The 288,358-nt window shown below is 42.7% G+C and overlaps 1 protein-coding gene and 1 non-coding gene across 9 annotated transcripts; one reads left to right on the top strand and one right to left on the bottom strand.

The window, feature by feature from the left end:
- Positions 1-45,146: 45,146 nt before the first annotated feature.
- On the top strand, positions 45,147-45,220 carry trnai-aau (transfer RNA isoleucine (anticodon AAU)). Its single transcript has one exon. It is a non-coding gene; the product is annotated as a tRNA-Ile (tRNA).
- A 64,651-nt stretch (positions 45,221-109,871) lies between these two features.
- On the bottom strand, positions 109,872-283,567 carry dicer1 (dicer 1, ribonuclease type III). Of its 8 annotated transcripts, XM_059648934.1 has the most exons (30): positions 283,238-283,566; positions 238,668-238,728; positions 229,490-229,589; positions 227,616-227,759; positions 218,609-218,791; positions 217,088-217,250; positions 212,093-212,223; positions 210,280-210,414; positions 206,388-206,548; positions 202,093-202,264; positions 201,006-201,478; positions 199,493-199,625; positions 195,530-195,772; positions 191,392-191,552; positions 183,119-183,251; positions 182,142-182,217; positions 181,912-182,051; positions 180,511-180,690; positions 176,462-176,675; positions 175,458-175,611; positions 167,870-168,052; positions 162,914-163,019; positions 159,129-159,304; positions 152,767-153,562; positions 135,154-135,309; positions 129,420-130,323; positions 126,228-126,496; positions 123,477-123,639; positions 123,316-123,391; positions 109,872-113,073 (listed from the first exon to the last, which is right to left on the bottom strand). In XM_059648934.1, exons 5-30 carry the CDS (start codon positions 218,720-218,722, stop codon positions 112,908-112,910), a joined length of 5,778 nt encoding a protein of 1,925 aa, XP_059504917.1. In that variant the 5' UTR covers positions 218,723-218,791; positions 227,616-227,759; positions 229,490-229,589; positions 238,668-238,728; positions 283,238-283,566; the 3' UTR covers positions 109,872-112,907. The 8 variants fall into 8 exon arrangements, with proteins under 8 accessions (XP_059504917.1, XP_059504916.1, XP_059504915.1 ...); XM_059648933.1 differs by lacking the exon at positions 227,616-227,759 and having other exon boundaries at positions 218,609-218,862; XM_059648932.1 differs by lacking the exon at positions 227,616-227,759 and having other exon boundaries at positions 283,238-283,565.
- Positions 283,568-288,358: the final 4,791 nt, after the last annotated feature.

Below are 288,358 nucleotides of genomic sequence, written 5' to 3'. Positions count from 1 at the left end.
GGAATCACACCTGACACACAGGAAGATGGTTGTGGTTGTTGGAGATCAATCATCTCAGCTCCAGGGCATCTCCTCAGGAGTTCCTCAGGGTAGTGTCCTCGACCCAACCATCTTCAGCTGCTTCGTCAATGACCTTCCCTTCATTATAAAGTCAGAAGTGGGGATGTTTGCCAATGATCACACAATGTTTAGCATCATTTGCAATTCCTCAGATACTGAAGCAGTCCATGTCCAAATGCAACAAGATCTGGACAGTATCCAGGCTTGGGCTGACAAATGGCAAGTAACATTCACACCTCACAAATGTCAGGCTATGACCATCACCAATAAGAGACAATCTAACCACCTCCCCTTGGCATTCAACAGTGTTACCATCACTGAATCTCCCACTATGAACATCCTGGGAGTTATCATTGACCGAGAACTCAACTGGACTCACCACAAGAGTGGCTACAAGAGCAGGTTAGAGGCTAGAGTACTGCAGTGAGTAACTCACCTCCTGACTCCCCTATCTGTCCACTATCTGTAAGGCATAAGTCAGGAGGTGATGGAATACTCTCCACTTGCCTGGATGAATGAAGCATCAACAATACTCAAGAAGCTTGATGCCATCTAGGACAAAGCAGCCTGCTTGATTGGCACTACATCCACAAGCATCCACTCCCTCCACTACCGACGTTCATTGGCAGCAGTGTCTACACTGTACTATCTACAAGGTGGACTGCAGAACCTCAGACCGCACCTTCCAAACCCATGACCACTTCCATCTAGAAGGATAAAGGCAGCAGATACATGGGAACACCATCACCTTCAAGTTGCCTTCCAAGCCACTGGCCATCCTGGCTTGAAGCTATATCACCATTCCCTCACTGTCATTGGGCCAAAATCCTGGAATTCCCTCCCTAAGGGCATTGTGGGTCAGCCCACTGCAGGTGGACTGCAGCCGTTTAAGAAGGCAGCTCACGCCCACCTTCTCAAGGGCAACTAGGGAGGGGCATACTGTGTTCACTTCTGGTCTCCCTGCTATAGAAAAGATGTTGTTAAACTTGAAAATGTTCAGAAAAGATTGACAAGGATGTTGCCAGGGATGGAGGGTTTGAGCTATAAAGAGAGACGTAATAGGCTGGGGCTATTTTCCCTGGAGTATTGGAGGCTGAGGGGTGATCTTATGGAAGTTTATAAAATATGAGCAGCATAGGGTGAATAGTTAATGTCTTTTCCCCTGGGGGAGCCCAAAACTAGAAGTAATTGGTTTAAAGTGTGGGGAGAAAGATTAAGGAGCAACTTTTTCATGCAGAGTGTGGTGCATGACTGATGTTCGTGTATTACAATTCCTCAGATACTGAAGCAGTCCATGTCCAAATGCAACAAGATCTGGACAGTATCCAGGCTTGGGCTGACAAATGGCAAGTAACATTCACACCTCACAAATGTCAGGCTATGACCATCACCAATAAGAAACAATCTAACTACCACCTCTAGTTGATGGAGGCTGTCACAACTAATTCATTCCAAAAGCATGTGAATGGGTACATGAATAGATAGGTTTTGGAGGGACTAGATTAATTTAGGATGTCTGATTGGCATGGATGAATTGGACTGAAGAGTCTGTTTCCATGCTGTACATCTCTATGACTCTATGACTCTATGACCCTAAAGGGAAAATGCACAGGTTATTATCTGATGAGAAACTGCCTCCCAGCCCCCCAGCTGTAGACACAATGTCTCTTTATACCAATAGCGAAAAGCGAAAAGTTATGGTCCTGCCAATGTTCTGAGTCTGGGATGGGCTAAATTCGTCTCTGCCTAGATTGCAGCGGAGAAAATATCAAACAACCATAGTCCCAAAATCCCTGTTCAATCCTGATTCTTTTCATTTGGCAGTGATGTTAGAATTTCCAGTATTCCAGGAATCTCCCCAAGTCCTCCAGGAATGTAAGATTAACTTCCAGTATACTGCTATGAGCAACATATTGGTGAAAATTCACTTCAATAAATGCATTAATCATTATTTTATTCATATAATTTCCTTATTAGCCATCAAAGTGTTGGTTGACCAAGAGTCAACAATCATCCAATCGGGACGTTAATGTCTTTTTGACCTCAAAATGAACCTTTGACCACTCTGGCGCCAACACCAAGACCCACCCAGATCCCCCCAGTTACATTGTCAGATGTTGCAGCTGATACAGTTCCTTTTTATTTTGATTTGCTCCTGGGTTGTGGGTGTCTTTGGATGAACCAGTGTTTATTGTCCATTCTCGAGTGCCCTTGGGAAGTTGGTGATGAACTGCTGTGCTGTACCATTGCAATTGTAGGTATATACACACAGCGTACACATATACGTATGGAAACCAGTCATCAGAATACACGAACATCAGCGGGCAGCAAAACGGCATGATAAACTCTCCTAAATATCTATATATTCAGATCATGAAGGCCATCAGTTTAAATAGGACAAAGCAATCATAGTAGCCCAGGTCAAATATAGACACGCACAGGAATTTCTAGAGGCATGGTTCTCCACCCATGCTTCAATCAATGAACATATATTATTGGACCCCATATATAAACCCATATAGATCAAAACCGGAAATGACAGTACTCACCATAATGGACTGGACAGTATAAATTCCAAGCTGAGTAGGATAACATTGCTTTATTGGAGGCTCCTCTAATAATGTCATCTAGCATGGTGACGAAGCATCTGAACAAAGACAAGCCAGCTCGGCGAGCAAGTCAACAACCTCAACAGCGTGTTCGGAAGGGAGGTGTAGGCTTTTGACCCAGTGGCAATAAAGCTACAATGATATAGTTCCGAGTCAAGATGGTGTGTGGCTCGGAGTATTTCAATCTAAATTTCTTGCTTCATTTATCCTTTAGCCACTTCTCATTCTGTTTCTGATTGCACTGTTGTGTAAAATTTAAACTTTGCCAAAAGAAGTTGCAAAGTCCTCTTTTTAATGAGGCAAAAAGATAAACATTGGCTTGGATGTCACAGAGAACTCCTTGTTTGAAATTGTGCCGGGGATCTTTACCTGCACCAACAAGGGTAGAGAGGGTCTCGATCCAATACCTCCTCTGCACCTCAACAGTGCAGCACTCCATCACTAATTACTGGAGTATTGACCTATATTTTCAACTCAAGTCTCAAGTAGGGCAACATTTGGTTTTACAATGGGTAGTTTCTAGAATGGATCTTCTCTGTAATCTGTAGGAGTTTTGAGGAGTTCTCTCTTGCGTACTTGCTAATGTTGTGTTGAAACCATCACCACTAAGAGACAGATTTACTTGTGTATTTACCTCATTAGTGGTTGCAGGGTTTTGTGTGCAATTTGTCAGTCAATGTTTCCCTCATTCCAACCATTCGAATATTGCAATGCACCTCTGACACCCCGAGAATGCGAGGTGCCCCAAATCGGCATGCAAACAGCTGACTATTTCAAAAGAAGTTCAGCATTTGAAGGGTTACAGGATTCAATTGGACGCCCAGCATTTAGGTCATGCTGGGGCTTGTGGTAACACAAGTGAAAGGTCCAGGATCAGTAAACATTGGCAGGCTGAGGGATAAACAGATTAAAATAAATCCACTGCCATTAAATCTGGATGGGGGATAATTACTCCCTGTGTGTTTCTGCTTATTTAGCTCACATTTGTTGAATTTCTAAATCATGTCGATTGCCTGATTACTGTGGCTTGCCTGGGAGGGCAGACCCAATCATTTGGCTATCGCTACAGGTCCTGGCAAGTATGAAAAATGCGTTCAGTGTAACCTGTGATTCAAATATTCACTTGTAATCTTTTTAAATATCAATGTTTTCCAAGCCTGAGCAGTCCCAGTGGAATCGTGGAATGTCAAGGATACTTAGGAGATCAATGCACCAGCAAGTAACATAGGAACCGGAGGCTATTCAGCCCCTCAAGCCTGAACAATTAGTCAGTCAGATCATGACTGACCTGTCCCCTAATAACATTTATCCACCTTGGTTCCACCTCCCTGAACAGCCTCAGCTTGTAGAAATCTATGACTGAAAACCTGGGGAGGGAGTTAGTTCTCAGGACAGCACTAAGGAGATTGGCTTGGCTCATCAGTCCTGTGTTGGCTGCCTCCAGAGCAATCATAAACTAATCCCATTCCCCATTCACTCCCCAAGGCCCTGTACCAATCCCTAAACTAATCCCACTGCCCTGGTCTCTCCTCAGAACCCTATACCAATCCACAAATTAATGCCACTGCCCCGCTCTCTCCCCATAGCCCTGTAACAATCCCCAAACTAATGCCACTGCCCCGCTCTCTCCACATAGCCCTGTTTCAATCCCAAAACTAATCCCACGGCATAAAGCCCTGTTTTTCTCACTCTGTTTCAAATGACGAAGCTAGACTCCACTTTTCCCAGTTGTGAAGGGCTTGGAGTATTAACAGGTGTAGGGACTATTTGCTGAACCCCTATTATCAGTCTGTTAGTAATAGCTGAGTCCTCATCAACATCAGCATCCTAGTGAGGGGAGCCAGCCTTTCCTTGCTCAGCCTGTGAAAACTCTTCATGCAATAGCCCAGAGAGAGCTGCGTGGTGGCTTGAATGTTAGCTCAAGAGAAGGGCAACAGAGCTGGGAAAGAAAAATGAACGATGAATTTCATTCTCTGGGGCAGGATTGATCTTCAAAAGATCTTACAGTATTCTGCACAATCAGAGATCCTTTTATTTTCTTTCTCCCTCCCTTGGCTTTCTCAGCGTTCATTACTCTGAACTGAGTTTTGTAATGGAAAACATGTCCATAGCGAACGTAGGCGCCAGGGACAGTCTAGTGATATCAGCAAAACAATGTCTTTCTCTGCAGCCAGAGTGACTAAAACTAACTCATTTGGCAACACTGATCAGTCAAATACATCGAAACAACTGTAAATGCTACTGCCCATTCCCCAATGAGCTGTTTTACTTGGAGAATGAGCCCAGCCCTAGATGAAAGAATTTGGCTTTATCTTGCACCTTAGGACGTCCCAAAGCGCTTCAGCTTCAATTAGTTATTTTTAAAGTCACTCACTGTTGCTATGCTGGCAAACAAGGCAGGAAAATTCCCAGCAAAATCCCTCAATAGCAAATTAAATGCATGACTGGTTAATCTGATACTTGGTAAAGGGAGAACTGTTGGCGTGGGGAAGCAGGAAAACTATCCCATCTCTCTCTCTCAGACAGCACCTTGGCTTCAGTTTAATGATTTCATTCAAAGGATAGGGGCCCCCAAACGTACAGAACAACTGATCCTCTGACAGTGTGGTGCTCCCTCAGCACTGAACCTCCAACAGTGCAGCACTCCCTCAGTACTGACCCTCCGACAGTGCAGCACTCCCTCAGCACTGACCCTCCGACAGTGCGGCGCTCCCTCAGCACTGACCCTCCAACAGTGCGGCGCTCCCTCAGCACTGACCCTCCGACAGTGCAGCAGTCTCTCAGCACTGACCCTCCGACAGTGTGGTGCTCCCCCAGCACTGACCCTCTGACAGTGCATCACTCCCTCAGCACTGACCCTCCGACAGTGCCCACTCCCCCAGCACTGACCCTCCGACAGTGCGGCGCTCCCTCAGCACTGACCCTCCAACAGTGCTCGCTCCCTCAGCACTGACCCTCCGACAGTGCATCACTCCCTCAGCACTGACCCTCCAACAGTGCGGCGCTCCCTCAGTACTGGCCCACCGACAAAACGGCACTCCCTCAGCACTGACCCTCCGACAGTGCCCACTCCCTCAGCACTGACCCTCTGATAGTACCCGTTCCCTCAGCACTGACCCTCCGACAGTGCTCACTCCCTCAGCACTGACCCTCCGACAGTGCATCACTCCCTCAGCACTGACCCTCCGATAGTGCGGCACTCCCTCAGTACTGACCCTCTGACAAAACGGCACTCCCTCAGGACTGACCCTCCGACAGTGCCCACTCCCTCAGCACTGACCCTCCGACAGTGCCCACTCCCTCAGCACTGACCCTCCAACAGTACCCGTTCCCTCAGCACTGACCCTCCAACAGTGCTCACTCCTTCAGCACTGACCCTCCGACAGTGCCCACTCCCTCAGCACTGACCCTCCGACTGTGCCCACTCCCTCGGCTTTTAAGTTACAGCGTGGATTGCAGCCTGGATTTTTTTCCTGAAATCCATGACGGCTTGAATCAGAAGCAATGCAGTGACCCACTGAGATGATATGATTTATTCCAAGCTTCACACACGGTTCCATGGCTACCAATGTCAAGAAAGACCCCAGTGAATCTGCAGTTTGGGGTGAGAGTACAGTGTTGAGCTCGCAGGCTTAGCCATTACCATGACAACTATTCCTGGCCATGTTGTACCATGTTTCCCCAGAGATTTGAGGGCCTCATTGACATTCTGATGACATACAACTGGACCCTCGATGGCCTTTTAACTTGAGGGGAGTGATGCATTTGGCACCTGATATTGGCCTCAGTGGAAACACCAAGGGACAGAAGGCTCAATGTAGGCCCAGAAAGGATTAGTGAAGTTTAATTGTTAAAGGTTTCCTTTTGGGCCGAGAAGTACAAAGGTACCCTCTGTCAGCTCTTTCTCAATATACAGCCAGAGCTTTAAAGTCAGTGGTATGGGCCTGAATCCATCATTGTGTGGCGCGGGTCTCCTGACCCTTTTGGCTAACTCTCATTGCCTGTTGCTATGTCTCTGACTAGGAGAGTGCAGGAGGGCATGCCAGGAGCAGCACCAGACATGCCTGAAGATGAGGTATCATCCTGGTGAAGCCACCAAACAGGATGACTTGCACACCAAACAGTGAAAGCAGCAAGTGATAGACAGAGCTGAGCGATTCCACAACGAATGGATCAGATCTACGCTCTGCAGTCCTGCCACATCCAGGTGTGAATGGTGATGGGCAACTAAACAACTCACCGGAGGAGGAGGCTCCACAAATATCCCCATCCTCAATGATGGAACAGCCCAGCACATCAGTGTAAAAGATAAGACTGAAGCATTCGCAGCAATCTTCAGCCAGACGTGCCAAGTGGATTGATCCATCTTGGCTCCGCCAGTGGTCTCCAGCATCACAGATACCGGTCTTCAGCCAATTCACGCCACGTGATATCAAGAAATGGTTGGAGACACTGGATACTGCAAAGGACATGGATTCTGACTATATTCCAACTGAGGCCTTGTGTTCCAGAAATTGCCGCTCGCCTAGCCAAGCTCTTCTAGTACAGTTACAACACTGGCACCTACCTGGCAATATGGAAATTTTTCCAGGAATATACCATACACAAAAAGCAGGACAAATCCAACCCAGCCAATTACTACCTCATCAGTCTCCCCTCGATCATCAGTAACGTGATGGAAGGTGTCAGTAACAGTGCTATCAAGCAGCACCTGCTCAGCAATAACCTGCTCAGTGAAGCCCAGTTTGGGTTCCACCAGGGCCACTCAGCTCCTGGTCTCATTACAGCCTCGGTTCAAACGTGGACAAAAGAGCTGAATTCCAGAGGTGAGGTGAGAGTGATAGCCCTCGACATCAAGGCTGCATTTGGCTGAGTGTGGCATCAAGGAGCCTGACCAAAACCGGAATCAATGGGTATCGGGGGAAAACTCTCCGGTGGTTGGTGTCATACCTGACACATAGGAAGATAGGTGTTGTTATTGGAGGTCAAGCATCTCAGCTCCAGGACATCTCTGCAGGAGTTCCTCAGGGCAGTGTCCTCAACCCAACCATCTTCAGCTGCTTCATCAATGACCTTCCCCTCATCATAAGGTCAGAAGTGAGGATGTTCACTGATAATTGCACAATGTTCAGCATCATTCATGACTCCTCAGATAATAAAGCAGTTTGTGTTCAAGATCTGGACAATATGAAGGCCTGAGCTGATAAGTGACAAGTAACTGTCATGTCACACAAATACCAGGCAATAAGAGACAACCTGGCCACGTCCCCTTGGCATTCAATAGCCTTACAATCACTGAATCTCCCACTATTCTGGGATAAACACATTGGCTACAAAATCAGGTCAGAGTAGCCAGTGATTCACCTTCTGACTCCCCAATTCTATCCACCATCTACAAGGGACAAGTCAGAAGTATGATGGAATACTCCCCACTCGCCTGGATGGGCGCAGCCCCAACAACACTCAAGAAGCTCAACGCCATCCAGAACAAAGCAACCCACTTGATTGGCACCACATCCCCAAATATCCAACTCCCTCCACCACCGACGCTTGGTATCAGCAGTGTGTACCAACTAGAAGATGCATGACAGAAATTCACCAAAGATCCCCAGACAGCACTTTCCAAATCCATCTAGAAGGACAAGGGCAACAGATACATGGGAACACCAGCCCCTGCAAGTGCCCCTTCAGGCTACTCACCATCCTGACTTGGAATTATATCACCATTCCTTCCCTGACATTGGGTCATAATCCTGGAATTCCCTCCCTAAGGACATTGTGGGTGAACCTACAGCACATGGACTGGAGTTGATCAATAAGGTAACTCACCAGCACCTTCTCAAGGGCAACTAGGAATAGGCAATAAATACTGGTCGTGATGCCCCACAAATGAATTAAAATAAATGTTGAGGTCTGTCGAGAGAGAGATTGACAGTTACAGCAGTGCTCTTGGCAGGAAATCAATAGGAAGGAATTTTTCTGTCTCCCTAAATGAGGGTAACTGAAGGCTGAAAGGAGTTAGATTCCCAAAGAGAGAATAACCACTTACAGTTGGGCTCTGATAATAGTTTCAAATTTGTTGGATTCCTTTAAACAAGAGCTGAACCTTGTGTCAAGCATTGGTGGGAAACACCCACAGTGCACAGGAACCAGGCGCTCTGCTGGACTGGGTTCACATGGCAAGGAATTTTCCCATATGTCGGAAAACCCAGGCCCACTTGGGGAGAGCTGCTGCTCTATTCACAAGATATTGCAGCTGATCTGGGGTGGACTAGATGCTCCATTGGATTTGTACCTATCTGCCATTGCTTATGTGTTTTTAAAAGGGGTGGTGGGAATTTCCTGGGAGTCAATTCCAATCAGTCTTCGTAGAATCAGCGAATCAAAGAATCCCTATGCTATTCGGCCCATCAAGCCTATACTGACCCTCTAAAGACCGCCCCACCCCGAACCAGGTCCGCAGCCTATGCCAATAACTCTGCATTTCTCATGGCTAACCCACCTAGCTTACACATTCCTGAGCACCACGGGCAGCTTGGCATGGCCAATCCACCCTAACCTGCACATCTTCGGGCATGCTTAAGTATGCACTTTGGCTGGATTTTGGCTACATTTACAATGATGTCATTACAGCAAGAAGCATTGATACTGAGTCAATATTCCTCAGTCTGTACTATATTTCAAAGGCACCCCCAGTTCAAGGAACCTGGGGAGACAGTGCTATAAAGGAACTGCCCAGTGAGTGGTCAAAGTTATACTTTCGAAAGAAAAGATCTGCTCTTCTGTCGCGGCCACAGGAGATCCCAAAGAGAATTTTGAATTTTGAAGTGCAGGAAATCTGGCAGGTGATTTGTGCACAGTAAGGTCTCAAAGTAAACATGTAAAATAATAAACTATCTAGGGACTAAAGAAAGTGAAAGGGGGAGTGGGGGGAGGTGGAGTGCAAAGGCTGCTCGGTTCCAGAAGAACTGGGCTGATGAAGATTAAATAATGAAACTTTGATTTAATTGAAGAATTTAGATGATATCACAAACCACAAGGTCTGAAGCTCAATTGGTTAATGGCTGTCATCTACACCCAGAGATTATGTTACATCCTTGCTGCTTGCTCCCAATCATTGGTAATTTTTTTATATAATATATTATGGTTTTAATAAAAACGAAAATCAAGATAATGACAGATGAAAGCAGAGCCCAAATTACCCTGATTGGGGACCAGGAGGTTATCGGAATGTCAATCCAGGACGGCCAGGCATGTTTCTTAAAGTGCCACGCCACTCTAGGTCATTATATGCATCTTCCCTGTTGTACTAGTTCTGTCTCTTCTGAAGAAGAGATGTTGGCTCATGCTGTGCCTTTGACCCAGTGACTGTTCCTCACTTGTGTCAACTTAGCTCAGTGACTCAGAAAGAATATCTGAATGAAAAGTGGATTCAAGCGCCAACTGAGGGCACAATTTAGACTGTAGCAGATGAGGGCTGCATTGCAGGAGCTAGCTGGCTTTTAGATGTGAGGTTAGCAGGAAAGACTTGCACTTATGTAGTGCTTCCTCACAATCATAAGACATTGCAAGATGCATTACAGCCAGGGAAGAAATATCGCGAGTCAGGCCTCACTTGCTGTTTGTGACCTTATTTGAATGAGTGCTCCTCCTGCATCCTGGAACAATGAGTTTTAATGGTTTAAAATACAAGGCTTGATCTTTCACCCATTTCCAGTGGTATCTTTGAGTCAGAGGATGCAGGTTACAAATGCCCCTCCAGGCAGTCCCAGTGACTAGCTGGGTGGAGTTTGCACGTTCTCCCCATATCTGCTTGGGTTTCCTGTAAAGATGTGCAGGTTAGGCTGATAGGCCGTGCTAAATTGCCTGTAGTGTTCAGGGATGCGCCGGCTAGATGGATTAGTCTTGGGAATTGCAGGGTTACTAAGGTAGGGTAGAGCAATGGATCTGGGTGGGATACTCTTTGGAGGCTTATTGTGGACTTAATAGGCTGAATGGCCTGCTTCCACACTGTAGGGATTCTATGTGATTCCAAACCCAATTTATGGTGAAATTTGATTAATATAAAAATTAGACTTGTACGTTATGGTGACCATCTTAGCTATCAGTGATTGTTGGTAGAAACCCATATGGTTCACTACCATGCTTTAGGGAAGGAAATCTGCCATCCTTACCTAGTCTGGCCTGCATGTGTGACTCCAGTCTGGCAGCAATGTGGTTGAATATAATTGCCCTCTGAACAGGGCCTAACAAGACATTCAGTTCAAGGTCTTATCAGTGACCCTCATAAAAGAGACAAAGTTAAAGCAGTGTCAATTCTCCATTGACTGAAAAGCACCCTGAGATATCCCGACAGTATGGAAGGTGCTTTAGAAATGCAGGTTCTTCATTTTTATTCCTTTTGGTCTCCATCGAAATGAGACAGATGTGCAATGTTTTTATAAAGGCGATTATGATTTGTTCTCGGATCACTCTGACGATCTCCAGTTGCCCTGGGAAGGTGGATGCTCGCTTCGCTCCATTAAGATTCAACCGAGTCGTGTACAAGTGCAATCAAGGTTCCACCCCCCCCCGAAGACATTGACGAATCAGTTGGGCTCTGAGCGATAATCCCAAGAGCTTTACATGGTCATTTCCAACTGGTGCCAGCCCCCAACTGAGTAGATTTATAGGAGATTAAGTTTCACAATTTGCCGCAGATTGGGACTGCAGAACCCCACAACTAACAGTCACTCTGTAGCCTCCTCCTGACAGCTAACACGACAGATAATGGTGGGCACTGCACAAGCCTTAAGAAATGGCATTTACAAGAGAAAGTCACTCCTGAAAGTGACTAACACACCAGGCCGCTGTCTCACAGTAAGGGTCATGGGATGGCCCAGAAATTGCTTGAGGCGTGTTATTGCTGCTTATGACATTGCCCTAGAAACCCCTCGATTGAATTACAGCCTTGTAACAGACTCCCGGGTATGTGTCATTCTATATTTATTCAATGATCCTAAAGGCAGTAAATAGAGAATAATATGTTTCCGGAGCAGTGAAACCATCTGGCAGTAGGAAGGCCTCTGATAAAAATCAGCTCAGGTCAGCCAGAGAAAGAAAAAGTGATCTCATAAGTACACAGCAACATATGATTTTGAGCTGATTCTCAGAGTACTGACTGCAGACACAGGGGGTAAAGTCAAGCCCATTGCTCTGTGATACAGAAGCCTGTCAGGAAAAAAAAGCCCCTCCTCCTCCATCCCTATAACTGACTGAGTAAAGGCAATTAGTAACTCAGAGGCGTTCAACTCCACTGTGTAGATAATGAAAATACCACACTACAAGCGATCGCGCTCATTCTATGACTGGGTACAAATTGCTTGGTGATCCTGTAACTTAAAATAGATCCAATACTGACCATTTAGGCTCATACCCTTTCTCCAATCCAGTAGCAAAGCTCCTACATAACAATCATGTCATTGATGAATTTGAGGCATTCAACAGAAATTTAGGGTGAGTAACAAGCCTGCTCCAGAACCCCGACCAACAAAACCATCGGAGACCTGACCATAAAATTCCATTAGAAATCTGATCATCAAAACCACCAGAAACCTGACCATCAAAATGATCAGAATTGTGACCATCAAAACCAGTAGAAACCTGTTCTCAAGTGGGGGGTAAATATGAACTTGCACGGGTTGAGCTCAATGGCCTGTTTCGCACATTGCCTCCTCTGTGTGCAAATTCAACATGAGTTATAGGGAAATCTTTTGAATCCATAAACTTTGTATTTGATTAGTATTTAGTGAACGGAAAGGAGAAACTCAGCCAGCATGGGCTTATTAAGGGTAAGTCAAAGTAGACAGGTTCAAAACATTTGATCAAATGAGTGCAATGTTGTCCATGGATGTAACAAAGGCATTTGATAGAGTTCCTTTCGGAGGCTTTCAGTTTATTTGTTCAAGGGTATATGGGAATTATTGTCTGGGCCACCATTTATTGTTCACTGAGAGTTCTCCCGGAGAAGGTGGCAGTGAGCTGCCTTCTTGAACTGCTGCAGTCCTTGGGGTATAGGAACACCTACTTTTGATTTGATTTGATTTGATTTGATTTGATTTATTGTAGTCACATGTACCTTAGTACAGTGAAAAGCTTTGTTTTGCAAGTATTACAGGCAGATCATAGCCAACAAAGACATACAGATGATAGGGTGCTGAGCCAGACCAAGGTATACAAAGTTACAAATGTTCAGGAGGTGCACAAAGTAAGATGGACATTAGCAAGATCAACATTATTTGAAGTTAGAGTGGTTCATTTAGCAGTCTAATAATGGCAGGGATGAAACTGTTCATAAACCTGTTGGTGTATATTTTCAAGTTTCTGTATCTTTTGCCCAATGGAAGAGGTTGGAAGAAAAGGGTGGGATGGGTCTTTGATGATGTTGGCAGCCTTTGTGTGGCAGTGAGCCATGTAAATGGAGTTCGTGGATGGAAGGTCACCTCCCATGATGGACTGGGCGGTACACACCACCCTCTGTAGTTGCATACGGTCCAGGTCAGGGTGGTTGCCATATCAGGCTGTTATGCACCCGGCCAGTTTGCTTTCAATGATGAATCTGTAAAAGTTGTTGAAGCAATTGAAGAATGTTGCCAACCACATTTAACCAGCTAGTTCTCATATCCTCTGTGTGTCCATTTTCCTGATTTGCTAATTTAATTTCAGGTTCAAATTAATATCTTTTCAGCCTCAATGATGACAACTGAATTTCATAACCTTGCAAATCTCTGTCTAAAGAAATTTCCCCTCCCCTCTATCTAAATGTCGCTCGTTGGATCTTATAAATAGCATCTGGTTCTAGACCCTTCAACAACTGGAAACAATCTGCTTTCTAGCTAACCTGTCCCCATCCTTTACAACCTTATATGCTTCTTACCATTGAAGTTTGCATAACTGTAGTTAAAACTCCCTTCGGAGAGTTGCTTCTTAGTCCCACTCACATTTACTTGATTTCAAATATTTCCCAATTCAGTAAGTTATAAAAGTTATGCAGTGTGTGAGGTATTGCGGATTCGGTACAAACCTGTTTCACTCTGCTCATATTATCAAATGTTTAATATTGGGTTGGAGATGGAGGTGGCCTCCAGGGGTCAGTATTGAGCACCATGTGTTTATCCAAATATATAAATAAACTGAGCTTCTGTACTCGGGCACAATGTCAAAAACTACAGCTAATACAAAACAATGAGAGCAGCGTAAATGACTTCAGGAGAATCAATTATGGCAGTATTTGCAAAGGTTGCTATAGCTGACACCTCTGCTAGTATGTAGCAAAGGATAAGGGTTGTTGGTTGTAAACATTGAGATAGTTCACTGCTACCATTCCTCCCTTTTCTACACCACTGATGGGTCTGAACATAGGAGGCATTTGTCTTGGCTAGCAAGATGTTGCTTCGCATGATAGCAATAACGAAATAAATAGTCAGGTATATATATTCAATAGTTTCAGATACAGCACAGAATATTGCTGCTCCCTACTGTGGTTAATGTAGAATTACTTGCCACCATCTAAAGAAAGTGTGTGACACGATCAGACTGGATGGAACTAATGCAGCATCAACACAGGCTCCTTCAAATTCAGTGTGGGTTTATCTAGACTGTTCCTTTAGATTTTGAAACTTTTATTGCATACTTCTGGAATTATCAAATCCACTTGGAATAACCTTTTTTTTAAACAGCGTTATTGTCATTAGAAACTACGGGGGCAGCACGGTGGCTCAGTGGTTAGCACTGCAGCCTCACAGCGCCAGGGACCCAGGCTCAATTCCAGCCTCAGACAACTGTCTGTGTGGAGTTTGCACATTCTCCCTGTGTCTGCATGGGTTTCCTGCAGGCGCTCCGGTTTCCTCCCACAGTCCCAAAAACATGCAGTCTAGGTGGATCAGCCATGCTAAAATTGCCCATCGTATTCAGGAGTGTGTGGGTTATAGGGGGATGGATCTGGGTGGGATATATCAAGGGGCATTGTGGACTTGTTGGGCCAAAGGGTCTGTTTCCACACTGTAGGGAATTTAACCCAAAAACGTTTTGGGTAGGGAAGCATAAATTTCCTGAGCTTTACCTGTCTACTTGCTCTGTATGGTCAATGCCCAGATTTCCTTTGGCCACTGCATCCGCTTAGGTATTTTCTCAAATGACATAAAGAATGATTACACATTCTTTTTCTCAGATTTCGGTGGGATCCGTACAAAATTTATATTATGATTAGAATTCTCCCCATCAGATTCTGCATCAGCCACGTTTTAAGCTGATATTTGCGCTCTCTTCCTTTGTTTTCCCTTTGCAACTCTAATTCAACTTTTCTTATTTCCATTTCCACCTCCAGTTTCTTCATTCTTCCCTTATACATGAATTGCTTTAATTGTAATTTAATTTGAACTGACTCCAATGTCTCATAATTAGAATAACTGGTCTTCCTTGTATCTCTGATAAACCCAAATGCTGAGCTAGTATTTCAATTATTTCCTCTCTCTTAGCCCTGGCAGGTAATTCCTCCTCGAATCCATTTTTCAATTCAGTCGATCTGACTTTTGTAATCTCTTTTAAGTTCGCCAAGGGCACCTGTAGTAAGGCTATAGCTGCTTCCAGTGTTACCTTACTTTTTCACAAAAATCCTGGTATCTATCTTTTTATCCCTTTTAGCACATGCTCCAACTCTACACACAATCTTGCATTGTCTTTGCTCCCAAGTGAGCTCCCAAACTTTGTCACGACTCACTAGGTAGGCTGCTAGAAATCTAGCTCTGCTAATCTCAAAATGATCAGAAATGTAAAATTTTGATTAAACCACTTTTCGCCTTTTTGTCTTACCTATCTGTCAAATTCTGGGGAAAATAAATTTACACCAGGATTTCAACTAACATGAAAATGATTGTGCACTGCATATATTTTTAACCGTTGGCAAGAAACATTAATTGCTAATTTACAACTTGAAATCTACCCCTTTCAAAAAATATTCCCCCCCCCCCACATATAAACACATAAGAGACAAGCGACAAGTATTAAGAATAGGGAAGCAAAGATAAAATTAGAGATGCATAATTCAAGCACCAGTTGGAAAATTTTCTTTTTACAGAACAATGTTGACTCTGCCTGATTATCTTGAATTTTTCTAAGTTCCCTGCAATAACATTTTAATAATAGTTCTAACATCTGGACTGCGACAGATGTTGAGCTAGCTGGCCTGCAGTTCCCCACCTTCCATCTCCCTCCAGTTATCCTCTGACACGAGGGAGGATATCCTCAATGTCAAGCTGGGATTTCATCTCAACAGGAACTGTGTGATGGTCAATCCTTCTCTTACTATCATGGGCATTAACATCTCCAACAGGTAGATTGATAAAGACAAGGTCAACAATTTATTTCTTCTGGTTTGGTCTTTTATCACTTGTTGCAGGTCCAGTCTAGCAGCTATGTCCTTTAGGATTCACCCAGTTTGGTCAGTAGAGCTGCTACCAATCAGATCTTAGTAATGGGCATACCCTACCCTGAGTACATTTTGCAGCCTTGCCGCTTTCAATGCTTCACCCCAAGTGTTGTTGAACATGGAGGAGCACTGATTAATCACCCAAGGAGGTAGGTATGCGATAATCACCAGGAGGTTTCCTTACCTATGTTTGATACCATGAGACTTTGTGGGGTCCGGAGTCAATGTTGAAGACTTCCAGTGCAATTCTATCCTGGCTGGGCTGTCCATATCCAGTAGAACACATCCAGGGATGGTAATGAGATAGTAGGAACTGAAGATGCTGGAGAATCTGAGATAGCAAGGTGTAGAGCTGGATGAAACCAGCAGGCCAAGCAGCATCAGAGGAGCAGGAAGGCTGACAATTTGGGTCTAGACCCTTCCTGCTCCTCTGATGCTGTTTGGCCTGCTGTGTTCATCCATCTCTACACCTTGGTATATCAGGGATGGTGATGGTGGTCATAAAGTCATAGAGATGTACAGCATGGAAACAGACCCTTCAGTCCAACTCATCCATGCTGACCAAATATCCTATATAAATCTAGTCTCATTTGCCAGCATTTGGCTCATATTTGTCTAAACCCTTCCTATTCATATAACTATCCAGATGCCTTTTAAATGTTGTAATTGTACCGGCCTCCACCACTTCCTCTGGCAGCTCATTCCGTACACGCACCACCCTCTGTGTGAAAAAGTTGCCCCTTAGGTCCCTTTTATATCTTTCCCCTCTCACCTTAAACCAATGCCCTCTGACCTTGGGAAATACCTTGTCTATTTACCCTTTCTTGGCACCTTATGATTTCATAAACCTCTACAAGGTCACTCCTCAGCTCCAATGTTCCAGGGAAAATAGCCCCAGCTTATTCAGCCTCTCCCTATAGTTCAAACCCTCCCACCCTGGCAACATCCTCGTGAACCTTTTCGGAAACTTTTCGAGTTTCACAACATCCTTCCTATAAGAGGGAGACCAGAATTGCACACAATACTCCAAATGTCACCAAACCAATGTCCTGTACAGCCACAATATGATTTCCTATACTCCTGCACTGACCAATAAAGGCAAGCATTCCAAACACCGCCTTCACTGTCCTTTCTACCTGGGACTCCACCTTTAAGGAGTTATGAACCTAAACTCCAAGGTCTTTTGGTTCAGCAAAACTCCCAGGAACTTCCCATCAAGTGTATAAGTCCTGCCTTGATTTGCCTTTCCGAAATGTAGCACCTCACATTTATCTAAATTAAACTCCTTCTGCCACTTTGCGGCTTTGTGGCCCATCGGCCCATTTGATCAAGATCCCCCCCATTGTACTCTGAGGTGACCTTCTTCGCTATCCAGTACACCTCAAATTTTGGTGTCATCTGCTATTGTCTGGGGCATTGTCTTTAAGGTATGATTCAGTGAATACGACTGTGTCAAGCCTTTGTTTGACCAGATTGTGAGACAACTGTCCCTTTTTGGCACTAGCCCCCAGGTGTTAGTATGGAGGACTTTATAGGGTGAGCAGGGCTAGGTTTATCTTTGCCAGCCCTGAAGCCTTGCTCAATGCTAGCTGGTCTGACCAATTTCATGCCTTTCTTTAGACATTGAAGTGGTTTTGATACAACTGAGCAACTTGTTTAGCCATTTCAGAGGCCAGTTCTGGGCCAAAAACATCTCTCTACGGGTCTGGAGTCACAGACGGGGTAAGGATGGAAGATTTCCTTACCTAAAGTGCGTTAGTGAATCTGATGGGTTTGTACAACCATGGACGATAGCTTCATAGTCATCATTACTGAGACCAATTTTCAGTTCCACACTCACAGGTAAATCTGCCAGGATACAAATTGGATTTGTGTCATGCTCCAGACACTTACAGTAATTTAGCCCCAGACTTTAATTCAACTCTTTTTCCATTAGGCTGATAAATCTCTGTTCCTGATGAGCCAGAGAGTGAGTGATTTCATAATTACCAGAGATCTTGAAATATTTTGTTTATTGGTATGTCTGTGGTAGATTAGATATATATATTTTATATATATGTGTGTGTGTGTGTGTAGTGTATCAGAAACATTTACACTGACAGGTTAAACAGATCACAGTTTTAAAATGAGAAATTTAGAGTATCAACTTCAAGCCTAGATTTAACATGTCAGATTGTTGCTCAAGTATATTCAATTCTGCAGAGTTACACAGTGATAGATTCAGGATATCAGATGTTTCGACAGTAGGAGGTTTAATAAGTCAGTGAGTGTTCAGCTGAGGCATTTAATATATGATTATTACCGAGCAATGTTTAATATCTGAATGTTACAATGAGATTGCTTATAAAAGTGTGACAATGAATGCTTTGATACACGCTATTATTAAAATGTGAGTTAATATATCAGAGAAAGATACAACGAGAGACTTAATTTTTAAGAGAATTGCAGTAGATTATATGTACCAGCTAGAGTGAGATTTATGAGATCCAGAGAGTGTTACAAAAAGAGATTTAGTATAACACTGTTACAGTGACAGATTTCATATATCAGACAGCTTTAATATATCTACAAATATTATGTTTAGAGATTTTATGTGTTCGTGCTTGTTAGAGTGAGGGAACTGATAAACCCAAGATGAGCTTCTGGTCGCAAATCCAAACCATCACCCAGATTGTCTTCTTCCTTGATAACATTGTCTATCTCACAGCCTGCCTCAGCCATCTGCCATGGAAGCCTACATCCACAGCTTTGCTACCTGTAGACGTGACTAGTCCAATGTCATCCTGACCTGTTCCAAATTGTATAACTCGAACTCATTCAAAACATTGTTTCCCATATTTTATTGAGCATCAATTCCTGTTTGCTCATCCTTCTGTGCTCGCTGATCTCCATCCTGCATCATCAATTCCTCACTTTTCAAACTCTCATTCTTCTTTCCAAATATCCTCATGGCCTTGCTCTTTCTGTTCTCTGTAACTTCTGCAAACCCACTACCTTCAGAAGTCTCTGCCATACTCCAATTTTAATCCCAGTTTTACTTGGCCTGTTATTAGTGCTCATGCTTTCAACTACCTAAACCCTAATTTCTGAAATTCTATACCTACAACTTGTGGTCACCTTCAAACGCATGATTTATGAACAAGAATTGCCCATTTGCCTCCTCCAACTACTGGACAGCTCAGGAAGATCATGACAGATATGATTGTGCTCTCAGCTCCACAATCCTGTTAGCTTCTGATAACTCCATTTGACTCCACTGAACCTATCTACATCTGCCTCAGAAATATTCAGATCCACAAACCTCTTAGAGAGAAACAATTTCTACCTAATTTCCACTTGAAATGTGGATTCACCCTTTTCAAGGTGTCCCCTAGTTCTAACCTCTCCCACATGGGAAAACAGCCACATTCCTCAAAATTCCAACAGACGCAAATTAAATCTGTCCAATCTCCCTTCATAAGGCATTTGATAAGGTTCCCCATGGTAGGCTCATTCAGAAGGTCAGGAGGAATGGGATACAGGGGAACTTAGCTGTCTGGATACAGAATTGGCTGGCCAACAGAAGACAGCGAGTGGTTGTAGAAGGAAAATATTCTGCCTGGAAGTCAGTGGTGAGTGGGGTTCCACAGGACTCTGTCCTTGGGCCTCTACTGTTTGTAATTTTTATTAATGACTTGGATGAGGGGATTGAAGGATGGGTCAGAAAGTTTGCAGACGACACAAAGGTTGGAGGTGTCGTTGACAGTGTAGAGGGCTGTTGTAGGCTGCAGCGGGACATTGACAGGATGCAGAGATGGGCTGAGAGGTGGCAGATGGAGTTCAACCTGGATAAATGCGAGGTGATGCATTTTGGAAGGTCGAATTTGAAAGCTGAGTACAGGATTAAGGATAGGATTCTTGGCAGTGTGGACGAACTGACGGATCTTGGTGTGCAGATACATAGATCCCTTAAAATGGCCACCCAGGTGGACAGGGTTGTTAAGAAAGCATATGGTGTTTTGGCTTTCATTAACAGGGGGATTGAGTTTAAGAGTCGTGAGATCTTGTTGCAGCTCTATAAAACTTTGGTTAGACCGCACTTGGAATACTGTGACCAGTTCTGGTCGCCCTATTATAGGAAAGATGTGGATGCTTTGGAGAGGGTTCAGAGGAGGTTTACCAGGATGCTGCCTGGACTGGAGGGCTTATCTTATGAAGAGAGGTTGACTGAGCTCGGTCTCTTTTCATTGGAGAAAAGGAGGAGGAGAGGGGACCTAATTGAGGTATACAAGATAATGAGAGGCATAGATAGAGTTGATAGCCAGAGACTATTTCCCAGGGCAGAAATGGCTAGCACGAGGGGTCATAGTTTTAAGCTGGTTGGAGGAAAGTATAGAGGGGATGTCAGAGGCGGGTTCTTTACACAGAGAGTTGTGAGAGCATGGAATGCGTTGCCAGCAGCAGTTGTGGAAGCAAGGTCATTGGGGTCATTTAAGAGACTGCTGGACATGCATATGGTCACAGAAATTTGAGGGTGCATACATGAGGATCAATGGTCGGCACAACATTGTGGGCTGAAGGGCCTGATCTGTGCTGTACTGTTCTATGTTCTATGTTCTAATGTAAAGGCTCATGCCAATTTTTATCGATGCCTCATAGAAAGCATCCTGTCTGGAAGTATCAGAGCGTGGTATGGCAACTGCTCTTTCTAAGACCATACAGAGACTCGTGAACACAGCCCAGTCCATCACACAAACTAATCTTCCATCCAGTGATTCCATTTATACTATGCACTTGTTTGGGAAAGCAATCAACTTATTCAAAAACCCCTCCCACCTTGGTTATACTCTCTTCCACCCTCTTCTGTCAGGAAGAAGACATAAAAGCTTGAATACACGTATGAACAGATTCAAGAACAGCTTCTTCCATGGTGTTATCAGATGTATGAACAGAGCTCTCAAATGTTACTTCTGATCTGTCTCTCTCTCTGCACCTTCTCTGCAGCTGCAGTACTGAATTCTGAACTCTGTTCTGCTACCCAATGCACTTTGTATGGTATGATCTACCTGTATAGCACACAAAGCAACACTTTTCACTGTATCTCAGTACAGGTAACAAAAATCAAACAATCAAACTGATCAAGGTTCCGTTACTGTGAGGTAATCTTCATCACTGTCCACTACATCACCTATTTTGGTGTCATTTGCAAACTTACTCTTACATTCGCGACCAAATCTAGCCCTCTTGAATAATACTAACACCGCATTTGTGTTCCTAACTGCCAACTGAACCTGCACATTAACCTTAAGAGAATCCTGAACTAGAACTCTTAGGCCCCTTTGTGCTTAAGATGTCTGAAGACTTTCCCTGCTTAGAAAATAGTCTAATTCTTCCAACCAAAGTGGATAACCTCACACTTTCCCACATGGTATTCCATCTGCCTTCCTTCTCTTAGCCTGTCCAAGTTCTTTTACAGTCTCCCCATTTCCTCAACACTACCTGTCCCTCCACCTATCTTAGTTCCATCTGTAAAGTTGGCAACAATTCCCTCAGTTTATTTGAGCAGATTTTTAATGTATAACATGAATAGTTGTAGTCCCAACACTGACCCCTGTGGAATTCCATTAGTCACCAGCTGCCATTCTGAAAACGACCCCTTAAACTATAGTGATCAGAGATAATGGGAACTGCAGATGCTGGAGAATCCAAGATAAGAAAGTGTGAAGCTGGATGAACACAGCAGGCCAAGCAGCATCTTAGGAGCACAAAAGCTGATGTTTCGGGCCTTGACCCATCATCTGACGAAGGGTCTAGGCCCAAAACATCAGCTTTTGTGCTCCTAAGATGCCCCTTAAACTATAGTTTCTACTTTCCGCTAGTCAGCCAATCCTCTATCCATGCCAGTACCTTGCCCCTAATATCACGGGCTCATCTTATTTAGCAATCTCCTGGGCTGGACCTTGTCAAAGGCCTTCTGAAAATTCAGATAGATCACATTCACTAGTTCCACTTTGTCTAACTTACTTAAATGTTTGCCATGAACTCTCTACTGATCTATCTCTAAACCTAATTTTCCAATTCACTTTAGCAGCTCTATCTTCAGAATTGCCTTAATTTAAGCCTAAAGGTCTAATCTTAAAGATGGATTATGAATTCTATAACAAATTGGTCTCTATTCTCACCAATTGTCTGTAAACAGATTGAAACGTAAGGTTTCTCCTTCATAAACAGTGGGGGCATATGCCCCACTCCCTCTGTTAGTAGGGCTGCATCAACATTGTTGTAAAGTTAAACGAGAAGATAGGAGTCAGAGAAAGAGTGGTAATATTTCACAACACAGACAATATGAGAGGAAAGATCAAATAAAAACAAGGATAAAGAGATTTTTCAAAAAGTGTCAACTCAAATACAAAACAACTGTGGAAGTATCAGTTAATCAATGTCCTTGCTTTTGAGATGGAGTCCATAAGTTCAGGCGATGGCCTAGTGGTATTGTAGCTGGACTGTTAATCCAGAGACCTGGATAATGCTCTGGGGACCTTGGTTCGAATCCCACCATGGCAGATGGTGGAATTTGAAATCTATAAAATATCTGGAAGTAAGAGTCTAATGATTACCATGAATCCATTGTTGGAAAAATCCATCTCTTTCATTAATGTCCCTTAGGGAAGGAAACTGCCATCCTTACCTGGTCTGGCCTACATGTGACTCCAGACCCACAGCAATGTGGTTGACTCTAAACTGCCCTCTGGGCAATGAGGGATGGACAATAAATTATGCTTTGCCAGTGATGCCCTCATCATGAGTGAGTAAATGAGTGTGAATGAGTAAAGGGCAAAAAAAACAAACCTTTTGATCCAACTCATCCATGCCAACCAGATAGCCTAAATTAATCTAGTTGATTTGCCAACATTTGGCCCATATCCATCTAAACCCTTCCAATCTTGTACCAATCAAGATGCCTTTTAAATGTTGTACTTATACCAGCATTCACCACTTCCTTGAGAGCTTATTCCATAGGCATACCACACTCTGTGTGAAAAAGATGCCCCTTACGTCCCTTTTAATCCTTTCACTTCTCACATTAAGCCTATGCCTTTTAGTTTTGGACTCCCCCATCCTCAGGTAAAGAAAGGAGGTTGCTAAGCCGCTGGTGAAGATCTTTGCTTCCTCACTCTCCACGGGAGTCGCACCGGAAGATTGGAGAGAGGCAAATATTGTTCTTCTTTTCAAGAAATGGAATAGGGAAATCCCTGGAAATTACAGACCAGTCAGTCTTACGTCTGTGGTCAGCAAGGTTTTGGAAAGAATTCTGAGGGATTTGTGGCTATTTGGAAAAGCATAGCGTGATTAAAGGGAGTCAGCATGGCTTTGCGAAGGGCAGGTCATGCCTTACAAATCTTATTGAGTTCTTTGAGGAGGTCACGAGACAGGTTGACTCGGGTCGAGCAGTGGATGTGGTATACATGGACTTTAGCAAGGCATTTGATAAGGTTCCCCACGGCAGGCTCATTCATAAAGTCAGGAGGTATGGGATACAGGGTGATTTGGCCGTCTGGGTTCAGAATTGGTTGGCTGACAGGGGCAGAGAGTGGTTGTAGATGGTAAGTATTCTGCCTGGAGGTCAGTGCTGAGTGGTGTCCCACAGGGCTCTATTCTTGGGCCTCTGCTCTTTGTAGTATTTATAAATGACTTGGATGAGGAGGTTGAGGGGTGGGTTAGTATGTTTGCTGATGACACAAAGGTTGGAGGTGCCGTTGATAGTATTGAGGGCTATTGCAGGCTTCAGCGAGGCATTGACAGAATGCAGAGTTGGGCTGAGAAATGGCAGATGGAGTTCAACCTGAATAAATGTGAAGTGATGCATTTTGGAAGGTCGAACTTAAATGCTGAATATAGGATTAAAGGCAGGATTCTCGGCAGTGTGGAGGAACAGCGGGATCTTGGTGTTCAAGTGCATAGCTCCCTCAAAGTTGCCACCCAGGTGGATAAGGTTGTTAAGAAAACATATGGTGTTTTGGCTTTCATTAACAGGGGGAATCGAGTTTAAGAGCCGCGAGGTTAAGCTGCAGCTCTACAAAACCCTGGTGAGACCACACTTGGAATATTGTGTCCAGTTCTGGTCGCCCTATTATAGGAAAGATGTGGAGGCTTTGGAGAGGGTGCAAAGGAGGTTTACGAGGATGCTGCCTGGACTGGAGGGCTTGTCTTACGAGGAGAGGTTGACTGAGCTCAGACTTTTCTCTCTGGAGAGAAGGAGGAAGAGAGGTGACCTGATCGAGGTGTACAAGGTAATGAGAGGCATGGATAGAGTCGATAGCCAGAGACTTTTCCCCAGGGCAGGATTGACTGCCACGAGGGGTCATAGTTTTAAGGTGTTAGGAGGAAGGTATAGGGGAGACGTCAGAGGGAGGTTCTTCACCCAGAGAGTTGTGAGCGCATGGAATAGTTTACCAGTGGTAGTCGTGGAAGCGGAGTCATTAGTGACATTTAAGCGACTGCTGGACATGCACATGGACAGCAGTGAATTGAGGGGAATGTAGGTTAGGTTATTTTATTTTTGGAATCGGATTATTCCACAGCACAACATCATGGGCCGAAGGGCCTGTACTGTGCTGTACTTTTCTATGTTCTATGTTCTATGCACAAACCAAAATGGAAGCTGGGCTCCTCTAACTCAAAACTCAGAAAACTCAAAATATAGGAGAATTTTGCATTTGAAAAAAGTCATGTGCTACATGTATTGTTGGATTATGTGATACAATGTTGTTTTCCAAAGCAGCAACAAGGGATAATTTGAAATTGAGAGGCACCAAGAGTCTTTCAAGTTATGGAAACGCTGCCTGACAACGGCCCTGTGATTGGTTGAGCTGCAAAGGGTTGAATAAACAGTAAGTGCCAATTGGAGGATAGGAGAAGAAACAGCTAAAGCCTGCACAAAGAATCTCCTTTGAAGAAAAGAGAGAGAAAAAAAAGACTTAAACGAAAAAAAAATTACCTAAGAAAAAATATTGAAAAATTCCAGAAGAACAATAGCATTCACCCTAAATTCAACAACAGGCTTCTTTTCAGGAGTAGAAGAAATCAGCAGGACAGCTCTTCCCCACAAACAATATATTCCCCAAGTTACCCTAAAGTACCAAATTACTCTCCACCTCGTCGCTGTCTAGGCAACCCCAACTAAATCAAGTTGTTATCGCTAATTGTATAATTTCGAGGAGGCCTTGTTTTAAAAAACCCTGCTGTTTACAGGGGGCCTTTCAATTATATCTTTAAAAAGAAAAAGTCCACTCTAAAGAATAAAACAATGTTCCACAACTTCAAAACTTCAGAACTCTGTGCAATATGTAATATAAATTGTTACAAAAAAAAAATTGCCCTGTGCTAATTTGCTCATGGCTCAGGCAGTAATTAGAGATTAATAACACAGAAGTTTTTATTAAAATTTAGTCCCTGGTTTCTCCAGCTCCCTAAGCAGAGCCAGTTTCCCAGTCCTTCCTATGTTGTTGATAACTAGCTGCTAGACCTGCTGAGTTTCTCTAGCATTTCATGTTTTTCGTCTAATTTCCAATCTCCGGCATCCATCATTCTTTGTTTTATTTCACTCTTTAAAATCTCCCTCATTTGCCAAACCTATTTGACGTAACTTCTTTTTCGGTCACCTGTCCTGGTATTTCATGTGACTTTGTGTCAAAATTGACTTGTGGAACACCTAGGATGTGTAACTACATTAATTGCAAGTTGGATTATCAGTGTTTATATGTATATTGCAGGAATGTATTTTAATTGGCAATTTAAAATTAGATTAATACAAAACAAGGCTGAATACATCAAATGATGTTAGAAAATGCAATCTAAATATCAGAGTTAGTGAGAATTATATCTGAAAATGTCAGAATGAGAGACTGAATCTGGGTTACTCAGGGAGATTGATTATATTAGAGTGTAATAGAGGGAGACTGATTATATCAGAGTAGTATAGAGGGAGATTGATTATAACAGAGTTTTACAATAGCTGATTTAATGTCTTCGAAACTGTTGCAGCAACATTTAATGTATCAGAGAAGTACAGTGAGGAAAAATGTGCCAGTATGTAGTGAGGGAATTATTATGTAAGGGAGTATTACAATAAAAAGTTTAATATATCAGGGAGTGTTATAGTCAGGGATTTAATATATTGAAGGGTGCTGGAGTGAGAAATGGAATATATCAATGTTACAATAAGATTTAATATATCAGAGTTACTGTTGGAGATTTATTGTAACATATTACTACAATAGATGGTTTAATGTATTAGAATTACTGTGAGAGATTTTTTGAATGTTACAGAGTATTAGGCCTGATTTCAAGGAGTGTCCTATTAGATGAAGAAATCCAGAAGAAATTGGACAGGAGTAGGCCATTCGGCCGCTCAAGCCTGTTCTGCTATTCAGTAGGATCATGGCTGCTCTGACATTCCTCATATCCGCTTTTCTGCCCTTTCCTCATGACCACTGATTCCCTGACTGATTGAAAATGTAACTATCTCAGCCTTAAATATATACAAGGACTTTGCCCCCACAGCTCTCTGCAACAAGGAATACCAAAGACTCGCAAACCCTCATCCTCACGTCAGTCTTAAATTGGTGACCCTTTAATTCTGAGACTCTCCCCTGAGGTGAAACATCCTCTCAGCATCTACTCTGTGAATCTCCTTAAGAATCTATGTTATGTGCAAGTTTTGATACCAGATACCCAAGTCTAAGTGACAGGAACACTTCAAAAAGAACAGTGATTGCAATATCCTGGAGTTACAACATTGTAGTGCCCCTTCAGTCTGGAAATAAGCAACTATTCACCATTAATCTCTTTGCCAACTTTATATCCTCCTTGTTAAGAGTGGGGAAGGAGTGGGATAAGTGAAACAAAAGAGAAGGTCAGATAGGGCAGAAAGCAAATACAGGAAATGGGTTGGACATGGCTGAAGGCCTTGCCTACCACAAGAGGATAGAGTTCCTGAGTTGGGGGTGAAACAGGAGGCAATGGTGGAAGAGTGACATGGTAGCTAACATCATCAGAAAATATATTTCCGAAATGGGGAGGAAGAAATGTCCATGCAGGAAGTATGGTGAGGCAGTGCAATCATAGCTCCCACTGGTATTCTAAGATGGATATTAGTAGATAGCCTAACTCCAGAAATGTGTAGAGTACGTGGGCCACTAGGGTATTCACTAATACCCTCTGACATTCCACTTCCATCAAACAAATGGCTCTTAGCAAAGACTCAGTTTTATCCCATATGCCCCCACTGAGGTGAATTTCACATGGATACAGCACGGACCCTTCAGACCAACTCTTCCTCAAAGTTGCCACCCAGGTGGATAAGGTTGTTAAGAAAGCATATGGTGTTTTGGCTTTCATTCACAGGGGGATCGAGTTTAAGAGCCGCGAGGTTATGCTGCAGCTCTACAAAACCCTGTTAAAACCACACTTGGAATATTGTGTCCAGTTCTGGTCGCCCTATTATAGGAAAGATGTGGAAGCTTTGGAGAGGGTGCAAAGGAGGTTTACCAGGATGCTGCCTGGACTGGAGGGCTTGACTTACGAGGAAAGGTTGACTGAGCTCGGACTTATCTCTCTGGAGAGAAGGAGGAAGAGAGGTGACCTGATCGAGGTATACAACGTAATGAGAGGCATGGATAGAGTCGATAGCCAGAGACTTTTCCCCAGGGCAGGACTGACTGCCACAAGGGGTCATAGTTTTAAGGTATTAGTAGGAAGGTATAGAGGAGATGTCAGAGGGAGGTTCCAGAGAGTTGTGAGCGCATGGAATAGTTTACCAGTGGTAGTCGTGGAAGCGGAGTCGTTAGTGACATTTAAGCGACTGCTGGACATGCACATGGACAGCAATGAATTGAGGGGAATGTAGGTTAGGGTATTTTTGGATTAGGATTATTCCACGGCACAACATCGTGGGCCGAAGGGCCTGTACTGTGCTGTACTTTTCTATGTTCTATGTTCTATGTTCTATATTAATCCAAAATGTCTCAATGAGATCACCTCTAAACTTCTAAACTCCGGTGAGCAGGGTCTCAACCTGTTTAGCTTTTGCTCATTAGATTTCCCTCTCCACTAGGTGAAATAACTGCACAGAGGCTGATCTCCCATCACCACGTCCTCCTTTGTTTACACGTACACAGTATTTGGGCTCTGACCAGCTAGGGTCTAGGCCCGAAATATCAGCTTTTGTGCTCCTGAGATGCTGCTTGGCCTGCTGTGTTCATCCAGCTCCACACTTTGTTAGCTTGGAGTCAGTAGCCTGAACTGAGGAGATTCTAAATCTCATGTTTGTATCTTTCCACCCAGTCTCCCTGATTGGCCCAGGTTAACAACAACAAACAAGGATCTCATAGCCAATGGGTCCACCTTGTTCCAATCACTACACTGGGGATCAACCGAAGGAACCTTCTCTGAATGATAATATGAAATTTGAACAATATCTGTCACAAAACAATATCTTTCCTATCATAGGTAATAAAGTGTGAAGCTGGATGAACACAGCAGGCCAAGCAGCATGTCAGGAGCACAAAAGCTGACGTTTCGGGCCTAGACCCTTCATCAGAGAGGGGGATGGGGAGAGGGAACTGGAATAAATAGGGAGAGAGGGGGAGGCGGACCGAAGATGGAGAGTAAAGAAGATAGGTGGAGAGAGTGTAGGTGGGGAGGTAGGGAGGGGATAGGTCAGTCCAGGGAAGACGGACAGGTCAAGGAGGTGGGATGAGGTTAGTAGGTAGGAAATGGAGGTGCGGCTTTGGGTGGGAGGAAGGGATGGGTGAGAGGAAGAACAGGTTAGGGAGGCAGAGACAGGCTGGGCTGGTTTTGGGATGCAGTGGGTGGGGGGGAAGAGCTGGGCTGGTTTTGGGATGCAGTGGGGGAAGGGGAGATTTTGAAACTGGTGAAGTCCACATTGATACCATTGGGCTGCAGGGTTCCCAAGCGGAATATGAGTTGCTGATCCTGCAACCTTCGGGTGGCATCATTGTGGCAATGCAGGACGCCCATGATGGACATGTCATCTAAAGAATGGGAAGGGGAGTTGAAATGGTTTGCGACTGGGAGGTGCAGTTGTTTATTGCAAACCGAGGGGAGGTGTTCTGCAAAGTGGTCCCCAAGCCCCCGCTTGGTTTCCCCAATGTAGAGGAAGCCACACCGGGTACAATGGATACAGTATACCACATTGGCAGATGTGCAGATGAACCTCTGCTTAATATGGAAAGTCATCTTGGGGCCTGGGGTAGGGGTGAGGGAGGAGGTGTGGGGGCAAGTGTAGCATTTCCTGCGGTTGCAGGGGAAGGTGCCGGGTGTGGTGCGGTTACAACTGGTTGCCTGAGATGGAGACTGAGAGGTCCAGGAAAGTGAGGGATGTGCTGGAGATGGCCCAGGTGAACTTGAGGTTGGGGTGGAAGGTGTTGGTGAAGTGGATGAACTGTTCGAGCTCCTCTGGGGAGCAAGAGGCGGCGCCGATACAGTCATCAATGTACCGGAGGAAGAGGTGGGCTTTGGGGCCTGTGTAGGTGCGGAAGAGGGACTGTTCCACGTAACCTACAAAGAGGCAGGCATAGCTGGGGCCCATGCGGGTGCCCATGGCCACCCCCTTAGTCTGTAGGAAGTGGGAGGAATCGAAAGAGATTTCCTTTCATTTCTTTCCTATCACACAAATGCTGGAGAAGGGGGCACACCTCGGGATATGGAGAATGTGGGGGCCTCTTTGCAATAGCCTTCATGAGATTCTCTCTTCAAATAGACTTCTGGGCAGGGTTGGAGATTAAAGAGCGGAGCATGTCGTTGAGCTTCCTATGGGAGCGATCAGGGGAGGTCTAAAAGTCAGAAGGTGATTGGGAGAAACCCAGCGAATGGAGGCCGAAGGTTTGCAGTGTCATTGTCGAGGGATTGCTTCTGTTCCTCTCAGCCTCACAAACAAATCTGAAAAATAAAACATATAAACCTCCTTGCACAGGTCTCTTCATGTCTGTGGTTACCTTCCAGGAAGGTATGTCCTGAAGCAATTCATTACAGCTCCCTCCATAAACCACACCTGGCATCTGAGGAGCAGGAAAGCTGATGTTTCAGGTCAGGATCCTTCTTCAGAAATGGGGGAAGGGGAAGGGGCACTGGCACTAACCCCACCTCTTCCTCTGCTGCATCAAGGACTGTATCAGTGTTGCCTTGTGCTCTCACAAGGAGCTGGGACAGTTCACCAACTTTGCTAACACCTTTCACCCCAACCTCAAGTTCACCTGGGCCATCTCCGATACCTCTCTCTCCTTCCTGGACCTCTCTGTCTCCATCTCTGGTGACCATCTCGAAACCGATATCTATTTCAAGCCCACCGACTCCTACAGCTGCCTGGACTACACCTCCTCTCACTCAACTTCCTACAAGAATACAATTCCTTACTCCCAATTCCTCAGCCTCCGTCATGTCTGCTCCCAAGATGGGGTGTTCCACTCCCGAACATCCCACATGTCCTCTTATTTAAATGATCACAACTTCCCCTCTCTAGTGATCAAAAATGATCTCAGCCACATCTCTTGCATTTCCTGCACCTCAGCCCTCACATCCCATCCCCCCAACAAAAACAAAGACAGAATCCCCCTTGTCCTCACATATCACCCACTAACATTAGGATTCAACATATCATTCTCTGCCACTTTGCAACCTGCAATCTGACCCCACTCCCATCCGCCTTTCGCAGGGACCGCCTCCTCCCTCATCCGCTCCACACTCCCTACTAACTCCATCACGCCGGGCACCTTACCCTGCAACCACAGGAAGTGCTACACCCGGCCCCACACCTTCCCCCTCACCCCCATTCAAGGCACAAAGCAAACCTCTCATATTGGACAGGGGTTCACCTGCACATCAGCCAACTTGGTCTATTGTATTTGCTACTTCGGATGTGGCCTCCGCCACATCGGTAAGACCAAGTGGTGGCCTGGAGACCGTTATGTCGAGCACCTGCACTGTGTATGCGACAAACAACAGCACCTTCTGGTCGCAAACTATTTTAACTCCCTCTCCCATCCCCTGGGCGACATGTCCATCCTGGGGCTCCTGCAGTGTCACAATGACACCACCTGCAAACCGGAGGAGCACCTCATATTCTGTCTCGGGAGCCTACAGCCCGATGGTCTCAATGTGGACTTTACCAGTATCAAAATCTCACCATCCCTGGCCTCATCCTATGACCAACCCTCCCTCTCATCCCCGCCTCCTTTACCTGACACAACCTGTCCATCTTCTCTCCCAACTATCTGTTCTTCCCACCTCACCGACCAATCCCACCACTGCCTACCTGCACTCAGCTATCACCATCCCACTTGCCTTCCCTCGCCCCAACCCTCCTCGCTCTGTTTATTTCAGAGCCCCCTTCCCCCTCTCCATTTCTGAAGAAGGGTCCTGACCCGAAATGTCAGCTTTCCTGCTCCTCTGATGCTGCCTGGACTGCTGTGTTTCTTCACTTACATACTATGTTATCTCTGACTCCAGCATCAGCAGCTCTCACTATCTCTGGAAATAGTTTGAGACCTATGTTTGTTGAGCACATTTTTAACAAACTTCAATTCTATACCCATTTGGCACTTTCTGGCCCTTAGTTTCTCTCTGGCCCTCAGACTGACCAGTGTTGTGTGGAATTGAGTCCTGGAATGTAGGCATCACTGGAAAGGTTGGCATGTTACTGCCCTCAGAAGTTGGTTATGTCATCAATTGGCTCCAAAAAAAAAGCATTGGGATGTCGGGGGAGAAGTCTCAAATATGTCCAACCAGGTGAGGTAGACAAACAGGATGCTGGAAGAACACAAGATAATAAAGTGTGAAGCTGGATGAACACAGCAGGCCAAGCAGCATCCCAGGAGCACAAAAGCCGATGCTTCGGGCCTAGACCCTTCAACAGAGATTCATTCAGTCTGATGAAGGGTCTAGGCCCGAAACGTCAGCTTTTGTGCTCCTGGGATGCTGCTTGGCCTGCTGTGTTCATCTAGCTCCACACTTTGTTATCTTGGATTCTCCAGCATCTGCAATTCCCATTGTCTCTGCTGGAAGAACACAGCAGGCTAGGCAGCGTCTGGAGGAAAGGAGCAGCCAAATTTCAGGTAATACCCTACATTAGGACCGGATGTGGGGTTAGGCGGACCTGGTTGGCAGGTCATTGGTGAACTAGTTCTGTTTTTAATGATAATCCAACTTTTTCACACTGATCTTTGTTTCCAGTATTGAAAAAGATTCATTGTAACTTCATATTGTGAAGCTGCTGTGATGACACTACAGCTTTTAGAAGTGTATTTTTTCCTGTTATTTTTTTACTGAAGAAAGGTTGAGACAGAAAGGTGGGTGGTCTGCTCAAAGCCGATAAGGTAGAGAGCTTGTAAGGCCTTGAGTTTCTTTTTTAAAGTTTAAACAATAAAAGCAGCATGAATAGGTGTGGTCAAGCTCCCACAGAACCACAATTTTTATTTTATTTTTTCAGCAGCACTTGTACCTGGGGTCTTGATGCTGGATGTGGAAGCTGTTATTCCTCTCCCTGTTATAGCTGAATCCTGTAGTTATCTTGCTACTGCTAGAATTGCATGTGAGACAATCTGTTTTACTGAATTTGCCTTTGCCAAGGGTGTGTTTATGGGATGTTACCAAATTGGAACGATTACTATTCAGTTGTTAAATAATCTATTATTCTGTTAGGTTTTCCAACAGGGTAAAGTTATTTGAATTCTTTCTTTTGATGTGTTTTAATGGGAGTGTATGAATAAAGTGTGTTTTGCTTCAAATCTGGTAGTTTGACCAATTGATTTACATGCAGAATGCAATGAGAGGAGTGAATGACAGGTGGGGATGGAGCCCAGAAAGGGAGAGGTATAACTACTGGGCAGACAAAGGAGGTGCTAATGGGCACCATTGGTGACTGACAATGGGTTGTGCGATGACGAGGCCTAGTGGGTGGGGTTAGGGGGAAGGAAATCGGGGAAAATGCTTAGGCCCTAGAATTGTCAAACTCAATATTGAGTCCAGAAGATTTTAGAATCCCCAAGAGGAAAACGAGATGCTTTTCTTCCAGTTTGTGCTGAGCTTTGCTGGAGCACTAGAGCAAGCCTGAGATAGACGCTGGTCCGGGAACTGGGTGCTGAGTTTTTCCAAACATTTCTGTTTTTTTATTTAACTGTTCATCTCTGCCATGGTTTGGAGGTGTGTTGATAGGCAGCTAGAATCATATTTCAGTTAGCTCACGTGGCTGGACAGCTGGTTTGCAATACATAGTGATGACCCTAGTGTGGGTTCAACTCTTGTACCGACTGTGGATACTCTGAAGGAATTTCCTCCTTGTACATCTCCCGTCCACTGGGGCATGACAACTCTCTGGTTAAACCAACACCAGTGATCTCTCTTTAATGAGGAAAGCAATCCTATGATGTGCTAATACATTAGTGTCTTTACCTTTAGTGTAATAGTTTTATTGCTGGACTTGAACCTGGAAGCTTCAGCTAATAATCTAAAAGAAGGAAGATGATGGCTTGATGGTATTATGCCTACACTGTTAACCCAGAGGACCAAGAAATGCTCAGGAAATCCAGGTTTGAATCTCACCACAGCAGTTGGTGGAATTTGAATTCAGTTAATAGGTGGAATTAAGGGTCTAATGACAACCATGAAACCAACAGGAAGGTGATGGTCTAGTGGTATTCTTGTGGGACTATTAATCCAGATACCCAGATAATATTCTGGAAACCTGGGTTCAAATTCCACCTCAGCAGATGGTGGAACTTGAAGTTAATAAAATGTGTGGCATTAAGAATCTAATGATGACCATGAATCCATTGACGATTGTCAGGGAAAAGCCCATCTGGTTCACTAACATCCTTCAGGGAAGGAAACTGGCATCCTTATCTGGTCTGGCCTACATGTGACCCCAGACCCACAGCAATGTGGTTACTTTTAATTGCCTTCTGGGTAATTGGGGATGGTAATAAATGCTACCTGGCCAACGACAGGCCTTATCCCGTGATTGAATGAAGAAAAAAACTTGTCTGCTTTTCCCTCCTCTCCCCAGATACTGCACATAGCCAGAAACCATCCTAACTCACTCCCTCCCAATCTCCTGCTCTCCAGTACAAGCTGCAGTCCTTATTAATCAATTGTTATTGGCACCACGAAATAAAAACCCTGATCAAAGGATTCCTGCAACATTAAACCGAACAGATCTGGAAAATATAGAAGTAAAATTTCCCCATGTAGTTCCCAGCTGGGGTCGATTTTCCGTGTGGATCTGTTTCAGCTGAGTGGGTATAGGACGACACAAGGAAAGGAACAGAATGGAGAGAGAGGATTACGAAAGAGCTAACTACATGACAAAGTGACTCCCAGATCTTCAGAACCCAGGGCTGAAGTAGGTTTCATTAAAAGTAGAAATAATTTCAAGCATCTCCCCATAACTTTGTAATTGCATTTTCACAAGGACCATGAATCGAATGTATTATTTTACAGAATACAATGCAAAAGATATTAATGGAAGCTTCCATTTGATGTAATAAAAGCCAATCTGGTCGCTTATTAAAGCTCTGGTTTAGGTTCAGTTGGAGTACACAGTAAATTTGGGCTCAGTGTTTCCTCTCTGCTCTCTCTCTCCCTGCCTGTTGAGTAAAGACCCACATGCAGCTCATATTTAGATCTGTTTTGGATTGTAAAATAGGATTATTGCGCTAAAGTGTGATTAGGATGGTTAAACACAATTAATTGGAACAGACCTAAGTCGCCTAGGGAGCAAGGCTGCTTCTGGCCACCTTCCAGTTTCTGAAATGGAGCGAGGGAGCAAGCAGGCTGAGAGATTCAACGTTTCGCTATGTGCCTTTGTATATTCTTCGAGCCAACTTGTCTCAGCCCAGATTAAATGCAGCTGAGAATGTTGGTGCAGGCCTGCTGTGTGTGTTCCCGTGGGGATAGGCAGGAACATTGAGGCCAGACTTGGCTTGTTCGAGTTGCTGGATGAAAACTGTCATGTACCCAGGGCAAGAATCCAGGTGTATCGACAGGGGAGTGGGAGTAATTTCACTTTCTTTATATTAAAAAAAAGGTTCTATTAAACTTCTGAACTTTAATCAGGTTTGCTACCAGGCTGACAATTGTAATTTACTTACAACTCAGCAATCAGGGAGCTTGGAGGGAGTGGGGTGGTGGGGAGAGCTCAAAACGCCCTTCTCTCTTTCTCGTTCAAATGCTTTTTTTTTAAATATACATTTACCAGAACAAACAGTTGAAGATTTTGCACCTCAGGTTAAGCAGGAGAAAGCAGACTCTCGTCAGCTGAGAGAGTTTAAAATATGGATAAATGCAGCACAAACAGGTCCCTGCACAGTCTGAATGTGCACCGAGCTTTCACCACTTTCTTTAGACATCGACTGACGCTGCTTGGTGGTAGCTAAGCTTCTTGGCGAGAAAAATACCAAGAGAAAGCTTCCGTTTGCAGGGGAAGGGTCCATCAATGTCAGAGAGTTACCAAGAAGTCAAATCAGGAATTCAGTAGAAATCTAAAAAGAGAGATGGGAATGTGAAACTCACTACCACTGGGGGTAGTGGAAGCAAATAGTTTGGGGGTTTTCAAGTGCAGAGAGGGTAAAGGTGAAGTACCACAGATGCTGGAGATGTGAAATAAAAGCAGAGACACCTGGAGAGACTCAGCAGGCCTGGGAGGGTCTGTGGAGAGAGGAAGAATTAACACTTTGAGTCCAATGTAACTTCTTGGAGCACAGAAGGGAGAAGGGAATAGACGAACGTAATGGGAGATTAAGATGAGAAAAGACTGGGAGTTCACTTAGATGGGGTATAGACACTAGGATGGAGTTGTTGGGCTGAATGGCCTGTCTTTGTGTTGGCTATCCACTGTTTTCAGGTTTCAACCTCACCAGTAGAGAGAGCAGCAGGTGGCTCAGTGGTTAGCACTGCTGCCTCACAGTAGCCAGGGACTGAGGTTCAATCCCACCCTTGGGTGACTGTCCGTGTGGAGTTTGCACATTCTCCCTGCATCTGTGTGGGGTTTCTCCCACAGTCCAAGGATGTGTGGGCTAGGTGGGTTAGCCATGGGAAATGCAGGGTACCAGAGATAAGTGGGAGGCTCTTCAGAGGATTGGTGTGGACTTGATGGGCTGAGTGGCCTGTTTCCACACTGTAGGGATTGTATTATAAGCAGCAGCTTGTCCAGGCTGACATTGTCTCTGTTACAGCCTGTCCTGACCCAGGATTACTTCCTTATGCTCAGAGCAGTTGGTCCTGGGGAGAGCCCAGTGTTGGAGGTACATGCCTTTCCTCAGGCTGCTGTCTGTTGAAGTAGCCAGTTTGAATACACTCTCCCCATCTGGGGCTAGCTACTTCTTCTGTAGTGTGGATGGTCTTTGGCCGAGAGACTTCCATGACACGTTGACTTCCCATTCCAGGAACTGCTGCCACATACAGAGGAAACAAAGTGAAAGGGAGTATTGTCGATGAGGCATTGGGATGTTGCATTTCCTTTCAGGGAGGCTTTGAGGACACTATGAGGGTATTTCCTCTTGGTAACATCTTGCCCTGACGAAGCTGGGAGTAGAGAGTTATTTCAGAAGTCTTATGGCAGGTATGTGGAGGATAAGGCCCAGCTGACTGACTGTTACCAGATGCCAACACTGGGGTGTTGGACTGAGAGACGACCCTGAGTTCTGCATTGTCTATCCTGCCATTACACTAGTTGGATTTTGTGGAGGCATCACTGGTAATATTTCCCCAAGGATTGGTGGTGTCTGCTGTATATTGTCTGTGTCTCTAACATGCCCAAGAGAGCAGGCAACACTGTGACCCTGTATATCATCACCTTGGTGCTTGATTTGAGGCATTTGTCATCGAACACTCTGTTCCTAGATGGCCAAAGGCTGCACTAGAAAAATGGGGGCAATGTTAAATTTCATTATGAATGCCTACTCTCACTGAGAGGGTACACCAAATGTACAGGAATTGAATCATGTTGGCCAGTGGCTCACTGAGGATCTTGCTCATTGGGGGTCAGCGTTGTGTGGCGGGAGCAGGCTGGGAGAGGAGTTTTGATCTCTGGATGTTTAGCCTAAGGCCTACTCCTCCACATGGCCGTGAGAAGATGTCAATGATTGTATGGAGCCCGGCCACTGAGTGTGTGCCCATCATCTGTGTGCTGCTGCAGCTTGACTACTGAGATTGGGGTGGTCCTGGGTGTGGATTGGAAGTGGCATAAGGTGAACAGTTTCCAATTTGTCCTGTAGAGGAACTCCACACCAGCAAGAAACATCATGGAGATGAGGTGGAGTGTGACAGTGAGGACGGCAAGGAAGAGAATTGGTGCAATGACACAGCCTTGCTCAACCTCATTTTGTGTTGGGTCATGACTGGATCTGTTGGTGAGGATCACAGTTTGTTGTCATGTAGCAAGTGGACGGTGGCTGTAACTGGCCAACTGAAACATTTTCTGTGCTATTTCGCACATGGCCAATTGTCTACCTTCTTTCCTTCCAACTGGCTCCCCCTGGTGGTGGTGGCACTCACTGCTCCTCGCTGTATCCTCACTGCCTTTGTGCTGCTTCAGTCCCCACAGGGACCAATGGCACCCAGTGCAGTACTGAGGGAGTGTTGTACTGTCATAGATGCCATCATTTCAATAAGCCAAGGTACAATGCAATTGGTTCCATGGCATTGCAGGAACAACTGATCGGATTATACCTAGATTTGATGCACTAATTAACCAAGGAGAGATCAGGTTAAGGGGTGATTTGAACAATGTTCTCCCAATATTAAGGAGAACAGGTAAGGCCAATTAGAAAGATGGATGGAAAGGTTTGGGCTTTCTTCCTTGATGAGAAAGTTGACAGGAGATTTGACAAAGGTGATCAAAAACATGAGGGGATTGGACAGGCTATATCGGGTGATACTGTTTCCATTGGCAGAAGGTTTGAGACTATGAGGGCGCAGCTTAGTGTGAGAAGCAATGACAATATGAGAGAAATTTTCACTCAGTGTGTGCTTGGGGTCTGGATTGCATCGCCTGAGGGTGTGGTGGAGGTCGGTTCAATTGAGGACTTCAAAAGAGAGTTAAATGATCATTTGAAAAGGTGCAACAAAGAATTCCTGGGAGAAGGCAAGACAATGGCACTGAGGCATGATGTTCATTCAGCGAGTCGGTGCAGCCACAGTGGGCTGAATAGCCTCTGTCTGCAATGTAATAACTCCATGTGAAACTAGGAGGAATATTCCCACCATTTGGGGAATCTAGGAATAGAGGCTTACTTTGAAATGAGCAATGGCTCTGACACGCACAAGACAGCAGAAGCTTGAAACTCCATTCCAGAAATGGCCAATAACGTTACATCAATTGTTAATTTCAACTGTGGGCTTGATGGGTTTTGTTTTGTTATCCAGAATTATTGAGGAAATGGGACAATTATAGATAAGTGGAGTTAGGTTACACTTGGGCCAAAATCTCTCTGAATTCTAAAATAAACTCAAGAGCCTTAAAGACTTTGTCCCATTCCCATTTTCTGGAAGAGCAAGGATTTTGCCTTGCCAACTGGCCAACTTTCCATTAGGAATCATTCTGGGCAAGAGAGGGACCATTTTCATCAGCTGTGCTGGCTCTTGCTTGTTGGAAGAACAATCTCATTGCCCAGCTCTTTCCCACACCCAACTGAAGTTACTGCAAAGATTTGTCCTTCCCAAACTCTCCCCTCACCTGAGGTACAGTGACTTCTACTGAGTGAACAACCCTATGGTCTGGTAGGATCTATTCATTCCCTTCCAAGTATCTAATTCTCTTTTGAATCTTACTATCAATGCACCTGGGCCCACTGCCCTATTGGCAGGACATTTCAAGTCACAGCAACTGATTCAGAAAACTGAACCTACCTCTTCAATTGTCTTTTCGCTGATTTGAGCTTTGAAGAATTTCTGTGCGCTGATTGGTTGCTGCATTTACCTAAACACTGACTGGGGAGGGGAGGCAGGGTCTAGCTCTATAAAAGAGGAATGTAATGGAGGTGAGAATGTGACATAATACTCCTTTCATGTCCTCTGCCCTGCTGCTCTCTCCTCAGGTGGATGGGATGTATGAACACGCTTTTCCAAGGAGAGGTCTCAGGTCCTTCGGCCAAGTATCAGTTTCAAACACTGAGGAAGTGCCAGTTGACTTTGTGTTTTGGACTGGGGAAAGCAGATTTTCAGCTTCATTCACTGCTGGCCACTTTGATCAATCAGGAACTCAAATTGATCCTTTTCATATTCCTTAACACCTCGATTTTGAATACTATGCATAACTCACTCCTGCGTATTTGTTATTCTTTATGTAAACCATCCAAATGTCTTGATTAAATTTCAGGCTGCAAATCAACCTCAGGATATGTTAAACCACCTAGAACCCCTCGAATAGATTCCAGTTTGTAACTCATTCCCGGGCATCTGTAATTCTATGTATAAACCCTGAACATCTCGATTAAATTCCAAGTCTAACTCACTCCTGAGCATTCGTCATTCTGTTTCTAAACCACCCTGAACCCCTCACTTAGATTCCAGTCTGTAACTCACTCCCAGGTATCTGTTATTTTATGTATAAAACACCCTGAGCCCTTTGGCTAGATTCCAGGCTGTATAAGTTACTCTCGTGTACCTGTTATACTGTAGACAAACTACCCTGAATCCTTTGATTAGATTCCAGCCTGTAACTCACTTCTGGGTATCAGTCATTCTGTATATAAACCACCTGAACTCCTAAATTAACTTCCAGTCTTTAACTCACTCCCGGATATCTGTTATTCAATATATAAGTGACTCCAAGTGTGGTCCCTGTTGTAACAGCCCTAATAGCAGTCTAGCACAGCAAGCTGGGGCACAATTCCCTGGATAGGGAGAGTGAGCTAGCACTAGAATCTCCTGAGGTTGAGTTATGTCGCTGCTACTTTTGCTCAAACCCTTAATGGATCGAGGGAGGCAGAAAGAGAATGAAAAAGAGGCAGTAAAATATCAGGGGCAGGAAGGAAATAAACGAGTGTTCATTTCTGCAGCTTGTTTCACATCTTCAGGATGTCTGAAAACATTTGCAAGAGCTGGAATATACTGGTATGTAATCACTGTTGTAAGTTAGGAAACATAGCAAGCAGTTAGTGCACACAATGTGATCATGAGAAAATCATCTGTTTCAGGAACAAAAACAAAGTTGCTGGAAAAGCCCAGCAGGTCTGGCAGCATCTGTGAAGGAAAAAAAACAAGAGTTAACATTTCGGGTCCAGTTCTGAGGAAGGGTCATTGGCCTCGAAATGTTAACTCTGTTCTTTCCCTTCACAGATGCTGCCAGACCTGCTGAACTTTTCCAGCAACTTCTGTTTTTGTTCCTGATTTACAGCGTCCGCAGTTCTTTCAGTCTTCGCCAGTTAAAGGAACTGTTTGAGGGCTAACTGTCGGCTAGGACACTTGGGAGACAGTACCTGGTTGAGACCAAGTGACAGTAGCTATAGGGAGAGACAGAATAGCTTGGGGCTATTTTCCCTGGAGTGTCGGAGGCTGAGGGGGGACCTTATAGAAGTTTATAAAATCATGAGGGGCATGGATAGGGTGAGCAGCCTTTTTCCCTGGGGTAGTGGAGTCCAAAACTAGGAGGTGTAGGCTGAAAGTGAGAGGGAAAAGATTTGAAAAGGACCTGAGGGGTAGCTTTTTCACACAGAAGGTGGTGCATGTGTGGAATGAGCTGCCAGAGGAAGTGGTGGAGGCTGGTACAATTACAGCATTTAAAAGGCATCTGGATGGGTATACGGATAGGAAGGGTTTAGAGGGATATGGGCCAAATGGTGGCAAATGGGACAAAATTTATTCAGGATATCTGGTGAGCACGGATACTGGTGTAGCACGGTGGCTCAGTGGTTAGCACTGCAGCCTCACAGCACCAGGGACCTGGATTTGATTCCACCCTCAGGCGACTGTCTGTGCGGAGTTTGCACGTTCTCCCTGTGTCTGCGTGGGTTTCCTCCAGGTGCTCTGGTTTCCTCCCACAGTCCAAAGGTGTCCAGGCCAGGTGGACTGGCCATGCTAAATTGCCCATAGAGTTCAAGGATGTGTAGTTTAGGTGGGTTATAGGGGGATGGGTCTGGGTGAAATGCTCAATGAGTCGGTGCGGACTTGTTGGGCCAAAGGGCCTGTTTCCACACTGTAGGGATTCTATCTATAAGTTGGACCGAACGGTCTGCTTATGTGCTGTACAACTGAATGGCTCTGTAACTACTGTAGCAGAGATTGTTTAACTTAGAATCAGCCTGGAAACAAACCTGGGATTTTTTATTCATAGCTACAGGCAGAAACATTTGTCCAGCAGGGTGTCCACCACTGCTGTAACCAATGAGCAAAACTCTCCAATATACCCCGTCCATCATATGCTTGTAGACATAATGTAGGGTTTGTTACTGGTCCCAGCCGAGAATCTAAAGTGGTAAGGAAACTGAAATAGCTCTCCCTAGAGGGATGAAGTTGAATTAAAAAGGCCACTTAGCTCAAATGATGAGTACAGGCTGAAGGGAGCTCAAGTACAGTTTGATCAACCTTGAGTAAGAGCTGTGCCCTGGTTTCCTATGAAGACATACAGGGGAAAAGTGAGAGTTGAAATCAATGTCTGCTCAATGTTATCGAAATATTGAATTGTCGCGTTTGATTTTTCTCTTCAGGGAAGACTGCGGAAGGAACTTCATGTTTCTCAGAGCATTCTAGGTGTAGTGTGGGATTGAAGAATGGATTTGAATGATCATTTCTCAGTCCTGGCTGCTCAAGCACAGGAGCACACAGGAACACCTACACAGACCTACACACACACACACAGACACACACAAACACACACACACACACACACAAGCGCACGTGCTTACACACTGAAAATTATATTTACATGTACATTGATACACAATAAAATGCACACAATATGTCACATTTCTAGATTAAGGGGGCTTAGGAAATTCAGCGTGTCCATAAAGACCCTCACCAACTTTTACAAATGCACCACAGAAAATTTACTATCCAGGTGCAAAACAGCCTGGTACAGCAATTACAGAAGGTTGTGCGCACAGCCCAGGCCATCACGGAAGCCGACCTCCCATCCATGAACTCTGTTTACACTTCTTGTTGTCACAGAAAGGCTGCCAACATCATCAAAGACCCCTCCCATCCGGTCATACTCTTTTCCGACCTTTTTCATCAGGCAGAAGATACAGAAGCTTGAACACACACCAACAGGTTCAAGAACAGCTTCTTTCCCGCTGTTATTACACTGCTGAATGGACCTCCCAAATTTCAAATAATGTTGATCTTGCTTTGTGCGCCTCCTGTGCAGCCATACCCTTGTATACCTTACTCTGTCTAAGCCCCCTCTGATCTGCATGCCCTTGTTTGCTATGACCTGCCTGTACTGCTTGCAAAACAAAATTTTTCACTGTACATAGGTACATTTGACTACAATACAATAAATCAAACTTTTCACCATTTTTCTACAGGAAAAAGTTACTTGTAATACTAATCGTATTTTAACACAATTTGTATTTACCCAAGCTTTAAAATAAGCCTCCTCAATAAAAGATAATCAGAAAGATTTTGTTCCCTAAGATTAAGAAATAGGTGCCTAGCTATTTGGAAAGACACCATTCGTGATTATGTTCAAGAACATTTTGAACATTCCTAATCTTTATGAGGGTTGAGTGTTTTGACACAGTGAGATGCCTTTGAACACTTAATGCAGACATGAAGAAAATATAAAAACACATGAACTGGGAGGACTACGCTATTCAAACCATATCATCAATCAGTAGGATCTTGGATGATTTGTGTGTTGTTCAAATTCCACCTTCCCATTTATCCCTGATAACCTTTGATTCCTTTGTAAACAAGTATCCATCTACGTCAGCATGAAACATATTCGATGACCCCAACTTCTGCAGCTAAAAGTTCCAAAGCCACACAGATCTCTTCAAGACAAAAAAAACTTATGTCCTAAAAGGGTGATCCAGGACTTTATAACTCTCATAGTGGATTGATCCAGAACAGGAAACACCTCTTCATGTTCACTTCGTCAAGACCATTTAAGGTCTAATAAACTTTAGTCAAATCAGTGAAAACAAGCCCAGTCTGCACTTTCTTTCTTCATAAGACAACCTACATATTCCAGGTATCAATTTGATAAAATCCCCCTGAACTGCTTCGAACACATTTCCAACCTTCAATAAGTAAAGAGACTGAAACTGCTCATAATATTCAAGGTGCTATGGGAATGGAGGGTTTGAGTTACAGGAGAAACTGGATAGATTGGGATCTTTTTTCACTGGTGCATAGGAGGTTGAGGCATGACATTATAGGGGTCTTTAAAATCATGAGGGATATGGATAAAGTGAACGGCAGATTTTTTTTTCCTTAGGGTAGAGGATTTAAAGACTAGGGGGTATATTTTTAAGGTGAGAGGAGAAAGATTTAAAATGACACGAGGGACAACCTTTATACACAGAGAATTGTTCATGCGTGGAATGAACTTCCAGAGGAAGTGGTGGATGCTGGTAAAGTTACAATGTTTAAAAGATATTTGGATAAGGACATGAATGGGAAAGGCTTGGTGGGATATGGGCCAGGAGTGGGCAGGTGGGACTATCTTAGTTTGGGAACATGATTCGGACTGGTTTGACCGAAGGGTCTGTTTCTGTACTGTATGACTCAATGTGGTCTCATTCAATGTTCTGTACAAGTGAAGCATCGCATCCTCACTTTTATAGTCAATGTCTTTCTTAATGAAGGAACTAAACTTCCAGGAACAGGAGAAGAAAGGGTCTTGGAAATTCTACTGTATCCTTATGGCAAAGCCATGACTATTCAGAATCTACTTGTCTGGTCCGACAGTTAAGATTGACAGTTAACGGTTCTTTCTGCAACACCATGCCAATGATGGCTCAACTAATCAGCACCCTCTTCTCATGTTGTGTGAAACAGTGTCTCTTTTCTCAAGTCTCTTTCTTGCCTCCTAGCTCTGATGAGTGCAAGATGTAAACTAACAACTTCTTAAACACTACTTAAAGAAGGCACGTACTGCCAAGCATTTATTTAAATAGGAAGGTGTGCAGCAGCACTGCGACAACCTGCATTCATGCCACCTCTTCAATGTAGCAACACCACCCACAACACCTCACAGAAGTGTTATTAACTTTTTAAAAGTGGATATTGTTGAACTGCAGTGAGTAACTCAGCTCCTGAATCCCCGAATCTTGCCCACCATCTATAAAGCACAAGTCGGGAGTGTGATGGAATACTCCCCACTTGCCTGGATGGGTGCAGCTCCAACAACACTCAAGAAGCTTGGCACCATCCAGAACAAAGCACCCCATTTGCTTGGCACTATATATGCACTCCCTTCACTACTAGCATGACGTAGTGATAACAGTGGTGTAATCCCCAAGATGCATTGCAGTTACTTAGCAATGTTCCTTTGAAAGTGCCTTCCAAACCTGTGACCGCTACCACCTAGAAGAACAAGATCAATAGATGCATGGTAACACCACCCCCTACACATTGCTCTCTAAGTCACATACTAACCTTGGAAATGTATCACTGTTTCTTCACTGCTGATGGGTCAAAATCCTGGAACTCCCTCCCCAACTGTGTTTTGGGTGACCCTTCACCCAGAGACCATATACTGGTTCAGGAATGCAGATCACCAACACTTTCTCCATGACAATTAGGGTTGGATAATAAATGCTGTCCTAGCCAAGGGTGTGCATGTTCCATGAATGAATTTAAAATAAAAGACTGAAAACCAGCTATCTTTGATGAAATTGGAACTGTGTAGAAGAAGAACACGATTCTATAATGGGTACAGAACCAGAGAGGCTCAGGCTTACATGTGCAAAAGTCATTGAAGGTGACTAGACAGGTTGAGAAAGTAGTTGAAAAGACTTGTAGGACCCTGAAGTTTCTAACAGAAGCAAGGAAACTACAGTGAGCTTTCTGGCGGTCAGTTAGCTCAGCTGGTTAGAGCTTGGTGCTAATAATGCCAAAGTCATGGGTTCAATCCCCATACCGACCAAGTCTGTAGAATTCTAGCCACGACCTTAATGCCCTGTGTTCTGATAGTGTGGCCATCCTCAGTTTTCAAACGGCAGCACGGTGGCTCAGTGGTTAGCACTGCAGCCTCACAGTGCCAGGGACCTGGGTTCAATTCCAGCCTTGGGTGATTGTCTGTGTGGAGTTTGCACATTCTCTCTGTATCTGCATGAGCTTCCTCTGAGTGCTCTGGTTTCCTCCCACAGTCCAAAGATGTGCAGGTTAGGTGGATTGGTCATAATAAATTGCTTGTACTGTTCAGGGATGTGTAGATTGGGTGAGTTATAGGTGGATTGGTCTGGGTGGGATACTCTGAGGGACTTGTTGGGCTGGATGGCCGGTTTCCACATGGTAGGGATTCTATGATTTATGAAGAAAGTCTTTCGCCTTGACTGAAGTATTGTATCCAGTTCTGGAAGAATGAAAGACTTTAGAAAACATGTAGGACAGATTTTGTGAGAATGATTTCAGCATTCAGGAACTACAGTTAGGAGCAAAGATTGGAGAAGAGAGGATACTTGATAGAGATATTTAAAATGACAAGGTGTCTAGGGGGAATAATTAAGATGAAACCTTTTCTAGCGGTAGAAGAATTAGGAACTGTGGGCAACAATTAAAGGTAAATTGAAGCTAAAGGTGACTTGAAGATATATTCTCCTACAGCCCTTGATTAGTAACCTGAAAAGCACTGTGAAAGAGTGTGCTGGGGGAAGATTCAATTGTGTCTTTCAAAAGAGAATTGAATAAGTGCTCACTGCTCAATAAGAAAATGTTGGGTTGGGGAAAACATGGGACTAGTTGCATTGTTCATGCTGAGAGCCATTTGGAGGCTGAATGGCCTCCTTCTGGGCTGTAACCATTTTATGATTTTACTACTTGATACCTTTGGTTGCAAAAAAAAGCTAATGGTTGGCACAGAGAGTGGTTTTATTTGGATTGTAGGTTAAGGTAACGGCTATTCGGTTTAAGTGGGTCACCAAGGCTTGTTTGTTATTTTGTATAAGTTGTCCCAATTGAACAAAATGATTAATGTACAATCCTCACAGTGAATATAAGCAGCTTGACGTATGAACGGTGCATGTACAGAACTGCAGAAAGTCCTGTTCAAGAGCGATACTTGAGCTGAGGGGTACACCTATCAGGAGGGATTGATGAGGCTGGGAATCTTTCCTCCAGAGAAGGCCGATGGGCGATCAGATTGTGGCACTTGTGGTCGGGAAGATGTTTCTGTCTGTGATGGAGTCCAAAACCAGAAGCCATAAATATAAGGTAGTCACTAATAAATTCAGTAAGGAATTCAGGCAAAACCTTTTTACCCAGAGAATGGTGAGAATGTGAAGCTTTGGACAGGCTGAAGAAATACAGATATCTGGTTCAGTTCTCAAGGGTGTTATGACATTCCATCTTGGATTGTGCTACTGAGTTGATTCAAGTCTCAATATATTATAAAAGTCAATACAATCCAAGTTTATGCAATGTCTGAATATAATTTAACCCCGTAATAACTGATGTAATTCTGATGAATGTGCTCTGTATCCGCATCTTAACCAAAACATTATTCCTAAGGTAATACGCTGAATTGGGAAGCAAGTGGGCAGATGCTGTCCAACTTTTCCAGGCAAAATAACAAGGGTAGTGAGAATTTAAGGTGGGGTCCCGGTAAATATTACCGGCATTTTGAATGCAATGTAACAGAAGAAGGATCTGTTGATCCTTCTGTAGAAGAAAGATCTGAGATCTGTAGTGGCAAGGTTGAAATGGCCAAGTATGGGGTAGGATTCCAAAGATGGGCATTAGGATAAATGTGGAGGGGGAATGCCTTCATGGGGAGAGACTGAGAACAGGGGAACAGAGTGGGATTCCTAATGATGAAGAGGGTCAAGTAAAGATAGAAATGGGTAACGTTGGTATCGCTCAGGCTGTTGGTGTCACCCTGCATTCTAAACCAACTGAGCTAACCGACTCCCTAATCCTACACTGTCAGAGGTCACTATGAAGGATTTTCCTTCTCAACATCTCCCCTCGCCTGAGGCACAGTCACCCTCAGGTTAAACTGCCACCAGTTCATCTCTAATGAGAGGGGAGCCCCATGCTCCTTTGGGTCTGTGGTGCCTTTATCTCTACCTTTTAATATATCAGGGATATTTGGTGTAAATACAAAGCAAACCAAAACAAACCAAATTCCAATTGGATTGAGATAACAAAATGTAGAGCTGGATGAACACAGCAGGGTGTTTTTAGGGTGATTTCCCAAGTCTCTATTCACCCCACCATCTATATCTCCCCTCTCTGATGAAGGGTCTATGCCCGAAACGACAGTTTTTGTGCTCCTAAGATGCTGCTTGGCCTGCTGTGTTCATCCAGCTTCACACTTTGATATCTCTCTCCACCTGGATTTAACCATCTTGGAGCACTCATCTAAGATGGGTGCTACCTTATTTTAATAGATTGTGTTTAAGAATATTGATTTATATTACACAATGTCAATTACCACTCTTGAATTGTGTATTTGTCAAAACTAAAATATGTGTTTTCAAGAAGCAGTGTGCCTAACTGGGCTGAACCCTTGAAATTCTCACAGGAGTTGAGTAAATCAAAGTTTTCCTTTTTGGCTCTTTTAACTCATTATGAACAGAATTGTGGGTGTCTGAGTAGGCTGGTCTCGGGCTGGGGTGGGCAAAGTCACACAGCGCCATGTTATAGTCCAACAGGTTTATTTGAAAACACAAGCTTTCAAAGCCCGGCTCCTTTGTTACAAAGGAATAGTGGTTCAAAAGCTGGTGATGTCAAATAAATCTATTGGACTATAACCTGGTGTTGTGTGACTTCTGACTTTGCAATGGGATAGGCAGTGAGTTCTGACTTTGCGTTCAGGCACAGATAGGAACGTTAGCAAAGACATGTCTGCTGTTGGTCTTAATCCTGACTGGGGGCCCCAGAATATTTGGAGATTAATTACGATTATCGAGGCATTGAGGCTGATCTGTTTATCCTGGATGGGGGCTGTAATATGAAACTCAAACAGTGCCTTGGCGATCACTCCCACCTCACAATCTGTCACCAACTGGTCCCCTGATCCACACCTCAAACCCCGCCCAGCCAAATATCTCAAGTCTGTGCAGCACTGACAGAGAAGAATGATGCAAATGAGATGGAAATTGCATGCTGTATCCGGGCCCAGTGGGAGGTTGGTGGACAGGCACAAATAACAAATTGGTATTCTCATAGATTCGCAGCGAGAGAGGGCGAGGGAGCCATTCAAATCAGCCTAAGGCTGGGCAGAGGCAGGGGTCAGTTCTCAACTTATCACACACCCTGTGTGCCTGAACCGAGGGCCCCGTCTTAATTAAAAGACTTCGATGCAAACGCAAACCAGCTGTGAGTAATTAGACAATTAAATTGCTATTGAGAACGAATCATTTCAGTGACCATTGCAATAAATCTTTTGCTGCCTGGGTTCATGCTTTAACATGAACTTTTTGGTAATGCTAGCAAAAAAACATTATTGATTTAAAGAAACAGTATCCCTTTTGTGTGAAGACCCCAGCTCGGTTTTGTAACAGAGAGTGAATAGCATGCCGTTGTACCCAAAACTTCTCATTCGTTGTCAGTGAATCCCGCTGGGTATCGGTGGGAGAGCCAGTAGGTCTGGTGAGGAGAAGTTAAACATTAAGATCTGCTGCTTCTCTCATATCTTTTGCTTTCACTTGTGAGTGGAACAGGCTGTGCTGAGTGACGGGAAGGGGTGTTGGGCTTCTGTAGGGTGGAGATGGTGGGTAAGGAGTTACGATTGGGGTAAGTAGGTGGAGGCGGGGGTGAATGTGTGAGTGTGGATGTTAGTGGGGTCAGAGAGAGTGGAGCTCAGGTGCCAACATCCACCTCTCTGCCCAAGCAGCCAACCCTTTAGCACTGAGCAAATACGGTGGGTGTCGGTTGGTGCACTCGCCTCTGAAGAGAGATGCCAAAGGCAGCGAGGGGTTAAGTAAAATAAATAGGGAGAGAGGGGGAGGCGGATAGAAGATGGATAGAGGAGAAGATAGGTGGAGAGGAGACAGACCAGTAGAGATCCACGGAGGTTTTTCCGGAGGGACAAAGGTAACAGCGTAGGCATCCTTAGAAGAGGCTTCACAGTGGGGTTAAAATTGTTTCAGAGATAATAGGAACTGCAGATGCTGGAGAATCTGAGATACCAAGGTGTAGAGTTGGATGAACACAGCAGGCCAAGCAGCATCAGAGGAGCAGGAAAGTTGACGTTTCGGGCCTAGACCCTTCTACAGAACCTTTTTGTGAAGAAGGGTCTTGCTCCGAAACACCAACTTTCCTGCTCCTCTGATGCTGCTTGGCCTGCTGTGTTCATCCAGCTCTACACCTTGTTATTGCGAGATGTTAAATGACTGGTTTATCACTGGGATCTTCCCACTCCTTAGGATCAGCTACCACATGGCAGCAGAAACAATTTAAACGTGGCATGCAAACAGGGTCGAAAAGAAACCTGCAGGTATTGTCCAGCAAGTCTATTGTTTAAGGGCAAAGTGTCGCAGTACACTGAGGAAAGCCTCCTTCCTGTCCTCAACACAGTGCATTAAGATCATCTACAACCTTCTGAGAGAGCAAAATGTTTCTTATATTGACATTTCATCCAAGAGTTGGCACTTCCTAAGTGCACCATTCCCTCAGCACTGACCCTCCGACAGTGCCCACTCCCTCAGCACTGTCCCTCTGACAGTGCCTGCTCCCTCAGCATCGATCCTCTCACAGTGCGGCACTCCCGCAGCACTGACCCTCTGACAGTGCGGTGCTCCCTCAGCACTGACCCTCCGACAGTGCCCACTCCCTCAGCACTGACCCTCCGACAGTGCGGCACTCCCTCAGCACTGACCCTCCGACAGTGCCCACTCCCTCAGCACTGACCCTCCGACAGTGCCCACTCCCTCAGCACTGACCCTCTGACAGTGCGGCACTCCCTCAGCACTGACCCTCTGACAGTGCGGCACTCCCTCAGCACTGACCCTCCGACAGTGCCCACTCCCTCAGCACTGACCCTCCGACAGTGCCCACTCCCTCAGCACTGACCCTCTGACAGTGCGGCGCTCCCTCAGCACTGACCCTCCGACAGTGCCCACTGCCTCAGCACTGACCCTCCGACAGTGTGGTGCTCCCTCAGCACTGACCCTCCGACAGTGCCCACTCCCTCAGCACTGACCCTCCGACAGTGCCCACTCCCTCAGCACTGACTCTCTGACAGGGCCCACTCCCTCAGCACTGACCCTCCGACAGTGCCCGCTCCCTCAGCACTGACCCTCTGACAGTGCGGCGCTCCCTCAGCACTAACCCTCCGACAGTGCAGCACTCCCTCAGTACTGTCCCTCCGACAGTGCCCGCCCACTCCCTCAGCACTGACCCACCGACAGTGCGGCGCTCCCTCAGCACTAACCCTCCGACAGTGCCCGCTCCCTCAGCACTGACCCTCCGACAGTGCCCACTCCCTCAGCACTGACCCTCCGACAGTGCCTGCTCCCTCAGCACTGACCCTCCGACAGTGCGGCGCTCCCTCATCACTGACCCTCCGACAGTGCCCACTCCCTCAGCACTGACCCTCCGACTGTGCCCACTCCCTCAGCACTGACCCTCCGAAAGTGCCCACTCCCTCAGCACTGACCCTCCGACAGTGCCCGCTCCCTCAGCACTGACCCTCCGACAGTGCAGCACTCCCTCAGCACTGACCCTCCGACAGTGCAGCACTCCCTCAGCACTGACCCTCTGACAGTGCGGCGCTCCCTCATCACTGACCCTCTGACTGTGCCCACTCCCTCAGCACTGACCCTCCGAAAGTGCCCACTCCCTCAGCACTGACCCTCCGACAGTGCCCGCTCCCTCAGCACTGACCCTCCGACAGTGCAGCACTCCCTCAGCACTGACCCTCCGACAGTGCGGCGCTCCCTCAGCACTGACCCTCCGACTGTGCCCACTCCCTCAGCACTGACCCTCCGAAAGTGCCCACTCCCTCAGCACTGACCCTCCGACAGTGCCCACTCCCTCAGCACTGACCCTGCAACATTGCTCGCTCCCTCCGCACTGACCCTCCGACAGTGCCCGCTCCCTCAGCACTGACCCTCCGACAGTGCGGCGCTCCCTCAGCACTGACCCTCCGACAGTGTCCGCTCCCTCATAACTGACCCTCCGACAGTGCGGCACTCCCTCAGCACTGACCCTCCGACAGTGCGGCACTCCCTCAGCACTGACCCGCCGACAGTGCCCGCTCCCTCAGCACTGACCCTCTGACAGTGCCCGCTCCCTCAGCACTGACCCTGCGACAGTGCCCTCTCCCGCAGCACTGACCCTCCGACAGTGTCCACTCCCTCAGCATTGACCCTCTGACAGTGCCCACTCCCTCAGCACTGACCCTCCGACAGTGCCCGCTCCCTCAGCACTGACCCTCCGACAGTGCGGCGCTCCCTCAGCACTGACCCTCCGACTGTGCCCACTCCCTCAGCACTGACCCTCCGAAAGTGCCCACTCCCTCAGCACTGACCCTCCGACAGTGCCCACTCCCTCAGCACTGACCCTCCGACAGTGCAGCACTCCCTCAGCACTGACCCTCCGACAGTGCCCGCTCCCTAAGCACTGACCATCCGACAGTGCGGCGCTCCCTCAGCACTGACCCTCCGACAGTGCCCGCTCCCTCAGCACTGACCCTCCGACAGTGCCCACTCCCTCAGCACTGACCCTCCAACAGTGCAGCACTCCCTCAGCACTGACCCTCCGACAGTGCCCACTCCATCAGCACTGACCCTCTTACAGTGCCCACTCCCTCAGCACTGACCCTCCGACAGTGCCCACTCCCTCAGCACTGACCCTCCGACAGTGCAGCACTCCCTCAGCACTGAGGCTCCGACAGTGCCCGCTCCCTCAGCACTGACCCTCTGACAGTGCGGCGCTCCCTCAGCACTGACCCTCCGACAGTGCCCGCTCCCTCAGCACTGACCCTGCGACAGTGCCCACTCCCTCAGCACTGACCCTGCGACAGTGCCCGCTCCCTCAGCACTGACCCTCCGACAGTGCCCGCTCCCTCAGCACTGACCCTGCGACAGTGCCCGCTCCCTCAGCACTGACCCTGCAACAGAGCCCGCTCCTCCAGCACTGACCCTGCGACAGTGCCCGCTCCCTCAGCACTGACCCTCCGACAGTGCCCACTCCCTCAGCACTGACCCTCCGACTGTGCGGCACTCCCTCAGCACTGACCCTCCGACTGTGCAGCACTCCCTCAGCACTGACCCTCTGACAGTGCCCGCTCCCACAGCACTGACCCTCCGACAGTGCCCGCTCCCTCAGCATTGACCCTGCAACAGTGCCCACTGCCTCAGCACTGACCCTGCAACAGTGCCCGCTCCTCCAGCACTGACCCTGCGACAGTGCCCGCTCCTCCAGCACTGACCCTCTGACAGTGCCCGCTCCCACAGCACTGACCCTCCGACAGTGCCCGCTCCCTCAGCATTGACCCTGCGACAGTGCCCACTGCCTCAGCACTGACCCTGCGACAGTGCCTGCTCCCTCAGCACTGACCCTCCGACAGTGCCCGCTCCCTCAGCACTGACCCTCCGACAGTGCCCACTCCCTCAGCACTGACCCTCCGACTGTGCGGCACTCCCTCAGCACTGACCCTGCGACACTGCCCGCTCCTTCAGCTCTGACCCTGCGACAGTGGGTTGGGGTGTGGGGAAGTCTGGGCCTTTCTGTTTAGGGGCAGTAGTTTTGGATCTCCCCTTGCACAGAGGTGTTCTCAATTTCAATCCATTAACCACTAAATTACAGCAATGTTTGTGGTTTAATGTGGGGTTTCCAATGCTTCCTGAAAGTTGCAAAGCAAGAGGACAATCGAGGGTGAGGGTGGGGTTGGAGTTGAGGGGTGGGGGTTGTGGTGGGGTGTGGGGAGGGGGGAGAGAGCAACAAGCCTTGTGGCTCTAAGCTGTTGGCAATGCTGCATGCTGAACTGATCTCCCCTTGTGGATCTGGATGAACGCAGCAGATGTTTCAGGCCTAGACACTTCTTCAGAAATGGGGGAGAGAGAGGAGGCTCTGAAATAAATAGGGAAAGAGGGCAAGGCGGATAGAAGATGGATAGAGGCGATGATAGGTGGAGAAGAGGCAGACCAGTCAAAGAGGCAGGGATGGAGCCAGTAGAGGTGAGTATAGTTGGGGAGTTAGGGAGGAGATAGGTCAGTCCAGGGAGGACGGACAGGTCAAGGGGGTGGGATGAGGTTAGTTGGTAGGAGATGGAGGTGCGGCTTGAGGTGGGAGGAGTGGATAGGTAAGAGGAAGAACAGGTTAGGCAGGAGGGGACGAACTGGGCTGGTTTTGGGATGTGGTGGGGGATGGGGAGATTTTGAAGCTGGTGAAGTCCACATTGATACCATTGGGCTGCAGGGCTCCCAAGCGGAATATGAGCTGCTATTCCTACAACCTTTGGGTGGCGTCATTGTGGCACTGCAGGAGGCCCAGGGTGGACATATCATCCGAGGAATGGGAGAGAGAGTTGAAATGGTTCATCAGAAGGGCCTAGGCCCGAAATGTCAGCTTTCGTGGTCCTAAGATGCTGCGTGGCCTGCTGTGTTCATCCAGCACTACACTTCATTATCTTGGGTACAGCGGATGTTCACCTGCACCTCTACCAATGTGGTATACTGCATCCACTGTACCAGTTGTGGCCTCCTCTACATTGGGGAAACCCCCAAGCGGAGGCTTGGGGACAGCTTTGCAGAACACCTCCGCTCGGTTCACGATAAACAACAACATCTCCCAGTTGTGAACCATTTCAACTCCCCCTCCCATTCCTCAGTCGACATGTCTATCCTAGGCCTCCTGCAGTGCCACAGTGATGCCACCCGAAGGTTGCAGGAACAGCAACTCATATTCCGCTTGGGAACCCTGAATCGATGTGGATTTCACAAGTTTCAAAATCTCCCCTCCACCCACTGCATCTCAAAACCAGCCCAGCTCGTCCCCGCCTCCCTAACCTGTTCTTCCTCTCGCCTATTCCCTCCTCCCACCCCAAGCCCCACCCCCATCTCCTACCTACTAACCTCATCCCACCCCCTTGACCTGTCCGCTCCAGACTGACCTATCCCCTCCCTAACTTCCCATCTCAACTCACCTCTATTGGCTCCACCCTCACCTCTAAAACTTGTCTGTCTCCTCTCCAGCTATCTTCTCTTCTTTCCATCTTTGATCCTCCTCCCCCTCTCTCCCTATTTATTTCAGAACCTTCTCCCCCTCCCCCATTTCTGATGAAGGGTCTAGGTCTGAAACGTCAGCTTTTCTGCTCCTAAGATTCTGCTTAGCCTGCTGTGTTCATGCAGCTCCACACTTTAGTATCTCAATTCCCGCCCCATCAGTCTCCTCTTGATCATCAGTAAAGTGATGGAAGGTGTCAGTAACAGCACTATCAAGCAGCACCTGCTCAGCAATAACCTGCTCAGTGACGCCCAGTTTGGATTCTGCCAGGGCCACTCAGCTCCTCTCCCCATTACAGTCTTGGTTCAAACATGGACAAAAGAGCTGAATTCCAGAGGTGAGGTGAGAGTGACAGCTCTTGATGTGAAGGCTGCATTCGACTGAGTGTGGCTTCAAGGAGCCCGAGCAAAACTGGAATCACTGGGAACTGGGGGCAAATAACCAGCTGGTTGGAAACATACGTGACACAGAAGATGGCTGTGGTTGTTGGAGGCCAGTTATCTCAGCTCCAGGGCATCTCTGCAAATGTTCCTCAGGGCAGTGTCCTAGGTCCAACTATTTTCAGTTGATTCGTCAATGAGCTTCCCTCCATTATAAGGTCAGAATGGGGATGTTTGTCAATGATGGCATAATGTTCAGCATCATTTGCAACTCCTCAGATACTGAAGCAGCCCGTGTTCAAATGCTGCAAGATCTGAACAATATCCAGGCTTGGGCTGACAAATTGCAAGTGACATTCGCACTACACAAATGCCAGGCTACGATCATCACCAACGTGAATGAATTTAACCGTCTTTAACCATCATTTAACGAAGAGAGGGTGCTCGGGTTTGTTGCTCTGGCTAAGGCAGGGTGTCATTGGCTTCAATGCACGTTGCAATCCGGGCATCACTGGATGATCCAGAAAAATTTACCAACTGTATGGTTCCCACTCCATCAGTGAATAGGGAATGGTTCGTTGAGTGGATTATCCCGTTGGGTTGGAGGATGTGTGATGGAGAAGGAGAGATTTGAAATAAAGATTATAAAGTTGCTGGTGATAATTTCACTTGGAGGATGGCGGGGCTCAAAATTCATTGCCTTTAAGGGTGGAAGTATTAGAAGTCCCTCTGAATTTTAACGGAAACCTGGATATAGTACAGCACTCTAACCTTCAGCACCACATTCCTGAATTCTACCCGTAATGCCTCACTAGATGAGCCCTCCAAGATGTTCTCTCTTACTACAGTTGTGACATTCCCCTTCATCAGTAATGGAACTCCCCCAGCCCTTTTACATCCTTCTCTATGAAGCCTGAAACATCTAAACCCTCTCAATCAAGCTTCTGTCATGGCTATCATATCATAGTCCCATGAACTAACCCAGGCTCTAAGCTCATATTCTTTACCTGCTGTACTCCTTGCATTAAAGTACACTTCAGCCCATCAGTCCCACTGTGTTCATTAAACTGGCCCTGCCTGTCTGATTAGGCTGACTTGATTTACTCCCTTCCTTCTCCTTTCTCACTCCATGTGTTGACCTACTGATCTGACTCTCACATCCTGCCAAACTAGTTTAAACCCTCCTGAATGGCACTAGCAAACCTCCCTGCCAGAATATTAGTGTCTCTCCAGTTTAGGAGTAACCCATCCTTCCTGTTCAGGTCCTTCCTGATTTGGAAGAGTCCCAGTGTTCCACATATCTGAATTCCTCTCTCTACGCCAGCACTTTAGCCATGTATTCAATTGTATTAACTTCATATTTCTGACCTCACTAACACATAGCTCAGGGAGTAATTCCCAAAATTACAACCTTAGAGGTCCTGGTTTTCAACTTCTTACCCAAAACCCTGAACTCCCTTTGCAGGACCTTATCTCTCTTTCTGCTGATGTCATTAATACCAATATGGACCACAACTGCTGGCTATTCACACTCCCTTTTCAGAATGTCCTGTGCTCACTCACAGCCATCCCTGACCCTGGCATCTCAGAGATAGCATACCATCCTGGAGTTTTGCTTGGAGCCCCAGAAGTGCCAGGCTGTGCCCCTGACAATAGAACCTCCTATCACTAGCACTAGCCTACATTTCAACCCTCTCTGCTGTACAACAGAGCCAGTTGTGGTGCCACCGATCTGGCTACTGGTATTGTTTTCTCTTTGAGATACCATACCCTGCCTAACAATATCTAAAATCGTACCCCTGAGAAGGTTCGAGTAAGGGTTAGGGTTAAGGTTAAGGCTAGGGTTGTTAGGAAAAGCCCCTGCACTGCTTGACCCTCCTGGTGGTCACCATTCATCTGGCTGAACCTCCCTGTAGCTACTATATAATTACACTCTCTGCCTCCTTCAGCTCCTCAGTGAGTCCAACGACCACTCCAGTGATTGAGATCTGAGAGGAACTGCACGTGGACATACTCCTTGCAGATATCATTGTCAGGGACAGTCGAACTCTCCCTGAACTGCCCCATCTGACAGGAGAATGCCATTGCACTAACAGCTGTTATTTCCTGCCTCTTGTAACCACTCAGTTAAAAGATAGACCTTAGCTTAATGCTGCCCACCCTCCTCAGCGAACCCAATGCCCATCAACATCTAATCTCCAATTTGTGCAACGTCCCATTTTACACAATCCCACCATTCCCATTTAGTTAATTTTTGAAATGTTTTCCTGGTGGTATTGCTGGAAAACGAGGTAGCCAATGTGCACAGCTCAATCCCACAAACAGCTATGATTCCATATGTTGTTTTTGAGTGCTATTGCTTCAGAGATCAGTGTCAGCCCAGACACCAGCGCAAAATTGTTTTAGCAGCTGCTGGATCTTTTGATTTTCAGTTGAGTGGGCAGGCAGGCTCCTGGGAAATGAGGAAAAGCGAATTTCTTTCTGACGCAGCGACTAGTTGTGATCTGTAATGCCCAGCCTGAAAGGGTGGTGCGTGTGTGAGATGAGCTGCCAGAGATACCATTGTAATAATTAAAAGGAATCTGGATGAGTGCATGAATCGAAAAACTTTCAGGGGATAAAGGACTAGATTATTTTTAGGATAGGTGCTCAGCATGGACAAGATGGGCTGAAAGGCCTGTTTCTGTGCTGCACATCTCTATGATCTCAGATGAGGTGGTGGTTGGGGTGTTGAGAAGGGGAGTTATTTTTGGTACCCTCAGCTGGGTCAAGGGTCTAGGCCCAAAACATCGGCTTTCCTGCTCCTAAGATGCTGCTTGGCCTGTTGTGTTCATCCAGCTCCACACCTTGTTATCTCTGGGTCAGGAATTGAACCTCCATTGTTGGCATCACTCAGTGTCAGAGGGGAGGTGATGGCCTGGTGGACTGTTTATCCAGAAACCCAGAAATCCCGCCACGGCAGATGATTAGATTAGATTCCCTACAGTGTGGAAACAGGCCCTTCAGCCCAACAAGTCCGCACTCACCCTAGACCATTCCACCCAGACCCATCCCCCTATAACCCACACACCCCTGAACACTATGGGCAATTTAGCATGGCCAATCCACCTAGCCTGCACATCTTTGGGCTGTGGGAGGAAACTGGAGCACCCGGAGGAAACCCACGCAGACATGGGGAGAATGTGCAAACTCCACACAGTCGCCCGAGGCTGGAATTGAACCCGGGTCCCTGGCGCTGTGAGGCTGCAGTGCTAACCACTGAGCAACCGTGCCAACCCATATCTCTGACCCACTCCTCCATGGGGCAGAGATGGCAGAATTTGAATTCAATAAAATATCTGGAATTAAGAATCTAATGATGAACATGAAACTATTGCTGATTGTTGGGAAAAACCCATCCGGTTCACTAATGCCTATTACAGTGAATCAACAAGGATAATTAAGTTCTTTCAAAGGGCAGGCACAGGCTTGATGGGTAGATCAGCCAGGCTCCATCGTTCTGTGATGTGAAGGAATTTGGGGAGGGGGAGAGAAGGAGGTGTAAGCTCCTCTTCGATGGGGCTGAGCAGAGGGCTGCAGCAATTTCCAGGCTGTGCCACATATGCTGGCTATTTACGTTCTCACAGTCAATGTGTGGACACGGCTGTGTGCATTCTCTCTAAGTGTTCCGAACACTTCAAGGGCAGTGTTATTGTAAGCACTCATGTTGACACTTACATCAACTTGAAGCCACACAGAGCAGTGATTGGGACCGTAATCGCGGCTTTCGGGCTTGTAGCGTGCATTTAAAACCCATTGACAGGCAAAGCAGCAAGATGTTTCTGAATTAGATTTGAATTACAGCCACTAAATGCCTTTGTCAGAACTTATTACATCTGACAATCTCCATGTGCCCTTCGCCTGACTCGAAGGTAGGGGGAGGAGCTCTGTTCCGAACAAAAGGAAATCTCGTCGACCTCACATTGAATTGTCAAACCTGAGACCTGACAGCAAAGGCAGCTGAACACTGACACTAGCCAGGGTTCCCACAATCTCTGAGTAATGAAACACGAATAAAGCTGGAGGTTTGGAGAGAGAGGGGCGTTTGTTGTCTAAAAATCATTGAGGCTATTTGGGGTAGTGGGCTGAATTAAAATTTTCAAACCTGACGTTATCACTTTCACTGTTTGGTGAGGTCATGAAAGGTTAGGGAACGATGCAGGTAAACGAGGTTAGGATACAGGTCAGATGTGATTTTGCTGAATAGCAGAATAGGGTTGAACAGTGAATGGCCTCCCGCTGTTTGAGTTTGTCTTTTACAGAGGACTCTTGGCTGTATTTGCTCCCCACTCTGAAAGCCTGTGCCTTCCCTTAGAAGCGTGGAACTGTTTCCAATGCAGTTGCTTTGAGAAGTGTTTTCGTGAGACGTTAACCATTATCCTAAAGCTACATTAAAACTCAGCAACGTGCAGCAACAGTCAAAGGCGTTTGGTCAAGATAGCGACAGAATAAGAGTCTCCAAGTGGAGCTCCTCAGCTTGCCAGATCTTTTTCTTTTCTCTTTATTTATTTCCTTCTTGCTGAAGTTTCTCTCACATTCCCCCGCCCCACCCCGGCCAAAAATTTTAACTGCTTCAAGTACTCTACCTGGAGGGAATGGAGAATGGAGTCCAGCCCAGACGTTGTGCCTGGAGCGAGGGCAGAGGGACCGCACGCCAAGCTGGGAGCCAAGTCGGGGCGGGTGCGGGAGCGGGAGCAGAGCGCGCACAGGCCGGCCGGGGGATGGGGGCGTCAGGTCCTGGGAGATGAGTCGCGGTCCGCAGCCTGGTATGTGGAGGCAGCCTGTTGGGCATGGACTCAGTGAGAAAGGATTACAACTTGAACACTTAAAGATACTTTTCATTCCCACTCTGGACTTTTTAAACACTGTATTCTCAGCAAGTTTATTTTTTCTACTACATCAACTCTGTAACAACACTTGAAGTATCTGTGCCTAGGTACTCTGTACCTAAGATGGCACGGAGAGGTGACATTACAAACTTTTCACAGCACTCATTCGAGTGCATGTGACAATAAAGGCTGTTCTATTCTATTCTACTGAGCCTGAGTTTATTGTATCAGGTTGACAATTAACATGGACATTTCATCACGTGACTGGAATTTAATGACCCCTTTGTGTGATGTTAAAAGTTGATAGCGAGTGTGAACATGTATAATGGAAACAGTACATTTTCAGATAGATGTTTTTACCATCTGTGTGTGTACATGTACATTTGAGACTTTATGTGTACACATTAAGGTTATTCCACCTGTCAGTGTGTCAACACATGTAAGTTCATGAGTGTTTGTGTACATGTGCATAGATTTAAGTTTATATGTTTATGTGTTGTGTGACATTCAAGCATGTGTCCATATGCATAATTGTGCTAATGTATGTCTTTGCATGTATGTTTGTGAAAGTGAGCACTTCTGTGTTTATGTACATGTGAATAAGAAATCAAAGGAATTGTGTAAAACTTGCATTGAGTATTGATTATCCTTCAACAGAGAATACCATGCGAATACCAGCTTCCATGTTACACAAACACTAGAGAAAGTGCAAAACACATTTTCCAAACTGACACCAGAACTGAGAAGCTCTAACTATCCAGAAATACTGAACAGGTTGGGGCTCTTTTCTCTGGAAAAGAAGTGATTTTTAAGAGGTCTTTAATTTATGAAAGCATTTGACAGAGTAGACTTGGAAAAGATGTTTCCAGTTGTGCAGAAAGCCCAGAACTAGGGGCCATAAATATAAAGTAGCCTCTAATAAATTCAACTATAGTTTCCAACTAATTCTAGAACACACTTTTTTCCCAGAAAGTGGTTAGAATGCTACCACAAACACTGCCACTTTTTCTTCATTCACTGACGACACGTGGAATGGTTGCTAGCAAGTCAATTTTTATTACTGTTGAGAAGGTAGTGGTGAGATGCCTTCTGGCTGACTAGAAGGTCTTATTTTGCAGATACTGTTGTAACGAGGACCTGGAATTAGCAGATGCTTTCTGAGGAAAGGCTTGACAGGCTGGGTTGGTATCCTCTGGAGGTTAGAAAAGTTGGAGGTGACTTTATTGAAACGTATAAGATCCTGAAATGGATAGATGCGGAAATGATGTTTTCTCTTCTGGGAGTATCTGCAACAAGGGGTCATGGTTTATAAATAAGGGTCAGCCAATTAAGACAGAGATGAGGAAACATGTTTTTCTCTCAGGGGCTTGAGAATCTATATAATTCCGTGGCTCAAAAGCCAGTGGATGCAAAATTGTTAAATAATTTTAAGATAGATTTGATAGGCTCTTGATGACCAAAGGCATGGAAGATTAATGGGTGATATGCAGGACCGTAGGGTCAGGGTTAAAACCAGATCAGCCATGAACTTATTGAATATCAGAGCGGCCTTGAAGGGCCAGGTGGCCTCCTCTTGTTCCTTGTATGAAAAAAATTGAAGGTTGATAAATTCCTTGGACCAGATGAGGCACGTCCCAGGACGTTAAGGAAAGATCAGGGATTGTGGTTGTAATTCAGGTTCCTGGAAACGTTCCTGCAGACTGGAAAGTAGAAAATGTAACCCCATTATTTAAGAAAGGAGGGAATGAAGAATGGAAAAACACAGACCTGTAAGTTTAATGTCAGTGGTGGGGACAATTGTGTAGGCTAACAGAAAGAACATGAATTATACAGGATAAAAAGAATTGAACGTTTAGAAGAGAATAGTAAGACTAGGCTAAGTCAATGTGGATTTGTGAAAGAGCAAACATGTTTGACAATATTGGAGATTTTTAAGGACATTTAAGATACAATAGATAATGGATGTGTTGTATGTGAATTTTCACAAGGCTTTTGATAAGCTACAACACAGAGGTTTGTAGGCGAATGTATCAGTATGGATTAAGTAGTGGTTAACAGTTGAAAAGCAGTGAGTAAAACCATAAGAAATAGGAACAGGATTAGGTTGTTCAGCCCCTTTAGCCTTGATCCAATAGGATCATGACTGACCCGACATTCATCACACCCACTTTCCTTATCTATTGTACATTAAGTATCCTTTAAAATCTCTAATATTGTCAAACATGTTTGCCCTTTCCCTGTAAGCTTTGAATCCCTGATTGATCAAGAATCTGAGATAACAAGGTGCAGACCTGGATGAACACAGGAGGCCAAGCAGCATCACAGGAGCAGGAAGGCAGATGTTTCGGGCCTAGGCCCTTCTTCTGAAAAAGGGTCTAGGCCCGAAACGTCAGCTTTCCTGCTCCTCTGACGCTGCTTGGCCTGCTGTGTTCATCCAGCTCTGCACCTTGTTATCTCAGATTCTCCAGCATCTGCAGTTCCTACTCTCTCTGATCAAGAGTCTATTTGTCCCAGCCTTAACTATACCCAAGGATCCTGTTCCCATAGCTCTCTGTGGCAAGGAGTTCCAAAGATTCACAATCCTTTGACAGAAGAAACTCCTCATCTCAGTCTTAAATTGGCCCCTCTTTAATCCGAGTCTATGCCCTCCTGTCCTAGACTCTCCCATGTGGGGAAAAATCCTGTTGTCATTTATCCTGGCAAGCCTATAAGCATCAATGAAATTACCTTTCATTCTTCTAAATTCCAGGGAGCAGAGTCCCAAGCTGTTTAGCCTTTGCTCATAAGACAATCCCTCCATACCAAAAATCAGCCCAGTGAACTTTCTCTGAGCTGCCTCCAATAAAATATGTTTTCCTTAAATAAGAGAACATAGAACATAGAACATAGAACATTACAGCACAGTATAGGCCCTTCGGCCCTCGATGTTGTGCCAACCTGTCATACCAATCTCAAGTCCATCTAACCTACACTATTCCATGTACGTCCATATGCTTATCCAATGACGACTTAAATGTACCAAAAGTTGGCGAATCTACTACCGTTGCAGGCAAAGCGTTCCATTCCCTTACTACTCTCTGAGTAAAGAAACTACCTCTGACATCTGTACTATATCTGTCACCCTTCAATTTAAAGCTATGCCCCCTCGTGCTCGCCTTCACCATCCTAGGAAAAAGGCTCTCCCTATTCACCCTATCTAACCCTCTGATTATTTTATATGTTTCAATTAAGTCACCTCTCAACCTTCTTCTCTCTAATGAAAACAGCCTCAAGTCCCTCAGCCTTTCCTCGTAAGACCTTCCCTCCATACCAGGCAACATCCTAGTAAATCTCCTCTGCACCCTTTCCAAAGCTTCCACATCCTTCTTATAATGCAGTGACCAGAACTGTACACAATACTCCAAGTGAGGCCGCACCAGAGTTTTGTACAGCTTCACCATAACCTCTTGGTTCCGGAACTCGATCCCTCTATTAATAAAAGCTAAAACACTGTATGCCTTCTTACAGCCCTGTCAACCTGGGTGGCAACTTTCAAGGATCTGTGTACATGGACACCGAGATCTCTCTGCTCATCTGGACATGGTCTCACCAGGGCCTTGTACAGTTGCAGTAAGATTTCCCTGTTCTTATACTCCAATCTTCATGACATAAGGACCAACATATGGGTGGCACAGTGACAAGCACTGCTGCCTCGCAGCACCAGGAACCTGAGTTTGATTCCAGCCTCAGGTGACTGTATGGAGTTTACATGTTCTCCCTGCATCTGTGGGGGTCTCCTCCTACAGCATAACGACATGCAGGTTAGGTGGGCTGGCTGTGGGAAATGCAGGGTTTCAGAGATAGGATGGGGGGGTGTGTCTGGGTAGGGTGCTCTTTAGAGGGTCAGTATGGACTCATTGGGCCGAAAAGCCTACTTCCACATCGTAGGGTTTCTATGATTACACCGGTGTTCATGATTACCTGTGTGCTTTCTTTGTATTAAGTCTTTTTTCCATTTCCATCTGTTCTTTTGTTCTCCCTTCCAAAATGAACAACTTCACATTTTCCCACATTATATCCTTTTTGCCAACACTCTGCCCATTTATGTAACCTATCAGTAAACTGTGCATATCTTTCTCACAACCCGTCTTTCCACCTACTTTCATGTTGAATAGCAATAAACCAATCATTCTCAGGCCAGCAGACTAGTGTAACAAATGGTGCTGGATATGCAATGATTTACATTTTGTGTGAATGATATGGATGTGGGAACGAAATGTAATATTCCAAATCTATACCAATCAGGTGGGAATGTAAGCTGTGAGAAGAATGCAGGGAAGCATCAAGTGGACTTGGACAAATGAAAGTCAGAGGCATAATTTGGAGATTAAATACAACACAAATTAATGTGAAATGACTCACTTTGACAGAGGGAAAAAACAGGAGAGCAAAATATTTCTCTAATAGTAAGAGTATTGATGTCCAAAGGGACCTGGGTGTCCTTGTTTAGGAAGCACTGAAATCTAAAAGGCAGGTGCAGAAAACAGTAAGAATGACAATTGTTATGTTACTACAATTATACAAAGCCATGTGGGACCCTACCAGGAGGATTGTGTACAGTTTTAGCTTCATTATCTAAGGATTTGCCACAGAGGGAGTGCAATGGGGCTTCACCAGATTAATGCTTGGGATGGTGGGACTCTCTTATGAGGAGAGATTGAGAAGACTGGATCTGGATTCTATACATAACAAGGTGTAGAGCTGGATGAACACAGCAGGCCAAGCAACATCAGAGGAGCAGGAAAGTTGACGTTTTGAGCCTAGACCATTCTTCACCTTGTAATCTCAGGTTCTCCAGCATCTGCAGTTCCTACTATCCCTGGACTCTATACAGTTTTGAAGAAATAGAGTTGATCCCAGTAAACCTTACAGAAGTTTTTAAAGGGCTCGATAGATAAAGCACTTAACCAGGGGACTGTTGTAGAATAAGGGGCAGGCTATTTTGTATTCAGATGAGGAGGCATTTCTTCAGTCAGAAGGAGATGAATCTTTGGGATTCTCTGTTCCTGGGGAAGCTCAGTCAGTGAGCAGGTTCAAGACAGAATTCTGAAGACCAATGATGTTGAGGGACCAGGTCAGAAATCTTACAACACCAGGTTATAGTCCAACAGGTTTATTTGAACATACAAGCTTTCGGAGTGTAGCCCCTCCATCAAGTGACGTGAGAAAGAAGTACACAGACACAGAATTTATAAATGAAAGATTAAAAGGTTATATGCTGATGAGGATGTATTAAACAAACGTAAGATGCTTTTAAATATTTAATCAGTTAGAAGGTTTTCATTAATTAATATGTATACATAAATCCCCAAATTCCTTTCAATTCGCTGCTCTGAGAGAACTAAAAGCTTTATCAGTGCAAAGAAGAGGTGACATTTTCGGTCAGACAATACATGTTAGGCGTGAGGCTTTGTTTAAAATCTATTTGTGTTTTGATCTGGACAAGGTTAGAAATTACACGACACCAGGTTTAACAGATTTATTTGAAAACACAAGCTTTCAGAGTATTGCTCCTCTTCAGGTGTTAGTAGAGATAGTATCAGACACAGAATCAAAGTGTCACACCACTGATAAGGATGTATTAAATAAACTTAAGACGCTGTTAATCTTTAATCAGTAGAAAGTTTTAAATAATTAATGTGCATAAGTAAATCCCTGAATTCCTTTCAAGTCAGTGTCATGACAGAACTAAAGGTTTTATTAGAGTAAAGAAGAGGTGACATTGGAGTCAGACTGGTTTTATTTCTAAAGTAGGAATTTATAAAATGCCACATTGACTGCCTGTCTATAAATTGTGTGCTTTTGGACAAAGTAGAATATATCTATAAATACTAATTCACCCAAGTGTGTGTGTGTGTGTGTGTGTGTGTGTGTGTGTGTGTGTGTAGAGAATGTATGTCTCATACAGACACACACACACACACACACACACACACACACTCATAAATCTATGAGGTGAATTTTATATTATACATTCTTTTATACTCAAAAAGCGCAGAATTTGTAGACAGCCAGTCAATGCGGCATTTTATAAATTCCTACTTTAGAAATAAAACCAGTCTGACTCCAAACTAAAACACAGGCAGATTCTAAACACAGTCTCACAATTAACATGCATCGTCTGACCTAAAATGCCACTTCTTCTTTACACTGATAAAACCTTTAGTTCTCTTATGGCATTGACTTGAAAGGAATTCAGGGATTAACATATACATATTAATCAATGAAAACCTTCTAACTAGTTAAAGATTTAACAGCATCTCAGGTTTGTTTAATACATCCTTATTAGCTGTGTGACCCTTAGATCTTTTACTTGTAAATTCTGTGTCTGTGTGTTTCTTTCTCAGTGCACCTCATGGAGGGGCTACGCTCCGAAAGCTTGTGTTTTCAAATAAACCTGCTGGACTGTAACCTGGTGTTGTGTGATTTCTGACATTGCTGACCCCAATTCAACACCAGCACTTCCGCATTGTGACATTGAGGGATATAGTGAGAGTGACATTCATGTAAATGATAAGCTATGATCTCAAATTTTGGAGCAGAGTTGACAGACTGAATGGCTTTCTCCTGTCTATATATTCCTACGTCATGGACTGCTTCTTATCTGAGGAGCTGAGATGCTGCTAATGAATAGGGTGGAAATAAAATGAGCTGTTTTTTTCTGGATGATGGGCCAGCCCAGTGGCTCAGCAGTTAGCACTGCTGCCTCACCGCGACAGGGACACGGGTTCAATTTCACCTTCGAGCAACTGTCTGTGTGGAGATTGCTCATTCTCTCCGTGTCTATGTGGGATTCCTCCAGGTGCTCCGGTTTCCTCCCACAGTCCAAAGATGCACAGGTTAGATAAGCCATGCTATATTGCCCATAGTCTCCACGCGTGTGTAGGCTAGGGGGATTTGCCATGGGGGAGGCAGGGTTACAGGGATGGGGTGGGTCTGGCTGGGGGTTCAGAATGGTCTGCTTCCACACTGTAGGGATTCTACACCAAAAAGCACAGATGTATGAAGGGGAAATCTTAGTGTAAACACTGTCTATAATTTTCAAGCTAAAACAGGAAATTCACTGCCAACAAGGAATACTTTGTTGGTCTTTTCTACAATCCGACATCTTGCCAGGAAATACAGTTTGAAAGTACAATTACAAACAGTTCAGGCTAAGCTCACTCTTGTCATTTTTCACTGTCGGCTATGTGCTTGCACTCACTGTAAAGGAGATCTCTATGTCTCCCAACAAAACAGAGAGAATGTTTAGGCCAAACAAGTTTAAAAATCAAGTCTCACTTGTGGTTCCGACTACATTTGGATCTGTGAAAACACCAGAAAGAGAGGCCAAAAGAAATTAATATTAATCCTCCAACCTGTGTGGGAGGCTGCTTCACTGCCTTAAGCAATCCAATTTTATTTTTCATTTTCTTTAATAGCATTCGTTGCCCATCCATTGTTGCCTTCGAATGGAAAGGGTTCAGTTACATAGTCCATTAAAAGTTGCATCATGTGGTGATTAAGGCAGTGTTTAGCATGTTTGCCTTCATTGCTCAGACCACAGATATAACAGGGGGGATGTCATGTTGGGGTTGTACAGGATGTTGGTGAGGCCTCTTTTGGAGTACTGTGTCTAGGTATGGTAGTCCTGCTATAGAAAGGATATTATTAAGCTGACGGGAACTCACAAGGGATTTACTAGGATATTGCTGGGAGCAGATGGTTTGAGTCATAGGGAGAGGCTGGCTGGGCTGCGACTTTTTTCACTGGACAGTTGGAGGTTGAGAAGTGACCTTATGGAGGCTTATAAAATCATGAGGGGCATAGATAAGGTGGATGGGAGGTATCTTCTCCCCAGGGTGAGGCATTGCAAAAGCAAGGGGACATATTTTTAAGGTGAGAGGAGAAAGATTGCAAAAGGATGTTAGAGGCAACTTTTTTACACAGCTGGTGGCTCATATGTGGAATGAAGTTCCTGAGGAATTGGCAGATGCAGGAGCAGTTACAATATTTAAAAGACATTTGGATACATACATGAATAGGAAAGGTTTGGAGGGATACGGGCCAGGCGCAGACAGCTGGGACTAGTTTAGTTTCGGATTATGGTCAGCATGGACTGATTGGACAGAAGTACATTATATAATAACACCTAAAATGGAACTGAATAAATATTTGTAAGGGAAACACTGGCAGGGCTATGGTGAGAGGGTAGGGAAGAGAAAGATAATATCATGATTATATTATTGGTATGATGATCCAGTACATAAAGGGGAGGTCATGGCCAGTGGTATTATCATTAGACTATTAATCCAGAAACTCAGGTAATTTCCTGTGCACCTTCATTTGAATCTCGCCAACGGCTGATGGTGGAATTTGAATTCAATAAAAATCTGGAATTAAGAATCTGGCCATTGTTGATTGTCAGAAAAACCCGTCTGGCTCACTAAATCCTTTAGGGAAGGAAACTGCCATCCTTACCTGGTCTGGCCTACATGTGCCTCCAGGCCCACAGCGATGTGGTTGACTCGTAACTGCCCTCTGGGGCATTTAGGGATGGGCAATAAATGCTACCTAGCCAGTGACTACCTCATCACATGAATGAAATAAAAGAAATGCAGGAGTTCAAATCCCACTTAAACAGTTGGGAAATTTAAATTCAAGTAATTAAATTTGGAACTAAGAAAGTTAGTGTCAGGTGTGGCAACCATGAATGGCTCATCTATCAGCCCATATCTGTCAGTCAAAAATTCCACCTCCCATAAATTTTGAAGGAAAGACTTTGGAATTTGTTGTCCACTTTCCAGACCATCTGTTTGAAAAGGCCACCATTCATGAGGAGATCTAACACAAGATCAGCTGTACATCTCAGACGTGTACAAACTATGGGCAGGGGGGGTTTTGACAACTAAGATCTCCACAAGTCAACAAAACTCCGAGCCACCATCATGTTCCTTTTCTACATGATGTGTATCAGCAAAGTACATTTCACCAGCAATTCTTCTCCTCATTTGCTGGATTCAGTAGGACGCCCATTGAGCAAAGGTTTCTATCTTTCTCGAAGTGAAGCCCATAAGCTTTCAGACAAAACTCCTGTTCAATAAACTCTGCTGGAGTGGACATGGCCTGGATGGCTGGAAACCTTTGCCCCTTCAGATCCTATTCACACAATGCTCAAATATCTAAGGTTGTAGGGGAGGGTGGTACAAAGCCACTCTTAAGTGCTCCTTGGTGCACAGCAGCAATGATGTTACTGACTAGGAGGAGCTTAAGGCCATAAGATGCAGGAACAGAGGTAGGTCATTCAACCCTTCAACACAATTCCACTATTGAATGAGAACATCGCCAACCTGATGATCCTCTACTCCACTTTTCTGCCTTTTCCCTATGATCCTTGATTCCCTTACTGAATAATAGTTTGTCTGTCTGAGCCCTGGCCATGCTTAATGGCCCAGACTCCACAGCCCTCTGTGGTCAAGAATTCTACAGATTCGCTCCCCTCAGAGAACAAACACTCATATTCACTGTCAGTTGTTAAATTAAAATCTGAGGTGCAACGAATAGGCTAATATCTATCAGGTTAAAATGTTCCATCTTTGTGTAATGCAACTGAAATGTACTAGCTGTAATCTTGCCAGTCCATGGAAGCTTTTAGAGCATAGAAGTGTCTTTCAGTTATTTTGATGCTAATTTATGCTTGTGGTCTTATGCCAATTTAAATACAGTATACTGTGATGTCTAGAAAATCATTGTTTTCCCATACATTGTAACCTTAAATTTAATTGAGAGTTGATAATCGAAGATATATTCTTTTATTTCTGCTTGTGTATCCAAATATCTCAGATGTCAACTCAAATAACAGAAGGCATTGTTGCAATCTAACTGTATTGCCTGTCAAATAAGTTAGTGGGAATGAAAAAGGAGCCTCAAAATCCAAAAGGTAGCCTCTGAAAATTATAAAGTGGCCCTTGAGAAACTCACTAGAGGGAGGCTTTGAAAACACTATAATTTGACATAAGTCCAGATTCAAAGAGACAAGAGCTGGTTGCTTTATATGAATGGCCAAGTTGTGTGCAATTGTCTGATAAACCTGTAGTTGTAGCATATTCAATACTGAAAACGGAGCTTGTGATGGACATCATAAACAGATGGTTACAGTGCAACAGTGAGGATGCTGTAATAGCTGCCATAATGGTTTCCAATTCTCAGCAAAGGAAGGCTTCAGGAGGGCTCAGAAGAAATTTACCCAAATGGATCTGGGGATGAGGGATGAAAGAGAAAGCTGGCGTTGCTTTCCCAAGAGCCAAGAAACCTGATGGGATTGGGGAGAGATAAATAAAATTATGAAGGATTAGATAAAATAAATGGAAAACATTACCAATTCTTGGAAGGATAGATAAACAGGAGGTTGCGACTTCACGCAACTGGCCACAAAAGAACCAAAGACAACACAAGAAAAGACTTTTACACAAACTGTGGAACAATTTAGAATGTACTCCCACCTATTAGTGTGGTGGATACAGATTTAAATTAGTGAACTAAATCATAATACCATAAAATCACTAGAGTGTGGAAGCAGGCGAGACAGCACATTGAGTCCACACCCACCATATGAAGAGCATCCCTTGAACTGACTCACTTGTTAGACCATTCCAGATGACAATTAAGAGTTAACCATATTACTGTGTGGGTCTGGAGTCAAATTGGTTGATCAGGTAAGGATGACAGATTCCATTCTCTCAACATCAGGAATGAAGCAGACGAAGGTTTTATGACAATTAGAGTCAGAAAGCCATAGAATCATACATCAGGGAAACAGACCCTTCGGCCCAATCCATCCACGCTGACCAAGTTTCCCATACTGAACTGATCCTATTTGCCCACGTTTGGCTCATATCTCTCTAAACTTTTCCTATTCATATACCCGTCTACGTGTCTTTTAAATGTTATAATTATAACTGTGTTAATCACTTTCTGGAAGTTTATTTCATAGATGTACCACCCTCTGTTTGAAAACTTTGCCCTCAGTTACATTTTAAATCTTTCTCCTCTGACCAATAAATTATGCCGTCTAGTATCCTAGGGAAAAGACCTTTGCTATTCACTTTATTACTATCCCTTTTGATTTTATAAAGCCTCCATAAGGTCACCCCTCAACCTCCTAAGCACCAATGATAACAGGTTACAGGTTACCCAGCCTCTCCATATAACTCAAACTCACCAGTCCTGGTGACATCCTGGTAAATCTTTTCTGAACCTTCTCCAATTTAATAAAATCCTTCCTAGCAGGGTGACCAGAGCTGCACACAATACTCCAAAAGAGACCTCATTAATGCCCTGTATAACTGCAACATGACATGCCAGTTCCTAAACTCAAAGGTCTGAACAATTAAAGCCGGTGTGCCAAATGCCTTCTTTTATCACCATGTCTCTCCTTCAACTTTAAATGAACTATGTACCTTAACCCCTAAGTCTCCCTGTTCACAATTATTGTTGATGTTGTGGTCACTGAGTCTAACTTTCATAGAATCATGCATTCCCTACAGTGTGGGAAGAGGTTATTTGGCCCATTGAGTCCTGAACAAACCCTCCAAAGAGCATGCTACCTTGACCCAGGATTCCCATCCTATCCCCTTAACTCTCCATTTGCACTGGCTAATCCACCTAGCCTACACATCCTTAAACATGACAGACAATTTAGCATGGCCCATCCACCTAACCTGCACATATTTGGACTGTGGGAGAAAAGTGGATCACCCAGAGGGAACCCAAACAGACGCACACAGTCACTCAAAGATGGAATCAAACCCTGGCAGTGAGGCAGCAGTGCTAACCATTAAGCCACTGTCCCAACCACGCTTTCAAAGCTACTGAAATGAAATTCCACGAGCTGGTGTAGTCAATCCCCAGCCTGTGGGTGTGGGTCTCTGGGTTATTAAACCAGTGACATCACCATCATGTTCCCCACGTGCACTGCTTCTGAAATAGCATAGGCATAACCATCATCTTTGTATCAAGGGTAGCCAGGGATAAACTGACCTCCCAGAGAGACCTGAATGGGAATGAGAGTAAGTGCGACGAAATTGCTCAGTTGGTGTTGGACCAAATGGCCTGTGCTGAATAATTCCACAATGATTAGGATTGTAATTCCAAATTAACTATGCTCAATTCAGATTATAAATTAGAAGGCCTAGATAGGCACTGAGGATTGTGGTATATAACAATAGTGATAATAGGTAACAATTTCAGAACTGTCTCTAATTGTAAAGCTGTTCCTGCTCTCTAGTGATAATGATTATTACTGCAGGCAGTTTCTGATGGTACTGTTATCGCACTCCAGTTTCTTTAGATACCAGTTGTGGTTAATTGAAATGGTGAGAGAAACCTGGGTCCGAGTGAGCCTGGAGGCTGAGGTTCAGCTGTTCCTCTTGGTACAGGCTGGCCCACAGGAGTTAGGTGTTAGATAGAAAGCCACTTTGACTATGGGTTCACATTTTTGGTGCATTTCAGTTGATAAACACTCTGAGTCAGGAGGAAATGGATTGAAGACTCACTCCAGGGAGTTGAGCACACCCAGTGCACACTGAGGGAGTGCTGCAATGTTGTGGGTACCACCCTTCAAATGAGGCATTAAATCAAAGCTCCAAGTAAACATAAAGGAGCCAACGGCACAATTTTGAAAAACAGAGGAATTTTCCCGTTTGCCCTGGCAAATCTTTATTGTTCGATCAACATCTCAAAAACAGATTTTCAAATACAGCTATTTATAGGAGATTGCTGTGCACAAGCTTTGCCATGTTTCTTAGATTAAATTTCAAAATTACTCATTTGGCTGTAAATCGCACTGGGAAGTCCTGAATGTAAAGCGGTGCTACAGAAATGCAAGTTTAACTTTTGTTCTTTAATTGGTGACTTGTTGGGTAATGAATGAGGTCCTACCTGATCTACATGTTAATGGTGTTGTAGGCTTTGTCGGAGTAAGTCGGTGTATCTTTAAGAGATACCCTCATGATATTGCCAAAATATTGTAATATATGATTTGATGGAATAAAAAGGTTTCAGATTGCATCTGACTGGAAATCAGTTGAAGCATGACGCAATGATGGAAGCACGCAACATTTTGTAACCACATAGCGTAATATTAGCCCAGACATCGAAGTGCCAATATATTTGTATATTTTAGGGAGCTGTGATAAATGTCTATTGAACATTTCAGTACCAAATTCCCACATCCTGGTTTCTTACATTATGAGTGATAACATCATAGCATCAGGTGAAGATAACTTCTGGGGAAAATATGTACATTATTTTAGGGGCAATGGTCATCTGTAAGAAGCTACTCCAAGATCTCAGTGGTGGATACATGGAAACCTAACTGAAGATCAAATAGACAACAGTCCTGTCTCTCAATTAAAAAACAAATCCTGATTTTAAAAATGGCAGACAAACAGTCTGATAGTATATCTATAAAGATCACAAAGAAAATGCAGCTTTTAAAATGCTTAAAAGTGTTTTTCTACATGAAGCAGGTTTACCTGTGACTAAAGGTTGGTATATTTCACTATTTTGTTTCTTCAAATTGGGATACACAAGTAACGTTATCTGTCCTTATTTCATGCAAATGCTATTTATAGACAGAAACCTTCAGTGACAAGCCTGCAAGCTCTGAATTACAAAGCTATAATTCTTAAATCGCCACTCATTAAGGCAATTAGGTGAGTAAAAGAGAAGCAACAAGAATAATGGAAAACAGAGCAGGAAGGAGAATCAGATTGGGCACTCAGTCTGCTGTGACCTTTACTGTGCACCTTGCCAGCTAGTCATACCTCAGGATCCCAGGATGAAGACAGACACAGAACCAGAGAATTGTTACAATTTGGTAGGCACTACTGCCCACAGCTCCAAATCAATGGACAGAGAAGCCATCGAGCAGCTAATTGGATTTAAAACAGCAGAGTTTACTCCAACAAGACAGTAAATGTAGGTCATTAATCAGGTGAAATTTATATGAACAGGAAAGGAAAGCTCAGCAATGGGTTCGTAGGGCTGGTCTGTGTTAGGTGGGAGGTCAGCAGGTGCAGATTTTGGCAGCCCTGGCCATGGTGCTCGTTTTCAATCACCATGTCCCTGCTCCCAGACCACTTTCCGAGAAGGTGGGATTAGGATCGGTGCTACTTCCCCTGACCAGTGGACACTGAGCCAATTAAATCAGTTGGAACACTTGTTCAGGCTGAGCTTTTCAGGCTGATCACCAGGAGGCAGTGGGCAGTCGGTCGGTCCCTGGAGGAGGGCCCCTAGTGGCAGACCTGAAGGCCCAGCATTTGTAGCAAGTGTTGAGCTCTTTCTGCCCACATGCCAGCTGCTGCCTCAGGCTGCTCTGTGCCAATCTCGCTGCTGTTAACAGCTACTCTTGCCAGGGGGCATGATGTCAAGGACTGCCTCACTTGTCTGTCTTGTCCTCCCATTATGGGAAAGGAAGTCTTACTGCAACTGTGCAAGGTGCTGGTCAGACCACATCTGGAGCAGTGTGAACAGTTTTGATCTCCTTATTTAATGAAAGATGATATTTTATTGGAGGCAATGCAGAGAAGGTTCATGAAGATGATACCTGGGAAGGAGGGTTCGTCTAATGAGCAAAGGATTAAACAGGTTGGGGCTCTACTCAGAGATAATGGGAACTGCAGATGCTGGAGAATTCCAAGATAATAAAATGTGAGGCTGGATGAACACAGCAGGCCAAGCAGCATCTCAGGAGCACAAAAGCTGACGTTTCGGGCCTAGACCCTAGGCCCGAAACGTCAGCTTTTGTGCTCCTGAGATGCTGCTTGGCCTGCTGTGTTCATCCAGCCTCACATTTTATTATCTTGGGGCTCTACTCAGTGGAGTTTAGAAGAATGAGAGGTGAAGTCATATAGAATTTTTAAAGGGCTTGACAGGATAAATGCCAAGAGGATGTTTTTTCCCTCATGGGAAAGCCTGGGGCCAGATGGCACGGTCTCAGGATTAAGGAGCGCCAAATAAGACTGAGATGTGGAGGAAATTCTTCTCTCAGACAGCTTTGAGTTTTTGGAACTCCTTGTCACAGAGAGCTGTGGAGGCAGAGTCCGTGTGTATACTGAAGGCCGAGGTAGAAAGATTCTTGATCAGTCGGGGGATCAAGGGTTAAGGGGAAGGGGCAGGAAAGTGGAATGTGAGGAATGTCGGCTCAGCCATGATCCTGTTGAATAGCAGTGGGGGATTGAAGGGCTGAATGGCCTACTCCTGTTCCTATTTTCAAAGGTTAGGTGGCTCGGCCAAACTAAATTGCCCATAGTGTCTAGGGATGTGCAGGATAGCCATGGGAAATGCAGGGTTATGGGAAAAGGGTGGTGGGGTGAATCTGGGTGGGATGGTCCTGAGACAGTTGGCATGAACTTGATGGACCAAATAGCCTGCTTCTGCACCGTAAGGATTCTATGATTCTGATGGTTTTATCTACTGCAGCTCATCTGCAACCAGCCAGTGACATCTGTCATCCAACCAGGCTTTCTACTTAAACCTTTAAAGCTTTTGAGAAGAAGGCCACCACAAGTTGGCAGTGTCCTCTCCTACATGGACACAGTGCTCCTCCTCATGATCCTCCAATGTTGTCAACCTGCACACCATCTTTCATGGCCTGTCTGGCCAAAGTGAGGACCATCACAATCTGGTGAGTGCTCCCCACAGGGACAAGTTGAAGATCCTATTTCACTCTGAAGACAAGGTCCTGATGGGGTAAACCTGGCGGTCCCAAACCCCCAAGCCCCACCCCAGAGCTTGAACGACAAAGTTTTAGTCTATTAAGGAAAGACCAGGTCGATAAAGCAGAGAAACACAGGAGCCAACTGACAGAACATCAAGACCAAACTTGAACCAGCTTAAGAGATAATGGGAACTGCAGATGCTGGAGATTCCAAGATAATAAAATGTGAGGCTGGATGAACACAGCAGGCCAAGCAGCATCTCAGGAGCACAAAAGCTGACGTTTCGGGCCTAGACCCTTCATCAGAGAGCCTCTGATGAAGGGTCCAGGCCCGAAACGTCAGCTTTTGTGCTCCTGAGATGCTGCTTGGCCTGCTGTGTTCATCCAGCCTCACATTTTATTATCTTGAACCAGCTTAAGGATTGATTCAAATAAATTCAATTGTAAGTAAGGGAACTACACAGTCTATGGAAGGATTTTAGGCAGAATTGGAGGTTAATCATTAGATTCCAGGAAAAATAGATTAAGGAAAGATTTTTATTTTTATTAAAAAGGCAATTTAAAGGAGAGACACAACAGCACAAACAGAAGAACAATGGACTTTTGAATAATCAGACAATGAGATAACTGGGGATTGAACAAGCAGTGAGCACTAACTCGGGAGTCCTCAATCTATATGACACGAGCCAGGAAATGATCCATTTGCTCCAATCCTAAAGCAGATCAGCACTGACTACCCAGGCAAAAGCAGCAAATTAATCAACCTGATGTGCAAACGCTTCAGTATATTTACCTTCAACAAGAGCATGTTACAGCGAGGGGTGAGGGGTATATCAGAGTGTTACAGTGAGGGATGTGGGATATATCGGAGTGTTGCAGTGAGATGTGTGGGGTATATCAGAATGTTACAGTGAACAATGTGGGATATATCGGAGTGTTACAGAGAGGGATGCAGTGTATGTCAGAATTTTACAGTGACGGGTCTGGGGTATTTCAGAGTGAACTGTGAGGGTTGTGGCGTATATCAGAGTGTTGCAGTAAGAGGTGTGGGGTATATCAGAATGTTACACCGAGGGGCATGGGCAAATCAGAGCATTACAATGATGGGTGTAGAATATACTAAAGTTTTTCAGTGAGGTTTGTGGGGCATATCAAAATGTTACAGTCAGGAATATGTCAGCGTGTTACTGTGAGGTGTATAGGATATATCAGAGTGTTACAGTGAGGCATGTGAGATATAACAGAGTGTTACAGTGAGGGGTGTAGGATATATCACAGTGTTACACAGAACATAGAACAGTACAGGCCCTTCGGCCCATGATGTTGTACTGACCTATTATCCTACTCTAAGATACTTTGCATACCCGACATTATACTATCACCCATGTGCCTATCCAAGAGTCACTTAAATGTTCCGAATGGATCTGACTCTACTCACTGCTGGCAGCGCATTCCATGCACCAACCACTCTTATGTAAAGAACCTACCGCTGACATCTCCCCTCTACCTTCCTCCAATCACCTTAAAATTATGCCCTCTCACTATTAGTCATTTCCACCCTGGGAAAAAGTCTCTGCCTATCCACCCTATCTATGCCTCTCATCATCTTGTACACCTCTATCCTTCTTTGCTCCAATGAAAAAAACCCTAGCTCCCTCAACCTTTCCTCATAAGACCTGACCTCCAGTCCAAGCAACATCCTGGTAAATTTCCTCTGCACCCTATCTAAAGCTTCCATATCTTTCCTACAATGAGGCGACCAGAACTGAACACAATATTCCAGGTGTGGTCTAACCAGGGTTTTATAGAGCTGCAGCATAACCTCGCAGCTCTTAAACTCAATTTCCCCGCCAATGAAAGCCAACACACCATACAGCTTCTTAATAACCCTGTCAAGTCGAGTGGCAACTTTGAAGAATCTATGGAGGTGGACCCCAATATTCCTCTGTTTCTCCATATTGCCGAGAATCCTGCCATTAACTCTGTGTTCTGCATTCAAATTCAACCTTCCAAAACGAATCACTTCACACTTTTCTGGGTTGAATTCCATCTGCCACTTCTTTGCCCAGCTCTGCATCCTGTCAATATCCTGTTGCAACCGACAACAGCCCTTCACGCTTTCCACAACTCCACCAACCTTCGTGTCATCGGCAGACTTACTAACCCACTCATAATGGCCACAACACCGTAGCTCCAATTACCGATCCAAGCTCTAAATTTGTTACCCTTATTCCTGTCACTTTTTGCATTTAAATAGACACACTTCAACCTATCGCACTGACTGCAACTTTGCCCTATCAACTATCTATCCTTCTTCACAGACTCTCTGCATGCTGTATCTGCCTGTACACCAGCTACCCCATCCTCTGATCCTTAGCTGTGGTTCCCATCCACTTGCCATACTAGTTTAAACCCTCCCGAAGAGATCTAGCCAATCTCCCGCCCAGGATATTGGTGCCCCTCCAGTTCGGGTGCAACCTATCCCTCTTGTACAGGTCCTACCTTTCCTGGAAGGTATCCCAAATGTTCCACATATTTGATATAACCCACACCCCTCACTGTAAAACTCTGACGTACTTCACATTCCTCACTATAATATTCTGAAGCCCTCCCTCTTACAGTGAGGGGAGTAGGGTATATCAGAGTGTTACAGTGAGGGGAGTAGGGTATATCAGAGTGTTACAGTGAGGGGAGTAGGATATATCAGAGTGTTACAGTGAGGGGAGTGGGATATATCAGACTGCTACAGTGAGGGATGTGGGACACTGATGTGTGTTGCAGTGAGGTGTTCGGGTTATATTAGAATGTTACAGTGAGGTGTTCGAGGTATATCTGTACATTACAGTGAGGTGTTTGGGGTATATCAGAATTTTGAAGTGAGGGGTGTCGGGTATATCAGAGCATTGCAGAGAAGGATGTGGGGTATATCAGAGTGTTACAGTCATCAGCGTTTGGTACATCAGAGTGTTAGTGTGATGGGTGTGGGGCCCATCAGAATGCTATAGAGAGGAGTGTAATTTATGTCAGAACATTACAGTGAGGAGTTTGGGGCATATCAGAATGTTATACTGAAGGGAGTGGGGTTTATCTGTGTGTTACAGAGGTTTGTGGGATATATCAGTGAATTACAGTGAGGGCTGTGGGTTATGTCAGAATGACATGGTGGGGGGTTTGTGGTATATCAGATTGTTACAGTGAGTGGTGAGGGATATGTCAGCATGTTACAGTGAGTGATGTGAGGTATACCAATGTTATAGTGTGGGTAGTGGAAAATATCAGAGTTTTACAGTGAAGGGCGTGGAATATGGAGTGTTATAGTCAGGAGTGTGTGGTATATCAGAGTGTTACAGTGAGGGGTGTGGGATATATCCGTGTGTTACAGTGAGATGTGTGAGATATATCAGTGTTAAAGTGAGGGGTGTGGGGTATATCAGAGTGTCAGAGTGCGGTGTGTGAGATATATCAGATTGTTACAGTGAAAGGTGTGGCATAGATCAGAATGTTACAGCGAGAGATGAGGGATATATCAAAGTGTTACAATGAATAGTGTGGGTTATATCAGAGTGTTACAGTGACGTATGTATCAGTGTTGCAGTGAGTGCAGATGGATTTATCAGATACTAAAATGTGCGAAGTAACAGTGTTACAGTGTGAACTATTGGGTATATCAATGCGTTACAGCGAAGAGTGTGCGGTATGTCAGACTTACTGTGAGGGTACTGAAGTATAACAGAATGTTAAACTGAGTGGAGTAGGGTATGTCAGAGTGTTACAGTAAGGCATGTGGGGTACATCAGAGTGTTACAGAGAAGGGTGTGGGGTATATCATTGTGTTGCTGGGAGGGGTGTGGGGTATATCGGTGTGAACAATGACCGGCGTGGGTACATCAGTGTGTTACAGTGAGGGGTATGGGCTATATCAGAATGTTACAGTAAGGCCTGTGGGTATATCAGAGTGTTACAGTGAGGGGTGTGGGATATGTCAGCATATTACAGTGACTGGAGTATTGGGTATATTACGGCGTTACAACAAGGAGTGTGCGATATATCAGAGTGTTACAGTGAGGGTTATGGGTTATATCAGAATATTACTGTGAGGGGTGAGGGGTATATCAGAGTGTTACAATGAAGGTTGCATATTATATCAATGACGTACAATGAGGGGTGTGGGGTCTACCTGAGTGTTACGGTGAAGGGTGTGGGGTATGTCAAAATGTTACAGCGAGGGTTGTAGGAGAATCAGAGCGTTAGAGCAAGTAGAGTGATGTGTCACAGCGTTACAGCGAGCGATGTGGTGTATATCAGTGTTACATCGTGGGGTGTGTGATATGTCAGAGGGTTAACAGTGATGGTTGCTGGCTACATCTGAGAGTTACAGTGAGGGTTGTGGGATATATGACCATGTTACAGTGAGGAGTGTGAGCTGTACCAGAGAGTTACAGTGAGGGGTATGGGCTTTATCAATGTTACAGTGAAGAGTGTGGGCTTAGTCAGCAGCAGTTCGTTAAAATTGCTAAACATATTAAAAATGCTGTTGAAAAAATTATGTCGAAAGCGACTCAAGTTCTGGAAGGATTACAAAGCAACAGTACAAGTGGTATTACAGCATTAAGGGGAAGAGAGCAGAGACAAACGATCCACTATCAATTAATATCAGCCTGAGATAAAGTGGATTTCTGGAGAATGACGGGCTGTAGCGCCGAAACACATGGACCCAACTGGTTCTAATTACGACTGAGTGAGTGCAGGCTGAACCCAGCGCTGAAAACGGCCTGCTGTATACATGCCATTAATAAGCAGCCCAGTGCCCTGTGCATTGTATTTGTCATATGGCAATTTACAGTAATCCTCTGGTACAAAACTTAAATATCTACAGCTGTTTTTTTTTAATCTTCTGTTTTTTTTCTCTTGTAGAAATGGGCGCAAGGCAAAAATAGCTGAGAGAAGAGAAAACCAAGATGGGTTGTGTGGTCAGGGCCAAACTGAACAAGCGAGCAACCGTGTTGAGTGATGGGCATTTTAGTGCTAACTTGGGACTGCATCGAGAGGTCATAGGAAAGTTTTTTGGCAGCGGGTTCTCGGGAAACAATGAACTTCCACATATTTATTTGCCATTTCTTTGTTTTTACAGCAAGTTGAATAAATGAGTTAAATGACATGGAGTGAGTCTGCACAGTGTCTACACAGGTTATAAGTCATTATTGTACTTCAGTGAACTGTGCTAAGTTGGGCCAGAAAATGCAGTTAAAAAACTATCCTGAATTCTTTCTGTCAAAAAAATCATATAGATTTTCCTGTGCTTTCTTTTAAATATTAAATGCAATCACTTGAGTATTTCATTATTTTGTTTCAATCCAGATCAAGACCTCTGTAGGTTCCTAGTTTTTTGAACAAAGAGTCTATTTATTATAGTGTTTCCTGATTCTGTTGCAGGGGTTCTGATTGCTGTTCACGCATTAATCCTAAATAAGATTAGCCCTTGAGTATGTATTGCTGCAATAGGAAGTCTATCAAGATCAAGATTTTTTTTTCCTTGTTGAATATGTGCGACGAACACAAAGCAGGGAAGGACTAGGGGTGAGACAGGTCTTGTAGATCTCCCAGTGGACACACTGTTTTCCAAATCATTAGACGTTGGAGGGAGGGGTCTGGCTGAAAAAGTGATCCTCAGACACTGTGGAGAAGGCTTAAACTGTGTCATAGATGCACTCCGTTGAGTCTAAAATAACATTAGATATATTCTGTGAATGTTTGACAGAGACAGTGTGGAGAAAACATTACTTTCAGTATAAAAGTGTAGAGAGCTTTGCCCTGTATATTACCCCATGCTGTCTCTGTCCTGGGAGTGTTTCAGAGGTATAATGTGGAGGAAATTTTACTCTGATTATAACACTGTGTCTTAGCTGTCCTGGGAATCTTTCATAAAGACAGAGTAGAGAGAGCTTTACTCTGTGTCTAACCCCGCGCTGTATCTGTTGTGCGAATGTTGAATTGGGACAGCATAGAAAGACCTTCACCCAGTATCAAACACTGTGCTGTCCCTGTCCTGGGAGTGTTTCATAGGGTTAAAGTAGAGAGGTCTTGACTCTGTATATAACCCTGTGCTTTAGCTGCTGTGGGAGTCTTTCATGGGGACAGTGTAGAGAGAGCTTTACTCTGTATCCAACCCTGCGCTGTATCTGTCTTGGGAATTTTGGATGGGGACAATGTAGAAAGAGCTTCACCTTATATCTAACACTGTGCTGTACCTGTCCTAGGAGTGTTTAATGGGCTATAGAACATGTTATTAAATCTCACTGTGGCATTTTGAGAATTTGAATTCAGTTTTTAAGAAAAGGTTATGTTCAATGACCATGGAGCTGTTGGATTGTCAAATTGAACTGGATCATTAATGTGCTTTGGGGAGGTAATTGCAGATCATATCTAGTCTGCCATGGAGGTGATTGCAGTCTCTCTTTAATGTGGCTAGATTCTAAGCCATTGAAGTGACACAGCACAGAAGAGAGCTGTTTGGCCCATCCTGTCCATGCTTTTCCTTCGCCTCCACCGCATCTGCTCCCAGGATGAGGCATTTCACTCCTGCTCATCCCAGATTTCCTCGTTCTTCAAGGGCCGCAACTTCCCCCCGCAGTGGTCGAGAATGCCCTCGACTGTGTCTCCTGCATTTCCCGCACCTCATCCCTCACACCCCGCCCTCGCGATAACCGCCAAAAGAGAACCCCCTCGTCCTCACATACCACCCCACCAACATTCGGATACTATGCATCATCCTCCGACACTTCCGCCACCTACAATCCGACCCCACCACTAAAGTCAGTTTTCCCACCCCACCATTGCCTGCCTTCCGGAGAGACCACTCTCTCTGCGACTCCCTTGTCCGCTCCACACTCCCCTCCAACCCCACCACACCCGGCACCTTCCCCTGCAACCGCAGGAAGCGCTACACCTGCCCCCACACCTCCTCCCTCACCCCCATCCCAGGCCAAGATGACTTTCCACATCAAGTGGATGTTCACCTGCACATCTGCCAATGTGGTATCCTGCATTCACTGTACACGGTGTGGCTTCCACTACTTTGGGGAAACCAAGCAGAGGCTTGGGGACCGCTTTGCAGAAAACCTGCACTTGGTTCGCAATAAACAACAGCACCTCCCAGTCGCAAACCATTTCAACTCCCCCTCCCATTCCTTAAATGACATGTCCATCATGGGCCTCCTGCAGTGCCACAATGATGCCACGCGAAGGTTGCAGGAACAGCAACTCATATTCCGCTTGGGAACCCTGCAGCCTAATGGTATCAATGTGGATTTCACCAGCTTCAAAATCTCCCCTTCCCCCACCGCATCCCAAAACCAGCCCAGTTCTTCCCCTCCCCCCACTGCATCACACAACCAGCCCAGCTCATCCCCTCCCCCCACTGCATCCCAAAACCAGCCCAGCCTGTCTCTGCCTCCCTAACCTGTTCTTCGTCTCACCCATCCCTTCCTCCCACCTCAAGCCGCACCCCCATCTACCTACTAACCTCATCCCACCCCCTTGACCTGTCCGTCCTCCCTGGACTGACATATCCCCTTCCTAACTCCCCACCTATCCTCTCCTCTCCACCTATCTTCTCCTCTATCCATCTTCGGTCCGCATCCCCCTCTCTCCCTATTTATTTCAGAACCCTCACCCCATCCCCCTTTTCTGATGAAGGATCTAGGCCCGAAACGTCAGCTTTTGTGCTCCTGAGATGCTGCTTGGCCTGCTGTGTTCATCCAGCTTCACACTTTGTTATTTTTGATTCTCTAGCATCTGCAGTTCCCATTATCGCTGACCCAATAGTAGCTGGTTATTTTTATCAATTTAGAATCAATGTTTCTTTTCATTCACTCATGGAAAGTACGTATTGCTGGCTAGGCCAGCATATTGTCCATCTCTAGTTGGCTTTGAGAAGGTGGTGGTGAACTGCTGCAGTCCACATGCTGAGGGCTGACCCACAATGCCCTTAGGGAGGGAATTCCAGGATTTCGACCCAGCGACAGTGAAGGAATGATGATATATTTCCAAGTCAGGATGGTGAATGGTTTGAAAGTGAACTTGCAGATGGTGGTATTCCCCTATGTCTGCTGACTTTGTCCTTCTAAATGGAAGTGGTCACGGGTTTGGAAGGTGCTACTGAAGAATCTTCAGTGAATTTTTATCATGCATTTTGTAGAAAATAGTAGACATTGCTGCTACTGAGTGTTGGTGGTGAGGGGGTGTAGATGCTTGTAGATGTGGTGCCAATCAAGTGGGTTTAGTGTAGCCCATTAAACACTCCCAGCACAGGTACAGCACAGTGTTAGATATCGGGTGAAGCTCTTTCTACACTATCCCCATCCAAAATTCCTAATCCAGGGGTCCTAGATGGTGTCAAGCTTCTTGAGTGTTGTAGGGGCTGCACTCATCCAGGCAATTGGGGAGTATTCCATCACACTTCCGACTTGTGCCTTGTAGATGGTGGACAAGCTTTGAGGAGTCAGGAGATGAGTTACTCACTATAGTATTCTCAGCTTCTGGCCTGCTCTTGTAGCCACTGTATTTACATGGTGAGTCCAGTTGAGTTCCTGGTCAATGTGAACTGCCAGGATGTTGACAGTGGGGGATTCAGTGATGGTAACACCATTGATTGTTAAGGGTTCGTGGCCAGATTGTTTCATATTGGAGCTGGTCATTACCTGGCTTTTGTGTGACATGAATGTCACTGGCTACTTGTCAGCCCAAGCCTGGATATTGACCAGATTTTGTTGCATGTGAACATAGACTGCTTCAGTATCTGAGGGGTCACAAATCGTGCTGAACATTTTGCAATTGTCGGCGAACATCCCCACTTCTGACCCTATGAGGGAGTTAAGGTCATTGATGAAGCAGCTGAAGATGGTTGGGCCTAGGACGCTACCCTGAGGAACTCCTGCAGAGATGTTCTTGAGCTGAGATGACTGATCTCTAACAACCACTACCATCTTCCAATATATGACACTCATCGGTAGAGGGTCAGCCCCCCTGATACATAGAACATAGAACATAGAACATAGAACAGTACAGCACAGAACAGGCCCTTCAGCCCATGATGTTGTGCCGACCATTGATCCTCATGTATGCACCCTCAAATTTCTGTAACCATATGCATGTCCAGCAGTCTCTTAAATGACCCCAATGACCTTGCTTCCACAACTGCTGCTGGCAACGCATTCCATGCTCTCACAACTCTCTGTGTAAAGAACCTGCCTCTGACATCCCCTCTATACTTTCCTCCAACCAGCTTAAAACTATGACCCCTCGTGTTAGCCTTTTCTGCCCTGGGAAACAGTCTCTGGCTATCAACTCTATCTATGCCTCTCATTATCTTGTATACCTCAATTAGGTCCCCTCTCCTCCTCCTTTTCTCCAATGAAAAGGGTCCGAGCTCAGTCAACCTCTCTTCATAAGATAAGCCCTCCAGTCCAGGCAGCATCCTGGTAAACCTCCTCTGAACCCTCTCCAAAGCATTCACATCTTTCCTATAATAGGGCGACCAGAACTGGACGCAGTATTCCAAGTGCGGTCTAACCAAAGTTTTATTGAGCTGCAACAAGATCTCACAAGTCTTAAACTCAATCCCCCTGTTAATAAAAGCCAAAACACCATATGCTTTCTTAACAACCCTGTCCACTTGGGTGGCCATTTTAAGGGATCTATGTATCTGCACACCAAGATCCCTCTGTTCCTCCACACTGCCAAAAATCCTATCCTTAATCCTGTACTCAGCTTTCAAATTCGACCTTCCAAAATGCATCACCTCGCATTTATCCAGGTTGAACTCCATCTGCCGCCTGATTTGATTTGAGTTTTGCTAGGGCTCCTAGATGCCACATCCATTGAATGTGGCCTGATGTCAAGGCTGTTACCTCACCTCTGAAATTTAGAATGTATTGTGAGGAAAACCTTCACTGTCCTCCCAGGGTAACTACACCTGATAGTATCGCATCCATTATATCCAGTCTAGTGATGTTACATATCCAGTTCCTAACTATAACAGCAACAGTTATTTAAATGGTGCCTTAAATTTAGAAAACATCTCAAAACAATCTACAGGAGTGTAATATAACCAGAAATTGCCACTGAAGTACATAAAGGCATGATGACCATTAGCTAGATCTAAGAGGCAGAGTTAAGGATCAGGTAAAAGGAGAAAGAAAGGAAGAGATATTTAAGAGGAGAATTCAAGGGTGAAGAGTTGGATACCTGAAGGCCTAGGTGTCAGTGGTACAGTGAATAAGATTAGGTGTGTTCGAGTAAGTGGAGAACAGAAACCCTGGAGGGTTACAGGGCTGTAAGAGATTACAAAGAGAGAGAGGGAGAGACAGAGACAGGTTGGAGACCACTGAGGGATTAGGAAGCAAGGATGTGAAATTTAAAATTGAGACATTGCTTACCTGTGAACAAGTGTCGGTCACTGAGCCCAGGGCTGTCCTGAAAAATTAAGAGAAGATTTTTGGATGAGCTCAAGTTAATGGAAAGGAGAAAATGGGAGGCGAACAGAACAACAGAGAAACTGTAGAGGGAACAAAGATGTGGATAGGGAAGATAATGCACCTTTGTGTAAGGTGTAAGAACTGCGTCTTTCTATTTTAGTTTTTGAAAGGGATGAACTGAAATGAGAAAGTGCTGCTTTAAAAATGAAATTTTAAAAGGGTAACTGCAGTTTTGAGAAGAAAGTAACCAAACATCCATACCAGGCATCATAAATAGCTGTTTGAACAAGCAGACTTTGAAGGTTGTTTGAAGATGATTTAGAGTCAAGGGGATATACTGATGCAACTTTTGCTAAAAACAAGAAGTTGAATTGGTCTATGGACTCATGACAGTTATCAATGACAGAGCCTCTTTGCCTGCCAACAACTGAGAGGTTTGCTCTCAGGTGACTGAACTGCTTAGAAGTGGGAACAAATTACGGAAAAGAGAAGTGTGTTCAGTTCTTTCCCAGTTCAGGAGCAGTCTCTCTGTTCTCTGCGATCAAATCTCCCAGTAAACATGATGAAAGACAGTTTATCTTGCTCATAACTGTTGTTGTAAGCTGTGATTTACAAATGACAAGTCAGATCATTTTTCAGTCAACCAGCCGCCTCATGTCTCTCACCAATCAGTGGAAACATCTGGAGAGCGAAGCAACTTGCTGGCCAGCAAAAAAGTTATAAGGATCATCTCAACAACAAAAGCTGAGAACAAAGATTACTGATCTGTCATTTCATTTCCCGTTATGTCCATATCTTACTTACACCGTCTGTTTGCCTGTCCATGTGTGTTTAAGTGGGAGTTTATAAGGGGATTGGAGTTTTTAATTAGAGCGCTAAAGCATAATAGCAATTCAAGCCCTTTGAGCCTGTTCCACCATTTAATACTATCATTGCTGATCTCACCTTGGCCTCAACTCCAATTTCCTGTCCATTCTCCATAACCCTTCATCCATTACTCGTTAGAAAATGTGGCTATCTCCTCCACAAACTTACTCAACGTCCCAGCATCCACCACATCCTGGGATTGTGAATTCCACAGATTCATGACCCTTTGAAATAATTTCTCCTCATATCTGTTTTAATTCCGTTATTGCTCATCCTAGAACTATGACTTCTCATTCTAGTTTGCCTCACAGGAAGAAACTTCCTCTCTGTGGTTACTTTGTCAATCCTCTTTAGCATCTCATATACTTCAATTCGATCTCCTCTCACTCTTCTAAACTACAAAGAGTATGGTACCAATCTGCTCAACCTCTCCTCATAAGACAAACTTCTCATCACTAGAATAAATGCAGGGAGACTCCCCCGAACTGCTTCCAATGAAACTATGCCCCACCTCAAATAAGAGGACCAAAACTGTGCTCCTGCAGTCTCACTAATGCCTTGTACAATTACATCTACACTTCCTATTTTATAGTCTCTTCCTTTCACAATAAATTCTAAAAACTCCATTTATCTTCCTTGTGACCTGCTGTTCCTGCATATTAGCTTTCTGTGATTCATGCTTGGGGACACCTAGAACCATCTGCACCAACTCACTCTGAATTTTCTCTCCATTTCGATAATGAATTGCCTTTCTATTCCTTTGACAAAAATAGATAACTTCATACTTATGCATGTGAAACCTCACCTGCCAAATTCTGGCCCATTCACTGAACCTATCAATTTCTTATTTCTTCATTGCAACATTACAATAGGGATTCGATGACACTATGAACTTACATTTTACTGTCATCTGTAAATCGCCCTAACATATTTTCTATCCCTGAATCTATTAATATAGTTTATAAATAGTTCAGGCTCGAGGACCAAAACCTGTGGCACTCCAATAACAATGTTTTGCCAAGCAAACAAAAACCCATTTACCTCAACTCTCTGCGTTTTGTTGGTTAGCTAATCCTCCAACTAAGTTAAGAAAATAGCCCACCCTCATGTGATCTTACCATGTGTATTAATCTTTTGTGCAACCCCTTGTTAAATGCTTCTAGAAGCCCAGATATACCATATCTCAGGATCCCCATTGTCCACTTTGCTTGGTACATTCTCAAAGAATTCTTGCAGACTAGTCAAACACAATTTAACCTTCATAAACCATGCTGACTCCGACGGACTAGATTTTGACTAATGCAAGTGTCCTGTTATTCCTTCCTTCATAATGGATTCTAAAAGTTTCCAATGACATTAGGCTAACTGCTCTGTAGATTCCTACTTTCTGTCTCTCTCTCTCTCTCTCTTCCTTAATAAGGGCATTATATTAGCATTTTCCTGATCCACTGAAGTCTTTCGTGCATCCAGGAAATTTTTGGCATTTTGGTAATACTATGTGATGATAGAATACAACTGTTTACCTGCACCTATGAGTCTAATTACATGTAAATAATAGGGAATCTGTTCAATAAAGAAACCTGGTGGGTGCTTTCTTTCATTCTGGGTCTGAAAGTCAGAAATAGTGGGGAATAATGCAATCTTGTTAAAAGCTTTAACTATCGTGATGTCTCTGGGAATAACCAGAGTCTTGGACCAGAGGACATGATCTCAGAATAATAGGTCATACTGTACATTTAAGGCAGAGATGAGAAGGAATTTCTTCTCTCAGTGGGGAGTGAATCTGTGGAATTCTTTACCGCAGAGCGATGTTGAAGCTGAGCTGTTGAATATATTGAAGGCTGAGACAGATAGATTTTTAGTCAATAAGAGCGACACTTACTGAAAATGAAAGCAGACATTTGTATATCCTTACAGTTAAGAATATGACAACTTGATTCCCAGAAGCTATTCCTTTTTGATGGAAGCTGATGGAAAAGTTAACACAGTTTATTACTTGCTGTGGACTACCAACTGATTTATAATCTGGTCAGAATTCTAACTTTCTGTCTAAGGCTTTTCAGAAAAATATTAGTAGTTTGGTCACAAAACAACTGAAGTCGACAAACACAGGGAGCATTGGAGAGATATTATCTGACTCTGGCATTCTGTCACAAATACCCCACAGGCTTGCACTAAAAGATTAGATTGCTTACTACTTGCTACCGGAGATTCTCCAAATAGATCTACTGGGTTTAGCCATTTGAGTTGACTTACAGCCACGAGATTCAAGGATTATTAGGGAGAATTGAATTGAAAAAGGATTGTATTGGATTACATGTCCATTTTCTAGAGAGACTCACAGTGGCTTGTAAGATAGCAAAGGAACATTTAAAACCTTCACAGGTGAAAATGAAAGAATGGGTAGAGAAACATTCAGCAACTAGAATGATTCTGGTGGGCAGTGAAGTAATGGTATTGTTGCCTTTGCAAAGTGCACCTCTGAAAGTGAATTTCAATGGTCCACGTAGAGTGGTTAGGAGGTTTGGTAAAATTACGGAGGAGCAAATTACTGCAGATACTGGAATCTGTACTGAAAACAAAATATGCTGGAATTCACAGCATGTCAGACAGTGCCCATGGAGAGAGAGCAAGCCATAATATGACAAGTAAAATGACTTGTCTGGTAAATACACCTGATCACATGAAAAAGAGTAGGGGATGACACATAAACATGTTGAAAAGGTATTATTGTAGGAAAGATGTTAAGATAGAACAAATGTATCGGATAATAAAAATTATGGAAGATGACAGAAATAATTCCAGATAGTTGTCCTGTAATTTAACTCGTACACACAGAAATACTGAGATAGTTAGACGCTATTTTCTCATGTTCAAAGAAACAACAATGGGAGGATGTCGTAAGATTATTGAGAAAACATAAGGTAATCTGAAGAGATACAACTGGATCAATTACACTAGTGAGACATGATGTGGATGTGGGAGAGTCAGGACTGATAAAACAACATCCCATAGGTTGAGCCCAGAGAAAGTACATCAGGTGGGATCAGAGATTCAGTACACACCTGAAAACTGCTCGACCGAACCTAACTGAAGCAGCTGGAAGTCACCAACAGTATTAGCCCTTAAACCAGATGGATCAAGTAGACATTGTATAGGTTATGGACAGATGAACACTGTCACAAAAACAGATTCTACACTTGGAAGACTTCATCAGTAGGGTTGGCCAGTGACTCATTCCTTTCCAAGATTGGTCTATTAAAGGAGGTTTGGCAAGTGCCCTTAATATCATGAGTTAACAAAATGTATTGTCACATCAAATGTATTATACCAGTATCACATGATATCATTCGGGTTAAGGAACTCTCCGGCTATGAATCAAGTCAAATTGGATGTCTGAAGTTGGATAGTATATTTGGATGATGTTGTGGTTTATAGTAGCACTTGGAGGAGTGTACAGGAAAAGTCAAAGACCTATTTCAGCAACTACAGTTGGCTGGTTTAGTGATATATTTGGCTACAAGTGAATTTGTGAAAGTACCAGTAAGCGACTTACTTGGGACATCAAGTTGGACAAGGATCGGTATTGCCAGGTCAGTGGAAGTAACAGCTTTAATAGAATTCCCTGTTCCTAAAACTAAACGAGAAATCATAAGCTTTTTTAAGAATGTGTGAATTTTACTGGAAATCTGTGTAATTTCATTACAATAGTTGTAATTTTACAAACTTGTTAAAAAAAAGCAAAAATATTATGTTTAGCAGGATGTCAAGTGAATTTGAGAAGCTAAAGGCAATTCTGGTAAATGAAACAGTGTTGGCCACCCTTGACTTTTCTAGGAGTTTCAAAATAGCAAATCAATGCCAGTCACCTGCGGTGTAGGTACTGTCTTGTTACAGGATGATACATCAGGAATGCAGAAGCTAGAAGGGTCCTTCTGTAAGAAACTAAACTGTTAATATGAAATGAGAGAGTTTGGGATTGTTATTTTTTCAACATCTTGAAGTTTATATCCAGCATGGAAACAAAAAAAACCCTAATTTATACTAATCACAATTTACTAGTCTTCATTCAAGAGTTTAAAAATGGGAATGTGAGACCATTCAGTGGGAGTCCTTTGTTGGAACCATTTAATTTAAAGATAAATATCACTGGAAATGATAATGTAATTGCAGAGACAGAAAAACAAATTCGAAAAATTTAAAGGCTTAAGAAATGCTGAGAATTTATAAAGTTGTGTAGAGGGAGGAAGAATGAATGGATGTTAAGTTTTGTTTTATTCTTCAAGTATTAGATATTTTGTAATGAAACTCATTTTTGAAATGATGCTTGATTTCCTTTGGTACAGAGGAATTAAGGGCTGTATCTTTTTATTTTTGTGTTTTTAAACTGAAGTGAGAAAGAGCTGTTTAGAAAAAAAACTGTATGAAAGAATGAACACAGCAGGCCAAGCAGCAGCAGCAGGTCTGAGATGCTGCTTGGCCTGCTGTGTTCATCCAGCTTCACACTTTGTTATCTTGGATTCTCCAGCATCTGCAATTCCCATTATCTGTGAGTATGAAAGAATGACTCAGTTTTGAAAAGCACGTAACCTAACATCCATGCAAGACACTGAAGTTTGGGTGATGATGAGTTGGGGCCAAGAGGATGTTCTGATACACCTGAAGAAGTTGAGTGGACGAGTGACAGTTATTAATGACAGAGACGGTTTTGTCTACCTGTGTGATTAGTTCTCAGGTAATTGAACAGTGTAGAGTTGGCAACAAGTTACAGAGAGAGAGAAGCATGTTCAGTTCTTCCCCAGCTCAGGAGCACTCTCTCTGTGTTCTCTGCAGACAAATCTCACAGTAAACATGATGAAAGCCAATTATTCTTCTTCCCATATTCTTTGTAAGCTTTGATAAGTCAGACATTTTTTGAAATGAACCAGCCACCTTGTGTCCGAAGCACCTGGAGAAGGGGGATTGAAGCAACTTGCTGGCCAGCAGAAAAGCCATAGGGACCTTCTCAACAACAGAAACCGGGAGCAAAGATTACTGAATTATCTGTCCATTCCTCCTTCTGTCCGTACCCTTTTGATTGATTAATTATTGTCATGTCTACTGTGATACAGTGAAAGATATTGCTTTGCTTGCTATACAGGCAGATTACATTATGCAAAGTGCATCAGGGCAGCAGAACAGAGTGCAGAATACAGTGTTACTGCATGAGAGAAGGTGCAGAGAGAGAGAGAGAGAGAGATCAGAATAAACTTTTGAGACGTTTGTTCAAAAGTCTGATAATGATGGGGAAGAAGCTGTTTTTGAATCTGTTCATACATGGTTTTAAACTTGAGTATCTTCGACGCAATGGAAGAGGGTGAAAGAGAGAATAACTGGAGCGGGAAGGGTCTTTGATTATGTTGGTTGCTTTCCCAAGTCAGCAGGAAGACACTGTCTGTGTGTCTGTCTGTGAGAAGGGTATTATAAGGGGATTAGGGTTTTAATTAGTAGCATTATATTCCAATGACTTACAGCAATTGTGCTTTTTTGGAGCTACAGTCTAATTCTTTGTAATAAAATTAGATCCCTATCCAGTACAGAAACCTGGTTTCTATCAATCTGGGTTTGAAAGTTTAGCGAATAGCAGGGCTTAATCTCCAGTACACAACCCCCCTCTCCCCACCCAGGTGTCATACAGCATTACTGGTGTTGAAGGGTATAGGTTTGCACACTGCATCCCCCACCTTTCCCAATCTATTGTCATTCAGATAATAATCTGCCTTCCTGCTTTTTGTATCAAAGTAGATAACCTCATATTTATCTGCATTTGACTTCATCTGCCATGTATTTGCCAGCTCAATTTGTCCAAATCACACTGAAATACCTTTGAAACTCCTCACAGTTTACCCTCCTACCCACTTTTTAGCTGTTTCCAAATTTGGAGATATTACATTTAGTTCCCTCATCTAAGAAATATATATATTTTGTGAATAGTTGGGGTGCTAAGCAGTAATCCCAAATTGTCATTGGCTGCCATTTGGGAAAAAAAAGCCTCTTATTTTCATTTATTCATGAGACTTGATGTTATAGGCAGGCTAGCATTTATGTGGCACAAATATTACTTGCCACTCATCAGCCCAAGCCTAGATGTTGCTCAGGTCTTGTTGCATTTTAATATGGGCTGCTTTACTCCCTGAGGAGTTGTAAATGGTGCTTAACATTGTGCAATTATCAGTGAACATTCCCACTTCTGGCCTTATGATGGACAGAAGCTCAGTAATAAAGCAGCCATAGATTGTTAGGCCTGGAACACTACCCAGAGGAACTCCTGCAGAGATGTCCTGGAGCAGAGATGACTGGTGTCCAACAATCCCTGCCATCTTCCTGTATGTCAGGTGTGATTCCAACCAGCAGAGAGTTTGCACCTCGATACCCATTGATTCTAGTGATGCCACACTTGGTCAATTGTAATATTTCTGTCAAAGGCTGTCATTCTTACCTCATCAGTTATTCCTACTGTTTATTTCCTGTACAACGTCATGTGTTCCTCCAGCACTTTCTGTTTTTATGACAGATTTCTGGCACCTGCAGTATTTGGATGTGGGAAGCAAGGGGGAGGAGTATATGATCGGTGGATATAGAGCCCAAACAGAGAGAAACATAGTTGGACAGACAAAGGAATGAGTAAAAGGTCAGACTGGGAGTAACTGACAATGGTTTGTTTGTGGTAGCAGCCCATATGATGTCATGGCCTGGTGTCGAGGGTTTGGGATAAGGATATGGAATAAAGTGCTTAGGCCATAAAATTATTGAGCTCAATATTAAGTTCATAAGTCCCCAAGTGGAAAATGAAATGTGTGTAGAATTATTCATTCTTATTCATCAATCAGCTCCTTCTCCCATGCCTATAAATTGAGAAGAATAAGCACCAAACTCCACAAGTTGAAATAGTTTAAAAGAAATCAAAAGGTGTACCTGCTCATCCAACTCCCTCAATGTGAGGCCAAATTCCTAGAAGGCCAGGTTGCACTCAGTCACATATGATCAACATTTAAAAGGTCAATCATGAATGAAGCTCCACTTTAGAATGTGCTGTCTGGAAATCATGTTTTCAAGCAACAATTCATAAGTAGATGCTGACATGGGTCACCATTGTGACTTAACGCTGGCAGAGTTAGCTAACAGAATAATTGAATTTCTGGTACATCCACCCCAACAGCAGTGTTCCCAAAAAAAAGTCTCTTGGACCAGCCCGAAGCTTACAGCTGTAGAAGCACCATTACAAAGTGAATAGAATTAGTAGAAAGAGTCCAAAATCTATGCATAATTTATTCATCATTGACACAATGGTCAATATAAGCAAGCATAGTAAGTAATGTGGGTGGTGTGGCAAATGTGGATAAACCCAGAAAATGCCCTGACTTTTAATATGCAAGGCATGTAACACCAAAGGACAATGAAAATGGTCAGATGATGAAAACGATATCTGGGCATTTGATACACAAACTGATCAGGCAGTCAGTAGAGAATGTATTGGTCCAGTGGTACCATCAGTGGCATTTACCACAGATTATATGCCCAAATTATATGCGAAGCTGGATTCTAGTACAGGTACAAGCATCCTATCAATTTGACACCAAAATATATGTCTACACAGAAGTGGCAAGTGATGATGATTCATTCAATGGGAGTCTCAAAGTTTCTGATTTTGGGTTCCATTACACCCAAGAGTCACTACAACCTGGTCATCCTGACTCTTAATGCTGCAGGTGTGACGGACTAGTCATTGCAAGGCTGCCAACATGTAGAGTTCTGGAAAAGCTCAGCAGGTCTGGCAGCATCTGTGAAGACTAGTCAGAGTTAACATTTCTGAGCTCTGAGGAGTTTTGAGGATAGGCCACCCAACCCAAAATGTTACCCCTGATTACTCCTCACAGATGGTGCCAGACCTGCTGAGCTTTGCCAGCCATTTCAGTGTTTTTTTCTGTCTTGCAGCATCTGCAGTTCTTTTGGCTTTTGAGCAGAGTCATTGCTCACCATCCACCATATTGTCGAGGCAATAAAGGAGAGCCACAGAGCACATAAAATGCTATTGGGAATCCTGTGTTTACACTCGGGGAACCACCTAACTATGTTACACAGTTCATCAGCCAGCAAGCTACTTCCAGGAGTTGGAACTGAATACGCATACTAATTCTGAAATTGGTCCTACTGTGGAATTACTCTTCAGTATGTAGGAAGAATCAGGTCCAAACATCACTCATCGATACTGTCAGGAGTATTTGTCATAACACGATGGAAGATGGTCATGACTGGGTAAGGAACGGCTCAATCTGAACATCAGAATATAGATTAGAACTAGATTTATCAGAAAGATAGAATACTAGAATTAATTGATGGCACATGGAAACCAGAAGAAATTGTCAATATGTGCCCAGAGCCAAGTGCAAATACCAAGTAGCATGACAGTGTGATGAAACAGGTGCCAAAGCATAACAATACCACAATCAGAAACACTGGATAATCTTATAGCAAGTAGAACATGCTCCGAGATATAACACAAACTAACAAGGGTAGGACATACACAATTAATGGTAGATTCGTGGGTGCTGTTGTAGAACAGAGACTCTTAGGGATTCAGGTACGCAATTCTTTGAAATTGCGTCATAGGTCGACAGGATGGTTTAAAAGGTGTTTGGTATGCTTGCCTCGTGTATAGGAGTTAGAATGTCATAGTGAGGTTGTACAAGATCAAAAATAGAAATTGCTGCAAAAGCTCAGCAGGCCTGGCAGCATCTTTCCAGATACATCAGAGTTAATTGGGGCCCAAAACGTTAACTCTGATTTCTGTCCACAGATGCTGCCAGGCCTGCTGAGCTTTACCAGCAATTTCTATTTTTGATTCTGATTTATAGCAGCCACAGTGCTTTTGGTTTTTATGAGATTGTACAGGACATTGGCGAGGCCTCTTCTGGAGTGCTGTGTACAGTTCTGCTTGCCCTGTTGTTGGAAAGATTTTAAATCAGAGGAGTTTGAGAAAAAATTTATAAAGATGTTGCCGGGAATGGAGGGTTTGAGTTAAGAGGAGAGGCTGGACAGTCTTGGGCCTTTTTCACTGGAGCGTAGAAGGTTGAGGGGAGACCTCAGAGAGGTCTACAAAATCATGAGGGGTATAGATAAGGTGAATAGCAAGGGTCTTTATCCTAGGGTGGGGGAGTTCAGAACTAGGTGGCATATTCTTAAGGTGAGAGGAGAAAGTTTTAAAAAGGACATGGCAGGCAACATTTTTTTAGCACAGCCAGTGGCTTGTGTGTGGAACGAACTGCCAGGCAAAGTGGTGGATGCAGGTATAGTTACGACGTTGAAAAGACCATTTGGATAAGTATGGAGGGATATGGGCCAAACATTGGCAGGTGGGACTAGTTGGACCAAAGAGCCTGTTTCTGTGCTGTATGACTCTATGACGCAATAACACTTAATCTACATGCTGAAAACATATAGTAGCCTCCAATCAAGACTGCATAGACAAGAAATCCAGCATTGTGTTTCAGAGACTTGCAAATTTCTTGCTTTATGTTCAGATACAATGTTACTTACTTTTGCCACAAGATAGATTTTTAATCAGAAAGGGAATCAAAGGTTATGGGGACACTGACAAGAAAGTGGAGTCAAGGGTTATCAGATGATCCATGATCTGACTGCATGTTGGAGCAGACTCAATGGGCTGAATGGCCTATTATTGATACTGTGTATTATAGTCCAACACCAAGTTTGATTTTCTCGGGTAAACGTCTAGTTTGGCTGAAAGGGAATGTACATTAATTACTTGGGGGAAGGAATTGAATGTACTGTAGCCAAATTTACAGAAAACACAAAAACAGGTGGAAAGGCAGGTTATGAGATGGATACAAACAGTGTATAAAGGAAGAAATTGCTACAGAAACTCAGCAGGTCTGACAGCATCTATGGAAAGAAAGCAGAGTTAACACTTCGAGCCTGATGACTCTTCATTTCGGTTCTGATTTCTGTTTTTGTTTCAGATTTCCAACATGCACGGTTTGGTGTTTCATTTTACCGTTTACAAAGTGAATTTAATAGGATAAGTGGGCAAAAAGAATACAGATAACACTACCCAGGGCCGTACCATTAATTGTATAAGTCCTGTCCTTGTTTATGTTACATCTCTGAGTATGTTCTGCTTGCAATAAAAATTGTCAATGCTTCTGAGTGTAAAAGTGCAAATACGGGAAAATGCAAAGGTGTTAATTTTGGAAGGGAGAACAAAAGAATAGAATATCATTTAAATAGTGAAAAAAAGCAGAAAACTGCAAAAGGACTTGGGGGTACTTAGGCATGAAACACAAGTGCAGCAGGTAATTAGGTTTAGTAAATGGAATGTTGGCCCTTATTTCAAGCAAGTTGGTGCATAAGAGTAAGGAATTCTTACTGCAACTATATAAAGGAGCTGGTGAGATCAGATCTGGTTTATTTTGAACAGTTTTGATCCCTTATTTAAGGAATGATATCATTTCATTGGAGGCAGTTTAGAGAAGGTCCACTCAGATGATCACTGCTCATCAGACCATCCCTCCATACCAAAGACTAAACAGATTGGGACTCATTAGAGTTTAGAAGAATGAGAGATAATCTCATTGAAACATATCAGATTCTTAAAGGATTTGACAGGATAAATGTTGAGAGGATGTTCCCCCTAATGGGAGAGTCTAGAACCAGAGAGTTTAGTCTCAGAGTAAAGGGGCACCAGTTTAAGAATGGGGTGAGGAGAAATTCCTTCTCTTATAGTGTTGAGTCCTTGGAACTGTTTGTCACAGACAGCCATGGGAGCAGAGTCCTTGTATATATTTAAAGCTGAGATTTATAGATTCTTGATCAGTCGGGGAATCAATTGGAGGATGAGGGTCCACAAATATCCCCATCCTTAATGATGGAAGTTCCCAGCACATCAGTACAAAAGGCTAAAAACATTCGCAGCAATCTTCAGCCAGTCGTGCTGAGTGGATGATCTATCTCTGCCTCCTCCAATGGTCCCCAACATTACAGATACTAGTCTTCAGCCAATTCGATTCACTTCACGTGATATCAAGAAACAGTTGGAGACACTGGAAAGTGCAAAGGCGATAGGTTCTGACAACATTCTGGCAACAGTACTGAAGACTTGTGCTCCAGAACTTACCGCTCCTCCAGCCAAGCTGTTCCAGTACAGTCACAACACTGGGATCCCCCCGATGTGGAAAATTGCCCAGGTATGTCCTGTACATAAAATGCAGGACAAATCCGCCCAATTATCACCCCCATCAGTCTCCTCTCGATTATCAGTAAAGTGATGGAAGGTGTCAGTAACAGTGCTATCAAGCAGTACCTGCTCAGCAATAACCTGCTCAGTGATGCCCAGTTTGGGTTCCACCAGGGCCACTCAGCTCCTGACCTCATTACAGCCTCGGTTCAAACATGGAGAAAAAGAGCTGAATTCCAGAGGTGAGGTGAGAGTGATAGCCCTTGATACCAAGGGTACATTCGACTGAGTGTGGCATCAAGGAGCCCCAGCAAAACTGGAATCAATGGGTATCGGGGACAAATGTTCTGGAGGTTGGTGTCATACCTGACACACAGGAAGATGGTCATGATTGTGTCATCTCAGCTCCAGGACATCTCTGCAACAGTTCCTCAGGGAAGTGTCCTAGGCCCAATAATCTTCAGCTGCTTCATCAATGACATTCCCTCCATCATAAGGTCAGAAGTTGGGACGTTCGCCGATGATTGCACAATGTTCAGCACCATTCATGACTCCTCAGATACTGAAGCAGTCCATGTTCACATGCAACAAAATCTGGACAATACCCAGGCTTGGACTGACACGTGGCAAGTGACATTTGTGCCACACAAATGCCAGGCTATGACCATCGCCAATAAGAGACAATCTAACAACCGCCCCTTGACATTCAATGGTGTAACCATCACTGAATCCCCCACTATCAACATCCTGGGGGCTACCAATGACCAGAAACTCAACTGGACTCACCACATTAACACAGTAGCTGCAAGAGCAGGCCAGAAACTGAGAATACGGCAGTGAGTAACTCACCTCCTGACTCCTCAAAGCCTGTCCAGCATCTACAAGGCACAAGTCAGGTGTGTGATAGAATAATCCCCGCCTGCCCTGGATGGGTGCAGATCCAACTACACTCAAAAAATCTTGACACCATCCAGGACAAAACAGCCCTCTTGATTGGCACTACATCCACAAGCATCTGCTCTGTCCATCAGTAGCAACAGCAGTGTGTACTATCTACAAGATTCACTGCAGAAATTTGCCAAAGATCTTCACACAGCACCTCTAAACCCATGACCACTTCTATGTGGAAGGACAAGGGCGGCAGATGTATGGGAACACCACCACCTCCAAGTCACTCACCATCCTGACTTGGAAATATATCATGCCTTCACTGTCGCTGGGTCAAAATCCTGGAATTCCCTCCATAATAGCATTGTGGGTCAACACACAGCAGGAGGAATGCAGTGGTTCAAGAAAGCAGCTCGCCACCAGCTTCTCAAGGGCAACTACGGATAGATAAGAAATGGTGACCAGCCAGTGATGTCCACATCCCATAAATGGATAGAAACAAAAAGGGTTACGGGGAAAAGGCAGAAATGTGATTGAGAGGAATGTTGGATCAGCTGTGAGCCAATTGAATGGTAGAGCAGGCTCAGGTTGAATGGCCTACGCCTGTCCATATTTCTTATGGTCTTGTGACATGAAGAGAATATACCTTTAAGAGTCTACCTTAAAATGCTACCAATCACTATCCATGATGCTGTACTCAGTGTGCAGTAGCAGTCATTGAGGTCAGATGTACACTATCTCCCATTCAACTTTGGATGTATGCAGTGTTATTTTCCAAGAAAGAACCTACATTATTGTTTCAATAATCCAGTCATATAATTGATATGTTTACATCGAATAAAGGAATACAACAGCCTTCACAAACCATTTAGAACAAACAAAAACAAGTGCTGGCTATTACAGCAGGTCAGGCAGCATCCAGAGAGAAAACAAGCTAACATCAAAGCTAATGGCAGGGCAGCATTTATGCAATAAGTTGGAGTGCTAGGGGAGATGAGCCACTGCAGTCTGTGAGCAAAGTACTCCCACAGTGCTTTTAGAGAGTTCTTACCTTGGTTTACCTGGTCAAAAGGTCAAGGATCGTGAAAAGCTTCAACAGAACATTGAAAACTCACAGCAAACTTAGTTTTAAACACATTAAGAGGATTCAGGTGTGTTTGAGAGACCTTTCTTTTAAGACTTACCACTAGAATGAAGCCTATAAAGAAAAAGTTTTGTTGCCATATGGTAACATCATATAATGTGACCTTCTAACATTTGAGGGTGAAATGCTGACTCATGGAGGTCTGTTGTGGGACCTGTGATACTTTCATCCATTAAAAAATGGGAGTAAAAGTCACACAAATCCTTTAGCAGATTGCTCTCAGACACCCTCTTGTGGCGGTTATCAAAACTAGTTACCTTTAACCAGGAATATGTTTAGCTAAAGAACAAGGTCAGAAATCAGAATCTGGTTATAGTCCAGTGGGTTTATTTGAAAACAAGCTTTGGGAGTCTTACTCCTGTGTTCCTGAGAGAGGTAGTATCAAACACAATTTATAAAGTGAAAGGTCAAAGGGTCACACTACTGATGAGGAGATACTAAACATACCTAAGATGCTGTTAAATCTTTAATTGGTTAGGAAGTTTTAATTGATTACTTTGTATATCTGAATCTCCAAATTCCTTTCAAGTCACTGCCCTGAAAGAACTAGGGGTTTTATCAATGTAAAGAGGAGGTGACATTTTACGTTGGCCAATGCATGTTAGGTGTGAGTCCTTGTTTAGAAATAAAACCAAAACACAAACAGATTCTAAAGTAGAAATTTATAAAACAGTACATTGGCTGACTGTCAATAAATTGTGTGCTTTTTGAACAAAATAGAATGTATCTGTAAATACAAATTCACCCCATAGATTCACATGCGTATGTATGCGTGTGTGAGAGAGAGAGAGAGAGAGAACACGTGCAGGAGAGTGAGTGAGAGAGAGACGGGTAGAGAGGGAGACTGCGTGAGAGGGGCGGGGGGAAGAGAGAGTTTGCGTGCGTGCACATGCATTTGAGACAGCGTATGTATGGAAGGGGAATCTGAGAGTGTGCGTGCGAGATGTGTGAGAGCATGTGTGTGTTTGTGTAAGTGCATGTATGCGCGTGTAGGTACGTGTGTGAGTGAGAGAATGTGTACTGTCATGGAGTCACCTGCAATGCAACATGAACCCAGTTCCCAGTTGAGGCCATCGTCATGGGTACCAAACTGGTGTATCAGCCACTGCTCAGCGACTCTGCATTGTTGTATATCCTGAAGTGTGCCCTGCAGTATGTTTACTTGAAGGTCTGAGGCTGAATGTCCTTGACCGCTGATACCACCTCTCTCACTAACACCTGGAGGAGGAGTAAGGCTCCGAAAGCTTTTCATTTCAAATAAACCTGTTGGTCTGTAACCTGGTTTCATGTGATTTGACTTTGTCCACCCTGGTCCTGCACTGGCACCACCTTGTCATGGCTAAGGACTAGAAGAACTCTGCTTCAGACTTGATTCTGTACAAATTTTACAAGCCAAGGAAACAAGGTCGTCTACACATTTTCAACAGTGTGCATGTCATTACTGAGTGCTAGTCTTTCCGGAGCGCTTTCCGGAGAAACCACTCTCTCCGTGACTCCCTTGTTCGCTCCACACTGCCCTCCAACCCCACCACACCCGGCACCTTCCCCTGCAACCGCAGGAAATGCTACACTTGCCCCCACACCTCCTCCCTCACCCCTATCCCAGGCCCCAAGATGACTTTCCACATTAAGCAGAAGTTCACCTGCACATCTGCCAATGTGGTATACTGCATCCACTGTACCCAGTGTGGCTTCCTCTACATTGGTGAAACCAAGCGGAGGCTTGGGGACCGCTTTGCAGAACACCTCCGTTCGGTTCGCAATAAACAACTGCACCTCCCAGTCGCAAACCATTTCAACTCCCCCTCCCATTCTTTAGATGACATGTCCATCATGGGCCTCCTGCAGTCCCACAATGCTGCCACGCGAAGGTTGCAGGAACAGCAACTCATATTCCACTTGGGAACCCTGCAGCCATATGGTATCAATGTGGACTTCACCAGCTTCAAAATCTCCCCTTCCCCCACCGCATCCCAAAACCAGCCCAGTTCGTCCCCTCCCCGCACTGCACCACACAACCAGCCCAGCTCTTCCCCTCTACCCACTGCATCCCAAAACCAGTCCAACCTGTCTCTGCCTCCCTAACCTGTTCTTCCTCTCACCCATCCCTTCCTCCCAACCCAAGCCGCACCGCCATCTCCTACCTACTAACCTCATCCCACCTCCTTGACCTGTCCATCTTCCCTGGACTGACCTATCCCCTCCCTACCTATACTCTCCTCTCCACCTATCTCCTTTTCTCTCCATCTTCGGTCCACCTCCCCCTCTCCCTGTTTATTCCAGAACCCTCACCCCATCCCCCTCTCTGATGAAGGGTCTAGGCCCGAAACGTCAGCTTTTGTGCTCCTGAGATGCTGCTGGGCCTGTTGTGTTCATCCAGCCACACATTTTATTATCTTGGATTCTCCAGCATCTGCAGTTCCCATTATCACTAGTCTTTCAGTGTTAGCTTAGCACTCTCAGCTCTGAATAGTTATAGCTTCCAGCTTTCTTCCAATATTTGATCATGTGCGCTAGCTGGCATATGGCAGCTCTTAAGGAAGTGTGGGACTGTCAGAAGTGCTGGCTTTGACATGAAATGTTAAACCAAGGCCCAGAATGCCATTCAGATGATCTCACGGTCCTAGTATTGAAAACAAAACTTGTTTCAGTGGCCTGGTAAACATTGCATTCTTGTTCAATACCAGCAAATTCTGTAACAATACTGATTGCATGTCAAGTAGTACTGTATTGGCTGTGAATACAAAGTTTGTATAGCAAGTCCTAGTAGCACCATTTCCATGTGCAAATCAAGCTGACATACAATTACATGGTTGACAACCAATGAATTAATTTATATTGTTGAAGCCCTTGATGCTGTCCTCACACACTGCGAGTCACAGCTCCTGGCTGCTGACCATGATGGGATAGGGAAGAGTTTATGGTTGACTCTTCCTCCCTCTCACTGGTTTCCACCACAATTCACAGTGGGGAGTTGCGGGGGCCAGCATGAGGAGAGTAATTCCAGCACAGCCCCTTATTAATTCTCAAACTGAAACCATCTTCAAAGCCCCTCTAACAAAATTGCATTATTTAAGTGTGAAAAATCCAGTTTGGTGCCAAGAATTTTGGGTTCAGTTCACTCTGCAAGCTAATCAGCGGCTCATGAAAAGGCGATATCTTTAGCCAAATCCCTCCTGTGGGGAACTAGAAAATGTTGACACATCACAAGATGCTGAGCCCTGTCTTCACGTAGGATTTGCTGACCTGGCTGTGTTAAAAGTCTGAACGTTGGTTTCAACTTACAGGAGTCACTGCTATAATAGCTTTGACAAAGCTCCAAGACACAGCCGTACGCCATTAAAAACAGCAGTAATTCCAGTTCCAAGGAGCATGCTTTAGACACTACTGTGCTTGAAATTCAGACAGATGTAGTTGGTATGAAGGAGATGGGTAGGAAATGGGAAGCAGACCACCCAAGATATGGCCCCAGATTTCTTATATTTGTTTCAAGTTTTGCATTACAATGGTGAAACTTTATTTTTGCTGAGTGTCCTTCCGAACTGAATTCAATAAATATTTAACGTTAAAAGAAATGCAAATAGATGGAGCAAGAGCCAGGAATTGCAACTGTGACAGGGAAAATATAGTTTTAGTGGGCAAAGTTGGCTCATTTCTGTGTTTATATACTCTATGATTGGGATTCTGTCTTTCAGGACCTCTTCTTCTGAGCTCTAGGGAATGCAATCCTAACTGATTCAATCTCTCTTCATGCCAGTCTTGCCATCCCAGGAATCAATTTGGTATACAATGCTGCACTCCCTCTCTAGCAAGAACATCCTTCCTCAGAGAAAGAGATCAAAACTGCACACAATATTCTAGATGTGACCTCACTAATGTCCTGTATAATTGCAGCAGAACAATCTTATTCCGGTATTTGAATCCTCTAGCTCTACAAGGCCAATATAGTTTGCCTTCTTTACTGTCTGCTGCATCTGTACACTTCCTGTGCACCAGTCACTGAAAGTGACACCAAGGTTTCGTTGAGCATTTCCTGGTCTCAATTAATCTGCCTTCCTATTTTTGCTACCAAAGTGGTAACCTCACTGTTATCCACATTACACTGCATCAGTCCACTCACTCAGCCTGCCAAAACACATCACAAAATCTGTGCATTCTCCTCACAGCTCACCCTTCCACCAGCTTTGTGTCATCTGATAAGTTCCTGAACCTACCCAAGCCTGGATTCACTCGGAGCTGGTTTAAACCCTTTCTTGGTCCCTGGCATTTCACATGGCACACCTCGTAGTACTGACATCTACAGGTATCATACCAAATACGTGGCAGTATTCACAAATAGGCTATCCTACAATGTAGGGTATGTTAGCGACCATGTAGCACGGTACTGATATTACAGGTCTGGAGTTCGAACAGGTTTGTTTTTCTATTCACGAAATGTGAGCAATCCTGGTGAAATCAGCACTTGTTGCCAAACCACAAGCACCTTTGAAAAAGTGATGAACTGCATTCTTGAAGTGCTGTAATCATTAGTGGAAATAAATCTGCAACGGAAAGCTAACACCAATAACCACTGCGAAGCCTCTTCCAGAGATGCCTAACCTGAAGAAGTTACCCTCCTCCCTCCGGACCAACCTCAGGGAATCTCTCTCCCACTGCAACTCTCTTGTAATCTCTTCCTCCCCCTCTCTCCCTATTTATTCCAGAACCTTCACCCCATCCCCCTCTCTGATGAAGGGTCTAGGCCCAAAACATCAGCTTTTGTGCTCCTGAGATGCTGCTTGGCCTGCTGTGTTCATCCAGCCTCACATTTCATTATCTTGGATTCTCCAGCATCTGCAGTTCCCATTGTCACTCACCAATAACAGGGCCCTGAAACTAATGGATTACTACAAAAAATCCATCTGGATCCTTTCGGGAAAGAAATCTGCCATTGTTTCTTTGGCAGGCCTGTGTGTCCAAGATCAAAGGAGCAAAGAGGTCCTTCTGCAGCTGCACAGCTATGTGACTGATTGGCCGCATGTCCGAAGAGTTTGGCAACCCACTCATTTGCATTAACATAAACTAGGAACAGCAGCACGCCAAATCAGGCTACTGAACCTGCTCCACCGTTCAACATGATCACGATTGATCATTCAAGTTAGTCCCCTGTTCCAACCTTCTACCATAGCCTTTGATCCCTTTAGTCCTGGAGAGGTGACTCCTCGAAGTGTGGTCACACTGTGGTTAAATACTGAAAGACAGTAGTGTTTGAACTTTCAGCTTGATTTTCTACTTAAAACTAAGAAGGTCTGCAATGTACAACTTTTAAGCTTATTTTGCATGTTTTATGCTGTACTATAATTAAAACAATGTTTAACCTTCGTTCTTTCTACCTTAAGGTTTTGTATCTAGGCACTTGCACCCAAGGTGGCACCTTATATGGGGACATTTTACACTTTTCATGACACTCCTGTACTTTTGTACTTAAGTGCACGTGACAATAAAAAAAAAATCAAATCCCAAGAATGATATTTAACTTATTCTTGAAAACATCTAATGTTTTAGCCTCAGTGATAATGGGAACTGCAGATGCTGGAGAATCCAAGATAATAAAATGTGAGGCTGGATGAACACAGCAGGCCAAGCAGCATCTCAGGAGCACAAAAGCTGACGTTTTCTGATGAAGGGTCTAGGCCCGAAACGTCAGCTTTTGTGCTCCTGAGATACTGCTTGGCCTGCTGTGTTCATCCAGCTCCACACTTTGTTATAATGTTTTAGCCTCAATCACTTTCTGTGGCAGAGAATTTCACAGGCTCCCAACTCTGAGTGAAGCTATTTTTCATCATCTGCTATTCATGGGCAAACTGGGATGAGTAAATACATAAAGGCTTTGCCAGTGATGCTCACAACCCGGGTTTTTTCATGGAAATGACCAGCCATGTATTTGTAGGTTTCTTTAACAATTCTGGCATTTATTCTTTTATTCTACTTTGGGAGCTACTACTCAATTTTGTTTCTTTTCATCACTTCTCCCTTTGATTTTTTGTTGCTCTGCCTCAGCTCAATGATTCTTAGTCTGAACAGCTCATTTTAACACACACAAAAACAAAAGCTACTGAATATCTCAGCAAGTCAGGCAATGTTTCTCAAGGATGCAGAATCTTACTTTTTTGGCTAAATGTGAACCACATCAGGGTTGGAGGAGTGATTTTCACAAGGTCTTGTTACCAAACTCACTGTATTACAAAGAAACCTACAGCACAGGAACAGGCCCTTCGGCCCTCCAAGCCTGCGCCGATCAAGATCCTCTGTCTAACCTGTCACCTATTTTCTAACGGTCTGTGTCCATTTGCTCCCTGCCCATCCATGTACCTGTCCAAATATATCTTAAAAGATGCTAACGTGTCTGCGTCTACCACCTCCACTGGCAACGCGTTCCAGGCACCCACCACCCTCTGTGTAAAGAACTTTCCACGCATATCTCCCTTAAACTTTCCTCCTCTCACTTTGAACTCATGACCCCTAGTAATTGAGTCCCAACTCTGGGGAAACAGCGTCTTGCTATCCACCCTATCTCTACCCCTCATGATTTTGGAGACCTCAATCAGGTCCCCCCTCAATCTCCGTCTTTCTAATGAAAATAATCCTAATCTATTCAACCTCTCTTCATAGCTAGCACTCTCCATACCAGGCAACATCCTGGTGAACCTCTTCTGCACCCTCTCCAAAGCATCCACATCCTTTCGGTAATGTGGCGACCAGAACTGCACACAGTACTCCAAATTTGGCCGAACCAAAGTCCTATACAACTGCAACATGACCTGCCAACTCTTGTACTCAATACCCCGCCCAATGAAGGAAAGCATGCCATATGCCTTTTTGACCACCCTATTGACCTGCGTTGTCACCTTCAGGGAACAATGGACCTGAACACCCAGATCTCTGTTCATCAATTTTCCCTAGGACTTTTCCATTTACAGTATAGTTCGCCCTTGAATTTGATCTTCCAAAATGCATCACCTCGCATTTGCCCAGATTGAACTCCATCTGCCATTTATCTGCCCAACTCTCCAGTCTATCTATATTCTGCTGTAATCTCTGACAGTCCCCTTCACTATCAGCTACTCCACCAATCTTAGTGTCATCAGCAAACTTGCTGATCAGACCACCTACACCTTCCTCCAGATCATTTACATGTATCACAAACAAGTGGTCCCAGCACAGATCCCTGTGGAACACCACTGGTCACAGGTCTCCAATTTGAGAAACAATTATTAATTGGCATTTCTGCATTTATGGTAAGAATCACCTTCCTATCTTGCCAGATGCATTCCTCTTTGAATAACTGAGGACTGCTGACAACGTTGGTAGGCTTAAATTTGTGCCAGCTCTAAATTTCAAGCTAAGACAGTCATAACATGATCCTGGTATCTCTGACTGCTGTAAGCATGCTCTGAGTGAGCACTGACAGTTAAATGAAGAGGCCAGAGATACAGAGATAATACGGTGTGAAGCTGGATGAACACAGCAGACCAAGCAGCATCAGAGGGGCAGGAAAGTTTGATGTTTCAGGTTGAGACCCTTCTTCAGAAAGTCCCACAGATGCAGCCTGGTCCAGTCCATGAGGTGTGTGCGCATTCCAGAATGCAAAATGCCTTTGTTACAGCATTGGAATAATAGTAGCCAGTGTAGTCCAAGGAGCAACACTGAAGTGCAGAATTGTCTTGCAAGTGGATCAAAAAGGGTCCCTAGCGCTAGCGTGTGTCCACAGACGTGGACAGCTTGTGGTCAGTGCCCATGAAGCATACTTGAAATGTTGGTACCTGCGTCCAGGTCTTTTACTTCAAAAATTAGGTTGAATCTGTCAAGAATCCACTCAGGTGTCCATGCCAAAATTTCCTGATGTCTAGTCTGTATGGCACGTACAAACATAAGCTGTGACAAGTTAGGCTGTTCAGAAGGCATCTCACAAGCGACAGTGAGGGTCATTTAAGACCTTGCCACTGCCAGTGAGAATATCACCATACCACTCGTGAAAAGCAGACAAGATATGGTGAGATGATCTCAACATCAAGATTGGCCTTGTTGAATACCTCCTCTGACTTTGCCACACATTCTGCCATAGCTCAGACCCTGAGAAGATTCTAAGATTTCAAGTCAAGATGACCTTTCTTCAGAACTAAAGAGAAACAGAAAATGTAATAAAAATGTAATGGTCAAATCATTGAAGTGGCTGGGAATGCAGAAAGAATAAAATGGAAGGCAAGTGATCATGTGGATGGTAGGAGAAATTAAACAATATTAGATTTTACAACACAATAACCAAAAAGAGAGTAGAAAAGGATATAAATAAAGAAAAAGAATTTGTCTACTTGAGACATGAATAGCTAGAGTAACCCCTTAAATGCAACATTAACGGATGAAGAAAGCAATGAGATTAACCTTGACCAGCAAATCAAAATATATAGAACAAAATGGGAGGCAGAGGTTATGACTTAAAATTTGCCATTTTAAATTATATAACTAGCTTAGAGGTAACAACCCACAGATGTCTCTGTGCAATGGCCTAGTGGTATTATCGCTGCACTGTTAATCCAGAGATGAAGATAATGTTCTCGGTTCAAACACCGCCACAGCAAATGGTGAAATTTGAATTCAGTAATAAAAAAATCCAGAAGAACCTAGTGATAACAATGAATCTGTTTAAAAAAAACATATGGTTCACCTATGTCCTTTCAGGAAGGAAACTACCATCCTTACCTGGTCTGGCCTACATGTGACTCCAAACCCACAGTAATGTAGTTGACTCTCAACTGCCCTCTGGGCAATTAGAGGTTGGCAATAAAGCTCCTAAAAATGACACCCTCATCCTGTGAATGAATGCGGAAATTGCTTGATAATTCACAAGGCACAATACTCAAGACATAACTGACTTGGTGACAGACTTCAGTTGAGTATCTTTTCTCTGGCGAGATCTTAGAAAACAAATGACAATTTCATTTTGAGCTGGGTGTGGACAGGTTATGGAAGTTGGTAGGGTGGATGTCATTTGGCATTGACATTCTATTGCTTCTCCTCTGTGGCTTTCAGTGAACCCAAGACTGGAAGTTGGAAATGCCTGTGCCATTCGTTCTTTAAATCACCATATTGCGGATCTTTACATTCCTTGTAGAAGACTACATGGAGGGTGCTGAATGATTTGCAACACAGGCTGATCTTAAAGTTTTCTTCTAATATTGTAGCTCCACACACGATTTGGGCCTTCTACATTATAGAAAGGAACATTTAAGCACTGGATGTATTGAATCAGTTGGATTGATTCACTTCTCTCAAAAAGATACAATCCAATTAAGGCCTTTAAAAATAATTAAAAGGTGTTTAATAAGGCAGACATAAACAAGGTGTTTCCATATGTGGAAGAAAATAAAATCCACTAAGGAATTTATAAGAAGCCTTAGTTAGGAGAACAAGGAGTATATTAATTGTTCTACCATTGTGGCAAATGACACAGATGCATTTAAGGGCAATCCCGTAAGTACTGAGAAAGGAAGGAAAAGAAAGCAATGCTAAGGTCAGAGGAACAGAGGTGGGTGGGAGGAGGCATATGTGGAACTTGAGTAATGGCATTGGCCAACTGGACCAAATGAACCATCTTTTGTAAATTCTGCGAAGCAATCTGCTAGTAACTGAGTAATATTAGCTTCACTCACCTGTTTTATAATTCATGGGTTTCTCCATTCAACACAGATGATGCTCTTTCTGAACACACAAAAATGCTTTCTAAAGCTAATACTGATAGTTACAAATGAAATCATCAAGTTTCAAAATAATGAACAACCAGACCATACTTTATTATAGATATTCAGCTACAATTACAAAAAGAAACTATTAAAAGGTAAAATTGTGATCCATAAGGTGCAGAATGCAAATCTCTGCAGCGAGTTTACAGTATGAATGAGATATATTCCATGTCCCTTAAAGACTGCTGCAGCATATGATGATGCACTTAATTTAGTTTCAATACATTTTGTATCCACTCCCATTCTGCTACAGGTGCTTTAAAATCACACTATTTACAGTACAGCAAACGCCTGCAAATACTCAAAAGCCTCGCAAACACGCATTCTTTCTCTTCTTCCTTTAATAAGTCACAGTTCTGCTACAAAATACCAACAAAATAAGAAGTTTCTGCCACTGCTGCTGGCCCGCTGATGCAATGAAGTTTGAGTGCATTAAAGTCATGTATTGTACAGTGAGTGAGGGACTGCAGGCACACAATAGATAGCAAGTTAATTATTGTTTACAAAATAAACCTTAGCAGTTATAACAGCAGCAAGGCTCAAACGAAAATTTAAAAAATCACTTTTTCTGTTTAGCATATTAGCATATACATTTCTCGTTTGAAATGAGGTAAAGCATGGTGCTGAGTGCAATGCTTAAATCGTGCTACATGTATACAACAGCGAAGGGGACAAAAACAAAAAAATTGTGTTTTGTGCCTTGACAAAGACAAGGAGGAAGTAAACTGCAGCACTGATTAGAACTTTAAAGTAAATGTAGATTGTTCAGTTACAACAAAAAGAATGGTTTCATAATGAATGCACATGCTGTAAAAGAACTCACACTTCAGTTGATTTTGATAAAGTGTGATGCACTGTTAATACTGGAAGTACTCCCAAACTTGTGGCACACTGTTTGACATTGCATTTTCTGCCAAGTAAATTAAAAAATAGTAGTATATATAGATGAGCGCTCGCCCAGCTCTCACTCAGAATGAATGATCTTTCTAACTTAATTAGAGCAACAACAGAGCATGAAAACAGATACAAATCCATTTTCTGTATCATTTGAGGATTAAAAGGAGTTCATGCCAATCAGTAAGACAGTATGTATATGTCAGAAGTATTAAAATCATTTACACTCATTTTTCAGCTTATACTTTAAAATGTACCCACCTATTAAAACTGTTAAGTGGACAGGATAAATGGCTTCGCCTTTTCAAATAAGGTGAAAGAAAAAGAGACATGATGGGATGTTTAAAAAAAAGAACACCTCAACATGCATATTAGAAATTTCTATCTCCAACTCAAGAGACCAATTAACAAAATGGCTAGCTCTTGAAATTTGAGGCATATCATGGTGATTGGATGTTAACAACTGCAGGTAAGGAAAGGATTATTTAGAGTGTATTGGGATGAAATTCTCAAACAATTTTTAAAAAGTAAATTAAAAGAGGTATTATAGTTAACAGTGCAAAAACAATTATTTTTAAACATTTCAAGCATAATATATAAAAACATAGCACCAAAATAAACGAGAAATCAAAAATGCATGCAAATAAGAACTGAGGTATTTAAAAGGAAGAACGCCTAACTGGTATCTATTGAAAACGTAACTACAATTTTGAGCCGAGCCAAGTAGGATGTATCCTCTCTTTAAAAGCTTGAACGCTGAAGACTGATTAAACATGATCGTCTTTTGTCACAGGATTTCATTTTTGTTGTTTGTGCCGCATTTTAAGAGTAAAACAAATGAAACCAATGGAACATGAATGCGCTTTTTCACAAACACAACTTTGGTGTAAAAGTCAACTGTTAGGTGCTATAAACAGATGTTGAGGATAGTCATGTGCATGTGTTGCACCTGTCCATTATTTTTCTGTCTGAATGCGATGTATGCGCATGTACCATGTGTGCATGTATGCTGTGTATATGCATGTACATGTACATTAATCCCCACCCCCTTAGAAATGGAAAGGTGCTCATATTAATTAAAAAACCCTTTCATCTTTTCTTACAAAATTCTGCAGCATATATTTTGAATGATATGTCTAAAGTCGGTGTGTCATGAATGCGACAGTTTCTGTACTGCACCACCTACTTCACATTGCTTGCATTTGGAAGCACTGCACTCTCACTGTCAGCACAATGCACGCTTTCCCCAAAGACCACATAGTGTATATTTAGCTGCTCCTTGCATTAAAGAAAATTTTCAACACCTTGACTCTAAGTATCTGGAACCATTTAATCTGTATTAAAATATATGTGCAGCTACCTCTAGCTCTGCAATAAGTTACATGGCCACAGCTCCAAAAGAGGTCAGTCAAGGGCTGTAGTTAGTTATCATACAATGTGTATTAAATGGGAATGTAAAATCAGTTATAGAAATGTATCAAAAGGTTCAGGAAAATAAAATAAAACAAGTGGGGTTACGTTCAATTAAGGCAAAACCCTTTTGATTAAATGCAAGAGACTCAATATGTGGCATTAAGTTGAACAAATGCTACTGAAAATGCCAGTCGCTTTAAGTGGAACCTGTTCCTATTTAAATTAAGTGCAAAACAAGGATTGGAAATGCCATCTCAAAATGTGAAAGGATGACAAGGAAACAGGACAATACTGGCACACTCACTCGCTCTCTCTTACCAGCTCATACACAACAGTTTTACACACTGTGGCTGGACTGGCACTAGTGCACAGGTCGAGAATTTCAAGATTAGTAAAAATGTGCAATCTAATAACTAATCACTTTCCAGCATAAGCTTCCTGGCTCACTAAACATCAAGCAAAAGCTTCTTTTATTAAAAAAAATTAAGTAAACATCATAGGGGGACCTGACAACTGTTAAAACGCTTGCAAAATGAATATAAAGCACTCTTGTGAGTAATCTAGCAAAAGAGAAGGGGGCAGGATTGTGTTCGCGCAAGAACTTACTATAAACTACAATTAATCCTAAATTATACTACTGTAGTACAAACACTTTACACCTTCATAGAATGACTCTTGACCCAGACTTGTGTGGTGTAACCCCAGGGGATCTGATGAGTTGGTGTGGGCGGATTGGCCTGGAGGGCGGGAGGAAGCATCTCAGCTATTTTGCAGTGGAGGCTGATTTGCCTTCAGGCTCCGTAGTGCTCTCCGGGCAGCTGCGGACTTGGCAATCCTGTAACTGCGACCAACTCCTTTGAATTTTCCTTTGCCAACCACCTCAACGGTGACACGGACTTTACCATCATAAGTTCTTTCTGCAGGGCTATAAAAACAACAGAATTGGCATTTTAAAAAACACATGGACATTTCAGCCAAACAAAAATCCACGTATCAATTGTAGAATGGTTAATTTAACATTCCTACTCTTTCCAACCAAGTATTATTATAAGCCTGCTTGCTATTTATGTCAAAATGAACAATTATATAAAAGTGTATCAAAGGCTGGAGTGAAGAGAGCATGTATTAAAATTGCCTTCAATATCTATGGCTTGCATTTTGAATGGAAAATTATAGGTTTGAAATTTAGCTCTCTCCTAACTTCAAGTCAACCAGGTAAAATTTCCAGTGCATTCCTTCCAGCTCCACTGTTCTTAACAAAAGTATTGCTATAACCTGTACTTTATACACTTCACACAACACACATGTTCTAATTCATTAGCTAACTGCTTAGGGTGACCTATGCACAAGAGTAGATGAGTTCCAGCAAACTGATTCCACCTCTTGCCTAGACTGCTGACACAGGTAAACTGTTAGGGAAATGATGAATTTTCATTACCACTGAGACTAAATTTGCTCCTGAACACTTCAGAATTGATGGGAGTGTAGGGCTACCAAAGCTGGGACTTTCAAACAAAGACAATTAAGTTATTTTAAAAAAAAAACTCAAGGAACTGTGGATGCTGTAAATCAGGAACAAAACAGAAGTTGCTGGAAAAGCTCAGCAGGAATGGCAGCGTCTGGGAAGGAAAAAAAAATCAGAGTTAATGTTTTAGGTCCAGTGACCCTTCCTCAGAACTGATGGTAGCTGGGAAAAAGTAGGGGGTTTATATGCAGAAAATAGGGAGGGGTTGAGGTCGGGAGTAAACGACAGTATAGGGTCCAAGAGAAAGAGCAGTTGGATTGACAAAGGAGTTGATAACGATCTGGCTAGGGGACTGCTAGTGAATAACAATAGGTAGTGTGTAATGGCAGGCTATGTGATAACAAGGCCTGGTGTGTAGGGTAGGGAACTAAGACACGGGAGAGTTGGGGGACAGTTCCAGTTGCCTGGGTCAGCATGTCTGCAGGAAGTGTCTCCAGCTACAGTTTCTGGAAGCTTGCGTTTCAGAACTGGAGCAGCAGCTGGGGGCAGTGAGGAGCACCGCGAGGCACAGAGCATCGCAGGTAGCATGAATACAGAGGTGGTCACACTGCAGGCAGGAAATAGGTGCCCACCAGACAAAGTGAGGCAGATAGGCATGTATCTCCTGTGGCCATTCCCCTGCAAAACAAACATACTATTTTGCACACTGCTGAGGTGAATGACCTTTCAGACGAAAGCAGTAGCAGACAAACTTGTTGCACCGTTATTGGTTCTGCAGTAGAGGGGAGCATTACAACATGTGCCAGGGCAATAGATATACGGGACTCAATTGTAAGGGGAATAGACAGGCATTTCTGTGACCACAAGACTTCAGGATTGTACGCTGCCTCCCTGGTACTAGGGTCAAGGATGTCTCAGAGCGGGTACAGGGCATTCTGGAGGGGGTGGGTGTACAGTCAGTGGTCATAGTACACATTAGTGCAAACAAAGTAGGACTCATCTCTTTTTTTTAAAAAAAACCTAAAAGCAGAATACATGGAGCTAGGAAGGAAGTTAAGAAATCGGATCTCAAAGACAACGATCTCAGGATTACTACTGGTGCCATGTGCTAGTCAGCGTAGAAATGACAGGATACATCGCATGAATACGTGGCTGAAAAGATGGTGTTTGGGGAGGGTTTCAGGTTCCTGGGGCATTGGGACTGATTCTGGGGGAGGAGGGGCCTGTACAAATTGGACAGGTTGTACCTGGGCAGGACTGGAACTGATATCCCAGGGGGACTGCTTGCTGGAGCGGCTGGGGAAGAGTTTAAACTAATATCCCAGGGGGACAGGAACCTATGTCAGGAGTCAAAGGAGTTGGGGGGGGGGGGGGGTGGTGGGAGAAGAGGGGAGGAGGACAAAAACTAAGAGAAAAGGAAGTAAGAAAAGTAATAGGCAAAGAAATCCAGGACAAACTTCAAACAGGACTATTGATAAAAATAAGAGCGAGACAAACAATGTTAAAAAGACAAGCTTAAAGGCTTTGTGCCTTAATGCACAGAGCTTTTGCAATATGGTGGCTGAACCGATTGTGCAGCAGGATGTGAATAGGTACGATATAGTTAGGATTACAGAGGCATGGCTGCAGGGGGACCAGGGATAGGAGCTGAGTGTCCCAGGTATTCAGCTGTTAGGAAGGACAGGCAAAAAGGAAAAGCTGGAGGAGTCACTATGCGGTTAAAGACAGAATTAACACAATCTGAGAAAGGATCTTAGCTCTGACAATGTGAAGTCTGTATGGGTAGAGTTGAGAAATAACGGGCAAAGCAACATTTGTGGGTGTCATATATAAACGCCAAACTGCCATAGTGGTGTTGGGAATGGCATTAAACAGGAAATTAGAGATGCATGCGATAACGAATATCAGTGATCAAGGGTGATTTTAATTTACTTTAATTTACACATAGATCGGGCAAATCAAATTAGCCACAACGCTGTGGTGCAGGAATTCCGGGAGTGTATGTGGGATGGTTTCTTTGACCAACATGTGGAGGAATCATCTAGAGAGCAGACCATCTTAGATTGAGTGCTGTGCAATGAGAAGGGAATCATTGCCAACCTAGCTGTCCGAGACCCCTTGGGGATGAGCGACCGTAACATGACAAAATTTTGTTTTTTTAAATCAAGATGGAGAGTGAGGTTGTTGATTCAGAGACAAGGATGCAGAATCTTAATAAAGGAAACTATGAAGATATGAGGCTTGAGTCGGCCTTGATAGATTGGGGAGAGTTACTTAAAGGGATGACAGTGGATAGGCGACGTCAAACATTCAAGGAACGTATGGCGTAACTACAACTGTTTATTCCTGTTTGGCACAAAAGCAAAAAGGGTAAGAGAGCCAATCGGTGGGTCATAAAGGAAATTAGAGATCAGTATGGTCCTTCCTTGGATTGGTCTGAGGGATGGGGAGGAGGGGAAAATACAGTGCAAAAGTAAGCTTGCAGGGAACATGCAGTCTGATGCTAAGAGATTCTATGGGTAGACAGAGAGAAGGGTTGGTGAAGCCAAATGTAGGTCTCCTACAGACAGCGATGGGGGAATGTGCATAAGGGGTCAAAGAAATGGGTGTGTGTGCACGCGTGTGCGTGTATATATATATTTACACGTGTGTGTGTGTGTCTATATATAATATATATTCTTTGACCCCTTTTTCACATTCCCCATATTCCCATATATGATACCAGAAACGTGGAAGAATGAAAGATTCAGTGACAGGCAAGAATGGAAGGAGGTCAATACTAGTAGAGATATGGTGCTGGGACAATTAATGGGATTGAAGGCAGATAGATTATCAGGCATAATGGGAACTGCAGATGCTGGAGAATCCAAGATAATAAAGTATGAAGCTGGATGAACACACCAGACCAAGCAGCATCTCAGGAGCACAAAAGCTGGGTCTAGGCCCAAAACGTCAGCTTTTGTGCTCCTGAGATGCTGCTTGGCCTGCTGTGTTCATCCAGCTTCACACTTTATTATCTTAGATTATCAGGCCCCTGGGATTTATGTCCCAGAGTACTTGAAGTGGCTCTAGAAATAGTGGACACATTGGTGGTCATCTTCCAGGATTCTACAGATTCTGGAACACCCCCTGCAGATTGGAGGACAGCTAATGTCACTCCAATATTCAGGAAGGGAGACAGAGAGAAAACTGGGAATTATGGACTGGTAAACCTAACATTGATAGTGGGAAAAATCTTCGAATCCACTGTCAAGGACTTTACAGCTGAGCATTTAGAAAGCAGTGACTGGATCAGACAGAGTCAACATGGATTTATGAAGGGGAAATCATGCTTGACAAATCTGTTAGAATTTTACGAAGATATAATTTGTAGAGTTGACAAGGGGGAACCAGTCAATGAAGCATATTTGGACTTGCAGAAAGTGTTTGAAAAAGTCCTGCATAAGAGGTTAATGTCCAAGATTAAAGCACATGGGATTGTGGTGGTTGGTGGGGGGTGGTGAGGGGGTTATGTATTGAGATGGATAGAGCAAAGAGCAGGAATTAATGAAAAGCAAAAGAACTGAGGATGCTTTAATCAGTTCTGAGGAAGGGGTCACTGGACCTGAAATGTTAACTCTGCTTTTTCCTTCACAGATGCTGCCAGACCTGCTGAGCTTTTCCAGCAACTTTGTTTCGTTTCCAGAGTGAGAATTAATGGGTCCTTGTCAATCTGGTAGGCAATAACTAGTGGGGTGGCACAGGGATTGGTGCTGGGATCCCAGCTATTCACAATAGATATTAATGATATGGATGTGGGAACAAAATATAACATCTCAAAGTTTGCAAATGATACCAAGTTTGGTGGGAGGGTGAACTATGACGAGGATGCAGAAATCCTTCAGCATGACAGCACAGTGGCTCAGTGGTTAGCACTGTAGCCTTAGTGCACCAGGGACCTGGGTTCGATTCCAGCCTCGTGTAACTGTCTGTGTGAAGTTTGGATATTCTGCCAGAGTCCGCATGGGTTTCCTCCGGGTGCTCCGGTTTCCTCCCACAGTCCAAAGACGTGCAGGCTAGGTGGATCAGCCATGCTAAATTGCCCGTAGTGTTCAGGGGTGTGTGGGTTATAGGGGGATAGATCTGGGTGGGATGCTCCAAGGGGCAGTGTGGACTTGTTGGGCTGAAGGGACTGTTTCCACACTATAGGGAATCTAATCTCAAAAGGTTGGGCGAGTAGGCAAACCAATGGTAGTTCAGTATAATTTGGATAAACGAGAGGTTATTCACTTTGGAACCAAAAACAAGAAGGCAGTTTACTACCCGATTTGCTGTAAATTGGGAGAGGGGAGTGTGCAGCAGGACCTCACTGTCCTTGTGCACCAGCTGCTGAAGGTAAGCATGCAGGTGCAGCATGCAGTAAAGGTGGCAAATGGTATGTTAGCCTTCATTACAAGAAGTTTCGAGTACAGGGGCAGGAATGTGTTGTTGCAGTTATACAGGGCCTTGGTGGGGCCAGACTTAGAATATTGTCTGCAGTTTTGGTCTCCTTTTCTGAGGAAGGATGCCCTTGCTCACGAGGGAGTTCAGAGAAGGTTTACCAGGCTGATTCCAGGGAAAACAGGACTAACATATATGAGGACAGATTATCTAGGTTAGGATTGTATCAGTGATAATGGGAACTGCAGATGCTGGAGAATCCAAGATAATAAAATGTGAGGCTGGATGAAGGTTGCAGGAACAGCAACTCAGATTCCGCTTGGGAACCCTGCAGCCCAATGGTATCAATGTGGACTTCACCAGCTTCAAAATCTCCCCTTCCCCCACCGCATCCCAAAACCAGCCCAGTTCGTCCCCTCCCCCCACTGCACCACACAACCAGCCCAGCTCTTCCCCTCCACCCACTGCATCCCAAAACCAGTCCAACCTGTCTCTGCCTCCCTAACCTGTTCTTCCTCACCCACCCCTTCCTCCCACCCCAAGCCGCACCTCCATCTCCTACCTACCAACCTCATCCCACCTCCTTGACCTGTCCGTCTTCCCTGGACTCACCTATCCCCTCCCTACCTCCCCACCTATACTCTCCTCTCCACCTATCTTCTTTTCTCTCCATCTTCGGTCCGCCTCCCCCTCCCTCCCTATTTATTCCAGAACCCTCACCCCATCCCCCTCTCTGATGAAGGGTCTAGGCCCGAAACGTCAGCTTTTGTGCTCCTGAGATGCTGCTGGGCCTGTTGTGTTCATCCAGCCTCACATTTTATTATCTTATCTAGGTTAGGACTGTTTTCGCTGGAGTTCAGACAAATGAGGGGGGAAATCTCATACAGACTTCCAAAATTCTAACAGGACTAGATAGGGTAGATGCAGGGAGGATGTTCCCAATCGTGGGTGACTCAGAACCAAGGGTCAGAGTCTGAGGATTCAGGGTAGACCATTTAGGATGGAGACGAGGAGGCATTTCTTCACCCAAACACTGGTGAGCCTGTGGAATTCATTATCACAGCAAGTATTCGATGCCAATTCACTGAATGCATTCAACAGGCAGCTAGATATAGCACTTGGGGCGAATGGAATCAAATATGGGGAGGCAATGGCCTAGTGGTATTATCGCTGGACTGTAGACCCAGATAACATTCTGGGGTTGTAGGAACTGCAGATGCGAGAGAAGCTGAGATAACAAGGTGTACAGCTGGATGAACGCAGCAGGCCAAGCAGCAGAGGAGCAGGAAGGCTGACGTTTTGGGCATAGGCCCTTCTTCAGAAATTTCTTGGCTTGCTGTGTTCATCCAGCTCTCTCCCTTGTTATCTCTAATGTTCTGGGCACCTGGGTTTGATTCCCGCCATGGCAGATGGTGGAATCTGAATTCAATAACTATCTGGAATTAAGAGTCTAATGATGACCATAAATCCGTTGTTGAAAGTCTGGAAAAACCCATTTGGTTCACTAATGTCCTTTAGGGAAAGAAACTGCCATCCTTACCCAGTCTGGCCCACATGAGACTCCAAAAACACAGCAATGTTGTTTTCTCTGATCTGCCCTCTGGGCAATTAGGAATGGACAATAAATGCTGCCTAGCCAGTGATGCTCTCACCCCGTGAATGAATAAAGGGAAACAAGATTGGGGAAACAGCAGGATTAGGCTATTGAGTTGAACGATCAGTCATGATCATAACAAATGGCAGAGCTGGCACAAAGGCCGAATGGCCTCCTCCTGCTCCTTTCTTCGACATGTCTGTATTCACTAGTGAGAGGGACAATGTGGGTATAGAAATCAGGGAGAGGAACAGAAATATATGTAAATAAATTAGCAGAGACAGCGAAGAGGGTCTGAATGGTCGTTTTCCTCCTTTCCATATGTGCAGGTAGGTCACCTGGAAACCCTAATAAAATACATGCAAGACTCCTCAGCAATTTAGAATACTTACAGCTAAAGTGAATCTATAATGGAAAAAAACACAGCATTCAAAACAGAAAACTGACAATCTAGGTGGAATGTTACCTGATGGTCAAACTTGCTTGAGAGATGGTGTAGGAGGGAAGGGTTCAGATTTTTGAGACATTGGGACCTGTTCTGGGGTAGACAGAGCTATTACAAATCAAATGGTCTACACCTGGGCAGGACTGGAACCAGTGTCCTGGGGTTGCTTTTGCTAACGCTGTTGGGCAGGGTTTAAACTAATGCGGCAGGGGGATGGGAGCCAAATGCAGTGGTTAGTGGACAGTAAGGAGGTAGTAACTAAAGCCTGTAAGGAGCTAGATAACGAAGTCAGTGTGGCCAAAGGAAGAGTAGACATAGAGCAGATGATGAACGCAAAAGGGACAGGTGGTCTGAGGTGCATTTGTTTCAATGTGCAAAGTGCAGTGGGTAAGGCAGATGAACTTAGGGTTTGAATTAGTGCCTGGAAGTATGATGTTATTGCTATTACTGAGACTTGGTTGAGGGAAGGGCATGATTGGCAACTGGACGTCCTAGGATATCGCTGCTTCAGGCGGGATAGAGAGGGAGGTCAAAGGGGAGGTGGAGTTATTGGTCAAAGAAGATATCACAGCTGTGCTTAAGGAGGGCACTATGGAGGACTTGAGCAATCTGGCAATATGGGCAGAGCTTAGGAATAGGAAGGGCACAGTAACAATGTTGGGGCTGTACTACAGGCCTCCCAACAGCGAGCGTGAGATAAAGGCAAAAATATGTAGACAGATTATGGAAAGATGGAGGAGCAACAAGGTGGTGGTAATGGGAGATTTTAATTTTCCCAACATTGACTGGGATTTACTTAGTGTTAGGGGTTTCGATGGAGTAGAATTTGTAAGGAGCATCCAGCAGGGTTTTCTAGAGCAGTATGTGAATAGCCCAACTCAGGAAGGGGTCACACTGGGCCTGGTGTTGTGGAATGAATCTGGCCAGGTGATTGAAATTATAATAGGGGATTACTTTGGGAATAGCGATCATAATTCCGTAAGTTTTAGAATACTGACGGACAAAGACGAGAGTGATCCTAAAGGAAGAGTGCCCAACTGGGGGAAGGACAACTATAGCAAATTTTGGCAGGAGCTGGGGAATGTGGATTCGGAGCAGCGGTTTGAGGGTAAAAAGTGGTTGATTAGAGTGCAGGACAGACATGTCCTTGTGAAAATGAGGGATAGAAAGAGCAAGATTACAGAACCATGGATGACAGGTGAAATCGAGACTAGCAAAGAGGAAAAAGGAATCATACATTAGGTCTAGGTGACTGAAAACAGACGATGCTTTGGAAGAATTTCAGGAAATTAGGACCAATCTGATCTGAGAAATTAAGAGGCTAAAAGGGGTCATAAAATATCTTTAGCAAACAGGGTCAAGGAAAATCCCAAAGCTTTTTATTTACACATAAGGAGCTAGCGGGTAACTGAGAGGGGGAGGGGGGTAGAGTTATGCGAGGAATCAGAGAAAATGAGTGAGATTCTTAATGAGTACTTTGCGTTGGTATCCACTGAGGAGAGGGGCATGACAGATGTTGAAGTTCAAGATAGATGTTTGATTACTCTAGTTCAAGTCGTCATAAGCGGGGTGGGGGGGGGGGGGTGGTGTATGTGTGGTGGTGGTGGTGGAAGTGTTGAGTATTCTAAAAGGCAGTAGGGTGGACAAGTCCCCAGGTCACCGAGGTAAGCAAGAAGGGAAATAGCTGGGACCTTAACAGATATGTTTGCAGCACTCTGGAGCATGGGTGAGGTCCCGGAGAATGGAGAATTGCTAATGTTGTCCCCTTGTTTAAGAAGGGTAGCAAGGATAATCCAGTTGATTACAGACCGATGAACCTGACATCAGTGGTGGGGAAGCTGCTGGAGAAGATACTGAAGGATAGGATCTATTTACATTTGGAAGAAAATAGATTTGTTAGTGATAGAAATCATGGTTTTGTGCAGAGAAGGTCATGTCTTACCAACTTGAGGAAATGACAAAGTTGATAGATGAGGGAAGGGCTAATACATGGACTTCAGTAAGGCGTTTGATAAGGTTCCCCTTGGCAGGCTGATGGAGAAAGTGAAGTTGCACGGGGTCCAGGTGTACTAGCCATCTGAATAAAGAGCTGATCAAATGTGAGGCTGGATGAACACAGCAGGCCAAGCAGCATCTCAGGAGCACAAAAGCTGACGTTTCAGGCCTAGACCCTTCATCAGATGAAGGGGGGTCTAGGCCCGAAACATCAGCTTTTGTGCTCCTAAGATGCTGCTTGGCCTGCTGTGTTCATCCAGCCTCACATTTGATTATCTTGGAATTCTCCAGCATCTGCAGTTCCCATTATCTCTGAATAAAGAGCTGGCTGGGCAACAAGAGACAGAGAGTTGCCGTGGAAGGGAGTTTCTCAAAATGGAGAACTGTGACCAGTGGCATTCTACAGGGCTCTGTGTTGGGATCACTGTTGTTTAGATATACATAAATGATCTGGAGGAAGGTGTAGATGGTCTGATTAGCATGTTTGCAAATGACACTAAGATTGGTGGAGTAACAGATAGTGAAGGGGACTGTCAGAGAATGCAGTAGAATATAGATAGATTGGAGAGTTGGGCAGAGAAATGGTAGATGGAGTTCAATCCAGGCAAATGTGGGGCGATGCATTTTGCAAGATCCAATTCAAGAACGAACTATACAGTAAATGGAAATGCCCTGGGGAAAACTGATGCACAGAGAGATGTGGATGTTCAGGTCCATTGTACCCTGAAGGTGGCAACGCAGGTCAATAGAGTGGTCAAGAAAGCATACGGCATGCTTTCACTCATCGGATGGGATAGTGAGTACAAGAGTTGGCAGGTCATGCTGCAGTTGTATAGGATTTTGTTTGAAGCATTTTCCCCCCCCCAGAGTGGGGGGCTCAATTACTAGGGGTCACGAATTCAAGGTGAGAGGGGAAAAGTTTAAGGGCGATATGCATGGAAGGTTCTTTACGCAAAAGGTGGTGGGTGCCTGGAATGCATTGCCTGCGGAGGTGGTAAAGGCGGGCACGATAGCATGATTTAAGATGTATCTCAACAGATACTTGAATGGGCAGGGAGCAGAGGAAAATTGGTGACAGGTGTAGATACAAGATCTGGATCAGAGCAGGCTTGGAGGGCCGAAGGGCCTATTCCTGTGCTGTAATTTTCTATGTTCTCTTTGTTCATTCTTTCACATACTAGTGCACCTGCTGAATATTTCCAGTCATTTTTCTTGTCCATTGTTCGAGGATGATTCGTCAACTCCTTACCTGAACTTGGCAGTCTCAGGCTCCATCTCCAACAACTCACGAACTGGGGAGCGGGGTACATTTGCTGAAAATTTCTCTGCAACATGAAACACGTTGATGTATTACTAATTTTGTCAAGGCAACAAGTGAAATGGTAAAGGGAAAACAACAAGGAGGTCTACCTATCAAGGGTCTCATCATGGGGTAATAGACTTGCCAAACTGTTTCCAAGGACATCCTGCTATCCATGTAGATGGCACCAGCAAGAGATTCAAAGATATCTCCCATGGCCTTTGGAACTTCAATATCTTCTTCCTTTTCTTCATCTTCTTCAGATCGTCTTAGCTTTCATAACAAATAAATAGTACATTAAACATTCAGAAGAATGTTTTAAAATTAATGCATAGAATGGGAAAAGGAACAGCAAGATCAGGAGATGCAGTGATTGACTGTAGATGAATTCTGAATGGGTTACATTAGCAAATTACACAGTCTAAGGTTTTCATAAAACAAGAGTCACCAGACTCAAAACGAAAACTCTTTCGCCCCATAGATGCAGCCAGACTTGCTGAGTTTCAGCAGTAATTTCTGTTTTCATTTCTGTTGACATACCATTCTGCTCCGGAACCATGCTGCCCTTCCTTCATTATTGTGGGGTCAAAAACCTGGAACTTCTTCCTTACAGCACTGTGTGTGTACCTACGCAACAGGGACTGCAGTGGTTTAAGATTGCATCTCACCACCATCTTCAATGGTAATTAGGGATGGGCATTAAATACAGCTCTAGCCACTGCTGCCCACAGCCCATGAAAGAATAATTTTAAAAATGCCACAAAATGGAATGTTACTGTGTGTTACTGCTGAGTTTCCCAAATCACATGAGGTCACATTTTATTGGCTGTAAGGTGCTTTGAAATTCCAGTAGTCAGGTAAAGTGCCACGTAACTGAAAGCGCTTAGACTTCCTTATAATTATAAAGGCACAGAGTCAATTACTCCAAGTTGCATGTATTAGCTGTTCATCAAAAAGAGCGCTCATTTCAATGTCTATAAGTATGAGTTTACCACGGGTCACATGAAGCAGAAATACATAATATTTGTCTCAATCATGAACTGCTCTAACATGATCTTAGGTGGCTTACTATGCTCCATAATCCTTCACAAATTCCAATTCAGCCAAAAGCTTGATGCCTGTATCTTATCCCATGTGGCCTTCAGCAAATGCTAGCAAACCTACTTTGAAGTCTGGCTGGCTAATACTTAAGGCTGTATCCTGACTTTTATATATCTTTAACCCACTTCTGTGATGAGATTTGTTGGTACGCCTAGCATTTATTGTCTCCCCCCAACTTCCCTGGATTAAGTAATAATGAATCAAATTCTCAATTTGTAATCAGGCACAATTCGTGTTCTGTAGCAACTTAATACAAATTGAGTGGCTTATTAAGGTCATTTTAAAGGGCAGTAGGAATGAAACACATTGCTGCAGCAATGTTGAAAACACTCCTTACAAGTTGGCAGGTTTCACCAATTGCAGGACATCAGTGAACCACAGAGTTTGTTCAGTGACAATGTGGTAAACTTATGATCATTAGAAAGGAGAATAGTACTTTATTCTGGATTTTAACGAATTAAATTTAAAATCCCCTAGCCATGTGATTATGCCTGTTTTAATAGCCTCTAGCTTACTGGCATTCTACTGTCACCTGAAATTCCTTCATAGTCACATCCCAACTATCTCCTGTAATCCTTATTACCAAACCACAAGACGATTAGTGAAAGGAGTAGAATTAGGCCATTCGGCCCTTCAAGTCTGCATCTTGGTTGATATGTTTATCAATCTCATTCTCTTGCCTTCTGCCACAAATCTTGATCTGCTTACAAATTATCCATCTCTTGTAAATACATTCAAATAACTAGGTATTCACCGCTCTCTGCTGCAGGGAGTTCCACAGATTTGTCACCGTTTGGCTGAAGAAATTTCTCCTTACCTCAGTTCTAAAGGTCCTTCCCTTCACTGAGACAGTGCCCTCAGGTCTTGTGTCTCCTACTAATGGAAACATCTTCTCTACATCCACTCTCTCCAGGCCCCTCAGTATTCTGTAAATTTCAATCAAACTGCCCCTCATCCACCTGAACTCTATCAAGTACAGACCCAGAATTCTTAAACGATCTTCATTTGACAAGTACTTCATACCCGAGATCTCTCGAGTCTCTCCCTTGGACCGCCTATAACTATTTGGTCCTCATCGTTTCTCCTCCCATTCAAATAAAAAAGAGACAGCCTGTTACAGCTTCTTGGGCTCCAGACTAAGTTACCCTCTCCATGCCTCTGCTTTTTTGTCTAACCCTCCTTTTAAGACATTTATTAAAATCTGGGGGTCACCCCAACTTCAATCTCATTTGCCTTTAAATTTATGTTCCTCTCTTCTAATACTTCAGTGAGGGATGTCGTTTTCTTATATTGTTGTAAGTTTAAAGGTAAATACATTCTCTTGAATATTGTGGATAATTCTGGGCATATCATAGAAAGGATACATGCTGCAAAGTTGATTTAACAGCACAGGGTGAAGACATACTTGAGACGGCAGGATTGTTTTCATTGAAGTTGAGAAAATGGAGGGATGATTTTTAAAATGATGAGAACTATAAGCTAAATATCATTAAACTACTGATCGACAAGGCAGCGCACTGGTACAAATTTAATATGATCACAAAAACAATTAAAGGAGGTAAAAATTAGATAGCGAGAGATGAGAATGATTTGTAGCAGTGAAGTGCACAAAATGGAAGTAGATTCCTTAATGAATTAGTGTAGGGTATGGGGTAATTGCTCCACGTATTGCAGTTTTGAGTACCCCTCAACCCAGACCCTCTTCTGGGACCGTAGCTCTCTATAACTGGTTAGTGGAAGATCAAAATACAGCGACTAACCTCAGAGTCCATTCCTTGCATCTCATTTTTTTCTAACTGGAACTGAACAAAGTCATCTATAACATGGAACAACTCGGGTGAGATGGCTTTGAAGTATTTGTGGTAGTCATACTTCACAGCTAAAGAAGCAAAGATGGTATTGTTCACAAGGGCGGAGCGCAGGTCAGTCAACACTCCAGGAGAATGCTGCCGGGGATCTTCGTAAAGGTGCTTGGTTATGAGGTAGTCCAAAATTGCATCTCCAAGGAATTCCAATCGCTGGTAACAATCTACAAAAATAAGTTTTAGAAAATTATTTCAAAGAAGTTGCAAGCTGTTGGAGAGAAAAATCCAATGGATCTTGCCAGGATTGCTACCATTGGAAGTTTCCTGTTACATAACAGATTTACAAAACCTGAAAAGTTTTAAAACTGATCTGACTATAAAACTAAATCGGTATACACACCACCACACACAAAAAGTTAAAATCTTAATTACTTCTCCCTTCACCCTCAATTTAAAAAGTGCTTAATTGCAACAATAGGTTTTCTGCAGTCAAAAGTTATCAAATATTTCTCTGGAATGTCATTAACACATGGTGGGGTAATAACCTTTCAGTAATTTAATGACTTTTCCCACGCGAGTCCAAATTCTCTATTCAACTATTCCCATACAACTGACCTTTTACAATTTCAAAATTCACTACCACAAACAAGCCATATGCCTACTGATTTTAACTGTTGTTCTTTAGACATGTGAGTCAGTTTTAAATTTTTTAATCTAGCACTGAGTAGTTTCCAGAGGTATTTCAATTAAGAGTCAACCATGTTCATGTGGTTTTGGAGTCTCACGGACGTGTGGCAGGGTAGAAAGGCAAATTATTTTTTATTTACTAACTCACAGGACATGGGCATCGTGGGCCGGGTCAGCAATTATTACCCGTTCCTAGTTGCCCTCAAGAGGTTGATGGTCAGCGGCTTTTTTGAAGTGCTGCAGTCAGTCTCACAATGGCAACAGGTAGGCATTTCTAGGACTTCAACCCTGTGACACTGAATGAACAATAATACGAGGAGTGACTTGGAGGCGAACATTGCAGGTGGTGGTGTTCTCCTGTACCCGATGCCCTTGTTGTTCCAGATGGTACTGGTGCTGTCAAAAGATCTTTGATGGATTTCTGCAGTGCATCTTGTAGACAGTAAACACTGCTGCTACTGAGGGTTGGCTGCGGAATGAATGAATGAATGGCACCACAGCAACAAACTAACAAACAAGTGGGGACAGTAGGAACTGCCAATGCTGCAGAATCTGAGATAACAAGGTGTACAGCTGGACAAACACAGCAGGCCAGTCAACAAAGGAGCAGGAAAGCTGACATTTCGGGTCTGGATCCTTCAGAAATTTGACAGCTTTCCTGCTCCTCTGATGCTGCCTGGCCTGCTGTGTTCATCCAGCTCCACACCTCGTTATCTCAAACAATTAAGTGGGCTGCTTTGTCTTAGATGGTGTCAAGCTTCTTGAGTGTTGCTGGAGCCGCACATGTTTTGGGGAGTCAGGTGGTGAGCTACTCGCTGCAGCATTCCTCACTTCTGACCTGCAATTTTAACCACCGTATTTATATGGCTAGCCTAGGTCAGTGGTATTGTCAGGATGTTGACAGTGGGGTATTCAGTGATGGAAATGCCAATAAATGCTAATGGGTAGTGGTTAAATTGCAGTGTAGTGCAAATGCAATCACTCATTAGCCCAAACCTGGATTTTGACATGGACTACTTCAGTACTTGAGGGGTCACGAATGGTGCTGAACATTTTGCAAGAGTCAACAAACAATTCCCACTTCTAACCTTACGGTAGACAGAAGGTCATTAATGAAACAGCTGAAGATTTGGATGTAAGCTTGCTCGCTGAGCTGGAAGGTTCGTTTTCAGACGTTTCGTCACCATTCTAGGTAACATCATCAGTGAGCCTCCGACGAAGCGCTGGTGTTATGTCCCGCTTTCTATTTGTGCGTTTAGGTTTCCTTGGGTTGGTGATGTCATTTCCTGTTCTTTTTCTCAGAGGCTGGTAGACGGGCTCCAAATCAATGTGTTTGTTGATGGAGTTCCGGTTGGAATGCCATACTTCTAGGAATTCCCGTGCGTGTCTCTGTTTGGCTTGTCCTAGGATGGATGTGTTGTCCCAATCAAAGTGGTGTCCTTCCTCATCTGTATGTAAGGATACGAGTGATAGTGGGTCATGTCTTTTTATGGCTAGTTGATGTTCATGTATCCTGGTGGCTAGCTTTCTGCCTGTTTGTCCAATGTAGTGTTTGTCACAGTTCTTGCAAGGTAGTTTGTAAATGATGTTCATTTTGCTTGTTGTCTGTATAGGGTCTTTTAAGTTCATCAGCTGCTGTTTTAGTGTGTTGGTGGGTTTGTGGGCTACCATGAAGCCAAGAGCTTCACCGGAGGCTCACTGATGTTACCTAGAATGGTGACGAAATGTCTGAAAATGAACCTTCCAGCTCAGCGAGCAAGCTTACATCTAGAACCTCAACATGAGCTACAAATCTTCTCAAAACCCACTAACAGCTAAAGATGGCTGGGCCTAAGACACTACCCTGAAGAACTGTCTCCCTGAGGGACTTTTGTACAGGCAAACTGGTTAACCAGCATTTTGGATGATGCAAGGCATCCCCCATGGATACAGCCTTACAACAAAATAAATCGCACATCTCGCTCTGATCCTATTATCCAATTCCTCAGGTGACTGCTCAGACCGAACATTTTGCATAAGTTCAAGAGAAATACAGTCACTGTGACTCAAGATAATCTTTAATTTGCACATGCTACTTGTCATAATGGCTGCATTAGCTGCGTCTTCCCTTTATAATGTTACCCTCAAAACTGTTGTTCTGACGATGCAATTTTGGCAATACATTTCTTCTAGCTCCATCAAAAACTTCAGGCACCTACAATACATTCTCATTCGCCAATGACCCAGTGCTCCACTGACTTTCTTATCCCTGTTATAACCAATGAATATAACCTTTTCAATCACAAATCCTCCAGCAAAGAATCACTAATTCCAATCCTACTTTACAGTCCTTCTGACAGTCCCCCCTGTAAAAGTGTTAACACTTAGAAGCGTACTCTCTCTCTTTCTCTACAGTTGCTGCCAGACCGACTGAGTACTTTAAGCTTTTATTGTTGCCTACAGATATTGGCAGAGTTTTACCTGTGATTGTGTTGTAGTGGTAGGAGGCATGGGTAAATGCCTGTAAAAGATAGGCCTTGTTCTTGAACCTATAGTTTATTCTCTTTTCAAAGTTTTCATAGCCTGATATTAAATGGCCCAGGGTCCTGTCAGCATCTGGGTGATCGAACATACATCTAGGAGGAATCTGAAGATGTCCATATTCTAGGTCCTTGCAAGAAAGGGATTTCAAAGTGGATGAAGGAGGAGTTTCAGTGCCTGTCTGAGAGTTTAGATCAAAGGAGCTCTGTTCCTTCACTGGGATCTTTTTGTTGGCTAGCTTTTCTTCTGCTGGGAGGACTTTCAAACCCAATGAGCAGAGAAAAAGCTGGGCTGCTCTTTCACCACAGCTGGTTAGATAGCAGCCCAACAAAGCTTCTACGCAATCGGCAATGCTCTTATCTGCTATGCACTGCTCAGTGTGCAAGTCATAAGAGATGGACTGCTTGCCGGTATCAACACCGCCATTCTCTTCAGATGGGTTCCAGAATCCCACAACAAAATCATCTTCATCTGTAGCCTTACTAGGGTCAAGGTAGCACATAGCATCCCAGGAGCTGTAGTCAAATTCATCACAATCAGAGGAGGAATGACCATTTCCTGATGCAGATTTTTTGGGAGGTTTCCATTCGTAGCTTGTATCATTGGGCGGGAAAGCAGGAAGAGAGATCTTTTTTCCAAACGCTCCAGAACCCATAAGCATATTGTCGATGAATTTGATGTGCTCCTGATCATACTCAGAGAAGTCGTCATCATATTCTGCTTCCTCCTTCTGTGCCCTCCACATCAGATCTTCACGGAAATCAGGGTCATCATCCTCCTCTTCCTCATCATCGTCATCATCATCCAGGTAAGAATCACCATTAGCCACTTGTTCTGTTTCTGTCTAAAAGAAAATTTCATGGTTAGACATCGTGCATTGTCTCTTTACAATACAGAGATTAGATTTCATGGAGCCTGGACTTTTATAACAAGACTGCAGTGACTGGATCCACTTAATCACGGGAGAGATCCAAGTCACTCTCCTGACACCAAAACCATTAAGTTGGCAGATGGAACAGAATGACAACAATTAAGACTTATTCGTGAGACAATTATCCCTGAAGTCACTGCAATTGAATGTGGCTCAGTGATTAGACAGAAGTCACACAGGCAGCCAGGCCCCAATTGGGGCAGATTGGTCAAAGGAGGAAGAGACAGAGGACTGCTCAAAGCCAAATCTCCTACTCTTTCTCCTGCATTCACCTACCTCTCCCCTTCCCCCCCCACACCATAACTGTTGTATTCCAAACATGGGCTGTGCCTCAACATCACTAACACACTGCTGGGACCAAGTCTGTTAGGATCAATCTTAGAACAGAAATCAAAAGCCTCTTATCCAATTATGGAATAAATATAGCACACAAACAGATCATTTAGCTAGTCAAGTCACTGCTGACCCTTTCTAAGAACTACTGGGCAAGTCTCAATCCGTTGCCTTTTCTCAATACTCCTGCAAATGTCTTTGCCTTCAGATAATCATCCAATTCTCTTTCATAACCCATGATTAAATTTATTTGTACCACACACTCAAAAGCCATATTCCTGATTTAACAACTTATATAACGGAAGGACAATGGTTCAAGAGTTGTTTATTCTACAGCATGAGTCAGGGTGTGCAGTAAACTGGTTCCTAAAGCACTACCAGGCTCTATATAAAAATATTTGCTGCACATTTTGTGAAATTGGGGGGTGGGTGGGTGGGGGGGGGGGGGGGGGGGGGGAGAGGAGGAGGAGAAGAACACACACACACACACACACACACACAAAGGTTGCAGATGCAGCAACTTACAATCACATAACTTGTTAGAGAAATAAAACAACCAAACACTCCAGAGAGGAAGAAAGAATGTACAAGTTTCTGTAGAAATTAGGAAGTGAACAGAAATAGTTGAAAAGATTTTCAGGTTTTTAAAAAGATGGAGAGATATAAAAGAGAAGTGACTTTCAAGATGGAACATGATACTTCTAAGACTGATGAAGGCTGTTACCAGTGGTTGGCTGAAGTGGAGGAGAGCGCGCATGGCGGACAGAAATAATGATTACAGCAAAGAGGAGGATACAAGACTGGAGGTAGATGCAGTGGGATGAAGTTGTGAAAAGCTTTGTAGTCAAGGATTTCAATTAATTGCGTTAGACAGTCTGACAAATCAGGGTGTTGTTGGGCAAGTGCAAACAATATTAGGTAGCAATACAATTCTGGAGTTTGAGATGAGCTATAGTGACGCAGACATGAATGAATCTTTAACTGTCTTGGAGATCATGCACCGTAGGGATTAGAGAATACCAAAAGATATCCAGTGCTTTGGGATATTTTGCTACATTAAAGAGATTACGTAAATTAAGATGATGGAGGGCGGAGTACAAGATTAGCAGTTTAGCTTTGAGTGGGAGGGCACACAATTAGTATAATATCTGAGAAGCCATCCATTACTAGTTCAAAATAGATATTCACAGTTTGACATTATCATTCTTCAGAAACATAAGAAATAGGAAGGAGTCTCCATGAACTGAATGCAACAAGATTACAGCAAATCGAATTGCAGCCTCAAGACTCCACTTTCCAACCTACTTGCATTCCCAACCCAATAATGGCCCAGTGTCCACTGCTCACTGGGGAAGAGAATTCCAAAGGTTAACAACTTGTCTGGAAGAAGAAATTCCTCCTCAGTGTCTTAAAATGGGAAAGCCCTCATTCTCAAACTGCACTCCAGCTCTAGATTCCCCCAATAAAAGGAAGCAATCTCTCAGCACCTACCTCGTTAAATCCATTCAGAATATATTTCAAGAAAATCATGTTATTCTTCTAAACTGCAATAAGTATTCACTTAAACCAAATGCTCAACCTTTCCTCAAAAGGCAATCCAAACATTCCAGAAATCGACCCAGTGAATTTTCTGTGGTCTGCTTCCAATACAAGTATACCAGATCCTTAAGTAAACAGTCCAAAACTGTATCCTGTCACAGTCTCACCATTTTTCTGTATTTCTGTAACAAGATTTCCCTATTTTTAAATTTCATCCATTTTGCAAAAAGCTCTAAATTTCATTTGCCTCACAAATTATTTACTGTACTTGCATGCTAATGTCTTGGAATTCAGACACGATGAAGCCAAAACCTTCTGCACTGCAGCACTTTGTGATTCTCATGTCAATTGAAATATGATTCTGGTTTTCTACTCCTCCAAAGTGGACCATCTCACTTCCCACATTATACTCCATTTGCCAAATGACAGCCCAGTCATTTAACATACATTTTTGTCATCCTCATAACTTGCCTTCCTTCCTATCTTCGTACGATGACTTCAATAGTTAGTCCCCTCATCCAAATCATTAGCATAGGTCAGAAACTGTTTAGGCACCAGCACTAATCTCTGTGGTGCTCCATTAATTACAGTTTGTCAACCTAAAAGTAACTTATTTCTCACATTGTTTCCTGTTACTTAGCCAATGCTTTGCTCATCATAAGAGCTATGTAATGGTGATTGTAATAAATTCATTCCACGTTTTTGCCCCATGATTTCCTCCTATCATTGTGATGCTTTTAGTGCTTATTATCCTGAAGTCTGATCAAGAATACCTGCTTGAAGTCTCTATTTCCTTGTTTTCTAATATTAATTCTCCATTCACATTTTCTAACAGGCCAACATTCACTTTTACAAGTACATCAAAAGGAAGTAGCTGAAGTTCTTACTCTTTTTATATCTCTACCTATTTAGAACATAGAACATTACAGCACAGTGCAGGCCCTTCAGCCCTCAATGTTGTGCCGACCTGTCACACCAATCTGAAGCCCATCTAACCTACACTATTCCATGTACATTCATATGCTTGTCTAATGACGACTTAAATGTACTTAAAGCTGGCGAATCTACTACCGTTGCAGGCAAAGCGTTCCATTCCCTTACTACTCTCTGGAGTAAAGAAACCACCTCTGGACATCTGTCCTAAATTTATCACCCCTCAATTTAAAGCTATGCCCCCTTGTGCTCGCCGTCACCATCCTGGGAAAAAGGCTCTCCCTATCCACCCTATCTAACCCTCTGATTATTTTATATGTTTCAATTAAGTCACCTCTCAACCTTCTTCTCTCTAATGAAAACAGCCTCAAGTCCCTCAGCCTTTCCTTGTAAGACCTTCCCTCCATACCAGGCAACATCCTAGTAAATCTCCTCTGCACCCTTTCCAAAGCTTCCACATCTTTCTTATAATGCGGTGACCAGAACTATACACAATACTCCAAATGCGGCCGCACCAGAGTTTTGTACAGCTTCACCATAACCTCTTGGTTCCGGAACTCGATCCCTTTATTAATAAAAGCTAAAACACTGTATGCCTTCTTAACAGCCCCGTCAACCTCGGTGGCAACTTTCAAGGATCTGTGTACATCGACACCTAGATCTCTCTGCTCATCTACACTACTAAGAATCTTACCATTAGCCCTGTAATTTGCCTTCTGGTTACTCCTACCAAAGTGCATCACCTCACACTTGTCTGCATTAAACTCCATTTGCCACCTCTCAGCCCAGCTCTGCAGCTTATCTATGTCTCCCTGCAACCTACAGCATCCTTCGTCACTATCTACAACTCCACCGACCTTACTGTTGTCTGCAAATTTACTAACCCATCCGTCTATGCCCTCATCCAGGTCATTTATAACAATGACAAACAGCAGTGGACCCAACACCGACCCTTGCGGTACACCACTAGTAACTGGTCTCCAGGATGAACATTTCCCATCAACTGCCACCCTCTGTCTTCTTTCAGCAAGCCAATTTCTGATCCAAGTCATATTCTAATTTCTCCCTATTATATTTTACTTTAAATTTTATCCTTTGCTGGTTTCTCAATCTGACCTACCTCCAATCTTTGCAGCACCATGTATCTTTTCTTTCAATTTGACATAATCCATAAGTTAGTTATCTGTGAATGGTTTGTCTTCCTTGTTGACTGACTTCCTTAATGAATCATATATTTGGCAGTTAGAAAATCTCAAATGTCTGAAACTGCTCATCACTACCTTTCCTTTAACCTACATGGCTATAAGCATTTGCAAAAAAATTTCAAAATTATTTATTCCTTCCATTTACTAATACTTCCACTGGTTCTGAAGGCCTTAACAATTTTCTTTGCTTATGAGTGATTACATGGTGGCTAGGCTATCTATTCAATGGACTTGTCTTTTGACCTTACCCTCCAATCCTAACCCAGGTGAAATCAATAAGTTTAGGAAATCACCCAGACTGTAGTTCACACAGTGTAGGAAAAGTTAAAGAGAAACAAAGTTACTTGATGCCACATTTGTGCAGCACAGAAACCTGCAGTGGAAACAAATTGCATGCACGATCAAATGCTTAACACCTATACCTTCCACAATTATAAAGATTGAAGACAAAACATCTCAAAAGCTACCAGCAATCATCAAAAGCAAGCTCTGGAACTTGCAGCTGCAGACACTGCCAAGATGTTGCTTAGCAACAGAATATTTATTGTCCATTGTGAATTCAGGCACTGGTGCAGCAATTTCAGCCAGGTTTTACAAAGTTGGTATGGAAAATGTTATTTCATATTCAAGGAGGGAAACTGGGAGGCCCCCCCAAACCCCATTCCAGCATTCGCCCTTCAATTTATAAAGGAACCTTACCCATCTCTCCCTACCTCAACTAATTTACACATACCATGTCCTTCACCTCACTCTTGTCCATAATGCATCTGTCTTGATTTACCACGTAACCAGGAGGGAGCCAATTCACTGGTGGATCAAATATTGAGACAACCATTCGACTGGGCAGTCCCTTCTTCTTTCCAAGGCGGTAGAGATTACAGTTGCTGACCTGAATAATTGAAACAAATTGATGAATCTTGATAGATCTTGTTCAGAGCAAAAAAACACCCAACAAGAGACCATTTCCGCTAAAAACAGAAATATGACACTTTCCAAAACAAGGGGAACTGATTTCTTTCATCTGTTATCTTGAAGACACAGGAACACTGTTCATTGTACAACTACAACTAAGACAGTTACATTGTATCCAAGACTCAAAAGTCAACTCCATGATAATTTTCCAACAATCTGCTGCTCAAAAGTGGACTGAGGAGGGCCAGGAGTGGGCACGAAAAAGGCTTGGCAGGAAGGGTTAGGGAGAACCCGAAGGCATTTTACTCATACGTGAGGAATAAGAAAAATGATCAGGGAGTAGGTAGGGCCGATCAGGGATAGCATAGGGAACTTGTGCATGGAGTCTGAGCAGATAGGGGAAGCCCTAAATGAGTTTTTTGCTTCGGTTTTCACTGGGGAAAGGGACCTTGTTGTGAATGAGAACTTTAAGGAGCAGGAAAACAGGCTTGAACAGATCGAGATTGAGGAAGTTGATGCGCTGGAAATTTTGACAAACATTAAGATTGATAAGTCCCCACGGCCAGACCAGATTTATTCTAGGTTGCTCCGGGAAGCGAGAAAGGAGGTTGCTAAGCCACTGGCGAAGATCTTTGCTTCCTCACTCTCCACGGGAGTCGCACTGGAAGACTGGAGGGAGGTAAATGTTGTTCCTCTTTTCAAGAAAGGGAATAGGGAAGTCCCTGGAAATTACAGACCAGTCAGTCTTACGTCTGTGGTCAGAAAGGTTTTGGAAAGAATTCTGAGGGATAGGACTTATGACTATTTGGAAAAGCATAGCGTGATTAAAGGGAGTCAGCATGGCTTTGCGAGGGGCAGGTCATGCCTTACAAATCTTATTGAGTTCTTTGAGGAAGTCATGAGACAGGTTGACGAGAGTCAAGCAGTGGATGTGGTGTACATGGACTTTAGCAAGGCATTTGATAAGGTTCCCCACGGCAGGCTCATTCATAAAGTCAGGAGGTATGGGATACAGGGTGATTTGTCTGTCTGGATTCAGAATTGGTTGGCTGACAGGAGGCAGAGAGTGGTTGTAGATGGTAAGTATTCTGCCTGGGGGTCAGTGCTGAGTGGTGTCCCGCAGGGCTCTATTCTTGGGCCTCTGCTCTTTGTAGTTTTTATAAATGACTTGGATGAGGAGGTTGAGGGTGGGTTAGTATGTTTGCTGATGACACAAAGGTTGGAGGTGCCGTTGATAGTATCGAGGGCTATTGCAGGCTTCAGCAAGACATTGACAGAATGCAGAGCTGGGCTGAGAAATGGCAGATGGAGTTCAACCTGGATAAATGCGAAGTGATGCATTTTGGAAGGTCAAACTTAAATGCTGAATATAGGATTAAAGGCAGGATTCTCGGCAGTGTGGAGGAACAGCAGGATCTTGGTGTTCAAGTGCATAGCTCCCTCAAAGTTGCCACCCAGGTGGATAAGGTTGTTAAGAAAGCATATGGTGTTTTGGCTTTCATTGACAAGGGGATCGAGTTTAAGAGCTGCGAGGTTATGTTGCAGCTCTACAAAATCCTGGTGAGACCACACTTGGAATAGTGTGTCCAGTTCTGGTTGCCCTATTATAGGAAAGATGTGGAGGCTTTGGAGAGGGTGCAAAGGAGGTTTACCAGGATGCTGCCTGGACTGGAGGGCTTGTCTTACGAGGAGAGGTTGACTGCGCTCGGACTTTTCTCTCTGGTGAGAAGGAGGAAGAGAGGTGACCTGATCGAGGTGTACAAGGTAATGAGAGGCATGGATAGAGTTGACAGCCAAAGACTTTTCCCCAGGGCAGGATTGACTGCCACGAGGGGTCATAGTTTTAAGGTGTTAGGAGGAAGGTATAGAGGAGACGTCAGAGGGAGGTTCTTCACCCAGAGAGTTGAGAGCGCATGGAATAGTTTACCAGTGGTAGTCGTGGAAGCAGAGTCATTAGTGACATTTAAGCGACTGCTTGACATGCACATGGACAGCAGTGAATTGAGGGGAATGTAGTTTAGGTTATTTTGTTCTTGGATTAAGATTATTCCACGACACAACACCGTGGGCCGAAGGGCCTGTACTGTGCTGTACTTTTCTATGTTCTAAATCATTTCAGTAGGATTTGACTACTGTTTCACTGCTTAAAGTTGTTTCTATGTGTCAACTTTAGGCAACTCTACCAAAAGAAAAGCTGACGGTCACCACAAAAAATTAATTTCAAAGAGCCACAGATATTTTTAAATAACTACGCACTGCTGTGGAGAGAGAAGGATTAAGCTTTTTCTTGCGTTTCAGGTTGTTTTTGGTCATGCTTACCAGCACTGATCAGGTGGTGAACGGTGTTATGATATTGTCATCAGATGTATAATTGTTGAGTAGTTATCCTGTTATTTATAACTTATAACAGCAAATCAAGGCATTCTGGAGCAATTGCCAAAATTCTGATGTCAGGTGACTTACAGATACATCAGCTTAATTTGCTCCCAAATTATGTACCCTATAGGTGAATTAGAGCTCCTTGATGTTTCAAAACCATTATTCACCAATTGGCAATCTAAATGAACATGCAAAGTTCAGAAGGGGGAGTAGAGACAAATAGAAAGGATGTGAAAGAGCGGTAATGTTCTAAGTTAGAGATTTGAGGGCACACAGGGAAAAGGGCACAGAAGGAAAAGGTCACAGGAAGACTTCCTTCAACAACATTGTTGGGCTAATCTATAAATGCATCTATGAATTGGGTTCAATAAAAGAAGTTTGGATCAACTGTAAATTGGGAGAGGTAAAGTTTTGATCAAGTATGGAGGGTAAAGACTCCTGAATGAGACTATAAAAATATTAGGATCAGAATTAGGCCATTTGTACATCGAATCTGCTCCACTATTTGATCACGGCCGACACGTTTCTCAACCTTACTCCCCTGCCTTCTCCACGTAACTCTTGACCTCCGTACTATTCAAGAACCTACCTCTGTCTTGAAGACATTCAAATAATCAGCCGACAGCCCACTGTAGCAGTGAATTCCACACATTCACCACCCTCTAACTGAAGAAACTCATCTTGGTTCAAAAGGGTCATCCCTTCATTGAGGCTGTGGCCTTGGGTCTTAAGTCACTTGTCCTAGTGGAAACATCATCTCCACCTCCTCTATATCCAGGTTTCTCTGTATTCAAAAAGTTTCAATCAGAACCCACCAGCCCCCCAACAACTCGCCCTCCAATGTTCCACTGAATAGACACAAAGCCCTCAACTGCTCCTCATATTACAAGTACTTCATTCTGGGCATCATTCTTGTAAACCTCCTCTGAACCCCATTTGGCACCAGCACATTCTTCCTTAGGTATGTGGCCCAAAGTTGCTCATAATATTCCAAATTCCACAGCGTTATACAATCTCAGCAGTACATCCCTGCAGTTGCATTCTAGCCCTCTCAACATGAATGTGAACATTACATCTGCCTTTCTAACTGCCAACTTTTAAAAAAATTCATCCTTGGAACGTGGGCATGGCTGACTAGCCAGCATTTATTGTCCGTCCCTAGTTGCCATTGAGAAGTGCCTTCTTGACCTGTTGCAGTCCATGTGCTGTAGCTTGACCCACAATGTCCTTTTTGAAGATTGGCGGTAGGGAGAGGTGCAATTTTATAGGATTTTAACCCAGCATCACTTAAGGAAAGGCAATATATTTCCAAGTCAGGATGATGGTGAATGGCTTGGAGAGGAACTTGCAGGTGGTGGTTCTCCCATGTATCTGCTGTCCTGTCCTTTTAGGTAGAAGTGATCGCATGTTTGGAAGGTACTAAGGAGCCTTGGTGAATTTCTGCAGTGCATCTTGTAGACAGTACACACTGGGGTATTATGTCCTGTAGGTGGAGGGAGTGGATGCTTGTGGATGTGATGCCAATCAAATGGGCTACTTTGTCCTGAATGGTGTTGGGCTTTGTGTGTTGTTTGAGCCGCACCCATCTATTTATCTGCCTTTGACTTTCTAGATGGAAGTGGTTATAGGTTTGACAGGTGCAAAGGAGTCTTGGGGAATTTCTGCAGTGCAGATAATACACACTGCAGCTGAGAGCTGATGGGTGAAGGAGTGAATGTTTGTCAATGTGGCTGCTTTGTCCTGGATGGTGTCAAGTTTCTTGGGTGTTGCTAAAGCGGCATTCACCCAGGTAAGTGGAGAGTATTCCATCACACTCCTGGCTTGTGCTTTGTCAATGGAGGACAGGTTTTGGGGAGTCAGGAGAGTAGTTATTTTCTGTAAGCTTCCTAACTGCTGTTATTGTAGTCTCTAAACTCGTATGGCTAGTTCAATTCAGTTTCTAGTTAGTCAATGACAATCCCTAGGAATAGTAGGAGATTCAGTTATGTTTATTCCATTGAATGTCAAGGAGCTACGACATGTTCTCTCTTGTTGGAGGTGGTCATTGCCTAGTACCTCTGTGGCACAAAGGGGCTGCACTTGTCAGCCCAAACTTGGATCTTGTCCAGGTCTTGATGCATTTGGACATGGGACTGTTTCAATATCTAGTATGGTGCTAAAAATTGTACTGCCAAACCACGAATTTTGACCTCATGATGAAGCAGTTGAAGACGGCTGGGCGTAGGACACTACACTGTCAAAGTCCTGCTAGGCATGACTTCAGCACTGGACAGTATGCCTCTTATTCTCAGTTTTACTAGGGGTCTTTGATACCACTCTCAGTCAAATACTGCCTTGATGTCAAGGACAATCAGTTTCACAATCTCTGGAACTCAGTTCCTTTGTCCAGGTTTGGATCAAGAACTGCAACAAGCTCAAAATTGTGTGTCAATGAGCAGGTTAATGCTAAACAAGTGCTGCTTGATACTGATGGCACCTTCTATCATTCTGCTGACGATCAAGAGTAGACTGACAGGGTGCTAAATGGCTTGGTTAGATTTGACCTGATTTTTGTGCAAGACATACTTGGGCAATTTTCCATATTGTAGTTAGATGTCAGTACAGTAGCTGTGCTGAAACAGATTGGCAAGGGGCACAGCAAGTTCTAGAGCACAAATATTCAGTACAATTGCCAGAATACCGTCCTTGCTATAAGACTCCACAGGGTTCAAAACCAAAGTTGAGGACTGCTAGAGTAGCTCAGTCCCAACTGAGTGGCACCTCTGCTGGGATGATAAATGGTGCTGTCTGAAACTGTGTAATGTATGACAACTATGTTAGACCACTGCTTAACTAGTCTGTGGGGCAGCTCTCCTAAACTGGCACTAGATCACAGTGGTTAGTAAACAGGGTCAATTGGGTTAGTACATAGGGTTCAGTGGGCTATTGGCTCTGATGCTTTAGTAAATACTTGATTACCAAAAGCATGAAAAATTATTGGGGATATGCAGGAATGTATGGATGAGGTTAAAATCAGATCTGCCATTATCTTATTGAACAATGGAGCAGACTCTTCAGACCGAATGGCTTCCTATTTCTTGTTTGCATGCCAGCTGGTCACCTATGTTCATTCATTTTTGTTCCTTTCTAATGACTGCTGGAGCAGTTAAGAGTCAACCACATTGCTGCATGTCTTCATAAGTCAGTTTTCATAATCATCAGTAGACTTTTAACTCCAGGTTTTTATTGAATTCATATTCCACAATCTGCAGTGGGATTCAAATGCAGGGGTCCGTAAAGTGTCTGGGTCTCGATTATTAGGCTAGCACTTCTCTCTTCTTTAGACAAGCTAGAAATTTGTAATCAGCGCTGAAAAAATAATAATAAACTTTAACTTAAGAGAGTGGAAGATAAGTTTTTAAAATGTGTAGGTTTCAGCAAGAGTACATTTTCTCCTCAGTGTTTCTTCACACACATGATAATCTTAGGAGGGTTGTACTCATCAGATGAAGCTTCGCTGTAGGCTAGTCAGGCCCATGACCAGCAAATTTTCCTCAGTGGGTGCACACGAAGCTGTAGGTGCTGCTGAGAGTAATTGAGTCTACTCTTTTCCTCTTTCATGGTGGCTCTGTTTTGTTTCCCTATACAGAATCCCTAGGTATCTGCTTTACTGTCTCAGCTTTCTGCTGGCAATGTGACTGCACTGTGCCTTTAAGTGAGATTTTTTCCTGCACTGTTTTTCTTTAGAGTGTTGCCACAGTGATACTGGAATGTCTGCTTCAGAAGCAGTTGGTAAATAGCTTTGAGCTCATAGTGTGTTTTTTTTTAAGTTTTTAAAAAAAGCACAAGTAGGTGGAGTCATGCTCACACAGACCCAGGGTTTTAGCTTTGCTTTTAGTTGGGGTTTGCAGTTAGCTGAAAAAACATCGAAAAGTACAGCACAGTACAGGCCCTTCGGCCCACGATGTTGTGCTGTGGAATAATCCTAATCCCAAAATAAAATAACCTAACCTACGTTTCCCTCAATTCACTGCTGCCCATGTGCATGTCCAGCAGTCGCTTAAATGTCACTAATGACTCCTCTTCCACGACGACCACTGGTAAACTATTCCATGCGCTCACAACTCTCTGGGTGAAGAAACTCCCTCTGATGCCAATAGATACAAATCTCTCTGCTGCTAGATTGTTTGTTTTGGTGTTTATTTCTCCTGGACTGGAAGGGAGACAGAACAGGAGGAAAATCAGTTTTCTCAAATTTACCTCTGCCAAGGGTGTTTATGGGTTGCAGCTATATTGGAACAGTTATTGATAAGTAATGTATTATTTTAACTACTAAAGTATTTCAATAAAGTTGCACCGATTTTTTGTTGTTTGCATTTTAACAGTATTGTTATAATTGAATGTGTTTTGTTTAAAGCCTTGTGGTGGACCTATTAAATCACATCTGGAACACAGTGCTTTAACACTTGCCTTTAAATAAAAAGTCTCGGCTATCTCTGAGATGATACTGATAGAAGTGGTCTAGAAAACGTACATGACAATAGTGCAGAACCTATGATTTGGTGCTATACAAAAAGATAATGCTCTAATGCTTTGTACATCTTCAGCTCTGAAGCCATGGTTACTCCACACTTGTTTATAGAATTTGCAAACTGTGCTGTTTGCTTTTGAAAGTCAAATTTCTTGTCTATGATGGTATCAAACATGATGACACACCCCGACAAATTCCAGCTTGACTCCCTTGATGATAGTGCTTGGTAATATATATTGTGCAGATGCAAGCTGATGAAGGAGCTCAGTTTTCTTTAAACTGATTTTTAACTCAGAGTTGGGCCACTTCAGAAAAATGCATTAATCCGGCAAGTCGGATCAACTGAGAGCCAGAACAGCGCAGTCAATGAAAACTAGTTCATGAATTTCTTGTGTCTTTGTGAAACCTGAAGATAAGGTCCAAAAAATAAAAAAACCCGAGCTACAGATTTACTCCAAAACCTTAGAGACCTACGGGCGCAACATGTTCATACTGGCAAGGAAATGGGAAAACTACGCCAAACAGGACTGCGCAACCCGCGATCAACTCTACTTCCACAAATACAGAGAAATTACATGCCAAAACACATTATTCCAGGAAGCTACCAATCAAAACTGGGCAAACGACATGGAACGAGCCATTAACATCAGCCGACAGATCACAAGAGCCAAGACCGACCCTGCAAGATAAGCTAACCACATTTATCCACAAAAAAATGACAACAGAACTGACGCATGGATAAAGAATCTCTCCGACAGGAAACTGACTGACGCGGAGAAAGTCATTCTGGCCCAAGGACTGAACGACAACTAGTGGGACGCCAACAAAATGGAATGGCTAGCTACATTGGAAGCCACATTCAAGACCAACAATATCAATGAAGAAACACAAACTATAAGACAGACATCAGTCCCGACACTAACCAGGAAGAGGGAACTCAACACCCTCAACACACAGGAAAGACAAGCCCTGGATGGATTAAAGAAGGACAAGAACATCACTATACTACCTGCAGACAAAGGGCGCATGACAGCGATAATGAATAAAAAGGACTACATCTCCAAAGCACAAGAACTGCTCGCCGACGTGAACATATACCGGCCAGTACAAACTAACCCGGCACCACAACTTGGCAACAAAATCCTATACACGCTACAAAGACTTAAACAAGACAGATCAACGAAGCAGACTTAAGAATGAAACCTGAAGGAAACAACACACCCTGATTCTACAGGCTCCCTAAAGTGCACAAGCCAAAGTCCCTCTCAGACCCATAGTCTCCCTACCTGGGACTCCATTGCACAGATTAGCCAGAGAACCACAAAGAAGACTCAAGTACCTAGTCAACAAATCACCCCACTCCATCCATTCAGCCTAAGAATTCCTCAAATCCATCAAAGACAAAGACAGAGGACGAAGAGGCCATTATATCGTTTGCTGTCACCGCCCTATTCACGTCAATAGTCATACGACTAGCAAGGGAAACAATGACAACACTACTTGAACGAGAACACGACCCCAGGGAAACCATCTCCAAGGACAACATGCTTAAACTACTGGGCCCTTGCCTGACCACCCGCTTCACCTTCAACGCCAAACATACGAGCAAATCAATGGGACACCCAGGGATCGCCTATCTCCAGACTCATAGCAGAAACAGTGATGCAAAGACCGGAAAGGATCACTCTTCTAGTCTAAACTAAACGATGGATACACTATGTAGACGACACCTTTGCCATTATTAAACGGACCAAATTGGAAGAGAGACACACAAATTCAAACAACACCCTCACTGGAATAAAAATTCACCAGAGAGGAGGAGAAGGACAAACAACTCCCATTCCTGGATGTCATGGTAGAATGTAAGGCAATGTGGATCTGCAAACAAAACTATACCGAAAAGCCACACACACAGACCAGGTATTGAACTTCAATAGTAACCATCCCAGCACACATAAACTAAGCTGTGTGCAAACATATTTAAAAGGGCAACAACACACTGCAGCAACATGGAACTATGCAAAGAGGAGGAGGGAAACCTCTTCCAAGTGTTCAAGGATAATGGATATCCACAGAACTGGGTCAGGAGATGCCTACAGGCAGAGCATCAGAAAGATTCTACAGGCCCCGACACACTCATCACACTACCCTACATCAGGAACACGTCAGAACTCACCACAAGGTTTTTACGACCACTGGGCATCAAAGTGACACACAAACTCACATCAACCCTATGGCAAGTGGTCACACGAACGCAAGACCCATTCCCTGCCTTGGACAGGGCCAATGTCATCCACAAGATCCCCTGCAGAGACTGCGGGACACACTACATCGTACCAACAGGAAGGGAACTAACAACAAGAGTACATGAGCACCCACTGGTTACAAAAAGACACGATCAATACTCACTCATCCCAATCCACATGGACAAGGAGAACCACAACTTCGAGTGGGGCAACACCAAGATCCTTGGACAGGCCAGGCAGAGACAAACACGAGAATTTCTGGAAGGATGGCACTCCACAAAGCAGGCTATCAATAAACACATTGAACTCGACCCCATATACATTCTACTACAGAGGAAAATCGGAAGTGGGGCAATCCATCGCAACAGGCCCCAGAGTTTAAAAACCAGGTGGGAAAACACACCGCGCTTCATCGGAGGCTGCACTGAGGATGTTACCCAGCACAGTAACAAAACGTCTGCAGAACAACAAACCAGTTCGGCGAGCCAATGAACCTCAATACTCACAACCTGAGCTACAGATCTACTCCAAAACCTTAAAAACAAAATCGCCAACAGTTCAGAAGCAAATGTAACCTCCCTTCTGAAGATCTTCCATTAGTATGGCGCTGCAGTAGACAAAGATGGTGATGAACAAGGCTGGGGCCAGCATACATCCTTGCATCAAGCCACTGCAATTCTGTAAGGGACACCAGAGGTTGGTGTTGTGCTTGATTTATCATACTGATTTTTGTGAAAATGCTTTATTGTTGTGTTAACCTAAGCAATTAAAATTTTACTTGTAGTAAGAGACCAAGAAACTGACAAGCAACCCTGATATTAAATGCAATTCAAACAAACTCAAGCTTATTTATCTTACAAAGACAGTTGAATAGTGTAACAAACATGGATTTTTGGACTTTTTAAAGTCAGTGCGTCTATTGTTACTTCGATTAAAAAGGTAGTAATTCTGGGAAAAACATTGGAAAGTCATAAGACTCCATTAGAAATAGATGTACTAACTTCCCAGAAGCAAGGAAAAATTGGATTTGAAATGTATTTCATCTCAATTTCTGCTTGAGAAAGGGGTGTGGGTGCAAGATAGCGATTCAGTCAGTTAAAAGTCTTACTTATTGTCATACAACATGGAAACAGACCCTTTGGCCCAACTAATCCATGTCAACCAGGTTTCCTAAACTGAATTAATCCCATTTTCCTGTATTTGACCCCATATACCTCAAACCCTTCCTATCTACATACCTGTCCAAATGTATTTTAAATGTTGCAATTGTATCTGCTTCTACCATTTTCTCTGGCAGCTCATTCCACATTATCCTGTGTGAAAAAGTTCCCCTTTTAAATCTTTCTCCTCTTGCCTTAAAACTATGTTCTCTAGTTTTGCACTCACCTGGGGAAAAGACCTGGGCTACTTACCTTATCTATGTCTCTCATGATATTTCAATCTCTATAAAGTCACCCCTCAGCCTCCTAACATCGAGGGGAAGAGAGTCTCCGCCTATCCAGCCTCCCTTCATAACTCAAAATCCTCCTGTCTCAGACACATTGTTGTAAATCTTTTTTTCACACTTTCCAGTTTAATAATATCCTTCCCATAGCAGGGTGACAAGAATTGTACACAGTACTCCTAATGTAGCCTTACCAATGTCTTGTTCAGTTTTAGCATGATGTCCCAACTTGAGTACTCAATGCTCTGCCCAATGAAGGCAACATGCTAAACCCTGTCTACCTGCAATGCCACTTTCAAGGAACTATATATCTGCATCCCTAGGTCTCTCTGACAACATGGCAATTTGACTTGGGAACAGATAGAAACAGTTACAACCTTGCTTTGATGAAAATGGATATCATTGGATTGAGAGCCAAGAGAAGGTTATTTTAACTTAGATCTGCATTTCAAGCAGTGAAACGATCAAATCTGTCATTCACCATTTAGGATCCACAAGGGGCTGTCAGTTTGGACTTTGTGATGGAAAAACAACTGGAAGATTTGTACTAGCTGGATCTAATGGAAGAAATTTAGTGGCCCTCAGAGCCTTGCAGCAGAAATTAGTCAGCAGAGTTATCTTTGGATGCTGTTGACATCTGACAGTAACCTGAACCAGAGCTGAGGCATTTGCACTTGTGAGGTCAGTAAAAGAAAAACTGCAGGTCACACAGCCAGAAAAACACAAACATGGCAGATTTGCCATTAGAATCTACCTCAGAGGAACTGCTGGAACATTAAGGAGAATTAAAGTAAACACTGGTGGGCAATGGCATAACTTTAGGGCTAATTCCAGGTAATGCAAATGAAGCTTCAAGATTTCATAAGATAAGGAAGCTTTATTTTTAAAAATTCTTTCATGGGATGTGTGCATTACTGGTAAAGCCAGCATTTACTAGCCATCACCAATTGACCTTAAATGGAAAGGCTTGCTATGTTTGTTGAGAAAAAATGCTGAGAAAATATGAGAAAATAGTGATGTTAACACTATCTCTCCAAAAACTTTGAGATGATAGTAACTGGGGTGAATAGAACTGAGTTTATAACATAAGTATTTATAAGTTTTACTCTTCTTGGTTTGTTTAGCTTCTCTTTATATAAAGACAAAGTTCACTTTTTTATTGTTAACCATGAAATGTTTGGCATGAATACGAGTGGAATACCACAGCGCTGGAGACAGCGAGCCGACAGGCAAGGTCTTGGGGATAAGAACAGAGTTGATGTTTCAAGTCAAGAGACAAACTGGGCTTGGTGTTAATTTTACTATTCTCTTCCCAGGTGCTGCCACATCTTTGGCGTTTTTCTGTTGGTTCATTGCTGGGGATTGAGATTTATTTTTCTAGATGTCAACAATCCTTTATAGGATCATAAACAAGCAGAAGATGATGGGCAGGAGATGGGAAAAAGATAAAGTATTACAAGTTCCGATATGTTTAAATGAGGAGTGGGATCCTAATTCAGAATTAAACCCAGTAACCACTAATTTTAAACCCTTTAAAGCTGAGCCATTTTTTATATGCTTGTCAAATATTAGAATATAAACTTCACAAAGTCACATTAAACAGAACCAAACAATGCTTATAAAAAAATAGGATGATTGTATCTGAAAGCGTGTAAGTTGTCTCATGAATTGTAAAACAGTCATACACCATTTTCACAAGGTACAAAAGTTTCCAAGGGAACAGTATACTGTGGAAGCTTGTGGTCAGTTATGATGTCACGTAATAGCTTGCATTTATAGAATACACGCAATACAGAAAAAGAATCAAAGACTTCTGACAATGATTTAACATCAAGCTAAATGTAGTAGTATTAGGAGGGATAAAATCACTTCTTGGACTATTAAAGGGTTTTTATGTAAAAGAGAGCACAGTAGGGAGTGAGGTTTGAGGTTTGACTCCGTGGGTTGAGAACAACTTCGACCTTAAGTTTTGAGCAGCCAATGAGCACAGCCCCTGAATGAAGCTCCTTGCCAGCCACATAAACCTAGAATATTAGCGTTCCCATTATTCGAACCTGCTTATCAATCAACTCTCAAAAAACACAAGAATATAAAGTGTTAGAAATAGAGACTGAGAGAAATGTAGTTAACATCAGTAACCCGATGTCCAAAGCTCCAAAAGAAAAATGGTTGCCCTAATCTCATGTGTAACCAGAAACAGCACTGAAATACTCAAGTTAGAACATGGCACATAGAAATAACCTTTACAGCTTTAAAAATAAAGACCTACAAAAACACGATATGAAGTAAATCATTCAGTCCAAGGTCCAGGGTCGACAGCACTGTTTTTTGCTCAGATAGAATTTTTAAATCGATGCAATGGACAACTTCAATTATGCTCGCAGATTCCTCACTTTAAGAACAATGATACATTAAAACTTGTACAATATCCTACAATAAAAAGTAAATTTTGAAAATCAAATTTAAAAGACAAAATGTTTGCCCAGACCAATGACCTGTCCTTTCCTTTCTTTTCAGGCCTTAAATGGACCAGAAGTGCCCTTGAATATAGCCTTTTACCCTTTTATTCGAATTTGTATCTGAGAGGCTGTATCAATTCTGTACAGTGCATCAATTAATAGCCGCACGCACTAGCCACATTTAAAGCCAGAGGTGGCTATTTAGTCAGAAACTAGTAATGTTTTCCAGGTGCCCTCCTCTCTATTTTCTTTAAAATTGATTTATTAAGGAAACAGCTGTAATTACAACAATATAATTTAGAACACATTTCCTGCTAAATCATCCATTTTATTCTTTACGGTTCCACACTCTGAAATAATTAACACTGCAATATTCTCTCCAATCTGAAATTATTCTGTCAGAACATAGGCTTGGTAACATTATTCCAGTGTATTACAGTATAATGTATAAATATGCTTCTAACAATCTGTCATTATGGTGACACCTAGAAGACTCCAACAGATTGATGAGGGCAGACTCTGTAATCATCCAGTAACTCAAACAAAAAATACAAGTGCTGAGACTTTTAAAAATATTGCATTTCACATATAAAATAATAATTACTGTTATGACATTTGATTTTTTTTTGACAGTTTAGAACAGATGGGATTTTTCCAGCATTCTCCAAATCTGATTTCCATACATTTTCCTGTCGAGTGACTGAATATGCATCAAAAGCCTTTTTTCTTATCCTCTCCATCTCCCTTTCTATTGGGGTCTATCAATTTAAAACGACAGACAGGGTTAATTGTCGCCAGCAATGTTTGTATGAGTGCAAAAAGGCTTTTGCAGGAAGACGATGACAGGCAATGTTGAAACCTGACAACTAATTTCACACGCCCAGATTCTGGCTTGTGACAATTAAACAGTACCTGTCAGTTCAACAGGGCTATTTATTTCTTAAAAGGCCGATAACCTGCTTTAATTTAAAATAAGTTTTAAAAATTAGACACATTAGCTGGAATTCAATATTTCAACATTTGTTCAAGGATCCCAGCTTTTGAGAATGGCGTAGCTGATTCATCTCATAAGGAAGGGCCATCTACTGGAATAATACTGAATAAAGAGGCAGTATCTTCTCATCCTACTGGAATACACAGCACCATGGCCAGGACAAATACTTATTTCACTCTCAACATCTCAAACATGATAAAACTAAGTGAGAAGTGAATGGCGTACTTTGAAGAACAGCATTCTCAGTTAGTACTGAATAAAATGGGAGTAAAATTGTACAAATTCAGGAAAATTAAAAGAAAAAGTTGAAGGAAAGTTCAAAACAAATTCTCTGTTGGATCATTTAAAAAGCGAATTATTTCAGCTGGATATCTATCTTCCACTACATTTCGAGTCCTTGTGTATGTCAGAACAAAACAAAGAAGCGAAGGAAGAATGGGTAACTGTCAGCATTAACTATGCCAGCTGGTTATATTTTCATGCATCTCAAACTGAAGTGAGTCTGTGCCCACCAACAGCAGGGTCTTTTTGATCTTTTCATCTCTCGGTACAATCCCTGCATTTCGTGGTGATTTTGTGTGCTCCTACGAGATTAAGAAAGTGTGCAAAACTCAAAAAATGTTGTAATGATTCATGTTTCAAAGTGACATTGTAGGAAGAATTTGCCAACTTTTGTCACTGTTAAGGATAACCAAGAAAAGAGTAGGGCGCAAACAGGGTCCAAAGGGGCAATCTTTGTGTGGAACCAGAAGACAAAAGGTGAGGTTTTAAATATACTTTACATCTCTACTCATTATTGAGAAAGTGAATGTCGGTGATGAAATTGGGAAGGTGTACGAAGTAGCATCAAAAGGAGGAAATATCAGTGGATTAGAAGTGGACAAATCCTAAGGCCTTGATGAGTTGCATCCCAGACTGTTGTTGAAGGAAAGGAATGAGAGTGCAGAGGCCCTTGACTTTAATTTTCAAACTTCTTTAGATACAGGAGGTGCCAGGAGGACTGGAGCTAATTTAGTAGCAGATTTTTACAAGAATGGTTAGGATAAGCCAGGAAACCACAGGAAGGACTAAATAAGGACAGTCAGCACAGCTTTGCCTGATTTACACTTTTTTGAGGGTGGTGAAGAAGGCACGAACTCCTAGGATACATAAAAATTTGGCAAATTCGATCTAAAACTGGCTTGGTGGCAGAAGGCAGGGGACGGTCAGAGGTCATTTTTGTGATTGGAAGCCTTAGGAGCTATGATCAGTAAGATCGCAGATGACAAAAATTAGTGTGATAAATAGTGAGGAATAAAATTTTTAGACTACTGGATGAAAAAGGCAGGCTGTCAGATACGCAGAATAGTAGTAAATGGAATTTAATCCTGAAACGTGAGAAGTGATTATTTTGGGAGAACTGACAAGGCTAGGAAATAAATGATGAATGGTAGGACCTTAACCTGTACTGAGGAACATGGCAGTTAATACTCAAAACTCTGCAGGCAGGACCACCAGTAGTTAAGGCACTTAAGGATCCATTGGGATACTTGCTTATGTTAGTCAAGCCATGAAGTACAAGAAAAAGGTAGATATTATGGAGCTGTACAAAACATTGCTTAGACCACAGGTGGGTACTATGAGTAGTTCCGATTACTACACTGCAGGAAGGATGTGATTTTAAACAGGGGTGTGGGGGTTTCCACCAGGATGTTGCCTGGGCTGAATTTCAACTGGTTGAGTTTGAAATGTTTTCCACCTATCGTGTAGGCAACGTCCACACCACTGGAAAGCTTGTTCTTGACAAGATGAAGAATGGTGACAATGAAGATGGAGAAAAGGGTGGTGATGACAAATCAATGCTTGACCTCAAAGGATTCTGTCATATTACCACTGGTGAGGACGGTTGCTGACATCTTATTAGAGGAGACAGAGGATGAGTGCAGGACAAATGAAGCATTTTGAAGACTTCCTGAGGAAAGACAACATAGATATCATCGTAGAGATCTTCATTCAAAAGAAAATGACTTCTTGTGAAGGCACACAATTCTTTGAGAACACGCAACAGCAAGGGAACGTACGGGAAAGGAACCAGGAAAGGAATGCATGCAATGACCTCAAGGCCAAGGACCAACTCCAGCTTTGAAAATACTTGTTAAGTGAGTGGTCTAAGAAGTGGGCCTAGGATCTGGCTCATTAGCCACACAAGGACTCCTAGGTGGACAATCATGCTCATTAGTGAGCGATTGGTGGCAACAATGCCTAATTCATCTATGAAGAAGCACACAACAACAGACTATAGTTCAACCGGTTTATTTGAAACACAAACACTTCATCAGGTGAAGTGGAGGGAAGCACACAGGTACCTCTACATGTTCTTCATAAAGCATAGAAGGCTAAAGGGGCTCCTGATTGAGATGTACAAAATTGTGACAGGTATAGATAATAAGTATTTTTTCTTAGTAGGACAGAAAATAACGGGGGACGTCAATTTCAGCTAAGGAGGTTTAAAAGGGGATTTAAGGAAGAATACTTTCAACTAGTCGGTGTACTATCTGAACTCTCTGCCAGAAAGGGTGGTAGAACATTTGAAACATCATAGGATACAAGATAAAGAGTTAGGTGCTTGATAATTGACATGGGCACAGTGGACTGAAGAGTCTCTTTCCACACAGTAAAATGTTAACAAAGAACTGTTTTAGTACCAGTAGGAAAAAAAGATTTCTACGCTTGATTGAATGCCACTGAATCCCAACCTAAAATGTTCACAAAGACAAGATACAATTTGCTTGTAATAACAATTTGCTTTTTAAGGGATAGTCAAAATTCACCATGTCAGCATAATCAAAGAAAATACACTAAGATGGTCAATCCAAGGGAAGTACACAGCACTAAGTCTGATCAAGAAATAGACAATGGAGAGGACTTAAGGCAATTAAAAAGCAACCCAAAATCAAAATCTCTACTTTCCAGATTCTATACACTGACTTTAATTCAAGCTTATACTTTTACAAAGCAATGCAAACCGACAATTTGAGCAAGGCTGTCTGAAGCTGCACCAGAAGAGTAAAGTAATTTATTAAAAATGTCAGTCTCTTGAAGTGTTACTATTTTCTAACAGCTAATAGTGGGCCACATATAATCAGTCATTTAATTCTTTTTGGCACTAGCGATGCTGAATTAAGAAATAAGTTTAAAGCAAAATGGTGTGCTCTGAAGTGCACTGACGCTGGATTTTAATTGTCATTGATGTGAAGTATATATTTATAACACTGCTTTCACATTCAAATCATCATGAATTTTCATGTGCTAGCATTGGAAAGGGTAACAAAGGAGTAGACAAATGTTGAAAAGATAAAAAGTTAAAAGTTTAACACAGCATTTCAACCCACTTGACTTACGAGTTACAGATTTAACACTCACCTTCTTACTCCTCATGTAAGACAGCCGCCCTTCATGGGCATCTGGGTACGTACAAAACAGATACGTTGTGATAGCATGTTTTAGGAATGAATCACCAAGCATCTCCAGGCGCTCTAAATTGAACCCATCGCTGGCATTTGACAACGTCAAAGCCTGGAGAATCAGACCGGGGTTGGGGCCGAGGGTTTCGGTTGTATATATGCCAGGGGGGCAATTGCCCGAATCCAAAATCCATGGCGGAATTGCTAGAGGCTCTGAGGAATTGCAGGAAACTGCCTCTTTTGAGCAACAATCTGAGGTAGATTTGTTAGTAATTCCGTCTAGGTTATTACTTTGTAGATTACATTCAACTCGGGGCTTGGGCTGGTTCTCTCTGTGGTGTGTATTACGCACGGGAACTGAGGTAGCTGGTTGTACGAGTAAGTCATGCCTGTACGAGTTAAGTTGATTTTGCTGGCAAATGCAACCCTTGTTTAGCAGTTCAGCATTTCCATTGGTTAGGTTTTCGGTACAAACTATGCCATTTACTGGTATTGTGCTCTTGGTGACTTTGTCAGCACTGAAGAGCTTTTTGGGTGACAGACTCTTGGTGGATGTTTTGCTGTTTAGAGACGGCTGATGAAGGTTCTCCATGAAGGGGGTCTCGTTGATAGCACCTCGATGTGCAGCATCTTCAGGGGCTACAGTTGTGCGGTGCATACAGTAAGTCTCATTTTCGTCTGTACAGGAGCTGGCTGTCAAGATGTAAGCTTTGCTGTCTATAGACTTTTTCCACCCAAAATCTAGGTTGGGATACCTAACACAACAGAGATCACATGTTTACAAAACAAAAGCAAATTTTGGAGAAAACATCTGCATAGATCAATAGAAATAAATGTAACTCCCCCGAAAGGGAAATTCTGAAACCTATCTGGATTTAGGAGCAAAATCATTAAATTATTGAGGCTTCAAACAACATTAAAAGTCAACAATACTTGAGGTTTTGGGTCACATGTAGACAAGACAGTATAGGGACAGTATGTTCCTTTATGAGGACGACATTAGTGAACCAACTGGAATCCTATTGACTCTAAATAATTACATTATTGAATTGAATTTTAACTCATGACTTCTGGGTTGCTGGGGTCTACAATAACTACTATACCACTTCCTCCCACTCCCCTAGTGAAAGCAAAACTTATCACATTAACTTCACTTTCACATTCTAACACAGGAACACCAGTTGGAGAAACTGTGGCCCTTCCCCTAGAATCAACAATCCGAAGTTTGATGCCATTTACCCATGGCTTCCTGTGCTCTATGTTTTTCAATGTTGGTGGTGTCCTGAAAAAATGCTCTGATCAGACTGATTTCTTAGCAAGGAGCTACAAATCAAAATACTTGATTCCTGGTTACAGTAAACAACTCCATAACTTGAGAATAGATGGCTGTCACTTGCTGTTTTGACAAGTCTGTAAATTAGGCCATATCACACCTCAAAGGAAAAAAAATGTCCTTCACAGAACCATTCAGCAGTTTATCTTTCCTTAGATAAAAGGGGAGGAAAACTGTTCACAGGAATGAGGATCTTGATATAATCTTGTAAACGCGTACAGATTTAGCAAAGCCTCCATCATTTTATACTCCATTCCCTTTGTAATAAATGCCTATTACCCATTGAACATCAATGTCAGCATTTCTTTTCATTCATAAACAAGGGAGGCTCAGTAGTTAGCAATGCTGCTTCACAGCGCTGGCGGCCAGGGTTCAATTCCAACCTTGGGTGACATTCTCCCAGTGTCTACATGGCTTCCCACTGGGTAATTCAGTTTCCTGTCTCAGTCCAAAGATATGCAGGTTAGGTGGATTGGTCATGTTAAATTGTCTCAGGTGTTTAAGTATATGTAGGGTAGGCATGGTAAATGCAGGGCAAGGGTAAGGGGTTGAGTTTGAGTGGAATGCTCTTTGGTAGGTCAGTGCAGCCTTGATGGGCCAAAATGGTCACTTTCCACAATGTAGGGATTCTACGATTCCAAAATCACTAATCCGAAATTCAGCTCCGTTATTCCTCCTGACAAAGTGCACAACTTTACATTTTCCCACATTAGATTCCATCCATCAAGTTTTAGCCCAATCATATAAACTGTCTCTACCCCTCTGCAGACGCTGCTATTCTCATTATTTGTCCTCTCACCTATTTTTGTGTCATCTGCAAACTTAGCAATAGTACATTCACTTCTGTCAGCAAAATCAGTGCGGTCCCAGCACTGATCCCTGTGGTGTTCCACTAGTTACACCTTGGGGACTCATTTAATCAAAATAAAGTATGTAGATGGCTTTACAAGGTTATACCAAGATCTTCATTCTCAAAAGATTTACAGGATAAAGAAAAGGATAGAATCCAGCCTTGGATTTTTCACTACAGTATTGTGCAGTTAATGAATTTGTCGTATGCTGCTAGCAACAGTCAGTCTATCTCAGCTCTTGAACTAACACTGCTCTCCCATTTTACAAACCTAATTTCATAGGGGTGTTCCACTTGTGACTCAGACCCAGGAGGCAAATGAAGACAAAGTCTGATTGGCTACATTTAGAGCCATGTACATAATTATATACCCTTGTGCCAAACTGTTGATAACAAATGGACATAGTTTTCTGATGCCTGATTTATCTGTCAATGAAACAACAGCTAATTGCAAAATCTCTTAAATTCACAAAATTGAAATCGAATAACCCAGTGAACAGGGGTTGAGAGGCATGGTGAAAGTAACTGACATGCCTCAGATCCAAGATCTAGGTCATCAGGCTCTTAGACTACAGTGTGGACATAACTAGTAATACCGCACATTTCAAATACAAAGAAAACACATCCTTTTGTTTATCTCTCGCAGTCAGTAATGGAGAACCTTTCATAATAGCTACAGTCTTCATAACAAAGTTCAGTGAACTTACAGCCTTCAGACGACTGGCACAGCAACTGCTGAAACCTGCAGGGGTACTTCAGTTGAACCAATCACTTAAGCGAGCAAACATTTATATAAGTAGTCAGGATTTTGCTGTAATACAATCTGCGGTCTGTGATGACTAGATGACATAATGTTAACAGCCTAAAGCAAATCTATGCATATGCAATGTATAGACCCTCCCTGAAGCTTGTTGCAAGTTATTCACAAAAAAACTGCACACAAGGTCACATGGATGAAATCCCCTCAAATGGCACAAAGTCACCAACAGAAGTTAGCATTTTTAACTAAAAAAAGCATACCTTGAATATTACACAATCAGACACTAAGGACTAAGTTCAAGGTGGTAATCGAATCTCAGGGTTCAGATGACGTTATAAACCACTTAATAGTTGCCTTCACGGTTTTAGGAAGTCTGAACCCCTTCTATTAGATTAGAGCCCTGTAAATTCCTTCCCATGAGAGTTGCTATTTTGTATAATACAATAATCACTGTAAAAACTGTGTTGCATTGCTAGTGTTTACCCTGGACTGTTACCAGCATTCCTGATTTGAACTTCATCTCCTATGTCAACTGCAGTGATGCTTGGTCCAAACACACTTACTACAATGTGATCTGATACTTCCAAATGCTGTAAGTTAAGATTCTTACGTTTTCAAAAGAACAGCCTTGTTGTTTCAGGAACTTCTAAATGAACTCCCTGCAGATCTTAAATATACATTTGGCCATGCCCAGCTTTATAGGCTGATTAGAAACTAAAACAAGTAAATTTACAAGGTATAGGAGTTTAAAAATATCGTGCTATGTTTTTCATTTTACTATGGAACAGAGTTTACTATTTTACAACAAATATTCACTTTTCCCTTTATTCCTCTTGATATTACTCATGTTCAATTTCCTGGCCAAGAGAGCAACACAAGAATATTAGAAACAGGTTGGGGTGAGCCATTCAGCCCTTTGAGCCTACAGTGAGATTCGATAAGACCTTCTCTTCCAATTCAACTCATTCTTTCCACATACCCCTTAATATATGAAAATCTTTCAATCAATGCCCTGAATCTTCTCAATGACTAAGCATCCAAAGGCTTTGACACAGAATTCCAAACTCAGCAACCATCAATAAGATTCCTTCTCAACTCAGTCCTAAACTTATTTGAAACTGTTCTACATTCCCGAGCCAGTATTTACTTCAATGAGAACACTTCTCAATCAGTTACATATTATGGAGAATACAGAACTTATATTTCCTTAGAAAACTATGCCCCTATTGCAGGGATCAAAAAATTTTATACTTGTGGGCTCTTATGTGGATGACAACACCCAACCATTAGTACTCTATATGTAATCTCCTCCAATATATAAATGTAGTAAACCATTTTACTTTCATTCTCCAAATCAGTCTCCTTGAAAAAAAGGTTAAATTTTTGTTTACTTTCATAAGAGAGTTTGTTTTCAACACTTTTTCAACACTGGCAAGACTTGCCATTCATCCACTAATTCCCTTCCTCTTTTCTTCACACCTCCATTTTCACCTTATCTCATTGCATATCTTTTAGAAATGGGAATGCCAGGACCAGAAGTTTCAAACAAAATATTGATTGAGTGGGGCGCAGCAGGTGAAATCAAAAGCTTTCTTAGAATTGGTGAAAGCTAAAATGTTACTTGTCGAGATGGTAGGAACTGCTGATGCCAGAATTTGAGATAAAAAGGCGTAGAACTGCATGAACACATCAGGCCAGGGAGCATCAGAGGAGCAGGAAAGCTGACGTTTCAGGTCCGTACCCTTCTTCAGAAAATCTTCTGAGACCCTTCAGAAATTTTCCGAAGAATGGTCCAGGCCCGAAACATCAGCTTTCCTGCTCTTCTGATGCTGCCTGGCCTGATGTGTTCATCCAGCACTACACGTTATGTTAATTGTAGATGTGGTTATGCTGGCAGATCACCAGATATTTAAAAAGTTGAGCTCACTGATCGAGATGCAAGTAGGGCTATTGAGTCGCCCTCAATTAATGACGTTATCTCCACTTCCCACATCAACTTGGGCTTCATTACAGATGGAAGTGCAGAGTATCCACTCATTTCCTTCCTTTCAGGGAAGAAAAAGATAGGTTCCCACAATGACAAGGCTAGCATTGGCAACAATTTGTGAGAAGTTATAATGCACACCTCAGTGCTGACAACATCGATCCTGGGAACCAGCATGGAATTACAAGCCAGTAATTGAAGCCATGTTCTCTCATATCTCCCAGACAGAAGTCTGACATGCAGACAAAGAGAGAGAGGGACCACCAGAGACATCATACAAGAGAAGGAGAGTGGCAGGATGCCAATCCCATACCATTAGTCAAAAATTAGAGAACCATGAATTCTTAAAAAAAATTATTCAGTTGTTGTTAAACCAGGGAGTATACACATGGGTTATGACAGTCTAAGAATGAGTAACTTAGCATTCCCTGATGACTGGACTCGTAATTTTCCATCTGTAAATGGTCGCTTGAAACAGCAGTAGTCATTTTATTTTCTAGAAACACCATAGTGCACTCCACAGAACCATTTCGGTAATTCCTAAACATTAAAAATGACAAAAAGGAATTAATTTTTGAAGTCTGGCTTTAAAAAAAACACATATGGCAAAGAGCTTTCATTGAGGGGAGAAGTTCAGAATAAGATACATCAAATGGCATGGGGGGGGCAGGGATAGCTACACAAATTATCAGCAAGAGGGACAAAGTGAGAAAGAAAAATGATGTATGTTTGAGAACAGAGTCAGAGGAACTCATAGGTTGCTTGCACTTGAAGTGACAAGCTTGTGACGGAACATGCTCCAACACAAACACAGGTAAATTCCAAAGCTTAATAGGGGTTGGAAAAGAAAATGGTGCAAGGTCCAATGCCGTTCAGTCGCTGGAGGGATCAGAGTTGGATCTAAATTGGTCAAACAGCCTTCTTACATTAGCAAATATGGTCACTGCCATATTGAAACAGTATTAGAATGAGAATATTTTGGGTTCAATGTCCACTCCAGATGTTTGAACGCAAAAATCAAGGTTTGCACTCCAGTGCAGTAGAGAGGGCATGCAACATTGTCAGAGGTGCATCTTTTGGGATCACAGATTAAACTTTTTGGAGAGCTGTATGTTTTGCAAGGTTATACAGGAAGAAAACGCCCATGGCATTATTTCAAAGTTCTACATGAATGTTATCCCAATAACCAATGTTAGTTCATCACTCAACATCATTAATACAGATTCAGCCATTATCAGCACGCTGCCTTTCATATGCAAATTGCCTGAGGTATTTTCTAATTCCAACCACTTCAAAAATATTTCACTGGCTGTAAAGTACTTTAGGATGTCCTGAACTTGACAGATATTACAGAATTGCAAAATTTACTTTCTTGTTTTAATAAATATACACACCTGAAGTTTGAAGGAAGGGCTTCAATTCCCACACCTGCTTCCTTTGCCGTTTGGGCTCTCAGTTCCTCTGCTGTTAACAGGCAGTGCAGTCGATACAGAATACTTGGAAGGCAGACTGCCTTTCTCCATAAGGAAGCTGGGATTGGATGAATAGCACAGAGTTCTGGGACAAGAATCTTTAGAGGGAAATAGATCTGAATGAACAAAACTTCAAACACAATCTTCAATAGAACTATGGCAAATTTATTATAAAACAGCAACATGGGGAAAAAAAACTCAATTCTGCGCACTCAAATGCACAAAAGGTGAATTTACGATGTTAACTATTATTATAAGCATGTCTCCTGAACAGCATTTTCTGCAGTTATTTCAGATTTCAAATATTCATGCAAAATTTTGTTGTTGCTTGTCAACACGCTTGAGAACAAATCTTATAAGCACAAAATAATAATGAAAACAAAAGTGCTGTGAAAGCTGAGCAGGGCTGGCAGTATCTGTGAAGAGGAATCAGAGTTAAAGTTTCAGGTTGAGCGAACCTTCCTCATAACTAACGGTAGCTAGGAAAAATGTCAGTTTTGCTTCTAACAGTCCCCATGAATAACTATTCACCCTCCTAGCTGGACTGTTATCCACTCCTTTGTCTAAACTGTTCTTCTCTCTCTTTGGGCTCCATCCCCACCTATCGTTTACTCCTTCCTCCTTCCCCCTAGCCTGTCTTCTGAACATAAGCAAGGCATTACCTAGCTGCCAGCTCTGAGGAAGGGTCACTCGACCCGAACCACAAGTCTGATTTCTCTCCACAGATGCTGCCAGACCTGCTGAGCTTTTACAGCAGGTTTCTATTTTTGTTTCTGATTTACAGCATCCAAAGTTCTTTTGGCTTTTTATTTAGCACAAAGTAGTGCTGTACTAACAAAAACTATTACCGCAGTACCAAAATATGTGCTTTAGAAGAAGCAGGGATATAAACTTCATACTCCTCAGTCATTCTTAAAATTAACAAAAATTGCTGAATGCCAGGTTAAGCTTTGTAATACCATTTAAGAAATGTATTTACAGCACTTCCCAAATTTTTGACATTGAATTTATTTGCCCATGGAAGCTGTTGGGTACATTCAGAAAAGAACTGTTTCTGATTATTGTACAACAAATCTTATTCATGGGGGTTAGGACACAGGCTTCCCACAGAAAACATGGATAATGCTTCAATGTAACCCTTATGTATTGTGAAGGATTGCTCATTCAGACCAGTCAAGTCAATGAGAAAAATAACAGGAACACCCTTGTGAGTGCGTGGGCCTACAGGTAGTGAATCAGCAGATAAGAATGTATTACGTTTGCAGCAAATAGATTCTTCAAAAATAGTGCCATGAATCTTTCATATCCACTCTGCTGGGATGACGAGGCCTCTTAATTCCTTGTCTAAATGGCAACAGCCTCTGTAAGCCTAGTTTCTAGCGTTTAAATTTCTTGAATGGGATTTGGATCCAAATCTTCTGGCTTAGGCAGAAGTGCTACCTCAGTAGAGTCTCCAATGAAGCGATGTTGTTCTACTCTGCTTGGAATTTATACTATGCAGTCTGTTGTGGCAAGCACTGTCATTTCCTGTTTTGATCTGTATGGGTCTATATATGGGGTCTAATTCTATACGTTTGTTAATTGAAGTATGGGTGGAGAACCATGCCTCTAGGGATTCCTGTCTGTGTTGGTGTTTGGCTCTGGCTACAAATGGTTACTTTGTTCCAGTTAAGCTGACAGCCTTCGTTGTCTGAATGTGCAGATATTAAGGAGAGTTCATAGTATTGCTTTGCTGCTAGCTGGTGTTCATGTATTCTGATGGCTAGTTTCCTCCCTGTCTGTCCAATGCAATGTTTGTGGCAGTCGTTGCATGGTATTTTGTAAACCACGTTCGTTCTACACGTTGTGGGAATGGGATCTTTAATCCTTCTAAGTGCTTTTCTTACAGTGGCTGTGGGCTGGCGGGCCACCATGATTCCTAGTGGGCTTACGAGTCTTGCTGTCAGTTCAGCTATGTTCCTGATGTACGGAAGTGTGGTGAGTGTGTTGGGTCATACTGTGTCCTCCTGTTGTTGTCTGTTATGTAGGCATCTGTGGATAAAGTTGCAGGGATATGCGTTTCAGGCAAGAACTCGTATAAAGTGTTCTTCTTCTTCCTAGTGTATTTCTGGAGTGTTGCAGTGTGTCCTGGCCCAATTAAATAGTGTCCTAATGCAGCTTTGTTTGTGGGCATTGGGGTGGTTGCTGTGAAGTTGAGGATTTGATCTGTATGGGTTTCTTTTCGGTCTACTGAGGTTTGGGGAGTTCAGGGCAGGAAGGAAGCTAGCCATCAGAATACAAGATCAGCTAGCAGCAAAACAGCACCATGAACTCTCCTTAATATCCGCACATTCAGACAATGATGGCTGTCAGTTTAACTGGGACAAAGTAACCATAGTAAGCAAGGCCAAACAGACATGCATGGGAATGCCAAGACGCATGGTTCTCCACCCAAACTTCAAAATCGACAAACATATTGGATTGTACCCCATATTTAAACCCATACAGATCTAAACCGGATATGACAGTACTCCCCATAATGGACTGGGCAGTATAAATTCCAAGCGGAGTAGGATAACATCGCTTCATCGGAGGCTCCACTAATGTAACCTAGCATGATGACAAAACGTATGACAAAAACAAGCCAACTCAGCGAGCAAGTCAACAACCTCACCAATAATAGTTTGTCTTCGGAGTCTGGGCCAAGCAACTGCAAGGTATAGGTTAGATAGAGAAAATAGCCATAATTATGACCCAAGGACTCAAGTATGCTTTAGAATGGATAGTGCCCATTTGGGAGTGGAATTCATTTAGTATTTATAGTTACTTTCGAGAGGAGAAAACCACTATCTCCTCCTCCTCCAATTCTGTGCATCATTATGGACGATAATCTTATGAACATATAAGACATATTTATGCGCTATTTAAAATTTTTTTTAAGTGGGATGTGGGTGTCACTTTTATTGCCTGTCCCTAGTTGCTCGAGAAGGTGGTGGTGGTAAGCTGCTTTTTTGAATTGCTGCAGCCCACATGCTGACGGCTGACCACAATGCCCTTAAAGACGTCCTCAGAAATGTGGACGTGCTGGTGTTGGACTGTGGTGGACGAGGTCACAAGTTACACAACAACAGGTTCAGTCGGACAGGTTTACTTGAAATTACAAGCTTTCAGAGCGCTGCTCCTTTGTCAGGTGAGGGAAAGAAAGGCTACGGCCTAATGTTATTATCACTGGACTGTTAATCCAGAAGCTGAGGTAATATTTTAGGATTCAAATCCCACCACTGCGGATCATGGAATTTGAATTCAAATTAACAAAAACAAAAAGCTGGAATCAGGACTCTAATGATGGCCATGAATTCATTGTCAAACGTCAGGAAAAACATTAATGTCCTTTAGGGAAGAAAGCTGCCATCCTTACCTGGTCTGGCCGACATGTGACTCCAGACCCACAGCAACATGGCTGACTCTCAAGTACCCTTGGGCAATTATGGAAGGGCAATAAGTGTCAGCCTATACAGCAATACCCTCATGCAGTGAATGAATGAAATATTTTGCGTGTATGGTTTTCCATTTAAAGTGGGAATGATCTGATTTAACTGCATTCCAATCTTCTCCCAATCTATTTGGTATTCTGCACCACATCCATCTGTATAGAATCCCAAGTCACACATAGCACCTGACCAAATCCACAGCCGTGCACTAAACAATCTCACTGCAGCCTACTGTACCTGTTTGTTTTGTAGACTCTCCCATTTGGCCTTGCGTTTCTCTGCACTACTTAAAGGAAGTGCCTTTCCCTTTTGATTCAAATGCCGAGGGGTTAAAAGATTCAGTCTAAGAAAAGGGAGATAGATATTCCATTTATAAGTGATGATGCTAAATTTTATAGTTTCATTTTACATTTAGAAATTCAGTTCGCTAATCTACAAGTTACAAAATAGTTGAACATATTAAGAATTCTTGGTATATTTAAGTGGCCATGTGATATTGTCTCCAGAGATGCAAGTAATGTTCCGAGGATCAGTGTTTAAAATTCCACAAGGTGGAGTTTGAATTCAATAAATGCTCTGGCATTAAAAATCTGATGACGACCATGTTGTTAATTCCAGTAAAATCCCATCTAAAATACAGAACAGTACATCACAGGACCAGGCCCTTTGGCCCACCATGGCTGCACCAACCACGATGCCATTCTAAACTCATCTCATCCGTCTGTATGTGATCCATCTCCCTCTATTTCCTGGCTTCAGATGTCTATCCAAATGCTTCTTCAATGTTGCTATCTTATCTGCTTCTACCACCTCCCTTGGCAACATCTTCCTGGCACCTGCTACCCTCTGCTTAAAAAGAAACCTTCCACTCATATCTCCTTTAAACATTCCCCTTTTCACCTTAAACCTACACGCCCGAGTATTTGACATTCCCACTATAGTGGGGGAAAAAAAGACTCTCTGTCCTGTTTATGTCTCACATTATTTTATATATTTCTATCAGGTCACCTCTCAGCCTCAGATGCTCTAGCGAAAACAAAGCAAGTTTGTCCAACCTCTCTCATAGTTAACACACTCTAATCCTGGTAAACTTCTGGCACCCTCTCCAAAGCCTCCACATTCTTCCTGTAGTGACAGGCAGAACTGCACACATTACCTCAAATGTGGCTTAAATAAAGTCTCCTACAGCTGCAACACAACTCACCAACTTTTATAATCAAGGCCCCCACTGATGAGGGAGGCTTGCTGTAGGCCTTGTTTATCACCTTGTATTGCTGCTCAAAGGGAGCTATGAACTTGCAGTTCAGGATACCAATGCCCCCAAGGGTCTGGCCATTTACTGTTTACTTTCTCATGCATTTGACCTCCTAAAATGCATCACTTTACGCTTGACCAGATCAAGTTCCATCTACCAGTCCTTTGCCTAACTTTCCAACTGATCTATGTCCTGCCACACACTTTGACAACTCCAATTTTCCTCTCAACGGCAGATTTACCAATCAGACCAGCTCCATTTTCATCCAAATCATTTTTATATATTACAAGCAATAGAGGTCCCACACTGATCCTTGTGGAACACCACTGGTCACAGACCTCCAGGCAGAAAACATCTCTCCAGAACAACCCTGTCTCTATGACAAAATCAATTTTGCATCCAATCTGCCAACTCAATGTGGGGTCCCGCGTGACAATCTTCTGGATTAACACACCACGAGGACTACACTTAATCCAGAAACCCGGGTAATGCTTTGGGGACCTGAGCTTGAATCCCACCGCAGCAGAGGGTGAAACTTAATTTCAGATTATTTTCATATTGAATTCAAAACTCTAATGATGACCACGAATCCACTGTTGACGTCCTTGTGAAATGCTGTACTCAAATCCACGTAACTAACATCCAATGTCCTACCCGCAATCATCTTCATCACCTTCTCAAAGTCTCAGTCAAATCTGAGGGACAAGACCACCTCTGCATAAAACTATGCTGACTAAATCAAAAATGTTCATTCTTTCTCACTAATTCATTGATGTGTTGACAGGAAAGATACTGCCATCTTTACTTGGTCTGACCTAACTTCAATCCCACTGAGATGTAGTGAATCTTAACTGGCTCTGAATGGGCCTAACAAGCCAGTCAGTTGTGTCCAAGGGCAACTAAGGGTGGCTCAGCCAGCAATGCTCACATCCCACAAGTGAATTTAAAAAAAATCTAAATTAACAGGAAACAATGGTGAGAGACTAAATATGCACATGTATTGTATATATCATACTCCATATGATGCAAATAATAGCATCATAATTGGGCAGATAACCTTAGAAGAAACGTAGAAACATTGTCTCATGGGCCGTTGTGACATTTAATCCCCTCCTAGAATGAAAAATGCCAAGATATCCTCTTATTTAAATTTTCTGCATTCTGGCAAAAAAGACAGATGTGGCAGACCATTCAGCCTGTTGAGCACATTCAACCTTTTCAATGCAATCATGGCTGATCGTGAGCTTCAACTCCACTTTCACATTTGCTCACCACATCTCTTCATTCCCCGAGAGATCAAAATTTATCCACCCCTGCCTTAAATGCACTTAAAAATGGAGCAAACCACCAGCTTCTGGATTACAGAATTCCAAAGAATTCACCCTTTGAATGAATACATTTCTTACTGAAATGATAAATCTTTATGCAGAGACAAAAACAGCATGCTTCCCCGGCCCCATTCTAGATTGCCAAGCCAGCTGTACCTCTTCTCAGTGTCTACCGTATAAAGCTCCTTCAGAATCTTGCATGTTTTATTGAGCTTCTCATTTTTCACTCAATTTATTCACTACATACCCCGGAAACCAATCTAGTGAACCTTGTTTATACTGCCTCCAATGCAGGTACGTGTCAGGTATTCTTTATCTGAATGACTGAAAACTGAAAAGACCCAAAAACAGATCTGTGGACATGCTGAGTTCAGACATTTTGGCAAAATATTTTGCATGGCCCAAATGGAACTAAACGGATCTAAAACGAGTACATTTTCCCAATTTTCCCAAACTCAGCTTGTGTACATAACCATTCAGGCACATGTGGGCCAAGTAAAGCCTTTCTTCCCCCAAAGGGCCCGTATCCGAAAATCACAAATTCACTATCTGAAATAAAGCTGGTGCTGATGTTTTCAGTTAAAGAAATCCTGACTTGATTATCAAGATGGGTAAATGGGCTACTCCATATCTAAACTTCCCCATTCTAATGAGCAATTCAGAGATTCTAAACAACTCCAGCAGTTTCTGCTAACCATCTCTCCCTGCCTTCAATGGAACAGTAATACTTTACTGGAGCTCAGTGCAACTATGTCCTTGCAAGAACATAGAACATAACAGCACAGTACAGGCCCTTCGGCCCTCGATGTTGTGCCGACCTGTCATACCGATCTGAAGCCCATCTAACCTACACTATTCCATGTACGTCCATATGCTTGTCCAATGATGACTTAAATGTACTTAAAGATGGCGAATCTACTACCGTTGCAGGCAAAGCATTCCATTCCCTTACTACTGTCTGAGTAAAGAAACTACCTCTGACATCTGTCCTATATCTTTCACCCTTCAATTTAAAGCTATGCCCCCTCATGCTCGCCATCACCATCCTAGGAAAAAGGCTCTCCCTATCCACCCTATCTAACCCTCTGATTATTTTATATGTTTCAATTAAGTCACCTCTCAACCTTCTTCTCTCTAATGAAAACAGCCTCAAGTTCCTCAGCCTTTCCTCGTAAGACCTTCCCTCCATACCAGGCAACATCCTAGTAAATCTCCTCTGCACCCTTTCCAAAGCTTCCACATCCTTCTTACAATGCGGTGACCAGAACTGTATGCCATACTCCAAGTGCGGCCACACCAGAGTTTTGTACAGCTTCACCATAACCTCTTAGTTCTAGAACTCGATCCCTCTATTAATAAAAGCTAAAACACTGTACGCCTTCTTAACAGCCCTGTCAACCTGGGTGGCAACTTTCAAGGATCTGTGTACATGGACACCGAGATCTCTCTGCTCATCTACACTACTAAGAATCTTACCATTAGCCCAGTACTTTGCCTTCCGGAGTTACTGATTTTGTTCATGGCACGAAGAAAACGTATCTTTATAATATATATTATAATCTATATTCAATATCCCCTACTGTAGAAAATGTAGTGCTCATGGTACATTATCATGCACATACACTGTCAAGCAGAAGGTGCTTGCGAATGAAAGTGGGTATCCTGGAATATTTCCCTCCACTTTCAAACTTTTGGTAGTGACTAATGGAAGCCCCAACTATAACTAGATTGGTTACCCTAGACCTCCTCAATCTAAAGGCATTCCTGCACCGTTGGCTTCTTACCCACTGTGTTATAGGAGGAGACCCTTTTTAAAGCTCACATTGGTAAAAGGGTACCTAAAAAACTCAGTAATCAACTTGAAAATTTTGTGTCATTTAGAGACCTAGAACACACTGTCCAAGTGTGTGATGGACGCAGATTCAAATGCAACTTTCAAAAGGAAACTAGATAAATAATTGCAAATGTTCCAAGATGAAGACAAAAGCACAGCTGAATGAAATAATTGACAATCTCACAAAAAGTGGGCACAGACTTGGTGGGCTGAATTCTCTTCTTTTCTGTATTACAGCATTCTCTATAGCAGCTCAGCCAAGGAGTATTCTTTCCCCCACCACCACTGAAGTCAGGCACTTAAATTTAGCAAACCATACAAGTTTACAGCAATTTTATTGCAGCCAGATACACTTCACAACTCAAATGAGTACATAAATTGGCTAGGATTTAGAACATGCTATCCAAGGTGGTGATGGAGACAGTTGGAAAATTTATGCAGAAGCAGATAAGCAAAAAATTGGCAGGAATGTGGGGGGAAAAGTGGGGGAGTGCAATTGATTTGTACATAGAGACTAGAGGTACTAGGTTCATACACAGAAACTGCTGGTACAGGAACATACCAAAATGCTTTCAGCACAACAGAACTGCCTGCCTCTTCAAATATTTCCACAACTCCAGGGCAAAAGAAGACATGTTTAATTTTTTTAAAAATCCAATTGAGCACACCACTATGCAGCCACTGGATGGCTCCAAAGGGCTCTTTAAGACACACAGAAGCGTAACAATTCTGCACAATTTCAGCAAGTGCCAGGTGACTCGGTATGATGGTCTTACCTGGACGATGTGTGGTCCACATCCAGTAAGGGCTGGTTCAGGTTGGTCAAATCAAGATTGTATTTGGTTTTGTAATACTCTGCAAATGTTTCATACTCAGGGGAAGGGAATTTACTCAGAGGTGTGAGGTCGGTGTACACATCAGCCACGTAAAAGCGATGAGGCTGGTCAAAGTTTCGATACCTACATGCAAAGGAAAATCATAGTTCAAACTACATCAAGATTTCTGAACGAGCAGCAACTCCACAAGGCTCTTTCAACAGCACCTTGCAAACCCACAATCGCTACTGCCTGGAAGGACAGGGGCAACAGAAACATGAGACCATCGCCACCCATTAGTTGTCCTCCAAGCCACACATCATCCTGACTTGGATCTATATTGTCATTCCTTCACTAACACTGGGTCAAAACCTTTGAACTACATTAATGGGCCTGATCCAACACTCCATGGACTGCAAGTGGTTCAGGGGATGGGCAATAAACGCCTAGCCAGCAATGTCAAAACCTTTCAACGAAAAACTTCTTTAAAAAAAATTAGATAAACCCAAGAAAGCCCAGACAACGTAGCTTTAGAAAAGCATGTGAAAGTTACATTTTTGAGATCCAATGTAAAAAAGAATTGCTCAACAACTTGCATTCCAAAGCATTATCAAATTTCACTTGCAGACACACTGGCATTATTAAGATGTAAGATTATCAAACCGCACTCCAAATAAGCTTAGGTGATGAAGTCTTAAATAACAATTGGAAGAGGTAGACAGTCATTGGACATTAAGATCAATTCTTATATTAGGCAGCGTTTGACAAAATTTAATAGAATAATTGTTACAGGGGCACAATCAAGAGAAACAACATAAAAGAGCGCAAATTTAGGAATGGCATGTTGCTTTCCTGGTGCTAGGATTAAGGACATTTCTAAACGATTCAAACATATTCTTAAAAGGTTAGATTGAGAAGCTGGAAATTATTGTACACATTGGTAGGAATGATGTTTTTAGATCAAAGCTTTACAGAGTCAATTTAAGAGGTCAGACAGAAGATATTAAAAAAACCTAAAAAGTAGTAATCAGAGATAATGGGAACTGCAGATGCCGGAGAATCCAAGATAATAAAATGTGAGGCTGGATGAACACAGCAGGCCCAGCAGCATCTCAGGAGCACAAAAGCTGACGTTTCGGGCCTAGACCCTTCATCAGAGAGGGGGATGGGGAGAGGGAACTGGAATAAATAGGGAGAAGGGGGGAGGCGGACCGAAGATGGGAGAGTAAAGAAGATAGGTGGAGACAGTATAGGTGGGGAGGTAGGGAGGGGATAGGTCAGTCCAGGGAAGACGGACAGGTCAAGGAGGTGGGATGAGGTTAGTAGGTAGATGGGGGTGCAGCTTGGGGTGGGAGGAAGGGATGGGTGAGAGGAAGAACCGGTTAGGGAGGCGGAAGCAGAGACAGGTTGGACTGGTTTTGGGATGCTGGGGGTGGGAGAGAAGAGCTGGGCTGGTTGTGTGGTGCGGTGGAGGGAGGGGACGAACTGGGCTGGTTTAGGGATGCAGTAGGGGAAGGGGAGATTTTGAAACTGGTGAAGTCCACATTGATATCATTAGGCTGCAGGGTTCCCAGGCGGAATATGAGTTGCTGTTCCTGCAACCTTCGGGTGGCATCATTGTGGCACTGTAGGAGGCCCATGATGGACATGTCGTCTAGGGAATGGGAGGGGGAGTGGAAATGGTTTGCAACTGGGAGGTGCAGTTGTTTGTTGCGAACTGAGCGGAGGTGTTCTGCAAAGCGGTCCCCAAGCCTCCGCTTGGTTTCCCCAATGTCGAGGAGGCCACACCGGGTACAGTGGATGCAGTATACCACATTGGCAGATGTGCAGGTGAACCTCTGCTTAATGTGGAAAGTCATCTTGGGGCCTGGGATAGGGGTGAGGGAGGAGGTGTGGGGGCAAGTGTAGCATTTCCTGTGGTTGCAGGGGAAGGTGCCGGGTGTGGTGGGGTTGGAGGGCAGTGTGGAGCGAACAAGGGAGTCACGGAGAGAGTGGTCTCTCTGGAAAGCAGACAGGGGTGGGGATGGAAAAATGTCTTGGGTGGTGGGGTTGGATTGTAAATGGCGAAAGTGTCGGAGGATGATGCGTTGTATCCGGAGGTTGGTAGGGTGGTGTGTGAGAACGAGGGGGATCCTCTTAGAGCGGTTGTGGCGGGGGCGGGGTGTGAGGGATGTGTTGCGGGAAATACGGGAGACGCGGTCAAGGGCGTTCTCGATCACTGTGGGGGGAAAGTTGCGGTCCTTGAACAACTTGGACATCTGGGATGTGCGGGAGTGGAATGTCTTATCGTGGGAGCAGATGCGACAGAGGCGGAGGAATTGGGAATAGGGGATGGAATTTTTGCAGGAGGGTAGGTGGGAGGAGGTGTATTCTAGGTAGCTGTGGGAGTCGGTGGGCTTGAAATGGACATCAGTTACAAGCTGGTTGCCCGAGATGGAGACTGAGAGGTCCAGGAAGGTGAGGGATGTGCTGGAGATGGCCCAGGTGAACTGAAGGTTGGGGTGGAAGGTGTTGGTGAAGTGGATGAACTGTTCGAGCTCCTCTGGGGAGCACGAGGCGGCGCCGATACAGTCATCAATGTACCGGAGGAAGAGGTGGGGTTTGGGGCCTGTGTAGGTGCGGAAGAGGGACTGTTCCACGTAACACATTTCCCGCAACACATCCCTCACACCCCGCCCCCGCCCTAAGAGGATCCCCCTCGTTCTCACACACCACCCTACCAACCTCCGGATACAACGCATCATCCTCCGACACTTCCGCCATTTACAATCCGACCCCACCACCCAAGACATTTTTCCATCCCCACCCCTGTCTGCTTTCCAGAGAGACCACTCTCTCCGTGACTCCCTTGTTCGCTCCACACTGCCCTCCAACCCCACCACACCCGGCACCTTCCCCTGCAACCACAGGAAATGCTACACTTGCCCCCACACCTCCTCCCTCACCCCTATCCCAGGCCCCAAGATGACTTTCCACATTAAGCAGAAGTTCACCTGCACATCTGCCAATGTGGTATACTGCATCCACTGTACCCGGTGTAGCTTCCTCTACATTGGGGAAACCAAGCGGAGGCTTGGAGACCGCTTTGCAGAACACCTCCGCTCAGTTCGCAACAAACAACTGCACCTCCCAGTCGCAAACCAATTCCACTCCCCCTCCCATTCTTTAGATGACATGTCCATCATGGGCCTCCTGCAGTGCCACAATGATGCCACCCGAAGGTTGCAGGAACAGCAACTCATATTCCTCCTGGGAACCCTGCAGCCATATGGTATCAATGTGGACTTCACCAGTTTCAAAATCTCCCCTTCCCCCACCGCATCCCTAAACCAGCCCAGTTCGTCCTCTCCCCCCACTGCACCACACAACCAGCCCAGCTCTTCCCCCCCACCCACTGCATCCCAAAACCAGTCCAACCTGTCTCTGCCTCTCTAACCGGTACTTCTTCTCACCCATCCCTTCCTCCCACCCCAAGCCGCACCTCCATCTCCTACCTACCAACCTCATCCCACCTCCTTGACCTGTCCGTCTTCCCTGGACTCACCTATCCCCTCCCTACCTATACTCTCTCCACCTATCTTCTTTTCTCTCCATCTTCGGTCCGCCTCTCCCTCTCTCCCTATTTATTCCAGAACCCTCACCCCATCCCCCTCTCTGATGAAGGGTCTAGGCCCGAAACGTCAGCTTTTGTGCTCCTGAGATGCTGCTTGGCCTGCTGTGTTCATCCAGACTCACATTTTATTATCTAAAAAGCAGTAATATCTGGTTTACTCCTAACGTCAAACTCAAATGAGGGAAGTAACAAAAGGGTAAAGGAGATAAATCAGTGGCAGAAGAGGTCGTGAATTGTTCAGGTATTCAGGTTTTTGGACAATTGGAATCTCTTCTGGGATGGAAAGGCTTAACTTGAACTGGAGAGAGACCAAAATCTTATCAGGGAAGTTTGCTTATTCCATTAAGGGAGAATTTATACTGCTAAAATGGCTGTTGGTGGGGTGGGGACTGTTGGAGGTATTCCGTATAACAGTGTAACTAGAAAGAATGATGAGAAAGGTTCCGAGTGTGAAGGGAGAAAATCAATTAGAAAAGACAGACAACAGAAAGTCAGTGTACACAGTAACTCTGAAGAACTAAATTGTGTTTATTTCAATGCAGGGGGTCATACAGGTAAGGCTGATGAACATGCCTGGAGTTTAGGAACACTGAATTGATTTCATTTATTGTCACATACCCAAGTACAGTGAAAAGTTGTTTTGGGTGCAATTCAGCAGATCACAACATACAAAGACACAAAAATCAGTGATTGAACAAAGCAAGGAACACAATGTTATAGCTGCAAAGGTAATGTAGAAAAAGCAAGATCAATATCAGATTTGAAATTTGGGAGGTCAATTCAGAACAGTAATGACAGCAGGAAGAAGCTGCTCTTGAACCTTTTGTTCTGTGTGTTTAAGCTTTTCTATCTAAGGCTGGCAGAAGAGTTTGGAAAAGATTACAACTGGGGTGAGACAGGGGTCTTCGATGATGTTGGCTGCCATTCCCTGGCAATGGGAGTTGTAGATGGAGTCAGTGGATGAAAGGTTGGCTTGCTCACAGCTTTCTGTAGTTTCTTACAGTCTTGGGGAAAGCAGTTGCTGCATCAAGCAGGGATGCATCCAGACAGAATGCTTTCTGTGGTGCATTTGTAAAAGTTGGTGAGGGTCCCTATGAACATGCCAAATTTCCTTAGCCTCCTGATGAAGAAGAAAAGTTGTGTCTTCTTGACTGTCATATCAATGCGGATGGTGCAGGGCAGATTGTTGGTGATTGTCACTTCTTGCAACTTGACGCTCTTGACTATTTCCACCTCAGCTCCATTGATGGAGATGGGAGCATGTCCTTTTCATTTCCTGAAGCCGATGATCAGCTCTTTAGCTTTGCTGACATTGAAGGAAGAGATTGCACCACATTGCCAAGCATTCTCTCACTTTCCTGTATTCTATCTTGTCATTGTTTACTATCTGACATATAAGAGTGGTGTTGTCAATGAGCTTATAGATGGGGTTCAGATGAAATTTTGCCACACAGTCATGATGTACAGGGAGTACAGAAAGGGCAGAGTAAGCATCCTTGCAGGGCGCTGCTGTTGAGGCTACGATGAATAAGACTTCAGGATATTCCATCTGGAGTCCATTTGTAGAGGGACCTAGGGACTCAGGTACATAATTCTTAGAAGTCTGCATCACATATAGACAGGGTGGTTAAAAAGGTGTTTAGCATGCTTGAAAGATATAATAAAGCTGGACAGAATTCAGAAGAGATTTACCAGGACATTGCCAGGTATGGAATGTTTGAATTTAAACAAGGCTGGGTAGGCTGGTAGCTTCTTCACTGGATTGTGGGAGGTTGGACAGTTAATCTTTATAGAGGTTTATAAAATCATCAGGAGTATGGATAGGGTTAATGGTCAGTGGCTTTGCCTAGGATGGGGGATTTCAAGACTAGGGGACACATTTTCAGGTGAGAGGAGAGAGATTTAAAGATATGAGAAGAAATTTTTTTTCACCTGTGGAATGAACTTCTGAAGGAACTGGTGGATTTGGACACAATTACATTTAAAAGACATTGGGATAAGTACATGAATAGGAAAGATTTGGAGGCAGGAACAGTTAGGTGGAACTAACTTGGCATGAAGTGATTGGACCTGAAGGGTCTGTTTCTGTCCTGTATGACTCAAAGTGACACACTGTAATGCAGTTTTAAGAAAAACAATGAGGCAATGATCAGAGAAAGGGTCAGAGCACCAGCTGCTCCAGGACCCCCTGTTTAGATACAAATTATATTTTAGATACTCATTATAATTGAAGCAATTAGAAGTGACACACAGATTATTGGCTCTGATCAGGTGCCTCCCAAAACTTTGCAGCATGCTAGGAATGCGATTGCTGGGCTCCTTCCAAAGATATCTGTATTATCAACAGTCAAGGGTGAGATGCCAGAAGACTGGAGGTTGGCTAATGTGGTGCCATTATTTAAGAAAGGCTGCAAGGAGAAGCCAGGGAACTATTGACCAGTGAGCCTTATGTCAGTTGAAAGAAGAACTGGCATTACTTGAACTCCACTGGAAAATCTAACCGAATAATAGATTATTTAACTACTAAAAAGCAAATGTTCCAATAGAGTAACATCCCATAAACACATCCTTGGCAAAGGTAAATTTAGTAAAGAGATTGTCTCACGTGATTCTGAAGGTAGACAGAGAACCCAAGTTTGTAGCTGTAGCAACAGCTTTCACAACCATCTTCAAAACCCTTTTAACTACTGATATCTAAACTAAAAATCCTGGTTCTGTGGGAGCCTGACTCCACACATTCATGCTGCTTCAATTGTTCCAACTTTTCAAAAACACCCAAAGCCTCACAACCTGTTTAGTTTATTGGCTTGGATGAGATAATGATGTTTAATGGCAAGAAGATATTCACGTTGCTGACCTTTAATAAGCTAGCTCATCACTCAAATTGGAAGGTTACTGAATACTGACTGTCTAGTAAGGGAACTTCTAGATACTGCAACTCCATCACCCAGCATCTTAGAACCAAGGAATGCAATTTGACACCATAGGTCTGTGTCAAAATTACTATGGTACTGCCTTTGGAAAATGTGAAGTGTTTCAGAATAATTCACTTCTCACTTATTTGCCTTAACGAAAGCAAGGCTGCAAAGTCTTTGTGTGGAAAACCATCTCCATAAATCTATAGCTATAAGGCAGCAGGTATTCAATGCGGAGGCCATGGCCTAGACTGCTAACCTGTAAACCTAAGTAATGTTCTGGGGACCTTGGCTTGAATACTGCCATGGCAGAGGGTGGCATGTGAATTCAATAAAAATCTGGAATTAGGGGTTTTACGCTGGCCATTAAACCATCGTCAATTGTCAGAAAAACTCATTTGGGTCACGAATATCCTTTAGGGACAGAAACTATGATCCTTATCTGGTCTGGCCTACATGTGACTCCAGACATGTAGCTGACTCTTACCTGCCCTCTGGGCAATTAGAGATAGTCAATAAATGCTGGCTTAGCCAGCAATGCCCTTATTTCATGAATGAATAGAAAAGTCTTGCTTTCTACCAGCATATTAACAGATGCAGAACAAGATATCTTTCTCTTCAACCAAATGATGCACGGAAATTAATTTGCAGTGACAAGGTAGACATACGGAAGTGAGTCATTTCATTGCTCTGTATGTTTGTGGACTGAAATGAGAAAAAGAACTGGTTTAAAACTACGACTGTAGAAGGAATTGCTGTACTTTTTACAAGTTACTGAAAATTCTTTGCAAAACTGCTGCTTTGTTCAACAAACGAGAGAAGCTGATTGCAGACAAGCTAGTACCAGATTTGGCTAGCAAAAAATAGCAGATTGCTTTGTACAGTTGTGACCAGCTGTGGGACGAAAAAGTGTATGTGCCTGCCAACAGCTATGTTAAAATGTTAATGTTAAAAATAAAGGAAAGCACAAGGCATATAGAGTAAACAACGATGGATTAAAGCAAAGGAAGAATTTTCCTACCTTGGAATGATAACTGCATCCTGGTAGTCTTCCAGATTAAACATGAAGGGTTTCTCTTTTGTATAGTGTGTATTGGGAATGCCTGTGCGCGCTTCTGACCTTTCTATATCTTCCATAAAGGTGAAGTCGATATCCAAGTGGTTGGAATCATCAACTATGAAAGGAAATATTTTACAAATTAGTTCTTCTCCAATAACCAGTAAAGTTCATCTACTATAATAATGAACACAAAGTGGTAGCTAGAAGAGAGATGCAAATAGTAACAAGATATGGCTGACACTTTTTGGTGCTCACAACTTAAAATGGGTATTTCTAAAAATTCTTTTGGTGGTCACAACTTAATGAGTATTTAGGCTTATACCAGAGCACATATTTGTATAGTTTGCATCTTAGCAAAGTGACTTTGGCACACCAGTTTTAGTGCTTTTGAACCTATAGCTGTCAGAGAGGTGGTCAATGGCACTCCAGCCATGGCCATCTTTATGACTGTCTCATAATCTCACAACTGTTGTTGTGCAACACTGTTCTTGTGTGGTATTTAATTCAGTACCTTATGATTCTTAGACGAGTGTTTCAGATATTGAATGAGAATTTCACAGCCCTGAATTACGTTCTGCTGAAAGCATATGTAAAAACTTCCCATACAACAACTGAAGGAGTTTTATATTTGCACAAGACCAATACTAAGCTTCATTAAGACGGCAGTGAAGGAGTCTTGTGGCGCAGTGGCTAATGTCCCTGTCTGAGTCAGAATCTCCAGTTTCACTTTCCACCCACAAGGATTAAAAAAACGTTCATAACATAGCCCATAGAAAGCTTCCGAGACAGCCTGTTCAACGTGGAACGCTCCTCTCTAGCTACAGCCTCTGCTGACCTGTTGGCAACCTGTACTAGGGAAACTAGCTATGGAAACAGGCAGAAACAGATGTATTAGCTGCCTCGGGCATCACCATACGCCAGAAACTTTTAAGTTTATATAAACTACAAATATTGATACAGCGTACCTTTATCAAGAGGTAAAACACAATAGGCTGCATCAGCTTCCGTAGGCTTGAATTCTAGTGCAGGTTTCTCCAGACGAAGAATGTGAGAGAAGATATACTGATGTAGCCTAGTGATCAGTTCCAGCTGCTTTGTACTCAATGTGAAGTCTAATTTTCGCAGTTCAATAGATATGGTAACCTCACCAGAGCGAGTGTATACTGGAAAATGAGGAATCTGCCAAGGAGAAAAATCAATTTTGTTGAGTTAATATGATTATATTCTGTATTGTTAGTGTGAATTACTCATGTACAGTTCACATTGTTTACACATACATGCAAAATGCAGAAGTTTTTTTTCCCCCGCCATAAATTGGATTGGAAAGATACTTTTCCATGGAGAAGTATTGCCAAATTGGAATTGAGCTGCACAAAAGTGTTGAAGATGGGCAAGATTAGGGAGGTGTAAGTAGGTGATGCTGGTGGGCAAGTTTTTATGCAGTCAAAAGCTCCATTCTGTCAAAAGACAATATAAAAGCCCCAAAATATCTGGTTCAACATGTAGGTAAATGCAATGCAGATGGATCAACTCAGTTGTGAGCTTATAGGGGCAGCCACAGGCAATGGCTTCAATTTTCCTGATAGTTAAATTTTTGCTTAGCCAGCACCAGATACTGGACGAACAATCTCACAAGTCAGAGACAGTAGAGAGGTGCTGTTGAGATAGAGCTGGGCTTTATCAGTTCATATGTAAAAACTTAATGCATTTTTATATGATATAGCTGAGGAACAGCAAATAGATAAGAAATGGGAGTGGCCAAGGACAGATCAATGGAATCACTAAAGATCAGTGCAGATGTATTCAGAAACCATTGCAGCAGACTCTGATTATGACTGATAGAAACAGATCATACTGTAACACTATCAATCAGCTTGACAACTGAGAACATAAAATAATAGTGCGATCATCCATAATTGAAGGCTGTAGATAGACAAAAACTAGGAGGGGTCGTTTACCTTTCTCAAAGGATACTATTGTGACTTTGGTAAAGGATATTTCAATGAGGCAACAGTGGAAACTCAACTGGAAGGATTCTGACATGGAGTGACAGACTCAGATTTGAGACGTGACAGCAAATTCAAGGACTTTGGGAGGAAAGTATGGCTGAAGGTGGGGTCGCAATTTGCGAGGATACAGAAGTCAGGTTTTTCACCAAGTATTATCTAGGGAAATAGACAAGTCAAATTTAAACTGAACCCAAAAATGGAGGTCGTAGTATTTGGGAACTGAGAGTAAACACCCAAATTATCTGCGATGGCAGACGCACTTGGTTTCGGATAGATCATAATGAGGCATTCCACGCCAACTACTACCAAATCGAACATATTCTAAACTGTGTGCAAAAGAACAGGTCAAGTTAATTTGAATTTTTTAAAAAAATAACTTGATTTGTGTTTAATAAAAAGCACCAAATTTGTCTCAGATATTTGTTTTGCAATTAACTCTTTCTTCCAAGAAGAAATATGATTGAACTTTTGTGGTAGTCATCCTGCCTTGAAGTTGTAGAAAGCCAATATGCTGTGACAGTGCAGGGCTATCGTGTTGTAGAATTTCCAATCACACCACCATAACCATGGAGAGCTAGTTAACTTTAGTAACTCTTCACAGGCAAAAGTAACTCACAAAGAGCAACTTAATATCAGAACCTTTGTGCATCTAAGTGACTTCTGTGTATTTTTGAGACTAACATATGCTGAAGTATTTTGTCTATCCATTTCTTTCAGAAACAAATAAAGAAACAAAGAAACCTACAGCACAGGAACAGGCCCTTCGGCCCTCCAAGCCTGTGCTGATCAAGATCCTCTGTCTAGCCTGTCATCTATTTTCTAACGGTCTGTGTCCATTTGCTCCCTGCCCATCCATGTACCTGTCCAAATATATCTTAAAAGACACTAACATGTCTGCATCTACCACCTCTGCTGGCAACGCGTTCCAGGCACCCACCACCCTCTGTGTAAAGAACTTTCCACGCATATCTCCCTTAAACTTTCCTCCTCTCACTTTGAACTCATGACCCCTAGTAATTGAGTCCCCCACTCTGGGAAAAAGCTTTTTGATATCCACCCTGTCTATACCCCTCATGATTTTGTGGACCTCAATCAGGTCCCCCCTCAATCTCCGTCTTTCTAATGAAAATAATCCTAATCTACTCAACCTCTCTTCATAGCTAGCACCCTCCATACCAGGCAACATCCTGGTGAACCTCCTCTGCACCCTCTCCAAAGCATCCACATCCTTTTGGTAATGTGGCGACCAGAACTGCACACAGTACACCAAAGTCCTATACAACTGCAACATGACCTGCCAACTCTTGTACTCAATACCCCACTCAATGAAGGAAAGCCTGCCATATGCCTTTTTGACCACCCTATTGACCTGCGTCGTCACCTTCAGGGAACAATGGACCCGAACACCCAGATCTCTCTGTTCATCAATTTTCCCCAGGACTTTTCCATTTACTGTATAGTTCGCCCTTGAATTTGATCTTCCAAAATGCATCACCTTGCATTTGCCCGGATTGAACTCTATCTGCCATTTATCTGCCCAACTCTCCAGTCTATCTATATTCTGCTGTAATCTCTGACAGTCCCCTTCACTATCACCAATCTTAGAGTCATCAGCAAACTTGCTGATCAGACCACCTACACCTTCCTCCAGATCATTTACATATATCACAAACAACAGTGGTCCCAGCACAGATCCCGTGGAACACCACTGGTCACAGGTCTCCAATTTGAGAAACTCCCTTCTACTACTACCCTCTGTCTCCTGTTACCTAGCCAGTTTTTTATCCATCTAGCTGGCACACCCTGGGCCCCATGTGACTTCACTTTCTCCATCAGCCTGCCACAGGGAACCTTATCAAACGCCTTACTGAAGTCCATGCATATGACATCTACAGGCTTTCCATCAATCAACTTTGTCACATCCTCAAAGAATTCTATTAAGTTGGTAAGACATGACCTTCCCTGCACAAAACCATGTTGCCTATCACTGATAAGCCCATTTTCTTCCAAATGAGAATAGATCCTATCCCTCAGTATCTTCTCCAGTAGCTTCCCTACCACTAGTGTCAGGCTCACTGGTCGATAATTACCTGGATTATCCTTGCTGCCCTTCTTAAACAAGGGGACAACATTAGCAAGTCTCCAGTCCTCTGGGACCTCACCCGTGTCTAAGGACGCTGCAAAGATATCTGTTAAGGCCCCGGCTATTTCCTCTCTCGCTTCCCTCAGTAACCTGGGATAGATCCCATCCGGACCTGGGGACTTGTCCACCTTAATGTCTTTTAGGATACCTAACACTTCCTCCTTCCTTATGTCAACTTGACCTGGAGTAAGCAAACATCTATCCCTAACCTCAACATCCGTCATGCCCCTCTCCTTGGTGAATACCGATGCAAAGTACTCGTTAAGAATGTCACCCATTTTCTCTGAATCAGCGCATAAGTTTCCTTCTTTGTCCTTAAGTGGGCCAATCCTTTCTCTAGTTACCCTCTTGCTCTTTATATATGAATAAAAGGCTTTGGGATTTTCCTTAACCATGTTTGCCAGCAATATCTCATGTCCTCTCTTAGCCCTCTTAATCCCTCGTTTCAGATTCGCTCTACGTTCCCAATATTCTTGCAAAGCTTCGTCTGTCTTCAGTCGCCTAGACCTCATGTATGCTTCCTTTTTTCTCTTGGCATGTCTCACAATTTCACCTGTCATCCATGCTTCCCTAATCCTCATTTTCACAGGAACATGTCTCTCCTGCACGCTAATCAACCTCTCCTTAAAAGCCTCCCACATGTCAAATGTGGATTTACCTTCAAACAGTTTCTCCCAATCTATATTCCTCAGATCCTGCCGAATCTTGGTATAGTCGGCCTTCCCCCAGTTTAGTACTCTTCCTTTAGGACCACTCCTATCCTTGTCCATGAGTCAGGTTGACAATCGACAAAGATAAATAAAATGATTTACTATCTGCCTATAAAATAGCCAAACTGCATTGTAATAAGTGAATCAAGTACCCGAGGTATTGGTTTGGCAGTCAGAATCCCAAAACATCGGGTTGTATCTTCTGGTGGATACAGTTTTCTTCTTCTGAAGTTGAGCTCATCAGGAAGCGGAGTGGTTAACACCATGCCAATCACGTACAAGTAACAAGGTTGGTTTGCTTTGGGGTAACTGTTCCTCAGACATTCAGGAATCTACGCAAATAGATGGGTGTGCAGGTGGTGGTTTGTTAGGTGGTCGGGGGTGGGGGGGGAAACAGACCAAAATATTTAAAGTTATTAGCAGATATATAATTTACAGCAATATCTTTGCAGAAGTTAGAACAATGTTAACAGCTTGCAGGCACTTAACTGGATAGTAAATATACCCACAATGCTATCGGTATGTGAAGTTCAATATACTGATGTTTGTTTTAAGTTTCTAATATGAAAATGTAGAAGTTTGACATTTGATTTAAACACCTACCTTCCCCTAAGCAACTGGAACCAAAAACTATAAAGAATGGTTCTATGTAGCCATGTTTAGAATATTGTTATTTTTTCCTTAGAATGCACCATGCACGACTAAGCCTTCAGCATGGATTCTTAACAACCACGAAACTTTATTCGTCACAGGATACAAAGAACTACAAACAACATTTGGAAGGGTCACTGATTGTTAAAATCATTATCAGTACAGCCTGACTTTCATTGTTACACCTCCGCCAATTTACATTTTAGTTATCAAAGAAATAGTGGACATGAGCGGTGGCCAGGTTCAATATCCAAAGTGTGGCAGCTGGTTCCAAAATGGCAATGGTGGAGCGTGCCTTCCCCCTAATTTCTGTTTCCTGCTGTGCAGGCCTCAGGTTCACGAGCCAACACGCCTATTGGTGTGCATAAAATCTCCAAGAGGCTGCGCGATATAAAAGGCAATGCCAAAGAAGTCTCAACAAAGCTTATTATTTTCTCACAATTCATTCAGGGGACATGGGCTTCCGTGGCTGGGCCTGCATTAATTGCTCATCTCAGGTTGCTGTCGGTGAGGAGCTACCTTCCTGAACTGTTACAGCCCGTTTGATGTAGGTACACCGACAAGGCTATTAAGGATGGAATTCTAAGTTTTTAAACTCAGCATTGCTGGTGGGATGACAATATATTCCAAGTGAAGATGGTACGTAGCTTGAAAGAAACTTGCAGGTGGTGGTCTTCCCCTGTGTCACAGGCTTCAAGTGGCATTTTTCAGTCAAGGCATCTATTGCCAAACATTTTTACCATTTCATTAGAAAATTAATCACCCACCATGTTGTGGCTGCCTTCCAATGACATGCTGAAGAGCAGTAGAACCTTAAGACAACATTGCCTGCTCAAATGCTCATGCGAAGGGATTGGCTTTTAAATGTGCACTCCAGGTATAGACAGACTGTCTGGACTTACTGCTTTAGGGTAACACTGTCTCCGTTTTGTGGAACCTGGTCTCCCAGGAATACTGGTTTCTTCCTCATCATGCAAATCAAGTTCCTCTTCATATTTTACAGTTTCTTTCCCAACTGGCATTAAGTGATCATCAAGTTCACCTGCACCAAAACAGAGGAAAACTATTTTTATACTACATTTTTGGGGGGGACGGAAGACGAAAAGAAAACACGCATTTGTTCATCCCCTACCTATTTTGTGCAGTCTTTCACAACAAAGAAGGGCTGCTGCTTTCTCAGCCAATCTCGTACATGGCATTGGAGGACCCTAGGTACAAAAAAAGCATCCTCAACAGACTTGTAGCGATGGCCTGAAATAATATATTATCCTGGGCAATGTGAATTAGCGGGCGCAATTTCATCAATATGCTGGGGAGAGCAAGAGACAAAGAATAAAAAGAATACAAATACTTAAGTAGTAATGGTATTCCTCACCTCTGAATCAAATCGTTGTAGGTTCATATTCCATTCCAGAGACTTGAGCCAGTAACGTAAGGTGACAGAACTTCAGCAGTGCTGCACTTTTAGTGGTACCATCCTTTGGATGAAATACTATTCTAATGGTGGTCTTATATCCTCTCAATTGGCTATAACACATTTGAATAGCAGGGGTGCTCTGCGAGATGTTCTAGACAAATTTTATCCCTCAATAAACATCATCTATTATCGAACAATTTATCTCATGACTGTGGTATTTTGCAACATTTCCTACGTGACATATGTGAAATGCACTATAAATGCTGAAACTAAGCACCATATCAATATCTGAGGAGGAAAGACAAGCGAGAATTTGTCTTTTCTTATTCATATATTTCTTGCATATTCTGTTGAGTCAAGAGGTGTTGTGTTTGGGGTATCTGAAGGTGATAAACAAGCTCTGAAATTGCATTCTATTCCCAACACCACGAGAATGACGTTCCACACCTATCAGAAAGAGGGTTATGCTTGAGGACAACTACTACTACTTTTTAAAACCACCTTAGGCCAGTTTTGTGAAATGCTTGGATTGGCAATCTCTCTCAGTCATATTTAAAATGGACAGACAATGAATTCTTTAAAACATGAACATACATAGGAGGAGAGATAAAAATAAAGTCTTGAGTTGAAACTATGGGACAAATATTTGATCGTAGTTAAAAATTAATATCAAAAATGAAATGCTTACTCACAGTTACTGGAACACGAAGAGGCGAGTTGATGGGAAGGTAGAGTGTCGACTGAAAAGTACAGTCGGAGAGTTCCTGGGTTTTACATTTTGGAGCCAAGTGTGTGAATGGATCGCTTGGTAATCTGGCACAGTATCTTTCAGAAAAACACAAATTGTACGTATAATAAGAACTTTACACAAGAAACTTTTATTCTATTTAATCCTTTGGATCCAATCACCTCCCTGCACAAACTGAAATAATCAAGAGGAAAAAACACAAAATTAAGTTCAGTACCACACCCCATTTAACAAGACTATCAAAGGTAACTGAGTGATGCAGCCTCCAGCACAGAAAGTGGCAAAACGCTGGCAGCTGTTGCTTGTTACAGGATTTCTACACAGAACATGTTTAGACAAAGTTCCTGAATGGGCATGACGAATTAATGTAATTAGTCCCATATAAAGCAAAATTCAGAAGTTCCATTTATAATGGAAACTTGAACAAAATGCTGGAGAAATTCAACAGGTCTAGTAGCATCTGTGGAGATAGAAACAAAGATAATGACTGCACTCTGGTACAACTTAGAATGACTTACCAAACTCTCAACTTTAATTCTGTTTCTCTCTCCACAGATACTACCAGACCCACTGAGTTTCTCCATCATTTTGAATGTTTGTTTCAGATTTCTAGTATCTGTAAATTTTGCTTTAATAATGGAAACTTTCTGCACAACCATATAATTGCCAGAATTTCCCCCACTTTCTGCACAACCATATAATTGCCAGAATTTCCCCCACTTTCAATTGCTGCATTGCGTACACAAGGACAAGGTGGTGGTTTTGGCCATTTGGCTTGTTGAACCTGTTCCACCATTCAGTAAGCTCATGTCCAGTCTTCTATTCTAGCTCTATATTTCTACACTGTCTTCATAGCCCTTCAAAGCTCTATCACATTCGTCATGAACATACTCAACTGGTACCACTACAGGAGATTGCAGAAAAGTAGAAAACTGTTACAATTATTTAAATTAAGGTTCTCCTCCAAGGATAGAATTAAGATATAATGTACAATGTCACTTGTGAAGTCACTTATTGGGGCTTTAAAACAGATAATAAAATACAGCGAACTTTGTTTTAACCGGCACCTAATGAACCAGCACTCTCGATAAACTGGCAAAGACGAAATACCTGAAATGCCAGAAGCTTACCGTATTATCACGATCTCAGAGTAGTCAATGGATGGTGTAAGTGAGAAGGTTCTTTTTATTTAAATTATTATTTATGCCTTGAATAAAATGTAACAGGGATGTGTATACCCTCTGCATTATGCTTCTATTACTTGGTGTGCATTTTTATATTGATTATGTGACCCTCTTGATCAACTGGTACATTCCTAGTCTCATAGGTGCTGGACAAAGTTTTTTATAGTACTAAATTACAGACTGATATTAATGCACTTATAAATGTCTTGCATAGGACTGAATGTTACACAAAATACTTCGGTATAAAGTTACCACCTGCGGACAAGCCATGTGATATGTATGCATGGCCACTGCAGAATCAGTCACAGAAAGATATTTAAAGAGCCCTCTTGATTGTTTAGCCAGGGTGGATAAAGTAGGGGGGAGAAAAGTCTTAACAGCCTTTCAGTGGCAAAGTACCAATTTTGTTTTAAAACAAGTCATCGTGGTTCGGCCCACAATTAGATTGAGGAAAATTGTCTGGAGTACTCCTTGACATCTAAATATTGAAAAGCAGGTTCAAATAAAGGACACCAGAATGGCAGCTTAAGTGCACGTCATTTGTATGCCAGAGACCATAAAACCATAAGACACAGAAGTATGTTACAAGCTTTGCGTTGAAATTTCTAAGAATATACACTGGAAAAGGGTATAAAATGGCACCAGAATCAGAAGGCTGTAAACTGAAGGCCCATTGTAAAGACCAGGCTATATCTAGGGTGACATACCAGTACAATACTGGAGGAGAGCAGCATAATTAGAACCTTGGATTAACCCTTCAACCTATCATGTGGATGCAGACGATCCGAGGGCACCATTCCAAGTCTGACATTATATTGATCCTGTCTTCCTTTTTAAAATTCACTCACGGTACAGGCCTTTGCTTCTAGGTTTGCATTTATTGCTCCTCCTGAACTGCCCTACAAACGGCAGTGGTGAGCGACTTTTGTGAACTACAGCAACACGCATGGCGTTGTTAGGGAGAATTTTTGACCCAGTGACAAAGGAGGAATGGCATTATTGCTTCAGTTCAGAATGGCATGTGTTGCATGGCCAGTAGGGGTAACCGAAACTGGGGGCACTCTCCAGTGCATGGCATCAGGGGCAATTACTAACTTCAAAACCTCAAGTTTTGGCTTCTTCCCTAGCTCCTGAAAGTCACACCATAGGACCTCTATCTCTGCCCCCTCTGTTGTTGGTACTGATGCATGCAACCTTTGGCTTACCCCTGCAGAACATTCTGCAAACTGATGCCTTTTGCCCTGGCATCAAGATAATACTATGCAGTTCTCTTGAAGACTGTTACAGAAATGCCTTCCCCTCCCCCAATTATGGAATGCCTTCCAACAGTTCCAATTCTACTCTTCATTGTTCCTTTCTGTGCACTGCCTAGCTCATAGGTGTCACGGCCTGGTTTATACCGACTACTCACTTGCAAGAAACACATGTCTGAAACATCCTGTACTTCCCCGCCTTTTTCTACTGTCCAAGACGGCCATCCCTCAGTTTGAACTTGTATCCACTATGGAGTGATCAACTCAGTTGCTCAAGCTCACAAACCCCACCAATGGAGCACTTAGCATGCACAAAGAGAACATAGAACATAACAGCACAGTACAGGCCCTTCGGCCCTCGATGTTGTGCCGACCTGTCATACCGATCTCAAGCCCATCTAACCTTCACTATTCCATGTACGTCCATATGCTTGTCCAATGATGATTTAAATGTACCTAAAGTTGGCGAATCTACTACCGTTGCAGGCAAAGCGTTCCATTCCCTTACTACTCTCTGGGTAAAGAAACTACCTCTGACATCTGTCCTATATCTTTCACCCCTCAATTTAAAGCTATGCCCCCTCGTGCTCGCTGTCACCATCCTAGGAAAGAGGCTCTCCCGATCCACCCTATCTTACCCTCTGATTATTTTATATGTTTCAATTAAGTCACCTCTCAACCTCTTCTCTCTAATGAAAACAGCCTCAAGTCCCTCAGCCTTTCCTCGTAAGACCTTCCCTCCATACCAGGCAACATCCTAGTAAATCTCCTCTGCACTCTTTCCAAAGCTTCCACATCCTTCTTATAATGCGGTGACCAGAACTGCACACAATACTCCAAATGCGGCCGCACCAGAGTTTTGTACAGTTTCACCATAACCTCTTGGTTCCGGAACTCGATCCCTCTATTAATAAAAGCTAAAACACTGTACGCCTTCTTAACAGCCATGTCAACCTGGGTGGCAACGTTCAAGGATCTGTGTACATCGACACAGAGATCTCTCTGCTCATCTACACTACTAAGAATCTTACCATTAGCCCTGTACTTTGCCTTCTGGTTATTCCTACCAAAGTGCATCACCTCACACTTGTCTGCATTAAACTCCATTTGCCACCTCTCAGCCCAGCTCTGCAGCTTATCTATGTCTCTCTGCAACCTACAGCATCCTTCGTCACTATCCACAACTCCACCGACCTTAGTGTCATTTACAAATTTACTAACGCATCTTTCTACGCCCTCATCCAAGTCATTTATAAAAATGACAAACAGCAGTGGACCCAACACCGACCCTTGCGGTACACCACTAGTAACTACTCTCCAGAATGAACATTTCCCATCAACTACCACCCTCTGTCTTCTTTCGGCAAGCCAATTTCCGATCCAAACTGCTATATCTCCCACAATTCCATTCCTCTGCATTTTGTACAATAGCCTATTGTGGGGAACCTTATCGAACGCCTTGCTGAAATCCATATACACCACATCAACCGGTTTACTCTCATCTACCTGTTTGGTCACCTTCTCAAAGAACTCAATAAGGTTTGTGAGGCATGACCTTCCCTTCACAAAACCGTGCTGACTATCCCTAATCAATTTATTCTTTTCTAGATGATTATAAATCCTATCCCTTATAACCTTTTCCAACACTTTACCAACAACTGAGGTAAGGCTCACTGGTCTATAATTACCAGGGTCGTCTCTACTCCCCTTCTTGAACAGGGGAACTACATTTGCTATCCTCCAGTCATCTGGCACTATTCCTGTAGACAATGACGAGTTAAAGATCAATGCCAAAGGCTTGGCAATCTCCTCCCTGGCTTCACAGAGGATCCTAGGATAAATCCCATCCGGCCCAGGGGACTTATCTATCTTCACCTTCTGAAGGATTTCTAACACCTCTTCTGTGTGAACCTCAATCCCACCTAGTCTAGTAGCCTGTATCTCAGTATTTTCCTCGACAACATTGTCGTTTTCTAGAGTGACTACTGTCGAAAAATATTCATTTAGCGCTTCCCCTATCTCATCTGACTCCATACACAACTTGCCACTATTATCCTTGACTGGGCCTAATCTTACTTTCGTCATTCTTTTATTCCTTAAATACCTATAGAAAGCCTTAGGGTTTACCCTGATCCTATCCACCAACAACTTCTCATGTCTCCTCTTGGCTCTTCTGAGCTCTCTGTTTAGGTCTTTCCGGGCTACCTCGTAGCCCTCAAGTGCCCTAACTGAGCCTTCACATCTCATCCTAACATAAGCCGCCTTCTTCCTCTTGACCAGAGATTCCACCTCCTTCGTAAACCACGGCTCCCGCACTCTACAGCTTCCTCCCTGCATGACAGGTACACACTTAGAGGACACACAGGAGCTTTTCCTCGAATAAGCTCCACATTTCTAATGTGCCCATCCCCTGCAGTTTCCTTCCCCATTCTATGCTCCCTAAATCTTGCCTAATCTCATCGTAATTGCCTTTCCCCCAGCTATAACTCTTGCCCAGTGGTATATACCTATCCCTTTCCATCACTAAAGTAAACATAACAGAATTGTGCTCACCTACTTCCAAATCTAACACCTGGCCGGGCTCATTACCCAGTACCGAATCTAATGTGGCTTCGCCCCTTGTTGGCCTATCTACATACTGTGTCAGGAAGCCCTCCTGCACACTCTGGACAAGAACTGACCCATCTATAGTACTCAAACTATAGTGTTCCCAGTCAGTATCTGGAAAGTTGAAGTCCCCCACGACAATTACCCTGTCTCTCTCACTCCTATCGAGAATCATCTTTGCTATCCTTTCCTCTACATCTCTGGAACTATTCGGAGGCCTATAGAAAACTCCCAACAGGGTGACCTCTCCTTTCCTGTTTCTAACCTCAGCCCATACGACCTCAATTGACGAGTCCCCAAACATCCTTTCTGCAACAGTAATACTGTCCTTGACCAACAATGCCACACCGCCGCCCCTTTTACCATCTTCTCTGTTCTTACTGAAACATCTAAATCCCAGAACCTGCAACAACCATTCCTGTCCCTGCTCTATCCATGTCTCCGAAATGGCCACAACATCGAAGTCCCAGGTACTAACCCATGCTGCAAGTTCACCCACCTTATTCCGGACGCTCCTGGCATTGAAGTAGACACACTTCAAACCAACTTCTTGCTTGCCAGTGCCATCTTGCTTCCCTGAAACTTTATTTCAGACCACCCTACTCTCAACATTTTCTATAGTCGAACTACAATTTTGGTGCCCATCCCCCTGCTGAATTAGTTTAAACCCACCCGAACAGCCTTGCAAATTTCCCCCCCAGGATATCGGTACCCCTCTGGTTCAGGTGAAGACCATCTTGCTTGTAGAGGTCCCGCCTACCCCAGAAAGAGCCCCAATTATCCAAGAATCCAAAACCCTCCCTCCTGCACCATCCCTGTAGCCACGTGTTCAATTCCTCTCTCTCCCTATTCCTCGCCTCACTAGCATGTGGCACGGGCAACAAACCAGAGACAACAACTCTGTTCGTCCTAGCTCTCAGCTTCCATCCTAGCTCCCTGAATTTCAGCCTTAAATCCCCGTCTCTCTTCCTACCTATGTCAATGGTGCCAATGTGGACCACGACTTGGGGCTGCTCCCCCTCAAGGATCCCAAAAACACGATCAGAGACATCACGCACCCTGGCACCTGGGAGGCAACACAGCAACCGTGAGTCTCTCTCGTCCCCACAGAACCTCCTATCTGTCCCCCTAACTATGGAGTCCCCAATGACGAATGCTCTGCTCCTCTTCCCCCTTTCCTTCTGAGCAGCAGGGACAGACTCTGTGCCAGAGACCTGTGCCCCACTGCTTTCCCCTGGTAAGTCGTCACCCCCAACAGTATCCAAAACGGTATACTTATTGTTGAGGGGAATGGCCACAGGGATCCCTGCACTGCCTGCCGGTTCCCTTTCCGTCCCCTGACCATAACCCATCTGCCTTTTTCCTGTACACGAGGAGCGACTACCTCCAGGTAACTCCTCTCAATAACCCCCTCTGCCTCCCGAATGATCCGAAGTTCATCCAGCTCCAGTTCCAGTTCCAGTTCCCGAACACGGTTTTCAAGGAGCTGGAGTTGGGTGCACTTCCCGCAGATGTAGTCAGCAGGGATACTAGTGGTGACCCTTACCTCCCACATTCTGCAGGAGGAACATTCAACTGCCCTGACCTCGGTTCCCATTATTCTAAATTCCCAAGACTTAAAAAGTAAAGAATAAAAAATGAACTTGTTACCTTACCAATCTGGCACACAGAACCTGTTTTTTTGGTTAGAGGAGGAGGATGGGTGGGAGACACTACCCGGGTAGTGTTTTGGGTAACACAACCACACAAATATATTACCTCACTCACTCACCAGTCCCGTGTCGGCTCCTGCTCAGCGTCCCTCCGCCTATTCACGAGATAAGCTTTTTAACGATTCAAAAACAGTGACTCACCGGCTTCCCGACAGGCTCCTGCTCCAAGCTCCCACTCGCGCTGCTGCTGCAACCAGAAAATATCTCCCAAGACAGTGGAATATGCTGATCTCCCCACATAGTACATATTTTCTAATCAACCTGTTCAGAGATTTATGACTTACTTCTGGAATAGTGAGGCTTGAACTCAGGCTTCCTGGTTCACAAGTGCGGACATTACTGTTACGCCACAAGAGCCCACTTCCCCCTTAGTGGGTGCTCTCCAATCAAATCGGTTCAGAAATGTTAATAGACACAACTGGTCCTTCCCTACCATTTCATCACAATGATCTCAACTTTTTTTGGGTAATCTGGCAAGTGATTTTCTAGGCAAAACTACAGTATCCCAGATTTCACCTACGAGCCAGTGCACCAGGGTTAATCCAAAGGTGGTTAAAATTTGGACTGTCAGAAAGAGATTTTTTTTATTCTTTGATAAAGCATACCTTTTTAAACAATGCATGCTAAAAGTTACAACAAAGCTATTACCCCAGAGATTTATACATCTCATATTAGACAACCTCAAAGTTGTCGAGGTTTGGTTTCATCAGGTATTATTTAACAACACACAGGATACTGCCACTACATTTAAAAATTAGTCCATGGCATAGTAGCGCCCCCTTATGACTTAACACTTCATGTGTGAATATTATGCTTAGTACTGAAAAGTAAATTTGGATTATTCTATTTTAATCACTGCAACAGAAGTATATCTTAAAAACAAAGGACATAGCATGGAAGGGGACTATTTAGTCCATCATACCTACATCAGTTATTTGAATGAGCATCAATTAGCTCAATCACCACAGCCCTGTAATAATTCATTTTGCAAGTTATTGTTGAATCTACTTCCACCACCCTTCTAAACACTTTCAATTCAAAGTCTTGCATTGAAAAAAAAAATCATTTCTTCTTGCAAATGATCTTTGTTTAACCACTAAAGCTGCTGGGTCATGGCCCACCTGCCAACACAGGTTTCTCTGTGCAACGCGAAGCAGCTCTGTATTAAATGCCTCATTAAATTTTCTCTCGTGCTTCTTCCCTCCAATAATAATGTAGGTGAACCCTATCAGGATTTGATTCAAGAGGCATGGACACAGAAGCTAGGGAACAAGCACAAACTCTGTAGCAGTACACAAACTCTGTACTGCTCACCAATTTTATTTTTATTTCTAGATTTCTGATACTTTCTTTTAGACATGGATAGGATATAAAATGACAAACAGCTCTAACTTTAACAGATGGTTAAAAGCTTAAGATCAGTGATTTCGCTAATGCATTGTATCAATGATTAGGATCTACCTGTTCACATGTCCAATGGCAGTGTTGATAGTTACTCGCGGACTCCCTTCTTCTGGCCTCAATACGTATGGGGGAAGCACATCATCATCATCATCGTCGGTGACAGGTTCTACCTCCAAATCAGCAGAATCCACTGACTTTGAGCACTTGTTTCGCAGAATCTTAGTAAGGTACCAATGTAAATATATGAACCTTCCAGAAAATATAGCTACCAAACAACGTTTTACAATTACTGTATTTTCAGTCATAATCAACTCAGAGGTAATTCTGCCCCTCTCCTAAAGTCATTGATGTTGAGCGGAGATTGTTGTCAATGTCTTTAGGCATTTTTCATGGGAAACCTCAATAGTAGCAGCAGCCTATTGAGCTACATACATATGATGAGAGCAATTCAGTCTTCACCCAACGTTTATGCAAATAAATCTGCAGGGGATAGTGGATAGTGAACAGGAATGTGAATCATGTTATTTAAAATATCTACAGCTTAAAGCACCAGATCAATTTGTACCAAACCAACCACCAGTTCAGCTGAGATCACCTAATGGTGGACAATGCTACAGTAGTAAGTGCGAAGTAGTGCATTTAGGCAGGCAAACAAGGGAACAAAATATGTGAAGACTGGTTGGATCCTGGGAAGCACTGAGGATTAGGAAGGCCTTGGTGCCTGTCCATCGGTTCCATAAAATTGCTGGACAGATAGAGAGTTTTTTTTAGATTAGATTCCCTACAGTGTGGAAACAGGCCCTTCCCCACAACAAGTCCACACCGCCCCTTGCAGCATCCCACCCAGACCCATCCCCCTATAACCCACACACACCTGAACTCTACAGGCAATTTAGCATGGCCAATCCACCTAGCCTGCACATCTTTGGGCTGTGGGAGGAAACCGGAGCACCTGGAGGAAACCCACGCAGACACAGGGAGAATGTGCAAACTCCACACAGACAGTCACCCGAGGCTGGAATCGAACTGGGGTCCCTGGCGCTCTGAGGCGGCAGTGCTAACCACTGAGCCACCGTGCTGCCCAAAAGGTTAAAGGTAGCAGATGGGAGGTTTTGGAGTAGATCAGCAGCTCGAGTTGTGGGTGTTGAGGTTGGTTGGCCCGCCGAACTGGTTTGTTGCTTTGCAGACATTCCACTATCAAGCTTGGTAACATTCTCAGTGCAGCTCTGATGACGCGGTGTGTTTTCCCGCCTGGTATTTAAACTCTGGGGTCCGTTGAGAAGGGTTGCCTCACTTCTGGTTTTCTTTCATAGTGGAATGCACATGGGGTTGAGTTCAATGTGTTTGTTAATAGCATGCATCGTGGAGTGCCATACTACCAGGAATTCTCGTGCTTGTGTCTGCCTAGCCTGTCCCAGGATCTTGGTGCTGTTCCAATCGAAGTTGTGGTTCTCCTTGTCCATGTGGATTGAGATGAGTGAGTATCGGTCGTGTCTTTTTGTAGCCAGTTGGTGCTCATGTACTCTTGTTGTTAGTTTCCTTCCTGTTTGTCCGATGTGGTGTTTCTCTCCATCTCTGCAGGGGGTCTTGTAGATGACATTGGTCCTGTCCACGGTGGGGAGTGGGTCTTTGGTTCGGGTTTTCAAAACATACCAATGCTTCATCGGACACTGTACTGAGGTGATTACCAAGCCTGGTAATGAAACGTCCGCAAAACAATAAACCAGCTTGGCGAGCCAACCAACCTCAACACTTAAACTCTATTCTTCTGCTAATAAAGGTAAGAGCACAGAGATTATGCTGAAACTGTATTAACATTGGTTAGGCCAGCTCCACGGGCAGTTCTGCAGTCCTAATTACAGGAGGGATACGACAGCAGTGGAGAGGATGCAGAAGTTATTGCAGAGGTATGTTGCCTCATCCGGCCAGTTTTAGTTAAGAGGAGACTGGAAAGACTGAGGTTGTTTTCCTTGGAATGGATTGCAACATATAATATTATGAAGGGTAGACAGGGTAGATGGGAAAGGATGCTTTCCCTTGATGAAGGGATCAATGACTGGGGCATAGATTTAAGGTAAGAGGCAGAAGGTTTAGAGGGGATGTGAGGAAACGCTCAACATTTAACAAGTATTTAAATGTATACTTGTGATGTGAAGGCAAACAAGATTATAGGCTGTGTGTTGGAAATCACAATTAGAATAGTTAGGAGGTCCTAAGTGAGTCTGACTGGTACAGATATTAATGGGCCCTGCTTCTGTGCTGTAGACCTCTATATGACTATAATGGGGACTGGTTTCTACTATGAGTACCTCAGGTACTTTATTTCAAATTCAGAGCAGAGGATATTGAAATTTTAGCTAAATCTCACTTATGTGACCTAGACTGATTAGCACATTTATTTTTGAAGGTGTTCGAAAATTAAAGCCATATTCCAAAAGAAAGTAGTAAAAGATATTGAGATAACAAGGTGTAGAGCTGGATGAACACAGGAGATTCTCCTGCATCTGCAGTTCCTACTATCTCTATATAAAAAAAATCCTCCAGAGCCAAAACAAATGTCACAGGTGGTTCATAAGTTGGTGCAATCATTTTATAGGTCTGTCATCTAGAGGACTTGTGCTTAATTCTACTTTTCAAAACTAGATCAAAGCTCTACTTTGAGTGGCTGAGAAGTTTCTAAGTGAGCTTGATTTGGTGGTTGGTGCATATTTGATCTTTAAGCTCCTAAATCATTCTGGGGTGGGAGAAGATGACAATTATATGGCAATTCAGCTAGCACACTATTTACAATTGTTGTACAATGACCCCTGCTTAAAAAAAGTGAGTGTGAAAATTTATTAACTATGCTGACACAAAGAACAATTACTATGGGGAAGGAAGCATTCTGGACTTTAAATTTAGAGACCTTGAGTTCAAATCCTATCATGTAGGCAGAATAAAAGTAACCAGTGATAGCATCAGAAAATTACCATAAGAGCTGTTGAAAGTGTGCTGGACTAACTCAGCAGGTTTGGCTGCATTTGTGGACAGAGAAATAGAGTTACAGTTTTCAGTCTAATGACTCTTCTTCAGAACCATACTTCAGACATATGCAAAACATATCTGAAACTCAGTTCAAAACATATCACCAATTTTTCCTTATACAGCATTTAGTAGATTGCCATATAATTCAATCTGTGCTATATGGAAGTGGGAAGCAATTTTACTTTTTCCAAATTTTCTGACGATGCCAACTGAATGGGAGTGCAAGCAGCAAGAAGGGTGCAAAGGGATGGCAGGTGGTATTGGACAGGTTTTGGGAATGGACTGGAACCCACAGGGGTGAATAATGAAACTAAGTGTGAAGTTATCCACTATGGTAAGAGAAAAAAGGCAGATTGTTTCTTAGAGAGGGGTTGGGAAGTGTGGGTGTCTAAAAAGGAAATGGGTGCCCTTGTCGATGAGGCATCAGGAAATAGCATGAAGGTGCTACAAACAATTAGAAAGGCAAATGGTATGTATTGAACCAACTGGAGTACAGAAAGCAAATTTCTGCAGTTGTAGAGGGTCTTGGTGAGATCTCTTATTTTTTAAGCATTGCATTCTTAAATGAAGAATAGGGCTGAGTGGGGAGAAACCTCATCTGCAGTAATATGTACTGTTTTGGTCTCTATCAAGGGAAGGATATATTTGCTATAGAGGGAATGCAATGGAAGCTCAGCAACTTGGATGACAAATTGTCTAACAAGGAGTGATTGAGTAAACTGAGTCTATATTCACTACAGTTTTGAAGAGTGAGACATAACTGCAGTGAAACTTACAAAATTCTTACAGCATGACAGAGTGGATATAGATAGCGTGATCCCCAGGTTTAAAACCAGGGAACATTATTGGAGGATAAAGGGACAGGCCATTTAAGTCTGAGATAGGTTCAAATTTCTTCATTCAGAGGGTGGTGAATCTTTGAAATTCTTGACTGCAGAAGGCTGTGGCCTCAATAATTTAGCAGGTTCAAGACAAAAGTCAAGAGGTTTCTGTGGACTAATGAGATTAAGGGATATGGAGATAGTGTGGAAAAATGACACTGAGGAAAAGATCAGCTATGATCTAGAATGGTGAGGCAAGATCAACGGCCCGAGTGTCCTACTCTGGTTTGTATCTTCCTATTTGAGGCGGATCTGTAAATCGTGTTCATCAAAAGAAGGCCAGTAAATACCTTTTCAATTGCCTTGTAGGTTTTGAGGTCTTCTTTGAAATCTTCAATTTTGTCGGAATCGGAAAGCATGATGTAGTTTGAGATGGGTGCTCGTGCTCTTCCTTTTGATTGGACATAAGAGCGATATTCTGTTGGCAAATCGAATCGAACCACCAGATTGCATTTTGGAATATCAACTCCCTCCTCAACAACACTAGTTGCAATGAGCAAGTTGGTCTCATGCGCACGGAATTTTCTGAGCACCTACAACCATTTTTAGGGAAGGAAAAAATCAATGTTAATGCAGTTCCAGAATCTCAATGACTAGGTAACACAATGCAGTAGAACACAATTTTTCACTTGTGATTCACCATCTACTTTAAGGTTTCTCCACTTCAAATAACAGGCTTCAAAATAAGCCAGTCTTAAAAGGAAGGAAAAGAAAAGTGACAATGTGTAACATCTCAAGTGTTTTTTGCACTGTAGATGTTGAATGGGTAAGTGAAGCTCGAAAAATCCCAATAAATGGTGGTCAATCTACATGGTAAGCTTATCATTAAAATGCCATCATGGCTACTGATATCTTGAAATGTTACCATTTGCAGCAAACTCCCATGTCTTCTGCACTACCAGTACTATTGCCTGCCCAATTCCTTGTGCCCAATTATAGGTAACCAAGAAATAAAACAAGTATTTGTGGGGAGAAAATCTACTTGACTGAGGAGAGCATGATACAACTGAATTGTAACGTGCGGTATCGACGTGTGTGGAGAATACAGCATGTTGCTGGAAAAATGTGGGCTTTTTATATTGGTTATAAATTAGGGATGGAAAATAAATGCTGGTCTAGCCAGCAACTTTTGCCGATCACTTAGAACCATGCCCTCTGCTAAATAACTTTATCCATGGTAATTGTTTCTCCTTCCTTACTCTATTAAGATTTTATAATTTTGTTGTCTCCAAGGAATACTTTCTTAACTTTTTCACATACGAAGCCACAGATTCCTGGGGCCAAATAAAATTCCTCTGCACCTGCTCTACGATCTTAACATTTTTTGTAAACAGCAGTGCTCAGATTTGAACACAATACTCCAGTATAAATGTAAACCTCAATTTGAGACAGGATATAATGACAATATCCACTTATTTCAAAACTGAACTTATATAAACTTGGTTTTAAAAATAGCTATTTAAAACCAGGTGACAAGCCATGCTGTGATTCTCATGGTGTCATGCTTTTAATTCCACCTGACCTTATCACTAACATACCAATTAACATCAGTAATTCATTTTATACTCAAAATTCAGAGATAGATGGATAATATCTGTCAAGTTAAAATATTCCCATCAGCCACATGAGTTTGAAAAGGAAAAAAATACTCACTGAATTGCTACATGCTTTCACAAATCAAGCAGCAAGTAATCAGGAAAGTTAATATAACAAATGTCATCACACCTCAGGCAAGGGGGTAAAGTTGAGAATCTGTGACCTTCACGACCACCTCAGCCAGTGCAGAAACTGAACCCCTGCTGTTGGCATCAGTTTATCAGCCAGCAGCCAACTGCGTTTACCAATCCCCAAGGAAACCTACAGAATGTATGCTTTATTATGAGGGGAACTGAATGCAATAGTAGGGAGGTATACTTCAGTTATACAGGGCAATGGTGAGACTGCATTTGGAGTAGTGTGTGCAGTACTGATCACAGTATAATAGTAGGACGCTTATGTGCTGGAAGCAATGGAAGAGAAGGTTCACTAGACTGTTACCTGGAATGAGCAAGTTATTTCATGATGAAAGGCCAGACAGGCTAGGCATGTATAGTCGAGTTTAGAAGAGTCAAAAGGCGATCAAATTGCAACATTGATCCTGAGGGAACTTGTTCAGATGACTGTTGAAAGGATGCATCCTGCTTTGGGATAATCTAGAACTAGGGCTCACAGTTTAAAAATAAGGGGGTGGGGGGTGCTGCCTATTTAAAACAGGGATGAGGAAATATTGTGTGTTTTTGAATTCCCCTCTACAAAAGGCAATGGATTCAGAATCTTTAAATATTTTTAAGGCAAAGATAGGTAGATTCTTCTTCACCAAGAGGAGAGATCAGCGATTTGCAGGATTGTAGAGTTGAGATTAAAAAATCAGATTAGCCATGATGTTAATGAATGGTGGAGCAAGCTCAAAGGGCCTAGTGACCTACTTGCATTCCTTGTTTGTATCATGAAAACAACTGCATATATCATTAGGTTTTGCTAAAATTTTGCACTAAATTTTGACTTGTCAAATAGTCAATAGATACTTAGCAACAGTGTCCATCAACTCATCCTTTGAAATAAGATTACGAAATTTGGTCAAAATTTCTGATTACAACTCAAGACGTTAAAAGCTCTGCTCCATGAACAAAAGCACCAACAACTGGGTGACCAAATAGGCATTTATAATTTGGAGTTGCACCACAGCATCACCACAGATGATCGTCAAGGGTGCACAAAAGCAGAAATTGCTCGAAAAGCTCAGCAGCATTTGGAGAAGAAAAACAAAATCAGAGTTAATGTTTCAGGTCAGGAGACCTTTCCTTAGTTCTGATTGTGCTTTTTCCATTCCTTTCCTTTTTAAACCTTCCATATAAACGCACCCATTTGGCTTCGAGCAATTCCGGGTTACTGCAGTGTAGTGTGGCTCGTTTGTACGACGTCTGGATACAGCTCCATTAATGAAACAGAAAGCGCTCCCCACTACGCAACACAAACTCTGGGTCCACTAAGTATATGCTACTTTTGTGATCAAAAAATGCACAAGACTAAAAGAAACTCACTGACACAAACAACAACCTCAACAGAGTAAAATTCACAAAAGACGATGACAACAATTCCCTTCCTCGACATTATGGAAGAACGCAAGAACTCCATACAAGCATAGAAAGACAGGCCACACATATGGATCAGATACTTAATTACACCAGGAACCACCTCTGCACCCACAAGCAGAGCTGTATTAGGACATTATTCAAATAAGCTACAACTCACTGCAGCAACCTGGAATGGCACAAAGCAGAACAGGAGCACTTACGTGGAGATTTTCTTAAAAGAAATAGATACCCAAAAATGGAGTTTTTCAAAGAAATGGATACTTCCTCAACAGATCACAACAAGATGACACAATATGGTCAGACACACGACTTGCTCTACCATATATCAGAGATATATATTAGAGATGATCACAAGACTACTCAGGCCCCTAGGTATCAGGGTAGCCCACAAATCAACAACCACCCTGTGACAGCTACTGACGAACATACAGGATGCCATACTCACAACTACTAAAACTAATGTAATATACAAACTACCATGCAAAGACTGTGAGAAACATTACATAGGCCAAATGAAAAGAAAACTGACAATAAGAATACACAAATGCCAGTCACCAAGAGACATGACCAGTTCTTACTGGTCTCAATACACACAGAAAGAGAAGTTCACAAGTTTGACTCAGACAACACATTCACAATAGCACAAGTCAAACAGAGACATGCCAGGGAATTCCTGGAGACCTGGCATTCCAACCAGAACGCCATCAAACACACTGAGCTAGACCCAACCTACACATCACTGAAAAACAGAACTGGAAATAATGCCAATCACAGCAAACTGTGGCACTCCACTGGAAGCGTACTGATGATGTTACTTAGCAGGGTGACTATACTTTTGCATCAAACACACTGGCTTAGTAAGTCTACAACCTCATCTACAACTCGAGCTACAAATCTTCAAAGACTTCATGCAAACGCACTTAGTTACCTGCTAGAATTGCCCACTGAGCTTCCAAGGAAACACAATTCAACATTCTCGTAGAATTTATTCAGAAACCAGCAAAATGATTTTAAATTTGCAGCTTTAACTAAGAGAATGACCAAGTGAAGAAGCCAGAAGCCAATATGGTGTTCAATGTTAGATTGTTTCTTTGCACAAAAGTGGTGAGATGCTTTTACCTCTTCTTGTTTCCTGAACTCCACTTCCATCTGTTTATTACGAGGCTGGTTCTTTCCAATGCCATGACCAGTTATGAAATTACTGCTGACATAAGACAATTCTGGATCCTGCTTGCCTGCTTCTTTTATTAACCTGAAGCAAAATAATCAACTCAACTTAAACTCCATAAAACAGGTGGGGCAAGGAAGAGGACAACAACGGAAAGTGAAATGGAAGAACAGCTATGACAAAGCTAAAACTTTGGCAGAGAATAATTTTATTAAAGTCAGTAATAACCACGTACCGACTTCCTCGTCTACCTCTGAAAATATCTATCCACTATTTTTCAGTGAAATGGCCAGAGACATTTTCTCTTCCCAAGATACGGTCTGGGGTGAAATGATCGTTTTAATTTCCAAGTGTTGTCAAAGCCACAGGGAGCTGGCAAAATTCTAAGCTTCTATCCTCTTACAGTTAATGATCTAGTTAACCACACATACGTTGATAAAATCATTGAGGAAGTTGAGAGTAACCTAGAAATCTTAGTGTTGTTCAGTATGTTCAACACTGCAACAGTTAGTAAATCCAATAGAACGTATATTGAACATATCAGAGGGAGTTGTGATCAAGTTGTTCTGTGGTTTGACCACAGGAAATTTTGCGCAAGAGTTCTAATTCTGGCCTTAATACACAAATGAAAATTTGGAGAAGCTTGCTCTTTAACCTAGGCAGGTAATCTTAAAGTGGTGATTTTGGAAAGATCTACAAAAATCTACAGGAATTGAACAGGTTGTTCAATTAAATTAAGTTGCGAGGGTAGGACAAAGGGACATATGTTCAAGAAAGTAACAGGCACATTTAGATTATTGCCAGAAAATACAACAACATAATGACCGATCAAAGAGAACGAACTTCTAGAAAGAACAGCAGAGGTTAAAAAGCTGTGAGTATTAACAGTTAAAACTACAATGAGGGTTTGGGGTAAGCTTTAGAATACTTCTGGATGGATAAGTTTAGATAGGCCAACTGTCTTTTGTGTATTTTGTGAATTCTGGATATAAAACCTTCCGCACTTCTAAAAAAATTATTTTGTGGGATACGGGTCTCTCTGACAAGGCTGTGTTTGATGCCCATCTCTTGAACGGAGTGGCTTGATAGTTAAATTTCAACCACATTACTGTGGCCTGGAGTCAAAAGTTAAAATTGACTGAGTAAGGAGGATTTCCTTCCTGAAGGGCATTAGAGAAGCACTCGAGTTTTTATAACAATTACTGATAGCTGTTCTGGCCACCATCAGTTAGATAAGCTTTATATTCCACCTTCCTGTAATTGAAATTTCACCAGTTACCACAGTGGTATTTGACCCCTTGTATTCAGAAAGGGACAAACTTACACAAACTTTTTTCACGAAGACACCAATTCCTAGCTCAGTAGTCATATTAACACTGAATTATAAATTCCCTTTTTAAAACAGCACAAAAAATTTACACAAAAGTTTCAGCGATGCCTTAGCCACACTCTATCATCTCTTACCTGTTTAAGACAACAGCTGTGTAGCGTCTTTCGACAAAAATAATCCCGCACAATATGTTGGTGAAAGGGGAGGGGAAATTAGTGTCAGTCTTCTCCTTTTCCTCTATTTCTTCATCCTCATCCTCATCTTCAGAATCACTCCATGATACATAATTGTCCTGGTTTCTGTTGTTGTACCATTCAACACTTTCAAACTGCTGCCGTTCAAAAGGTTTGTACTCTTGCAGGATTTCCAGCAATTTACTGACTTTTGGGGTTACATATTTCAGATCGAGTGCAGCAGGTGAGAAGTGCTCTTCACAGAGTGCATGAATTTTTCTAAGAAGAGTGTCTGTAAACAAAAGGAACTTTCTGTTCAACTCCTCCTGCTCATGCTTTATATATTTCTGAAGCTCTCTTACCATCATCCCAGCTACTTTATCTGCACACCAAGGCCCCAAAACAGTTAACACTGCACGGCAGTCTACCAGTACCTATAGGAATTAAAGAGGCAAACAAGGATTTATTGGGAAAGCAGATTTTTCACTGTCTGTTTTAAATAGAATGCATTACAGAAAAAAAAATCAAAACACGATAATAGAAGTAGGGCAGTTTTAAATTTTGAAAGTTGAAAATTGAAAAATGAATTTTGAAATAAGAAGTGGAATCACCAAAGATCTAGATAGCTCACCATCTCAAAACTAAATCTTTCTACTTCGGAAAATTCTCAGTATAACACTCGGCTCCATAATCAGAAACATTTTTGGATTGTGAACATGGAAACAAAGTAACATCTAACTCAGTACTATTTTAGTAACTATTTTCCGTTGGCGCCCCTTTCATCAACATTACAAAAACTGATGCATCTTGAATTATGAGTAAAAGCCGATGCCCTATGATATGTCAGATCTTCACATTTGAGTTCTGAGCAGTGCTCTGCAAAAGCTGAAGCCTCAGTAACCTAAGTAATTACAAACAGATACTTCACTGGAATCTGCAGTAATGATGTCAGCATTGTTGCTCAACAGAAATTATAAGTTGAATCTTTATAAACAAAAAGTTTGGACTGTATTATAAAGGCCTACTCCAGACACAGTTCAACATTTACCTGTTTAGGGACTGATGTTGGGCCTTTATCATCCCAATGTACAGACATGTTATTAAAATCATTAATAAAATTAAGTGCTTCATCCAACTCCTTTAAAAGTTTTTCATATAGTCCACTTCTATCCTCATATGGTCCACAGTCAAGCACAACTTCATGAGGTTGAGAAGAATACCTATAGATAAAAGATGACAATAATAAATGAAACATATCAGGAATACTTATTCTGCCACTTGCCCTAGCCTTCAAAATAGAACTTTGTTAGTTTTTAGAAGTAAGCAAATTAAAAACTTCATTTCATTACAGGCAAAATAAATTGGAAATGACTTTGACAGAATAAAATTCAAAGCCCGCAAATGCAAATTCTAAATTTGGTTCAACAACCACGGTAATTTGATGGCATCCACAACTCTCTGGTGTACAGAATTCCAGACATTCACGCTTCTCAGAGAGAAGAGGAACTCCTCCACTTTCTAGTTTAAAATGCATGTCCTCTTATTGTGTAACAATGTTAATTAGTTTCAAATTTGCCTGTTAGAAAACCATTTCAACAACAAGCCACTAAAGACCCCTCAAAATGTTCTATATTTCAACAGCGCACCCATCATTCTTCTAAATGCTAATGAATAAAAGTTTTAATCTGTTTGGCTGCCCTGTGAAAAGCAATGCAAAATATCTGGCTTTGTTATCTGCCATTTCCAATCCCCATTAATTCCCCAGTCCTATCCTTTCCTTGACTGCCTCCAATAACCATGGTGGTTCAGCCTTCTCATCAAGTCCTCTTTTAGATGAGAATGATTTTTTGTTAAGTGATATTATCTGTTTAAATGTGTGTTGTTCATCTACTGATCCTGCCCTTTCCCAGTGTGTTCTGGGCAACCCTTCAAAACTACGTAATTCCCCTGATTTAAGTCAAGGACACCGATTTGCGCTTTTTCCTCAAACTAACTTTAAAATTCTGCCATGCTATCAACACTACATCCTTCATTATGTCTGATTAAAATATCTTTTATCAATTCTAATGCATTACACAAGATCTAAGATAGTTTCTGCCAGGTACTCAAGAACGTAGAAAGAACGAAACAAACCAATAATGAAAGAATGAAACAATCTCTGATACACCCTACAAATTCATCTTCATGTTACCATTGCCCCATTTAATTTATCCAGGCAATATCACTCATGACGACTGCAGTGCTTTTCTTACACTTCTCAATTATTTCCTGATTTATACAATGTCCTACAGTGAGTCAACATTTTGGGGGCTCTGCAGTGATTCCTCCTAGGAGTTTTTTCCCCTTAGTATTCCTCATTTCTGTCCAAACCAATTCCACATTAAGATCTATTGCATCTAAAATCACTACTAATGAACCTAGTCACTGCCATACCCATATTGCTCTTTATTAACAAAGCCACTTCACCCTCTTTTAATTTTTGCCTATTTTGCATAATGTCTAACGCCCTTAAATATTGACTCCCTAGCTCTAGTCATCCTGCAGCCACGTTGTTAAAGCTATCAAGTCGTGAACATTTAGTACTATTTGTGCCATTAACTTATCAATCTTGTTACAACTACATTCAAATAAAGAGCTTTAAACTTTGAACGTTTACCATTATTACCTATTCTAATTCCAACTTCTGCTGCACTCTTCTGCTTATATTTCTGCCTCTTCCTGTCACTTTGATTATCACTTGCCTCTACGCTCTTGTGTACCCTGCTCTTGTTTGTTTTTTTTTAAAATGAACTTCCCTTGAATTGAACCTCCTTCCTCCACTATTTAGTTTAAAACCCTGACTACATCCCTAGTTCTACAATTTGTTGGGGCATTGCTCTCAACATACTTCAACAGAAGTCCATCATAACGGAGCAGAATTTTCTCCAGAACTCATGCTCCAGGAGTCAGAAACTATACCTCTTACAGCAATCTTTCAGCCGAGGATTTCTCTCCCTGGCTTTATCTACCCGATGCTAATTTGCATGTGGTTCAGGTAGTAATCTTGGAGGTAACTGCCTTTACAGTTTATAATTTTCCAAGCTGCTTGTAACTTCTCAGGAGAGTCTCCTTCCTAGTCTGCATAGGTACAGACAACCTGCCTAGACTGCATCAACTGGATCTTTCCCTTACAACTTTAACTCCAGAAGAGATGTCTAGACCCTTAGCACCTGTTAGGCAACATAGCCTTTGGGACTTTATCTTTGCTGTAGAGAACAGTATCTATTATCCTAACCATGCTACCACTTATTGCTACTACATTATTCCTTTCACCACCTACTTCAATGGTGCTCTGGACCACTATGCTTTGGTCAGTTTGTTCATTGTTCCTGCAGTTCATGCCCTTACCCTCAGCAGCAATAATTTCTTTGGGGGCTCATATCTACTGATCAAAGACCCTGGCTGGTGCTCCTTCAAAGCTATATCTTGGATAGCAACACCTGCCTTACTTCCAATAACACACTTCCTGTTCTTGAGCACAGATGAAATTTGAACTAAGGCTGCCAGTGTGTCCAGGTAACGGAAGAGTCTGTTTCCGTGCTATATGACTCCATGATTAACACTCCCCCTTCCTAATGTTTCGCAGAATCTGGGCTGCTGAGGCCGGAGTTGCTTGAATACTTGGTGTAAAGGTTATAGTCATTGTGGATCGCACCAGCATCCTCCAGTTCCCAAATAATAAAGCTGTAACTCTGCCATCTCTACTTTATTGTTAAATGAATTTGGAGGTTAATTAGTTTAGAAATCAATTTCTTAACTGCATTCTTCAGTGGTAATAATATTCCCTAATTTAAATCACTTGGCCAATTAAAAAAGGTGACATAGAAGAACTACCTACCTTATCACCTCCCTAGTTTTATATATTGCTTAATTTCGGATCTGAAAGGTAGGATGAGGGTGAAGGGGTTGTCTGCACAAATTTCTACCCCCCCCGCTGGGTTGCTCTAGCAATCTGCTGCACAACTCATGCTGACCTGTTGCACATTCCTCTCAAATTGTTTCAGTTACACTGACTTGCTGCACACACTTGCCAACCTGCTTCTTAGTCATACTGACCTGTTGTACACTCGACTCAGTCTGCCTCAGTGATGCTGACCTGGTGCACACATTTCTCAGGTGTGCCATCTGGCTTGCATGTAAAGTTTCTCTCATATTGTGTTTCATTCACTGTCCTCTGAAGTAAACTACCAAACCGTTCTGCTGCAAAAATAACAATTACGGAGGTCTGTCACTGGTTAACTACAGATGTGGGATAATGGCAACCAATCTACACTGTTTATGCCCTGCACAACAGTCAAATAGACCAAAGCCCACATTACTACGCCAGCAGTATCTCTCAGAGTCCGATTGTGGAGAACTAATGTGAATTTTCTCTTTTCCATAACCATTATCCTTTTAGGTTTTCAAAGTGACAGTGCTCAACCATGGCTGTTTTGCCGTTTGCATGACCATACCAGCAAATGGGTGCGGCATCCAAATGTATCTGGTAACACTTGCAACAGGTAAACACAAAAGAACTGTTTCGCATCAGATGGAATCAGGTTTAAGATTAAAGTATAAATCAGCCTTAAAATGAAAGATGAAGGCACAAATCTTCACTACACTAACTGTCAAAAATGTAAGTTCTTGATACTATCATACAATCCAGTTTTGAGAAGATTTGTAGCTCAGGTTGAGTTTCTGGATGTGAGTTTGCTCACTGAGCTGGAAGGTTAGTTTTCAGACGTTTTGTCACCATTCTAGGTAACATCATCAGTGAGCCTCCGACGAAGCGCTGGTGTTATGTCCAACTTTCTATTTATCTGGTTAGGTTTCCTTGGGTTGGTGATGTCATTTCCTGTTCTTTTTCTCAGGGGATGGTAGATTGGCTTCAAATCAATGTGTTTGTTGATGGAGTTCCGGTTGGAATGCCATGCTTCTAGGAATTCTCGTGCGTGTCTCTGTTTGGCATGTCCTAGGATGGATGTGTTGTTCCAATCAAAGTGGTCTCCTTCCTCATCTGTATGTAAGGATACTAGTGATAGTGGGTCATGTCGTTTTGTGGCTAGTTGATGTTCATGTATCCTGGTGGCTAGCTTTCTGGAAATGACAGGAAACGCAGGAAATGACATCACCAACCCAAGGAAACCTAAACAGGTAAATAGAAAGCGGGACATAACGCCAGCGCTTCATCAGAGGCTCACTGATGATGTTACCTAGAATGGTGACGAAACGTCTGAAAACTAACCTTCCAGCTCAGCAAGCAAACTCACATCCACTATCATACAATGAAGAATAAGAAAGTAGACTGTGTCTACAACTCACTTGTCCAACACTACCAGGTCAGTGGCAGTCTCTGCACTGCTCCTGAGAATCTTTTCCAGCTTCAAAATTTTTTCCTCTAGCTCAGAAGGGTCACATTTACCATTTAAAATGGAGGCAGTTAGTCCCAAGATACGAGGGCATGAAGGGTTCTCCTCACACATCTGATTAACAAAAAGAAACAACATTAAAATGACACGCATGGAAAGAATTCAAAGTTAGAGATTTCCTTTTCAAAACTGCTGGAATTGTGATTTAATTTTAATAATTCATGATTAACAAAAAATAATCACCAGGTGTGAAGTTAAAAGCTGTGCAGAAGTTGCTTCAGTGGAAAAAAGCAGAGAAACGAAAGAAAGAAAGAAAGAAAAAAGATAGAGAGAGAGAAAGGAAGAAAAGAAAGACCGAAAAACAGAAAGAAAAGAAAAGAATGACTGCAATGTTAACTGATTTCTCTTCACAAATGATGCCAGATCTGCTGAGTATTCCCAGCAATTTCTTTGTTTCTGATTTCCAGCATCTGCAGTTCTTGGGTTTTTTTTTTGTTTATGATTCCTAAAGTACTAGAAATGTCTTTCCTCATGGGAGAGTCTGGGACTTTGAAACTCCTTAACATGGGGAGCTGTAAGCAGAGTTCTTGTGTACAGTTAGGGCTGAGAATGATTCTTCAATCAGTAAGGGAAACAAGGGTTATAGGATAAAGGTCGGGAAGTGGAGAAGTAGGATCAGTCATGTCCTATTCAATGGCAGTGCAAGCTTGGCCTACTCCTGTTCTTGTGTCTCATGGTTTCATGGGGTGGTCTGGCAGCTTAGTAGATAAATCTCAGGTTGCTAAAAAAGATGTGGGGGGGAGGGGGGGCACTGGCACTAATTTTCAATTTCTTTCTGGCTATAGGAAAAGTGCCAGAGGACTGGACGGCAGCCAATGTCGCACTGGCATCCGAGAAGGGAGCAAGGGATTAACTAGGCCTGTCAGTCTAACCTTGGTGGCAGGAAAACTACAGGTAGTTCTGCTATAATGCACGTTTTGTTAAAGTGAATTGGCTGTAACACTATTGATGAATTGTAGACACTGTCTGGATAACATGAATTTTCTGCTGTACTATAAATTATTGCCCATAATTTCTTGATTTCCCAGAGGGCAGTAAAGCGTGAAACTCATTGCTGTGGATCTGGAGTCACATGTAGACCAGACCAAGAAAAGATGGCAGTTTCCTTCCTTAAAGGATATTATTGATTTGGTTGGATTCGTGGTCACTGTTAGATTCTTAATTCCAGATATTTATTAAATTCAAATTCCACCATCTATAGTGGTGGGATTCGAACCCAGGTCCCAGAACATTATCTGGGTCTCTGGATTAACAGTCCAGCAATAATGCCACTAGGCCATCACCTCCCTCTAATAATAGTTAGATGGCTGCTTGTGAACAGTGCAGACTTGATGGGCCCAAGGGCCTTTTTCTGTTAAAGAGCTCTGTGATCACACAGCAAAGCCATTTCTTGACAAATAATGGCTGCCATTAGGAATATGTATGCTGATGTAAAATGATAGCAGCTTTGGTTATCCAACAGTAAAACAATTCCACAGCCAATGGTCTAAACAAGGGTCCTTCTAAGGCCTTTTCCGTAATTCACTCATAGAACATGGGTATCGCTGGCATGGCCACGATTTATTGCTCTTAGCGCACAAACAAATATTATCTTAAATCTGTTCAGACATGAGTAAAAAACATAAATCAATAAGGGAGTAAAAAGCAAGTTTGATTTGAAGTGGTGCACAAAGCTATTTTGAGTTCAACCTGACCAAGCCAGCAGCAAAACAATCAATTTTTCACTACTTAGAGATTACTGTTAAGTGTTTCTGATCAAAGATGGCATTTCACAAATTTAAACATTTCTTGTCTCAGAGGAGACAAAGAGGTTGCTACAATTTTAGCAATAAAATTTCCAGCAAATACTTCCATAACCTCTCCACCCACAGGGTTAGAAACATCAATCAAGCTGACAAGTTCAATAACATAAATGAATTCCACTCTAACAAAAAGCAGTAATGGCAAATGGAACCCTGTCACGAATGCTTTTGTCTGAAGACTTGTTTGCATCATGCCAAAGGGAGGGGAAGTGGACAGCAAGAAAAAGAGAAACAGCTGCTGCACTTCTGTTATCAATTTTAATATTAGGCAATGTGAGCAGACACACAGGGAGAGCCAGTTACATTTGAAATGGTACTCCTTCGATTGGTACCATGTCGGAGAGGTAGCTGTACTCAATGGCACTCTGTCGAAATTCAGACAGCTCTGCATATAAACATCACACTCTCTTAAGAATCTGTACACAATATTCACTTGACTAAGCTGATTGTTTGAGTACAAGCAAAGCAGACAGCTAAAGGGAAGCTATCCCCTCAAAAGTGCTTGGCAGTGTTCTGCCTCTACTGGAAGAATGCTGGTAATTAGGGTACTTACCTTGTGGGATCCTTGACAATTTTAGTACTTCATTTAAACAACTCTCATGTATTACAAGCAAATTACGTAGGGAGCTAAGAAAACTGATCCTTTCATGTGACCTGTTAGATACAAAATCTGATTTCCTAAGCCAGATCAAGACTGCTGTAAGAGGCAAAAAAAATTGCAACAGCTTTCTAGTAACAGATTACAAAATAGAAGATGTAGCCCCGACCCTCAAAAAGTTGTTTTACAATGTGTCATGTACCAAGACTCAAACTGTTCTTGTTCAAAGTATGTTCAACAAACTTGCAAACTATAGATCCCATCAACAGAGGACAAATAAAAATATTCCTGGTACATCAGTCTTGCAGTTGTAAAAGGAAATATCTTAAGTACCATCTGGCTAAGGTTAATGTCAAAAGACATAATGCAAACTGTTTATAATAATGGAAAACGCTTTCAATATTTTCCCCTCTTTTTAGCAACAGTGGACACACTCCTGAGAGACAAACAGAAAAGTGATTTATAAATGGTGGGGATTCCTGATGCCACCCCACCATTAATCTTTCCACACAAAATCAATAAACCATAGCTGCTAGAACCTTCAACACTCAAACACACAAAGGAGAAACCTTAGGAATAACAGTAAAAAGAACATTACATCATAATAGCTCAAACAGTTGAGATTTCAAGCTAGTTAACTTTACCCAATTTTTCTACCTTTTCTCCAGGGCAGAAAAGCACCTTAAAGATTAATGGTAAGTGAATGGTGAAGCAGGCTTAGAGTGCCATATTTCTTAAATTCATGTTTTTCATTTCACTGAAAGACGAAGAAATGCCTTCTTTCGTACTAAGAAGCTTGTACCTTGGTTTAAGTACAGAAGAAATTATCCTTGTGTACAGTCAGAACACTAGAGTCCAAGCAAACACTGACGTAGTTGATACATAGCATGGGAAAGCAGCTGCATCTAACAAATCTAACTCAATTTTTTGGAGGTGGGCAGGGTGGAGTTGAAGGGAGAAAGACTCTCAAATTTGGATTATCTTGAAAAGATATCAAAAATCGTAAAGTTAGGCCACTTGAGAGAGGAGATGTACATGTGACTGACAAGAAATACATGTTCTCAATTTCCACAGAAAAGAAAACAGTGTTAACAACTAAATTACGTTTTTCAGCATTTCTCACTGGCAAGAGGCTGTAATTACAAGTTAACACAGATTTTATATTGAATTTAGAAATTAGAATTTTCCTCATAGAGCAAATATAAAAACAATAAAAGGACAACAAAATGATAAATGAATGAAGCAACATATGGCTGCATGCACTGGATGTTTTCCCCCCCAACTCCAAATTTTTAACTTCATTCCATTTGAGGACTACATTTGGCATTGACGCCTAGTGTGGAATGTTATGGCAAACTTCTCTAAATGACAGCATGACATAATACCTTCATAATCTCCTGATAGGGATGTTCTTTAATTGCAAGGTGGCATTCATCAAACACCAGAAGGTTGATTTTGGAGAGGAAAAGGTAGCCCCTTTTCAAGATGTGCAAGAAGATGTGGCAAGTCATGACTAGCACCTATAACAATCAAAAACAGGAGAGGAAGAAACAAGGACAATCATTACAAATGTTACACAAAATATAACCTGTTTACCCAGTTAACAGAGTATTGCTATGTCTTTTTTTTGAATTGCAACTGTGCTTTTCTTTAGTTTTGATTGTGGACTATATGGGAAAGGACCAATTTACATAACCAAAAAAATGGACCGAGGAAGGAACTGCTGTACCTTTTAAATACAAGCTAGAATCATGGAATCCCTACAGTGCCAGAACAGGCCATTCAGCCCACTGAGTCCATGTCAGCTGTCCAAACAGCATCCTATGCAGACCCACACCCCACCCCATCCCTGTAATCCTGCACTTCCCCATGACTAAACCACCTAGCCTGCACAGCTTAGACACTTACAGCAATTTAGCACGGCTAACCTGTAGCCACCTAACCTGTACATCTTTGGACTGAAGCTCGTTGTAATCAGGTTTACACTGTTCCTTTACAAGCTGAGGGGTGAGGGACAAAAGGTGGTGGCCTGGCTCCAGGATTCTTGTATAAAATGAAATTCAGCAGACTACAGATTGTTGACTGGTTTGTGGAGTTGCGCCCACTCATGGATGTCAAAGGACATCAGCCTGACAATTGCAACCTGATTGGGTCCTGGGCGCTTTGAGTATCTTACAGGTGTGAGCAACACTGGCAGAAGCCCTTGGACCTCTAGAAAGGGAATGGTCTCTTTCCCCTCTCCTGTCAGTAGTAAAAATGCCTGAAAAGAAGCCAGTTTATTTCCCCCCCCCCGCCACCAGTTGCTGTAAGCCATTGCTTTAAATCAATAATTCATATTATAACATTTATGAACCAACTGAGCACTTCTCTAAAGAAGATAGCGACTGAACTGAAGGATTAGGAAAACAAAAGGAACTCTTCCAAGTTATCATAAGGACATGTTCCACTGAACTCCTCCTTTTGTTTTGTTTTTGCTTTGTACATGGGGTATTTTAGAAGGCCATCCTGAATTGTACCGAGGGCAATTCAGTCACCGACATTGCTGTGGGTCTGGAGTCACATGTAGGCCAGACCAAGTAAGGATAACAGTTTCCTTCCCTAAAGGACATTAGTGAACCAGATGGGTTTTTCCTGACAATCAACAATGGAGTCACCTTCATTAGATTCTTAATTCCAGATATTTTATTGAATTCAAATTCCTCCATCTGGCAGTGATAATGGGAACTGCAGATGCTGGAGAATTCAAGATAATAAAGTGTGAAGCTGGATGAACACAGCAGGCCAAGCAGCATCCCAGGAGCACAAAAGCTGACGTTTCGGGCCTAGACTCTCTGATGAAGGGTCTAGGCCCGAAACGTCAGCTTTTGTGCTCCTGGGATGCTGCTTGGCCTGCTGTGTTCATCCAGCTTCACACTTTATTATCCTCCATCTGGCATGGTGGGTTTCGAACCCAGGTTCACAGAACATTATCTGGGTCTCTGGATGAACAGCTCATTGGCTCCCCAACTACCTGATCCACGTCTTCTGTCAACCTGAATCCAGAGGTAAATTGGTTTGATACAATCTTTACCTGTTGTGACAACTCCAGGAAGAGTACAGCTTTATTTTCAGGCTTAAAGCATTTTACATCAAGGTATACAAAACTCAGAAAAACAGTACTATGATCTCTAACTAGACCTTCAAATTACATTGAAATACCTGTTGTCCAATGAAGCTTTTGTTCCATTCTTTGCTTGCCCATGACTCAATGTTTTCCATACTGGAATACTCTCCCACCTTCAGGTCTGAATGGGTCTTGACAGCTGCTGCTAGCTGAGCTACACAGGGTGCTAGAAGAGATAATGTTTAATTTAACCACTACATTCTCACACCACATCACATTCTGAACATAAATGCTGCTATTTAAATACAGAAATGTCCAGGTATACATTATCAACCACCTGAACTGACTGCCTCAGCTAACATACAGTCCTAAAAGGGTTTCTTATTTCAGCCGAGATTGCACCAAGGAGTGCAATCATCCAAAAAGTGCAAAACAAAAAGTGCTAGGTTTTATTTCATCTATATCCCAGCTGATACAGCAATGAAGTGCTGCATATTGCTACAGTATCCAAAAAACCTTTAAGGCTGATTATTATGTTACTGAGCAACAAACATGTAAGGCTGTCCTGCTCATTTGGTGAAATAGGTTTAATCCACTAAGAAATCAACAATACAGGAGTATTTCCAGCAGGAATTACCTCGTTCGTAATCAACCCCAAGAATCCTTGTCCAGAAGTCGATGTGTATTGTTTGACAAAACACAGGTTGTTGATCTCATGAAATTGGAAATAGAGGGATTGAGACTATAACACTAGACTTTATTTCTATGTTGTTATCATGACTGTTGTCGTATATGCAGTATGACCGGAAATCTCATGGCCTGGCATAGCCCATTCTACCATTAGCATTCAAAGAATCAAACCTTGTCCAATGAACAGTGCAGGAGGACATGCAATGAGCGGCATCAGGCACAACTGAAATTGAGCTGTCAATCTGGCAAAACTACTATGAAGTACTATGTTCATGCCAAGCAGCAGCAGGAGGAGGATGCAATGGACAGAGCTAAGTGATCCCACAACCAACAAATCAGATCTTAGTTCTGCAGTACTGCCAGATACTATCGTGAACGGTTGTGGACAGGGAAATAACTAACAGGTAGAGGAAATGACAGAAATACCCCAAACTCAATGCTGGTATAGCTGAGCACACTAGTGCAAAAGATAAAGCAGTTGTATCCTGCTTTAGCCTGAAGTGCCATGTCGATTATCCAGCTCTGCTTCCCTCAGAAGGGCCCAGCATCATAGGTGCCAGTTTTCAGCCAGTTTGATGAATTCTACATGATATTAAAAAAGTTGAAGGCAGTGCATACACAAAGGTTTTGGACCACATCAATATTCTGGTAACAGTACTAAAGCAGCATGCACCCTGGCCAAACTGTTTCAATTCACAGCTACATCAATGGCATCTACTTAACAATATGATAAGTTGCTCAGACATTTTTGGTACACAAAATGCAGGACAAAGTCAACCCCACGGCAGATGGTGGAGCTTCAATTCAATAGAAGAAATCTAGAATTAAGATCCTAATGATGACCAGTGACCCATTGTTTATTGTTGAAAAAAAAACCATCTAGTTTATTAAGGTCCTTCAGGGAAGGAAGCTGCCATCCTTATGTGGTCTGGCTTACACATGACTCCATAGCATGGTTGACTTTTATTCCCCTCTGGGCAAATTCAAACAGGCTACGAATGCTGGCTAGCTAGTGACATTCATCCTGTGAATTAACGTTTTCTAGAAGACAGCACTTTCCAAGCCCATGACTAATTCCATCCTGAAAAGACATGGGCAGCAGATACTTCGAACACCACCAACTGAAAATTTCCCTCCAAGCCACTCACCATCCTGACTAGGAAATATAACACTGCTTGTTCATTATTGCTGGGTTAAAAATCTGGAATTATCTCTTTAAGAGCATTCTGGGTCTACCTCTAGCATGTGGACTGCAATGGTTCAAAGCTACCTTCTCAAGGGCAACTAGAGATGGACAATAAAAAGTTTGGCCAGCCAGTAATGCCCATATCGCACGAATGAATGAATGAAGAAAAACATGCAGTAAGACTTGGAGTACACTCAGGTTTGGCTGTCAATTATCAAATAACACTCGCATCTCACTTGCGATAGGCACTGACCATTTCCCACAAGAAAGAATCTAATCAACACCATTTGACATTCAATGGCATTACAATCATCGAATCCTCCACTAACAGCATTCTGATGAACAGGACTGAACTGGATTAGACATATAAATATTACAGCTACAAGACCAGATCTGAAGCAAGTAACTCCTGTCATCTTCCTAATACCAAGACGGAAGCAGCAACAGAAGCATGAGAACACCACAATCTACCTGCAAGTTACGCTAAGGCTGCATACTATATTACTATTTTGTAGCTGACGTGGAGCCAAGATTCTAGAACTCTTCCGAACAGCACTGTGGGTGTCCCTACACATCATAGACTCAGCAGTTCAGAAAAAGGCATACCACTATTTTCTATAGGCAACGAGAGACAGGCAAGAAATGCTGATCAACCCAGTAATGCTCACATCCATAAAACTACAAGAAATGGAGCCGAAACGTCAGCTTTTGTGCTCCTAAGACACTGCTTGGCCTGTGTTCATCCAGCTTCACACTTTGTTATGATAGACCTAGTCCTGTTCCGTTTCGCCCCTCGAGCCTGCTATGCCATTTGATAGGATCATGTGACACTCCTAATTCCTGACTGTTATCTATCATATATTCTTGATCAAAGTGTGGGGCTGGACGAACACAGCAGGCCAAGCAGCATCTTAGGAGCACAAAAGCTGGTGTTTCGGGCCTTGATCCTTCATCAGAAAAGGAGAATGGGGAGAGGATTCTGAAATAAATAGGGAGAGAGGGGGATGCAGACTAAAGATGGATAGAGGAGAAGATAGGTGGAGAGGAGAGTATGGGTGGGGAGGTAGGGAGGAAATGGAGGTGCAGCTTGAGGTGGGAGGGGGGGATGGGCGAGAGGAAGAACAGGTTAGGCAAGTGGGGATGAGCTGGGCTGGTTTTGGGATGCAGTGGGGGGTGGGGGTGGGGATTTTCAAGCTGGTGAAATCCACATTGATGCCATTGGGCTGCACGGTTCCCAAGTGGAATATGAGTTGCTGTTCCTGTAACCTACGGGTGGCATCATTGTGGCACTGCAGGAGACCCAGGATGGACATGTCGTCTAAGGAATGGGAGGGGGAGTTCATATGGTTCACGACTGGGAGGTGCAGTTGTTTACTGCGAACCGAGCATAGGTGTTCTGCAAAGCGGCCCCCAAGCCTCCGCTTGATTTCCCCAACGTAAAGGGAGCCACACCGTGTAGAGCGGCTGCAGTATACCACATTGGCAGATGTGTAGGTGAACATCAGCTTGATGTGGAAAGTCATCTTGGGATGGGGGGGTGAGGGAGGTGGTGTGGGAGCAGGTGTAGCTCTTCCTGCGGTTGCAGGGGAAAGTGCCGGGTGTGGTGGGGTCGGAGAGGAGTGTGGAGCGGACAAGGGTGTCGCGGAGAGAGTGATTTCTCCGGAAGGCAGACGAGGGTGGGGTGGGAAAAACATCTTTGGTGATGGGGTCGGATTGTAGATGGCGGAAGTGTCGGAGGATGATGCGTTGTATCCGGGAGGTTGGTAGGGTGGTATGAGAGGACTAGGGGGATTCTCTTTTGGCGGTTATTGCAAGGGCGGAGTGTGAGGGGTGAGGTGCGGGAAATGCAGGAGACACAGTCGAGGGCATTCTCAACCACTGCGACGGCAAGTTGTGGCCCTTGAAGAACGAGGACACCTGGGATGTGCGGGAGTGAAATGCTTCATCCTGGGAGCAGATGCAGCGGAGGTTAAGGAATTGGGAATAGGGGATGGAATTTTTGCAGGAAGGTGGGTGGGAGGTGGTGTATTCCAGGTAACTGTGGGAGTCGGTGGGCTTGAAATGGACATCGGTTTGTAGGTGGTTGCTGAGATGGAGACAGAAAGGTCCAGGAAAGTAAGGGATCTGTTGGAGATGGTCCAGGTGAACTTGAAGTTGGGGTGAAAGGTTTTGGTTGCAGGAACAGCAACTCATATTCCACTTGGGAACCCTGCAGCCAAATGGTGTCAACGTGGATTTCACCAGCTACAAAATCTCCCCTCCCGCCACTGCATCCCAAAACCAGCCAGCTCATCCCCGCCTGCCTAACCTGTTCTTCCTCTCACCTATGTCCTCCTCCCACCTCAAGCCGCACCTCCATTTTCTACCTACTAACCTCATCCCGCCCCCTTGACCTGTCCGTCCTCCCCGGACTGACCTATCCCCTTCCTACCTCCCCACCCATACTCTCCTCTGCACCTGTCTTCTCCCCTATCCATCTTCAGTCCGCCTCTCCCTCTCTCCCTATTTATTTCAGAATCCTTTCCCCATCCCCCTTTTCTGATGAAGGGTCTAGGCCCGAAACGTAAGCTTTTGTGCTCCTAAGATGCTGCTTGGCCTGCTGTGTTCATCCAGCCCCACACTTTTGTTATGTTCGATTCTCCAGCATCTGCAGTTTCCATTATCTCTGACCAAGAATATATCTCAGTCTTAAATGTACACAATGATTCTTGCCCAAAAGCTGTCTCTGGCAAGAAGTTTCAAAAACTCTCAAACTTCAGAAGAAACTGCTCCTCATCTTAATGTTAAATTGGCACGCCCTTAATATACTCACTGGTCCTAGCCTTATCCTATGAGGAGAAGCATCCTCTCAGAATCTAACCTGTCAAGCCCATTAAGAATTCTATACGTTTCAATGATATCACCTTTCATTCTTCCAAATTTCAGGAAGTCCCCAACCAGTTTAGCCTTTGTTCTTAAGACAATCTCTCTGTACCCAGGATCATTCTTTTTCAGAAGCTTTTCTGAACTGCCTCCAATGAAATGTTATCTTTATTTCAGTAAGGTGACTAAAACCGCTCACACTACTCCTGACGTGGTCTCATCAGCACCTTGTACAGTTGCAGCAACACTTCCCACTCTTATACTTCAACCCCCTTGAAATAAGGGCCTACATTCTGGTAGTCCTTCCTGATTAGCTGCTGCACTTAAACAAGTAAAACAAAAAGGTACTTACCGGAACTAACCAAAAGCACAGTCCGTGTCCCATTCTTGTTGAATTGTCCCCTGATCTGATGAGATAGTTCCTTAGTAAGTAGCACTGCAATGAAAGTCTTCCCTGAGCCAGTATTTAAACAAACTATAGTATTGTGTTCCAAAGCTGCTTCTAGAAGTTCAACCTGCAAAACAAAAAGTTTTTAAAAAACTGATTAAAAAATTGACACTTTCTTTCTATCCTTTACGGAAGTTGAAAAATATATACAGGCTGGGTGACACTAATTGCACAAAACTGCATTTTTCAGCAAGAGCCTTGACAGCTCCTGCAGTGACTTTTTAAAATCATAGTGGGCTTCACAGTTGAGCCAATTTCTAAAACAATGCTGAGACAGATACACTTTCCAGCAGAGGCCGCTAGATGCTGAGCCAGAAACAAGAGCCTAGAATGAATTTTTCTACATAGTTTGGGATCAGTACTGGTGGCGATGGATAAAAACATGAAGTGTAGATCAGCACACAGTACAACTTCCATTTTGCCAATAGTATACAAGTACCAATACCCAAAATAAACAAGTAACATTAAGTGTAATCCATGATAAGGGGTTACCACAAATTTGACATTATTGCTTGAAGAACAGCATGCCAGATTGTACCTGGAATCCCAGAGACAGGAAATAACTTAAATATTAAAATAGCATATTCCTGTGGATAAGCTTAGATATTTTAAATTTCATTTTGTCTTGCTTAATGCATTAAAAAACAATTCCTATTTATAGTTAATCAGTACTACCAGCAATCTAAAGGCTAACCTCAATTTCCACCTCATGGAAGCACCTGCTAAGTGTGTTGTGGGGGATGCAGCTCTTGCTTTGGGCACATTACCCACACAAGGACTCTCAGAACCCATGGCTAGTGACGCAGAGTTCCCTAGGTTGACAATAATATTTGTTTGTGAGCAATTCCCAACAATGACAATTAGTACAACAGGAGACAGATGTAATTGGAGCTTTCAATGCACAGAACTTTATTGAACTCAACACTGAGTTCAATAACTTTAGAGCCTGATTTCATCTTTTAAGTGTTTTTTGTCCACGTTACTGCCAGTTCGGTTTATGACGTGGGTTGCTTTTAGCAGTTGCCCACTCTCACATATACGTAGGCCCATTATCACATGGTATAGGTTATATTCGGCACAGCTCACCTATTTTCTTTCTCTTATAATCTCTTTTCAGCTTTTCTTTCATATAGCAGGCCAGGACAGAACATCCTTGCTTACCTATCCCGATTCATATTTCTCTCTCCCTGGACTCCACTCCACCAATCCGCTCTCCCACCACTCCCTCCCCACAAACACTTTGGCTTCAGCATAATTACCAGCATTTTTTCCTAAATACTTAGTTGTGATAAGTAGTCACTGGACTCAAAATGTTAATGCTGCTTTCATCCCACAGTTGCTGCCAGATTTGCTGAGCTTCTCCAGCAATTTGTTTTTGTTCGTATAATACCTATTTCTTGATACCATTTTCCATACAACACATACCTGATATTTCCTTGGTGTAAAAATGTTATCATGGATAGCTTCCTGTTGCCACGGCAGTCCAAAAAAGGGACCCATTGGTGATGAAGCAGGCGTCATGAGCTGTAATCCTGCCATGCTTAAGTTTCACTTAGCGGTCTTTTCATTCATCCAGTGTTTCTGTCATTTCAAACGTTCCAGCAAATCCTGAGATATAACCAACGACAAAGAGTTGAGCTCTGTTGTCAAAATGTAGGCTCCTTTGCATTTCCAGGCCACTAAATAAAAAATTCAAAATTGAGAAGTACAACGTCATTTGACCCTGATTGTTTTCTATCTACAAGTGCTGAACCTTGCTAGAGGATGATACCACAAACCTCAATCACCAGCATTTTGGCCAAGCCACCATTTCTCGTTTTCTTTATTCATTTATGGGATGAGGGCATCATTGGTTAGACAGCATTTATTGTCCATCCCGAATTGCCCAGAGTGCAGTTCAGAGTCAACCACATTGCTCTGGGTCTGGGGTCACATGTAGGCCAGACCAGGTAAGGACAGCAGTTTCCTTCCCTAAAGGACAACAGTGAACTAGAGGGGCTTTTCTGACAATTGACAATGGATTCACAGTCATCATTAGACTCTTAATTCCAGACATTTATTGAATTCAAAATCCACCATCTGCCATGGTGGAATTCAAACCTGGTTCCCCAGAACATTATCTGGATCTCCAAATTTATAGTCCAGCGATAATATCATTGCCTCCCTTAGATTGAGCCCGTATGATGGAAATCACAGCCAATTAAGGCAGCATGGTGGCTCAGTGGTTAGCACTGTTACCTCACAACGCCAGGGTCCTGGGTTTGATTCCAGCCTTGGAATCTAAGTAGAGTTTGCACATTCTCCGTGTCTGCGTGGGTCTCCAACCACACAGTCGAAACATGTATAGGTTAGGTGGACTAGTAATGCACAATTGCCCATAGTGTCTAGGGTGGAAAATGTAGGGATAGGATTGGGATTGAGGCTGGGTCTGGGTGGGATGCTCTTTGGAGGGATGGTGTGGACTCAATGAGCCAAATGGCACTTCTACACTGTTGGGATTTGATGGTTCTAAAAATCTCAACCTCACCCAAAGATCAAAACTTCAACTTTCTTTTGCAGCCGACACTAAGAGACCCCCTTTTCTTACTATTGTCCTTGGGTCATATTCCGAAGAAACAGGACAATCTTTAGACCATTCACTGTTACTTTCCCTCAACACGTTCCTTCTTCCAACTTTTCACTAATTCTATAGATAACAACATAGGTGCAGTCTATCCATAATTACTCAAACCAGAGCCTCAACGGAACGATTCCACTGAAAACAAGAACAGCAGTATGACACAGATAATTTTTTAAAACCCAGATCTGAGCAACGCCTGGATAATGTCCTCGCTTGGGCTGACAAGTGGCAAATAACATTCATAACACAAAAAGTGTCAGCCAATAACCATTTCTTTCAAAAGAGAATCTAACCCTTGAAATAGTGTTGCAACAGTTAGCCAGAAGATAGGAAATATGCAGAGAGTACCTTGCCTCCTCACTCCCCAAAGTTTGTCCACCCATCCATAAAGCACCAGTCAGGAGTTTGATGGAATGCCCTCCACTTGCCTAGATTAGTGCAGCTCCAACAACACAAGAAGCTCAGCATCATCCAGGACAAAGCAAACTACCTGACTGGCATCATTTCATAAACATTCACTCCCTCCACCATTGATGTTCCGTAAGAGCAGTGTTCAGTCTCTACAAGATGAGCGGCAGAAATTCACCGCATAGACCTGCAATCACCATCCAGAAGGAGGGTAGAAGATACATGGAGAAAACACCCAGCGCAAGTTCCTCTCCAAACCATTCACTAACTTGACATGGAAATATCATTAAAAGAATGGTGATATAACTTAGAATCTTAATCTGCCTCTCTAACAACAATACATGTACCTATACCAAATAAACCTGGTGGACATCAGGGCAACTAGGGGTAGGCAGTAAATACTGTCCCAAGCAGCGAAATCATCACATGAACAGCTTAAAATTAAACACCACTTCCATCTTTAGATCACTGTTTTGAAGAATGGTCAATTAGCCAACACTTAAAAATGCCATCACAAGGTTAGAATTTACTTGATCAAGAGTCAAGGGAGAAAATTACGAGAGCCCTGACCCAAGCGTTCAGATTGTCTTTGGCCACAGGGGAGGTGTCAGAAAACTGGTGGTCAGCTAATACGGTTCCACTTTACAAAAAGGTTGGTAGAGTTAGACTAAGGAACTACAAACCAGTGAGTCTAACATCAGTGGTAGGGAAACTATTGGAGAAAATAGCAAAGGACACATTAATCTCTAATCAGGGATAGTCAGCATGGCTTTGCCAGAGGGAGGTCATGCCTAACAAATATGGTGAAATTTTTTGAAGACATGATCAAGTATTTGAATGAGGGTAGGGGAGTTGAAGTTTTATTTAGATGTCAGCAAGGTCCCACATGGGAAACTTATAGAAAAAACAACTTGCAAGTTGGATCCAAAATCAACTTAGTGACCAAACAGCAGGTGGTGATAAAAGGCTGCTGTGGGACTGAAGCCCTGTGTAATAACATTGACCCTTGTGGTATGCCAAGTCCCTTGTTGTATGCCAAGTCCCTTGTTGTTTGCAAAATTCCCAAATAATATAGATGAAAATTAAGGCTACAGCAGTGGAAGGGTCTGCCGTTTGGAGATGCTAAGTTAGTTTGCGAATAACAAAAATTGGCCAGGTATTTGTCAGTGAGAAGGAAGGTATTAGATTACAGGAGGACATAAATGGGCAGGCCACTTGGGCAGATGGAATTGAACTCTGACAAATGTGAGATGATTACCTTTGAAGAAGAACAAGACAAGGGGGTACTTGAAGAATGGTAATACACTAGGAAGATCAGAGGTACAGAGGGGAGCTTGGGATGCTTGTTCCCAGATCGCTGAAGGTGCTAAGGCAGATTAATAGGGTAGTTAAGGTGGTAAATGGGACTTTTGCCTTTAATCAGTCATGGTATAGATTGAGAGAGCAGGGAGGTTACGTTCTAACCAGCAAAACTTCGTTAGGCCACAGCTGGAGAACTGTGGGCAATTCCAGTCATACTACAGGATGAATGTGATTACAGAGGGTGCAAAGGAGATTGACTAGGATCTAGCCTGAGATGGAGCACTTCGGCTACAAAGAGAGGCAAGATAAACTTGGATAAAAAAGTGTGGAGCTGGATGAACACAGCAGGCCATGCAGTATCTCAGGAGCACAAAAGCTGACGTTTCGGGCCTAGACCCATTATCACAGGATAAACTTGGGCTGTTTTCTTTGGAGGAGAGAAGATGAGGTTAGGCCCGATAGCGGTTTACAAAATTATAAAAGGGACATGGACAGGATAAATGGAAAGCAGCTGCTTCCTCTAGGTGAAGGGTCAATAACAAGGCAGTATACCTTTTTTTTAGAAAAAGTGAAAGGCAAGAGGTTTACAGGGGATTTGAGAAGGCTTTTTTTTAAACTCAAAGGATAGAGGAGGCCTAGCAATGCATTGCCAAGGAGGATAGTTGAGGCAGGAAATCTCACAACCTTCAAAAAAGTACTTTGAATATCATAACATTCAAGGCTATCTACCAAGTGGGGGCAAGTGGGACTATGGTAGGTAGTATATTTTTGGCAGTACAGACTCAATGGTCTAAAGGACTTCTTCTCTACTGTATGATTCAATGAGGTTATTCAAATATCATTGGCAAGGGCTAACTAAACCATTGAGTTATTATTAAATGTTCAGTAGTCCACTTTATACAACTTCAGGGAAGATGCTGTTTTAAAGTTAAATTTTGTGGAATTAGTAACAAATTTGTTTGAAACTGAAAATACCTTAGCATTTTTGCAGGAGATCAATAAAATTCAATAATTTAGTGGACAATTCAATACACTTAAGCAGAAATCACTGCCCCAAGTTTAGACCTATGCAGTCTAAATTCTAAACACTGTATGCAAATGGACTTTCTTGAGTGAAATATGTCAATTCAATGAAATTTCAGTGATTAGCGCAAATAATGGGTCACTATTGGACTGACCATGAACTAATGCAAAGTCATATTCATCAAGTCATCTTCTAATCTTTCCGACACCAGTAAAAAAGCCCCAATTTCTACTGTACCATTATAACAGTTATGTTAAACATTTCTGGTACTCTAATCAAGTTAATTAATCCTCTCATTGTAAAATCTTGATATTTATAATGCATTGTGGGGAAATGATAGCCTCATGATGATGTCAAAGAGCTAGGATTCCAGAGGCCCAGGTTAAAGTTCTGGGTGTTTAAATGGGTTAATGGAAACTGGTCGAATTTGAATTTAATTAATAAATTTGGAATAAAAATCTAGTCTCAGTAATGGTGACTATTGGCAAGGCATATGGGATTTACTCATGACTCAGTGTCTTAACACTGTACTGGGGATAGAAAGCCTCAAAACACAATATCACGATTGCTTCTGATTTGCTAACACCATTCAGACAGGGGAATTCGAAATCTTTTCCTGGATCTAGCATTCAAGCTTTACCAGCATTTTTGCAATGAATGGACACCTTAAATTAAATAATCTTAACCGGGGGGTATTTGATATTCAATGCGAACCTGAATCATGATTTATATCAATCTCAGAACACACAGTAATCTTGAGGCAAGTGAAAAAACTGAGTTTTACGCAAAAACCATTCACGGTGGTACGTCACTCCCAAACAAAAGCAATATGGTTGACTCTTAGCTGTCCTCTGAAATGGCTTAGCAAGCCACTCAGTTTAAGGGCAATTACAGTGACAGATTCCAGCAATGACAGCATTGCATGGAAAAAAAGTAGTGTGATTACATCTACTAAACAGTAGACAATAGGCTGCTGTTTGAGTGTACTCCTTCATTAGGGCTAAACTTTAATGCAGCCAATTTCATCCTTCCTGAAGATACTTTAGAATAAAAGTTCGTGTAAGAAAAGGTTTAATATCAACTTTTTCTTAAAAATCAATATTTTCTCACCGACCTCAAGATTCCGGTGTGTTCACAGATTTATATAAATCGAGATTCTGGTTTGGGCTGAATATCAAATACACTCCTAGTTAGGATTATTTCATTTAAGGTTTCCATTCATTGCAAAAATGCTACTGTAACTTGAATATTAGAGTCCATTTTGACCAAGCTATTCTAATCTGGTTTTGATAAACAGAGAGGATTACTGGAAGCCCATCTTTCTTGGAATTTGTTTGAATCCCTCCAATCAGTTTTCCACCACTACCATAACAACAAAAATAGCAGTCACAAATGAAATCTTACCTGGCCAACTATGGTGAATTGCCCTTCTCAAGCTGCCTACAGAATTGGACACAGTTGATCACATTTTCTTTTCCAAGCACTAATCCAATGATATAAGAAAGAGATTCGACTAAGAAACTTAAAAATAGTATCAAACTAAGTCCGGAACTCATGGTTAGGAGTTGATTTCTAAGTGAGATGTAGACAGGTGTCTGCAAAAGTGGGAAGGCAGTGGCATGGTATTAATGACATTAGGCAAACAATCCAGATCCTCAAATGGCACTCTGCCCATGATATTGAATCCCACCATGGTAAATGGTGAAGCTTGAGTTCAGTGAAAATCTGCATTGAAAGCTAGACCAATGACAATAATGTAACTACTACCGATCACTATAAATATTCATCTGGTTCACCGGTGTTGTCTGGGGAAGGATGGCTGCCATTCTTAACTCCCCCAAACCTACAGCAAATCCGGTTTGATCCTTAACTGATCTCTGGGCAATTAGGGGCAGACAATAAATGCTTGTCTAGCCAGTGACGTCTACATCCCAAGAACTAAAATTTTTGCTTCTTTTTGCTTTAGAAGATTTTCTCAAATTAAGTAAAGATCAAGAGTCAGATGGCTACATAAACCTGACAATCTTCGAGAATATAAAGCTGCTTTATTAGACAGAGGGCTAATCTGGTAGTGCCAATTATCTGTCAATTAGCTGAATCTACTAAATCAAAGCTGAAAGGATGCTGCAAATCAGGAACCAAAACAAAGTTGCTGGAAAAACTCAGCAGGTCTGGCAGCATCCATGAAGGAAAAAACAGAGTTAACGTTTCGGGTCCGGTAACGCTTCCTCAGAACAGAATTTTCCTTCACTGAATCTACTAGTTGAATTGGCGTTAATTACCATTTTCAGCAGTTTATCAATCCATACCTCAGTGGTGATAGTTCAAACGTCCCCAGCGATGGTGTGTATGGACCTGCAACATCAGCATCATTAAGGGATTTGTGGCGCAATCATGTAGCCCAAAAGTTGGGAGGGCAAGGTCCAGGCTCAAATCTCACCTCAGAATGTAATAGCCACAAAGTCATAACTAAAAAAAATTGCAGATGCATTGCAGTCATTTTAATTAGATTTATCAGCACTCGTATTTTTATTACTCGTGCTTTATTTGTGTTGGTCAAGGAGGGTCAAGGAGTTTAATCTAAATATATGTGTGGGGCTACATTTTGGTAGGGCAAATCAGAGCAGGACTTATACACTTAATGGTAAGGTCCTGGGGCATGTTGCTGAACAAATAGACTGTGGACAGCAGGTTCATGGCTCCTTGGAAGTACAGTCGCAGGTAGATTGGATAGCGAAGGCAGTGTTTGGTTTGTTCGGCTTTATTGGTCTGTGCATTCAGTGTAGGAGTCGGGAGGTCGTGCTGCAGCTTTACAGGACATTGGTTCAGCCACTTTTGGAATACTGCATTCAATTCTGGCCTCCTTGCTATAGGCAGGATGTGGTGAAACTTGAAAATGCTCAGAAAAGATTTACAAGAATGTTGCCAGGTTTGAGCTATAGGGAGAGGCTGAATAGGCTGGGGCTGTTTTCTCTGAAGCAGAGGCTGAGGAGTGACCTTTGAGGTTTAAAAAATCATGAGGGGCATGGATAGAGTGAATAGGCAAGGGCTTTCCCCCAGGGTAGGGGAGTCCAAAACTATGTATAGGTTTAAGGTAACAGGGAAAAGGTTTAAAAGGGGTCTAAGGGGCAGTTGCTTCACGCAGAGGTGGTGCAAGAATGGATTGAGCTGCCAGAGGAACTGGTGGAAGCAGATGATATGGGCGATAAGCAGAAGATATAAATTGCTCAATTCCCAACTCAGTCATCACTTAGAGTCATAGAATCATACAGCACAGAAACAGAACCTTCAAGTCACACTGACCATGTTCCCAAACTAAACTAGTCTTATTTGCCTGCACTTGGCCCCTATCCCTCCAAATCTTTTCTATTCACAAACTTATCCAAATGTCTTTTATTAAGCATTGTAACCGTACCTGCATCTACCACTTCCTCTGGGAGTTCATGCCACATATGAACAAAGTTCATGGCCTGGATTACCTAAAAAGAAAACTGAACTAATTTTCCCACTACCATTTTCACAGCATTTGGCACTGCATTAGAAAAACTTGTTCGTCACCTATAATTATTACAAGATACAATTCCCATTCCTGATTTTAGGGAGCATTCCTCAATAATTCATTAAGTTTCTGATAACCAGTTCTTTGAATGCTGGTATTGGGATAAAAGCACATTTTTAATTGCTAGCTGGAGTTTCCCCACTGACTGCTAAGTATGACATGAATACTTTTTAGCATACAGTTTTCAAATTGCGATTTTGGGCTATAAAAATGTTTTAGTATTTTTGTTTTTCTACCCCAGTGAAATGTCACTTGAATCTTGTAAGCCATCCAAATTTCATTACAATACTGAAATTAACTACCAGATGGACTGCCAACCCCTCATCATTTCTGATATTTTAGTGGTCTCCATTTCTTCATTATACTTTGTTTTTCAAGTGATAACAGTCAGGTCTTGGTTCTGTACTCCCAGAAAACTCTTAGTAACTGTCAAAGACATTTTAAAAATCCAATCCATCTAATAAATTGCATCACAACACACATCATGTCCTGAATATTTGGGGTGGCACGGTGGCTCAGTGGTTAGCACTGCAGCCTCACAGCACTAGACTCGGGTTCGATTCCAGCCTCTGGTAACTGTCTGCGGAGTTTGCACATTCTCCCCGTGTCTGCATGGGTTTCCTCTGGGTGCTGTGATTTCTTCCCACAGTTCTAAGATGTGCAGGCTAGGTGGATCGGCCATGCTAAATTGCCCGTAGTGTTCAGGGATGCATGAGTTATAAGGGGATGGTCCAAGGGGCGGTGTGGACTTGTTGGGCTGAAGGGCCCGTTTCCAGGCTGTAGGGAACCTAATCTAATCTAATATCAACAATGCTCGTTTCTATCAAAAAGACATGGATCCCTCTTAAATTCAATTACTTTAAATCCCAGTCAAAGGTCACATTTGTTAGGATCCCAGCCAATGGTACCACTAGACTATTCAGATCCCGATTGAAATTGATCTTGGTAGATCATGGTTTTGTTTGTAATTAATGTGGCAGTCAGGAACTGAAACATAGTCACAAAAAGCTAGAGTTCCTTCAACAACAGAAGTTTATTACGCAAGAAATAAAATAAACAAGTTATCTAAATATAGAATACAGTTAGAAAAATCTGAAAAACATAGCAAAACAAAATTTAACCTGTTTCTCAATTCTATCCTAAAACACAGACTTGAATCTAGGCAAACTACAGATATCAAATCTGAAAATTCTACGCATATGATTTTCTGGAATTTGTGTCCTGTATATTGTGAAATCGTCTTAAATGATACTCAAAGATGAGAGCTTACATCCTCCCAACTTATACAAACATACAAATTTTTAACCAAGCAATCTCTGTCCACAAGTTTTCATAAACTAGGTGGTTGCTTCCTCAGAACTGCCTTAAAAATAGCTTTTCTTGGAGAGGGACCAGATTTAGTTTTGAACTTAATCAGGCCTCCCTGAACTGCAATAAGAACTGTCAATTGCTGGGTTTTCTATGCTAAAACTCATTCATTATTTTGAACTTAAAAGAAAAAGGTCTCCACCTTCTTTACCTGTCGTAACCCATCACGGTGTAAGCAATTTTCCATTAACACTCCAAGGGTCTACAGTCACTGTATTAGGTCATTTTTAAAAAATGAATGTCAGATTCTTCTTCTGGAACAAAGTCTTCTCAAAAGTAACCCAAAATCCAAATGCTAAAAATGGAATACACTTTTAATTAAGACCTTATTAAATTCAGATTGTAAATATTTCCTGTCATTATTATAATACAGCTAGCTCCCTTATCCGAGAAACAGACTCTCATTTCACTTCCTCTGTGAATCAATAGATCAGCTCCCAAAGTGACAGGGTTGGACAGAATCAGCATGGATTTACAAAAGGGAAATCATTCTTCACAAATCTTAGAATTTTAAGCTTGTAACTAGTACAGCCAATAAGGACAAACCTATGGATGTGATTTATTTTGATTTTCAGAAGGCTTTTCATAAAAGTCCCATGCAAGAGATTAATGTAAAATTAAAGCATGTGAGATTGAGAGTAGAGTACTAACTGGATGACAGAGGAAAAAAAGGGGGTCTCCTTCCCAAGTGGCAGCCAGTAACCAGAGGGGTGCCAGAAAGGATTATTGCTTAGATCCCAACTGCCACAGCATGGATTAATAACCTGGGGGAACTAAATGTAGCATCTCCAAATATGCAAATGACAAAGGTAGGTGGGAAAGTGAACTGTGAGGAGAATCCAGACATCCTTCAGTGCAAGATAACGAAGTGTGGAGATGGATGAACACAGCAGGCCAAGCAGCATCTTAGGAGCACAAGGGCTGATGTTTCAGGCCTAGACCCTTCATCCTTCAGTGCAAGGTGGACAAAGAGTGAATGGGCAAATGCATGGTAGATGAAGTATAAAGTAAATAAATGGGAGGCTATCCATTTTGGTAACAAAAACAGCAAAGGGGTTTTCTGAATGGTAATATGATTGAGAAAGTGGGAGCTACGAGACGTGGGTTTCCTTCATACATAAGCTGCTAAAAACATGCAGGTGCAGAAGGTGATGGCAGCAAGTGAAATGAAATGCTGGCCTTCATAGCAAGTAAATTCAAGTACAGGAGCTGGCTTGTCTTACTGCAATTATACAGGGCCTTGGTGAGACCACTAACTTGTGTGCAGTTTAGATCTCCTTATCTGAGGAAAGATGTTCTGGCTAAGGTGGGAGTGCATAGGCTTATCAGACTGATTCCAGAGATGGCAGACTAATGTATGAAGAAAGATTGGATTGGATGGTTTAAAAGAATTGGGGCGGTGGGGGGAGAGAGAGAAGAGTGGTGGTCGCGGTGGTGGGTTTAGACAGGGTAAATTCAAGAAGGATGTTCCTGATGGCGTAGAGTCTAGAACCAGGGATCACAGACTAAGGAAACAGGGTAGTTCAGGACTGAGGCAAAAGATGGAATGTCTTCAAGGAGTTAAATGTAATTCTTATGTTTAAAGGGATCAAAAAGGGTATGGAGAGAAAGCAGGAACAGGATATAAAGTTGGACGATTAGCCATGATCATACTGAATGGGGAAAACGGGTTCAAAGGGCAAAATAACCTACTCTTAGTCCTACTTTCTATGTTTTAATAAAGATTTTCAAGTGTCAAAGTGCAGCTCACAGATGCTGAACACAGCACAATACATGTGTGTTAGGTTACTAAACTGTTTTGGTGCTATTTCAAACCTTGAAACTGTTCTTAGTAGCATGTTTATTTTGATTCTCCTGTAAGGAGATCCTCCAACAGTTATACTCAGGATTTTATCCTAACTGTCCAATTTTCAGCAGCATGGTGAAGTAGGCTCATTATAAGAATGCATTGTATTAAATAAGCTGTCTAATGAGGTATTCAAATTCTGTTGCTTTAAAACTTTTGATATTTTACCAGGGACTTACAGTTTCAAAGATGTCTACATTTGTCCTGTTTGTATTAAATGTAAGCATTGTGAGATCTGTAAGCTTGGACGTAATCACATCATTGCTTCAGCGTCAATTCCTGATTTGATGGGGAAGAGAAAATAAAAGATTAGATAGTGGTAAGGGCAAGTAGAAGTGATTTATAAATAACACGAAAAAAATCTTATGTTAAGCAAACCGAACAATTTTCAGTTTTAAGAAGTTTTTGACACCTGCAGGGATTTATAACATGAAATTGTTAGTTTAAAAGGCTTCACTTTAAAGAAAACAGTAGTTACAAGACATGGAGAAATGTTCTTGTTGCACATATTATCAGTTTCTAGAATTTCACATCAAACCATGTGTTCTTCAAAGTTGTATACCCAGCAAAGGGAGAGTGCAATGTGAAAACTATAGTAAAAGACTGAAAGCACTAGAGGTCTGGCACATCTAGCAGCAACTGTGAAGAAAAAAGCAGAGTTGTATTGAGTCTGATCTCTGTTCTGAAGGGTCTTCAGTTCTGAAAGAAGAGCCATAGACTCAGAACATTAACTCACTTTCTCTTGCCACAGATTCTGCTAAACTGCTGAGTTTCTCCAGCATGTTCTGTTTTGATTTCGGATTTCCAGCATCCACAGTATGGTTCTTCTACGAAAACCGAGTAGTAGTGTACTGGAAAGCCTGATTGCACTAGAGTGGATAGTGGTCCAGCTGGTTTATATCACAAGTTACTAACATAACCGAATGGGCTGTGAATAATCTTTCACTTTTCCACAGACACAGGGAAGACGTCCGAGGATTAAATTGTGGCAAATGAGATACGATCATTCGAAAAAGAGTATGCAAGGAAATTCCTAACAACTAAAGGTTGGTCAGCTTAACATCAACAGTATGCAAGGTTTCAGGAACAATGGGGGGAGGGAGGGGAATTTCAACGATACGTGAAGAGGTTTGAATTAATTAGGGTGGTCCAGCACAGATTTGTAGAAAATCTACCGAGACATGGACAATGTTAAGTGCACAGAAGTCACAAAATGTTTGAACCGCATGCAAGAGAACTTTTCACCTAGTATGTAACAAGCTGGATAGGAGGGTATGTAACCCTAGATACAGCTTTAGGAAGACGGAGGTGAAGTTAAAGATGTAGCAGTGGAGGACCACTTTGAAGATAGTGACCATAACTTTGGAAAAGAACAAAGATAGACTGGAAAAGATTCTTTTTAAACAAGGCCGAGGAGGTAACCAGAAGTGGGCTAGATACCGTTATCAGATAGGAAATCATTGTCTCCCATTAATCGTCATTCAGAGATTCAGTAACGTAGACACATCCTTACAAAGGAGAAAAAGAGACGTACCGCCAAATCTATGGCCCCCTTGAAATCCAAATGCACACATGACAAGATAAAACAGAAGAAAGCTTAAGACAGTCACAAAATGCTTACTACTATAGAAAGAGGAGAATACGGGAAGTAAAAGGAGTGAAGCGAAAAGAAATTGCAAAAGCAAAGAATGTTTTTCATATCCTATAAGGTAAACTCAAGGAAAACCTGAACATGCTCTACTAGTACATTAACAGCAATGGAATGACTAAGAAAATGAGAGGACCTTTTAAATAGACATACAACGTAATCCATGTGTTATGGCACAATATGGAGGAAAGGTTCTTAATGAATATTTTGTTCCGGTCTTCACCAAGGACAGATATGAAGAAGACATTCTAGTTAAAAGGGAGTATGAAATATTGGCTACAATAAGGACAACAAGAGAGGAATGTGTACAAGTAGCCAGGGCAGGATAGAATTTATCCCTGGATGTTAAAAGATGATAGGCAGGATTAATTGTAGATAGTGATTAATAGTGGATAATCCAAAGATAATTCTCTGATCTTTAGACCATAAGACATAGGAGTGGAAGTAAGGCCATTCGGCCCATCAAGTCCACTCCGCCATTGAAATCATGGCTGATGGCTATTTCAACTCCACTTCTCTGCACTCTCCCTGTAGCCCTGGATTCCTTCTGAGATCAAGAATTGTCGATCTTTATTAGATGTAGGCAAGGAATCAGAAGGCCAAAGATCCTCAAGTACCTACCATCATTTATAAGGGTGAAAGGGATACGGCAAATAATTATAGGCAGGTCAGTCAGACTTCAGTAGGGGGCAGATTATTGGTATCAATTCTGAGACACAAGATAAACCATCACTTAGGCAAAACAAAAAAAAAAGAGTCAGGAATCATCAACTTTATTTTTCTTAAGGGAAAAGTTCTGTCTTACTAACTAATATTTTGAAAATTTTAGGTATAGGAGGACTAGCAGGCTAATGCAATAAATATTGCATATGTGGATCTTGGCAAGCTACTTGACAAGGTCCCACATAGAGCAGTCAGAAAAGTAAAATCCTGTGGGTATAACCAAAAAAAGGGAAATGGATGATGAATGGTGTTTCATGTGGGCCCTTGCTGTTGGTATATTTATTAATTATACAGACTTAAATGTGGTATTTTCATTGGGAAATTTGAAGATGACACAAACTGGTTGTGCAGTTGATAGTGAAAGTGATTGCTGCTGTCTCTACAGTGATGTCAATGGCTTGGACGAACGGGAAAAACATAAACCATTTGAAGAGCTAACAATGCAAGGACATACACAATAAAGAGGGTGATACTGAAAGGAGTAGAGGAAATGAGAAGAATGCCCAGCCACAAGTCCATGACGGTTGTGGGACAAGTGAATAAAGTGGTATATAAAACATATGGATAGTTTCCTTTATTGGAGGTAGTATAGAATACTGTTACGACTGAGGATGGAGGAGGCACTGTTGCTTCAGTCCCACTGCTCCCACAATTGGAGGAAGAAAGGAAAATGGAATTCAAAACACAAATAGATCAGCTAATGTTACTAAAAGGCAGAGGCAGAATGGCCTACTTTTATATGTTTAACTTCTACATTCAATTCTTCAGTTCCCCACAATATTAAAGGTGACAAATTAAAGACAGAATGACAGAACAGGTTTTTGAAAAAAAATCCGTCAACCAGGATCTATGGGGCGGCACGGTGGATCAGTGGTTAGCACTGCTGCCTCACAGCGCCGGGGACTCTGGTTCGATTCCACCATCGAGTAACTGTCTATGCGGAGTTTGTCTGGATTTCCTGGATTTCCCCTGGGTACTCTGGTTTCCTCCCACAGTCCAAAGATGTGCAGGCTAGGTGGACTGGCCATGCTAAATTGCCCGTAGTGTTCAGGGATGTGTAGATTAGGTTGGTTGGGTCTGGGTGGGATGCTCGGTGGGTTGATGTGGAATTGTTGGGCTGAAGGACCTGTTTCCACATTGTAGGAGTTCTCTGATCTAAAGAACCAGATTTCTTGACAACACACTTAATGGTTTATTATTCAATAATTTTCCTTAAATAACAATGTTCTGATTATATATACAGTCAGTGATGCACAGCATGAAAACAGGCCCTTCGGTCCAACTCATCTATACCAACCAGATATCACGCACCACTTCCTGCATGAACAAGATGTGCCTTAGGTCTCTTAAATCTTTGCCCCTCTCACTGTAAACCTATGCTCTCTATTTTGGACATTCCCACTTTGGGGAAAAAAGAGTTTGCCGATTTACCCTAACCATACCCCTCATGATTTTATGGACCTCGATAAGGTCAGCCCTCAGCCTCCGACACTCCAGGGAAAATAGCCCCAGCCTATTCAGCCTTTCCCTATAACTGAAACCCTCTAAAACTATCAAAATTCTTGTAAATCTTTTCTGAACCTTTCCAAGTTTCACAACATCCTTCCTATAGAAGGGAGACCAGAACTGCATATAGTATTCCAAACATGGCCTAACCAATATCCTGTATAGCACTAACACACCTCCTAACACCTAACCATTTAAACATCTCTGCATGCGCACATTCCCTCTCTCCTGGGAGAAAAGTCTCTGCAATTTAGCTTTCAGAGGAAAATAAAATACACTTTGCCTTCAAGGATGACCCACTGGCGAAAAGATGAAGATCCCAAGTCTGTTGCTCTGCCATTCTGACCGATGTGGTCAAACTATAAATCTCACACCCTCCGAAGTCTTGCGAACACAGCTTGCTAAGGAAATGCAATCTTTACAATCACTCTTTCATAAGACCAAATTGGTTTCACTCTAAGAGGAACGAAAGTTCGGCTAGGCAGCTTGTTCTTAGTAAAACTTTCCTCCAAATAACCAGTTAAAACAAAAAACACTTTTCAGGCTAGAACTTCTTCAAAACAATACCAGTAGAGGTCAATAGCAAAGCAAGTAGTTATCAATCTGTGATTTAGAGGATTTTTAAAAAATGTTTCTTATGACCATAGTGAACTTTCATTAATATTTTTTAACAAACCATTCCAAGGTTTATCCACAAAAAAACTTGCCAAATGAATTCCTTTCTCCACAAACGTTCAAAACTCAAGTCCTCTAAGCAAAATTAAACGCAAAACCCCTTCATAACAAAAGCAGGGACAAAATGTTGTAACTGTACAAAATGAACAGCTTGGATATGTGCAGCTATTTGATTTGACTGTATTTAGGTACATGTGACAATGAAATCAACGAAAAGCTTTGTTTACGAACAGTGCAGGCAGATCACAACCAGCAAAGGATGTACAGATGAAAAAGGGTTAGAGGCATACAGGTTATGCTGCAGGATACATTATTTAAGGCTACAGTCCATTCAACAGTCTGATAATGGCTGGAAAGAAACTGTTCCCGAAGCTGCTTGTGCGCATATTCAGGTTATTGTATCTTCTAACAGAAGAGGTTGGACGAGGTCATTACTGGAATGCGATGGGTCATTGAGGACAGTAGCCCCCTTTCAGCAGTAGTGTGCCACATAAATAAAGTCCATGGATGGAAGGTTGGCTTCTGTGATGACCTGGGCTGCACAAACAATCTTCTATAGTTTTTTATTGTCCTGGGAAGAGTAGTTGTCATTCTAGGCCGGTATGCACCTGGACAGTATGCTTTCCATAGTGCATCTGCAGAAGTTGGTAAGGTTCCTTATGAACACACCAAATTTCCTGAGCAGCCTGAGGAAGAGGAAGCATTGTTGTGCCTTCTTGACTGTCACATCGATGTGGGAAGTCCAAGACAGGTTGTCAGTTATCATTAATCCAAGGAACGTGGCGCTCTTCACTCTCTCAACTGCTATTCCATTGATGTAGGTGGGGGCATGTTCTCCTCCCTTCTTTCTGAAGTCAAAGATCAGTTCTTTAGTTTTGCTGACATTGACAGATTGCTTACATTGCACTATGTCACCAAGCCCTCTATCTCCCTTCTGTATTTTGAATCTACATTGTTAGATATCTGTCCCATTACGGTAGAGTCACCAGTGAACTTGTAGATGGATTTCACTTGGAAATTGGCAACAGTGTCGTGGGTGTACGGGGAGCACAGTAGGGGGCTGAGGATGCATCCTTGGGGGGCTACAGCATTGAGTTTTGTGGATTTGGCGCAGTTACCTATCCTCACTGATTGTGGCCTATGGGTCAGAAAGCCAAGGATCCAATTGCTGAGGGCAGTGCCGAGACCAACGTCACACAGTTTTGAGATCAGTCTGGAGAGGACAATGATGAAGGCAGAGTTGTAGTCAAATGACCAGGAGTCTTACATAGGTGCCTTTGTTGTCCACATGTCCCACAGATGGATGCACGGCTAGAGATGTAACAGATCCACAGAAGGTGTCATATCAGCAGGCAAAGTCTAGGCGATTGGAGCAGACTGGGAGACTGGAGTTGATGTGGGCCATGACCAGCGTCTCAAAGCACTTCATGATTATCAAAGTCAGAGCTATTCGGGGGTAGTCATTAAGGCATACTGTATGTGTTTTCTTGGGAACGGGGATGGTGGTGGTCTCTGGTCAGATGACAGAAAGGGCTCTGGAGATAGCATGCACAAGATTAAACGAATTGCTGCCACAGTTTAAGAATAGCAGCTATAAGGAAAGGTTACATAGGATACAAGGGTGTGTTCCTTAGAAGAGGTGCCCAAAGAGTGATTTAATTGAGGTGTCCAAAATTATAAGAGGCCTAGATAAAGGTCGTGAGGAAAGACCTGTTCCTCCCGATGAGGTGGGTCAAAGTCTGAAATAACTTTACCTGATAGAGGAGCAGTGTGCCGAAGATTTGTGATTTCAAATAAATACATTACAACCTGGTGTCGTGTGACTTCTGATTTTGTCCGTCCCAGTCCAATGCCAGCATCTCTGCATCATAAATCTGTGCCTCCCTGGTAATTAAGGTGACTGGTAGAAGGATTACCAGGAGATAGGAAGGAAAGCATTTTCTCCAGGAGGGTGCTGGAATTCATTTCCTGGATTGCTGATCAAGGCAAAAAAAACTCAACTTATTTAAAAAAAACCTCGAATTACACCTGAAGTCCTGCTAGCTGTAAATCTATGGACAAGGTGCTGGTAGGGGAGATCAAAATTCGCAGCTAGATTTGGTGTCCTTTTATTTGACTATCATAAACAGGAAAAGATGAATGGCCTCTTTCTGTCTTAAAATTTTTCAAAGATTTTATGGTTCAGATAACATTTGATGAATCTAACTGCATTTTTTTAATGAAATAAGACAGACTGATGGACAGAACAAAATGGGCGTTTTAAAAAAGCTTTTGACAAAGTACCAGAGGAAAAAGCTGGTTAGTATAACTGAGGCTTGTGTAATAGGAAGGCCAGTGCACTCTTGGGTAAAATACTGGGTTAAGAATAGACAATAATAAGTTGTGGTAAATGACTGTTTTTCGGGCTTGAGGATGGCAGAAACTGATATTTCTCAAAAAAATTGTGCTACGACCATTGCTTTACACAATACACAAATTATTTGAGAGGCTCCATATAGATACAGTAATAAGATAATAGTTTTCATGGCAACTTTTAAAATAAGTTTGGAGATGTGATAATGAGGAAGACACGAATCACTGCATCAGGACATGGGCACGATAGGGTTACTGGACCCGAAACGTTAACTAATTTCTCTTCTCAGATGCTGCCAGATCTGAACTTTTCCAGCAACTTGTTTTTGCTTCTGATGCAGCTACTGACAAGTTACTTCTGACTTTGACTCTGCAGGAGAAACAGGCCTTTCCTCATGAACATATCTAGGCCTCATAATTTACAGCATCTGCAGTTCTCTCAATTTTTATTCAGTAAAAGTCTGTTAATTTTAATATTGGTAAAATGTTAGGGTCTATTATAAACGATGTAACAGTAGGTCATTTAGAAATAAATTAAATAAGCAGACTCAGCATGGCTTCATGAAGGCGATATCATGCCTACCATATTAGAATTCTTTGAGAAGGGATCGGAAACAGGACAGATGAAGAGAAACCAGAAAATGTAATATAGGCTACTTAATAAGATGAGAGCTGACAGTGTCAGTGGTAGTATACTAGCATGGATAGACGAGTGGCTAAATAAGAGGCGTTTTCATGAAGACAACCTGCAACTACTGGAATACCACAGGAGTCAGTGCTAGAGCCACAATATTTTTTGGTACTGCATATTATTAACTTGAACAACAAAAATGGCTGAGTTGCCACATGGTAAAAAACACAAAATAGACTGTAGAGGGATGGATACAATGCAACTTCAGATCAACGGAGATTTTGCGTTACTGCTTCCCAGATGGCTTGTTAGGATAGTTAAGACAGCAGAATGGACACTTGCATTTTATCATTCATAGCATTAATTATAAACAATAGGGGGGTCAAACTGGAGCTGTAAAGGTTAGGCCACAGCTAGGAATACGGTGCTCAGTTCTAGTCACGAAACTATGGGAAAGATGATTGCACCGGAAATACAAAAGGAGATTCATCAGAATGTTGCCTGCGATGGAGCAATTTCAGCTATGAAGAAAGGCTAGATAAGCTCAGGTTGTTTTCTTTTGGAGTAGAGAAGGTTGAGGAGGGACCTGACAGAGGGGGATAAGATTATATGTACAGGGTGAATAAAAAGCAGCTTAGAAAAGGGTCAATAATGAGGGGTCATAATTTTAAAAAGAAAGGTAGGAGGTTTAGCGAGGGTTTCAAGAAAAACAGTTTCATCCAGACAGCGATGGGAGTCTGGAACACACTGCCTGGGAGGGTAGTTGAGGTAAGAAACCCCACTACCTCTAAACAGGACATGGATTAGCACTTGAAGTGTAATATTTTTCGCAAGACAGACTCGATGGGCCTAAGGACTTGTTCTGTATGATTCATTGTTCCAAATGGTGGACCAAAAAAAAAATCAATCTTGACAAGATGGTATATAAAATGGGAAAACGTGAGGTTATGCACTTTGAAAGTAAAAGTAGAACAGCTGCAGTGTTGCAACATCGACTTATTTGGGAGCCCTTGTACATCCCAGCAACCGAGTTCAGCAGGTAAAAGAAAATGGGAAGGTGAATAGACTACTGGCCTTTATTTGAAAATTATAATAGAGTATAAAAAAGGCACTAAGTTGGGCCACAGTTGGAATATTGTGAATGGTTCTGCTCTCCTTATACAAGGTGATATACTGACACTGCAGCCAGTCCTGGGAAGATTCACGAGTTTGATCCTGGATAAGGAACAATTTCCTTTTAAGAAAATGTTGAGATAGTTTGAGCTTATGCTCATCAGGAGTTTAGTGGTACTTAAGGGGGGCCTTATTAAAACATACAAGATTTGTGGAGGGCTTGACAGGCGAGATCTGGAGAGGCTGATAACCCCTTCTGGGAGAGTCCAGGTTCAGAGGGCTGAGTCACAATGCGTTGACCATTTTGACAGAAATGAGGCGGCTTTCTTCAGGAAGGTACTGAAATTTGGAAATTCTGAAATGAAGGGGGATGTCAAAGCTGGGTCAATAAGTACATTCAATGCTGAGAAAGACAGATTTTTAGCCACTAAGAGAATCAAGGCTTATGGGGAAACATCAGGAAAGTGCAGTTGTGGATGATCAGATCAGCCGTGATCACACACAATGGCAGAGTAGACTGTCAGGCCAAGCAGCCTATTTCAGCTTGTGTCTTCCAGTCTTTTAAATTTCAAAGTTCAAAACTGGAATAGTGCTCTTGGTGCTTCACCATTCAACAAAACAATGCACACATTTCAGACCAACTGATATTTCAAATACCAACAATAGCAATTAAAGCAGACAGTTAATTTGTCAGTTGCTGTCAACATACCTCGAACGCTGATGCTTTGCTGGCTTGAGTCCAAGGCAGAGTTTCTTTAAGCAGGAATAGCCTAAGAAAATTTAAAAAAAAGTTACTCATCGCTCCCACTGAGGAGCTGTCTTGATGCTGTGGATGTTATTTCTTCAGAATGTACAAAACATGTTCAAAAGCCAGGTTAACACATTTACTAGCTTGGACAAGATGCAGCTTTTGATGACACAAGGAAGATCATAACAAATAAGAGATCATAACAAATAGGACATTCATACCCACAAGCCTGCAGATGTTCACCTGCACATCTGCCAATGTGGTATACCGCATCCGCTGTACCCGTTGTGGCTTCCTCCGCATTGGGGAAACCAAGCAGAGGCTTGAGAACCGCTTTGCAGAGCACCTACACTCGGTTCACAATTAACAAATGCATCTCCCGGTCATGAACCATTACAACACCCCCTCTCATTCCTTAGAAGACATGTCCATCATGGGCATCCTGCAGTGCCACAATGATGCCACCCAAAGGTTGCAGGAACAGCAACTCATATTCCACTTGGAAACCCTGCAGCCCAATAGTATCAATGTGGATTTAACAAGCTTCACAATCTCCCCTCCCCCCACTGCATCCCAAAACCAGCCCAGCCTCCCTAACCGGTTCTTCTTCTCACCTATGTCCTCCTCCCACCTCAAGCCACACCTCCATTTCCTACCTACTAATCTCATCCCGGCCCCTTGACCTGTCCGTCCACCCCAGACTGACCTATCCCCTCCCTACCTATACGCTCTTCTCCACCTATCTTCACCTCTATCCATCTTCGATCCACCTCCCCCTCTCTCCCTATTTATTTCAGAACCCTCTCCCCATACCCCTTGTCTGATGAAGGGTCTAGGCCCGAAATGTCAGCTTTTGTGCTCCTAAGATGCTGCTTGGCCTGCTGTGTTCATCCTGCTCCACACTTTGTTATCTCAGATTCTCCAGCGTCTGCAGTTCCCATTATCTCTGATACAATTTGGAAAAAGCATAGCAAAATATGAACTTGACCTTTGGCAGGTTTTGGAAGAGACCAAGCTATTTAAATGGAGAAAAGACTGCATACCTCAGAGGTACAATGGGATCTGGGGGTCCTGATGCATGAATCACAAAGTTAATATGCAGGTACAGCAAGTGATTAGAAGGAAATGAAAAAATTGTTACTTACTGCACAGGAAAAGAATATTAAGAGCAGAGATGTTTTCTATAGATCAGCAAAAGGGACATTGTGTACAGTTTGGACTTATTTAAGGATATAAATACCATGGAAGCAAACAGAAAAGATTAATTCAACTGCTAAATAAAAACTGAGAGAACTGCAGGTGCTTTAAATCAGCTGTTCTGAGGAAGGGTCACCAGCCCAAAATGTTAAGGCTGTTTTCTCCTTCACAGATGCTGCCTGCTGAGCTTTTCCAGCAACTTTGTTTTTGAACATTCAATTGCTATCTGAAATAAGAAGGTTATCTAACAAGGAAATAGTTGGACTGGCTGAAACTGTGTACATTGAGATTTAAGATTAAGAGGTAATCTTACTTCAATGTACAAGATCGTAAGGGGATATGATAGAATGGATGTTGAAAGAATGTTCTGCCTTGTGGCTGAGATTGGAAACAAGATACAAAGTTTAAAAATAAGCGTGTGTTTCCATTTAAGCAGGCAATGTGAGATGTAAGGTCGGGTCTCTGAACTCCTGTCCCGAGATAGCAGTGGAGGCAGACTCATTGAATATTGTTAAAACAGAGGTGCATAAATTTGTTGTTTATGTGGAGTTGAGGTCAGAATCAGATCATCCACAATCTTGCTGAACAAGAGGTTTGAGGGGTTAAGTAACTTATTCCTGCCTCTTGTATGTTTAGACATAACGCCAAATAATTTTACATTAAAATTACCCATTACCCCATACAATGTTTTCTTTGAAAACGTTAACATGGCTGTGTGTAAATAAGTCAATGTTAGGCCCCAGGCAATTACAGAGGTTTAACTCAAGACTTCTGATTGGTTCAAAGAACAAAAACATTTCCAACACCATCAACCACGCCCCTACTCCAAGCAATATTTTAAACTTGTTAGCTCATAATTGTGACAAACTCACACAGTAATCAAACTAAAACATGAGAACACGTGAAAGTACAGCTATTACAGTCAACCTGTAATGCTAAATACCATTGCTAACAACATTACCAATTATTCTGTTCTCTTCTACTTTACTCAGTTTTCAGTTTAACCTTTTCCAATACAAAAATAGAAACTGCTGGAGAAACTCAGCAGGTCTGGCAGCATCTGTAAATAGGGAGCAGAGTTAACGTTTCAGGTCCAGTGTCCCTTCTTCAGAACTGGAGTCAGGGTCACTGGACGTAAAAATAACTCTGCTTTCTCCCTATAGATGCTGACAGATCTACTGAGTTTCTCCAGCAATTTTTGTTTCTATTTCAGATTTTGAATATCTGCAGTTCTTTTATTTTAACCTTTTCCAATGCTTCACATCTTTAATATTAAAGTTCAAACAACCTCATTTGCTTTCTTTTTTGCCTATCCTTCCAGGAAAGTTGATTTTTGCCACCATCATTTGAATAGTTAATGATGGCTTCAAATTCAGCCAGTAAAATAAATAACTGAAGTTCAATGCGATTTTGATGTGGTTGTGATAATGTCACTTTGAAGCATTTTCTCCACCCAAATAGTAAATTCATGCTGAACTCTAGGCCCACCCCAAAATTAGACAAAAAAAAAATGCCTTCATTCTGCTGGTCCTGAAGCTGCACTTATAACTCTCCCTTCCCCAATAAATGCAAAGAATTACTTGGCTAAGCTTCTGTTGGCAGGAAATACAGAAATTTGTAAAAGTTACAATGTTCTTCTTCTTTCACCTTCCTTATGATAAAATGTACGTAACAAAAACAACTCCAACAGATTTACACTGATGCAATCACAATCCTTGACCAAATCCAGATAACCACAAAATTAAAGGGTATGTCCATTCAAAGGTTGAGGGCATTGCTGGCTAGGCCAGCATTTATTAACCATTCCTATTTGCCCAGAGGGAAATTCAGAGTCAACCGCATTGCTTGGGTCTGGAGTTACAATGTAGGCCAAACGAAGGAAAGACAGCAGTTTCATTCCCTAAAGGGCATTGGTGAACCAGATGGATTTTTGCCCAGCGACAATTGACAATGGTTTCATGGTCATTAGTAGATTCTTAATTCCAGATATTCATTGAATTGCCATGGTGGGATTTGAACTCAGATCCCCAGAACATTATATGGGTCGCTGGATTAACAGTCCAGCAATAATACTACTAGGCCATCATTTCCCCTCAAGGTGATTCAATTAAAAAAACAGAAATGAGATTAGTTCAAATTTTCTACTAGAACAGGGATAATCAACCAAATAGAACAATTCTGGAGTGGAAATTTCTACTTTGAATAAATCTAAATCTGGACACCATTTTCTTCTCCTTTTTATCCGCAAGTTGTGTGCTGGAACTGGTGACAGAACCATATGACCCCAAGAGTCCGCAGCAATTTAAAGACATCCTTGAAAACTAGGAACAGCAAACAAATGTGAAATAAAGCTCCATTTACTTTGTACCAACTCTGCCAATCTCACTCCACTCCACCCACACAAATAACTTGCAACCTTTAAGGCAGTAAAACATTTCAAGGTGCTTTATTGCAGGATTAAAGGAAATTTGGGATTCTATGATTCTACAGCTGTTCATGAATTTACAGTTTTGTTAAGATGTTTTGCTGGAATTACAATGTATCATTCGCTGAACAGAATAAAATGAAAACTAGTATATACAGATTCTGAAAAAAAATGTCAGTTACATTCCACATTTTTATCCTTTACATGAAAGTGGAGACAGGCTATTACCATATTCAAAATACCCACATTGTGGACACTTCCACGCCACACAAGGTTTGAATGGCACAAGTGGAAGGTCACTGAAGCATATTTTTTGCTTCAGGTATTTCATCCTTACCAGAAACAGACAAGAATACTGCCTCATCCAGCCTTTCCCAGAAACAGATAAGAGCACTGCCCCATCCAGGGTAACAGTATTTTACACAAGGTGTATAAGTTGTAAGACAAATACCATGGCTTTTCTTGGCAAGCTATTCATTTAAAAACAATTTTAAAAAGGACCACAAACAAAAAAGCTGAGTAATATAGACCTCAATATAAAAAGATAACTTTTAGCCAGACAGGCTACATAACACAGACTATGTCAAGTTCAAGTGGAGAAAACAGCGAGCATAACCCACATTAACATGTTAATAGCACACAGCACCTACTGGAACAAAGCATTTCTCCTGCAAAACGGCCATCTCTCACATTCTGAAGGCCAAAGGCAGCTGCAGCTTCCCGTGTGGATGCTAAACAATGGAGAACAGTGAATGGTTACTGCAGCAATGAACGTGACCTTTGCAGTTTTGTCGTAGATTCCGGCACCGGCAGTCACGCAGCCAAGGGCAAAGAATTTAACCAAGGAGGATTTTTTTTAATGTTTAAAACATTCCATGGAATTAGGAGCAGACTACTCACCACAGACAAAGTATATTATACTGAATACGCTTCACTCTAGGTGCTTAGGAATTCAAGACAATTATGCGGACATCATAATTCACACAACTCTGCCCTAGCTACCTCCACCACTTCACTGTACCCCTTGCTTTAAAACAGATAGTCAACAGTGCTGACTAAATCTTAAATGCAGACTTGCATTAAACAAGAGCACGAACTTGCGGCAGAACGGCATGAAAGAAAAAAACAAGGGTGGGTGGGGGCAATAAAAGCCTCACAAGACAGCTGCTCCCTCGACAGAAACAAATATGGCGGCAGACTGACCCCCAGTGACTTTGACATTCAACGTCCTACCAATTCTCACCTTACAATTCTAAGCACACTCTTCTCAGCAATGAGCCACTAATTAGCTGCAAGCTTCTGCTATCGTAAGTAACAATAGCTCTTTTGAAATCTTTGGGCAGCAATGTAGGATCATGCAGAAACATTCATACAAACATACACTCTGAATACTTAAGAGTGGTTGCAACAGCGCCAAGAACATTCACAGTGCATGAAGCACATCAACATCCTGCTACTTAATTAGGCATGATGCTAACTACATACATGCAAAATTGTCCAAGAATTAACTACATTTAAATACAGCAAACTTCATATTAACAGGCACCTATGGGATCAAGAGTATGCCAGTTGATCAGATGTTCTGGATAATCAAGAGGTACGCATAACCACAGTAAACCGCGACCAAGCAAAGCTGCAAGACATCAACATCCCTCAATAAAAAATATGAAAACATCACACACCTAAAATCCATGTAAAAACACACAGTAATACAAATGTAATGCAGAGGTACACACACTGTCATACTTTATTTACAGCATAAATACTTCAACATACTGTAGACTACCACATTATAGGTACATATTTTTTGCTAGTTTATCAAGAGCAGCAGTTAAAAGAAACTTTGCTATAGTGTAAAGGTGAAAGATGGCAAAAGGTCGATTTAAACACCTACTTCAAGTTTTCAGGAAATACAAATTGCATTCAATCTCAGCTACAGCTGTGAAGGACAGCATTGCTTAAAACGCATGCACAACTTCTGCAACCTTAAAGTGTATCCTTATCTCCCCTGCACTGATTTGAAGAGACAATGTGTGAGTTAAAATAGTATTGTGTTAAATACAACCTGTCAATAGGCAAAGACTAGTTCATTATGGTTTTAATGAGCTGTATTTTTAATACTGCACCCTCATAAAACCAAATATCACAACAGAATAGTTAATTCCATATCATAGCACTGCAAAACACTATCAAAAGAATCAATGTCTCCAACTTAAATATGCACATCTATTTATTCAATTGTTAGATAAAGAATTTGAATCTGAACCACTCTTTCATCTTCAACAAAAACAGAAGTTGCTGGAAAAGCTCAGCACGTCTGGCAGCATCTGCAAAGAGAAATCAGAGTTAACGTTTTGGGTCCAGTGATGCTTCCTCAGTTTCTGATTGACAGCATCTGCATTCTTTTGGTTTTTACTCTTTCTCTCTTCTTGAAGTAGGATCCTTGTATTATGTTTACACTTTAAATGACATGATCTAAAAAAAGTGCAGCAGTTATTTTCTATAAGATGGTGCAAGTTGTTTATAACTCAGGAGAGTACCTGGTTTCAAAAAAGCAGCTAATACTGGGGTCGCCCCAGACATCACATTAGCCACAGAGCTAACTTCTAAAAGCTTCAGAGCAGGAAATCCAGTTGGACAAAGACAGTGAGAACAGCTAAGAGTGTGAGGTGACCAAACAATAGATGGAATTAAAGTCACAGCAGCTTGGTCAAAATAATCCCTCAAGGATAAAGAAGTTGTATGTTAAATGGTGACTTAAACATTCTTTAAGAATCTCTTGAGTCATTTATAATGGTTCAAAGAAAAACAATATAAAATTTGATTTTACTTAGAGCAGACTACAGCTAACATGCACACTTTTTTCTTCAACTTTAGGTGCATCTCAGATTCTGTTTTTTCGCGATTCAATTATTCTTAGATATTGAAGCAGCATCAAGTAGACAGATTCAGAGTCATACCATGGTGGCCATGCTTCCCCAAACTAAACTAGTTTGATTTGCCTGCATTTGGCCCATTTTCCAATAAACCTTTCCTACTAATGTACCTGTCTAAATGTCTTAAGTATTGTAATGGTACCTGCAGGTACAATTTCCTCTGGCAGTTCATTCCATACATGCACCAATCCGAGGAAAAAAATTGTCCTTCAGCTCCCTTTTAAATCTTTCCCTTCACCTTAAACCTATGCCCTTTAAGTTTTGAACAACCCTACCCGAGGGAAAAGACCTTGGCTATTCATCCTATCAGTGCCCCTCATGATTTTATAAACCCCTGTATGGTCAAACCACAACTCCAAAGAAGTCCCACACTATCTAGTCTCCCCTTATAACTCAAAACCTCTCGTCCCAGTAGCAACATTGTAAATCTTTTCTGCACCCGAGTAATAAAGTATACTGTACAAATCCAAAATTCCTATACTTCATAGATTTCCAATGGAAGAAGAATCAAGTGCAAGCCAGAAATGTTGCCCTGAAAAAGGATAGAAAGATTGACAGGAAGTTAACTTAGAGCAGGAGAGAAACCACCGCTGTTTCCCACCACCAACGCTACAACTACGAAGCAGAACCAATGACTCCCTTGCAGCAAAAACGTTTTCTGCAATTTCAGGCCCAAGTACGGAAATATTAAACTGGAATCCATATCAAATGGTAAGCACCTGTTTGTCTGTATAACACTTCCAGCAGAGAAAAAAAAAGTTTAATGCAGCAGTACTGTACCATTACTCTTCAGCAAAACACAAAGTACATTTCAGAAGCACTACAAAACAATGAATTATGGAGTCTTTGTTAGTTGTCCAACAAAATATAACTAAAACACATTTGTAATATATTGTAATACAGCCAAGTCCAGGCACCAGCTCTCTGACACCCCCCCTCCTACCTGACCACAAAACCATTATTTCTCAAATCATTTACAACCTCATCACCTCACACCCACAGCCTCCAACCTCATAACCATCCACTTCTATCTCCTTTCCAAAATCCATAAACCTTACTGCCTGGCCGAACAATTGTTTCTACCAGCTCCTGCCCCACTGAACTCATCTCCGCTTACCTTGACTCTGTTTTCTCCCCCGTAGTCCAGGAACTCCCACCTACGTCTGGGATACTGCCCACGCCTTCCGGTTCCCTGCCCCCAGCACCTCATCTCAACAACGGATGTCCAGTCACTCGACACTTGTATTCCCCACACGGATGGCCTAAAAGCCCTCCCTTTCTTGCTCTCCCGGAGGCCCAACCAGTCCCCTTCCACTGACAGCCTCATCTGCTTAACTGAACTTGTCTTTACCCTTAACAACTTCTCCTTTAACTCCTCTCACTTCCTACAAACTAAAGGGGTGGACACAGGCATACACATGGGCCCAAGTATGTCTGCCTCTTCATAGGACACATGGAACATTCCCTCTTCCACTGCCACCGTGGTGTTATCTCCCACCTCTTCCTCCGCTACATTGATGACTATATCGGTGCTGCCTCGTACTCCCACAAGGAGCTTCAACAGTTCATCACCTTCACTGACACCTTTCAGCCCAACCTGAAATTCACCTGGACCATCTCCGATAGCTCTCTCGCCTTCCTGGACCTGTTTCTATTTCTGATGACCGCCTTGTAACCAACATTTATTTCAAACCCAGTGACTCCCACAGCTACCTAGACTGCACTGCTTCTCACCCACCTTCCTGCAAGAACGCGATCCCCTATTCCCAAATCCTCTGCCTCCGCTGCATCTGCATCCAAGATGGGGTGCTCCATTCATGCACATCCCAGATATCCTCTTATTTCAAGGACAGTAACTTCTCCTCCCAGCAAATGAAAATGGCCCCAAATGCATCTCTTATGTCGCCCACACCTCTGCCCTCATCACCTACCCCCAACAAAAACAAAAATAAAGGAAGAATCCCCCTTGTCCTCACATATCATCCCAACAACCTTCACATCCAACTTCTCATTCTCCGCCACCTACAATCTGACTTCACATCCAAGATATATTTCCCTCCCCACTCCTATCGGCCTTTCGTAGGGACTGCTCTTTCCACAACTCCCTCATCTGCCCCACACTCGCCATTAACCCCACCACCTGTCCCTGCAACCGCGGTAAGTGCTACACCTACCTCCTCATCTTCATTCAAGGCAAAAAAGCAAACTTTCGACATCAGATATGGGGTCACCCACACGACCAATGTGGTCCACCGCATCTGCTGCATGCAATGCGGCCTCCTCTGTGTTGGTGAGACCAAGTGGAGATTTGTAGAGCATCTGCATTCTGTACGCAACAAACAGCAACATCTCCGGTCGTGAAACATTTTAACTCCTCCTCTTACTGTGTGGGTGACATGTCTCTCCTGGGCTACCTCCACTGTCACAAGGACACCACCCACAAACAGGAGGAGCAGCAACTCGTATTCCACCCAAGGAGCCTACAGCCCAATGGCCTAGATGTGAATTTTACCAGTTTCAAAATCTCCCCATCCCTGGCCTCATCCCATAACCAACCCTCCCTCTCATCCCCACCTCCTTGACCTGACACAACATGTCCATCTTCACTCCCACTTAACGGACCAATCTCGACCACTGCCTACTTGTACTCACCTATCACCATCCCACCTACTTTCTTTGGTCCCACTGCAACTCCCTTGATTTATTTCTGAGCTCCCTTCCCCCATTTCTGAAGAAGGGTCCCAACCCGAAATATCAGCTTTCCTGTTTCTGATGCCTGGCTGGCTGTGTTCCTCCAGCTCCACACTTTGTCATCTTTGTAATATATCAAGCCAGGTTGTGCATATCCTGGTAAAATCTTTAAACTAAAAAGGAATGAGATTCATAATACCAGTCATACAGTCATAGAATCCCCAGAGTGGGCCAATGGCCTGTTTCCACAACTAGCCTCCGAAGATCATCCCACCCAGACCCAGACCCAGACCCATTCCCCTTCCCCTTTCCCTTTCCCTGTAACCCAACATTTCCCATGTCTAATCCAGCTAACGTACACAACCCTGGAAACTACAGACAAATTAGCATAGCCAATCCACTTAGTCCAAAGATAACGGGAACTGCAGATGCTGGAGAATCCAAGACAACAAAACGTGAGGCTGGATGAACACAGCAGGCCAAGCAGCATCTCTGGAGCTCAGGAGATGCTGCTTGGCCTGCTGTGTTCATCCAGCCTCACATTTTGTAGTCCAAAGATGTGTAGGTTGTGGGAGGAAATCGAAACACACAGACGAAATCCACACAGACATGGTAAGAATGTGCAAACTCCATATAGACAGTCACATGAGGGTGGAATCGAACCCAGGTCCCAGGCGGTGATGCAGCGGTACGAATCACTGAGCGATACCCTGCATCACATCAACAGTAACACATATGGCACAACACCAAGACTTAATTTTAAACCTTGTTAAAAGAACAACTACTGGCATCTAACAAGAAGCAAAGTATTTCACTCACTCAATAGGAAAGGATCATCTTACAGTCTGTAAAAGGTATACATTAGAAGTACATAGTATAACTCCTGGTATTTCTTTGCACCATTAAGTCATAGCCAAAAGAATAAACTGCCACCTAAAATCACCATCCTTCCACTTCAGTAGTGTATTCATTTTACCGTTTAATAGTATTACCTTGCACCATATATTTTAAGGCTCACTAAGGCCACAACTGAACAGCAAACCATACACTAAATTAACACATATGTACACACTATGTTGATTCACATGCAAAGTTAAAAATTTTACTCCATTGTTAAATTTGAGATGGGGGCAGCAAGTATTAGGACTAGGTGAAGGATAAATATTTGAACTGTCTTTTTTTGTACTGATAATGGGAAGTCTACAAGGTGATTTACACTAAGGTGTTGTAAAACAAAAATCATACCATACCTTGAAGTTATTCAATAGTTTCATTCTCAGAAGTAGCACAATCATTCCTTTTTAATTCTATATAGCACCCAACAGTTGCTCAATTTTTCAAAACATTCTATTCTTATACGTTTGCACAAATTTCCACCATTGGACCTTTCACATGTACTATTTTCTGGCAAGTGATTGACCTACTGCTAAGATATGTTTGAGGTCTCCACTTAGAATAGTTTAAAAAGTAACATCCATAAAGAATTACATGTTATCAGGGAAGCACTTGGTGGAGACTCTTAAGCTTTATCTTTAAATATATATTAGCAGCTAATAATGAAAAAACATGACAGACATCCTTGCATGATAATAAAGTGTGAAGCTGGATGAACACAGCAGGCCAAGCAACATCTCAGGGGCACAAAAAGACATCCTTGTATCCTGTTTGGCCACAGGTAAGGTCCCAGAGGACTGGAGGAGAGCCAGTGTTGTCCAATTGTTCAAGGGTATTAGGGATACTCCTGGAACTTAGTGAGTCTCCTGTGAGTCTCATGTCAAGCAAAGTCACATGGTATTAGGGGTAAGCTGGATACAAAACTGGCTTAGTCACAGGAGGCAGGGTAGAAGTGGAAGGATGTTTTTCATAATGGAGGGTTGAGACGAGACGTGTTCCACGGGGATAAACACTACATAAATGAATTGGAGGAAAACGTAGCTGGTCTAAATAGGAAACAGGCAGACAATACATAGATTGAGTGTGTTGCGGATATTGAGGAGGACTGTCAGAGGATACAGCAGGATATAGATCAGTTGGAGGCATGGGCAGAAAAATGGCAAATGGAGTTTAATCTAGACAAATGTGAGGCGATGCATTTTGGATGGTCAAGTACAGGTGGAAATTATATGATGAACGGCAGAACCCTTCCGAGTATTGATATGCAGAGGGATCTGGGTGTGCAAGTCCACAGATTACCAAAGGTGGCAGCCCAGGTAGGTAAGAGTGTAAAAAAGCTTATGGCATGCTTATCGTCATTGGAAGGGGCAGTGAATATAAGATTAGACAAGTGAGGTTGCAGTTTTATAGAGCTTTAGTCAGGCCACACTTGGAATATTGCATACAGTTCTAGTCATCACACTACTAGAAGGATGTGGAGGCTTTGGAGAAGGTACAGAAAGGGTTTGAGGATGTTGCCAAGTATGGGGGATTTTAGCTATTAAGCAAGTTTGGCTAGACTGGGTTTGTGTTCACTGGAATGTGGGAGGTTGAAGGGTGACATAATAGAAGTTTAAGATTGTGAATGGTGTGGATAAAGTGGAAAGTATGAGGTACCCTAAGGTGTAGGGGTCAATTACAAGGGGACACAGGCTTAAGGTGCAAAGTGGTTTAAAAGATATGTGCAAGGTATGTTTTTCCACAAAAAGAGTGGCAAGTAAGGTGAAACACATTGCCTGTGGTGGTTATGAAAGCAGACACAATAGCAGCATTCAAGAAGCACTTGGACGAATAAATCAGTAGGAAGGAAACAGCGATACAGATCCATACAGACCCTGTAAGTGAATACAGTTTTAGCATGGAACAGCAAGATGTGGCAGGGTAGGCTTGGGAGGTCCTAAGGGCCTGTTCCTGTGCTATATTGTTCTTAGCTATGACATTGCAATTGTGTAAACAATTATATATAAAGAAACATGCATCCACAGAATGGTGCATTTCATGTGCTTTTATAAGTGGCAACTTCTACTGGACTTATTATGGCCTAAAATGGTGAGTTCCAGGGATCAGTCAAGGGGGTCATGCATGGTAATATAGTCAATTTTGGGCCAGCTTCTTCCAAATCCATCTCCACGAGGAGGAGGAAGGTAGCAGATATAAAGAATTAGGGTCACCATAACTTGCACATTCATTTCCAAGTCACTGAACAGTTTGACTTGGAAATATATTGCTGTCTCTTCAGTATTGTTGGTTGGGAATCCAAGAATTCTTTCACTAACATGTTGTTGGTGTACATACACCATGCTGGCCCAGCCAAAGCTCACATTCCAAGAATCATAGAATCCCTACAGAGTGGAAACAGGCCATTCAGCCTAACAAGTCCACATTACCCCTCCAAACAGTATCCCAGCTGGACCCATTCCCCTAATTTCCCATGTCTAACCCACCTAACCTAAACATCCCTGACCGCATTGGGCAATTTAACATTGCCAGTCCACCTAACCTGCACATCTTTGGACTGTGGGAGGAAACTGGAGCAGCCGGACAAAACCCATGCAGACATGGGGAGAATGCGCAAACTCTACACAGTCGACCAAAAGAAAACTTTTCAACTTTCTCTCAGGTTTAGCCATAATTGCATGATGTGAACACCCTTTCACAGAGATATGAATAATGACCTGCTCAGAACTCTAGATTTCAGGCTCTGGTATGGTGAGTGGTTATTGCAGTCATATGAAAACAATTTTGCTAATTAGGATTCACCAGTACAAAGCATCCACTCATCATAGTATCATTCTATTAGATTCAATTCTCTTCCAATGGGAATGGTTGACAACTTCGCTGGACAGAATTTCTGGACATCCAAATTTGTTTCATTATGATTTCATGATGGCTTTTCTGTAAAACTGCCAAAGGCTGAGAAAAGGTAACTAAACGTCCAACATGGTACAGCATGTATTAAGGAAGGCAGATGGAATTTTAGTATTTATGGCTAAAGGAACACAGTATAAAAGCAAAGAAGTGTAGCTGCAATTCTAAAAAGCATTAGTGAGAGGACACCGGAGTATTGCACACAGCTTACTTGTCCCTTTACTTGAACAGGAATGGAGTTACACCGGAGGTGGTACAGAAAAACGTTCACTAGATTGATTCCAGATTTGTTTGACCACAGCAAGAGTACTGTGTGCAGTTCTGATACCACAGTAGAGGAGAGAATGTGATTGCACTGGCAGGGAACAAAGGAGATTAACCAGGATGTTGCCTGGGATTGAGTATTGTAGCTACAGAGAGAGGGGGAGCGAGAGAATGGATAAGCTCAGGGTGTTTTCTTTTGAGCAGAGAAGGTTGAGGAGGGAACTGCAAGAGATTTAAGATTGAGAGGAACAGGGTCAAGAAACATATCAGCCATGGTGAAATGGCACAGTAGACTCAATGACCAAATGGCCTAATTCTGATCCAATATCTTACGGTCAGGGTAGATAGAAAGAACAAAAGCAGAAGTTGCTAGAAACGCTGAGCAGGTCTGGTGAAATCTGTGAAGAAAAAAAAAAATCAGAGTTAATGTTTCAGGTCCAGTAACCCTTGTGGAAGGGTCACTGGACCACAAACATTAACTCTGATCTTGACTTCACAGATGCCGCTAGACCTCAGCGTTTCCAGCAACTTCTGCTTTTGTTCTGGATTTACAGCATCTGCAGTTGTTTTGGATAGAAAGTAGTTGTTCCCCTTAGCTGAAAGGTCAAGGACGAAGGCGTTTAATTTTATAGTGAAATACGGGAGGTATAGCGCGGATGTGAAGAAAACCTTTTTAACCCAGGAGGGTGGGAGAGGTCTGGAATGCACCAATTAAGACAGCAGTTCAGGCAGGAAGCCTCACAATCTTTAAAAAGTACGCTGATGAGCTGTTGCAATGGCCCACAGACTTGAATGTCATGACAATTGCTGGAAAGAGGGACAAGTGTAGGTGGTAGTATATTTTTGGCAGTACAGATTTGATGGCCCAAAGAGCCTCTTTTGTATCATATGATTCTATGAAATGAGGCATTTGTATTATGTTGAGAATTGGACAAATAGGGTCCATACTCTAGGAATTAGAAAAATGACAGATCTAATTGAGGAACATCAAATGCTAAAATGATTGACAAAATAGATGGAGAGGATGCTTCCTCATGTAGGAGGATCTAGAATGAGGTTAGTTTTAAGACGAGTAGCAGATTTAAAACATGGAGAAATTACTTCTCTCAAGACAGTGAATCTGAAGTCACTACTCCAGATTGTGGTGGATGCTCATACACTGAATAAATTTCAGGAGTTAGATTTTTAATGTGTTGAAGGGTTATGGAGAATAGGCAGGAAAATGGAGTTAAGGTCAAGATAAAATAAGCCACGATCCTACTGAATGGTGAAGCAGGCTCGAGGGGTTGAATTGTCTACTCTGGCTACTAGTTCTTATGCATTGAGTGTAAAATCTTAATTGTTGCAATATGACAAGTTTTATATCTTCATATTTCTCAAATATATTCTGTAGGGGAGATGTCATGCTCCCCGCATTTTGTGATTTTCTTTGATCTTTTAAAGTGTAAATGGGCAAGGATACCATTGGCAATGGTATCACCCTCTGCCTCAAATGATTGAAGCATTTCACGGACAAGGGATTTCTATAACCTCTAACTCACTGTAAGAGACTAAACACCAACTTGCCATCAGAACTAAAATTTGCACAATATTTCTTATGGTAATTATAGAAATTTAGAAAGCCAAGGACATGGTGAATAGCTACTTGTGCCATTACTTTCATTTTCTAGTTGAACCATTCTACACAAACTTTTTATATCTCCCTCTCTCTCTCTCTCTCTCTCTCACACACACACACTCTCACTCTCTCACACATACACGCAGCCTATCGATGATTATTTTGTAAAGGGTCTGCAGTACATTAGGATTTTTAAACCTCTACAATTTTGCCAGTGAATTTATTCAAGAAAACACATGGGCAATCTACACCAAGAGATGTAGTCAATGTAACAGTTATTACAACTGATAATGCTTAAATCATTTGTAAGGCATAACATTAATGCAGATGAGTAATCAAAAGACCCAGGCTAATGTTTTAGGGAAGCAGATTCAAATCCCACCATGGCAGATGGAGGAATTTAAATTCAATTAATAAAGCCAAAATTTAAAACTGCTCTGGAATGATAGAACGATGAAAGTTTAAAAACCTACTGGGTTCCTTTAAGAAAAGGAATCTGCCATCCACGCTCAGCCTGGCCTAATTGACTCCAGATCCACAGAAATGCAGTTGACCATTAACTGCTCTATCAGCCCATACAGCTTGCAACAAGTACTGGCCTTTTCAGAAACACCTATTATCCCATAAAAGAATAAGAAAATTCGATTCCTGTTGTCATTTGTTTTCATCCTCATTTTCTCTGGTTTAAAATGCTCTTCAGAATAAGGACAAAAATCTGTGAAAATTTTTCACAGAACCAAAAGCATAAATCATTGCTATTAAAGAGAACCAGTCAGTCACATTTCAACATTAAGCTTTTCCCATCATTCAAGGCAAATTTAATTGGTTTTTAGGAATAAATATTATAAAAAAACTTTGATATTTTGTTGACTAGGCTCAGCTTCAGCACTCATATTACCTTTCCCATCACAGCAATGTTAAGAACAGCACTGTTGGGCAGCATGCCTGCAACACAAAAAGGGAAGTCAACTAGGGTCCACAGCAATGGCTATCCAGCAAACAATGCTGGTACATGTGCCATAATCTCCCTATCAACAACACATATCTGATACACAATTAGGAAATTTTAGCATGCAGAATGATTTTTAAATGAGGTTCCACAGCACAACAAGCATGGAAGAGAGGACATGGACTGGTTGTGATAAGAAAATAATGTCGGCATAACCCTTCTGATTATAAAAAGCACTCAGGAAAAATAATTTCATTGCTGGTCACGACAGATGTTAAGTTCATCTCTATATGTAATACTGACTATAAACACACTTGGGATGTTTGCCACTCTTCTGTTTTCATTTCAGCATATAGGTGTGGAGACATTTATCATCCTAGTTCCAGCCATGAAAGATTTTTCAAGTATACAGTGGTCCAGAATTACCACCAACTACTTACATTTAGATTTAGAAATCATACATAACTTGCTTGTAGGAACTATTTTACTCCAACACTGCAAAAGTCTAAAGTGATGCATGAAATCCAAAGACATTAATAAGTCAACACAATAGTCATTATATTCTTCACCCCCAACAGACTGGCTAGACTAAAAAGGTCCTCAGGGAGGAAAACGCATATTTCACTCTACTCCCTTATGGTTCTTTTGATATGGCTAATGGCTATACATTAGAGCCACTGTTTCAATCCAGTTTTGTGTCTCTTCCCAAGACTATGTGACAAAAGACAAGTTGTTTCAATTTTGCCTAGACAAGATTTCATTTTGCAGCTTAAATCCAAATCAAGGCTTTGGATTTACTTCACAATGCTTATCGGCTATCCAAACAAATGTCAAAAAAGTGTGCCAGGATTATATTATGTTCAAGAATTAGAAGCCGAAAGTGATGCCAGTCTGCAAACCACTGTGAAATTACCTCAAAAAAGTGATAACCTGTGGTATACCACTTCCTTTGTTAACATGGTTAGAAATGCAGTTGACCATTAACTGCTAATTTCACTGTGTTTACAATAATCTGCTTTCTTTTAAAATGCATTTTTCATCTTATATTACAAGGGAGGGAGAAAGTGAGAGTGTAGAATAGGTGAAGAAAGTAATGGCTCTGCATTGTAAGTTAAGAGCAGCAGAATCAAAAGAGATCAGTATCAATACTACGAGATAGTAGGAACTGCTAGTGCTAGAGAATCTTAGATAACAAGTTGTAGAGCTGGATAAACACAGCAGGCCGAGCAGCAGAGGAGCTAGAAAGCTGACGTTTCAAAAGGGTCCAAACCTGAAATGTCAGTGTTCCTGTTCCTTTGATGCTGCTCAGCCTGCTGTGTTCATCCAGCTCTACACCTTGAGACCTCAGTATCAATAATAAACTATTTTGACTTCATGAGGCAACACTAAAATAGAGTCAACAGAAGTACCAATGTTTTAATCGGTTTCGTTAGTTTTGAGGTGGGGGGATGCAAAAGAGATTGGGGCGGGGCAGAAGTGAGAGAAAGAGAGAGAGAGAGAGAGACATAGAAGAGAAGAGGATATACTGTTTCACACAAATACATTTCTTCACAGCTACTGTACAATAGCAATTTGTGCACAACATAACTGAAGAAAATGAAACTTGCTATCAATTTTGTTCACCTTACTGGCTACAGTTTCCTTACCGGAAGCTGCAACCTTTTACAGCTCATGCTACAGACAACTTCACAGGTCAAAAATGTCCTGTGATATCAAAAGAACAAAATCAGGACACTGGTCATTTTTAGGCCTTCTTATAACAGTCAACCTGAAGCCAAAAGTATCCAAAGAATTGGAATGTAATAACCTGTTCACAGCACATGCTAGATAAACCTAAATGATTTCATAACAGAGAGATCAGGTCAAAGCGCCATCATCCTGCCAAAGCTAGTCATGATCAGTGATGGGCAATTAAACAACTCACTGAGGAGGAAGCTCCACACGTAGATCATTCTCAATGATGGAGAGCCCATCACACTAATTAAAATGATAAAGCTAAAGCATTTGTAACAGCCTTAAGCCAAAAGTGTTGACTGGATCATTGATCTATTTCCTTTGGATGTCTCCAATATCTCAGACACAGTTTCACCCATTCACCTCACGTGATAGCGAGAAACAGTCAAGGGCAATGGATACTGCAAGAGCAATTTGCCTTGACATCATTCTAGAAATAGTACTCAAGACTGTAATCCAGATCTTGCTGTAATCCTACCACGACATTCCAGCACAGCTACAACACTGGCATCTAGCCAAAAATGTGGCAAAATTGTCTGGTAATATTCAATACAAAATCCACAAGAGATTCAACCCAGCCAGTTACAGCCCCGTAAGTCTACTCCCAACTATCAGGAGCCAAATGCAACAAAACCTAGAAAATATCCAAGTTTGTGCCAGCAAGTGGTAAATGCATTCACACCACCTAAGTGATGGGTAATAACCATCCCAATAAAAGAGCATACCTGGCCATCTCCTACTAAAGAAAATTAACCATTTTCCCTTGACATTCATTGGCATCACATCACAATCACTAATTTTGGGGATGGCTAAAAGGACAGAACTGAGGCTAAATTTAAACAAAAAGAACAGCACATGCAACAGGAGGAAGGGTCAATAGACTTGAAATGTTAACTCTGTTTTCTCTTCACAAATGCTACCGGATCTGCTGAGCTTTTCTAGCAATTTCAGTTTTTTTGATATCTGAGGCAAAGAACTCAGAGCAGTTAGCTCACCTCCACACTCCCCAAAGCCTGTCCACCATCTCCAAAGCAAATCAGGAGTATGATGATAAACTTCCCACTTCTTGGATGAGTGCAACTCCAAAAATACTCAAACAAAGCAGCCTGTCAGATTGGCAACCCATTCACAAACCTTCATTCCCTCCACCAACAACACTCAGTACAGTGGTACTCACCACCTATAAGATGCATCGCAGAAATTCATTACAGAGGAACCTGAAACACTTTCTAAATGACAACAGTATCGTACAAAGAACAGTACAGCACAGAATAGGCCCTTCAGCTATGAAGTCTGTACTGATACACTATGCCCTTGAAAACTGAAAACCTTTTGCCTTTACGAGAACTATATCCCTTTTTCCCCTGCCTCTTAAAACATCACTGTTGTATCTATCTCTAACACTCTTCTAGCAGCGTATTCCAGGTATTCATCACCTGCAGTGTTTAAAAAAACCTGCCTCTCACATCTCCTTTAAACTTTCCCCCTTTTACCTTAAACCCAAGTCTCCTAGTGATTGACATTTCTATGCTAGGAAAAAGCCTGTATATTCACTCAAGCTGTGCCTCTAAATTTTGTAAAATATCAGCTCCCCCCTCATTCATCCATGTTCAAACATAAACTAACCACAGTTGTCCAATCACTACATATAGCTCATAGGCTCTAATAGACCTAATTGCTATATGGCAACATACTGGTAAACCTTTTTCTGAACTCTCCACATTGTTCTGATAGTGTCACAACCAAAACTGTATGCAATATTCCAAATATGGCCCAACTAAATTTCCGTACACGAGCAACATGACTTGCCAACTTTTATATTCTATGCCCTAACTGATGAAGGCAAGCTTGCCATACACCCTAATCACCTTATCAACAGGGAACCATGGACCTGTATGCCTAGATCCCTCTATATGCTGATGCTACTAAGGGTTCTGCCTTTTACTGTATACTTCCCTCTTGCATCACATCTTCCATAATGCATCACATCATATTGTCCAGATTAAATTATGTGCCATTTCTCCGCCCAAATCTTTAAACAGTCTAAGTGCTGTATCCTCTGGTAATCCTCCTCAATATGCGCAACTCCCCCAATCCTTGGGTCATTCACAAACTTAGCAATCAGGCCACCTAAAATTATAAATTTAAATCATTTATACATATTAAAAACAGCAGGGGTCTCATCACTGCTCACAGATCTCCAGTCAGAAAAACACCTGTCCATCACTATTTTGTTTATGACTAAGCCAGCTCTGTATCCATCTTAACCAGCTCACTGTGGATCCCATGTGACTTCAACTCTTTTTAAAATCAGACCGCTGTGAAGGACCTTATCAAAAGGGTTTGCTGAAGTCCCTTTAGACAACATCGACCACCTTGCTCTCAGTCAACTTTGTTACTTCCTCGAAAAACTCAAATCAAGTTTGTGACACATGATTTTCCCCATGCTGCATATCACTATTAAGGCCATATTTTTCCAAATGCCAGTAGATCCTGTCCTAAGAATCTGCTCTAATTTCTTACCTTTAACACAAGGCTCACTGGCTTGTAATTCACCAATTATTCCTGCTGCCTTTATTAAAACAAAGGAACTACACTGGCTTTCTCCAGTTCTCTGGAACCTTTCCTATGAGCAAAGACAATACAAAGTTTTGTGTACATCCCCAGCAATTTCCTCACCTGTCTCCTTCAGCATTCTGGACAGATCCCATCAGGTCCTGAGGACTTATCTACCTTAAAATGTTTTTAAAACACCCAGCATTTTTTTAAAAAAAAGTATCCCTGCAGTGTCACTGGGTCAAATTCTGGAATTTCCTCCTTAACAGCATTATAAATGCGCCTACACCAAATAGGCTGAAATGGTTCAAACAAAAAGCAGCTCACTGCCACCTTCTCAAAGGCAACTGAGCATGGCAATGAATGTTGCCCAGTCAACAACATCCACTTCCATGGATGATTAATAAAAAGTATATAGGGGCACTATTGCCAAGACTTCATCTTTCCATTTTTATGTATTTTTGATTGTGGACTAAAATGGAATAGAACAGTTTTAAAAGCCAACAATTGCTGAAGAATTAACACTTTTTTAAAAAGAAAGTTACATTCTAAATGCTGTACACACAACAGCTGGATGATGCGCTTAGGAAAATCTAGTTAGACAAGATGGAGCCAGGGGTTAGGGTTACAAATGGGGAGTTGGCTGGCAACAAGTAGCTGATTGGTCTGTCAATTGGTGACCATTTATCTAAAAAGGTGACAGCAGAGTAGAATGTTTCAGCTGCAGCTCATCTGCTCCGCCCATTTGATCCCACCCCTCCCCCGCCACCTTCTTGCCATCGTCCCGAACCCGGGCCTCAGTCCCGACTTCACCACAAATGCAAGTGGCATCCTCTCGGCACCTTGACGTGGCGGTCTCCTGCCCCAGCCGGGCCTAGAGGCAAGGCGTCAGCATGGACTGGGTTGGAATGACTAATTCTGAAATTTTATCTCTCTAATTTATTCCTATGATCTGCAATGCTGAACTTTTATAAATTTCTTCATTTTCCTAATTATTTTTTCTAAGAACTTATACTGAAGAATCTGAACCAAGGTACCTTGTACCTAAGATGGCACCGTAAGTGGTGAATTGTAAACTCTTCACTCATTTGAGTGAGTACATGTGGTAATGAAGCTAATTCTAATTCAATGTCAGAGGCCACCTGCATGCCAACAACCAGGTGGATTAGCTCCCAGGTAAATGAGCTGCCTCGGGATTTCAATGTTCAGGCCAGATGGCATTGGACCTTTAAAGGGAAATGCGCCATGAACCCTGGAGCTGCCATGATTCCTACATCCTTGGTAACTCTCAAGTTACTGCTTCATTTTGTAAAGGCTGTGTCTTTCTATTTTTCTGTATTTTTAATTGCTGACTGCAATTGGAAAGAACTCTTAAAAGACCTCTGCAGCAAAAAAAAGCATCTCAAGGCAGAACATAGCCAGTTTATTGCTGCTCATTAGTTGCTGTAAGTCATGACTTATTAATAAATCGAGATTTTCACAAGTCTGAACCAGACACTTTGTGCCTCTTGCAAAACAACAGAAGTACACGGAGAAGCAGAGTTCTGAATAGTAAAAGAATCATCTCAGGAAGTCTATGGACAGGAACCACTAATGCACCTTCCCAGTCTTTCCCTCTGCCAATAACACACCTGCTTTGTCAGTACATGGGTTGGGAAGTGGGGGTTACTAGGACGTTACAGTTTAAACTAGGAGAATTGTGTGTCAACTGTTCAGTTATTTGTGTAGTTAGATTCTACTTGTTAGAAACGGAGACTTAGTCAGTAATTTCTGTCCATATAGACCTAATTGACAGGTAAATTGGAGAATTCTGCATACTTTTAACTTTAACTGATAATAGTGGGACTTGATATCCCGTGTGCTACCCCAGTGAGGCATTACATAACAACCTGCAAGCTCTCCTGAAACACATCATCCTACCAGGGAAATACATTATCGTTCATTTAAGATCTTGGAATTCCTCATCTAACACCACTGTGGATCTTCTACACTGTATAATCTTCAGGACCTTGACTTGGCGGTTAAGCATTTCTATCTTCAAAACCAAATGGCAATGGGTAATAAATGCTAGATTTGCCCACATCCCACCAAGAATAGAAAAAGACCTTAAAGCCGTTGGGTGAATTTGAGCTCAAAAATCTTATCAGAACGGGAGTATTTCATTTTCTCATGTTACTGTGAATGAACTGGAATTTAGTTTGAAGTAGACAATGAACCAACTGTTGATAATACGTATGAAATTGGCCTGATTGTGCTTAAACATGAAGCTATGCCTATGGTGCAGGCACTTGTCAAACTTTCCAATAATCATCATCATGGGATGTTAAAGTTGTAACCATAGCAGTGTTTAAGTGTAGTTAAGTTATTGAAAAAAATATGTATCTGTTCAGCACAGCTGAGCCCAACCAATACGTTATGCGATTAGTGTTGGATCTTGTTATTTTCTTCTCGGCCAACTTTGGGCCATACCTCATTGAATTAGGGTCATTTATAGATGACTAGATAAGAGAATCTCATGGTATTATTGTAAATAGTTTTCAAATCAACCATTTGACTGACAGAGACAGACAGACACACACACACACACACACACACTCTCCCAACACTGCCCCTCACAAAGGCTCCGTGTAGCAGTCAATTAACTTGTTTGACAGGTAGTTGCTGAATACTACTTCAGTTGCCATTTTAAATTCAGAGGCATTTTTAGATGCACTATCAACTCAATGCTTTGTTAACCATTCCTTGTCCACTACAAGTCTTGCTTTATTTCATCTTATATCCTGTACTTTATTAAGCCTGAAGCTTTTTATGAAAGCTGTTCACTAACAACTCAGTTTCTGAAGCTTGAACTGTACTCAGTCTATTTTTGGCCTCAGATCTGAAGTCAGCCGTCTAAGAGATTGCAATAAGAAATGGGTTTCTAGCTGAGAATAGAATTTTAAAATGTGGATGTGTGTCATATTCCATCGACTGTTTCCACTTCAACTTCCTTTGGATCAGAAATCCTTTACGGATAGAAAATTACACTGCCAGGATGCTTCTAAGTACTTTGTAGGTAACGAATTATTCTGAAGATAAGCCATTTACATAGGAAAATTTAAGTCAATTTTACAGAAATCAGATTAGTCTCTTTTCTCCAGTTATACAAGTGTTGAGACCGTTTTAAATTTGATATTTCTGTTCGCATCAGGTGATGGCCTAGTATTATTATTGATGGACAGTTCATCCAGAGACTCAGATAGCATTCTGGGGACCCAGTTTCAAATCCTGCTACGGTAGATGTGGAATTTGAATTCAACAAAATATCTGGAATTAAAAGTCTAATAAAACTACGAATCTATTGTCAATTTTCAGAAAATCCCATTTGGTTCACTATTGTCCTTTAGGTAAGGAAATTTCCATCCTTACCTGGTCTGGCCTACATGTGACTCCAGACCCACAGCAATGTGGTTGATTCTGAACTGCCCTCTGGGCAATTAGGGCTGAGCAATAAATGTTGCCGAGCCAGTGACGCCCTCATCCCAATAATGCACGTAGAAAGAATAAAAACATGCAACAGGACCTGAATCATGAAGGATATAACACATTTACAAATGATAGGAAACCAGGAAAAGGAGGAGCAGTGTTAGATAATGATTAGAACAAATGAGATGGATGACCCAAGTTCAGGAAGCCAAGTTGTGAAAACTGACTTTCACCCATTATCATTTATCATTTTTACCAAAGTCACTTGTTGATCTAACCATACAACAAGAGGAGCATGAAGGAAGAAATACTGAGACACGGTCAAAAAGGCATGGCAATAATCATGGGAGATTTTAATCCACAAATTGAGGGCAACATTTAGACAAAGATAATCTAGATGAAGAGTTCATAGAATGTTTTCAGGGCAGATTCTTAAAACCATACATTCCAAACTCAACCAGAGAGCAGATTATACTAGACCTAGTATGTGAAATGACATAAGATTAATTAATGATCTCATACTAAAGCACACTAATTAGCAGTAGCCACAATACAAATGAATTTTCTGTTATATCAATGAGACAGGAGTGGGTTTGAGTTTTTTTTAAAAAGAAGGGTAATTATGATGGCATGGCAAAAATGAATTGGAAAATTAGGCTCAAGGTTTGGTCAATAGGAATGTAATGTTAAAAATATAAGGTGACATTTCAGAATAAATTCATTCCAACAAGTAATAAAATTTTCAAGAAACAGATGCATCATCTGAAGTGAAAAATGGCAATTAAAAGAAAACCAATTGTGCAAGGTTAAAAGACTGGCAAAAATATTTAAAAAACAAAAAAAATGGCCAAAACAAAGAATACTTTAAGAGTACGAGAGAAATCTACTTGGAAATATAAAAACAGAGATGAAGAGTTAGATTGAGCATAGGAAGTTTTGGTCTAGGAAGTTTTGGTCTGATAATGAGTGAGACTGAAGAATTAATAATGAAAAATAAGGAAATGGCAAATGAATTGAACAGTCTTCACTATAAAGGGTACAAATAACATCCCAGAAGCAGCAATAAAATCCAGAAATGGAAGAGTGTAAGCCAGGATAATCAAAAATCACCAGAGAAATAAACTGTTGCAGCTACAAGCTGACAAGTAAATGACAGACTTCATCTTAGGCTCTTAAAAGAAGTGGCTAGTCAGATAGGTGGTACATTGCTTTTAGCTCAGCAAACCTTCCTTGATTTGGTCATAGCTTGACACTGAAGGTAGTGATGCAACTCCTTTATTTAAAAAAGGGAGGGACGCAAAGCAGGAGATTACAGACCAGTCACCTTAGCATCTGTCAATGGAAACTGTTACAGGCTACGATTAAAGGGGTTATGGCAAGGCACTTGCATAAGGTAAAGGCGATAAAGCAGAGTCAACATGGTTTTGTGAAAGGGAAATCATGTTTGACCAATGAGCTCTTTGAGGAGGAAACACAGACTGTGGACGATGGGGATATTGGTAGATGCATTTTGCTTAGATTTATGGGAGGCATTTGATAAGACATCGCATTAAATGTTGTTGTGGAAAACAAAAACTTATGGTGCAGGCACAGCATATTGAAATAGATACAAGATAAATAGGAATTTCAGGTTAACAAGATGCAACAAGTGGTATGCCAGAGGGATGAGTGTCTACAAATTATATTAATGACTTAGATGAATGGATAGAAGGTATGGTTGCCAAAGTCACTTTCTTACCAATCTTTACCTCGTTAGTAAGTTGTGAAGAGAACACAAGTGGGTTCCAAAATATATACAGCTAGGCAAGGTGAGTGGGCAAAGATGTGGCACATAAAGTACAATGCGAGAAAATGCAAAATTGTCCAATTTGGCATAAAGAATAAAAATCATACTCTTAATGGTGAGAGATTGCAAAGTTCTGAGATGCAGAGATCTGGGTGATGTCAGGCATGAATTGCAGATGGTTAGTACACAGGTACAGAAAATAATAAGGAATACTAATATAATGTCATCATTTCCCGCTAGGGAAATTGAATACAGAAATAGAAAGGTTATGCTTCAGTCATACAGGGTATCAGTGAGATGGCATCGAGACTATTGTGGACTCTTTTTTAAGGAAGGATATAAATGCATTAGAGGCAGTTCAGAGAAGGTTTATATACTAATAGCTAGAACTGGACAGGTCAGGTTTATGTGGGAAGTTTAGAAGATCAAGAGCCTACTTGATTACAACAAAATCCTGAGGAAGATCTAGGGCTCTGTGTCACTGTTTAATATCAGTGATCACGCTTTTAAACAGAAGAGGTGGAATTTTTTCCTCAGGGGGCTGCGTCTTTAAGAGCTGTCTTTCTTAATATTTTTCAGGTAAGATGATATATTCACCTTAAACAAGGAGGTTAAAAGATTAGCAGGGTAAGCAGGAATCTGGATTGGAGGTTAAAATATGTAGCAGACTAGACGGTAGCAGAGTGGGACGCTTCTGCCGGAGCTCCTCTGCTCTGCCTGTTGTTTTTCTTTTTCCTCTCCTTAGCACTGGGGCAAGTTATGGAGCAGCAGTAGGTGTGGGCTGAGAGCGCCTGGAGGAGCACGCAGGCAGTGAGTCCTGCAACTTACCATGGAGCAGATTGGAGGCTTGGAGCGGAGCAGGGATTGCTGTTGGTCTGGGATCTGGCGCAGGTGGTCAAATCACACATGGAGGCCCTGCGCTGAGCTGCTACAATGCAACATTTATTTGAATTTCTTTTTTCACCCAGCTGTAAAGTCAATCCTTTAGTGATGCCTTATTTCTAACTTTTTTTAAAACTCTAGAGTAATGCAATTACTTTTTATTCCTCTTTTGCATCCAAGATTTGTGCCTAGGTACTTGAACCTAAGATGGTGCCAACAGAGGCAGACATGGTAAAGGGTTTTCACTGTACTTCTACAATGGAGTCCACGTGAGAGTAAAGGATATTTTATTCTATTCTAAGCCAAGTCTACAACCTCTTTCTACTTGTTCTTGGAAATGAGTGAAATTTATCCTAGGAACCAGCATCAGAGCACATTTAAAATTAAGACAATTTAAATTTTGGAACTGAAGTATAAATCCAAGAATTTAATTATTATTTCTTCAAATATCCTTACCCTTCACAGATTTTTTTTAAAAAAAAACGAACAGCAAGTTCTAATTAAATCATAGAACGGTGTAACTAAACAAAGTGGGGAGAATAATAAACAAAATGTGACTCAACATGAACAATTGTATTAAAAAAATGGAACTTTCTGCACTTTTAATCTGAAAGTGGACGTCTCTCTACCCTTTTATATCTTTGGCACCCAAGGTCTGCAAGCATTCTCTGACTGGACGCCATACCATAATAAACAAACTGAAAACTTAATAATACCTGATACTATCCGCTTTTCGGAACAGTCATGGAATTTGTTACCCAACCAGTGGTGTTAAACTCCAGACTTTACAGTGTAGATAATACGGTCAATTTTTTTAAAATCATGAAACTGAAGAAAACAGAAGCTTTCCACACTCCCCCAAACCCCTGAATTTTACAAACAAAAGGAATGAGTAATAAATATTTAATCAATAACACTAACAGCAGTGGACCAATATGGAGCACAGCAACAATGGCAGGAATTTCTAGCATGGAGCATATTTTACAACTTCTTAAAACTTCATAGGATGTAGCTGTTACATCAAAACTAGGATTCATTACCCAACCTATTTTTTAAAAATCATGTTAACTGCCTTGGAGGTGGTGATGTTGTGCTGCCTCCGAGCCACTGCAGACCTTGCTGGAGACAGCCACCCACAGTACTACTAGAAAGGCAGTCTCAGTGGCAGTGGAAAAGAAATCACCTATATAGTTACAACTCTCGGTGGTGCGGGGCCACTAACTTGTAGGTAATCTTTCCTTGCATCTGCTGCCCTTGTGGTGCAGACTGGAGGCCAATGCCTAGCGGTGGTCTGGAGGGATCAGTGCTAGGTCCACTTATATAAATGATTTCGATGAGAATGTAGGAAACATGCTTAATAAGCTTGCAGTTGACACCAAAATTTGTGGTATCATGGACAGTGAAGAAGGTTGTCTAAGATTACAAACGGATCTTGATCAATTGAGCCAATTAACTGAGAAGTGGCAGATGGAGTTTCATTTGGATAAACGCGAGGTGTTGCATTTTGGCAAGATGAACAAGAGCAGGACTTGTACAATTAAAGGGAGAGTCCTGGGGTAGTGCTGTCGAACAGAGACCTAGGGGGTCAAGTACAGAGTTCTTTGAAAGTTGTGTCACAGGTAGACAGGGTGGTTAAAAGGCATTTGGCACTCACCTTCATTGTTTAGACCAGTGAGTCTAGGAGGTGGGACATCATATTAAAGGTCGTACAGGACATTGGTGAGGCCACTTTTGGAGCATTGTGTACAGTTCTGGTCACCCTGCTATAGGAAGGACATTATTAAATTGGAGAGAGTTCAGAAAAAAAATTTACAAATATATTGTTGGGACTGGACAGTTTGAGTTATAAGGGAGAGGCTGGGACCTTTCCAATGGATGGCCTTATAGAGATTTATAATATCATTGGGGCATAGATAAGGTGAATAGCAAAGGTCTTTTCCCTATGGGAGGGGAGTTCAAAACTCCCTCATATTTTTAAGGTCAGCAGAGGAAGTTTTAACAGGGACTTGAAGGGACAGTGGCCGTTTTGTAGAACGAACTGCCAGTGGAAGTGATAGATGCAATTACAGTTACAACATTTAATTGACATTTGGACAGTGGCATGAAGTTGCATGAAAGGTTACGGAGGATATGGGCCAAATGCAGGCAAGTGGTATCAGAGATAATGGGAACTGCAGATGCTGGAGAATCCAAGACAACAAAATGTGAGGCTGGATGAACACAGCAGGCCAAGCAGCATCTCAGGAGCACAAAAGCTGACGTTTCGGGCTCTCTGATGAAGGCTCTAGGCCCGAAACGTCAGCTTTTGTGCTCCTGAGATGCTGCTTGGCCTGCTGTGTTCATCCAGCCTCACATTTTGTTGTGCAGGCAAGTGGGACTGGTTTAGCTTAGGAAATGTGGTTGGTGTAAGCAATTTGAGCTGAAGGATCTGTTTCCACGTTGTATGACTCTCTGGTAGAACAGCAGGTTTGGAAGGTGCACAGGAGCCTTGGTTTTCATTTGCAATGCTTCATGAATTACAGTACACACTGCCTTCACTACACATTAGTAGTGAAGGGAATAAGTGTTGCAGGGCCAATCAGTTGGGCTGCTTTGCCCTGAATGGTGTCAAGCCAAGTGTTGGTTGACCTGCATTCATCCAAACTAAAGGAGACTATTCCACCTCTTGACTTGTGCCTTGTTGATGGGGAGACATGAGATGGGTTCCTCACTGCAGAATTTCTAGTATCTTACCTATTTGTGTAGCCACACTATTAACATGCCTGGTCAACATTAATACTGGGGGATTCGATGATGGCGATGCTACTGAATTCCTGGAGCAATGGTTAGATTCACTTAAAGATGGTCATTATCTGGCATTTGTGCGGCACAAAAACCTATCATATATTGGCCCAAGCTTAGATTTTGTCCAGGTCTTGCTTAATGAAGCATGGGCTACTTCAACATCTAAGGAGTCACAAATGGTGTTGAAAATTACACAGTGATCATCCCCACTATGACTTTATGATGGAAGGAAAATCATTTATGAAACAAAGACTGTACTGAGGAAAACCTGCCGTGAAATCCCTGAGCTGAGTTAATTGATTTCCAAAAAGTTAATTTTCCTTTATGCTAAGTATGACTTCAAGCATCAATTTTTACACAATTCCAATTGACTCCAGTTTTGCTTGAGGTCCTTTCAGTTGACGAACAGTCAACTGTACCTCGCCGATGTCCTGGAAGAACTAAAGCGGCCTATCAGTAAGGTTAGAGATAATGGGAACTGCAGATGCTGGAGAATCCAAGACAACAAAGTGTGAAGCTGGATGAACACAGCAGGCCAAGCAGCATCTCAGGAGCACAAAAGCTGACGTTTCGGGCACAGACCCTTCATCAGAGAGGGGAATGGGGAGAGGGTTCTGAAATAAATAGGGAGAGAGGGGGAAGTGGGCCAAAGATGGACAGAGGAGAAGATAGGTGGAGAGGAGAATATAGGTGGGGAGGGGATAGGTCAGTCCGGGGAGGACGGACAGGTCAAGGAGGCGGGATGAGGTTAGTAGGTAGGAAATGGAAGTGCGGCTTGGTGGGGGGGGGAGAGAATAGGTGAGAGGAAGGACAGGTTAGGGAGGCGGGGACGAGCTGGGCTGGTTTTGGGATGCAGTGGGGGAAGGGGAGATTTTGAAGCTTGTGAAGTCCACATTGATACCATTGGGCTGCAGGTTCCCAAGCGGAATGAGTTGCTGTTCCTGCAACCTGTGGGTGGCATCATTGTGGCACTGCAGGAGGCCCAGGATGGACATGTCATCTAAGGAACAGGAGGGGGAGTTGAAACGGTTTGCGACTGGGAGGTGCAGTTGTTTGTTGCAAACTGAGCAGAGGTGCTCTGCAAAGCGGTCCTCAATGTAGAGGAAGCCACGACAGGTACAGTGGATACAGTATACCACATGGGGGGGGGGGGGGGGGGGGGGGGGGGGTGAGAGAGCTGCGGGAAGGTTATTCTTTTGCAAGTACCACTTGATAACCTTGTCAAAAACCCTTTCAATCATTTTGTTGATAACCAAGAGTGGACTAATAAGACAATTGCTGGCCAGGCTGGTTTTGTCCAAACACAACTGTGGGAACCCTGCAGCCATATGGTATCAATGTGGACTTCACCAGTTTCAAAATCTCCCCTTCCCCCACTGCATCCCTAAACCAGCCCAGTTCATCCCCTCCCCCCACTGCACCACACAACCAGCCCAGCTCTTCCCCCCCCACCCACTGCATCCCAAAACCAGTCCAACCTGTCTCTGCCTCCCTAACCGGTTCTTCCTCTCACCCATCCCTTCCTCCCACCCCAAGCCGCACCCCCAGCTACCTACTAACCTCATCCCACCTCCTTGACCTGTCCGTCTTCCCTGGACTGACCTATCCCCTCCCTACCTCCCCACCTACACCCTCTCCACCTATCTTCTTTACTCTCCATCTTCGGTCCGCCTCCCCCTCTCTCCCTATTTATTCCAGTTCCCTCCCCCCATCCCCCTCTCTGATGAAGGGTCCAGGCCCGAAACGTCAGCTTTTGTGCTCCTGAGATGCTGCTTGGCCTGCTGTGTTCATCCAGCCTCACATTTTATTATCTGTGCAATTTTCCACATTGTTAGATTTAAGTCAAAGTAATAACTGCACTAGAACAATCAATCAATCTGGGTAGGACACAGCTAGCTCTACAGCACAAGTTTCCATTATTATTACTAAATGTTGTCAGGGTCCAAAGCGTTTAAAAATGTTTGATATCAATGCAAAGGCCTTTCTTTAGGTCTATGGACTAAAAGCAAACAGGAAAATATGCTGCTTTAAACCAAGGAAAGCATTGAAGATGTGACAATTTTGGTGAGCACTGGTGATTATCAACCAAAATTCCAGAGATTCAGGAATTATTCCTGTCAAAATGAGAATGTAGCACGATATCACATCACCAGTTAAGGAAGGAGTGAGAGAGAAAACAGGAAACTACAGATTTCAGTCTATTATAAAAGAACGTGTAAATAGTTACTTTATTGATAACGATATCACTGCGCAGGCTACATGGATTTGTGAATAAGAAACGTTGTTTGACAAACTTAAGGGTTTTTGATGGTGTCACTAAGTTGATAAAGGAAGTTAATGGATGTCATATACTTAGGTTTTCCAAAGTCTTTTGAAACAGATTCCCACAGAAAGTTGGTCAATTTTTAAAGCACACATGATAGGAGCTAATGTACACTAACAAGACTAATTATTGGCTAACAGACAGAAACAATGAACAAATTGATTATTATGTGTTAGATTGTGACTCATGAGTACATCTGATCTGAATGGTGCTAGAACTGTGCAACTGACTTTTATTGCTTTCCCACCCATAATGTCTCTTGTCTGTATGGGAATTTTAATAAGGGGTAGAGTTTAGTTTAGCAATTCATGTCACACCTTAACAACTGGCTTAAAATAGTTATGTTATTGGTTTTAAATAGTTAGAATAGTTTTATTCCAATGAAAAACTTGCTGTACATATTCTTTTAACTTGAATCAAACAGGTAAAACTTGGACAAATCAGTAGTTTGATCAAATTTTAATATTTGTGACAACTTGGTGAATAGCAGAGCTCAATTTCCAGCAGTGAGTTGTGGTAATGTGGAGTGGATCAAATTGGTTGAAGGCTCTAATCTGTGACGATGGGGACTTCAGAAAAGGCAAGGATGTTTCAACAACTTGACATTTCTCACTGCAGAGGCTGCAAATGCTTTAATCTTTGCCTCATTCACTAATATGCTGGGCTCACCCATCATTAAGGATGGGATACTTGTAGACCATGCACATCCTGTTGTTTAACTGCCCACCAGTATTCGTGACTGGATATGGCAGGATTGCAGAGTTTAAATCTGATCAACTGCTTGTGGGATCACTACTGCATGCTGCTTCTGCTATTTGGCATTCAAAAGCAGTCTGTGTTGTAGCTTCAGCGGGTCAACATCCCACTTTCAGCTCTGCCTGGCATGAGATGCTCAATTACAAAACACAGCAGGAGCAGGAAGATGATTATGAAGTGACAATTCAAAATATCCATCTCATTACTGCAAATTTTCTAGCTCTCAAGCTGCTTTCACTACTGCTCTCTGATCTACAGGCACTTCAAACTTAAGAGTTATACAGCACAGAAACAGACCCTTCAGTCCAACCAGTTCCTGCCGACCAGATATCCTAAACTGACCTAGCCCCATTTGCTAGCATTTGGTCTATATCCCTCTTAAAGCTTCCCATTCATGCACCCATCCAGCTGTCTTTTTAAAATGCTGTAATTGTACCCACTTCCAGCACCTCCCCAGGCACACACCACCCTTTGGGTGGGAATGGTATCATTCAGATCCCTTCTAAATCTTTCTCCCCTCACCTTAAATCTATGCCCTCTAGTTATGGGCTTCTTTACCCTGGGAGAAAGACATATCCATATCCTTCATGGTTTTTATAAACCTCTGAAAGATCACCCCTCAGCTTCCGACACTCCAGGGGAAAAAAAAGCCCCAGTGTATTCAGCCTCTACCCATTACCCAAGCCCTGCAATCCCAGCATTCTTGAAAATCTTCTCTGCAACTTTTCTTCAAGCTTAACAACATTAAGCAGGGAGACCTGAACTGAATACAGTGTCTCTAAAAGTGGCCTCACCAATATCCTGTAGAGTCGCAACATGGTACCCCAACTTCTATACTCAATACAGTGACCAATGAAGGCAAGTGTGCTAAAATGCCGTCTTCACCAACCTCTCTACCTACAACTGCACTTTTAAGGAATAGGCACTTGCACCACTTGGTCTCTTTCTTCTGCAGCACAGTTAGTTACTAAACTCCAAAAAACTTAGGCAAATAAGGTAGCATATGGGTAAACACCACATTCCATTATCTCAGAGCTGACATTCAAATAGCTGTTAAATCCCAGTTTCAATTGCAAGCAACCCAAAATGTGGTCCTGGCTGACACTAAAATTAGTAGACCTATTCATGTGCATGAGATATAGATAATTGTTATGTAGAAATCTAAGATTTTAAGGCACTTAGTTGATATATGCTAGAGATGTGGATAAGTTGGTTGTGCTGCAAAATGCCAACACCTTGCCAAACATTTTTTTCAATGAGTGAATACAATTTAATACAAGCTAGAGTTTATTAAAATGTTTCTCAAGGCGTTTTTTGCTCACCAGCAAATAGAATACTGCTTCTATAGACTGCTGTTCAGGTGAACCACCACTCAAATCACAAAAAACAAGTAGCAAACATCCAGACATTTGTCATCTGTCCCACAAAATTACAACAAACTTTGCTCTGGAAATCACAGGAGTTGTCTGGCACACAAAGCTGCCATTCAGCCCACTGTGTCAGTACTAACTCTTCAAATGAAGAGGAGTACCTACCAATGCCTTTTCCCCTTACTCCTGCATGTCATTCGGACAGAAATAATCATTTAATACCTTTTTGAATGCCTCAGTTGATTCTGGCCCCACCACACTTGCAGACACTGGATTCATTCCCTATATACTGCATGAAAGTTATTTTGTCACCTCACATTTGCTTCTTTTCAAATCACTCTTGCAGTTGCTTTTCCAAGCAGAAATAGATTCTCCCTATCAACACCCGTTCATGATTTTGAAAATCTCTATTAGATCTCCGCTTGGTGTCTCTCTCCAAATAGACCAGGCTCAACTTCTTTGAAGTTTAGATTTAGAGATTTATTTATGTCATATATGCTAAGTACAGGAATACATAAGAACAGTGAAAGTGCCAAAGTTGCTTTTCACTGGGACCCACTTGCTTATACGAACCATAATTTAAAATTTTAAACAGAGCCAAAAGGTAAGCAAGAGAAAAAGGCAAGTTGAAATCTCAGAGTCCCAAGTCCCATCTCCACAATGGCGCAGGCAACGACACTTCCGCCATCTACAATCCGACCCCACCACCCAAGACATTTTCCATCCCCACCCCTGTCGGCTTTCCGGAGAGACCACTCTCTCCGTGACTCCCTTGTTCGCTCCACACTGCCCTCCAACCACACCACACCCGGCACCTTCCCCTGCAACCACAGGAAATGCTACACTTGCCCCCACACCTCCTCCCTCACCCCTATCCCAGGCCCCAAGATGACATTCCACATTAAGCAGAGGTTCACCTGCACATCTGCCAATGTGGTATACTGCATCCACTGTACCCGGTGTGGCTTCCTCTACATTGGGGAAACCAAGCGGAGGCTTGGAGACCGCTTTGCAGAACACCTCTGCTCAGTTCGCAACAAACTACTGCACCTCCCAGTCGCAAACCATTTCCACTCCCCCTCCCATTCTTTAGATGACATGTCCATCATGGGCCTCCTGCAGTGCCACAATGATGCCACCCGAAGGTTGCAGGAACAGCAACTCATATTCCGCCTGGGAACCCTGCAGCCTAATGGTATCAACGTGGACTTCACCAGTTTCAAAATCTCCCCTTCCCCTACTGCATCTCTAAACCAGCCCAGTTCGTCCCCTCCCCCCACTGCACCACACAACCAGCCCAGCTCTTCCCCTCCACCCACTGCGCCAAAACCAGTCCAACCTGTCTCTGCCTCCCTAACCTGTTCTTCCTCTCACCCATCCCTTCCTCCCACCCCAAACCGCAACCCCATCTACCTACTAACCTCATCCCACCTCCTTGACCTGTCCGTCTTCCCTGGACTGACCTATCCCCTCCCTACCTCCCCACCTATCTTCTTCTCTCTCCATCTTTGGTCCACCTCCCCCTCTCTCCCTATTCATTCCAGAACCCTCACCCCATCCCCCTCTCTGATGAAGGGTCTAGGCCCGAAACGTCAGCTTTTGTGCTCCTGAGATGCTGCTTGGCCTGCTGTGTTCATCCAGCCTCACATTTTGTTGTCTCAAACACCACCTCCTTGCTTTTCTACACTTTGCCCCTAATATGTTGAATATATTATATACTTTTATCTATTGCCGTGTGATCTGTCCACTTTTACACTCAGGTCTCTCAATTGCTGTATTAGAATTGTTTTAATGTTGCCTTTCAATGCTCTTTCTACCACAATGCATCACCTTCACATCCATGCATTGGACCGCACCAGCCACTTATTCCTCCACTGTACCAACTTGTCTCTTTTGGAGTTCTACACTGTTATTCCTCGCCTCATAATACTTCCATACTTTGTGTCTCTGCAAACTTTGAAATTATCTGCTGCACACCAAAACTGAGAGCATTAAGATGGGTCAGGGAAGGGAACCGTAAGGAACTCTACTACAAACCTTGCTTCACACTGGAAAAAGATCCATTGAGCGCTTCTCAGTTTCACTACACCAATTTTGAATCGATTATCAAGCTAATAAATTTGGAAACTATTTTGTAAATGACAACAACACAAAAGAAAAAGGATAATCAGTTAATTTGTATCTGGAACTTTTAAAATGAACTAAGTTTTTTTAAAACCCAGAATGGAAGATCAGTTTTCGTCCACTTCAGGATTTTCAATATCTAATCAAACCACGGGCCATGTTGTGATTTCATCAGGAAGAGAGCGTTGGTAATCTAACCCACAAGTCATCACAAGTATGTAATACCAAACTAAACCACCAGGATAATCCATCTGCCTGATTGATTGCTATTTAGGACAAAAGGAATTCACATCAGTTTTGTCATTAATGGGAAAATAACTTGTGAACAAACTTATCCGTTAACAAATGGCAAAGAAAAGAGGCCAACAGTTTACTACTACCTAGCTTACACAATATCCCTTTAAAACCTCAAACTTAACTCATTCACAAGTAAGCAGACAATACACAGATGGTTCATCACATTAAACGAGTGAAAAATATAGATAGGGAAAATATAAATTCTAAGATCAAAAGTGCAGAGCACAAAGTGTGGAAATATTTTTCAATCCTTCTAATTTTAGCAATGATGACATGCTGTTGCATGTAGGACACACTGGTCTTTCTTTGAGTCAACAGATGTACGTATGTTCTTATATTAGAATTCTTCAAAGTTTCTTTTTGCTCATCTGTTTATTCGGAGCGAGCAAGAGAGAGCATAGATGTTTTCCATTTGCCAGCTTTGGACAATTCTGGCTGTATTGCTCTTAATTCTGTGGGAAACTACAGTTGGACCAATCAAAGGCTAATGTAAGGTAGTTTTTCCTCAGCCCAAAAACTTTTGGTGTCACTCTGCCTCAATAAAGTCAGGCTGACCGGTGTAAAGCAACAAAGCCTTATACAGATACAAGCGTACCACACAATTTCGCTTGATTTTTCAAGTCACAAAACTCTCCCGGTAATTTAGCTACACAGCAGCTTCTGACTTCATTTTATTATCCGTAAATGAAATATGTATAGTCCAGAGACAAAGGAGTGCAGGTATTTAGTTCCTTGAATGCAGAGATGCAGGTAGGCAAGGTGGTGAATGTGGCATTTGGCACGCATGCCTTCACTAGTTAATGCACTGCGTATGAGTTGTGACGTCATACTGCGGCTGTATGGGACACTGCTGAGGCCACTTTAGAACACAGCATTTTATTTTGGTCTCCCTGCTGTGGGAAAGAGATCGTTAAACTTTAAAGGGTGCTGAAAAGATTTTCAAGGATGTTGCTGGTATTAGAGGGTGAGAGTTATGGGGAGAGGCCAAAAAAGCAGCAGTATTTAAATCCCTGGAGTGTTGGAGCTGAGGGGTGATCTTACAGAGGTTTAAAAGGTAACAAGGGGCATGGATAGGGTGAACAGTCAAAGTTTTTCTCCCCGCCCCCTCAGAGTAGGGGAGTCCAAAACTAGACAGCATAGGTTTAAGATGAGAGAAGAAAAATTTGAAAGGGACCTGATGAACAACATTTTCATGGAGGGTGTTGGGCGTGTGGAACGAGTTAGCAAAGGCAGATGCAATTATGACATTTAAAAGGCATCTGGATAGGTACATGGATAAGAAGAGTTGAGGGATACACAAAAACATAGAAGATATTGCCACGTTCTGCTCCTTCGGCCCTTCAAGCCTGCTCCACCATTCATCATGATCACGGTTGATCGTCCACCTCAGTAGCCTAATCCTGCTTTCTCCCTGTAACCTTTGATCACATTGACCCCAAGTGCTATATCTAGCCACCTCTGAAATACATTCAATGTTTCAGCATCAACTACTTCTTACAGTAACAAATTCCATAGGCTCACCAATCTTTGGGTGAAGAAATGTATCCTCACCTCTGTCCTAAATGGTCTACCCCAAATCCTCAGTTTGAGACTCCTGGTTCTGAACACACCCACCAGTGGGAACATCTTGCGTGTATCTATCCTGTCTAGTCCTGTTAGAATTTTAGAAGTCTCTAGGAGAACCTCCCTTGTCTGAACTCCAGCAAAAACATTCCTAAGCTAGTCAGTCAATCTCAACTCATATGTCAGTCCCACCATCCTCAGAATCAGCCTGGGCAAACTTCACTGAACTCCTGAGAGCAAGAGCATCCCTCCTCAGAAAAGGTGAAGAAAACTGCACACAATATTTTAGATCTGGGGTCACCAAGACCCTGTATAACTGGAACACATCCCTGTTCCTGCACTTGAAATATGGGCTAAATGCTGGCAAAGGGGACAAGATCATCTTTGGATATCTGGTCAGTGTAGACGACTAAGCGTCTGTTTCTGTGCCATATAATACTATTATTCTATTTACAACAGGTTAGCTTAGTTTCAAGTTACATCCAAATAAGAGCAATAACAACATAACACACCTTAAAGAGTACACATTGTGCTTGAATTCTGGACTGGGGCCAAGTTTCTAGTTCAGTGTGTGAAGATAATAGAAAACTTAACCACCATATGGCTTTCCAAACTGTCGCTCTCAAATTGCATGGGACAGAAGACAGCAGTTTATGTTGAACAAGTTCAGAGACATTAATATGCAGAAGTAGATCATTCAACCCAGTGGGTCTACTCCAATATTCAATGAAATAACGGTTGATCTGATGATCCTCAACTTCTTGCTCCTTCAGTGTCTTAATGGTGTTGTTTACTTGCCAGGCACTGGCAGATGAAGCTGATAGGATAGCCATTGTTCATAAAGGTTTTATATAGGTGTTCCTCTTCATTTTTGAACAGCTCTAGGGTGTTGCAGGGTGCTATTGTTCATTTAACAACAGTCTGGACATAGCTGTTTGTGGACGCTGGGGTGGTTACTACTGTAATTCAGGATTTGGTCTGTGTCATCTTTCTGTATATGCTGGTAAGACACTGTACGCCCCAACGTTCTGGCCACCCTACCTTATATTAGAAAGACATCAGAACTGACTACAAGAGATAACAAGGTGTACAGCAGGCCAGGCAGCAGAGCAGCAGGAAAGCCAACGTTTCGGGCCTAGACCCTCCAATAACAACTGACTACAAGACTCCTACAACCTCTAATGATAGCACACAAACCAAGAGCCACACTTCACCAGTTACTCTCAAAAGATGCAAGACCCCATGCGCACAATGAGCAGGACCAATATGATATACAAGACCAGCAACTGCGAGAAACACTACCTAGGACAGACAGGCAGAAAACTCACCACCAGTATACAAACGCCAACTCGCAGCAAAATAGTACAACCAACTCTCCCTTACTTCTACACACTCCCACATTGAAGGACATCAGTCACAGTACTAGGAGCAAAACAAACACAAACACTAGAATTCCTGGAAGCCTGGTTTTCAACCACCGTGTGATAAACAAACATGTTGAAACAGATCCCATTTATATATCACTACTGTGCAAAACCCAACCAATGTGGTGGGACGGACAGAAGAGGACAGATTGACTAGATTAGATTAGACTATCACCAGTGTGGGAACAGGCCCTTCCCCCCAACAAGTCCACACCGCCCCTTGAAGCATCCCATCCAGACCCATTCCCCTATAACCCACATACCCTGAACACTACAGGCAAATTAGCATGGCCAATCCACCTAGCCTGCACATCTTTGGACTGTGGAGGAAACCCACGCAGACACGGGGAGAACGTGAAAACTCCACACAGACAGTCGCCTGAGGCTGGAATCAAACCTGGTCCCTGGCACTGTGAGGCTGTTGTGCTAATCACTGAGCCACCGTGCTGCCCTAGGTTAGGATTGTTTTTGTTGGAGTTCAGACAAAAGGGGGCAGGAGGGGGAGGAGGAGGAAGAGAACAGGGCAGACACAGTGATAATGGGAACTGCAGATGCTGGAGAATCCAAGATAATAAAATGTGAGGCTGGATGAACACAGGGAGGATGTTCCCGATGGCGGCTGTGATCAGAACCAGGAGCCACAGTCTGAGGATTCAGGGTAGACCATTTCAGATGGAGTTGAGGAGACATTTCTTCACCGAAAAACCAGAAGCAGGCCTACACAGCCTGACAGACTGGATCATATAAATTCAGGGCAAGACAGAAGAACAGTGCTTCAATGGAAGCTCGGCAGCACTGAAGATGTCACCCAGAAGGGAGACGAAACTTTTGGACGAAAACCCAGGTTGTTGGTGCTGAGGCAGCAGTGCTAACCACTGAGTGACCATGCCACCCCATTTGTCTTGTGTTTTTCATGAGGCGTGGGTATCAAAGTGAAGGCCAGTATTTATTGCTTATCCTTAATTTCCTTAAATTGAGTGGTTTGCTAGAATATTTCAGAAGGCAATTCAGAATTAAACACACCACTGTTGGTCTGTAGTCACACGTAGGCCAGACCATGTAGAGATGGGAGCTTTCCTTCCTTAAAAGAACGTTACTGAACCAAAGGAGATTTTTCTTCAAGCAATGATGGTTCTGATCGCCATCATAAGAGTTTACAATTCCAAATTGTTATTAATTGGTTCTGAGGGAAGAGGAAATCCCACCCAGCAGGACCTCCAGATCGCTGCCTGCATAGCGGGCCATCAATTTCCTCTTGTTTGTGATGTCCAGGAATATCAGGAAGCATGCAAGGCAGTCTGGACAAACAGTGTTTGCCCCAAGGGCACGATAGGCCTTTAAACATGCACAATAGCAAGGTATTCCAGTGAATTTCTGGATATCTACCGAGTGGCAGCTTGATTTAAGAATGACAAAGGGTAAGATACAGATTAATCAGACATGACAGATGGTAAAAGGCTGGATAGGTAGGTAATGAAGTAAGTTTGGTAAGGTGCGATGTGAAAACTCCACGTCTTGTGGTGGGAATTCCTCCAGAAGTCTCTATGTAACTTATACTTAGCCGAAACAAAACACAGAATACAGGCCATAATCTGACGTGGCTCTTTATTGCAGAACAGAATTACTGCATTGTTATCAATGCCATCTTCCAGAAGTGACGTTATGCCATCTGTCTTCTCACTGACTGTAAAGATCCCATGACACTGCTCTAACACTATCAAGGGAGATCTCTCCAATCCTCTGTCCAATATTCACTTACAGTACAATTAAAACTATATTTAACTCATTCCTGTTCAGGGGGCTTTGGTACTGCATTTCATAATATGACTACAATAACATTAGGCCACTTTTGGAATAACTTGTTCATTTCTGGTCTCCTTGCTTTAGAAAGATGTTGTTAAACTTGAAATGATGCAGAAAAGGTTTACAAGGATGTTGCTAGGGTTGGAAGCTTTGAGTTATGGGGAGAGGCTGAATACACTGGGGCTATTTTCCCTGGAACGTTGGCAGTTGAGGCGTGACCTTACAGAAGTTTATAAATTCATGACAGGTACGGATAGGGTGAATAGTCAAGGTCTTTTCCCCAGGGTAGGGAAGTCCAAAACTAGAGGGCATAGGTTTAAGGTGGGAGGGAAAGATTGAAAAAGGAATGAATTGTCAGAGGTGGCAGTGGAGGTGGGTACAATTGTTACATTTAAAAGGCATCTAGATGGGTAGATGAATGGGAAGGGTTTAAATTGGATATGGGCCAAATGCTGGCAAATGAGGCTAGATTAATTTAAGTTATCCGGTTAGCATGGATGAATTGACCCAAAGAGTCCGTTTCCATGCTGTACTCTCTGACTCTATAACTACATTTTAAAGGCCTTTAAATGGCTAAAACAGCTTAGGGTATTTTGAATGGCAAACATAAATGCAAGTTATTTCTAACGGATTCTTAAATAGAAGAAGATTGCATCACTGGAAGCTGTAGTCAAACATAATATTTGTGGCCTTCACATTAATAGTGGCATTTTAAAAATAAGTAGAAACACTGGCACAAACGGCATGATCAAGACCAAAAAAAAACTGCTCTCTTCTGCACAAGCATTAATAGAGTTTTTCAATTTCACCACAAGTTTTCAAGCAGGCTTCACGGTAAACAAACAGTACAGGGAAACATTTGTGGGAACCACTTGACTTCAGAGGACAGTCTGATAGTACAATACCTAAAATAGACAAAGACAACCAAGAAATATGCTTGAAATAGCATTAGAAACAAAATATTACACATTTTGGAAGTCTGAAATAAAAACAGAAAATGGTGCAATTATTCACTAGGTCTGGCAGAATCCGTGGAGGAAAAAAAGCTATCATCCACAAAAGATCATCTACCTAAACCAGTAATACTGTTTCGTTCTCCATAGATGCGACCAAACATAAAAATTTAATAAAATAAGACACAGGAGCAGAAATTAGGTTATTCAGTCCACTGAGTCTGCTCTGCCAATCAATCATGGCTCTTAGTTTCTCAACCCCATTCTCTCGCTTTCTCCCCATAACCTTTGATCACCGTGGCAATGAACTCCACAGATTATCTATCTCTGGCTGAAGATGTTTCTCCTTGTCTCCGATCTAAAAGATCTTCCCTTTACTCTAAGGCTGTGCTCTCAGGTCCTGTCTCTCCTACCAACAGGACCCGAGAGGACCCCCAGAGGCTTCTTCCCAATATCCACTCCGTCCAGGCCATTCATCATTCTGTAAGTTTCAATTCCCTCACTCTTCTAAACTCCATCACGTATAGATCCAGCGTCCTCAAATGTTCCTCATATCAGGGCTTTCATTGCTGGAATCATTCTCCTGAACTTCTTCTGAACCTGCTCCAGGGCCAGCGCATCCTTCTTGAGATATGGGGCCCAAAACTCCACACAATACTCGAAAAGCAGCCTGACCAGAGCCTCAGGTGTACAACCTTGCTTTTATACTCGAGTCTCCTCAAAATAAACGCAGAAGTCGCATTTGCTTTCCTAACTACTGACTCAACCTTTAAGTTTAAGGTGAGAGAATCCTGGACTACAACTCCCAAGCCTCTTCGCACTTCAGACTTCTGAATTTTCTCCCCATTTAGAAAATAGTCCATGCTTCTGTTCTTCTTACCAAAGTGCATCATCTCTCACTTTCCCACGTTGTATTCCTGGGGACCTGGGTTCAAATCCCGCTATGGCAGACGGTGGAATTAGTATTTGATAAATATCTGGAATTAGGGGTCTAACAATGACCATGAATCCATTGTCAATTATTGGGAAAAACCCATCTGGTTCACAACTGTCCTCTAGGGAATGAAACTGCCATCCTTGTCTGGTCTGTCCGACATGTGACTCCAGGCCCACAGCAATGTGGTTGACTCTTAACTGCCCTCTGGGCAATTAATGCTGCCTAGCCAGCAATGCCCTCATCCCGTTAATGAATTAAAAAAAGACAACTTAATTTTTACTAACAGCTCTACTTGGCATCAACATGTGGACATCAGATGAGGTGAGGCTAGTTCGACTTAAACCTACGTATAGAAGATTTGACCACAGCCAAAAATGTAATGGGGAATTTTCTGAACTTTCGCATACTACTGATTTCCTTTGCCCAACCATGGTTAGCCATCTATACCTACGACTGTCTAATTCCTGAAAGCTAAATTTCTATGTCCTAGAATAAACACCTTAAAATCTACTTATTTGAATGAATTTTTAGTCATCTGTTCTAATACATTCCATGATTCTGCTCAACTTCCTTTAACATAATTTTTTAAATAAAGAAAGCTCTTTAGGATGTTTAAATATAAGGTGTTATATAAATGCAAGCTGTTTTTGCTCAGAAGAAACTAACAATGTTAACCAATAAGTCAAACCCTCAAAGGCTGTTAAACTGGACAAAAATCAATGAAACTAGGGCATAACATGAGTACCAGTGCACAGTAGGCAAAAAAAATGGATGTGAACTAAGAAAACCCCCAGCAGGTGAAAGGTATTAAAGATAAAGGCTGGAAGAACACAACAAGTCAGGCAGCATTTGGAGGAAAGGAGCAGTTAACTTTCAGCTAGAATACTCGAAATGATGACTGCTCTTTTCCTGCAGATGCTGCCTGGCTTCCGGCGTTCTTCCAACCTCCTGCTTGACTACTTTAGATTCCAGCATCTGCACTTTTTTTTGGTCTCTAACCAAAGATATTAAAGATCTGGTTGAGAAGAACCAGGAGGTGCAAAGCAGACTGGTTTCCTGGGAGCGTTTCTATTGCCTCTAACTCCGAGACAGCAGCGGCTGCCCCGTTCCCCGTTCTCCTCCGCCGACAACGGATAGAGCCAGCGGGATCACAAGTCCTTTAACACGGCCTCCAATAATGAGCACTAAGACACGATCCCCAAGAATTGCGGCACCCCCTGGGTTGGGGTTGCGGGGGGAGAAACTGATGTGTCTATGTAGAGGCAACACCTACCAATCGCAATTAGACCCGAGAGGCTGGGAAAAGAAGCCCGAACAGTAGGCCTCGCACCTTAGCCACCTACTCCCACTCCGAGGCTAAGCGGCCCAGACCTTTAATATCCAAATCACCGTCCCGTTCCCCCCACCCCCACCGTGTCTCTCTCATTTTTTTTAAAAGGGGGGACGGTGGGAGGATGCGAACAATAAAATCTGTTGGGCCTCTGATCGCTAAGGTCGCATCCATGGGTCGGGTAAAGATCCCCGGCTTGGGTGGCAGTGGGCCGGGTTAAGAGTTATTTAAGAAAAAAAAAGTACATTTTTAAAAATCCAACTCTTTACCACCGTTGGTACAAAAGAAATAAAAATTCAAACAGGAGGTGAGAGACGGCGTCCGTTAACGGCCACAGCGCGCGTGAGAAGCTGGCGGAACGTTCTAGTAAAGGGAGTCCGTTGGCGGCGCTCGCGCAGCCACGCGGCCGGAGGAGGAGAAGGAGGAGGGAGGCAGAGCCGTACGACGGATTAGCAAGTACCAGTTATTTACACTGATTAGATATTTATGCACGCATTTTTAAAAGTATAAATATATACATAATATGTATACACACACACACGTAAGCGTGAAGTGAAGCTTACCCCCGGCTGTAACGATGCATTGAGTGTGTTTGTTGTTGAGGGGAGGGAGAGGTTAGGAGGTAGAGTTCGGGAGGATGGCGACGGTTTTCAGTTCCCCTCCCCCTCCCCTGCTGTCGCTGCTACTTGCCCGGTTTCTGGCCGGCACCCCGCCTTTTCTCCCTTCAGGTAACTTGCTTTCTTATTTAATTCCTCCCTCCCTTCCCATTTCACAGCCTTTTCTTGTTCGATACACCACCCCCGGCCTCTTTATAAATGGTTTTTTTTTAAATGTGTTTTTCCTTCCACGCCTTCGCCTCTCCACCTGGATGGGCCGCAGGCTGCGCGCGCATTCGCCTCCCTTTTTTCCCTCGCACCCCCACCCACTTCTTTCGGCCCACCCTGATGCACCAAGAATTCCGATTGGTCTGCGGGAACCGGGCGAAGTTGACATCCAATCGGGTTGCTGGTTATGGTCGGGTAGGCCGGAAATCGCTGCGGCTGGCGGTGTCAACAAACTGCTTGCGGACAGATAGACCGTATTCACAAGCTGTCATCTTGGATGTCGCCTCCCTACCATTCCTGTTTGCAGCAGCAGCAGCAGCAACAACAAACAAACAATCCCCGTGACACCCAGCTTTGTGTCAGCCGTGCCCCGGTGGAATGTTAAAAAGCAAAATACCGCGGACGCTGGAAATCCGAAACAAACACAGGATATGAGATAATGGGAACTGCAGATGCTGGAGAATCCAAGATAACAAAGTGTAGAGCTGGATGAACACAGCAGGCCAAGCAGCATCTCAGGAGCACAAAATGGGTCTAGGCCCGAAACGTCAGCTTTTGTGCTCCTGAGATGCTGCTTGGCCTGCTGTGTTCAACCAGCTTCACACTTTGTTAACAAGCACCGGATATGCTGGAGAAACTCAGCAGAGTTGGCACCAAATGTGGAGCGAGAAACAGTTAAAGTTTCCAGCCACCCGGTTATGCCTATTTTTCAGACCTCCTGAGTTTCTCCGACATTGCCCCTGTGTGTTTCAGGTTTGTAGCATCGTAGTTTTTCGCTTTTAGATGATGTTTTGAGTTGACGTTTCTTACTCAAAGTACCGGTCTCGAAACGTTAGATGTGTTTCCGCCTCCACAGATGTTGCCAGACCTGCTGCGTTTCTCTAGCATTCTCCGTGTTTGTGTTTGGAAACTGTCCAGCCTGCCTCGCCTCCAGTCCCAGAACCAACACAGCCCCGACCTCAATCACTCAGCGGCGGCAGGCAGTCGACACTTGAGACTGTGCGCGCGACAGGCGACAAGCTGCGAAATATCGTCAATAGCCTTTATCTAACCATCTGGAATAGAAAGCTCTCTACTAACCTGCCCCTGGCGCGCAACACTGTCAAGATGCCCAGCGAGCTAACAGGAGAACGTTGATCAATACTTGTATCTTTGAAGCTTCCACTCTATTATTTTTATATAGAGTCATACAGCACGGAAACAGACCCTTCGGCCCAACTCGCCTATGCCGACCAGGTTTCCTAAACTGAACGTTTGCCATAATTTGGCCCATATCCCTCTAAGCCTTTCCTATCCGCCAAATATCTTTTTAATGTTGTAATTATATTTACCTCTACCACTTCCTCTGGCAGCTTGTTCCATGTATATACCACACTCTACCTGTAAAAGTTGCACCTCATGATTCTTTTAAATCTTTCCCCTCTCACATTAAACCTATGCACCTTAGTTCTCAACTCCCCTATCCTGGGGAAAAGAACTTGGCAATTCAACTCATCTACGACCCTCGTGATTTTATAAATCTCTGTAAGGTCACCGCTCAGCTTCCTATGCTTAAGTAAAAGTCCCAGCCTCTACTTATAACTCAAACCTTCCAATGTTAGGAATATCCTTCTAAATCTTTCTTTGTATCCTTCCTATAGTAGGGTTACCAAAATTATACACAGTACTCCAAATGGGGCCTTACTAATGTTGTATACAGCTGGAACATGACATCTCAACTCCTGTACTCAAAGCTCTGACCAATGAAGGCAACTGTCCCAAATGCTTTCTTTGCCACCCTGACTACCTGTGACACCACTTTCAAGGAACTACGTACCTGCACCCCTATGTTTCTCCACTTGGCAGTGCCCTCCAGGGCCCTAACATTAACAGTGTAAGTCCTGACCTGGTTTGTCTTTCCAAAATGCAATACCTTGAATTTGCTTGCTTTCAACTCCATCTACTATTCCTTGGCCCACTGGATCAAAATCCCATCATACTCTTCGATAATCACCTTTACTGTTCACTAAACCACCAATTTTGGTGTCATCCACAAACTTATAAACCATGCCTCTTATATTCTCATCCAAATCATTTGATAGCAATGACGAACAGCAATGGACTCAGCGCTAATCATTGCCGTACACTATTGGTCTTCTATCTGAACAAGCCCTACCACCACTCTGTCTTCTACCATCAAGCTATTTTTGTATCCAATTGGCTAGGTGTCTCTGGAATCCCATGTGAATTCACCTCACTCACCAGTCTATCTCGCAGAACCTCGTAGAAGGTCTTGCTAAAATCCATGCAGACAACATCTACTGCGCTGTTTTCATCTATCTTCTTGGTCACCTCTTCAAAAAAATCTCAGTCAAGCAGGGCTGAACTTTGAATAAGGAAATTTGAAGGAAATCTGTTTCACCATTCTGGAGCACTGTGCTAAATTAGAATACATAGTACAGTACCACTGTATCTGTTAGGAATCTTAGACATTAGTTTAATTTTGTAATATGATTTGTCTTTTCATTTCGCTTTCATCTGTAAAAGTTGTGATGGCTCTGCATACAAACATGTAATTGTGTACTATATCACTGTTTGCATATAAAAATAGATTGGGCATACTTATATATTTGTACAGTTTATTTGAGAGTTTGGACTTTAACCAGCTGCATATGGATTGTTCACCTCTGTGATAAATGGGGTAATTAACTAGTGGATGATTCTGGAGTGATGATTTAAAACCGGTATGTGCCAGAGCAGATGTGAAACATTCTCTTAGAGCAATAACATGGACTTATTTGTATTTTGACAGCAAGACAATTAAAGAGCAAATATTAAAAGATATTCCCTTGTTTTTGATTTTGAAGATTCGATAGTTTTTCTCTTAGGAAATACCGACAGATTGGAAAGCCTTTGATTTCCATTCAAATGTGACCTTGCTGGGTTTAGATGTAACAATTTCTCCTGGAACAAGGAGTTAGTCCAGAACAGTTAGGAAATAGCTTACATCAATGTAAGAATTCCAGAACAGAAATATTTTGGTAATAAACCTGAAGGCCTTGGTCAAAGCTAAGAAAATTTAAGCACAGTTGTGTGAATAATCAAGGGAGAGGCTATCAAGCTCTCAAGATCAGTAATTGAAAGAAACAGTTAATTCAAAACTATAGAAAAAAATAAATGATCTGTCTCTGGCAGATGGATCAAATATCAGTGGGGGGGGAAACAGTTAGTAGACAGTGTCTTTTGTACCATACAGTTGAAAGATAGTGTTGGAGAATGGCATGCAACAATTCAGAGTAAGAAAAATCAATTGACAGTGAGCTGATTTCAAATGGGGCAAGAGTTGAACTGTGTGTGGAGCTGGATGAACACAGCAGGCCAAGCATCATCTCAGGAGCACAAAAGCTAATGTTTCGGGCCTAGACCGTTCTTCAGAGAGGGGGATGGGGAGAGAGGGGGAGGTGGACCGAAGATGGAGAGAAAAGAAGACAGGTAGATAGGAGAGTATAGGTGAGGAGGTAGGGAGGGGATAGGTCAGTCCAGGGAAGATGGACAGGTCGAGGAGGCGGGATGAGGTGGTAGGTAGGAAATGGAAGTGCGGCTTGAGGTGGGAGGAAGGGATGGGTGAGAGGAAGAACAGGTTAGGGAAGTGGAGACAGGCTGGGCTGGTTTTGGGATGCAGTGGGGGGCGGGGGGAGGGGACGAGCTGGGCTGGCTTTGTGATGCAGTGGGGGGAGTTCTTCCCATTCCCCACTGCATCCCAAAACCAGCCCAGCCTGTCTCCGCTTCACTAACCTGTTCTTCCTCTCACCCATCCCTTCCTCCCACCTCAAGCCGCACCTCCATTTCCTACCTACCACCTCATCCCGCCTCTTCGACCTGTCCGTCTTCCCTGGACTGACCTATCCCCTCCCTACCTCCTCACCTACACTCTCCTCTCTACCTATCTTCTTTTCTCTCCATCTTTGATCCGCCTCCCCCTCTCTCCCTATTTATTCTAGTTCACTCTTACCATCCCCCTCTCTGAAGAAGGGTCTAGGCCCAAAACGTCAGCTTTTGTGCTCCCATTCTTTTTGAATACGCTGTATAGGTGATTTTCTTCTGCTCTTCGTAGTTCCTCTGTGCTGCAGTGTGTGGTGGCTCGTTGGAATAATGTTCTAATGCAGCTTCGTTTGTGGGTGTTGGGATGGTTGCTCCTGTAGTTCAGTATTTGGTCCGTATGTGTTATTTTCCCGTAGACGCTGGTTTGAAGTTCCCCATTGGCTGTTCGCTCTACTGTGACATCTAGGAATGGCAGTTTGTTGTTGTTTTCCTCCTCTTTTGTGAATGTTATGCCAGTAAGGGTATTATTGATGGTCTTGAATGTTTCTTCTAATTTGTTTTGTTTATTGATGACAAAGGTGTCATCCACATAGCAGACCCAAAGTTTGGGTTGGATGATTGGCAGAGCTGTTTGTTCGAGTCTCTGCATTACTGCCCCTGCTAAGAACCCTGATATCGGAGATCCCACGGGTGTACCGTTGGTTTGTCTGTAGGTTTTGTTATTGAAAGTGAAGTGGGTGGTCCATTAGCTCGATGGTGTTGTCCTTGCTGATGAGGTTGGTGGTGTCTGGTGTATGTGTCTTTGGTTCTTCTAATAGTGTAGTCAGTGTTATTTTGGCCTGGTTGATGTTGATGGATGTGAACAGGACTGTTACATCAAAGGAGACCATTACTTCATCCTCTTCTACCTTGGTGTCTTTGATGGTGTTCAGGAATTCTTGGGTGGAGCGAATGGAGTGGCGGGAGTCTTCTACTAGGTGTTTTAGTCTTTGGTGTAGTTCCTTGGCTAATCTGTAGGTTGGTATTCCAGGTAGCGGCACCATGGGTCTGAGGGGGGCT

The sequence above is a fragment of the Stegostoma tigrinum genome, chromosome 10, assembly GCF_030684315.1.
Source record: "Stegostoma tigrinum isolate sSteTig4 chromosome 10, sSteTig4.hap1, whole genome shotgun sequence".
Taxonomy (NCBI): Eukaryota; Metazoa; Chordata; class Chondrichthyes; order Orectolobiformes; family Stegostomatidae; genus Stegostoma; species Stegostoma tigrinum.
Note: the sequence above shows the minus strand (reverse complement) of the source record. Positions and strands in the feature narration are given on the sequence as shown.

Excerpts from the sequence above, each read along its gene's own strand:
- dicer1 (XM_059648934.1), bottom strand. The coding sequence starts at position 218,722 with ATGGCAGGATTACAGCTCATGACGCCTGCTTCATCACCAATGGGTCCC. Across the intron at positions 176,676-180,510 it reads CTGCCAAACCAATACCTCGG|ATTCCTCATTTTCCAGTATA; the intron begins GTACTTGATTCA and ends TCTCCTTGGCAG. Across the intron at positions 123,392-123,476 it reads CATGATGAGACCCTTGATAG|AGAAATTTTCAGCAAATGTA; the intron begins GTAGACCTCCTT and ends TTCATGTTGCAG.